The 281,793-nt window shown below is 44.3% G+C and overlaps 3 protein-coding genes across 5 annotated transcripts in view; 1 reads left to right on the forward strand and 2 right to left on the reverse strand.

Moving 5' to 3' along the window:
• Positions 1 to 88,448: 88,448 nt before the first annotated feature.
• Positions 88,449 to 223,388, forward strand: FAM168A (family with sequence similarity 168 member A; the record flags this gene model as incomplete). Of its 3 annotated transcripts, XM_079708735.1 has the most annotated exons (8): positions 88,449 to 88,526; positions 166,645 to 166,732; positions 204,212 to 204,292; positions 208,677 to 208,703; positions 213,819 to 213,944; positions 220,794 to 220,936; positions 221,788 to 221,962; positions 223,276 to 223,388. In XM_079708735.1, 8 exons carry the CDS (start codon positions 88,449 to 88,451, stop codon positions 223,386 to 223,388), a joined length of 831 nt encoding a protein of 276 aa, XP_079564861.1. The 3 variants fall into 3 exon arrangements, with proteins under 3 accessions (XP_079564861.1, XP_079564862.1, XP_079564863.1); XM_079708736.1 differs by lacking the exons at positions 88,449 to 88,526; positions 208,677 to 208,703 and having other exon boundaries at positions 166,663 to 166,732; XM_079708737.1 differs by lacking the exons at positions 88,449 to 88,526; positions 208,677 to 208,703; positions 220,794 to 220,936; positions 221,788 to 221,962 and having other exon boundaries at positions 166,663 to 166,732.
• An 11,773-nt stretch (positions 223,389 to 235,161) lies between these two features.
• Positions 235,162 to 243,543, reverse strand: RELT (RELT TNF receptor; the record flags this gene model as incomplete). The annotated part of the gene is given in 13 exon segments (XM_079708347.1): positions 235,162 to 235,209; positions 235,528 to 235,726; positions 236,162 to 236,416; positions 236,576 to 236,657; positions 236,931 to 237,011; positions 238,307 to 238,564; positions 239,482 to 239,561; positions 240,091 to 240,257; positions 240,365 to 240,439; positions 241,435 to 241,488; positions 241,490 to 241,504; positions 243,446 to 243,489; positions 243,492 to 243,543. Coding segments are annotated over 13 exon segments (1,410 nt in total).
• Positions 243,544 to 261,495: 17,952 nt separating this feature from the next.
• The window catches only part of ARHGEF17 (Rho guanine nucleotide exchange factor 17), a gene marked incomplete at both ends in the record, with an annotated part of 53,227 nt that continues 32,929 nt past the window's right edge, over positions 261,496 to 281,793 (reverse strand). The window contains 20 exons of the mRNA XM_079707880.1: positions 261,496 to 261,692; positions 262,359 to 262,628; positions 262,744 to 262,918; positions 263,796 to 263,944; positions 264,190 to 264,257; positions 264,580 to 264,666; positions 264,958 to 265,207; positions 265,717 to 266,015; positions 266,194 to 266,393; positions 266,946 to 267,019; positions 267,548 to 267,761; positions 268,131 to 268,249; positions 270,000 to 270,085; positions 270,191 to 270,300; positions 270,554 to 270,604; positions 270,905 to 271,081; positions 271,301 to 271,393; positions 271,609 to 271,725; positions 274,151 to 274,333; positions 280,368 to 280,445. Coding sequence (XP_079564006.1) covers positions 261,496 to 261,692; positions 262,359 to 262,628; positions 262,744 to 262,918; positions 263,796 to 263,944; positions 264,190 to 264,257; positions 264,580 to 264,666; positions 264,958 to 265,207; positions 265,717 to 266,015; positions 266,194 to 266,393; positions 266,946 to 267,019; positions 267,548 to 267,761; positions 268,131 to 268,249; positions 270,000 to 270,085; positions 270,191 to 270,300; positions 270,554 to 270,604; positions 270,905 to 271,081; positions 271,301 to 271,393; positions 271,609 to 271,725; positions 274,151 to 274,333; positions 280,368 to 280,445 — 2,997 coding nt within the window. The remainder of the gene's footprint in view (positions 261,693 to 262,358; positions 262,629 to 262,743; positions 262,919 to 263,795; positions 263,945 to 264,189; positions 264,258 to 264,579; positions 264,667 to 264,957; positions 265,208 to 265,716; positions 266,016 to 266,193; positions 266,394 to 266,945; positions 267,020 to 267,547; positions 267,762 to 268,130; positions 268,250 to 269,999; positions 270,086 to 270,190; positions 270,301 to 270,553; positions 270,605 to 270,904; positions 271,082 to 271,300; positions 271,394 to 271,608; positions 271,726 to 274,150; positions 274,334 to 280,367; positions 280,446 to 281,793) is intronic.

Raw genomic sequence — 281,793 nt, forward strand, 5'->3', positions numbered from 1 at the left:
CCCATCCTGTGGTTACTTGGCCTCATTGTCTCTGTGTCCCCTGTGCCCAAGGCAGAGCTTGGCACAGAATAGGTGCTCAGTGCTCCATGAATATTCTTGGAGAGAATGAATGAATGAGTGAACAGATGAAGGAGGGACAAAGCCATCATTTGCCATTCCTGCAGATTCACAGGTAACACTAGCTCTGTTGCCTCAGGAGATGGTTCCCTTAGGAGAGCTTAAAACTCCTCTCCAATCCAGTGTAGGATGGCGGAGAGAAAGGGGCAGTGGGAGTTCTGCCCTAGGCTCCTCATTCCTGGGCCGCTCCCACCCTGCCATCCCCGCCAGGAGACTGTTTTATCGGCATGTGTAAATTGGGACAACAATGCCTGCTTCACATGAAGTTGTGAGGAGTAACACAAGAGTAGACATAGAGCCTGGCAGGTAATGGGTTCAAAAGAGTTTAGTAAAATTCCGTCATCCAAGGCATTAGCTCCTTCCATTAATAACTCCTTCCATTAATCAAGTATTCTGTTATTCCACCCAGGTTTAGCAAGAGCATTGAGATAAGAAAACAAAATAGCAGTTATAAACTTAAGAAAAAAAGAGAGAAAACTCTTTTTACTGTTAACAGTATATGCCTGGTAAACATTAAGAGACTCTAGTAAAAACTGCTAGAATTAATAAAAGAATTGGGCAAGGTGACTGTATACAAAATAAACAAAAAGTGCAAGTGCTTTTTTTTTTTTTTGAGAAAACTTCATATCGAGGTATAAAAAACAACTGTAGACTGTCAGCTCCTCTCTCCTTCGATTCCCTCCTCTGGAACCTGGCATCCCCAGGCCTGGTTGGTTCCGCAGCTTGCCAATGCTGAACATATTTTTGGGGGTAGAGTGGTGGGTAGGGAGAACTATTTTATCTGGCTTCTGTAGTTGTTCTCAGCAGGGGCACTCACTGCCAAAAGCTGCTCTATCACACTTGGAAGCAAAAGTGTCAATCTTTTTTTTTTTTTAACTCTTAGAATGATTACTTACAATGAAAACTGGAGGGAAAATTACATTTATAGCCACCCAAACTGGAATACTTCAGAAAACACTTAACAAGAGAAGTATAGAACCTATAAAGAGAAACCACCAAATCTTATTAAAAGGTATAAAACTAGACTTGAATGAGTGAAAAGACATGCTGCATTCTTGAATGGAAAGATATAAATTCATAGAAATGTCAATTCTCGGGCTTCCCTGGTGGCGCAGTGGTTGAGAGTCCGCCTGCCGATGCAGGAGACACGGGTTCGTGCCCCGGTCCGGGAGGATCCCACATGCCGCGGAGCGGCTGGGCCCGTGAGCTATGGCCACAGGGCCTGCGCGTCCGGAGCCTGTGCTCTGCAACGGGAGAGGCCACAACAGTGAGAGGCCCGCGTACCGCCAAAAAAAAAAAAAAAAAAAAGAAATGTCAATTCTCCAAAATTACTATATACATTCAATTAATTCCAGCTAGAATACTAACAAATTTACTTCATCTTATTTTTAGGAATTGACAAAAGAAAGTATGAAGAATAAAAGCAGAGGAGGAGATGTTCCCAAAACTTGACCTCTGTTCACTAGTGCTGAATAGAAACAAGGAGACAGAGTTTTGGGTGAAGTAGAAAAGAATAGCTTTATTGTTTTGCCAGGCAAAGGGGGCTACAGTGGGCTAATGCCCTCAAAATTGTGTGTCCCACCCTGGAGGGGGTAGTGAGGAGTCTTATAGTGTTCAAGGAGCAGTGCGTGAGCAGCTCATGGGCATTCTTCTGATTGGTTGGTGGTGAGGTAATTGGGAGTCAACATCATCAACCTTCTGGTTCTAACCGGCCTGGGAGTCTATGCACTTGTGGGCAGCATACAGATAACTTCTCCCACCTGGTGGGGGTTTCAGTATCTGCAAAACAGCTCAAAGGACATGGCTCAGAATATTATCTGTAGCCCTTGAGGAAGAACTAAATGTCCTTGATTTTGTTTAATGGCTAAACTATTATTATTTTGTCCTGCTTGACTGCTTTCCTTTCTTTCTGCATTTTCTCATTTCTCTGATTAAATTTATTCCTTTTTTAACATCTTTATTGGAGTATAATTGCTTCAGGATGATGTGTTAGTTTCTGCTTTATAACAAAGTGAATCAGCTATACCTATACATATATCCCCATATCTCTTCCCTCTTGAGTCTCCCTCCCTCCCCACCCTCCCTATCCCACCCCTCTAGGTGGACACAAAGCACTGAGCTGATCTCCCTGTGCTATGCGGCTGCTTCCCCCTAGCTATCTATTTTACATTTGGTAGTGTATATATGTCCATGCCACTCTCTCACTTTGTCACAGCTTACCCTTTAAATTTACTCTTTGACTAAAATTTTTCTACAGACAAAAGGCAGGCAGAGGACATGAATGGGGGTCTATTCTGGGAAGGCCTCATAGGGTCCTGCTCAGTTACAGAGGCTTTTCTCCAGAAATCAGAATTGACTAGAAAGCCATGTAATCAAAGCAATCTGTGGCAGACACTGCTAATTTACCTACAATATTCATTCTCCTCTTCCCCAGTGGAACCCGAAATTTACATCTGGGCACATAGCCACTTGGAATAAAGACCATAGCTCCAACCTATCTTCCAGCTTAGTTTGGCCACGTAAGTTTCGCAAATGAGATATAGGCAGAAGTGTCCTGTGCAACTTCAGGAAATGTCCTTAGAGGGAGAGACATATCTTTGTTTCTTTCACCTTCTGTTGGTTGAAAGGCAGTCATTATGGCTAGAGCTTGAGCAGCCATCGTGGACTATGAAAGAAAAGCCATGTGTTGAGGATGGTGAAACAAGAAAGAAGAGGTCTGGGTCCCTGAAACTGTGGAGGGTCAAGATTACTTATATCTGGACTGCATTTATGGGAGACAAATAAACTTTTATTTAGTTTAAACCACCATTACTTTAATTTTTCTGTCACTCACAGGTGAACCTAATTCTAATTGATGTTGAATTTGGTACCTGGAAAGAAGGCACTGCAAGTGACAGAATCTAGATGCTTAATTAATGAGTGCAGTTGGGTTGCAGATGGCAAGGACTCAGGCATTGCAGACTGGAACGCCTGTGACTCTGGTTAGACAGTAGTAAAACATTTGATCAAAACTTTGTGTTAGTTACCTATTACTCTGTGGCAAAACACCCCTCCCCACCAAAACTTAATGGGTTAAAACAACAAGCATTTTATTACCTCACATAATTCTCTGGGTTGACTGAGATCAGCTGGGTGGTTCTTCTGCCAGTCTCACAGGGGTCTTGCATGAGGTTTCAGTCAGATGGTACCTGGGGATGGAATATCCGAGATGACTTCACTCACATGTGTGGCACCTTGCTGGGATGGCTGAAAGGGCTGTCACCTCTCTCTCCATGTGCTGTAGCTTGGGCTTCTTTACATGACAGCTGGACCCCAAGTATGCAAAAGTAAAAGCTGTCAGACTTTCTTAAGGATTTACAGTGATTCACAGTGCCAGCCCAGATTTAAAGGGAGGGTACTGGGAATTCCCTGGTAGTCCAGTGGTTCCCTGGTCGGGGAACTAATTTCCTGCAGGTGGTGCGGGGTGTCAAAAAATAAATACATAAAGGGAGGGTACTACATAGGTTGTGAATACTGGGAGATGTGTTTCATTGGAGGCAATCTTCAGACACTAGATACCCCACCTTGAAAAGCATATTATGGTCTATTTGAGGTTGTAGCAGTGCAAGGTAGCAATGTAGAAAGGTAGGGAAATTTAGAATGTTGGTGTTTTCTGGCTTCTTCATGCTACTTCTAGCAAAGTCCTACTAGACAGAAAGACAGAGAAGCTCAAACTAGAGCTAGCTACTCTGTACAACTTTGCTAAGGGAGAATTCTTTGCTATAACCTGTAATCTGGGTTGACTGAGAATCCTGTAATTTTGAGTTTTGCAGAGTTTAAAAAGTCAGTTGCTTCCTCACTGAAGCACTTATGAGTGGTAACTGCGAAGTGGCAGCCTTAGGAGGAGTTGAGACTAGTACCTCTTTAGAAAAGCTGTGAGCCTATTGGCAAAGAAAGATGGTGCTTTCCCACTCAAGCCTGTTGTTTCAGGTGGCCTGAAGAGAGCCACCATCTAGTTGGAGGAATGGCAAGAAAGTAGATCAGAATCTTCAGGCTTGAAAGCCATGTCTAGATAAGATCTTTGGCTGTAGTTACTCACATTGGAATTGACCAGAACCAAACAGACCAAAGGTCTACTAAATTTTTTAAGGAATTATGCTATCAATGAAACCCAACCCAGCCTGCAAAAGCCTGTGATTGCTCAACCTTCGAAAACACTTCTTGGGGGCTTCCCTGGTGGCGCAGTGGTTGAGAGTCCGCCTGCCGATGCAGGGGATACGGGTTTGTGCCCCGGTCCGGGAAGATCCCACATGCCGCGGAGCAGCTGGGCCTGCGCATCCGGAGCCTGTGCTCAACAGCGGGAGAGGCCACAACAGTGAGAGGCCCAAGTACCGCAAAAAAAAAAAAAATAACAAAAAAACTACTTCTTGGGTCCTTGAACCTGCACCAGCAGAAAGTGAATTTGGATGGCTGTGAATTTCCCAAGAAGTGCATCCTCTCTTACATGCTTCATGGATGTGACTATCCAGCTTTGGGCTTGTGTGCTGCTTCTCAGTGACGTGGCCAATCTAGGAATTAAGTGAGGACTGTTGACTTCCTCATGAGTTTAACCAAATTTTACTGAATGCTTGTATGTGTCTTGTATGGGATTAGTGCTGGGGAAGCAGTTGTGAAAGGAGGGAGGGGCAGTTGAGGGTCCAGAAATTCTGGGAGGACCCCCATTCACACAGGCTCATCATCCACAGCTGTGTCTCCTCAATGAGGCCCTTTGGAAGGGCTCCAGAATTTCCCACATCTATCTCTGTAGTTGATCTCGGTGCTCTGTATCCTGGCTGCACCAGCTTCCTTTCATTTTCTAGATGTCAGTCTTGTTGGAGCTCTCCAGGTCATTTCTGTATCTAGGCCTCCCTCTGACATTTCCATTACACTGGTTAGAAAGGTTACACTGGGACTTCCCTGGTGGCGCAGTGGTTGTGGGTCCACCTGCCGATGCAGGGAATGCAGGTTCATGTCCCGGTCCGGGAGGATCCCACATGCCGCGGAGCGGCTGGGCCCGTGAGCCATGGCCGCTGGGCCTGCACGTCTGGAGCCTGTGCTCCGCAACGGGAGAGGCCGCAGCAGTGAGAGGCCCGCGTACCACTAAAAAAACAAAAAAACAACAACAACAAAAAAAAGGAAGGTTACACTGGTTAGATAAGTTGCGCAGGTTAGGATTCATGCCCCTGGTGACCTCAGACAGAATATTCCCAAGAATGGACGGTGCAAGGAAGTGGTTATAACCTATTGTACAATGGGCCACACCCCTCCCGCCTAAACAACCCATCCCAAGTGGGAAGAAAACCTGGGGATAATAGCAAGTATTTTTAGGACTATATTTCAGTTTTATTCTTTAGCAGTAGGAGTGTGAATAATTTAGATAAATTTAGATAAGTAAGCAAGACAATAGGATAAATTCCAAAGGAAATAAACAGTGTGCTGTAATAGAAATAATAGTGTAGGTGGAAGGGGGAGTGCTGGTTAGGAAAGTCCTTCTAGAGGAGGTAATGTTGAAGCTATGACACAAAGGAGGAAAAGGAGCCAAACCCCAAGAGGAAGAGCAGCACAGGATGAAGAAACAGCTGGTGCAAAGGCCCTGGGGCAGGGAATAACCTGGTGTATTTGAGAACAGAGAGGCTGGGCCTTAGTGAACAAAGAGGGAGAGATTGGTATGAAAATGTTCAGAGAGGAAAACAGGAGCAAACATATACTGAGTGTGATGGAAGCCCTTGGAGAGGTTTTATTTATTTATTTTTTATTTAACTTATTTATTTTGGGCTGCATTGGGTCTTTGTTGCTGTGTGCAGGCTTTCTCTAGTTGTGGTGAGCGAGGGCTACTCTTCGTTACGGTGCGCGGACTTCTCATTGCAGTGGCTTCTCTTGTTGCAGGGCACGGACTCTAGGTGTGCGGGCTTTAGTAGTTGTGGCATGTAGGCTCTAGAGCGCAGGCTCAGTAGTGGTTGTGGTGCATGGGCTTTGTTGCTCCTCAGCATGTGGGATCTTCCCAGACCAGGGCTTGAACCCATGTCCCCTGCATTGGCAGGCAGATTCTTAACCACTGCGCCACCAGGGAAGCCCCCTTGGAGAGTTTTTGACAAGTAAATGACATGATGTGATTTATGTTTTTAAAAGCTTACTGTACCTGCTAGGTAAAGAGTCTTCAAGTGGGACAAAAATGGAGCAAGAAGACTAGTTAGGAGACCATGCCAGGCAGTAGGTGGAAGTGACTTGGAAGAGGGAGGTGGCAGTAGAGATGGCAAGAAGTGGATGGATTTTGTATGCATTTTGGAGATTTTGCTAACTTGCTGATGGGCTGAGTGTAGATGTTGAAGGAAAGAGAATTTAGGAAAGGCTCTCAGGTTTCTAGCTTGAAGTGGAGGCATTTGCATATATATATGAATATATGCACATATATATATATATGATTTGTTTAAATATGTACAAAATATTTCTAGAAGGCCAGACAAGAAATTCGATGGGAAGTGTGATAGATTACAAAATATGGCCACAAATTCCTCCCAATCCCTGTATGCATAGCCTTTTGCTATGTGATTTTGCTGCTCCTACCATCAGGAGATGGAGTCTAGGGAATTCCCTGGGGTCCAGTGGTTAGGACTCTGCATTTTCACTTCCGAGGGTGGGGATTCAATTCCTGGTCAGGGAACTAAGATCCCGCACGCTGCATGGCGTGGTGAAAAACAAAAGAGGAGATGGAGTCTGTTTCTCCCCACTCTCACAGCTGTCTGGCCAGGTAACTTGCTTTGACCGATAGAATGCAACTGAAGTGATGTCAGAGTTCTGGGCTTGGGCCTTAAGAATCCTTGTAGCTTCTATCCTTTTCCCCTTCTTGCCCTGAAACCGCCATGTGAAGAAGCCTCCCTGGGGATGAGAGACCACAAGGAGAAAAAGGCCCAGAAGCCTGAACAGCCACACATGTGAGTGAGGCCATCTTATACCTGTAGCCACAGTCTATCTGCCAAGGGACTGGGCAGCATGATTCACCCCAGGTGGGACTAGCAGAAGCACCACCCAGCTTGGTCCCGCCCAAATTACTGACCCACATAGTTGTGAGCAAATAAGTGGTTCTTGCTTTAAGCCCTTAAGTCCTGGGGTGATTTATTGCACAGTTATAGATAACTGTTACAGGTCGGAACTGAGTGGCTGAAGAACGGGAATGGGAGAGAGATTTTTCATTCACCCTTTTGAATCATTAGAATTTTGAACCTTGTGAATATATTACCTATTTATTCTCAAAAACTTTTATGCCATATTCAATGCATAAATCACTTATTTTGAACAAAAAGAGTACAGTTTTTAATTGACTCATCATTACCATTGATGTTTTATTAACTTTTCTTGAAGCATAACATACCTACAGAAAAGTACACAAATCATAATGGTCCAGCTTGATGAACTTTCACAAAGTAAACATGCCTGTGTAACTAGCACCCAGATCAAGAAACAACACCAGCCTCCTTCAAGCCCCTTCCTAGCTGCTGACCACAAGGAATATATTTATATTTATATTTACATATATGTATTTGTAGTTATTTTCATTTACATATATTGTATTTATTAACAGAAAAGTAGTTTCTTTTCCTCCCCACTAAATGCATTTAAACACGTATTTAAAGAAAGTCATTTTAAAGGCACATCAAGTTATTTGCCTTCACCAGGGCACCCGCAAATCTCCATCTGGCTTTTCTGCTGCAGCGGGGTAAAATCATCTTGAGGTGTTCCTGGTTGTAGCCAAACCCCTGCAGTTGGGAAGATGTTCTACTGCCCCCTTGGGGCCATACTTTGTTTTTGCATCCAAGCCGGGCATCCAGATCAGTATAGGACTTTCCAATGCTTTAGCCAAGATGAAGAATTAGATAAACTGGGCTCCATTCTGGACTGGCATTTTATTTATTATTATTATTATTTTTTTGGCTGCACCATACAGCTTGCAGGATCTTAGTTCCCTGACCAGGGATTGAAACTGGGCCCCACCAGTGAAAGCGCCGAGTCCTAACCACTGGAGTATCAGGGATTGAATTTTAGAGCAACCCTTCTAGCTGACAGTCCCCCGCTTGAGTAGCACCTGTAAAGGTACTCCAGGGGCTAGTAGATGATTGCTACCAGCAGTGGTGATTGTCCACTGCTGACAATCACCCCAAGAAGTGATTGTCCTTCATGGGGAGAAGATGGGTTAAGATGGGGAGTGGGAAGGGCAGCTGAAGGTTCCTCCTGAAAGAGCAGCCAGCTTCGACTAGAGACTGGCTTTGACATTCTCAGAACATGGTATTTGGGAGGACCCTGCGTGGGCCCATATGGCTGAAGCCCTGAAGCCCCACTTCTCTGGAGCTTCTCCCTGACTCAGGTCCTGTGGGAGAGGTGTGGGAAGCTTCAGTAAAAACCAGGGGGCATGGCCACGGAAGCTCTGGACTTCACAGGATAGGACCCACCAGTGTGAGCAGGCACAGGGAGGAAGAGAGGGGCGAACACACAGAGTGCGATGGAAAGCAGTGGAGGGTTTTCAACAGAGAAATGACATCACGAGGGCTTCCCTGGTGGCGCAGTGGTTGAGAATCTGCCTGCTAATGCAGGGGACATGGGTTTGAGCCCTGGTCTGGGAAGATCCCACATGCCGCGGAGCAACTAGGCCCGTGAGCCACAACTACTGAGCCTGCGCATCTGGAGCCTGTGCTCTGCAACGGGAGAGGCCGCAATAGTGAGAGGCCCGCGCATCGCGATGAAGAGTGGCCCCCACTTGCCACAACTAGAGAAAGCCCTCGCACAGAAACGAAGACCCACCACAGCCAAAAATAAATAAATAAACAAATGTGGGGTTAAAAAAAAAAACAAAACACTTATCTAATAAAAAAAAAAGAAATGACATCACGTGATTTATGTTTTTAAAAGCTCACTCTTTTTTTTTTTAATATTTATTTGGTTGCGCCAGGTCTTAGTTGTGGCTCACAGGATCTTCATTGCCACGTGTGGGCTCTTTGTTGCAGCATGTGGGATCTAGGATCGAACCTGGGCCCCCTGCTTTGGGAGTGCAGCATCTTAACTACTGGACCACCAGGGAAGTCCCTAAAAGCTCACTCTTGGGAGGTGAAAGGAACTGGTGATTTCTTGAGATGGGACCTGGTAGACTAAGGGCCACAGAAAGTGGATCCGCTGGGGGGGTCTCTATGAATAGATAGTGCTGCTGGAGGCCTTGTCTCCTGCCTCTCACAGCTGGGCTTTACCCTGCAGCTTGAGGAGCGGGTCTGGTTGAGAGGACAGAGCTAGTTGCAATCAATTGATGTTGACAGTGGTCAATTCTAGTTTATGGCTACTTTACTGTCCCTATCTTACAGTTTCCTCTTTGCCTGTCATGCAAAGAAGTTATGGGACACACACCACTAGCCCTACGCAGCAGGGCAGTTATAAAAGAGGGTAAAATAGGGGAAGCTAACAAGCAGAGAAGTCAGGCACAGGCAATCCTTGGAATTCTCATTACCCACTGCACTGTGGCCCAGTAGAAAGGGACTGTTCCAGCAGTGCTGAAATGGAGAAGGAACATATTTTGCTGACATGAATGATTTTTACTTGTTTTTTGATTTTTTTTTTTTTTTTTGGGCCACACCCCGCAGCTTGTGGGATCTTAGTTCCCAGACCAGGGGATGAATCCGTACCCTCAGCAGTGAAAGTACAGAGCCCTAACCACTGGACCACCAGGGAACCCCATGAATGATCTTTAAAAAGTAACTTAAATAGAGTGGATATGGGGAAGAGAACAGCTGTGTGTCTATGTCACATTGCAAGCTCCCCTGTCGAGGAAGTAAACTCGTTAGAAAGGGGGAGCTCCTAGAACCCAGCAGCTGACACCACTGGGCTCATACAGACATGCTGAGCTGACTGTCTGGGGGGTGAAATGAGCCTCCATTTAAGGCCATCCAGATATATCTCTTTGTAGACTTAAAAAGATATTTCGTATCAATTAGGATGTTTTTGGCTGTAATTAATTCTTCCCAACAGAAAGTGACTAAAGTCATAGAAGTTTTATAATCTTGTTTCACAGGAAGTCAGCTGCACAGCCCCTGGTTTGACTCAGTGGCTCAATCTGTCACTCAGGACCTTGCTGTCTCTCCCCTCAGCCACCCTCCCTGGCAACATCTTCCTTCAAGGTTGTAAGACTGGCTGCTGCAGATGCAAATATCACAGCATTACACAACAACGTGCAAAATCCACCCACCCCACCCTGCCCTTCTCTCTCTCTCTTTACTCTTCTTTTTTATCAGGAAGTGAAATCTTTCTTAAAATTCTGCTTCCACCTCCCAACAGGAGACCTCCCCTTTCATCCCACTGGTCAGAAGTGCGGCACACAGACTCCACTAAACCAACTGCAGGGGACAGAGGCTGGTTTGGACCAGTCATGATTCATCCTATCAATGGGGAGAAAGAGAGAAGGCCTGTTGGGAAGTGACTTGCTTGTGTCGGCCATTATGTTTTTTGTTCTCATCTCTCATTACAAAAGTCGTATATAATCATCGCAGAAAATTTGGGAAATCCAGAGGATAAGAAGAAAATCTCCTAATATTCTGCCACCCAAATCCAACCACTGCCTTATCCATTTTGCACTGGTTTTATCCCTCTCTGCACTCCACTCCTCCCAGCCCCCTCCATCCTCATTTTGCACCAGCCCAGAAATCTGCCTGCCCACTCTCAGGCACACAAAATGTTGTTGTAAGCCATGGCCCTGAACTTGTCGCTCACTTTTTTTTTAACTTAAAAAAAAAAACCCAGGGCTTCCCGGGTGGCGCAGTGGTTGAAAGTCCGCCTGCCGATGCAGGGGACACGGGTTCATGCCCCGGTCCGGGAAGTTCCCACATGCCACGGAGTGGCTGGGCCCGTGAGCCATGGCTGCTGAGCCTGCATGTCCGGAGCCTGTGCTCCGCAACGGGAGAGGCCACAACGGTGAGAGGCCCACGTACCAAAAAAAAAAAAAAAAAAAAAAAGGAAAAGAAAACTAGAAAATCCCAAAATGTTTGGAAATTGAACAGTATACTACCAAATAATCTGTAGGTCAGCAAATAAACCACAATAGAAATTACAAAATATTTAAAAACTTGTGGAATGCAGCCAAAGCAGTACTTAAAGTGAAATTTATGTTTTAAATGTATGTAGTGGAAAGAAAAAAATTGCTGAAAATTAATTATCTATATATCTACCTCAAATAGGTAGGAAAAGCACCCAGAAATTAAATCCAAATAAAGTAGGAAGAAAATAATAAAGATGAGAGAAGAGTTAATAAAATAGAAAACATGAAAGAGAGCATCAAAAGAACCAAATGTTAATTCTCTGATAAGACTCCTAAAACTGATACATTTCTGGCAAGACTGATGAATGAAAAATAGAGGATACCCAACTATCACTTTAGAAATGAAAAGAGTGTGTCATCATTACCAATTCTACATTCATCAAAAAGATAACAAGAGGGGAATTCCCTAGTGGTCCAGTGGTTAGGACTCTGCACTTTCACTGCCGAGTGCTCGGGTTCAATCCCTGGTAGGAGAACTAAGATCCCACAAGCCACGCAGTGAAGATATTATGAATAACTATATCCCAACAAACTTGAAAATTCAGATGAAATGGACAAATTCCTAGAAAAACAAAGCCTACTAAAATTGACACAAGAAGAAATAGGAAAATTGAGCAGTCCTGTTTCTAATAAAGAAATTGAATTAAAAAAAAATCTTCCCACAAAGAAAACTCCAGGTCCAGATATTTCCAGAGAACAGAAAAAGTGGAAGTACTTTTTGACATATTTTATGTGATCAGCATTACCTAGGTACAAAAACCTAACAAGAACATTGTGAGGAAGGAAAATTACAGGTCAAACAGAGATGCAAAAATTCTAAACAAAATATCAGCAAAACTAAACCAAGATCTATAAGTAAGATAATATGGGACTTCCCTGGTGGCACAGTGGTTAAGAATCTGCCTGCCAATGCAGAGAACACGGATTCAATCCCTGGTCTGGGAAGATCCCACATACGAGGAGCAACTAAGCCCGAGAGCCACAACTACTGAGGCCGCATGCCACAACTACTGAAGCCTGCTAGCCTAGAGCCTGTGCTCCACAACGAGAAGCCCCTGCTTGCCTCAACTAGAGGAAGCCCGAGTGAAGCAACGAAGACCCAACGCAGCCAAAAATAAATAAATAAATAAATTTATATATTAAAAAAAAGATAATATTACACAACGAAATTTTGTTTATTCCAGGAATACAAGGTTGGTTTGACATTTGAAAATTAACATAATTCACCCCATTAACAGAATAAAGTTAAAAAAAAATCACAGATCATCTCAAGAGATGTAGAAAAATAACATTTGATAAAAGTCACTGCCCATTTATGATAAAATCCTTTTCAAACTAAGAATGGAAGGGAACTTCCTTTATCTGATAAAGAGTAGGCACAAACAACCCACAGCAAACATCATGCTTTTTGGGGATATATAAAAATCTTTCCCCCTGAGATGGGGATGAGAACAGGGTGCCCACTATCACAATTTCTATTCAACATTTTAGTAGAGGTTCTCCCAATAAAATAACAAGAAAACTTAAAAGATTAGGGGCACAAAAAAGTAAAACTGTCATCATTTGAGGGCTTGGTCTGATTCCTCTGCCAGGGCCTGGCACAGAGTAGGTGTTTGGTGAATAACTGCTGAGTGGACAGATAGGGTAATAGATGGACCATGAGAATGTTAAGTAATGGGCCCCAAGGCAGGGGCCTTCACTATGGACACTGGGCACTACACAATCAGTAGAAAAAATAAAACAACAGTGAAATCCCATACAGTGAGAATTTTTATTGATGAAAAGTTGTTGGAAGAATCACAGAAATCTTGATAAAATGCAGACCAGCCAAGTCCTGTCTCCATTTCTATTTTCTCTCTAGGAACTTCAGCAGAGAGGTCAGGAATTTGGCCCACTGTTTTGACCCTAAGGATGTTTTTGTCTTGTGTTTATAAATGCAAATTTTTAGATGGGATTATATCATATTGATTACTTTTGTCTGAGATAATATTCCCCAGAACAAATGCCATTAGGTCAGTTCAATACTTTTGATTTTTCTACACAGCCTATTAAATCTATTTCCAACCTATCCATATTCACTTAAACTGAGCTACAATTATCTTCATCTGAAAAACAGTTTTTTGTATAAATTTTATACTGATGATATGAGTTAGTCAATTAAAAAGATCCATATCACAGTTTAATAATTATAGCTTCTGCCATCGTAAGGTATCTTCTGTGGTCATTATTTCTATGTTCTATCAGGTCTACTTTTCCTGGGACAAATTTGCCAATCTACATTTTGTCAAGAAGATTTATTTGATTTTTCCATCAAGTTTTAGTCAATAAGTAATTTCTCTGTGTGCAATTTAGCTGCTGTCAACTGTTATTTTTTTCTCTTGATTATGTAGTGGGTACAAATCTTACTCCACAAACTTAGGGGAGTAAGAAATGACATTATTTTATTCAATTTAAATCAAATTAAGTCCTGGTCATTATTTGGGTTCCTTCCCTTACAAAGATCTGGGGTGTTAGGCAAGAAAAATATTTGGGGAGTCTCCTTCCCATGCTTAGTGGATACCAATAGACTTCTGTCTACCATTCCACCTCCAGAGAACAGGCCACACACATGTCCAAGCCCCAGACCTTCCTGGTTCTAGGAATCTCCTCTCTTTCACCGTCTTCAAAGGCACTGGTCTTCTTTCCTCCACTCCTCAACACCCACCCCCAACCCCAGCATAATCATTTCATGGCCTTTCCAGAAAACAGCCTCCCAGACTGTCTTGGGTGAGAAGCAGACAAATTTCTCTTCCCCTTAATTTATCTATTTAAGGACTGGAGTATTTCAAGGGAAGTTTAGGAGAAAGCAAAATGCCTAGAAGAAAATATGAGAGCTGGAAAGGATGGAGTTGGTCTGGGAGCACAGATTTCTCATTCTCTTTGAAATCAGTCTTGATGGACAAAGAATGGTCATCCATAATATATAAAGACTTTCTAAAATTAGAGGAAAAAAAGAACCGGCCCCCCTTAAGACCACAATGAGAGCAGACTGGTGGGTACACAGGTGGTTGCTAATCTGTCCTCAGACCTTTTCCATCTCTTGGACTTCATTAATGTAGCAGGCCCTACATATTTGGGCCAAGCCCCAGCCTTTGAGGGGTGTCCTGGTTTCCAGGCTTTTCCCTCCTGGAGGTTGTCCTGTCTCCATCCTGCTCTCTCTGCACTGTTTTGTTTAACTAAAGTGTATTCTCTGAGAAGTGCTAAGATTGCTCCATCCTGAGACAACTTCTTGCCTGATCTTGCCACTCTGCTCCATATATCCGGTCATCCACAAGTGCCTTTTGTGAATCTTTCTGGAGCTTTCCTCCTTCATAAAGAACAAAAAAAAATACAGGTGTAAGCAAACAAAACAGAAGGCAAAATACTTGTCTCTGTACAGAGCTTAAGGGTTAAAGGGAAATTTACATTAGACTCTCAGAACAGCCTTGTGAGGTGTATGTGAGTAAACTTTCCCAAGGGACCTCAGTCCAGAATGGAATTTGATGCCTAGAGTGCCAGTGACCCCTGTCTTGCCCCTTTCCCATTCCCGTCCTTGAGCGGCCATTGCAGGAGTGTCTGTTCAGGGCAGCCTATTTCTCTGGCAATGCAAGGAGCTTGCTTTGCTGGTGATCTTTGATGGAATAGCAAGGCCAAGTCAGAAGCTGGAAGGAGGCCTGCTGAAGCTCCAGGTACAAGAGTCCTGACTGCCTTGGGGCCCAGGTGACTGCACAGCACAGAGCTGGGGAGAGGACCCATCTCTCCTCTTCTGAATGGAATCTGCTGCTCTCCTGGAACCTGAGGCTGAGCTAAGGGGATGTCAGCACAGGGCACAGGGGAGCTGGGCCAGGGTTGAAGGAGCATGGGATTTACACAGGGAATTTTTTGTTTCCCTAGACCATGAAGTTCATGAAATCTTGTTTGTTTTGGCTCACAACTCAGAACCCAGAATCCAGTATGGTATCTGGCAAATGGTAGATATTCAGGAAAAGCTTGATGAATGAATAAATGCATGGACATTATACCTGTGGGAGTGGGGGTTGGAGGGGCTTTGTAGGGGCACAAGGTCCTGTGCAATGTGACTTAATTTATATTCATTCACTTGACAAATATTACTGAGTGATTAATATGGGCCTGGCACTGTTACTGTGTTGGGGATACAGCAGTAAACAAAATAGACAAGCATCCTGGCCCTCATGAAACTTATAGTGTCTTGAAAAGAATCTGCAGGTGGCAACACTATCCTTATACTTGACCTCTTGGCCTGGGTTAGGTGTTCCCTCTGGGCTCCCACAGTCCCTCACTTTCTTCCACCATGACACTGATCACATTGGGATGTAACTGTCTGTCAGCAGATTCCCCTAGACTGTGAGCTCCTTGGGGACAAGGCCATGTTCAATTAACCCTGGGGCCCTAGCACCAGCAAAGGATCTGGGGTCAGTACCTTAAGCTGAATGAATGATGAATAAATATCGAACATGGTCCATCTTCTTCCACAGGGGTCCACAGACCCCAGCTGGAGGAACCTCAGCTCTTCTGGGAATAGAAGCCCTTTGTTCTTACCCTTTTTATGGAAGGCTTACCCACCTTCTAGTTGAAATGAAAGTTGGTGACTCCCTCCCTCCCCCTTCCCCATCATCCATACATAACTCAAAACAAAAAGAAAAAAAGGAAGGAAGGAACAAGGGGAAAGAAAAAAGAAAGGAAGAAAGAAAGAAAGGAAGGAAGGAAGAAAGAAAGAAGGGAGGGAGGAAGGAAGGATCTCTCCTGCTCTCTGGACAAAGCAAAGTTATGAAACTCCTAAGGGTCAGGCACTGAGTTTTCCATGAATTAACTCATTTCACCCTATAGGGAGATAATTTTAGCCACATCTTACAGTTGAGGACTTGGAAGTCCAGTAAGGAGAAATGATTTTCCCAACGTCATAGACTCTAAGTTACTGAGCTGGGTTATGAACCCAGGTCTGGCCTCCTCATATCTGTACATTTTGTATGACACCAGAGCTCTTCACACTGATTTGAAGTATGAGCCATCCCAGGAGGCAGGGAAAGAACTAAGAGTGCAAGAAGGATTAAGAACAGAAAAGGCACAGATTCAAAGACAATGAATGTTAACACCAGTTTTCCATAGCTGCTGTTAGAGATGACAGATTAAGTGAAACTGAGAAACATTTCCCGAAATAGGTTCCTCTGAATCTATTTGGGGGACTTAAGATATTTGCTAATTACTTGATTATGTGGGTTTACAGTTTAATTGGTATATTAGTTTCCTCCGTGCTGTCTTAACAAATTGCTACAAACTGGGTGGCTTAAAACAACAGAAATTTATTCTCTTACAGTTGTGGAGGCCAGAAGTCTGAAATCAAGGTGTTGGCAGCGCTGGTTCCATCTGGAGGCTCTGAAGGAGAATCCCTTCATGCCTTTCTCCTAGCCTCTGGTGGCTGCCAGCAAGCCTCGGTGTGCCTTGCTTGGGGCCACATGCCTAATCTCTGCCTCTGTCCTCACATAGCCTTCCCCTTGGTGTTTCTGTGTTTCAGATCTCCTCTCCTTTCTCTTATAAAGACATCACGCATTGGGGTTAGGGTCCACCTAAATCCAGAACTGATTTCATCCTGCCTTCTTAACTGCCAAGACCTTCCTACAAAATGAGGCCACATTCACAAGTATGCAGGTATGGGGGTTAGGACTTGGACATATCTCTTTTGGGAGATGCAATTCACGACTCAACGCACTATAATTGGTATGCTTTTTTGGGGGTTAAGTTTATCAACATGAGCAGCTTTATGCAAAAGATTCTCCTAAGTGTAAACTTTCCTCCAAATTCTCTTCTAACATTTATCACTAACAACCCTCACCTTGGTCAGCTCTTCATAGCTTGTAAAGCATCTGGTGCCTTAATTAACTCTTTTTTTCTACCCTGGGAGTTCTGCAAGGTCAGCCATTTTCCAGATATGGAAATAGGTGCAGGAGGGGAGGGAATGTGAGGCCACCCAATCCTGGCTGAAACGGCATTTGAACCCAGGATGTCAAAGCTCTTTCCTCACTGCTGCTGCTGCGCTGGAGCTTTGGTAGCTGTAATCAGTTCTTGCCGATTCATTTGTGATTTACTTGTGCCCTAAATTTTATTTAATGTGCACTTTTCCGTTGTCAGTAATTTTTTTCAGCTTTACCGAGGTATTTCCCTTGTCATTTTAATTGATTATCTATAGTGTCTATATACGTCATGTTAATTGATTGATTCATTCATTAATTCAACCACCATTTACAGAAGCCTCACCCTGTGAGAAGCTTCAGGCTGAACTGAGATCTATGCCACAGAGATGAATGGAACCACCTTGGTCCTTGTCCTTGAGGGCAGTAAATTGACAATGAACATCCAGTGTGAGCTGGCTGTGGGAGCTGAGTGGGCTGCTAACCTAACTGGGGGGTCAGAGGAGGCTTCCTGATATCTGAATTAGGTCTTAAAGGATAAGCAGAATGCAATGTTATTCCTTTACTATTGGTTATTAGAATTAAATATTAGGATGGGCATTTGACATTCATCTACTGAATGTCAGGAGTGTGCTATTAGTTTTCTAGCACTCTTCCAAGCTGGCATAACAGGTTTATATATCAGCCTTCATCACAAATGGCAGAAACATCCATTTGCCCAATGTTGGGTCATTTACAAAACATTTTCACACTCCTGGTCTCATTTGCTGTCACAAAAAACTCTTTGAGAACGCTTTGTTTATATCCACATATTCCTCTTGCTTTGTATCCTAGTCAAACTCAAAAATTTTAATTTTCCAACAAGATGAAGTGCAGGGACTTCCCAGGCGGTCCAGGGGTTGAGACTCTGCACTCCCAATGCAAGGGGCACAGAATTTGATCCCTAGTTGGGGAACTAAGATCCCAAATGCCGTGTGGCTCAGCCAAAAAACAAACAAACAACAGGATGAAGTGCAAAAGTTTTAAAACTAGATAATTTTGGACATTATAATCATTCAAATTGCACTGAGAATTAAACCAGGGCCTGGTTTCTGTTCCTAACGTGGCCAATATCTCCTTCTCTGGGTCTTAATTTCCTCTACTATAAAATGGCCATGTGAAGGAAATTTAGGCTGTAGGATTAAATGAGATAATGGATCTTAGACCCCAGCACAGCCCCTGGCTCATTAAAGATTGGTTCTCCTAACATGGTCTCTAACATCCATTTTCCTGCAATTCTGAGGCATTCTTAAAGTAATACTCCAGCCCACATTTGTGTGCCAAGGCTCCTAAAGAGGTGCTTTGAGAGAAAGAGAGAGCTCAAAGCCGGCTCATTAACATAGCTGGGACAAAACCATTTCACAGTCTGAGTCAATCAGATAGTAACAGGCAAAGGATAATGTTTTGACACTGTCATTTTGTCCCTGAGTTTGTTTTTGTTGGGTTGCAGAAAAAAAATTGGACGGGTAGAAATAACACAAAATAAAACTGACAATGGCTAAAACTACACGTGGTAAAAATTTCTTATGGATGGAAAAGCAAACTGAATGATCCCATCTTTGTTGGTAACATTGAACATTGCAAAGTTGACCCCTGGGAAAATTCCACTTGGTAGAAATAATCAACACAAAATAAAACTGCCAATGGCTCAAATTGATTCCAAGAAAAGGTGGACTTTGTGGAAATAATGACTAGAAATTTCATGACAGCTGAAGCAATAATCAGTAAAAATTGATAAAGATAAAAGATAACAGATGAATTAAATCTTTCTTATAAAACTGATAGAGAAAAGGATATATCTTATGAAATTACAATTTAGAAAAAAATCTAGGAAAGTCAGAAATTGTTTAACTGTGCTATATAGAAAATTTATCAAGAAACTAAATTGGCTTAATAGAGCAAATTCCTAAAATACTTTAATAAATTCATTAATTATAATATAATTCTGAGTAAAAAGTTTACATGCCAAGAATTAGATGCAGGGATTTGGAGAGAGAATTCTCAAATTAGATGAAGGGTTGGATTGTAAGTGGCAATTTACAGTCTTCAAAGCACTTTCATACCCACTGTTTTATTGGACTCTCCTAATAACATTATGAGGTCACACGCCAGGAATCATCCTTTTATTCATTTTACAGACGTAAACATGAGGTTCAGAAAAAAAAAAAATTAAGGGACTTACTAAAGGTCACCCAGCATGCTCATGGCAAGGTCTAATTTAGGATCTGATTACCAGATTCCTAGTCTGGTAAGCTTCCTCATACCTATTCCCGTAGCTCAGATATGCTTTCCTCGCTGGACAGATCCGTCCCTTTTAATTTTGATTGCCCATCTCCCACTGTCTACCAGTTGGAGAAGTGGAGAAAAGGAGGAGGAGAAGGAATGAAGTGGGTTTAGAAGATGGGATGGTCAGTGCAACGCTCAGAGAGGGGAAGGGACATAGCCCACATTTCATAGGCACATTTCTTATTATTCTCAGAGAAGGGAGCAGAGGATATAGGACTTTTTTGTGGGGAGGGGACCTGGAATTTTAAGGCTGGGAGAACAGGATGAAAAATGAGGTAGTTTGAAAAAGACAGTGCCTGATGTATTTGGGGAAAATGAGTCATAAGGCACAGGAGTGTAATTAGATTTAGGTGGGGTGAAGCTGCTGAAGAGATTGCAGCAGGACTATGGACCAAGTTAACCTTTGATTCAGGCAATCTGGGCTTTCTCTGATAGGCCTGTGCTTCTCCAGCGGGCTGGCTAGTGGAGCTTGAATGTTCTGGTGTTTTCTTGCAGAACGGTGAGGAATAATTACATAAAATCTAAAATACTGTAATTGAATACCGGATTTATGTTAAGTCACAGATCATCTGATACTATATTCCATATCCTAGAAGAGCTGGACAAAGAAGGAAGCAATTTTTTTTTTTTCCTGTGCCATGTGGGATTTTAGTTCCCCCACCAGGGATGGAACCTGTGCCTTGTGCAGTGGAAGTGTGGCATCTTAACCACTGGACCTCCAGAGAAGTCCCAGAAGGAAACAATTTTTAAGTGTAAGACTTATTTCTTCAGTCTATAGACAATGCTTTGTTTAAATATTGCTTTGTAGACCCTTTACAATAACTTTATTTCTCCCTCTTCATTCCTCTTCCCCACAGTGATCTCTGGCTCACAGATTAGAAACCATCGCTAGAAGAATTCAGACACAAGGAAAATCAGTATACCTAAAATATATGTTCTAGGGAAGGTAGGACTTTGGCTTTAGTTTCAAGAATGAGTAGAAAAGGAGGAAATGGGTGTGGAAAGACCAGAAGAAGGAAAAATTTCAGAAGAGACAATGAAAATTGAGAAAATCCTCCCTACTAACTTAATGTTCTTTTGTGAATTGTAAGTGACCACCATTATTTGTTTTACTTATTTATTTTTAATATATTTGGCTGCATTGGGTCTTAGCTGTGGCACGTGGGATCTTTGTTGCTGAGCGCAGGACTTTTAGTTGCAGCATGCAGGATCTTTTAGTTTCAGCATGCAGGCTCTAGTTCCCTGACCAGGGATTGAACCCAGGCCCCCTGCATTGGGAGCTCGGAGTCTTAGCCACTGGACCACCAGGGAAGTCCCCACCATTATTTGTTTTAATTAGTGGAAATGTTGAGCTCCCAGGAAAACCAGACAGACCTCGTTTTGGAGCACCACTGAGGGCAATAGAAAGCCATGAAAAGCTTTTAGGTAGCAAAGACAGGTTGTTGTTGGATTTGAAAATTATATTTTTTGAAAATAGTTTTATAGCTTAAAAAGTTATGTGCTCTTTTTAAACAATTCAGGCAATATGAAAATGAAAATTACTTGAAATCTGACACTCTTTACTCCAAGATAATCACAGATTTATTTTGGGGAACCTCTTTCCTGAAATCTTTCTATGCTTATAGAACATTGTCTCAAGCTTCATATAAATTAGATCATTCTAAACTTGCTATTCTCTTACCAATTTTTTTCCCTCGAGAATAAATTGTGAATAGCTTTTGATGTCAAGAAAAAGATCCATATCATTATTTTAAACGGCTGCTTAGTAATGCATTGTTTGTATATATAATTTAACCAGCTCCTGTTGAAGGACATTTAAGTTTACCTCACTATAATCAACAATCTCAGATAACAACCTTGTCCATTCATCTTTTCCAAATTGTTTGATTATCTTTCTAAGGTAAATTCTTAAAAGTAGCGGAGCTGGGTCAAGAAGTACGCTCTTTATATTTGGGTTCAAGCTGCCAAATCGTCTACAGTTTTGCAGGGAGAGCAGAAGGAGGCTGCTGCATTAGCTCTGGTGCGAGACAGTGGCAACGGGTATTGCGAAGAAAGTACGGACTTCCAGGTGATCTAGCCAATCTAGGCCTGTTCTCGGTGGGTTGACATATTTCCTTCCTTTTTTCCTCTCTTTCACTTCTTTTTCTTAACATGGAGGAAGAACTGAGAACTGCATCTCCCAGCATTTCGCAAGGACCACAGTCCCTGGGAACTGTAGTACCGGGTCTGAGAAGGGTCCGGAAGGAGGGCGAGAGTCTGTGGGCATGCTGGGAAATGTAGTCCAGCGGGAGGTGGTGGCGGGGCTCCGTGTGGGGAAGTGTGCGCGCGCGTAAAGAAGTCGGAGACGCCGCTAACACCCTCCCTTGGGGAATGGGCCGCTGTGCTGCCTAACTTGCCTCCTATGTGGTCTTTGAGTCTACAAAAGCCACCCGCGGATGGTTGGCCGTATTCCATTGTCTGAGACCAAGGAGGGAATGGTCCCTCCGCATCGGGCGCGCGCCGGGAGGCGCCGGCTGCGCGCGGGCCGGAGTGGGGCATGCCGGGAGTTGTGGTCCCGCCGGGCTGAGGCTGTGGGACGTGTCGCGGAGCTGCGCTGGCTCCTCCTTCCCAGCCCTTCTCAGCGGTCCCCCGCCCCTTCCCTCAGCCTCCTCCTCCCTAGCCCGCAGCCCAGCGTCCCCTCCCCCCACCCGTCGGGCTCCTCGGCGGCTACTGCAGAGGATTCAGAGCCGAGTCGCTGAGGAGGAGGAGGCTCCCAGTCCCTGCGCGCCATCCGCCACCTTACTGGACACGGGCGAGGGAGCGAGAGCGTCGCCTCTGTAGCCTTCAGAGAAGACAAGGGCATCGCCGCTTCAGCTGCCGCCGCCGCCGTTTTCGCCTGCAGCGGCTCGCCGGTGAGGAGATCACCCCCCCACCCTACCCCGGTCCGCTCTCCCTGAGCCTGGGCCGGTGGTACTGGGGAGAATGAGAGTGGGGGCTGCGGAGCCCCTTCGCGGGTTGGGGGAAGGGGGTTGAGGTCGCGATGGAACGGCGGGCTGGCTGGGGAGACTTGTCCAGGCGCGGGCTGGGGGTGGGGTGAGGGTGGGACACAAGCAGGTTGGGGGGGGAGAGACAAGGGAAGGGGACTTTTAATGGGAACGACCTGGGACAGGAGCTTGGGGTTGTAGGGTTGGGGTGGAATTTGGATGGTTTTGGGCGAAATGGATGTTGAGACTGGAGTGGGCTGGCTTTTAATGGGGGAGGGGACTGACTGAGGGTGGTGGATTTGGGGTTGGCCTGGAGCAATTGACAGCTTGGGATCTGGGCCGGGTTGCGGGGTAAGGGATTGATTGTAATAGAGAGTGCGATTGCAGAGTTGGATAGGACCCTGGGGGGTGACTAATTCAGGAGGGTGGAATTTGGGGTGGACCTAGGGCAGGCTGATAGAGGTGGTAGGAGCCGGGGGTGAGGAGGGGCTTGGCATGGGCTGAGACCTGAGCTAGAAGTGGGCGCTTGCCATCTGGGGGTGGTGGAATTTGTTGAGATTTTATGGCATAGCGTGGGTTAGGAGAGCAGAGGAGGTAGAATTCGGGGTTTTCCCGGGGAGTGCTTATGGAGGTTGGAATAGGAGCTGGTGGGGGTGGGACTTTGAATGAGGGGAGTGTGAGGGTGAGCTGGCAGGAGGGGGTAAAGTAGAAGTTAGGCCCAAAATGGGCGGACAAGGATTGAAATTGGGCGGGGAGGGGAAGGCGGGGGGAGCACAGTGGGATGGGATTTAGAGTGATCTTAGAACCACTGGTGGCTCCCTGGGTACAGGGTGAAGGCAGAGGGCACAGAAGATGCTTCTGGGCTGGACTCACTGAAAGAATAGTGGCAGGTGGTGAGCAAGGTTGGGGGATGGTATCTTGAAGAAAATGTCTCTTGGCCAAGGTGGCAGAGGGAGTTTTGGGGCAAGAATGTCTGAGATGAACTGGTAGGACTGGAGAGGTGGTTGCTGATAGTGAGGTAGCAGATGGGGCTAATTAAGGAGTGGGAAACCTGGGGTTGTTGGTATGGAGGGGGCAGGGAGGATGGAGAAGGGGCAGTGAGCAGTGCTGGGAAGAGGTGGATTGGATGATTCTGGAGAAGAAGGATTGAGATGGCCTCCAAGAGACACAAGAGGGTTGGGGGTTGGACTTAAATGGACAGCTTTGGAGGCTATGGTTGGGGAGAGAGAAGGTACATAAAAGACTTTTCTAGAGGACTTCTTAAGCTGTTAGTTTTTGTTTGTTTCACTTGTATTAGTATCATATTTGGAAGTAAACCAACACAAAGGGTAAAGTTGAGAGGGGCTTAAGTTAAGGTAGAATTGAGGAGGGGAAATTATCTTCTTTTTTTTTCTTTTTTTGAGGAGGGGAAAGTATCTTCTATTATTCATGTATTATAAAAAGAAAGTTGGGGGAGAAAAACCCACTCCAGTAACTAAAGATGAAGAAGATGAAACTGGAATGTGATAGATGTCTTTCTATTTGATGTCTCTGCCTTCTCCTTTCCTTTCTCCTCCAGGTGCATTTAAAAATTAGTCCTGGAATTTGGTATTAAATAGATTTGATGAGCTTGAGGAGGTGGTTAAGGGAGCATTCCCTGCTTGAGAACTGATGAATGAGACTGAAAAATACAAGGCTGAATTTATTTCCCAGTCAGGCAACGTGCATGTATTCAGAAAGAGCTTAGGCCTTTTTTTCTCCTCCTCTTAAAATTGATTGCTTGAAGACTCCATTTATTGGTGTCCTGGTTTGCAAGGCAATTAGGCCCATCATTGTATTGCAGGCTAATAATCCAGAGATGAATCTTGGTACCACCGTTTTATGTAAACAGAGAAGACAGAAAATATGGAAATGTCATAAATATTCATTGGTGAGATAGTTCGGTATTTTCATTTGATTCTCTTTTGACATTACCTGATAAGATTTAAAATAATTGGACTATATTTCTGTAGATTGAATTTTCTTCTAAAGGAATTCAGGTGGTTAGAATTCTGTCAGATGTGGATAAGAACATAAAGAATCATTTTTATTTTATTATTTTTAGGAGATGTAAAGCGTATTCCATTAACTACAAAAACAATACCTCCATCTATTCATCAGAAATTTTGTTTAAAGCTTAATGATATGCTCATTCTCATGGCAGAAGAGTGATGCTGGAGGGTAGAGAAGGGTGTTAATGGAGGAAAGATCTTTAGGAAAATAGTTTTCTGGACTTAATTGCATTAGCTGTGATATGTTAAACATGAAGTGGCTGTTGATTAGAGCTTAGACTGGGGAAAAAATGGGGAGGGATGTAAGGCACCAAGGGGATCAAAATAATTCTTTTTTTGTTCAAGCTTCAGGGTTCAGCTTGTAAACAAACCATTTTCCTTGGCTTTCACAATTGAACACATGAAAATACCCAATATTAAGAATCTTTTTTTTTTCTTTGTAGCTCCAAAATGGGCAGAATGATCGAAGGTTGGACTTATCCTTGGAATTGAAAGTGTTTTGTTATGAGGAAGCTTTCTGTATTGCAGTAAAAATCAGGTTTGAGCAGTTACCCATAATTTGATGAGAGAGTAATCTAACTAATGCAAGCATTTCTCCTCATAACTTTACTCTGGGGTCCAGACGTTGCTTTTGTGGATCTGCAGGCTTGATCTAGAGGTGGGATATTTATATGAAAGCCCTAGCTTTTGAGAGCTCAAAACGGAAAGTAATTGCTTGGGAGAAATGTCTTGGTGGATTTTCTTTTTCCCCCCTCACAGCTGTGTTCACCTGTGCAGTAGAAATGTATATAAAGTGTTTTAGTATTTTCACCTCATTTGATTCTTCCAGTATTCTGGTGAGAAGGGGAGAGCAGTGGAGGTATTGGTTGACAGGTACCTTGGTGGAATGAATAGCTTGTTAATTTAGAGGTTGAGAGTCCTGAGTTCAAATCCCTTTTCTACCACTTGATAACCTAGTGATTTTAGTAAAGTCATTAAAAACCTTTCATACTTAGTGGTAATGGTTGCATAACATTGTGAATGTACTTATTTCCACTAAATTGTACAATTAAATACAGTTAAAATTGTAAAAAAATGAACAAAAAACAGTTGTCAAGGAGCTTTCAGTGTCATGGGAGAGACGGATGATTTAAATGTCGTGAGAAAAGTGAGGCAAAACTAATGTAGTGGTCAAGAGTGTGGGTTCTGAAGTCTGTCCACCATTTACTACTAGCTATGTGACCTTGGGCACAGTGGTCTCATCTGTAAAATGGGCATAAGAGAACTAGTCTCATAGGGTTGTTTTGAGGATTAAACAAAAGAATCCATGGTAAGCATTTAATACAATGTGTTACATTGTACACATTAAAAAATATTAGATGTTATTATTAGAAGAGACTAGAATGTGAATAGCCTTGTGTGGCCTACCATTGAGTTCTTAGTATTATGATCTATTATTTAGTAAGGAGGTATTACTGTGTATTATTATCTCACAGTTTATCTGCATATTTGTACTATAGTCTAGGAACTTTAAAAAATTTTATTTATTTATTTATTTATTTGGTTGCACCGGGTCTTAGTTGCAGCTCGCAACTAAGCCCATGTGCCTTTATTGAGGCATGTGAACTCTTAGTTGTGGCATGCATGTGGGATCTAGTTCCCTGACCAGGGATCAACCCAGGCCCCCTGCATTGGGAACGCAGAGTCTTAACCACTGCGCCACCAGGGAAGTCCCTAGTCTAGGAACTTTAAACAGTAAAGTACTAAACATATATTAGTTGTGAGTTTCCTCATCTATAAAATAAGAAGAAAAACTGCTGAGAGGTAAAATGATTTGTTTAAGATTACACAGTGAGTGGAAGAGTTTGGGTTACAGCCCTGATATTCTGATTCTTCAACCCTGTTTATATCTTCTTTTTAAATTGTGAGATAAACCATATGTATAAAAGTGCATATAATATAAATCTTCAGTTTAAAGAATGATAGCAAATTGAAGGCCTGTGCTTTTGCTACCCAGTTTAACAAAAAGGAGATTTTTAGTACCTTTAAAGCTTCTTGTGATTCCCTGCCTGATTGAATCTCTGTCCTTCTCCCTCAGAAGTAACCACTTTCCTGAATTTTGTATGAATCATTCCCTTGCTTTTAAAAATAGTTTTACCAAACAAGTATGTATCCTAAACAATATTTTTTGTACCTTTATAACTTTATATAAATAGAATCATAGTGTAAGTATTTTTCTGTGACTTGCTTTTTTCTTATTTATGATCCTTATTTTTTTAATTTTAAAAGAGCTTTATTTCTTCCACCATTAATTAAAATAACATGCTCATAGCAGAAATTGAAAATTACAGAAAAAGTAAAAGGAAGCAATATTATTGTCTATAGTCGCATTACTCAGCAACACTTCTTATTTGTATGTATATTATATATACACATATAAAAATATATTCTTTCCCATTTACCATTGCAACAAAAAGAATAAAATATCTAGGAATAAACCTACCTAAGGAGACAAAAGACCTGTATGCAGAAAATTATAAGACACTGATGAAAGAAATTAAAGATGATACAAATAGATGGAGAGATGTACCATGTTCTTGGATTGGAAGAATCAACATTGTGAAAATGACTCTACTACCCAAAGCAATCTACAGATTCAATGCAATCCCTATCAAAATACCACTGGCATTTTTCACAGAACTAGAACAAAAAATTTCACAATTTGTATGGAAACACAAAAGACCCCGAATAGCCAAAGCAATCTTGAGAACGAAAAATGGAGCTGGAGGAATCAGGCTCCCTGACTTCAGACTATACTACAAAGCTGCAGTAATCAAGACAGTATGGTACTGGCACAGAAACAGAAAGATAGATCAATGGAACAGGATAGAAAGCCCAGAGATAAACCCACGGACATATGGTCACCTTATCTTTGATAAAGGAGGCAGGAATGTACAGTGGAGAAAGGACAGTCTCTTCAATAAGTGGTGTTGGGAAAACTGGACAGGGACATGTAAAAGTATGAGATTCGATCACTCCCTAACACCATACACAAAAATAAGCTCAAAATGGATTAAAGACCTAAATGTAAGGCCAGACACTATCAAACTCTTAGAGGACAACATAGGCAGAACACTCTATGACATAAATCACAGCAAGATCCTTTTTGACCCACCTCCTAGAGAAATGGAAATAAAGACAAAAATAAACACATGGGACCTAATGAAACTTAAAAGCTTTTGCACAGCAAAGGAAACCATAAACAAGACCAAAAGACAACCCTCAGAATGGGAGAAAATATTTGCAAATGAAGCAACTGACAAAGGATTAATCTCCAAAATTTATAAGCAGCTCATGCAGCTCAATAACAAAAAAACAAACAACCCAATCCAAAAATGGGCAGAAGACCTAAATAGACATTTCTCCACAGAAGATATACAGACTGCCAACAAACACATGAAAGGATGCTCAACATCTTTACTAATTAGAGAAATGCAAATCAAAACTACAATGAGATATCATCTCACACCAGTCAGAATGGCCATCATCAAAAAATCTAGAAACAATAAATGCTGGAGAGGGTGTGGAAAAAAGGGAACACTCTTGCACTGCTGGTGGGAATGTGAATTGGTACAGCCACTATGGAGAACGGTATGGAGGTTCCTTAAAAAACTACAAATAGAACTACCATATGACCCTGCAATCCCACTACTGGGCATATACCCTGAGAAAACCATAATTCAAAAAGAGACATGTACCAAAATGTTCATAGCAGCCCTATTTACAATAGCCCGGAGATGGAAACAACCTAAGTGTCCATCATCGGATGAATGGGTAAAGAAGATGTGGCACATACATACAATGGAATATTACTCAGCCATAAAAAGAAATGAAATTGAACTATTTGTAATGAGGTGGATGGACCTAGAGTCTGTCATACAGAGTGAAGTAAGTCAGAAAGAGAAAGACAAATACTGTATGCTGACACATATATATGGAATTTAAGAAAAAAAAAGGTCATGAAGAACATAGGGGTAAGACAGGAATAAAGACACAGACCTACTAGAGAATGGACTTGAGGATATGGGGAGGGGGAAGGGTAAGCTGTGACAAAGTGAAAGAGCGGCATGGACATATATACACTACCAAACGTAAGGTAGATAGCTAGTGGGAAGCAGCCGCATAGCACAGGGAGATCAGCTCGGTGCTTTGTGACCGCCTGGAGGGGTGGGATAGGGAGGGTGGGAGGGAGACGCAAAAGGGAGGGGATATGGGAACATATGTATACATATAACTGATTAAATTTGTGATAAAGCAAAAAATAAAAATTAAAAAAAAAAAAAATATATATATATATTCTTTAGTATATGTCTGTAAGTATGCGTGTACATACATATATGGGTAGTCAAGATGGCAAGAAGAAGCCAGTTTGCATTTATGGATGATCAGATTATCCAGATGTGGATCAATCATACTTGGAAATAGGAATGGGAGAGGGTAGTAGCAGCCTTTGTGAGCTGTGAAAGAACAGCATCTTAAGAGTTTTTTCTTATTGGCGGATTTTTTATTTACTAGATACTGATTCTTTGTAATACCAGCTTAGAGCTTCATGTCATGTTTTGGCAAGTCACTTAACTCTTCTGATCAGAATTTCTGTGCATCTTTCTTTTTGCAGAAAGGCAGCCTGGTACATTGGTCCTCACCTGATTGTACGGAGGGTCTGTCCTCTGATGTACAGAGTGTACCATGAATAGGAAATTATTAGTTATGCATATCAGAAGATTAGCAACCTAAACCCCAAGAATTTTTTGTCTACGAGATGTGAAATCCAAATGCATTAATAATCTGTTGGAGTTTCAGTTTACTCTCCTGTAAAGTGGGGCTCAAATGAGGTAATAAATGTGAAAATACTCTTTAAACTGTAAAGCACTATATAAATGTTAGTTGGGTTTTTTTTTTTTTTTTCCTCTCTAGTTTACAAAAATGAAATCAGGGCACCCCACACAGAGGTGAAAAGCTTGTCATATTTGGTTTATTGCCTTTCCAAAGGGTTCTTCTCCCAGTGGAGGAGGAATACATGAAGATCAGTTCACAGTTTCTCCCTTAAAACTTGCAGATTGTTGGATATAGTGGGACAGAGAGGGTGCTAGAGGACTTTCTCCTAGTGAATTTATGGGACCTGGTTCTACATTAACTGTGCTGGCTTGCTCAGAAGGAAACAATTGACGCTTTTTGAAGTGGAGAATGCAGTATACAATGTTTGCTCTTCACTATCCTGACAAATACAGTCATTTCCCTCTTAGTTTTCTACCTGTAACTTATTACAGGGTAGAGTAGTACAGTGAGATGGATTATTTATGCATACGTAAAAGAGAGATAATACTCAGTTGTTGGGTTGTTAATGGATTATATGAGATAAGAAGGACAAAGAACCCGGAACACTGAATGGCACATACGTAGTTGGTGCTTAATATGGTAAATACTACTGTTGTTATTTTTATTTTACTTATGAATTGTTTAGAGCTAACCTTTCCTCCAGGCTATTCTTTTATTATTCAGTGTTTTCCTGCTGCTATATCTCCCCTCACTCATTTTACATTTGGAATATACATTTATTTTAAAATTATCATAAGTAAAGCAAAACAAAGAATGTAAATCCTCAATGCATTCCAAGGCCAAGGAGCTAGTAGTTGGGTGTGTGACAGATATGTTTAAGACATCTGTTCAACAAGTATCTATTGAGTGGTTATTAGATGACAGTCAGGGAGTGCTGGGAGTATGGGATACAAAAATTAAAATTCCCTCCTCTTAAGGAGCTTATAGTTAATCTAGTGTGGAGACAGACACGTCACACATAGCTGTAGCATAATGGAATAATTGCTACAGTGGGGACCTGGGCAAGGGCCATGGGGAGGATGGAGGTTGACATGGCCTGACCTGCCTGAGGGAGCAAGGAAGAGAGAGATGCTTGGGGGAGTTAATGCTTGAGCTGAGACCTGAAGGATATGTGGGTGTACTGGGGAAGTAGAGGTTACGAATGTTTCGTGATGTCAACAGCACAATCTTCCTTGATTTTTCCCTCCCAGTGTTCTTGTAGGCCTTACTTTGTACCTCTTTTTAAGGGCTTTCTAGCATGTATGTCTACTGTAAAACCAAATAAACAGGGGCTTAACTGCTGGTGGCGCAGTGGTTAAGAATCCACCTGCCAATGCAGGGGACACGGGTTGGAGTCCTGGTCTGGGAAGATCCCACATGTTGCGGAGCAGCTAAGCCTGTGCGCCACAACTACTGAGCCTGCTCTCTAGAGCCCGCGAGCCACAACTACTGAGCCGCGTGCCACAACTACTGAAGCCTGCACGCCTAGAGCCCGTGCTCTGCAACAAGAGAAGCCACTGCAGTGAGAAGCCCGGGCACCACAACGAAGAGTAGTCCCCTGCTCACCACAACTAGAGAAAGCCCATGCGTAGCAACAAAGACCCAACACAGCCAAAAATAAATAAATAAAATAAATGAATTAAAAAGAAAAAAATAAGGGGAGAGATTCTCCCCTCCCTTTAAAAAAAAACAAACCAAATAAGCAAATCCCCAGACATGCTGTACTATTATGCCCTTATTCTTTCCATATGTTGTGCCTTCCACCTGGAAAGCCCTTCCCCTACTAAGTTCCTTAATCTTTACTTTGTCCATTAGATGAGCTGTACTAATGAATATATTTCATGGTTGTTCTTTCCAGTCTGTTGTTTAGCAGGAAGAGATTTTTGAAGCTTTTGAAACTACCTGATATTTAAGAAGAGATCTTTATTGTTTCTGCTTTCTTAGTAAATGTTGATATTCCTTAGTGTTGGCTCCTTGACTCACTGGACTTTTTAAGATTCTTTCTTTGAGTAGTCTTGCCCACTCTGTTGGCTTTAACTGCTGCCTTATGGTGATGACTCTCAAAATCTCTATCTCCAGCTCCGACCTCTTTCCTGAGCTCTAGACTTGTATATCTCACTGTCTACTGGCAACCTGCATACATCCATTTTGATGGTCCTTAAATTCAGTAGGTCCAGAGCAACTCATTTTCCCCATCTCCTTCTTCTGACCTCTCCCCTTTTGTATCTCCCCCAGAAGTTAAAGTCATCTCTTCCTGTAGTTTTGTCCTAACTTAAAGGCACTGCTGCTCCTCCAGTCATTCAAGATATGAATCTGTGCTATTAGTCTTTTCTTCTCCCTTATCTCTATAGCCAAAAATAAATCCTTCCAAATATTTCTGAAACTCATCTCCCCTTTCCTACAGTTATCCCCTTAGTTCAGGCCCTAATCTTACCTGGACAAGGGCAGTAGCCTGCTAACTAGTTTGTATATCACCCATGTAGTAAACCTATCTTCCACCCAGCAACCAGAACATCTACCCGGTGGTGTATATGTCCACATCACTCCCTTGCTTAAATCCCTTCATTGGCTCTAAAGTCTTAAGCTCCTTAGCATGACATATTAGGCCTTCTATGACCTGTCCTTATGTACTCCTCTGCCTGATCTCCCATCACTGGTAATACTGAGTAGCATGTAGTTTCTACAGATATTTTACAGTTTCACACCTTTGCTCATGCTGTTTCTCCTTTTATTCATCCCTCTGGGTTAAGTGCATCTCCCCTAAGGAACCTTACAGAATTCTTAAGGTTGTCATAAGTGCCCCCATTTTGTTCACAGGGAGTATCCAGTGTGTGCCTCTGTCATAATATTGATACTTGCCCTGTTTTAGGAAAATTGACTGTTTCTGTCTGCTCCTTCACTTAACTGTAAGTTTCTTGGGGGCAGGGGCTGTCTTCTAGTCATCTTATAAAGTCCTAGGTCCTGGAGGGTGCCTTGCAGGTAGTGAATGATTAATTTTTGAACTGAACATAGTAAGGAGAGATGACAAACCAGTAGTATGATATTCTCACGAGGAGTAAGGTGATAGGTGTTTTTCCAGATGTAGGTTTTTATTTATTTAGAATGGAATTTAGAATTTAATTGGATTGATAAAGGCTTTGATGATGATGGTGTATAGCACAAGGTTCAAAAGTAGAAGACAGCAAGATGGTGTGCTCAGAGGTTGGCAAATGCTTTCTGTAAAATATTTTAGGCTTTGTGGGTCACATACAGTCTCTATTATTTTTTTTTCCTTCTCTTTCCCCTCCCCATCTTCTCCCTTCTTCCCTCCTCCTATGTTTCATTCTTAGCTCACAAGCCATACAGAAAGAGGCCATGGGTGTGCCATAGCTTGACAATCCCTGGTATGTTATCAGAAATCAGACTTAAAGTTGTAGACTCCCCCCCACCCCCCACCGAGGTCTGCGGGGTTCCCCGAACCGAGCCCCCGGCAGTGGAAGCACAGCGTCTTAACCACTGAACTGCCAGGGAAGTCCCTTAAAGTTGTAGACTAGTGAAGAGCAAAGAGACTAAAGCAAGTTCATTTTTCTTGTTTTATTTATTATAAAATTTAGTTCCTTAGGAAATTATGCATATCTTTAGTACTGAAAATAATTGTACAGAATCTTTTTTGTCAAACTGCTATTTATCTAAAAGTTTATTTTGTTAAATAGGCCATCAATTTCTTTTTTTTAATATTTATTTATTTATTTATTTGCTTGTGCTGGGTCTTAGTTGCGGCAGGCAGGCTCCTCAGTTGCGGCTCGCTGACTCCTCTGTTGTGGCATGCATGTGGGATCTAGTTCCTTGACCAGGGGTTGAACCTGGGCCCCCTGCATTGGGAGCGTGGAGTCTTAATCACTGCACCACGAGGGAAGTCCCTAGGCCATCGATTTCTGTATAAAGATGCTATGAAAACACCTTGGTTTATAAAGCTCCAATACAACTCCCCCACCTTTTTCCTTTTAGGCAGGTGTCTGGGTACTTTCAGAATATGCCTATTTTTATGATATTATAGATTGTGCTTTTTCTTAGATACAGACATTTTGAAGGAACCCTGGGCTGATATATTTTTCACAGTAAACTTCAATCCCTGGCTGACTAGAGATTATAATCTCGATTTGGCTTCTGATCGTCCTTCAGGCTTGATAGTTTCTGCTGATGCTCATATTTTCAAGCTTCTGTTTTATAGCTTTATATGCATATCCTAGTTTTCTTTTTTTTTTAAGTATTGTGGTTTTGTTTTTGTTTTTTTTGGCCGCACCACGCGGTTTGTGGGATCTCAGCTCCCTGACCAGGGATTGAACCCAGACCATGGGAGTGAAAGCCCAGAATCCTAACCACTAGGCAACCAGGAAACTCCCTATCTTAGTTTTCTAATGTGTTGTCCTCTCTCTTTTATTTTGAGTTGGTAGCAGAAATCCCTGTCTGTAAATATAGTTACACTATTTATACTTCTGCAAATATAATTATACTATTTTATTTGACCTACAGTGCATAGGTTGGTCATGTAGCATTATTTTCATTTTAAGGATGAAGAAATCAAGAGTCAAGAGGGTAATTTATTTTTGGCCTTAGGACTAGTAGGAGATGAAGGTGGAAAGACAGAAAGGACTTAATATTTGAATATCTGTGGTAGGCAATATGCTGGGTGCTTTCTCTCCCTTATATAATTTAATCCTCACATTTACCCTGTTTAGGGTATTGTGCCCATTTTACAGAAGAGGAAGCTGAAGCAAGTGAGGCCTATAGGGATTAAGTAGCTTGCTTGCATTTGGTTACATAATAAAAGAAGAGAAGCTAGTATTAAAAACCTGATCTGCCTTGCTCCAAAGTCCTTGTTCTTTTTACTGTGTTGTATATAAAAGCTCCCTGGTTTTAAATTCTTAGATCAGTATTTTTCAACCTATTTAGGTGAGCAGTAGCTTGGCTACACATTAGAATCACCTGAAAATCTGTCTTAAAAAAAAGCCCTGCTTCTACCCTGACCAGTGCTAACAAAATTTCTTCACGTGAGCCTAAAGCAGGTGTGTGTATGGGTGTATTTTTTTTTTTTTTTTAGAAAATATAGATTAAAAAGAAATTGTATTGAGGTATATATACAAGAAAAAGTGCACAAAAAGTGTAACCAGCACTCAGATCAGGAAAGGCGGGCTTCCCTGGTGGCGCAGTGGTTGAGAGTCCGCCTGCCGATGCAGGGGACACGGGTTCATGCCCCGGTCCGGGAAGATCCCACATGCCGCAGAGCGGCTGGGCCCGTGAGCCATGGCCGCTGGGCCTGCGCGTCCAGAGCCTGTGCTCCGCAACGGGAGAGGCCTCTCAAAAAAAAAGAAAGGGAACGTTGGGAATTCCCTGGCAGTCCAGTGGTTGGGACTTGATGCTTTCACTGCTGTGGCCCGGATTCAGTCCCTGGTTGGGTAACGAATATGCTGACTTCCAATACCATAGATTATTTTTGCCTACTTATGAACTTTTATAAGGTATGACTGGCTTTTGCACTCAGCTTTGTTTGTGAGGTTCATTTATGTTCTTTTTTTTTTTTTTTTTTTGTGGTACGCGGGCCTCTCACTGTTGTGGCCTCTCCCGTTGCGGAGCACAGGCTCCGGACGCGCAAGGCTCAGCGGCCATGGCTCACGGACCCAGCCATTCCGCGGCATGTGGGATCCTCCCAGACTGGGACACGAACCCGTGTCCCCTGCATCGGCAGGCGGACTCTCAACCACTGCGCCACCAGGGAAGCCCTCATTTATGTTCTTGTATGTAGCAATAGTTTATCCTTCTCATTGCTATATGGCAATAGTTCTCAAACATTTTGGCGTCTTCACTCTTCCTATTAAAGACCCCAAAAAGCTTTTGTTTGTGGGTTGTATGTACCAGTATTTACTGTGTTAAAAAATTAAAACTGTGCATTTAAAAATAATAAACTTATTAAATGTTAGCATATTTTAATGAAAATAACTATTCCACCAAAATAGAAGAATAATATTTAAAATTTTTCCAAATCTCTTCACTGACTGGATACATATCTGCTTCTACATTCAGTCTGCTGCAACTGGTTGTTTTTTTGGTGGTATATAAAGAAAATCCAGTCCCACATATATGTGGCTAGAAAAGGGGGGAATTTTTTTTTTAATCAATAAATTATTTATTTATTTATGGCTGTGTTGGGTCTTCGTTGCTGTGCGCGGGCTTTCTCTAGTTGCGGCGAGTGGAGGTTATTCTTCGTTGCGGTGTGTGGGCTACTCATTGCGGTGGCTTCTCTTGCTGCAGAGCACCGGCTCTAGGCACGCAGGCTTTATTATTTGTGGCATGAGGGCTCTAGAGTGCAGGCTCAGTAGTTGTGGCACACGGGCTTAGTTGCTCCGCGGCATGTGGGATCTTCCTGGACCAGGGCTCGAACCTGTGTCCCCTGCATTGGCAGGCGGATTCTTAACCACTGTGCCACCAGGGAAGCCCTGACAGGCAGATTCTTAACCACTTCGCCACCAGGGAAGTCCCAGGAGGAATGTTTTAATTGACTTTTTTAATTTTTTGGCTGCACCGAGAGGCTTGTGGGATCCTAGTTCCCCTACCAGGGATTGAACCCAGGCCCCCAGCAGTGGAAGTGCAGAGTCCTAACCACTGGGCTGCCAGGGAATTCCCTTGATTGACTTTTTAGATAACTATGGATATTCTTTTTTTATATACTACACCAAAACTTGTCAGTTGGTAGTTTCTTTAGAGTTCCATTATCTTGTGGAATCTGAAACCACATCAGTGAGCCTTTCATACTCTGTTACACTAAAGTCCATTGGTCTGTTTTGTACTTTGAATGGATTTTCTACTCATACATAATTTTGTGTCATTATGCTTTGGTCATTTCGAAAACATTGGTTCATTGAGTTATGCAGATCTTCTAAAATGTCGACATATTTTATTATACAGTATCAAAAAATCACATTTGTTAATATCTCTACCCATTTCATCAGACAAGTCTTCTCTAGTTTTTGCTTGAAAGCCCAAATTCTATCATTGGCAACAAATACTGACAGTTGTTTTCCTTGAAGTGACAGTCTCACATTGTTCATTTTTGAAAAAATGTCTGCCAAACATCCAAGTCTGAATAATCAGTTTGCCTGGCAGTTGTTCTTTCAAGTAAAAATGGTGTTTCATGAAAAAAAGCAGGTAGTTCAGCTTGCAACTTAATTGCACAAGTGCCTAAGTGCTTTTCCTTGAGATAACTCTTGTACTTCGCTCTGCAGAAAGATGTGTAGTTAAGGACTGAGATTTTTGTGGCTTCAGCAAGACCTCAAAATAGTTCTTTTTTTTTTTTTTTTGGCATGGCTATGTAGAATGCAATGACACTATTACAGTTTGATGTCACTGCCTTAATTCAATACAAGATGATATAATTTTATTTATTAGTATAATTATGTTTCCTGGCTTTACTGATTTCTTATTGAATAGGTGGATTTGTTAAACCTTTACTAAAAATACTGCTTTGAAAGCTAGCATGAATGCAGTTGGTCTTTCACTTAGTAGAACTTTAGAGTTGAGCAGTTTTACAGCTTTGTCAGGATGTTAGAAAATCACTGGGCTTGGGACTTCCCTGGCGGTCCAGTGGTTAAGACTTCGTCTTCCAGTGCAGGGCGTGCGGTTTCGATCCCTGGTTGGGGAACTAAGATCCCACATGCCTTGTGGCCAAAAAACCAAAACATAAAACAGAAGCAGTGTTGTAACAAATTCAATAAAGACTTTAAAAATGGTCCACATCAAAAAAAAAAAAAAGAAAAAGAAAATCATTGGGTTTGATGCTTATTCTTTACCACTTGTGCACGTGTGTGCGCGCGTGCATGCGTGTGTGTTTTAATATTTATTTATTTTGGCTGTGCTGAGTCTTAGTTGCAGCATGCGGGATCCTTTGTTGTGGCGTGCGGGATCTTTAGTTGCGGCATGCATGTGGGATCTAGTTCCCCTACCAGGGATCGAATCCGGGCCCCCTGCATTGGGAGCGTGGAGTCTTACCCACTGGACCACCAGGGAAGTCCCACCACTTGTGTTGAAAGAAAGGCATGAAGTGTAGTCTTTAGAGAACTGTGCATAGCTGTGTATAAAAGTTATTCTGTGTCTTCCTACCCTTAACCTGGAGCATTTGCAGCAGAAAAAGAAAAAGATGCAGATGAAGCCACAGCCAAGTGATCTTGTTGTGTAATGACTTTGGTTTTTCACTATGATTGGGCAGAGGGAGATGGAGGAGGTTGGCTAAATAAGTCATAATAATGAGCATTGTCTTACCTTTCAGCCAACACCCCTATACAGTCTGGAACCTTAGTTCTGGGGGGAGGAGAATTAACATTCATTGTGTGCCTGCATTGTGCTAGGCCCTTTATGTGTGGTAACTTATTTAAACTCACAATTAGACTGTAGGGTGGCCATAATTATTTTATTTTACACATGAGAAAGCTTAGGCTCAGAGATGTAGCGCCTACTCAGGCCCACCAGCCAGTAAGTGACTAGGGTGGGATTTATTCCCAGACTTTGCTACCTCCATAGCCTATGAATGGTCTTTCCTATATTCTGTGCTATCTTCCAAAGACAGTGTGTCACTGATTATTTCTGTATCCTTGATACCTGGAACCTAGTAGGGTTTAGTACATTTTTGTTGAAAAATTGAGTTGGTGCTAAATGAGTGAACCAGTTTTTACAGATTAGGATGTTACCTAACACCCCTGGGCTACTGTGTAGATTGGTGCATGGTAGGGTCTGGTCACCATTGGTGGTTGTTGTGGGGAAAGGGTCAATCTTCTTAATGATAGACTCTGAAACTATTTAAATAATTTGGATATTTAGGAATTGAAGAGATCTAATAAGATGAATTTTCCTTAGATTGTCAATAATCTCTTCAGAAATAGGTAATATATCTATGCTGCCCTTGTTTTCCCCCATACTAGCTGTGAGACCTTGGGCAAGTTACTTTACTGTACCTCATTTTTTTAATCTTTAAAAAGGGAAGGACAGCAATAATAGTACATAATTCCTAGGTAGTTGAGAGGATTGAATGAGACAATTCATATAAAGAACTTAGCACAGTGCTTGGCATATATTACTGTCAATAAATGGGAGCTGTTATTCATATTATCCTTCTAGAATGAAGCATGGATTTAATGTGACTTTTAGCATGTGAAGAAGGAACAGTATTTTGGCTTTTAAAGCACTTTTATTAGAGAAATAAAGCGCTGAATTTATTGGGGTTTTTTTTTTGAATTTGTTTTCTGAGTGTAGTTTACTTGGTCTTCCTGACAGGGAAGGTCTGTAATTTTGGCTGTTTGCCTGGGTTTGTTGGTGAACCAGTGCAGGTATAGTATGGCTTTTGGCTCTCCATCAACTTTTTAAACTTTTTAGTCTAGTTGAAACAGTTTGAATTGTTCTGGAGAGTTCACTGATGTTGATAGTTCTTTCTAAATGAAAAATGTCAGTGAATGTGAGAAATGCCCCTTTCTAAATTTTTTTTCTAACTATACTACTCATTACTGAGGGGATCAAATATTTCTCCATAGTACTCTGCCCCAGAACCAAAGGAGGAGGGTGTTTTTTGAATTTTTCTGCATTTATTTTTGTTGGTGGTAATTTTATCCATACTTTTGAGGTTTAAGGCTTTGACAGAACTTTTTTTTTTTTTTTTTTTGAAGTATAGTTGACAGTACATTTTGATCAGGCTGTGGAGTTATGGAGGAGAAAACCAACTATCCATTCTACATGAGCATATCTGAAAGCCTGCCTGCCTGCCCTTCAGTCAAGTGTCAGTGTAGCTACACTGTCTCTTACATGGGGTTCCCTAGTATGGTTTTTAGTGAGAGAGTTAGCTCAGTGTTCTCTCCCTAACTCTCTCCAGTGTCATTCATTGTTTGCCTCTCCTCCCAGCTTACATGTTTTACCTTTAGTAGTAATGATGTAGTAATGATTGTTTGGTGTTTGCAGTTCTCCAGATGTGCCAAGCTTCTTGCTTTAATGTCTTTGCACATGCTCCTCTCTGGGCCTGGACATCTCCTTTTAACTTTTAACTTGTCTAACTCCTACTCAGCCTTTAAGACTCAGCCTAGGAGTTAACCTTTTCCAGAAAACTTTCCTTGACTTTTCCGGGTTGGAATTGGGTGCCCCGTCTCTGGGTTGCCCTATCTCTGGGTTGTAGTTATCCATTTATTATTTATTGGTCTCCTCTACTTGCAGTGAGCAGGGATTGCATCTAATCATCCTTTTATTCTCAAGAGCTCATTTTTGGACCTTACACAGAATAGGCACCAGTAAGGTCTTGTTGAGTGAATCCATAGTTTCAGCCTAGTTTGTTAGCACTGTAACTTCCCAACCATGTTGTTCTAGGCTGAGTTTTAGTAGAATGACTTTTCTTTTGTGGCCATTGCACCTTCCCCTGCCTCCCCTTGTGTTGTGTCCACTATACTTCAGCTCACACTCATCCTCTATTCTTTGCCCATAGCTGGGTCAGTGGAATGGTGTACACACTAGACATGTATATCTTCATAAAGAACTTGATTTGTGACAGGTCCTGGAATCTCACTTGGAATGAATGAAATCACATTGGTAAAGGGAGAAGTTGGGACCTTATGATTGCTTTTCTAACTCTTAGTTCTTTTCTCCGCTTCCAAGTTTCCTCTTTATTAATTTTTTTGTCAATTTTAACTTTTAGGTAACATAAAATGAATGCTACAAAACCAAACCACAAGTACTCTGCTTATGCATTTGATTTTTTTGAGCATAAGTATAGGATTTGACTTATCTGTTATGGTGGTGGGATGACTGAAACTTTAAGAAATGTAGGGTTTTTAAGCCTTATTAAGCCCTTCATAGTTCCTGACACATGATTTAAATTATGGCTTCCAAAAAAAATTTTGTTGATTAGAGTCTTAGTAGCAGGCAAAAATAATCATTTATGCTTGCATTCATTTAGTTAACATGGATATCAGGCTCTGTGCTAGGTAGGTTCTGATGATACACAGAGATGAGTAAAATGTGGTCTCTGTCTCCAAGGAACTCCCAGGTGCAAGGGAGAAGCTATAAATAAATACATTACAGTTCAGTGTATGGTACATGCTGTAGAATAAGTAGCAGAGAGGGAGGTGTTAATGACTTTTTCAGGGAAGAGTTCTTGGAGGAATAGACACCTGAGCTTATTTCTGAAAGGACATTAGGTCTTGTGTGTGGAAGATTCTGGATACATGGTCAAAATCTGGATTTTAACCCCAGCTCTGCCACTTACTAGCTGTCTGACTTGGGGCAAGTTGTTTAAGCACTCTGAATCTCAGTTTTTTTCCCCTGTAAAGTGAGGATGACCATGTCTGTATCTGCTTTTGAAAGTTGAGAGGATTTAATATATGTGAAAGAATTTCATAAATGTGCTAAACAAATATTATATCCTGTTTGTTTTTCTTTTTTAATAAATTTATTTATTTATTTATTTATTTTTGGCTGCGTTGGGTCTTCATTGCTGCACGCGGGTTTTCTCTAGTTGTGGCGAGCGGGGGATACTCTTCGTTGTGGTGCTTGGGCTTCTCATTGCGGTGGCTTCTCTTTGTTGCAGAGCACGGGCTCTAGGTGCATGAGCTTCAGCAGTAGTGGCACAGAGGCTCAGTAGTTGTGGCTTGCGGGCTCTAGAGTGCTGGCTCAGTAGCTGTGGCACATGGGCTCAGTTGCTCCTCTGCATGTAGGATCTTCCCAGACCAGGGCTTGAACCCGTGTCCCCTGAATTGGCAGGTGGATTCTTAACCACTGAGCCACCAGGGAAGTCCCTATATCCTGGTTTTTGTGTTTTATTTTCATTGATAATAGTATTTTGACAGATTGGAGCATAAGTTTTCTTACTCAAATCAGAAATGAGAAAAAGAAAAAGATTGGGTATGTTAGTGTATAGATGTCGTTTATAAAGCATTAACACTGTATAAACGTCATGATTTAGAGCAAAGAGTTTTTAAGTCCAGAATCCATGAAACTTTGGTTCTGTGCTGCTATGGAAGATACTGCTTAAGATGCTTAAGGGGAGTGGTCTCTGAAAAAGTACTGAGTGTGGTTCTGAGTGACTTGGATGGCAATAAGCCAAACTGGAAAGAGCTCCATTTCTTGTCAGGAGACATATCTGTGCCACTATTAAAGGTTATTTAACATTTCAGAATTGCATTTTCCCCATCAATAAAACAGAGAAAAATAATAGTAATTTGCAGACTGAGAATTAGGGATAAAATGGGTAAAATGCATACTATTAGCCATAATCAGTTAAAAGTTTAATTTGTAGAATATTAAAACAAATTTTCTCCTCTTTCAATACAAGAGACTTCTTTTAGAGAAACTTGCTTAAAGAATAGAGGGGACTTTCTATCATCTGTACTATACTAAGACTTACAGTATTTTACTTCTTTTTTCAAGTTCATTCCTCAAAAAAATTTTGCAAGGTGAGTTTAAATCCCAGCTCTTGTACTCAGTGGCTGTATGACCTCAAAGTTACTTAATCTTTCTGTAACTTATTTTATCCATCTATGAGATGGGGATATAGTGGTATTTACAATGTATAGTTGTTGGGAGGATTAAATGAGATAATTACATAAAGTGCTTAGATTGGTGTTTGGCACATGGTACGATTTCAATAAATGGTAGCATTGTTATTATCACTTTCATTTTATAAATGAGGAACTGGATACAGATTTAGCAACCTGAATAGATTCACTTGAAACCTGGGATTCAATCCAGGTTTGTGCAATGCCATTACTCTTTATCCTTTTACCAGGCTGCATTTTGTAATTAACATTTTATTTGTTTGGATACTATTCTGAAGTGCTGTAGAGTGTGTTTGGAAATAATCTATTACTCTTAGTTATCTAAAACTTCCTTTCTGTGATGTTTTACTAATAGTTTATATAAACTCAGAACTAAGTTGGTTAGGGAAAGAACTTTTTGGCTTGGTTTTCCTGTGATTAGACACAATTTAAGGGCAGATATTCTGGGGTCATGGTCAGTGATTAGTAAAAAGAACAATGTGTTTTTTCCTTCCTAAACAGGTTTATTGAGGTAAAACTGACAAACAGTAAATGACACAAATTTAATGTAGTTTGCTAAGTTTTAGCACGTGTGTACATCTGTGAAACCATCACTGCAATTCAAATAGTGAATATATCTATCACCTCCCAAAAGTTTCCTGGTACTCCTATGCAATCCCTTCTTCCTGCTCTCTCTGATCCCTCATCCAAGCAAACATTGGTCTGCCTTCTATAACTTTTTACTTCTATTATTATTATAGATTAAACAATGGTTTTGAAGTCAGAGCAATCAGGACTGAGATCCCCAGTCTGCCACTGTGTTAGTTGGGTGACTTTGGAGAAGTCATTTTATCTCTCAGCCTGGTTTACTCACGTGTAAAATAGGGATTCTATCACTGGCCCAAAGGACCATGAGGAAGAGAGGAACAGTGTGTAGAAAGAGCCCAGCGTGGCGCCTGACTCATAGCTGGCCTTCAGGCCCTGGAAGTCGCCGGCCCAGAGTACATTTAGGAGTCAGAGCTCCAAAATGCTTTTCTATCACCTAGACCTTGTGTTGCCTCTTACTGAATGAGCTTTCTTGAAATAGGAAAGTTTAGATTAAGCAGCTTAAGGACCTAAAGGGCTTTCTGGTACTCCTTCCTTCCCTCCTCCATGCTCAATGTTCCACATGCTATTAATTATGAACAGATGTTCTTCATAAATAAGCAAAGAACTCCACCACAGATTTTTGAGTTCTTTATGCCTATGTTTAAGTCTGGCATTGTGATAAAGCTGCATGAGCAATGAGCTTGTAGTCAAAGTTCTGGGTTTTAGTTTCCATGCTGCCTTAGGCAAATTGTAAAATCTTTCTGAGCCTCAGTTTTCTCAGATATAAAGCTGGGGCTGGGCTTCCCTGGTGGCACAGTGGTTAAGAATCCGCCTGCCAATGCAGGGGACACGGTTTGAGCCCTGGTCCGGGAAGATCCCACATGCCACGGAGCAGCTAAGCCCGTGCACCACAACTACTGAGCCTGCGCTCTAGAGCCCGTGCTCCGCAACAAGAGAAGCCACCGCAATGAGAAGCCTGCGCACCACAACAAAGGGTAGCCTCTGCTCGCCCCAACTAGAGAAAGCCCGCAGGCAGCAGCAAAGACCCAACACAGACAAAAAATTAAAAAAATAATAAATAAATAAAAGTGAAGTTGGGGCGGATCATATCACACAAATTTGTTGGGAGGATTAAAGGAGAATTTTGAAAATGAATTGTATGATGATGTCATAGTTCATCTGCATTGTCCCGTGACTGCCTTGCAGTGTTAGAACTCTGTGAAAGGTTCAGGTAGCATTTGAATTTGATATCCTAGAGGTTTTTTTTTTTTTTTTTAAAGTATATTTTATTAGGTTTTACTAATAGGTAGCACAAAAAAGCAAAAACCAAAGGTTAAAAGTGCTTAGAATTTAAAGTCAGAGAAACGTTAATTCAAATTTTAGTTTAGTAGCTGTGTGACCTTGGGCAAGTTATTTATTTTCTCTGAGCCTTAAATTCTCACCTGTCAATAAGGGATATCTGGTCTTCCTCTGAGGGTTCTTGTGAGGATTAGAAATAATATGTGTACAGTGGTTGGCAAATAGCAGATAGCCAGTGATACTAGTTTCTTTCCTTCCATTTCCAAAATTGGTAGATTTGTGGAGTTCAGTGAACTATTACTGAAGGGATTACTTTTGTCTTCCCCATTCCATGATACAGTTTGGCCCAGGATAGCCATTAGGTGGTGTCTCAGATTTCCCATTTAAGTCTGAAAATGCAGCTCGAGGTTTATGATGCCAGCAGTTATTGTAAAGGGATTTTCTTTTTCCTAATGGAGGAACTGATGCCATGTTTTTGTACTTTCTGATTAATTCTCATTGCTGTAGTTGGAGGTACTTTGTATTGTGGGAGCCAGGGAAACCAGTATCCATTTTCCTTGTCTCTTCTGTCTGTGTTTATTTGGGTTGGAGAATTGTCTAAAGGCTTCTTAGTGAATAAAGTAGATTTGCTAAGTTCAGATTCTTCCTTCCTGGATGAGCCCAGGAATGACCTAGTGGGGGGAAAAACAAATAGGAAAATGTGGGGGTGATTGGTGAGTTCTGCTTGTAAAGTTGTCAGCAACTTTGAGTTTGGGGGCAGCGGAGAAGAGTTGTTCCGCTGTTCCCCTCTTCCCCTCCAGAGCCTTTACAGCCCAACACAAAGGGAGCTTTAAGATGGAGGTCTGCATTGTAATTTCCTAGAAATTGCAGCTTCTGGTAACCGCTCATTCAGTTTGCACCTCTTTGCTGCAGTAGATGAAACAATGGGGACAATAAAGCCATTTATCTGATAGCTGTAGCCTCAATGGCATGTTTGTTTTAATAATGGTATAATTTGCAGGGCTCATAAATTGTGATTTTATTCTCATGGAAATACTGCCTGGTGGTATTTGGATTCTCAGGTCTCCTGTTGTGGATAATTTCACTAACATTCTGGCTGACAGTTCTCTTTATTCCACACTTCGTTTTAGATTGTTCAGGCTGGTTGGGTAATTAGACCAGTGCAGAGCCAATTTTCTTTAGTTTGAGGCTGGCAGGTGGTTACTAGGTAACTAGAGGATCTTCTGAACAGGCAAGAAATTCTGCTTAGGGATTCAAGGCAAAAAAGCTGAGTTTGTTCTTGATTGTCATATGGAATTTTTTTTTTTTTTTGCTGTACGTGGGCCTCTCACTGTTGTGGCCTCTCCCGTTGCGGAGCACAGGCTCCGGACACGCAGGCTCAGCGGCCATGGCTCACAGGCCTAGCCGCTCCGCGGCATGTGGGATCTTCCCAGACCGGGGCACGAACCCGTGTCCCCTGCATTGGCAGGTGGACTCTCAACCACTGCGCCACCAGGGAAGCCCCTGGAAATTTTTTTTTTTAAGGTTTTGTCTATCCAATGCCAAAATATCTGAAAGAAAAAAAATTTTTTTTTTTCAATCATCTGAATATTTACTTTCCATGGTACCAAACATCCCATTCTATTTGGAAAATCATATAGTTGAGTTTTTAATTTTCATCTACATGTTTTTTTGTGGGAGTATTCACAGAGGGCAAAGGATGAGACTAGCTACCATGTGCTAGACATTGTCCTAGGTGATACACACATTATATCTAAATCTTAATTAGAACCCTGAGAGGTGGGTATTGTTTCTTCCATTTTACATATGCAGAAACCTAAATTCAGAGAATTTAAGTAACCAAATTAAGGTATCTCAGTTAATACGTGGTGGGCAGTTTACCGGACTCAAACCTCATGTTAGGTTTTTAATTATAGCATAAGATATTCTGAAGATACATTAAAGTTTCTCTTCAGCTCTTAGATATTACAGTGATTGGCTCAGTAATATATTGTACATGAATTAGTACCTGTCATCAGATGTATATCTGATTGTTCTTCCTGTCATCTAATTTTTTTAATCTAATTTTTATTTTATATTGGAGTATAGTTGATTTACAATTTTGTGTTAGTTTCAGGTGTACAGCAAAGTAATTCAGTTGTACATACACATACATCCATTCTTTTTCAGATTCTTTTCCCATATAGGTTATTACAGAATATTGAGTAAAGTTCTCTGTGCTATACAGTAGGTCCTTGTTGGTTATCTATTTTATATATAGTAATGTTATATGTGTCATCTAATCTTATATTATTACAGCAGTTAAGGTTCATGGAGTATTTTGATTATCTTACCAAAATTAAAGGCCTTCCAGACATATTCTGTTTTAGGAATTCTTTAAAAGTTTGGCACTATATCGTGCCAAAACATGATATAGTCGCTGGAAATAACCTCAGACTTGTAGTTTGGGAACTGGGTTTTAAAATCTGGGCACTGCCACTTATTGGATGGTTTTGGATAAACCTTTTAACCTTCATTGGCTAACCATTACTCCTTGCATAAGCCTCGTTACTCCTTGCATAAGCCTCGTTTTGCTCATCGGAAGAATAGGGATATGATACCCACATTAAAGGAATTTTAGGGTTAGTGCCTAGTATATGCCTGTAACATAGTAGGGGCTCAATAAGTGCTGGCTTCCTTCCTTCTTGACTTACTCTATTACTGAACTATTGGGATAATTTGATGCTTCTTTCATCATTGGCCACAGGATTTACTAAAAGACGGCCAACTTCTAGTGCTATTTTGTTACATTTCATGTTGATGCTGTTAAACTGTATAAGAGTTCATTTTTCTCTAGGAACTTGCTGCCCAAACTAGGTAATTTGTTTAAGGGACATTTAGACATCTGGTTCATTGTTTATACTCTTAGGCAGGAGAGTGAGTGCATATATGGAAAGGGCATTGGATTTGTGATTATACAAACTTGGTTAAAGTTCTAGCTTTGCTGCTTACTAGCTGAGTTGCTCGGGACAACTGACTTTCTCTAGCTGAGACTTGGAGGAGGAATAATAATAACTGACCTGTTTTGTTGTGAGGATCAAATGAGAATGGACGTGAAGATGCCTTTTAAATTGAAAAATGCTAGGTGAGATAGTAATCATTATGTGACTTTCATAGTTAGACCAGGTGGGGCTTAGTGAGAATCCACTACTGTTTTAAGAGAGAAATTTTAAATTTCACTTGAACTGTATAAAGGAAACATTTTGATGAGTTTTATGTTAGCTCTTGGGGACAGCTGAAGAGAACAGGCCAGAATGAGGTCCTGGGTAGAGAAAGCATTGAGTGACTATAATTGGATGGTAGAAGTGAGAATGGGGTGGGGTGGGAGTACAGCTGTGAGTCAGGCCAAGGGAACTTAGAGAATAGTTAAGACATGAAGTTTGGATCTTGGTCTAGTTTGATCCATAGAGCAAAGAAGAGGGAGGCTCCTTGATTAGAAAATCTTAGAACACTGAGCAGTGTGTGGAGAACTGGTTGAAAGAGTAGGGATGGTTGAAAGAGTAGGGATGAGAGAAGCTAACAGTTTTAGCTTCTCTCATGAGGACGCTCAAGTTGAAATCCCAGTTTTAAGTCTTCTAGGAATACGTACAGAAGTAAAATAGATTTTGTTTCATTCCCAGCTCCTCCTACCCCACAACAGCTGTGTGTCCATTTTGGCAGGGGCGGGGGGACGTTCCAAGTGAAGCTTGTGCTTATTGTGCATGAATCACTTGGTGGCTCTCAGGTGGGCACATCGGCATATTTTCATTTAAAGAGGTGCAGGTGGCTGGCAAGTGGGGAATCTGCTTTTACAGACTAGAAAGCTTAATTTTATGCAGTCATATTCAGGTTATCTCTTCCCTGAAAATTGGTTCTGTTTACAACATTTCAGTAATGCAGATGGTATTTTTCCTAAGTGGAACATCAACCCCAAAAAATTTTTTTTAATAAATTTATTTAATTTATTTTTTATTTTTGGCTGTGTTGAGTCTTTGTTGCTGCACATGGGCTTTCTCTAGTTGCAGAGAGCGGGGGCTCTTTGTTGCGGTGCACAGGCTTCTCATTACGGTGGCTTCTCTTGTTGCGGAGCACTGGCTCTAGGCTCATGGGCTTCAGTAGTTGTGGCGCACGGGCTTAGTTGCTTCGCAGCATGTGGGATCTTCCCAGACCAGGACTCGAACCCGTGTCCCCTGCATTGGCAGGCGGATTCTCAACCACTGCGCCACCAGGGAAGCCCAACCAAAATTTTTAATGTGTTTAATTATTGATGTGTCTGAATGGTGCAGTGTATTGGTTAAGATAAAGATTTTTTCATATGAAGAAAGCCTTCTGGCTCTGAAGTTTGGTACTACACCAGTTTTTTCATTTTTCTCTCAGGAGGATGTTGTTTTTTTCTTTACTACAAGTGCCTGCATTATGCTTTCTGCATCATTACCTTCTCTTTTGAGTATTGAGGTAGAATAGTTGTTGAATAGGATAGTTTCAAAGTCTCCATTTTATTTGATTATCAGAACACATTTAGGCCTCTGTCTTCTACCTCCTTTGTCTATTAGTTTGAAGGTGTTGCAGTGATTAGGTAGGAGATGGATTTCTATAGGCTCCACTCAGAATCAGTCTGAGTTATTTTGTATTAACTTCTTATATAATAATGTCAACTGATATTTGCATAATTTTTTAAGTAGGTATTTTGTTATTAAAATTTTTTCTTTCTTACCTGTTTCTTGCACTAAATTGGTAGCTCTTTTGGGGCAGGACCATGTATTTCTTCATCTTTGTATTCACTGTATTCAGCACAGATCTAATAATGATGATGCTAGCTGCACTGTGCTATATGTCTGACATTGTTCCAAGGGCAATATTTGTTTCAATCCTCATTATCCCCATTTTATAGAAGAAAAAACTGAGACTTGGAGAAAGGAAGTAACTTGCTCAGTCTCACATATAACGAAGGGATGCAGCTGTGATTAGAACCCAAGTAGTCTAGGACTTCCCTGGTGGTCCGGTGGTTGAGACTCCAAGCTTCCCACTGCAGGGGGCACGGGTTCGATCCCTGGTCAGGGAACTAGGATCCCACATGCCGCGAGGCATGGGGCACCCCCCCCCCAAAAGAAAAGAACCCAAGCAGTCTGACTTCAGAGCCTACGTACTTAACCTCTACCCTATAATTTCTCAGAAACTGCTTGTAAGCATATATAGGTATATATAAAATGTATCTTATTTGTACCTTAAAACTCTGTGAAGCAGATATGCTGTATCCACTTTATAGATGAGGAAAAGTGAAGTAAATTAATTATACAAAGTTATGCATCTGTTGAGTGGCAGAATCTGGAGTCCAACTCCCTGGCTTCCTGACTCCAACTCCCATATTTTTTCCCCTCTATCATTACTATAGCCATTGGTTAGAGCTGTGCATCTATTTTAGGAATAATCTTTTTAGGTATGGAAATAAATTTATTTATCTAGACTATCTGGCTATAAGAGGCAGGTTTAAAGAATCTTTCTGGAGGCTTCCCTGATGGCGCAGTGGTTGAGAATCTGCCTGCCAATGCAGGGGACACGGGTTCGAGCCCTGGTCTGGGAAGATCCCACATGCTGCGGAGCAACTGGGGCCGTGAGCCACAGCTACTGAGCCTGCGCGTCTGGAGCCTGTGCTCCGCAACAAGAGAGGCCGCGACAGTGAGAGGCCCGCGCACCGCGATGAAGAGTGGCCCCAGCTCGCCGCAACTAGAGAAAGCCCTCGCACAGAAATGAAGACCCAACACAGCCAAAATAAATAAATAAATAAATAAATTAAAAAAAAAAAAAAAAAGAATCTTTCTGTACTCCCTTCTTTTTCAAATCCAAGGGGCAAAATTCCCCAGTAGATAGACTATGAAACCTCCTTGAGAGTACATAGGACAGCTGTGTGTGTGTGTGTGTGTGTGTGTGTGTGTGTGTGTGTGTGTGTGAGTGAGTGAGAGAGAGAGAGAGAGAGAGAGAAAGAGAGAGAGAGAGGTGGGGGGTGGGGGGTGGGGGGGAGGATCTCTATTTTCCTAGTACCTGACATGGAGTATGTTTTCTGTAAAGAAAGGTTGCTGACAGACTGCATGATTGAAAGAGTTCATGCTAAGTCTAGTACTATTAAAGAGTGATGATGCTAAAATTGCTAGATTACTTTTATATCCTTTGCTTTCTCCTGATTGCTTCATTCTTGGTCACTGATTATGTTTGAAAATTACAGTAACACTAATTATAATGGCATTTAATGTATATTTGAGCCAGTATATGGTCACTGTCTATATAACAGAGCCTTCATATTAGAGAGGGATTGCAGTTATGCATTTGTAATACTTGAAGAAGCAATTTTTCTATGTCTAGGGGAACTTAATTGTACTGAACTCTTTCTGATTGCCTTGTCAGATTTTCTTTTTGTATTTCTATGAAGAAGATATGACAGTGGCAAATCAGTTTTCCAGGTTTTTTTTTTGCTTAAATATGCATTTTAAATAAATTGAAGTAATGCTCTGTTGTGACTTCCTTTTTTTACATTGAAATATTAACATTAAAATAATTGAAGGCTAACTCAGTAGTGTATCATTAGAATATTTATGAACTTTGGAACTTCATAGAGCTGGGTGAGATCATCATCTGCTCCACCCTCACACTGTCCTACATTTCAAATGAGGACTGGAAGCCCAGGAAAATCAGTTAATTTGTCCAAGGTCATACAGTTTGAAAATGGATAACCTGGGACTAGAACCTAAGTTTCTCTGTTTTTTCCACACTTTTTCTCCTTTGAAAACTATTTTCTTACTTTGGCAATTTCGAAGCCAAATATTGCCTTTAAGGTGACATCATACGGCCAAAATCACAAGCTCAAGAGTTTTGGCTCATCTGTCCTGTAAATAAGTAAATAGATAAATATAGATAGATTGTGTGGCTTTTGATAGGGACATCCTAATAGCAACAAACATCAAGGAGCAAGTTCCATTAATAGCCTTCTTCCAGGTCTTTGAGAAGAAGCTGGTTTTGTTTCATTTAGCTTCTAGGCAATATCACATTCACATATGGTCATGACATAGCCTAGCTACTTGATTTTCTGGGTACGTTGCCCTGCATTATTTTTTGCGTATGATTATAGTGCAACATGTTTGAGAATTCCTAAGCCCCTCTTATTTTAGTCTGACATGGTTTTTATGTTCATGTAAATTACCCCTTACCTAGGAATGTCATAATTGATTCCTTTGTTCCAGATTGTAAATTTGAGTGTCAGGTAGTATTCTACATATTGCTTTATCTTTTAAGAGTTAGTTGTTTTATTGTGGGAACTGTATGAGATCAAAAAATTTGAATTTTCAATCTTGATTACTTGGCTACAGTCCTGGTCCTACTCTGTCACTTGGCATACATCAATCCAGCTGTTTTCTCATTTTATGTTTGTGAGTGCACACGTGCATACATCATGAATGTTCCCCTCAAATCTTAAAGGTATTACCAATATATAGTAGGGCCCTGAGATTTGTCTTGCGTAGTTCCTTGCAGGATTTACAAGTTTAGAGGGTATATAAGTAGAGTACAGGGTATCTGCTGAACGAGACACTCAAAAAGTCAGTGGCTCAAACAAGAGAGACATTTATCTCTTACAGCTGGGTTGCATGTGCCTCAGTTAAATCTTGGCAGAGAGTGCGGGTAGGGTAGTGTCTATACTAAAAGGAAGAAAGGGAAAATGGATACTCTTAGCAGCTTCTTCCACAGGGTCATAGGTAGAGGATAATAATAATATAGTCCTTCCCCCATCCATTATTCTCTTCAGTACTCACCACAACCTTTGAGGTAAGTGGTATTATAACCATTTTGCTAACTAGGAAACTGATTTTGAGGTATTAAGTGACTGATTTAAAGTCACATGGTTGGCTCAAAACCTGAACCCATTATCTTCTTCCCCAAACCTTCTTCTCTAGTGTTTCTTGTCTTAACTAATGCCACCACCATTCTCTCAGTCACTCAAGCTGGAAATTTGCGATTTCCTTATCTTCCCATACTCCTGCACTCACTAAGCTATATGGATATTATTATTAGTTTAAATTTATTTTATTTATTTATTTTTGGCTGCATTGGGTCTTCATTGCTGCGCCTGGGCTTTCTCTAGTAGTGGCGAGTGGCAGCTACTCTTCGTTGCGGTTCGTGGGCTTCTCCTTCGGTGGCTTCTCTTGTTGCGGAGCACAAGCTCTAGGCGCACAGACTTCAGTAGTTGTGGCTCGCGGGCTCTAGAGCGCAGGCTCAGGAGTTGTGGCACATGGGCTTAGTTGCTCCGCGGCATGTGGGATCTTCCTGGACCAGGGCTCGAACCCGTGTCCCCTGCATTGGCAGATGGATTCTTAACCACTGTGCCACCAGGGAAGCCCTAAACTGTATGGATATTATAACCTTAATATTTCCCAAATCTATGCCTTTCTCTCCTCCCCATAGCTGTTGCCTCAGCTCAGACTCTCAGTATCTCTTGTCCAGACAGTAGCTTCCATTCTTCCCTTTGCTGCCAGGGTCACCTCCAGTGACCCCCCCCAACCCTTCTCAGCCTGACCTTGCCAAACTACTTGCAATCCCTGGGATTTACCATATGCTGTTATACTGTCAAACCATTACTCATGTTGTTACTTCTGTTCAAGTGGTCCTTCTCTTCTTACCCTGGCAACACACAGCCTTATTGTATTTTAAAAAATCTAGCACCAATATCTCTTCCTCTTTAAAGCTGTTGCTTTCTTTTCCAGGTAGAATTGACTGTTTTTCTTCATGTTTATCCTGTGTTGATGCCTGTCATAGAACCTGTAATACTTTGTTGTATTCATTTATGTGTCTTCCTTGAACCATCAACACTTACTAATTTCTTGAATGAATGGAGTATATGACAGGTACTTAAATCCAAATTCTGTGTTTTTCTTATCATAATGACTCATCTTACGTGAGTGTATACATATTTCTCTGGAATTGCTTCCCAGCACCGAATCTGGAGTTCTGACCTTCTGGGAGCTCTTTTCTTTGGCAGTCAGGAGCAAACTCTGCTTGAACAGGGCTATTTCAACAAATAGGTGCCATTGTGGTATCATCATTGCCCTGTCACATGTTTAGAGTTCACATAAACAGTTTAATTTGTAAGAGTCCATCTCTTCGAAAGGACCTTAGAATAATCAAACTTGTGGGAAAATTATTTTTCCATTTTTGGGTTTTGTTTATTTGGCTTTTAATGCAGGTGCTGCTAATACGATTGTCCGTGACCTGCAAAATAAATGTTGGATGTTTGGGCTTAATTTTTGTTGATTAAATCAAGGGACAGAAGAGGTTTGCTATACATTTTGGAGGAAAAGTAGACAAGTTAGAAAAAAATGCATCCCCTTAAATGTGGTTTTATTCTTGAGGTTATTTACAAAGTAAATGAAAATGAAAAATAAATAACTTCAATTTACAATAGGCTCAATTACAATAGGCACAATTTAGGGACACATGGTAACATCTTAGCCATGAGTGTAAATTCAACTTGGTCATTATCATTTCTGATCACTGAAGCTTACTTATTGTGGATTGAAACCATCTGTTTTGGTGTTAATCCTTTAAAACTCAATTGGTGGATGTTAACATGATAAAGGGTAATAAAGCTTGAAAGATGGTAGTCATTTGGTCTGGTTTACTTTTCAACTAATTGCATGCAAACTTAAGTGTCTTTGGGAAAAAGGAAAGGGAGGAATTAATGCTGTAATCAACTATTTTGATCTCAGCTTGAGCCCTGCACACCTGTCACTGGCTTGTGGAAGTTTTCCTCTGTAATTAAAGCTCCTCTCTCATATTATTACTTAATTGGATGCCACTAGAGCCTGGTGAAACAGTGGAATCCTCTTAATTGCATACCAGCTCTTAAAACAAATCACCAATGTTTAATGTGGTATTGTTTTTATAAGCCTTTCCTGGAAACAGTTTTGATCTTCAAGTCCAGAAGGAAATGTAGTCCCTATATTTTGAAGCATTGAGGATTCTGGTCTTTATAGAAGTCATATAATACTTTGAAACATCTTTCCACAAAGAGTTAAAAAACAGAATAACTAATATTTACACGATGGTTTACAATTTGATCATGTGCTTTCCCTTGCTCTGTGTTGTTTTTTTCCTGTAACAGCTTCATGAAGAAAGAATATACTCGTGTTTCCCATCTTACAGGTGAGGAAACTGAAGGTTAGAAAAGTGACTTGCCTGGGGTTACACAATTAGTAACTGGTGGGGACTGATGTAGACCCCAAATCCTACCTCCTTTTTGGTATCTCATGCTGTCTCAATGAGCATAAAGTGCATGTGTGGATATGTCGGTTTTGTGGGTTTTAATTTTAATTCTGTTTTGTCATATGATAATGTGGTCTCAGCTTAGTGTGTTTGGTTCTTTCCTCTTTGAGCTTTCAACCCTTATACATATAGTGGAAAGAGGCAGCGTGGTAGTAGGTAAGGAAGCTAAAATGCTGGGAAATGATGGATTGTTTAGTTCCATGTTTGGACCATGACTGTATCTAGCGGAAACATCTTTCTGTAGGGTTGGCATGGTCTTTGCAGTCCTGCTGCTTATGTGGACAAGGCCTTTGCAGTATATTTAAGTGCTGAGCAGTTTTGACAGCTAATTTAAGTGAGCTTCTGTGGCAGTCACCTCCATTGATGCCCCAGTACCCATCTTCCTCTCCTACCATTAGGACCTAGTAGTGGAAGGAGCTCTTGACAGGGAATCAGGAAACCTTTGTTCTACTCTTGTAGCTGAGTGATTTGCTACCTGACCTGGACTAAGTTTGGTTAGTACCACCTCTATGAAGACTTCCCTGAGTCCCCTGGTGGCCTTAATGCCTTTTGTTTCTGGATCCTGTGACACTTAGCCGCTGTAGCACTTATTGCTTTGTACTGCAGTTATGTTTCTTTCTTTTCCATTGGAACCATAACTCTAACCCTTTTTTCTACCAGACATTTGCACTTATGAATTATTGCCCTAAATTCTAAATTCCTTGAGAGCACAGTCACAGGGTTCCTTGTGGTGGACATTTGTAATTTGCTTCTTTAGCTTGATAATGGCCTCAGATGTTGGTTTTAGCAACCCAACCTCCCCATTATTTTGTGGTTTGGGTAGGAACTTCTTAGCTCTGGTGTACCTGAACTAGGCCCAAGCTAACCAGCACATCACATTCCTCTAGCCACAGTGATTGATTTAGGGGTAAAAATATGTTCTAAGCCTCTCTAAACTGGATGTTCAAGACTTTTGTGGGAGCTACTATAGAAAACCCTCTCTCAATCCTGCTGGACTAGAAGGGTGCTAGCTTCTAGAAGGACTAGAAGGTGCTAGGCTGTTGGGCCACCATAAGAGGGGACTTTGGCTCATGATAGAACCAACATTGAGGAAGCAAGGCTAAAGAGATGGAGATGATGACTTGAGCTCTGAATTAGAAGCTCCTACCTAGGCTTCCCTAATCCTGGGCTTCAGTTAATTAAGCCAGTAATTAGACCTTTTGCTTAAACTAGTTTTGATTAAATTTTCTGTCATTTACAATGGAAAGAGTTTTAACTGATCTATTTCTCTTCTGCACCTAGCATAGTTCATGGCCTAGAATTTGTTACATGCATAAATGATCTCTGTGAACATGAACAGGAATTTTTTCTCTCAGTCTGTTTCTTTTTTTTTTAATAAAATGAGAATAATAATTTCTGCCTGTGTGATTCAAAGAGTTTTTGTGAATTAATAGAAGGAGAAGCTTTCTAGTCTCCTTCAGCACTTAGTCTATGCCAAACAATTTACAAATTTAATTATATAATTATATATAACGGTTAACTTGTTTTCTCTCAGCTGGATTGTTGAGAGACCCTCTAAAAGTGGGACTGCATCTATACCTATTGTTTTACTCTAGTGCTCAGCACAATGTTGGGAGAATAGTGGGCTTTCATGAATGCTTATTAATGATGGCAATAACAGCTATAATTTATTGTATACTTTCTTTTAAAAAATATTTATTTGATTGTGCTGGGTCTTAGTTGCGGCAGGCAGGCTCCTTAGTTGTGGCTCACTGGCTCCTTAGTTGCAGCACACGGGCTCCTTAGTTGTGGCATGTGAACTCTTAGTTGCAGCATGTATGTGGGATCTAGTTCCCTGACCAGGGATGGAACCCGGGCCCCTTGCATTGGGAGCACGGAGTCTTAACCACTGCGCCACCAGGGAAGTCCCTGCACACTTTCTTTAGGCCAGACATTATGTAGAGATTCTACGTAAATTACCTTTAAAAGTTACTTAGCTAATAGCACTACCTGTTAGGTAGCTATTAGATAAGTAGTGTTGTCTTCAGAAGTTAGGTCATATAGTTAACAAGTGAGAAAGCTGAAATTGTTGGTTGAGCTATGATGAGAAATAAATGTGACTGAGGCTTCCAGAACATATACTAGGAATGTTTGAGGGGTCTGGCTTAGGTGAACGATAGAGATGAACATCAAGTAAATACCTGACAGGCCTGGAATTGCTTCAGAAGCCACCGTAGAGTCTCTTCTTGGCATAATTTCATTGATTTCCCCAATTTTATCAGTATTAAATAATGAAAGATATAGAGAGTAGAGACATTGGCAATTCTGGTTGTGAGTGTAGTGTATAGTATGGTGGTGATGCCCCATTGAATAGCTCAGTAAATGCCCGCTTCCTGGGTCCTTCGTGAATTAACGCCTTAGCAAATGGGCTTGACTGGTGCCCAGGGAATATTTTGCTCAGGTTCTGGCAGAACTACCTTGCTAGTAGGTAACCTTTAGTTTTTTTTGGTTTTGGTTTTTTTTTTAATATTTATTTATTTGGCTGCATCGGGTCTTAATTGCGAAACCTTTAGTGTTGTTTTTAAAAAATATTTATTTATTTTATCTGGTTGTGCTGGCTCTTAGTTGTGACAGGTGGGCTCCTTAGTTGTGGCATGTGAACTCTTAGTTGGGGCATGCGTGTGGGATCTAGTTCCCTGACCAGGGATTGAACCCGGGCCCCCTGCACTGGGAGCTCAGAGTCTTATCCACTGCACCACCAGGGAAGTCCTGAAACCTTTAGTTGTGTTTTTTTTTTTTTTGAAAGTTATTTATTATTTTATTTTATTATTTATTTTTGGCCACATTGGGTCTTCGTTGCTGCTTGTGGGCTTTCTCTATTTGCGGCAAATAGGGGCTACTCTTCGTTGTGGTGCTCAGACTTCTCATTGCAGTGGCTTCTCTTGTTGTGGAGCACGGGCTCTAGGTGCATGGGCTTCAGTAGTTGTGGCACACGGGCTCAGTAGTTGTGGCTCATGGGCTCTAGAGCACAGGCTCAGTAGTTGTGGCACACGGGCTTAGTTGCTCTGTGGCATGTGGTATCTTCCCGCACCAGGGCTTAAACCCATGTCCCCTGCATTGGCAGGCGGATTCCTTTTTTTCTTAATAAACTTATTTATTTATTTATTTTTGGCTGCATTGGGTCTTCATTCCTGTGCACGGGCTTTTCTCTGTTTGCGTTGAGCGGGGGCTACTCTTTGTTGCAGTGCGCAGGCTTCTCATTGCGGTGGCTTCTCTTGTTGCAGAGCCACAAGCCAAGGATGACTTTTAAAAGGAAAAAACAAGGGAGTTCCCTGGAGGTCCAGTGGTTAGGACTCGGCGCTTTCATTGCCATGGGCCTGGGTTCGATCCCTGGTTGGGGAACTAAGATCCCTCAAGCTGCACAGAGTGGACAAAAATATATATATATATATGTATACACACACACACACACATACACATACATGTTTATATATGTTTATGTATATATGTATATGTAATATGTGTTATATATATATATATATATATATATATATATATATATATATATATATATATATATATAAATGTGCAAGCTGTAGTTTAAAGTAGTATAGGGTAAGTTCCCAGAGGTGGGATTAATCTGCACTTCTGTGATTATAGGAGCTCCGAGGAGGGGGAGGCCACTTTTGGCTGGCGTAACCAGGAAAGACTTCTCAGCAGAGCAGTGGGTATGTTGGGAGTCCAGCAGGTAGACATGTCTGGCTGGAATGGGGACTTCGTGTAGGAGCCCAGGCCATCCAAGCACATAGGTATTCAGACACTCCTGTTGCAGGATAGGTTTCAACCTCTTCCCCCTTTTCAGGACTCAGAGGCTCCTCATTTCTCTATACCAGTTGCATCTTCTGCCAAGGCCCTCCTTTGTGGTCTGGTTTACCCCCGTTTCCCAGGATGGGTATACTCCAAGAAGCTACTTTACCTCCTATATGTTCAAACATGCTTGCTCTTCTTTCTTTCTTTTTTTTTTTTTTTTTTCCTGAAATGACTTTTTCCCCAGCTTACATGTTTTTTGCACCTTTCAGGCTCTTCTCACTGGAAAAAGGAGAGCTGGTGATACATCTGTGAGCTCCTGATATATTTATTAATGGTGTAAAAAAAAGTGCTTTGGCATGTAGAGGTAATAACATACTTCTTAAGTATGTTAATAATAAATTAAGGTTAGGAGGTTTCCATATTAGAGAAAATCAATAGATTAGTCTCAGCAAAAAGTACCTTAATTTTAAAGTGGATAAACCAGGGATATCAAAATTGAAAAAAATTTGGTTTTAGACAACATCGTACTAGATAAGTTTTTTGATGAATTACATTACATTACAGAATGTCTTTACATAGTACCTTACGTATTGTAGATATTCAGTAAATTTTTTTTTTTAATTTTAATTTTTGGCTGCATTGGGTGGGTCTTCATTGCTGTGCACAGGCTTTCTCTAATAGTGGTGAGCAGGGGCTACTCTTGGTTGCAGTGCGCTGACTTTTCATTGCAGTGGCTTCTCTTGTTGCAGAGCACGGGCTCTAGGCGCATGGGCTTCAGTAGTTGTGGCACGCAGGCTCAGTAGTTGTGGCACGCAGGCTCAGTAGTTGTGGCTCACGGGCTCAGTAGTTGTGGCTCACGGGCTCTAGAGCGCAGGCTCGGTAGTTGTGGCGCCCGGGCTTAGTTGCTCCGTGGCATGTGGGATCTTCCCGGACCAGGGCTCAAACCCCAGTCCCCTGCATTGGCAGGCGGATTCTTAACCACTGCGCCACCAGTAAATGTTTGTTGAATTGTATTACTTAAAAACAAAACAAAACAAAACTTTTTATTTTGAAATAAATGTAGACAAGCAGGAAGTTACAAAACTAGACATAGAGTCCTGTGTAACCTTCCAACTTTCCCGGGTGGTGACATCTTATATAACGAAGAGAATGTCAAAACCGGGTAATTGACATTGATACAATATATTTACTAGACTACAGACCTCGTTCATTCATTTTACCATTTTTTTTACATGCATCACTTTGTGTGTTTGTGTGTGTGTATATAGGTCTGTCTCATGTATAGACTTGTGTAACAGCTGCTGCAGTCAAGATACAGAGCTGTTCTATCACCGCAAAGGAACTCCTCATACTGCTCCCTTTATATTTGCGCATAAACCTCCTTCTCTCCCCCAACCTATTCCTATTGCCGTCCTCTGGCAACCAGTAATGTGTTCTTCATCTGTAAACTAGTTTTGTAATTTTGAGAATGATATATAAATGGAATCATATAGTGTATAACCTTATGAGATTGGCATCACTAATCATAATGCCCTTGAGAGTCATCCAGATTGTTGTGTGTATCATATTATATTATCCTTTTTTTGCTGAATAGAATTCCATTGTATGGATGTACCAGTGTTTATTTAACCATTCACCTGTTGAAGGACATTTGGGTTGTTTCCAGGCTTTTGCTATTACAAATAAAGCTGCTGTGAGCATTTGTATACAGGCTTTTGTGTTTTTATTTCTCTGGGATAAATGCTGAAGAGTGCCATTGCTGGGTTGTATAGTAAGTGCATGTTTTGTTTTGTAAGAAACTGCCAAACTGTTTTCTAGGGTGGCTGTACAATTTTACATTCCCACCAGCAGTGTATGAGAAACCCAGTTTCTCTGCATCCTTGCCAGCATTTAGTATTATCATTGTGTTTTATTTCAGCTATTTTAATAGATATGTAGTACTTCTTTCAGTTTTTCTTTGATTAAAGATACATTTTTTAGCATATGGTGGGTTGATAGCCTTAATCAAGACTAGCTTTTCAGATTTGTTGTTTGTACCCATTGCACTTAATTTTTTTTTTTTTAATGTACTTTTTTTTTTTTGGCCAAGCGTTGCGGCTTGCGGGATCCAGGGGTTGAACCCGGGCCCCCTGCAGTGGAAGCTTGGAGTCCTAACCACTGGACAGCCCGGGAATTCCCAATGTACTTTACATTTTTTAAAAAATGTAGGCCTGGGCTTCCCTGGTGGCGCAGTGGTTGAGAGTCTGCCTGCTGATGCAGGGGACACGGGTTCGTGCCCCGGTCTGGGAAGATCCCACATGCCGCGGAGCGGCTAGGCCCGTGAGCCAAGGCCGCTGAGCCTGCACGTCCAGAGCCTGTGCTCCGCAACGGGAGAGGCCACAACAGTGAGAGGCCCGCGTACCGCAAAAAAAAAGAAAAAAGAAATGTAAGCCTACAAGGCTATTTAAAACTTTTTCCAGTATTTTAGTTTTCTCTTTGTCTCTACATGTATCCTGGATCCCAGCAACAGGAGTATTAGCAAAAGTGCCTTCACTGGGCTTCCCTGAGTGAGACTAATTCTATGGATACGGACACCTGGACTTATTTAATGTTAGTGTAGAGCAATTGAGAATTTTGTTTATATTCTCATTTGCGGCAGCTCCCTAGAGATCTTGTTTTCTTTCCTGATGAGAATCAAGAAATGCCTTCTGTCTGTTGCTATAATTTGGGCCATGGAAAGAAAAGGCAATAACTCAGTTTTGGGGATGTGTTTGTAAGGAGAGTGTTCTCTTATTGACTGACTGAAGTGAAATTCACATAACATGAAATTAACCATTTTAAAGTGAACAGTCCAGTGGCATTTAGTACATTCACAATGTTGACAACTATATCTGTCTAGTTCCAAAACATTTTCATCACCTCAGACAGAAATCTTGTACCCATTAAGTAGTCATTCCCCATCCTTCCCTTCCCCCAGCCGCTGGCAACCACCGGTCCAATTCTGTCTCAATGGATTTACCTGTTCTGTATATTTCATGTAAATGAAATCATACCATATGTGGCCTTTTGTGTCTGGCTTCTTTCACTTAAGATAGTGTTTTTGAGGTTCATCCACACTGTAGCATGTATCAGTGCTTCATTCCTTTTTATATTTGAATAATGTTACACTGAATGGATATGTCACAATATGTTTATCCATTCTCCCGTTGATGGACATTTAGGTTGGTTCTACCTTTTGATTATTGTGAGTAGTACTGCTGTAAACATGTGGGTACATGTATTGTTTGAGTACCTATTTTCAATTCTTTGGGGTCTATATCTAGGAGTAGAATTGCTGGGTCATATACAATAATTGCTTAAGCTGTTGAGCTGCCAAACTGTTTTTCGTAACAGTTGCACCATTTAACATTCCCACCAGCAATGTATGAGGGTTCAGATTTTTCCACATCCTTGCCAACACTTGTTATATTCTCCTTTTTTTTTTTTTAATGACCATTTTAGTGGATGTGATGTGGTATCTCATGGTTTTAATTTGTATTTTCTTATTAGGTTTTTATTCTTTTTTCTTTTGGTTGGGCTATGTGGCATACGGGATCTTAGTTCCCCAACCAGGGATCGAATCTGTGCCCCATACAGTGGAAGCATGGAGTCTTAACCACTGGACTGCCAGGGAAGTCCTGCATTTTCTTATTGACTAATGATGTTAAGCATCTTTTCATGTGCTTGTTGGCCATTTATATATCTTTAGAGAAATAACTATTCAAGTTCTTAATCCATTTTTAAATTGGGTTGTTTGCATTTTGGTTGTTGAATTGTAAACGTTCTTTATATATTCTGGATACCAGATCTTTGTCAGATATATGATTTCCAAATATTTTCTTCCATTCTGTAGTTTGTCATTTCACTTTCTTGATCATGTCCTTTTTTGTACAAAAGTTTTTAAATTTAATGAAATACAGTTTATCCATTTCTTTTGTTGCTCATGCTTTTGGTGTCATATCTAAGATCCATTGCCAAATCTAGGGTCATGAAGATTTACCCCTGTGTTTTCTTCTAGGAGTTTTATGGTTTTGGCTCTTATATTAGGTCACTGATCTATTTTGAATTAATTTTTATATATGGTATGAGGTAAGAGTCTAGCTTTATTCATTTGCATGTAAATATGCAGTTGTCCTGGCACCATTTGTTGAAGACACTAGTCTTTCCCCATTGATTGATCTTGACACGCTTGCCAAAAATCAGGTGGCCATAGATGTATGGGTTTACTTCTGGACTCAGTTCTATTCCATTGATCTATATGTTTCGCCTTACACCAGTACCATGCTGTTTTGCTTACTGTAGTTTTATAGTCAATTTTGAAATTGAGACTTAGAGTTCTCCAACTTTCTTCTTCCTTTTAAAAGATTGTTTTGGCTATTTGGAGCTCCTTGTAATTCCTTATGAATTTGAGCATTGGCTCTTCCATTTTTAAAAAAAAGGCTGTTGAAATTTTGTTTTTAATTTTTTTTTCAATAATTAAAAAAATTTTTTTTGGCCGTGCTGCGCAGCATGTGGGATCTTAGTTCCCTGACCAGGGATAGAACCCACGTCCCCTGCATTGGAAGTGTGGAGTCTTAACCACTGGATTGCCAGGGAAGTCCCAAGGCTTTGGGAATTTTGATAGAGATTGCATTGAATTTGTAAATCTCTTTGGGTAATATTGACATCTTAACAGTGTTAAGTCTTCCAGTCCGTGAACATGGGATGTGTTTTCAGTAATAATTCAATTTTAAGGTCTTCACTTTTCCAGCCTCCCCTGTGAATCACGTTTTGAAAGAAGAATCCACCTTCTTTAATAATGTGGAAAATCCACTTTTTGGAGTCTTGGAGATTTACAGACATTCATGAAGCATCAAGTTCATCCCCCTTCTTAGTTTTTAGTTAAAACTGCTTAATCTAATAATCTTAGTGGTTCACTATCCTCAGTGGCATACACTGGAAATACCTTGAATTTTGTAATCAGATAGATCTGGGCTCCAATCTTGGCTCAGATTGTATAACATTGTGCAGTACAGCTACTGTGCTGAGCAAAAATAGATATAGTTCCCATAAACTTATGGAGCTTACAGTCTAGTGGATGAGACATTGATCAAATGATCATACACACACAATGTATAAAATTATAACTGAGGTAAGTACTACCAATTAGTGCTTTGTGTTGCTCTGGGTAAATATCATATGGGAACCTGACCTAGTCTGGAAATTCTGTGAAGGCTTCTCTAAGGAAGTGATATTGGATGTGAAGTCTGAAGGATGAGTTGGAGTTTTTTAGGCAAAGGCAAGGTGGGGATGGTGAGTAGTCTTCTAGGTAAAGGAAACAGCATATATAAAGCCTCTGTGACAGAAAAGAGCTTGGTATATTTGAGAAAATGAAATAAGGATTGCCTATCTACAAAGTATAGAGCTAGAGGGGGGACATAAATAAAAAACATTAGAGGACCTGATGTTTTTCTTTGTTTTTTTGTGTTTGTTTGGTTTTTAGTTTTGGCTGCGCCACGCAGCATGCAGGATCTTAGTTCCCTTACCAGGGATTGAACCCATGCCCCCTGCAGTGGAAGTGCAGCGTCTTAACCACTGGACTGCCAGGGAAGTCCCTGATGTTTTTCTTTATACTAAGAATAAGTAGAAGCCATTAAAGGGTTTTTTTTTAAAGTTATTATAAAATATTGGCTATATTCCATGTGCTGTACAATACATCCCTGTAGCTTATTTATTTTATACATAGTAGTTTGTACCTCTTAATCCCCTACTCTTATCTTACCCCTCCCCGTTTCTGTCTCACCACTGGTAACCACTAGTTTGTTCTCTATATCTGTGAGTCTGTTTCTGTTTTGTTATATTCATTTGTTTGTTTTATTTTTTAGATCCCACATATAAGTGATAACATTCAGTATTTGTCTTTCTCTGTCTGACTTATTTCACTAAGCATAATGCCTTTCACGTCCATCCATGTTGCTGCAAATGGCAAAATTCTTTTTTATGGCTGAGTAGTATTCCATTGTATATATATATCACATCTTCTTTATCCATTCCTCTGTTGATGGACACTTAGGTTGCTTCCATATTTTGGCAGTTGTAAATAATGCTGCTGTGAACGTTGGAGTGCATGAATCTTATCAAATTAGTGTTTTTGTTTTTTTCAGATATATTCCCAAGAGTGGAATTGCTGGATTACATGGTACTTCTACTTTTAGTTTTTGGAGGAACCTCCATACTGTTTTACACAGTGGCTGCACCAATGTACATTCCCACGAACAGTGTACAAGCATTCCCCTTTCTCCACAGCCTTGCCAATGTTTGTTGTTTGTAGTCTTTTTATGATAGCTATTCTGATAGATGGGAAGTGATATCTCACTGTGGTTTTGATTGCATTTCTCTAATGATTAGCGATGTTGAGCATCTTTTCATGTCTATTCAGTTCTTTTGCCCATTTTAAAGTCAGGTTTTTTTTTGATATTGAATTGTGTCAGCTGTTTATGTAGTTTGGATACTAACCCCTTATTGTTTATATCATTTGCAAATATTTTCTCCCATTCAGTAAGTTGTCTTTTCATTTTGTTGATGTTTCCCTTTGCTGTGCAAAAGCTTTTTTTTTTTTTTTTTTTTTTTTTTTTTTTTTTTTTGCGGTATGTGGGCCTCTCACTGTTGTGGCCTCTCCCGTTGCGGAGCACAGGCTCCGGACGCGCAGGCCCAACGGCCATGGCTCACGGGCCCAGCCGCTCCACAGCACGTGGGATCTTCCCGGACTGGGGCACGAACCCGTGTCCCCTGCATTGGCAGGCGGACTCTCAACCACTGCGCCACCAGGGAAGCCCTGTGCAAAAGCTTTTAAGTTTAATTAGGTCACATTAAGGTTTTTTTTGCTTTTGTTTCCTTTGCCTTAGGAGGCAGATCCAAAAAAATATTTCTCCAATTTATGTCAAAGAGTGTTCTGCCTATGTTTTCTTCTAGGAGTCTTCTGGCCTTACATTTAGGTCTTTAATCCATTTTGAGTTTATTTTTGTAAATACATAGTGTGAGAAAATGTTCTAATTTTATTCTTTTGCATGTAGCTGTCAATTTTTCCAGCACCACTTATTGAAGAGACTGTCTTTCCCCCATTGTATATTCTTGCCTCCTTTGTCATAGATTAGTTGACCATAGTGTGTTGGTTTATTTCTGGGTTCTCTATTCTGTTCCTTTGAGCTATGTGTCTTTTTTTGTACCAGTACTGTACTGTTTTGATGACTGTAGCTTTATAGTATAGTCTGAAGCTAGGGAGTGTGATACTTCCACCTCTCTTCTTCTCTCTCAGGATTGCTTTGGCTATTCGGGATCTTTTATGTTTCCATATGAATTTTAGAATTATTTTTTCTAGTTCTGTGAATAATGCCATTGGTATTTTGATAGGGATTTCGTTGAATCTGTAGAGTGCCTTGGATAGTATGGTCATTTTAACAATATTAATTCTTCCAATCCATGAACACGGTTTCTTTCTTTGTGTTGTCTTCAGTTCCTTTCATCTGTGTCTTATAGTTTTCCGAGTACAGGTCTTTTACCTCCTTAGTGAGATTTATTTATAAGTATTTTATTCTTTTTGATGTGAAAGTAAATGGGATTGTTTCTTTAATTTCTCTTTCTGATAATTCATTGTTGTATATTAGTTTTGTATCCTGCAACTTTACCAGATTTGTTGATGCACTCTAGTAATTTTTTGGTGCTGTCTTTAGGATATTTTCTATGTATAGTATCATGTCATCTGCAGACAGTGACAGTTTTACTCCTTCCTTTCCAATTTGGATTCCTTTTATTATTTTTCTTGTCTGATGGCTGTGTCTAGGGCTTCACCTTAATGGGTTTTATGCAAGGGAGAATTGCAAGATCTGAATTTGGAAAACAGCACTATGCCTGAGATGTAGAGAAAAGATTATAGAGGAATATGAGTCAGTGCAGGGATGCTCTTGCACAGATATGGTCCGTGTAAGAGACCAGATGGTAGGTTGGATGAGGAGGATGGTAGGCAGAGATGAGGAGAAATGTAAGAGATTTATTTAGTAGGTTGAATTGGTAGAACTGTGTGATGGATTATATATTGGGGATAAAGGAGAAGGAAATGATAAGGATGGCTCCCAGTGCCTGGCTTAATCACTAGGGGGTAGATGGTAGTACCTTTCACTGAAATGAGGACACTGGAAAGGGACTGGCTTGGGAATGGAGTATTATGAATTCAGTTTTGGACATGTTGAATTTGAGGTGACTTTAAGACATCCAAGGGATGATGTTGAGTAGGCAGTTAGATAAATGTGCCTGGAACTTAGAGAAAGGTAAGGGCCAGAGGAAAATTGGTTGTATGTTTGGCAGTTAGATGGTAAGTAAAGTCATGGACGTGGATTAGATTGTCTAGGGAGAGAGAATAGAGTGAGAAAAGAATAGAGAATAGTATAGTCTTTAACATTTAACCACTGGGCAGAAGAGGTTAACCTTGGAAAGCAGGCAAAGAAGGGGCAGATAGAGAGGAAAATTAGGAGAATGTAATGTTCAGAAGCCAAGGGTTTCAGTTAGGAGGAAATGAACAACAGCGCTAAATGATGCTGAGAGATCAAATAAAAATAAGCACTGTTCATTGGATTTATCAGTGTGAAGGTCATTCATAACTTTAGTGAAATATGGTGAAGTGATTAATGGGGGATTATTTAGCTGATAACCTGTTTCATTGAAAAATAGAATGTTAACCTAGAAGGAAGGTTATCTAGTTTAGTGAATTAAAAAAAAATTTTTTTTTGAGCGCTAGAACCCTTTTTCTACCAATTATTACGAGGCTCAATACAAATTGATCGAATGAGAGCTATTCTGGTTTAAGTGGGATTTAAAACACTACTCCTTTTTATCCCCCTTCTATTTACTTCTGGTCCTGGATACCTTTTCATAACCCTGAATTCTCTGAAGACCAGTTTGAAAACACTTACCTAGGTGGTCTCTTATTACTAAAGGGGAAACTGAGGGTTGGGGAGAGGTGGTCCCTTAGCAAAGCCTACACAGCAGGATTTAAGTTTAGAACTAGTATTAGTATAGTACTTTTACTAAAACTAAAGACTCTAGATCCTCTTCTAGAGCACGCTCCACAGACTCTGGACTCTAGTGGAATGTCTGTTCTCTTTTCCCCAGGCCAGCAGTTCTGACCCCTTGAGTCTTCAGGGTCCCTGTGACATGAAAAAAGTATACTAAGAGGGGTCTGGAGGCAGCCTGCTTCACTCATTGTTTCATATTTGTGTCCTTGAGGTGATGGGCACTGTGGTGGTTGTGTATTTGCCAACTTTCATTACAACCCAAAGAATTAATTTGTCAAGTGGTCATGGTAATCCCTTGCCTCTTGCCATTGAATGACTTAGGAACGAGTATGTGCCCAAAGTCTGGCCAGGGAGACATGACAGGAATGCTACTAGAAACTTTTGAGAAAGGTTCTTGGCTTAAAAAAAACAAACAGAAAAAGATACCTGAAAGGTGACCTTTTTTTCTGGTGGATATTTTCTGCTACTTAATTTTTTAGAATAAACTGAGTTTGGTCAAATGGAGATTTTTTTCTTAAGTGAATTTTTAAAAAAATTATTTATTTATTTTGGCTGCGCTGGATCTTAGTTGCAGCTCGTGGGCTCCTTAGTTGCGTCTCGCTGGCTCCTTGGTTGCGGCTGGTGGGCTCCTTAGTTGCAGCTTGTAGGCTCCTTAGTTGTGGCATGCAAACTGTTAGTCGCGGCATGCATGTGGGATCTAGTTCCCTGATGAGGGATGGAACCCACGTCCCCTGTATTGGAAGGCAGATTCTTAACCACTGTGCCACCAGGGAAGTCCTGGTCAAATGGAGATATTAATACTTATCTCTCAGAGTTGCTATAGGAGTAAATTATTTAATGCATTTGGAAATTCTGAGAACTGTTTGTTCACTGGATAGTATTGTAGATCACCCAGTAGAGCTAGGTAGAAGAATGGGCCACAGGATTGGAATGTTTTTAAAGTATATGGAGGAATAAAAGATCTTATTTAAATTACCCTTGAACTTGGTGGTGCTGGGAGTGGGAGAGGATGAGGGAAACCGGCCAGAAGGAGACTGGAGCTGGTAATGATTTCTAGGGCTGGTCTGGGGGAGGAAAGGGAGTGAGGGTTATTAATCAGTGAAGCATTGTTAATCAGTAGCAATACCTTGGGCAGTGCCAGTGGAGTGTTTTTGTGCTCCTGGAGGAAACACTGTAAACAAATGTCCTAAGTGTCTTTGTCCTGCTTGGTCAATTTGGGGTCTGAAAGACCTGTGGTTAGCCACTCCTCTTTTCTCCTATAGTGGCTCAGTGTTGAGAGCATCCCCATCACTGGCCACTGGGGATTGCCTAGAAAAGTACTTGGTAATGACTCAATCTAGCTACTCCTAGCTGGTAACTTCTAGCAGAGCTGGAGGGGAGGACAGGTCAGGGGCCTAGGCCCGGGTTCTAACACAGGAGAGGTACCTGCTTGGGAAGAAGGTAGCATTTTTGTTGTTGTTGTTGTTTGGTTTTTTTTTTTTTTGAGACAACAGTTGATCACTCCTCAAGGGTTTTGGAGTCAGATTGACCTAGATTCACATTGCATCTTTACCATTTATATCATCCTAGATAAGTCAGTATGAAAACAAAATTGTAACATTTACCTTTCAGGGTTACTGTTATGATTAGAGATAATGTTTATAAAGCTCCAACCATAGGGCCCCATGCATATTAGCTGTTCAAGTAAATGATAGTTGTTTTGCTGTTACTAACAATTAACAAGGTTAAGTCAATGAGACCGCTTTCATAACACATCTCTCAGATTACCCATGGATTTGCTTGTTTGCGGCCCCTTGGGGGTTCTATGCTTAGTATTTGTTTTAATTAGGACTCAGTTGCATGTAAAATTACTAAATTGGATGTGGATGGAAATGGCAATTGAAGGGAGGGATGGGGGAGACATTACTGTTTTCCTTTGCCTCCAAGCTCCTAAGGGTTTGCCTTAGTCTTCAGAGTTTTACTTCTTTATCCTTTTTTCCATTTCTTTTATTTTCCCCATTTTTTATCCTTAAGTAACTTTTTTTTGCATTTTGTAATTTTTGAAAAATTGTGGTGAAATATTTATATACACATGTTAAAATTTACCATTTTAACCATTTTAAAGTGTACAATTCAGTGACATTTAAGTACTTTCACATTGTTATGCAACCATCCTACCATCCATCTCCAGAACATTTTTCCTGTTGCACAACTGAAACTCATTAAACAGTAACTCCCCATTTTCCTCTCCTTCCAGCCCTCAGCAACAACTATTCTATTTTCTGTCACTGTGGAATCATACAGTTTTTGTCATTTTATGAGTGGCTTTCACTTAGCATGATGTCTTCAAGATTCATCCATGTTGTAGCATGTGTCAGAATTTCCTTTTTAGGGCTGAATAATATTCCATTATATGTATATGCCATTTAAAAAAAATCTATTCATCTGTCAGTGAACACTTAGATTGCCTCTACCTTTTGACTATTGTGAATTTCCCATTGCTTGCTTGCTTATCTATCTATCTATCTATTTTCAACTGCATGGGGTCTTTGTTGCTGCGCATGGGCTTTCTCTAGTTGTGGCGAGTGGGGACTCCTCTTCAGTGTGGTGTGTGGGCTTCTCATTGCGGTGGCTTCTCTTGTTGTGGAGCATGGGCTCTAGGAGTTCAGGCTTCAGTACTTGTGGCATGTAGGCTCAGTAGTTGTGGCACATGGGCTTAGTTGCTCCGTAGCATGTGGGATCTTCCTAGACCAGGGATTGAACCTGTGTGCCCTGCATTGGCAGGTGGATTCTTAACCACTGCGCCACCAGGGAAGTCCCCCCAGTGCTTTTTTTTTTTTTTTTTTTTTGTGGCTGTGTTTCTTTGCTGCTGCGCGTGGGCTTTCTCTAGGTGTGGCGCGCGGGCTTCTCATTGCAGTGGCTTCTCGTTGTGGAGCATGGGCTCTAGGTATGCAGGCTTCAGTAGTTGGCAGTGTGCAGGCTCAGTAGTTGTGACTCGCGGGCTCTAGAGTGCAGGCTCAGTAGTTGTGGTGCACGGGTTGAGTTGCTCCACGGCACGTGGGATCTTCCCAGACCAGGGCTCGAACCCGTGTCCCCTGCATTGGCAGGCGGATTCTTAACCACTGCCCCACCAGGGAAGTCCCCTCATTGCTTTTTTTTTTTTTTTTCTTTTGCGGTACACGGGCCTCTCACTGTTGTGGCCTCTCCCGTTGCGGAGCACAGGCTCCGGACGCGCAGGCCCAGCGGCCATGGCTCACGGGCCCAGCCGCTCTGCGGCATGTGGGATCCTCCCGGACCGGGGCACGAACCCGCATCCCCTGCATCGGCAGGCGGACTCTCAACCACTGCGCCACCAGGGAAGCCCCCCTCATTGCTTTTTAATATAACAGCAAGTCCCCCTCTCTCTTTTTCTTTTTCTTCACAAGTATTTATAGAGCACCTTTTTCATGCTCACTGTTTTTAGTATTGGAGACATGTCAGTGAACAAGACAAAGCGTTTGGAGCTTACATTCTGCAGGTGAGAATGGGTCCCCCTTTGGAAGTCTTGCGGGGGCTGGTGCTCTGATTTGCAGAGTTTGTGTCAGGCCAGAGTTTATATCAGTAGTGTGCTACTATCTTGAACGTTGCTGCCCTTAGACCCATTTTTCCTTTGTGTCTCAACTTTGGCACCTTCTCTCAGAGGTCTTATATGAGCCCCCAGGCTGAATTGTTTGCTCCTACTCTGTGCTAACCACCTTTCACTTATCTTTACCATAATGCTACCTAACTGTCTCTTCTGCTGGAGTTATCTCCTACTGGACTGGCACCCTTGTTGATTGGTTCATGTGCAGCTGCTTGGCTATAGTACATCAGGCATTCAGGTCCTTTGGGACAGGCCCCTGATGACTTCTGCAACCATGTCTGTCACCACTGCCCGCCTTGCACTTTGTACTCTAGCAACACTGAAATGAATATCATTTCCCCAGATAAATTGTTAAATTGTTTCTATTCTCTGGACTGTGCCTTTTTCCTAGAATGCCCTTCTCCCCTTCTCCAGGTTCATGCCTTTTTCCTTTCTTTTTTTTTTCTTTTTTCTTTTTTTTTGTTTTTGAAGGCCTAAACAGAATAAAAAGGCTGACCCTTACACGCCTTTTTCCTTTAAATGAGTTGTCTTTCAGAAAGCCTTTGTGGACCCTCTCTAGACTGTTTTGCCACATTCTTGTTGCTGGCTTCTGTCATGGTCTTTTTTTTTTTTTTTTTTTTTTTTTTTTGCAGTATGCGGGCCTCTCACTGTTGTGGCCTCTCCCGTTGCGGAGCACAGGCTCCGTATGCGCAGGCTCAGCGGCCATGGCTCACGGGCCCAGCTGCTCCATGGCATGTGGGATCCTCCCAGACCGGGGCACGAACCCATGTCCCCTGCATCGGCAGGCGGACTCTCAACCACTGCGCCACCAGGGAAGCCCTGTCATGGTCTTTAAAACACTGTATGGTAATTGACTGGTTTTGTGCCATCAAGGAACTCACAGATTTTAGCACTAGGTATTAGCTGGATTTCTGCCATCTTCTTCCAGTCATCAAGCTTCAGTCCTCACCTCATTCATTGAACTTGACTTTGCTGTTGACAGACATTCTGGAATGAAAGTGACCTCCTGGGAATCTGATTGGATTTTCTTCTTATTGCTCTCCCATTGTGTTTCACCCTTGTAGTTTTGTCAGTTCTCACTAGGATTAACGTAATCCTTCTGTATAGAAATAATATGCCTTTTATATTCTTCTCACCTGGCAGAGAGTCCAAAGATCTTGATCAATCCTGATGGTATTTAATATTCTTACTTTTCTTCTGTAAATCTCCTCCACCCTGTGGTTTTTTGAAAAATGCCTATTATGGAAAATTGGAAAACTTGGCAACATCTCCCTATAGCCTATTCTTCCTACGTCCTACCATGCAGAAATAAACTTTAAAAATTTTCAACATTTTAAAAAGTTTTTTTCCTATTTTATATAAAGATCATATTATATATACTGTTTGTGGAGTGCTTTTTAATTTAATATTAGGTTATAAGCATTTTTCAGTGTCAAATTTTTTTTGTTTAGCATCTATGACTATGCATTGCATGATGTGATTTATTTACTCATAACCTTATTGTTGGACATGTAGGTTACTTTCCATTTTCGGATATTATAATACTGTGATAAGCATCTTTGTAAATTTTGGTCTGTATTTTTTGTTAGCTTTATTCAGATAAAAATTTAGGAATACAGTAATTGGGATAAAGGTATACTATTTTTAAGGCTCTTGCTACATACTGTCAAGTTGTTCTAGTTCATTGCAGGGACTCAATAAATAAAATATTTGTTAAAGGAAATAATAAATACTACCCCAAAAGACTGTACCTAGTCATGCTTTCAACAGGAAGGAATGAGTACCTGTAACCCTCATACTGCCTTTCATATTTGACCCTATAAGCACCCTCTGTCCTTATTTGTTCATAGTTAGGGCTTTATTCTCTTGTTAGTTTCAGATTTAGTTGCTTTGTCTGTTTTCAGGTCACATAAAATCAGGTCTTTGCTCCTTCTCTCTCAAAGAAGAGACACTGATTTTCTCCTCATTTGGTCATGTTCCTTCTTGACCCTTCCATCATTCGTTGGTAGTATCTTCTGACTCAGCGGTCTCTTCCTGTAACCACAGAGTATGGAAAAACTTGACCAGTCTCATAGGTAATGTTTAAAATATGGAAAGAGAGTAAGCCCTAGTAGAAGAAAATCTAGTACTAGTTTCTGAGAGACCAAAGGGGATTCTTGTTTCTGTCCTAGCTAAGTGATCTTAACCTTTACTCATTCTGGGACTGTTTCTTATCTGTGAGATAGACCTACAAGAATACTTTCCCTATTTACCACATAGGCTTGGTTGGATTAATCAGTTCTTGGTGTGATTAATCAATTCAAAATACATTCTTTTTTTTTTTTAAGGAATGAATCCGTGTTGATTTTTATTTCTACACTTATTTACTGGACAGAAAAAAATCATCTCTGTTGATTCATTTTATACAAGTTAACTCCTAATTTTTTTTTCACAATACATTCTTATTGAATGGCTGCTGTGTGAAGATTGTATGATAAATTCAGAGAGGTGTTCCTCTTGTCACAGAACTGTGATATCTTCAGTTCATGCATTCAACTAGTCATCCATTATTTATTCAGCTGGTCAGCAGATGTTTATTGAGGTTTTATGCTAAATATTAATGGGGAGGAAGACAGCAGATAAGTTGTAATTCAGTGTTGGTAGTAACAACAACAGCAACTAACAGTTAATGATTGCCTACTATGTGCCGGGCACTATTCTAAGCCCTTTACCTATATTAATTCATTTAATTGTCACAATAAACTTTTAAGGTACATGCATAATTACTGTTCTATACAAATTATGATAAGGTACAAAGGAGAATGTAAAAATAGTTAACCATTTAGTGAATGCCCACATGAGCCAAATATTCTATAGATAGTTTACGTACATTTTCTTTTATCCTCACCACAACTCTGCAGGTTTAGGTATTATCATTTTACACCTGAGAAAGTAGAGTCTCAGGAAGATTAAGAAATGTGTTAAGTTCATACAGTGTGTAAGAGGTAGAGTTGGAATTGAACCCACTTTTAGTCCAGTTCCAAAGCCTTGGTTCTTAAGATTTTATTGGTTCAAGGCAGGAGGGTAGGTAAAGCTCTCTAGGCTAAGGAATTATGGGTTCAAAGATATCAGAGTCCATTGCCTTTTAAGAGAATTGGAGGTAAACTGAAAGCTACTTTCTTAAAATTGTGAGATTGTGCCTTCCATTTCCCCATATATCCCCACCTTTCCAGGACAGGCTAAGTAATCCTCTCATACCAGTGTGAGCATGTAGGTAGTTTTTTTTTTTTTTGCGGTACGCAGGCCTCTCACTGTCGTGGCCTCTCCCGTTGCGGAGCACAGGCTCCGGACACGCAGGCTCAGCGGCCATGGCTCACGGGCCCAGCCGCTCCACGGCATGTGGGATCTTCCCGGACCGGGGCACGAACCCGTGTCCCCTGCATCGGCAGGCGGACTCTCAACCACTGCGCCACCAGGGAAGCCCATGTAGGTAGTTTTTAAGTACTGTACTTGTGGCTCTTGCTGTTTGTTGATGGCACATGCCAGTTCTGAATGCTTTAGCCAAGTGCCTAACAACTGAAAATATTATATTCATTCAGGACAGCTGCACCATGTAACCAGATGGGATTTTAAATTGACATGTTCATATTTTTTAAAGCTAATTAAAAAATGTCAATTTGCAACCTGATGTTGCCATGTTAGAATTAAATTTTTTTTCTCTCCAATAAAGAATAGGCAGTGTTTTGTTAAACTCCTGTTAAATTGTTCACACTTGTTGCACACTGCACAGATGTGCTCAGCTGGCTGAAGTGGTTTTCCAACATTGTGTGCAGTGAAAAAGAGAAAAATGTACAGTTTTAGTCTGAAGTCCAGAATAGCTATTGAATAAAAAGAGTGAGTAATTTTTTAGAGTTTATGTAACTGACTTTAATAGTTGCTTTTGTAGTTGTGCTATATAATTGAATCATGGTGTTACAGCTTTGGGTGGCATAGACTAATGGAGAGAGACCCATTTAAAATAGGTTGTGTTTAAAACTATTTGCATCAGATGGGCCCTGTCTCATCACTTTTTTTTTTTTTTTTCCATTTTTGAAAAAAAATTGTGGTAAAATATACTGTCTCTTCACTTCTTGCCGCAACTTCCTGACTGGTCTCCCTGCTTCTGTCTCACCTCCCCCAAATCATCCTCCGTACTGCTGCTCTGTGAGCTTTAATGTAGCTTTCACTCCTCTTTCCTGCTTTAAAACTTTCGGAGGTTTCCCATAGCTTTGAGGATAAAATTCAAAAAGCTTTGAGGATAAAATTCAAACTCCTTAGTTTAGCTTGCAGATCTTTTTCATGATTCGGCCTCTGCTTGCCTCATTAGCCTCAAATTGTCTTTCTCATGTTGTTCCAACCAACCTGAACTACTAGACATTTACTGTCAAGTCAAATTCCTATACCTTCATCAATGACGTTGTCTCTATTTGTGACATCCTCTCGCTCTTTCTTCTTCTCCCAACCTTTTAATTTCCTTTCAAGATGTAGCTTGGGTTCATTTCTAAGCAGCCTCCCTTGTGGTTCCCCCACCCTTTGCCACATTACACCACTGGATTCTGAGCCTGTCCTTTGTGTTCTTCATAGTTTCTGGTATTTCCCCTTATCATAGAGCACTTAGCACTTTGTATTATTCCAATTTAAATTTCTATCTGCCTAAACTAGAACTTATTTATTTCTCTTTCTTTAGCCCCTAGCCCTTATAGATGTTCAGAAAATGTGCCAAATGACTAGTTTTTAATATAAAGAGCATACTTTATATTTTTTATATAGAGAGGATATATTAATTTGAGTCCCAAAAGTGTGATAAATTTTGAACAGTGTCTCTCTGTTTTTACTTCTGCCGAGTTGTAAGATTGTTCCAGTATTTGAAAGAAATTCCTTTTAAAATCAACTGCAGTTTAATAACATGCCAAACTTGAAACAAGAAATAAGCTTCTTCTTCATCAAGTCTTACATTAAATAGTGGAGCCTTGGTTTGGGGAGAGGGACTGAACAAAGGCTTTCTGATTACCTCTAGCTATCGTGGTTCCTACCTCTTTCCACAAGTTGGGATGTTGGTGGGTAATTATACTGATTCTAGCCTATAAGGAACATTGAACTTACAGAGCAGAGACTCTGGTGGTCTGTGATAACACGAAAGGTGGGACAAGCTCCCTGTTACCCAGTGTCATTCCTAAGAGACATTTACTGGGAATTTAGTAAGTGCTAGGTGCTGCGATACAGAAATGAATTAGGCATAGCTCCTGCCAAACTGCCCGCTAGACTGTGTTCCTCAGAAAACATACACAATCTAGACACAGCCCTGTCCAATTGAACTTTCTGCAGTGATGGAAATATTCTATATCTGTGTTGTCCAGTGTGGTAGTCACCAGCCATATGTGGCTGTTGAGTGCTTGAAATATAGCTAGTGAGGCTGAGGAACTGAATTTTAAATTTTATTTAGTTTTAGTTAACATAAATTTGAATTTAAGAAGGTACGTGTGGCTACTGTATGGGAAAGCAAACATCCAGAAGGACAAATCGGTAGGTAGACAGACATGTAACTAAGGAAGTATAATTAAGTATATGTAATAGGTGCTATGATAGAAATATATCTAGGGTTCGGTCAGATAATATCTGGGGTAAAGTGGAACCCAAAGGAAGAAGTGGATTAGTCAATTCTGGCAGTGGGGAGAGGGATTTAAGAAAAGTTTCATAGCTTTATGAGTCTTAAAAGATGAATGGGTATACCTGATTGTCACATGCTAGCTTAAACAGTTACTGCTGTCTTAGAGCATTCACAGGTTACTAGTTTTCCAAGAATCAAGACATAGTAAGACATAGTTACTCTTGAAACCTCGCTGTACACAGTGTAATCTTATCTTTGATTCAAAAACAAATTTGGAGATAGGAACTTGTAAAAGTTTGGAGATAGATCATTATTATTAGAGCACTTATTGTATAAAATTGATGAGAAAGCTGGTAAATTGGTAATCCCTTTATTATATAATAATATAATAACTTATATTAGTTGGTACTTGTACTTTAAAATGGAAAAAAATGTTCAATTTTTACATGAACAAGCAGCATTTACTAGAGATAGGCTAGTTTTCTAGCCACTGGCAATAGAGTAACACAGGTATGTTCTTGCTATTATGAGAGTTACTGGTCGGAGGAGCACACCATACATACCTTTGTATTTTTTTTAATTAATTTTTTTTTTTGGCTGTGTAGGATCTTAGTTGCAGCACACAGGATCTTCATTGAGGCATGTGGGATCTTTTGTTGTGGTGTGCAGGCATCTCTCTAGTTGTGGCATGCGGGTTTTCTCTCTCTAGTTGTGGCACACGGGCTCCAGGGCACGTGAGCTCTGTAGTTGTGGCGCGTGGGTTCCAGAGTGCGTGGGCTCTGTAGTTTGCGGCACGTGGGCTCTCTAGTTGAGGCACACGAGCTCAGTAGTTGTGGCGCGCGGGCTTAATTGCCCCATGGCATGTGGGATCTTCATTCCCTGACCAGGGATCGAACCTGCATCCCCTGCATTGTAAGGTGGATTCTTTACCACTGGACCACTAGGGAAATCCTTGTATTGATCTATGTGTGGATATATGCCCTCTATGTAAAGATAACAACATGGCATTGTTGAATATGGGATGAGAGCTATGGATAGTACTACCTTAAGTCAGGAAAGGAGATGAGCACTATGGTCTGGGACAATTATAACAGATTTTGTAAAAATGGATGGGACCTGAGTTGTTTCATGAAAGGTGAATTGAACTTAGGTAAACCAAATTTTGGTGGTGATGAGTCTCATGGGAACTGCAGCAACAAAGGTGCTGAAGCAGGTTTTCAGGGCATAGTTAAGGGGAAGAGGGCTTCATGTTTGGCAGGTGCTCAGAGTTCTTGAAAAGGTGTATCTGGAAAGAAAGGCAAGAGCCAGTTTACAAAAGGACCTTACATGCTAATTAAGGTGTATAGAGTTTATTCTGAAGGTAGTGGGGAGCTGCTGGTAGGTTTTATTAGGGATTTGCTGTCATTTTGTTTTTTTCCAGAAGTAGTTGTGGGTTATCTAGAACTCTTGGGGAGATGGACTGCAGATGCACCATACTTTTGTGTGTGTGGGTATTTATGAGGAATGATGGATTGCATCAGGCTTGCTTATAGGAACCCTCCTTGTGTAGTACTAGTACACTGGAAAAGATGGATAAGCTCTTTCTTTTAATCCGACTTTATTCATTTACGCAATTATTTATATATTCAAATATGAGTGCTTCTCTGTGCCAGGTTCTGTGCCTGGGGATCTAGATGTAAGTTATAATTTCTGCCCTCAAGGAGCTCATAATCACATTTTCTTGAGTTTTTGTTTGATAAATCAGGGGCACCTGACCCATCCTGAGGACTAGGGATGAGGGCCCCAGTGGGTGGTGCTGACCATCCATTTTAGATATTCCCTAGTTCCCACGACATGGCGGTGACTCCTTTTCCTCCTCAGTAGATGCTTATTTCTCCTCTCACTTTGCCAGCCAGAGAATTCTTGCTTCCCCTGCAGCCTGCTGCCTGGCTAGAACACTGTGGCTTTTTCTATTTCTGTCACTTTATGTTAATTAAGCTAATTGTGGCTTAAAAAAATTTTCCACCTGCGTATGTGTCTGTTTGTCTAAGGGAGAATAGAGGAGAGGAAGTAGTCTCTATGCAAGTTTCTGAGCAAAAAGAGCTCTACTGCAAGCATCCCAGCTGCTAGGTGAGCCAGAAGTGCTCCCAAGATATCCCAGGATTATGAACGTCCTTGTGAGGACCAAGACAAAACCAGTTAATAAGATAGCTAAGAAAAACAAAGTGTAAACTTAAAAAAATTGCTATTTGTTTGGAATAAGCCAACAAACCAGACATTTCAAGCATGAAGGAAAAAAGGAATAAAGCTAACATTTATTGAGGAGCAGCCCCTGATCTAAGTGCTTTGCATGTAATTCCTACATCAACTCTTTTTTTAAAAAATTTTATTTATTGATTGATTGATTGATTGGCTGCATTAGGTCTTCATTGTGGTGCACGGGCTTCTCATTGTGGTGGCTTCTCGTGGAGCACGGGCTCTAGAGCACGCAGGCTTCAGTAGATGCGGCATGTGGGCTCAGTAGTTGTGGCTCGTGGGCTCTAGAGTGCAGGCTCAGTAGTTGTGGCTCATGGGCTTAGTTGCTCCGCGGCATGTGGGATCTTCCCGGACCAGGGCTCGAACCCATGTCCCCTGCATTGGCAGGCGGATTCTTAACCACTGCGCCACCAGGGAAGCCCCCCCCCCACCCCACATCAACTCTTGAAGATAGGTAATATTTCTTGCTGATGAGGAAATTAAAGTTTAGAGAGGTGAAATAGAAGGTCTGAGTTTGAATCCTGGCTCCTTTACTTCTTTCCCTTTGCTTTTTAGCTGTGAGATCTTTGCAAGTTACTTAACTGCCTGATTCTCACTTTACTTGGTGGTTAAAAAAAAAAAAAAAAGGAAGGGTGGCAGCCAAAAATAAGTCAAAGGATTCTTTTTTAGGATTGAATGAAAAACCTCCTGTGAAAAAATCTAATTCAGAAACATAGTAGGTGCTTAGTTAAGTTTGGTTGAATGTGAACCTCTTGACACTTTCTTTAATCAGTGATTCCTTTTAAGGAACAAATTAAAATTCCTAGAAGGACTAAGATGTTTTTACAAAGAAACATGGAGAATTAAATGCAGTCTAGGGTTTAATAAATACAGCTAACAGGTATATTTATTATTTGGTGTATTATGTTTATTTGATAGAAGCAACAGGAGAGAAAGGAACTCATGTGCTGAGGAGGCTTCACTGACCTTCCTTGAATAATAAGGTCTGATTATGCAGAAAGTTAGAAAGTTAGTTCCACGTACCCTCTCTTCCATCATCAAGCTCCTCCTTAGGTCCCCGTTCATGCTGTTGGCACTTTAGTTCGGCTTATTGTGCTGCTTTTTTTTTTCTTTTTTAAAGTTTCTGCTTTTCAGATAAATAAGCATTGACACACAAGTCATAACTATGAGGTATGAGGGAATAAAGAACTTAAGTAGAAACAAAGGATATTTGCTTAGTGTTGGGCATGGAGTTAAGTTATAGCATCCATTTGTAGGATGGGGATACAGAGTGTGATGTTTGTTCTGCAGAGCCTTGGGCTAAAGGGGACAGTCCTTTGCCCAGAGCAAATATGAAAACTACTCAAAAGTACAAAATGCCACAAAGTAGGATGGTGGCACTTTGAATCTGACAGTATTGGAGGGCAGTATTGAAATTGGGATCCTGGAGTCTCGGGCAGAGGGGGTCTTAGTAGATTGTGTGTGTGTGTGTTTCCTGCCTGTGATGATCTAGAACTGTCATTATTTTGCTTTTTCTTTTATGGGCTGCATTGGGGCATGGTTCCGAAGGGAGTGACTGTGGAGCCAGCTACATTTAATTATGTACTTTTTTTACAAGGATGCTCTTGATGTTTCCACAATGCTTTTAATCTGCTATATTGGTTGTATAGTATGTCTGCTTCTAATGTGGTTCTGTTCAGTTGAAAGCTTAGGTCGTCAGGACTAGCCTGAGTAGTTATCTTTGTCAACTTCTATCTGCAATATTTAATATAGTATTTTATGCTGTAGTATAGTGGTTGAGGGCCTGGGCTATAGAGTCAGACTGCCTGAGTTTGAATTCAGTCTGAGTTAACTAGCTATGTGATCTTGAGCAAGTGGGTTGGCCTTACTAGGCTCAGCTTTCTCATTTGTGAAAGAGAGGTCTAATAGTTGGGGTTATGGTCAGGGTTAAGTGAAATAATGTGCTCGCTCATAGTAAACACTCATAAACATTAGCTCTTATTATAATTTTACTTGAAGTAACATTACCACATATGCCTAGCTTATTTATTTATTCATAAATAAACAAACAAATAAATTGTGGCTCATAAAATTTACCTTTTTTTAACTATACAGTTCAGTGATATTAAGCGCATTAATACTCTTGTGCAACCTTCCCACCATCCATCTCCAGAACTCTCTTCATCTTGCAAAAGTAAAACTCTACACCCATTGAACAACCACCCCCCATTGTCCCCTCCCCTAACTACTGGCAACCACCATTCTACTTCCTGTCCCTGTGATTCTGACTACTCGAAGTACCTCGTATAAGTGGAAGCATACAGTATTTGTCTTTTGTGACTGGCTTATTTCACTTAGCATAATGTCCTCAAGGTTCATCCATGTTGTAGCATATGACAGAATTTCCTTCCTTTTTAAGCCTGAATAATTGTATATATACACCAGATTTTGCTTATCCCTTCACTTTTAAGGGATACTTAGGTTGCTTACACATTTTAGCTATTGTGAATAATGCTGCTATGAACATAGGTGTACAAACATCTCTTTGAGACCCTGCTTTTAGTTTTTTTTTGAGTATATACCCAGAAATGGAACTGCTAGATCATATGGTTATTCTTTGTTTAATTTTTTGAGGAAACACTATAGTGTTTTCCACAGCAGCAATACCATTTTACATTCCCACCAATGGTGCACAAGGATTCCAATTTCTCCACATCCTCATCAACACTTGTTATTTTCTTTCTTTCTTTCTTTCTTTTTTTTTTTTTTTGGTAATAGCCATCCTAATGAGTGTGAAGTGGTATCTCATTGTGGTTTTGATTTGTGTTTCTTTAATGATTAGTGATATTGAGCATCATTTCAGTGCTTATTGAGCATTTGTATATCTTCTTTGGAGAAATGTCTGTTCAGGTCCTTTGCCCATTTTTGAATCAGGTTTTTGTTGTTGTTATTGTGAGTTTTAGGAGTTATCTATATATTCTGGATATTAATCCCTTATCAATATATGATTTGCAAATATTTTCTTCCATTCTATGGGTTGCCTTTTTACTCTGTTGATAATGTCTTTTGATGCACAGCAGCTTACTTTTTAATATATATGCAGGTTTTCTTAAATTTTACTTTTATTTTTTATAAATTTATTTATTTATTTTTGGCTGCGTTGGGTCTTCGTTGCTGCATGCAGGCTTTCTCTAGTTGCGGCGAGCGGGGGCTACTCTTCGTTGTGGTGCGTGTGCTTCTCATTGTAGTGTCTTCTCGTTGCAGAGCATAGGCTATAGGTGCGCGGGCTTCAGTAATTGTGGCAGCCGGGCTCAGTAGTTGTGGCTCACGGGCTCTAGAGCGCAGGCTCAGTAGTTGATGGCGCACGGGCTTAGTTGCTCCGTGGCACGTGGAATCTTCCCGGACCAGGGTTCGAACCCTTATCGCCTGCATTGGCAGGCAGATTCTTAACCCCTGTGCCACCAGGGAAGCCCCTTAAATTTTCCTTTTAAGTTAACAATAGAGTTGACCTTTCTGTGTCAGAATTTAGTAATGCTTAGATTTGTGTAATCACTATCATAGTCAAGGTACAGAATAGTTCCATCACCCCAAAAAACTTCCTTGTCACAGCCTAGCTTTTTAGTAAGTGCTTTTGGTGGTATCATTAAGATGTCTTGTTTCAGGAATTACCAAGATCAGTTACAAACCTGTCCGAAGTGTGTATGGTTCTTGATTGGTTTGCTGGGGAATGCTGTGGACTTTTTTTGTCTTTCTCTCTTTCTTTTTTTCCCCCACATAGGTGACCTTGGGAATCAGATCCAGCCAACTCTCTTTTCATGTAGCATAGCACTGCTGACCCAGTAGTTAAACGCAGGGATATTGGATTTTGTGTTATACAGTTTTTTTTGTTTTTGTTTTTGTTTTTTTTTGCGGTACGCAGGCCTCTCACTGTTGTGGCCTCTCCCATTGCGGAGCACAGGCTCCGGACGCGCAGGCTCAGCGACCATGGCTCATGGGCCCAGCCGCTCCGCGGCATGTGGGATCTTCCCGGACCGGGGCACGAACCAGTGTCCCCTGCATCGGCAGGCAGACTCCCAACCACTGTGCCACCAGGGAAGCCCTGTTATACAGTTTTGATCATCATTCTGTTAATCTGTGATTATAAATCTGTGTTCTTATGATCTCTTAGTTCTTAGTACTTACTTTTATGAGTAAGTGCTACAGCTAGGTCTTAATTATGCTTACCAGCAAGAAGTTGGGGATGAGCGGTGAGAAAGAGCCCTAAATTTGGAGACAGTGAATGCAGGACCAACTCCTGGCTCTGATAATTTACTGTAGGTCTGAAATCATTTATTTATTTGGCCGCACCATGCGACATGTGGGATCTTAGTTCCCCGACCAGGGATTGAACCTGTGCCCTCTGCATTGGGAGTGTGGAGTCTTCACCACTGGACCATCAGGGAAGTCCCTGAATCATTTAACTTTTATGAGCTATGGATTTCTTACCTGCAAAATGGATGAGTTGATAACTCCTGTCTCACAGCCTTTTTGGTTGTATTGAGTAAAATAAAGCAAGAGTTATCTAGCCTTCAATAAATGTTAACTTTTCTTTTTCCTTAAAAAATTTTTTTGTTTACTGTTTTACAAAAACTATTTTAATTTTTAGAAATTCCATATATTTGGCAACCACAGCCAAGGCCAGTCTCATCTGTGCTTGGCTTTTATAAGCTCTTATTTTATCTCCTAATGCCAAGGACCTGTTCAAAGTCTGTCTGAAGATGAGCTCTGGTGAACAATTTGATAGCTGCTGCTGTGAGATGAAATCCTACCCTGAATAAATGTTAATTTGAATGTGAATGGTAAGAATGTTGATAAATGGAACCTGAAATAAACCCCAGATTACATTTTTAATTTTTTTTTTACTAACAGCTTTATTGAGCTATAATCCACGTACCATACAATTTGCCCATTTAAAGCGTACACTTCAGTGCTTTTTTATTCACAGAATTGTGCAGCCTTTGTCACAATCAATTTTAGAACATTTTCATTACCCCAAAAAGAAACATGTACCCTTTAGCAGCCACCCATACTTCTCCCATCTCCACCAGCCCTAGGCAACCAGTAATCTATCTTCTTTTTTTAAAAAAAATAAATTTGTTTATTTATTTATTCCACCCCATACTTCTCCTATCTCCACCAGCCCTAGGCAACCAGTAATCTATCTTCTTTTTTTAAAAAATAAATTTCCTTCTTTCCTTCTTTCTTTTCCTTCTTTTCTTTCTTTTCTTTCTTTTCTTTCTTGTGTTGGGTCTTTGTTGCTGCACACAGGCTCTCTCTAGTTGCGGCGAGTGGGGGCTATTCTTCGTTGTGGTGCGTGGGCTTCTCATTGCGGTGGCTTCTCTTGTTGTGGAGCATGGGTTCTGGGCACACGGGCTTCAGCAGTTGTGTCACATGGGCTCAGTAGTTGTGGCTTGCGGGATTTAGAGCGCAGGCTCAGTAGTTGTGGTGCACGGGCTTAGTTGCTCCATGGCATGTGGGATCTTCCTGGACCAGGGTTCAAACCCGTGTCCCCTGCATCGGCAGAGGGATTCTTAACCACTGTGCCACCAGGGAAGTCCACTAATCTATCTTCTACAGTAGGTTTGCCTATTCTGGATATTTCATATAAAAGTTATCATACAGTAGTTGGCTTTTTATGACCAGACTTCTTTCATTTAGTATAATGTTTTCAAGGTTCATCCATGTTGTAGCATGTATCAATACTTCATTCCTTTTTACTGCAAAATATTCTATTGTATGGATATACCACATTTATTTATCTATTCATCAGTTAATAGACATTTGGGTAGTTTCTGCTTTTTAGCTATTATGAATAATGCTGCTGTGAACATTTGTATATGAAGTTTTTGTGTGGGTATTTGTTATATGTTTTCATTTCCCTTAGGTAGAGGAAATGAATTCTAGGAGTGAAATTGCTGGATCACATGGTAACTTTATGTTTAACCCTTTGAGGAACTTAAGACTGTTTTCTGAAGTGGCTGCACCATTTTATTCCCCCCAGCAGTGTATGAGGGTTCCGGTTTCTCCACATCCTCTTCACCACTTGTCTTTTTTATTTTGGTCATCCTAGTGAATGTGAATTGAATGGTATTTCACTGTGATTTGGTTTGTATTTCCTTGATGGCTAATGATGCTGAGTATCTTTTCATGTGTTTATTATCCATCTTATTACTATTTTTATGTACCTCTCTATGTTTTACTACCTAGCTAGGTAGTATCCTTCTTTAATAAGATGGTGCTCTGTACCTAAAGGTGCTTATTAATACTTACTGATTTGTTAGCTGATTATAAGAGGATCCCAGAAGAAGAAAAATATGGCTTCATTTTACCATTCTCTCCTTTTTTAATTACTTCTACATTATCACTAGTTGAATTGAAAGTTCTCAGAGAGGATATCCAGAATTGAGAGATTTTCATTTGAAAATAGTATTTAGTCTGTTTAGGGGAAGACTAGATTGAGGACATAAGATATTAATTACAAAATAATTAATGGCTAAATTGATTACTGGAATGGATTATAGAGCACATACAATCTTGGCACTGGGGATATAGCAGTGAATAAATGAAAGTCCCTGATTTCAATGGCACTCTAGTGGGCAGAGATATGAAAAATTAGGCAATGTATGGGGAAAGGGAGTTATTGAAAAGGAGTCTGTTTTACTTTTATTATTTTATTTTATTTTTGGCTGCGCCGCACAGCTTGCAGGATCTTAGTTCCCCAACCAGGATTGAACCTGGGCCTCTGGCAATAAGAGTGCCAAGTCCTAACCACTGAACCACCAGGGAATTCCCAGGAGGGGTCTTTTTTAGATATGATTGGTTGACCTAGGCCTTTTTGGTGAGGTGAAATTTGAGAAGAGATGTTATGAAATAAAGGAACACGTCATATTAATAGTCTGAGGGAAGAGTGCTTTAGGCAGAGAGAACTGTAAGCATTAAATCCCTGAGGTGGGGTTGTGCTCAGTTTATCAGTGAACAACAAGGAGGGAAAGAATGTTCCTGCTGTTCACATTAAGGAGTCCAAGGCTTGCATATTCTTGGTCTTTGCTTTTGGCCACTTCAGAGTGGTTCCCAAACAACATGAATGTTGGTGTTAAAATTTAATTTTACTGCAGTGTGGCTGAAGTGTAATGAGCAAAGAGGACAGTGGTAGTGGGTAAGATCAGATAGGTAGAATGGATCCAGATTACATGGTGTCTTGTAGCCCATGGTAATAACCTTTATTTTATTCTGGTTGAGATGAGAAACTATTGCAGGATTTCGAACAGAGTAGAGTGACATGCTCTAATTGAATTTAAAAGGATCATTTTGGCTTCTGAGGAGAGAGGGATAGGGGATGGATAGGGCAAGGGCAGAAGCAGGGGAATCAGATAGGAAGCTGTAACAAGAGTTAGGGAATGAGATAAAGGAAGCTTGAGACAGTGTGGTAGCAGTAGAAGTGGTAAGGAATTGTTGGAATCAGGATATGTTTTGAAAGTAGAGCTGACAGAATTTGCTGATAGATTGAGGATTATGAGATTAAGAAAATAGTCAATGGAAGGTTTTTGACTTGAGTGACTATAAGATTGGAGTTGCTGTTTACAGAGATAGGAAAGACTGGCAGGTGCAGGTTTGTAGTGGGGGGGTCAAGTGTTTGATTTTAGACATATTACATTTCAGATGGCTGTAAGACAACCAAAAGGAGACGTTGGGTAGGCAGTTGGATACACAAGTCTGGAATTCAGAGAAGTCCAGGTCGGAAATGGAAATCATTAGTATATGTAAAGTCATGGAGTAGATGTGATCACCCAAGAAATGTGTATAGATAGAGCAGAGAAGAGATCTGACATTTGAGCTCTGGACACGCTGACCTAGGTGGTGGTGGGGCGGGGGTGGGGTTGAGATGATCAAAGGATCAGCCAGTGAAGTACAAGAAGAATCAAGAGAAAGTGGAGTACCAGAGGTCAACTAGTTTGTGGGGGTAATGGCAGGTGTCCCAGCTTGGTTGCCTGGAGACCTAGAGTCTAATTATTGTTCGGTTCTAAATAACTGTGGGACATTGACAGTTCACTTACCTTTTTGGGCCTTAGAGTGATCTCTAAAGTGAAAGCCTTGACTAGATTGCCTCTAAACTTTTTCTCATTGTCATAATTTCTCATCATATATTTATATAACATATTATAGTTTGCATAAAACATTTTCATGTGTTTATTGGATTTAATTATCATAATAGATCTATGGGCCTTATTTTTTAATACCCACTTTACAGATAAAATTAAAGAAGTTTAGAGACTTGTCCAAAGTCACACAGTCATACTCAGTTAGAGACTTGAACCCACATCTGCCTGATTGCAAAGCCTGTGCTCCTTATGCTATGTAACAAGTACTTTTTTTTTTTTTTTTTCCGGTACGCGGGCCTCTCACTGTTGTGGCCTCTCCCGTTGCGGAGCACAGGCCCTGGACGCGCAGGCTCAGCGACCATGGCTCACGGGCTCAGCCGCTCCGCGGCATGTGGGATCCTCCCGGACCGGGGCACGAACCCGTGTCCCCTGCATCGGCAGGCGGACTCTCAACCACTGCGCCACCAGGGAAGCCCTGTAACAAGTACTTTTTTACACTAATATTCTAGAGCTCTGTGATTTTGATCACAGAATTCACTCATTGATTCACTGAATATTTGTTGAGCACCTGCAATGTACTAGTCACTGTTCTAAGCACAGGGGATACAGTTGTGACCAAGAAAAAGTCCTTGTCCTCAAAAATCTTTCATTCTAGGGGCTTCCCTGGTGGCGCAGTGGTTGAGAGTCTGCCTGCCGATGCAGGGGACACGGGTTCGTGCCCCGGTCTGGGAAGATCCCACATGCCACGGAGCGGCTGGGCCCGTGACCTATGGCCGCTGAGCCTGTGCGTCCGGAGCCTGTGCTCCACCACGGGAGAGGCCACAGCAGTGAGAGGCCCGCATACTGCAAAAAAAAAACAAAACACCAAAAACCTTTCATTCTAGTGGGAGAGACTGACAGTAAACAAACAAATAAACTAATAAATAATACAATGTTAGTGTCATAATAAAAAAATAAAGTAAGGGAACAGTATATGTTGGGGGGATGATCGAGAAAAGCTTCTCTGAAGAGATGGCATTTGAGTAGAGTCCTGAATAATCTAAAGTAGGAAACATTGAGAAGATGTGAAGATAGAGGAAATAGCAAGCAGAAAGGTCCAGAGGTAGGAATCTGCTAGCTGTGTTTGAGGAACCGCAAGAAGGCCATTATTGGTTGGACAGGAGGTTGACAAACAATGCATAGAGCTTTGGAATCATTTAGCCCTGGGGGGGGTCATTTCTGACTCCTGTCACTTAATTTGCTGTGTGACTGGGCAGAATACCTGAGTTTTAATTTCCTTATATACAAAATGGAGATAAAAGAAAGGCTGTCTTGAGAATTAAAAGAGACAATATATGTATAACACCTAGAATGTTGCCTGGCACATTACTTTATTAAATATATGTTTACTGCACATCTACTATTATCAGCTGTGTCATTAGACACTCATTCCACTATCATCTGGTAAATTCAGTTCGTTTTTCTCTGTTTTTTCAAGTTGTTCTAGTCAGCAGATCTTAAGGTTCTATTCTTGTGCCTGGGCTCTGCTAGGCATTCTCCCTGAACTCACCTTTGTATTGAAAAATCAAGGAAGAAAGTGAAAAGAAAATGATTTAGAAGTTGATGAGTAGGTACAAAAGTAAGGGCTTGGGATTCTGGTAATTGCAGCCTCTGATATATTCATTTATTATGGAAAGAAACTGCCTGTGCATTTCTGTCATCTTTCCTCATCACTGAATGCTAGTTCTACTCCAGCACTTCCCAACCAGGCTTCCTGCTGACCCAAACCTGCTTGCCTTAGGAAAATCAGATAGGAGCCAAGTCCTCCATCCTTATAAGACCATCTGTTTTCAGAGCCACAGCTGCTACCCTTACAATTGCAACCCAACACAACTGGAATGATTTATTCATCTCCAGGTAACATTTGTGCACCAGGCTTCCAGCAAACTATAGTATCAGCTTTACACTTAATGAAGCATCCAGCACAGGTGGGGAGCTGTACTGTAAAGGATGCTTCTGGCTTACGAATGGCTGATGGACAGGTAGAGGTAAGCTGTTAGTCCTGAACGTGTGGCCAGGGAGAGTAGAGTAAACACTGGGCAGTAAAGGGAGCATTTCTTGTCCAGTAAAGAGTCTTGATTGTATATACAATATTCCTGGAATTTCAAGATAACTTAACTCATCTTTAAGTTAAATGTTGTACTGCTGTTGAGTTAGGTGAGAAAATTAAAATCCAGAAAGGGGAAGAGACTTAATTTAAGCTGCATTCCAGTTTGGCACAGTTAAGTCTAGAACTCAGGTATTCCATTTCCCAGCCCATTGTTTACCTCCACATGTTTCATTGTGCAGTGAAAAACTTTAAAGCAAATATGAGATGGCATTATTATTTTTTTGCTCAGTTTATAACTTTCTGATACTGTGAACAAATCACAACTTTTGTCCCTTAATAACTAAATGACCAAGTTGCTAATTTTTTTGAACCTCTCTTCTTATATATAAAATGAGGATAATTAACACTTGTTCTGAATTATTTTATGGATTAAGCAAGGTAAAGTATACAAAAGCTGTTTAGGTTATTTTTATTAATCAGCAGATACTAAACAAATGCTAATTTGTCTTTTTCAGTTCACTTGAGCAGACACTGGTTAAACATCTACTTTGTGCCAGCTCAGTTTCTAGACTCTTTACTTACATTATCTTTTTTTTTTTTTTAAATAAATTTATTTATTTATGTTTGGCTGCGTGGGGTCTTCTTTGCTGAGCGCAGGCTTTCTCTAGCTGCGGCAAGCGGGGTCTACTTTTCGTTGTGGAGCACGGGCTTCTCATTGCAGTGGCTTCTCTTGTTATGGAGAACGTGCTCTAGGCGTGTGGGCTTCAGTAGGCGTGCGGGCTTCAGTAGTTGTGGCACGTGGGCTCAGTAGCTGTGGCTTGAGGGCTCTAGAGTGTAGTTGTGGCGCACGGGCCTAGTTTCTGTGTGGCATGTGGGATCCTCCCAGACCAGGGCTTGGACCCTTGTCCCCTGCATTGGCAGACAGATTCTTAACCACTGCTCCACCAGGGAAGTCCCACATTATCTTATTTAACCTTTAGTTTCCTTTCTTTCTCCCCTTATTATATTTAGGATCTAATTGATACAATAGTACTCTTTTTCCATAACAAAATACTTCTATAGTGAAATCTCCATAACTGAGCACAGTTGTTGCAAACAAGTGATTCTTGCTTTTAGGAAAAATCTATAGTGTTAGTGTGAACCTGTGATGATGTCTGTGGACCAGTGCAGCTAGAGCTAGTCTATGAGTCTTGGCTTTTGCCCCTCCTACAAGGTGCTTTGGGGACCCTGTGTTTAGAGGGCAAGTCATAACTGTGACAGCACTCTTTGTCACCTCAGAGAAAGTTTCTCTTTCGGAATGCTTGGTTTTAGTGAATTGCTTCCTTTTCCACCTTAGGTTTTAGGCTCTTTGACAAGCCATCTGCTTCTCAAATCCAATTTCCCTTTACCACCAAGGGCTTGTAGACAGTAGTTCAGATGGAGAACAAAAGCTTTCTCCAGTTCCTGGTGGTTCTGTAAGAGTGGGAAGGCCTCAGGGAGAGGTTGCATCTGCTTAATGGAATTCATTTGTGATGTGTGCCTGACTAGGCAGTATTTTACCAGGCACTCTGCTGGGGCTGGCTGAGGAGACGAGATTTAGAAATGGAGATCTGTCAACATGAGTTTTGGCTATTTCTGTACTTGCCAGTATCAGCTAGGGCTCCAAAGAGCTTGTTGGAATCGATGTTGCTGCTGCTGCTTATTTTCTTTTTCCTTTTCCTTTTCTTCTTCTCGTCTTTTCTTTTTTCTTTTCTGTCTTTTTGCTACCTGTGTCTATTGTCCAAGTTTTCCATTTGCACCTGGTTCTTCTGTTTGGTTGTTTTTCTAGGTTGTTGATCTGTTCAGTGAGTGGCTCAGTATAATGCAATTCAACGACTAAGTGGAGATTTAGTAATGACTAAAATAAGGTACAGGGAAACCTAGTGTGAGGTGTAGTAGAAAAACATTGGTAAACCCATAGACATGTGGCTTCAAATCTCAGCTTTGCCTTATACCTGCTCTGTGATCTTGGGTAAATCATTTGTTCTCTTTGAGATATAGTTTCTTCATCTCTAAAAATGGGAATATAAATATCTGCTTTATTCAAGGTTGTGGTGAGGATTAAATGAGAGATTAAATGAGAGAAACGAGGAAAGAATCAAGCATTAAGTTGGTGCTTGTTAAATATTCCTTTCCATCTTTCCTCCCATCTCCTTAAGGGAGTGTACATGGGAAAATCAGACATGTATACAAATGAGTGTGTATGAGTGTGTGTGTGTTCTCATGTATCTATGTGTTAGTTTAATATAGCTCTGAGAAATGGCAGAAAATTGCCCTAGTCATTGGGAATTGGGAGGTGAGGGCTTGGGAATTGGGAGGTGAGGGCTTGGGGTTGATGCATATCTTCCTTAAAACCAGGCTGAGAGACATACTCTGATACAAGGTAACATAACACAATCTTTGTGCCTTTAAAGAAGACCTTAGAGGAGAAAAAGAAAGAACCTGTTGGTGGAGGCCTTAGGATGCTGCTTTCCTCAGGGGGATCATTAGAGTGTCTCTGGTAGCTACTGGTCTCTTAGAGGTAGAATAATCTGCTTCACAGTAAGCTGAGCGTTTGTAAGCATGAGAGTTGCCTTTTAGGAACAGTTAGTACATAGCTTGAAAGGTTGTAGCCACCAACCTTCCCTTTCCCACCCCCCAAATCTGTTATATCATCATCAGAATGATCTTTTCCTAGATTCAAATCTTATCGTCTTAATTTGCTGTTAAAACTCTTCATTGGCTCCAAGTTGCCTTCAGGTTAGAGTCTAAATTCCTTGTATAACATACAAGGTCTTCCTTGATCTGATTTCTGCTCATATCCTACTGCTCTTGCCTGTACTCTAGTGACACTGCATTATTTGCAGCTTTTTAACCTCTCCATCCTCATGTATGTTGTGGCCCATGATAGTCTTTCTGCTGTGCTGTACTCTTTCCTATTCTTCTGTTTTACTTGACAATCTCTACCTTTCTTTAAAACTCTTCTCAACTACTGTGTTTTCTGTGAAGTCTTCCCTGACTTCTGAAGGTGAGGTGCCATGGGATGAGAGACGTCCCTTCTCTAGGTTCATCTAGAATTTTGTACATACAAATGTCTAACTACATGTAGCATCAGTGATTAGTAGGCACAGTGATGTCTCTTAATGCTTTTATGACCCATTGGTTTCTTTTAGTGCCTTCATTGGGACACTCAATCCATCCTTATGTAGATCTATACACAACAGATATCTTTAGAATTAGAAAAATAAATGCAGATACAATATAGCTCCTTGCTAGACTTAGCAAACTCTATTTTATTATATGCCTCTTACCCCTGATGAAGTGAATAGCCATCAGTAAAATGAACCATTAAGTTTGGAGGAGCTATTTATTATCAGGTTGATGGCATAAGTCCATCTGATCTGATTTTTTTTTTTTTTTTGGCCATGCTGCACGGCTTGCGGGATCTTAGTTCCCTGACCAGGGATCAAACCCAGGCCCCCTGCAGTAGAAGTGCAGAGTCCTAACCACTGGACCGCCAGGGAATTCCCTGATCTGATATATTTTTTAAATGGACTATTGTATATTTTATTTTATTTTTCTTGATTGCTCCACCTTTTTATTTTATTTTAATTTTTTTAACATCTTTATTGGAGTATAATTGCTATACAATGCTGTGTTAGTTTCTGCTTTATAACAAAGTGAATCAGCTGTACATATACATATATCCCTATATCTCCTCCCTCTTGCATCTTCCTCCCACCCTCCCTATCCCACCCCTCTAGGTGGTCACAAAGCACCGAGCTGATCTCCCTGTGCTATGTGGCTGCTTCCCACTAGCTGTCTGTTTTACATTTGGTAGTATATATAAGTCCATGCCACTCTCTCACTTCATCCCAGCTTACCCTTCCCCCTCCCTGTGTCCTCAAGTCCATTCCGTATGTCTGCATCTTTATTCCTGTCCTGCCCCTAGGTTCTTCAGAACCTTTTTTTTTTTTAGATTCCATATATATGTGTTAACATACGGTATTTATTTTTCTCTTTCTGACTTACTTCACTCTGTATGACAGTCTCTAGGTCCATCCACCTCACTACAAATAACTCAACTTCATTTCTTTTTATGGCTGAGTAATATTCCATTGTATATATGTGCCACTTCTTCTTTATCCATTCATCTGTCGATGGACACTTAGGTTGCTTCCATGTCCTGGCTATTGTAAATAGAGCTACAATGAACGTTGTGGTACATGACTCTTTTTGAATTATGGTTTTCTCAGGGTATATACCCAGTAGTGGGATTGCTGGGTCGTATGGTAGTTCTATTTTTAGTTTTTTAAAGAACCTCCATACTGTTCTCCATAGTGGCTGTATCAATTTACATTCCCACCAACAGAGCAAGAGGGTTCCCTTTTCTCCACACCCTCTCCAGCATTTATTGTTTGTAGATTTTTTGATGATGGCCATTCTGACTGGTGTGAGGTGTTACCTCATTGTAGTTTTGATTTGCATTTCTCTAATGATTAATGATGTTGAACATTCTTTCATGTGTTTGTTGGCAATCTGTATATCTTCTTTGTAGAAATGTCTATTTAGGTCTTCTGCTCATTTTTGGATTGGGATGTTTGTTTTTTTGATATTGAGCTGTATGAGCTGCTTGTAAATTTTGGAGATTAATCCTTTGTCAGTTGCTTTGTTTGCAAATATTTTCTCCCATTCTCAGGGTTGTCTTTTCATCTTGTTTATGGTTTCCTTTGCTGTGCAAAAGCTTTTAAGTTTCATCAGGTCCCATTTGTTTATATTTGTTTTTGTTTCCATTTCTCTAGGAGGTGGGTCAAAAAGGATCTTGCTGTGTTTTATGTCATAGAGTGTTCTGCCTATGTTTTCCTCTAAGAGTTTTATAGTGTCTGGCCTTACATTTAGGTCTTTAATCCATTTTGAGTTTATTTTTGTGTATGGTGTTAGGGAGTGTTCTGATTTTGTTCTTTTACATGTAGCTGTCCAGTTTTCCCAGCATGACTTATTGAAGAGGCTGTCTTTTCTCCATTGTATATTCTTGCCTCCTTTATCAAAAATAAGGTGACCATATGTGCGTGGGTTTATCTCTGGGCTTTCTGTCCTGTTCCATTCCTGATCTGATTTTTTAATCATTGGTAAACTTTGGCCAAGATAAGAATAATTATCATACTTATGCTTTCTTTCAAATAACTTTTCACTTGCATCCTCAAATTTCTTCTAATATTAATAGGATCTGAATTCTGCTTTTCATGCTGGAGTTATCCCCAGATGTCTGGTAATCCTTGATTGTTTGTATTTTAAAATGGGATACTAAAAAGCTGATTGGAAATTTTAAATACTTGGGTGGAGCTTACTGATTATGGACCTCAACTATAATGGTGATCTGCCTGGGCTATTTGTGGGGCAACTGCAATGTCAGTATCTTTAGATCTTTTTACTAGGGCTGGTCAGATTCTCTTGAAGGATCTTCTGGTCTCCTTCCTAGAGGTTATAGGCCTGGCTGCCAGTGGTCTGGAAGCTGGGGGGCGGGGGGCGCTGCAGGGGAAGGTGTGGGGAGGCCCTCAGTGTTCAGTTCACTTAACACTATTATTTTCAGTATAGTAACCCTGCCCTCAACTGTGGTGCTCCCACATTATGAGTTTATTAGATATGTTTTTAAAGGAAGAGTGAGGCCCCAGGGACTCTACTGGTAGTAAAGTGTGAAGAATTAGAGGCAGTTATTTTGGTTTTGAAGATGCTTTTTTTACTTACTTCCTAGTTCTCTGTGTGTTCCAGAAAGACAAGGTTAATTCCTAAGATGAAAATTCAGTGCAATAAGGAATAGTCCTCATTTGATCCTTATGGTAGCCCAGTGGGACAGGTAATATTTTTTCCTATTCCCCCCGCCCAGGGAAATTGAAGCTCACTGAGATTAAATGACTTGTCCAAGGTCACTTGGCAAAATAAAGAGTGGCAGAGCTAGGACTCATTCTCTTCCTTTGACTCCAAATCCTACTCTCTGATTGCAGTGCATGATACTTCCTCCCTCAATATGAATGGGCTGCCAAAAGAGAAAATATGCCAGCCACATGGGTATTAGACAGCAGTAGTTTGAACTGTTAGTAAACAGCCAAGTCCTCTTCCCTGGGAAGATTTCAGCTGATTAGAGTTCTCAGTCTATTTTTCCAATTTATGTAAAGGAGGAGGATAAAGAACTGTTGTGTTCGGACTTGCAACAAACTTTAATTCCTTTAGTGGAAGCACTAAAGATACACAGTTGCATTGCCAGTTTGGCACAAGGAAGTACTTAAGCTCTCAAGTAGAAATAACTGAGTTTCTAGTACAGCTTAAATGTTCTGGACTCCAGGAGGGATTCATCATGAATCCGGGGAAAGTTAAGGCTCTAAGATCCATTCATTCTTGGGCTTGAAGGCTGAGTTTGTCTACACAGTTCATTAGAATAATTCTGTATACCTTTTTGAGCTCCTGCTTACTAGGAGCAATATAGACACTGGGAAATATCTTGCTTAGGAATCTCATGGTCCAGTTGGGAAGGGACACACAAACAAATAATTACATTATTTGTAAGAAATTAAGTGTAAGAAAGTACTATAATTGAGAGATATACAACAAGTGCTGAACAGGGGATGATTCATTCTGCCCAGATCAAGGGTACAGGGAATGACTGGAGAAAACTTTACAGTGAAAATGATGATTGATATGTGCTTTGCAAGAAGGGTCAGATATTTAGATAGATAGGAAATGAAGGGCATTGTAGGCAGAGGGAACAGTATGTGCAAAATCCCAGAAAGATGAAAGAGATTGTTGTTTTGAGGGAAGCAGTGGGCAGCTTGATTCAGCTAGAACTAGAGAGTAAGGTAAACCAGGCCTCTTCTCTGGTCTAGGGCTCCAGGGTCCCTTCCTATCATGCTATGCCAGCATCTGCTCACCATAGGTGTATCCTTCCTAATATGCAAGTGTTCTCTGAAGCAGCCTGCATCTCCTCTCTATTCTTGCTTGCCTTTCTTCAGAGCTTATTTAGTATAATTACGTCTCTTCTCCAAACTCCTGTTGCCCTTTGAAAGCCAGTGCAATTCCCTCCTAAGTTAATACCGACAAGTGTTCATCCATAATTTGTTTCTGTGTCGCTTTCTATTCTAGAAGGATTTTCCATTAGTGATATTTCTGATTATGCCCAGAGTGGAGGTTTATTGTTTGGTTACTTGCACTTCTTGAGCCTTGGTTATAGATTTATTTTCAAGTTAACCTTCTATTCAGCTCAGGAATCCTTCAGCTTAGAGAGTAAAGTGTGGTAAAATGAGACCACCTAGGAAGCATCTCTTACTAGCTTCGAAGAGCTAGTAATTTCTTTTTGTCTTGGTGTTTGTCACCCCTCCCTAGAACTTCCTCTTTTTTTAGTGTCTGTCTTCCCGTCTAGATAGTGGACCATCTGAGAGCAGGGATTTATTATAGTTCATCTCTTGTGTTTTCAACAGCCAACATAGAGCCTGGACACAGAAGAAGTGTTTGATACATGTTTATTATTTATTGAGAGTCAGGATATAGGAGTTCTAGTTTCAGTTCAACAAGTGTGTGACCTTGAGCATATTACTTTCAATCTTTGAAACTGTAGTTTTCTTATCTGTAAAATACGGAGGCTGGACTCTGTTGGCAGTATCATAGCATTTATCCTACTTATAGCAGTCAGGGTCCGGTTGAAGTGATAGAAGTCACACCATTAATTTGAAACAGGTAAAATTTAATATAAAGAATTGTTAACTAGGTAAGAAGTAGTTAACTACTAAGAGAGATAAAAAGAGAACCCTGAGGTATAATAGAGGTGGTGACTGCAAAAAATGATTACCATCCCTAAGTCTGAGGGAAAAGCAAACAAGGAAGGAACTTACAAGCTTAAGAAAAGAGAGCTCCAGGAGGCCAAGATTCTGAGGAGAGTGCATGGAATACACTCATAGGAATGTGCTGCTTATTGCTGTGGTGAAGAAACTGCCTAGAGGGCGCTCGCCTCAGAACCTGGAGAGCCACTGTCTTCAAATCTACCATGTCCCCCTGTATGCTAATCTGCTTGCTGCCTTATAGAAAAACCAAACAGTGGAAAAAGTCCTTTCTTTCTCCCTTAGCCTTCTAGTCTCCTTCCAGTACCTTCTATTGGCATAACCTGATGTGAACCAGCTGGGGAAGGAGAAATGTAGTCTGCAGAATCCAGTCAGAGTAGGGCAATGAAGAATTGGTTTGGAGCTGTAAGGCAAAATTAACAATTTCTATATTGTAATAATCTGTTTCGATATTTGTCTTCCTCATTGCATCACGAGCTCGGTAGTGGCTGGAACGTTGTCATATTGGTCTCTGCATTGACCCAGAATGGGCCTGGCGCCTCAGAGTTGTTCAGTAAATACTGTTTGAATGAAGGAAGTTCTCTGTAATATAGGGAAAATTAGGTGTTTCTCTAGGTTGGCTTAAGTCTTATTATCTTGAAAGGGATTGGGGCTAGGCATCCTCCTCAGCAGTTAAAACCTTATTGAATGCTATTGTCTTGGGCCTATCGTGTGCATAGTTGCATTAGATGCTAGAGTAAGGACAGGGTAAACATTCTGCAGTTAATATTCGTATATTCTATGAAATTAAACATATTCCCTTTTCTAAAGGGTAACAATCTGAATAGGTACTTTGTAACCAAGGGTATTCCTCACAAGGGCAAGGAGACTAAGAGAGTCATGTGCAATTTAGTCCATTTCATCCCTACAGCCCATTGTATTATGCCCATTTTACAGATAGAGGGCTTTGCCTGGTGGTCTGGTGGTTAAGACTCCGTGCTTCCACTGCAGGGGGTGCAGGTTCGATCCCTGGTCAGGGAACTAAGATCCCATGTGCCGTGAGGCCAAAAAAAAAAAAAAAATCCTCATATACAGAGAGAAAAACTGATGCTGGGCTTCCCTGGTGGCACAGTGGTTAAGAATCTGCCTGCCAATGCAAGGGACATGGGTTCAAGCCCTGGCCCGGGAAGATCCCACATGCCGTGGAGCAACTAAGCCCATGTATCACAACTGTTGAGCCTTAGCTCTAGAGCTCACAAGCCACAACTACTGAGCCCATGTGCCACAACTACTGAAGCCTGTGTGCCTTGAGCCCATGCACCGCAACAAGAGAAGCCATGACAATGAGAAGCCCACACACCGCTATGAAGAGTAGCCCCCGCTCGCCACAACTAGAGAAAGCCTGCGCACAGCAATGAAGACCCAACACAGCCAAAAATAAATGAATGAATGAATGAATGAAGAAACTGATGCTGAGGGACTTGACCAAAGTTATACAGCTAGTAAGTGGCAAAGGTAGTCCAGGCTTGACTGTTTTAAAATTTGAACAGGGTGGTACTCTCTCTCTTTTCCCCAGCTTGAGGGCAAGCACAGAGTTTTTGTTAGCTGATGGCAATAGAAACCTGTGGAACTGATTTCTGTTTCTGGCTGTTTGGGGCTGAGCAAGTAACAACAGAACAAAATAGCAGCCCTTGCAAGGCTGCAATCATAGTGTTTGCTAGTAATTGGCCTTTTAAATAAGCCAGTTTGAGCCTGTGCTTCAGACACCTGATTTGTGAAGCAGTTGCTATCTGGCAGCAGGGTATTCATCTTCTTCCTCTTTTTTTTTTTTTTTTTTTTTTTAATCCCACACTAGCAGCTCACAAAAGAGTTCTGATGCATTCCTTGCAACATTAAGCTTCTTTTCTCTTGCTCTTCCGGGTTTCTTCCCTTTTCTGGGGACTGAAACTAGATAGACTGCTTAATTATTATTAGAAAGCAAAATTTATGAGGCTGGTAGTGTTTCTTGCTTCTGGGCCAGCACACACGAAGCCTTTAAGTAAGTTATTTAGGGTTGAGTGTCAGTTGTTCCTTTCTCAAGTCATCATCCAGGCAGAGTTGGGGACCCTGATGCCTGTCTCACTTCTTGAAGGGTCAGAATATTGCAAATGGCCTGGGAGAGATACTGTTACAAGAAAAGCTTTCCATTAAAAGCACTGGAAGAGGCTGGTGATGTCAGGATTTGCTAATCAAATTATTCATCTGGTTATTTTGTGATTATCCATTGGGATACCCACTGCGATTGGCTAATGTGGGAGTGTGATTTCATCATGACAGTGAAAAGCCCTTGGACAAATGTCATCTATCCTTGGTTTCTTTTGTACTGCCATTGACTAGGGAATCTTAGGATAGTCACGTTCCCCTTTGACTTTCCTGGGAGTAAATGCTGCTGCTTTAACTGCTTTTCAGAAATGATGACATTTATACTTTGGAAGGAGCTGAAGAAGGAGTCTATACATGTCGTTTATTTTTAACTGCATACTCATTGGAGTTGAAGTCTTACTTTCATTTTGTGGTTTAGTATCAAACAAGAAAGGGGATGTAGTAGAACTAATATGGGCTTTAATAGCAGAACCACCTGACAAAACCCTATTCTGCTACTTAATAACTTAATAGTTATTTATACTGTCTGAGCCTCAGTTTCCTTATCATTAAAATGAGAATAGTGATACATAATAACAACAATAATAGTGATCCACAATTTTGGGTAAGTGAATTTCTGTGAACCTCAATTTATTTATCTGTAAAATGGAGGCAGTAATTTCTCAGTAATAGGTTTGGTTTGAGAAAGAAACTGGCTAACCTAAATGGAAGTGTCTAGTGGAGTGCCTGGCACATAGTATTTGTGAAAGCTAAGTGCTAAGTAAATGGCTATGACTGTTCTTAGGAGATCTGAAGGAAAAGATTCCTGAGGGTAGCATAGTTCCTGTGGGATGGGTCAGGGCTTAATAAATATTCGTTGATTAATTCTTTCAGTAGGGAGCTCTTGTCATTTCCTTTAAGGACAGTTTTACTTGATCTGCTGGTGTTCTTTCTCCTACCGTCATTTCTCCAGACAGCTATGGAGTTGTTTCCCCTGAGAGTTTCCTTCCTAAGCTGTAGTCTTGATTTTGTTGTTCCAAGTTGCTCCCTATAGAGAAAGTGGGGTACAAAGTCTGAGTTGTGCTTCAAAACCTAGTAGTGTGTATTTCTGGGTCAGTGTTTTGTATATAAGATCAAGGCGGGTTTGTCAGAGGTCTTTAAGGAGATGTGATCATGCTGTTATTTTGCTATTTCTTTGGTATATACCAAGAAGGAGGGCTGGCCAGTAAAAAAATGTTTTACGGACCAGCACTAGATATCTCTGTAAAGCTGGGCTGTGATCTACTTAACCTCTTCAGGCAAGAGACTCTGGCGAGTGTAAATTCCAACTGTTTTAGTACAGGGTTTCATTTCTCTTTTTGTCACAGAATTATAGAATCCTTAGAGATCTTCAGAAGCTGAAACACAGAGATTAGAGGGCTTAAGTCATGTGGTAAAACCAGAACCTATATTTCTTCCTTTTAACTCTCTTCCTGTAGTTTATTGGAAAATTAGCAGTTTATTTCATAGACTGTCTAGCCAACAATAAGCAGTTTATTTTTGAGAATACTCTGATTTTCCTTCTTACGAATGCTACAGGATTGTATTGAGCTGTGAAGTTTACAAGGTTCTTTCATGGCCAGTGTTGCTCTTCTCTTCACACCTTTGTGCCATAAGCAAGTCAAATACTCTTAATGATTTCAGTTTTTCTTCTTCTTCTTTTTTTTTTTTAAAAAAAACTGATGAGAAAATTGAGGCCCAGAGAGGGGAGATGACTTGTTCAGAGTCACATAGTGAGTGAATGGTAGGGTTAGTATTAGCAAGAAGGCCATTTTATTTTTTAGGTTTTTGATTATCCCTGGGAACATTGTCATACCTTGTCATCACTGGATATTATTACTCTCTAAAATTTTTGCATGTCTGTTGAGAGAAAAATAGCTTATTGTTTTAATTTTCATCTCCCTAGTGAAGTTAAATATTTTTTCATGTTTATTGAAACATTTGTAGTTGTTCTGTGAATTTTATGTCATTTATTGCACATTTTCTGCTAGGCTCTTTTTTTTTTTTAACATCTTTATTGGAGTATAATCGCTTTACAATGGTGTGTTAGTTTCTGCTTTATAACAAAGTGAATCAGTTCTACATATACATATATCCCCATATCTCTTCCCTCTTGCGTCTCCCTCCCTCCCACCCTCCCTATCCCACCGCTCTAGGTGGTCACAAAGCATCAAGCTAATCTCCCTGTGTTATGCGGCTGCTTCCTACTAGCTATCTGTTTTACATTTGGTAGTGTATATATGTCCATGCCACTCTCTCACTTCATCACAGCTTACCCTTCCCCCTCCCCATATCCTCAAGTCCATTCTCTAGTAGGTCTGTGTCTTTATTCCCGTCTTACCCCTAGGTTCTTCATGACATTTATTTTTTTTCTTAGATTCCATATATATGTGTTAGCATACGGTATTTGTTTTTCTCTTTCTGACTTACTTCACTCTGTATGACAGACTCTAGGTCCATCCACCTCACTACAAATGACTCAATTTTGTTTCTCTTTATGGCTGACTAATATTCCATTGTATATATGTGCCACTTCTTCTTTATCCATTCATCTGTCGATGGACACTTAGGTTGCTTCCATGTCCTGGCTATTGTAAATAGAGCTACAGTGAACGTTGTGGTACATGACTCTTTTTGAATTATGGTTTTCTCAGGGTATATACCCAGTAGTGGGATTGCTGGGTCGTATGGTAGTTCTATTTTTAGTTTTTTAAGGAACCTCCATACTGTTCTCCATAGTGGCTGTATCAATTTACATTCCCACCAACAATGCAAGAGGGTTCCCTTTTCTCTGCACCCTCTCCAGCATTTATTGTTTGTAGAGTTTTTGATGAAGGCCATTCTGACTGGTGTGAGATGATATCTCATTGTAGTTTTGATTTGCATTTCTCTAATGATTAATGATGTTGAGCATTCTTTCATGTGTTTGTTGGCAATCTGTATATCTTCTTTGTAGAAATGTCTATTTAGGTCTTCTGCCCATTTTTGGATTGGGTTGTTTGTTTTTTTGATATTGAACTGCATGAGCTGCTTGTAAATTTTGGAGAGTAATCCTTTGTCAGTTGCTTCATTTGCAAATATTTTCTCCCATTCTGAGGGTAGTCTTTTCCTCTTGTTTATGGTTTCCTTTGCTGTGCAAAAGCTTTTAAGTTTCATCAGGTCCCATTTGTTTATATTTGTTTTTGTTTCCATTTCTCTAGGAGTTGGGTCAAAAAGGATCTTGCTGTGATTTATGTCATACAGTGTTCTGCCTATGTTTTCCTCTAAGAGTTTGATAGTGTCTGGCCTTACATTTAGGTCTCTAATCCATTTTGAGTTTATTTTTGTGTATGGTGTTAGGGAGTGTTCTAATTTCATTCTTTTACATGTAGCTGTCCAGTTTTCCCAGCACTACTTATTGAAGAGGCTGTCTTTTCTCCACTGTATATTCTTGCCTCCTTTATCAAAGGTAAGGTGACCATATGTGCGTGGGTTTATCTCTGGGCTTTCTGTCCTGTTCCATTGATCTGTATTTCTGTTTTTGTGCTAGTAACATACTGTCTTGATTACTGTAGCTTTGCAGTATAGTCTGAAGTCAGGGAGCCTGATTCCTCCAGCTCCGTTTTTCTATCTCAAGATTGCTTTGTCTATTCGGGGTCTTTTTTTTTTTTTTGCGGTACGCGGGCCTGTCCCTGTTGTGGCCTCTCCCGTTGCGGAGCACAGGCTCTGGACGCGCAGGCTCAGCGGCCATGGCTCACGGGCCCAGCCGCTCCGCGGCATGTGGGATCCTCCCAGACCGGGGCACGAACCTGTGTCCCCTGCATCGGCAGGCGGACTCTCAACTACTGCGCCACCAGGGAAGCCCATGGTCTTCATTATGTTGAGGTAAGTTCCCTCTATGCCTACTTTCTGGAGGGTTTTTATCATAAATGGCTGTTGAATTTTGTCGAAACCCTTCTCTGCATCTATTGAGATGATCATATGGTTTTTATTCTTCAGTTTGTCAGTATGGTGTATCACATTGATTGATTTGCATATATTGAAGAATCCTTGCATTCCTGGAATAAACCCCACTTGATCATGGTGTATGATCCTTTTAATGTGCTGTTGGATTCTGTTTGCTAGTATTTTGTTGAGGATTTTTGCATCTATGTTCATCAGTGATATTGGCCTGTAGTTTTCTTTCTTTGTGGCATCTTTTTCTGGTTTCGGTATCAGGGTGATGCTGGCCTCGTGGCATGAGTTTGGGAGTGTTCCTCCCTCTGCTATATTTTGGAAGAGTTTGTGAAGGATAGGCGTTAGCTCTTCTCTAGCTGTTTGATAAAATTCGCCTGTGAAGCCATCTGGTCCTGGGCTTTTGTTTGTTGGAAGATTTTTAATCAGTTTCAATTTCAGTGCTTGTGATTGGTCTGTTCATATTTTCTGTTTCTTCCTGGTTCAGTTTCAGACGGTTGTGCATTTCTATGAATTTGTCCATTTCTTCCAGGTTGTCCATTTTATTGGCATATAGTTGCTTGTAGTAATCTCTCATGATCCTTTGTATTTCTGCAGTGTCAGTTGTTACTTCTCCTTTTTCATTTCTAATTCTATTGATTTGAGTCTTCTCCCTTTTTTTTCTTGATGAGTCTGGCTAATGGTTTATCAATTTCATTTATCTTCTCAAAGAACCAGATTTTGGTTTTATTGATCTTTGCTATCGTTTCCTTCATTTCTTTTTCATTTATTTCTGATCTGATCTTTATGATTTCTTTCCTTCTGCTAACTTTGGGGTTTTTTCATTCTTCTTTCTCTAATTGCTTTAGGTGTAAGGTTAGGCTGTTTATTTGAGATGTTTTTTGTTTCGTAAGGTAGGATTGTATTGCTATAAACTTCTCTCTTAGAACTGCTTTTGCTGCATCCCGTAGGCTTTGGGTTGTCGTGTTTTCATTGTCATTTGTTTCTAGGTATTTTTTGATTTCCTCTTTGATTTCTTCAGTGATCTCTTGGTTATTAAGTAGTGTATTGTTTAGCTTCCATGTGTTTGTATTTTTTACAGACTTTTTCCTGTAATTGATATCTAGTCTCATAGCGTTGAGGTTGGAAAAGATACTTGATACGATTTCAATTTTCTTAAATTTACCAAGTCTTGATTTGTGACCCAAGATATGATGTATCCTGGAGAATGTTACATGAGCACTTGAGAAGAAGTGTATTCTGTTGTTTTTGGATGGAATGTCCTATAAATATCAATTAAGTCCATCTTGTTTAATGTATCATTTAAAGCTTGTGTTTCCTTATTTATTTTCATTTTGGATGATCTGTCCATTGGTGAAAGTGGGGTGTTAAAGTCCCCTACTATGATTGTTTTACTGTCGATTTCCCCTTTTATGGCTGCTAGTATTTGCCTTATGTATTGAGGTGCTCCTATGTTGGGTGCATAAATATTTACAATTGTTATATCTTCTTCTTGGATCGATCCCTTGATCATTATGTAGTGTCCTTCTTTGTCTCTGTAATAGTCTTTGTTTTAAAGTCTATTTTGTCTGATATGAGAATTGCTAGTCCAGCTTTCTGTTTTTTTTTTTTTTTTGCGGTATGCGGGCCTCTCACTGTTGTGGCCTCTCCCGTTGTGGAGCACAGGCTCTGGACACGCAGGTTCAGCTGCCATGGCTCACGGGCCCAGCCGCTCCACAGCATGTGGGATCTTCCCGGACCGGGGCACGAACCCGTGTCCCCTGCATCGGCAGGCAGACTCTCAACCACTGTGCCCCCAGTGAAGCCCTGTGTTTAATTTTTGATAGTTTGATTAATATGTGTCTTGGTGTGTTTCTCCTTGGATTTATCCTGTATGGGACTCTCTGTGCTTCCTGGACTTGAATAACTATTTCCTTTCCCATATTAGGGAAGTTTTCAACTATAATCTCTTCAAATATTTTCTGAGTCCCTTTCTTTTTCTCTTCTTCTTCTGGGACCCCTATAATTCGAATGTTGGTGTATTTAATGTTGTCCCAGAGGTCTCTGAGACTGTCCTCATTTCTTTTCATTCTTTTGTCTTTATTCTGCTCTGGAGTAGTTATTTCCACTATTTTATCTTCCAGGTCACTTATCCGTTCTTCTGCCTTAGTTTTTCTGCTATTGATCCCTTCTAGAGAATTTTTAATTTCATTTATTGTGTTGTTCATCACTGTTTGTTTGTTCTTTAAGTTCTTCTAGGTCCTTGTTAAACATTTCTTGTGTTTTCTGCATTTTATTTCCAAGATTTTGGATCATCTTTACTATCATTATTATGAATTCTTTTTCAGGTAGACTGCCTATTTCCTCTTCATTTGTTAGGTCTGGTGGGTTTTTACCTTGCTCCTTCATCTGCTGTGTGTTTCTCTGTCTTCTCATTTTGCTTAACTTACTGTGTTTGGGGTCTCCTTTTCGCAGGCTGCAGGTTCATAGTTCCCATTGTTTTTGGTGTCTGCCCCCAGTGGCTAAGGTTGGTTCAGTGGATTGTGTAGGCTTCCTGGTGGAGGGGACTAGTGCCTGTGTTCTGGTGGATGAGGCTGGATCTTGTCCTTCTGGTGGGCAGGTCCACTTCTGGTGGTGTGTTTTGGGGTGTCTGTGGCCTTATTATGATTTTAGGCAGCCTCTCTGCTAATGGGTGGGGTTGTGTTCCTGTCTTGCTAGTTGTTTGGCATAGGGTGTCCAGCCCTGTAGCTTGCTGGTCGTTGAGTGGAGCTGGGTCTTGGTGTTGAGATGGAGATCTCTGGGAGATTTTCGCCATTTGATATTACATGGAGCTGGGAGGTCTCTTGTGGACCAATGTCCTGAACTTGGCTCTCCCACCTCAGAGGCACAGCCCTGATGCCTGTCTGGAGCACCAAGAGCCTGTCATCCACATGGGTCAGAATAAAAGGGAGAAAAGAAAGAAAGAAAGAAAGAAGAAGATAAAATAAAATAAAATAAAGTTATTAAAATGAAAAGTAAAAAATAATTATTAAATTTTTTTAAGTAATTACAAAAAGAAAAAGAAAGAAGAGAGCAACCAAACCAAAAAACAAATCCACCAATGATAATGAGCACTAAAAACTATACAACCCCCCCCCCCCCCCCAAAACGGACAGACAGAACCCTAGGACAAATTGTAAAAGCAAAGCTATACAGACAAAATCACACACAGAAGCATACACATACACACTCACAAAAAGAGAAAAAGGGAAAAAATATATATATATCGTTGCTCCCAAAGTCCACCGTCTCAATTTGGGATGATTCGTTGTCTACAGGTATTCCACAGATGCAGGGTACGTCAAGTTGATTGTGGAGATTTAATCCCCTGCTCCTGAGGCTGCTGGGAGAGATTTCCCTTTCTCTTCTTTGTTCGAACAGCTCCTGAGATTCAGCTTTGGATTTGGCCCCACCTCTGCCTGTAGGTCACCTAAGGGCATCTGTTCTTTGCTCAGACAGGACGGGGTTAAAGGAGCAGCTGCTTCAGGGGCTCTGGCTCACTTAGGCCGGGGGGAGGGAGGGGTGCGGATGCGGGGTGAGCCTGCGGCGGCAGATCCTAGCGTGACATTGCAATAGCCTGAGGTGCGCCGTGTGTTCTCCCGGGGATTTTGTCCCTGGATCACGGGACCCTGGCATTGGCGGGCTGCACAGACTCCCGGGAGGGGCGGTGTGGATAGAGACCTGTGCGAGCACACAGGCTTCTTGGTGGCTGCAGCAGCAGCCTTAGTGTCTCATGCCCATCTCTGGGGTCTGCGCTGATAGCCGCGGCTCGCGCCGTCTCTGGAGCTCCTTTAATCGGCGCTCTTAATCCCCTCTCCTTGCACACCTGGAAACAAAGAGGCAAGAAAAAGTCTCTTGCCTCTTCGGCAGCTCCAGACTTTTCCCCGGACTTCTTCCTGGCTAGCTGTGGCGCACTAGCCCCCTTCAGGCTGTGTTCACGCAGCCAACCCCAGTCCTCTCCCTGGGATCCGACTGAAGCCCGAGCCTCAGCTCCCAGCCCCCACCCATCCCGGTGGGTGAGTAGACAGGCCTCTTGGGCTGGTGAGTGCCGGCACCAATCCTCTGTGCGGGAATCTCTCTGCTTTGCCCTCCGCACCCCTGTTGCTGCGCTCTCCTCCGTGGCTCCGAAGCTTCCCCCCTCCGCCACCCGCAGTCTCTGCCCGAGAAGGGCCTTTCTAGTGTGTGGAAACCATTCCTCCTTCACAGCTCCCTCCCACTGATGCAGGTCCCGTCCCTATTCTTTTGTCTCTGTTTTTTCTTTTTTCTTTTGCCCTACCCAGGTACATGGGGAGTTTCTTGCCTTTTGGGAGGTCTGAGGTCTTCTGCCAGCATTCAGTACGTGTTCTGTAGGAGTTGTTTCACATGTAGATCTATTTCTGATGTATTTGTGGGGAGGAAGGTGATCTCCACGTCTTACTCTTCCACCATCTTGAAGCTCCCTCTCTGCTAGGTTCTTTGTCTCTTATCAATTTTGCAGGGTGGGGGGGGCTCTTTGTATATTAAGGGTATTCACCTTTTGATATATATGCTGTAAATATTTTTGATGTTTTATTTATGAAACTTGGTGCTTCCCTAGAGCACCCAAAGAGAAAAATCCTTTATATTGGAATAGCTATTAAAAAAAATAGTGTACCAAAATAAAGACAAGCAAATAAAAAAGATTAAAAAAAGAAAAACATAGAATACTACTGCTACCACTAACACTATTACTGAACTTTTACTTTATAAGTTTCCCCAAAACTTTCATATTCTGTATTTTGTCCTTTCAATAACTTCATGAGGGGGCTTATGATTAAAATAAGTTGGATTGAACATGTACATCTTACCTTATCTCCTTTTAAAAACTCCATTGAAATGGCATAAAACTGGTATTAACTCACAAAGACTAAGAGAAGAGACAAGATGGGAAAGAGGCACAGATGATGAATGATTTAGTGGATCAGGGAAAGCAGAAAGCTCAAGCTACAGAGGGGATGTGAATCTGTATAAAGGCATTTTGTCATACAGAGCTCTAGAAAGCCCTAGGTATTGGAGGTTCTTGGCATCTTGAATATTAGGATGAGAGGTGGAGCTGAAAACAGGAGTTCAGAGGTATATAAGGAACAATTAAACCATCACATCTTTTCTCTATTTCAGCAGAACATTGGAGGTTTATCCTCTAGAGAAATAAAATCAGAGAGGCCCTGGCTTTGGGAATACTAAATTTAGCTGAGAGTAAAAGAGAGGTGCCACTCTAAAAACAGGGATTAAGTGAAGGGCTCCATCTAGTTCTTATCTCCCAGAAATAGGTAGTCAGGTTTATTTTCCTCAGGTGGGAGATTAGAGGATTCCTTGCTGAGAAACTGACTCACAGACATCTGGGAACCTCCCCAGTAAAAAACCGGCTTGACATTTTCTCTTGTTACATTGAAGCCTAGAAGTTAACATGCCCTGCTGCTCATACAATGTTTCTCTGTGTGCCTTACTCTTAAATATGAAAGAAAAGGCAAAGATCACCTGATGTTTGAGAAAAACCTCTAACATGAATAACAAATGAAAACAGATAGATATAAGGACCCCCATCCCCCCAAAAGAGAGCAGTGGATAGAGACAGAGCACAAGAGACAATGTAGGGAGCAAAAGAAAATTTGAAGAAAACTCAGATCAGAGAAGATACTGCCTCAGTGAAACAAGAATAGGGTTCTGTTAAAAGGAATAGAGAACAAAAAAGAAGTTTTGGACACTTAAAAAATATATCAGAGTAAAGAATTTAAAACGAAGAAGTAGAAAATAAATAAGAGGATCAGTTTTAAGATTTATTTAAATATAAAAGTTATTTAAATTTAAGAGAATTGATATAATTATTTTTGATGATTTTATTCTCTCCAATTCCTGCAGTTTTTCTCCTTTAGATCTTTGGATCTCCTAATAGTCAGATGTGGGGTCATAGAGTGAAAGAAATCATCAAAGAAATAATATAGCAATTTCCCAGAACTTAAGTACAAATATGTTTATATTGAAAAAACCCCATCAAGCACTCAGTACAATGAATTTTAAAAAAGAAACACATCATTATGAAATTTCAGAACACTGAGTAGAGTGAGAATATCATAAAAGCTGCCAGAGAGAATTAACAAGTCGCATACAAAGGCATTGGACTTCTCAAAAGCAATATTGGAAGCTAGAAGAAAGTGGAGGAATTGCCTTACATTCTGAGAAGAAATCATTTCCAACCTAGCATTCTATACCCAGTCAAAACTAACGATCAAATATGAAAGTAGGGGGAAAAAAGACATTTTCAGACATCTCAAAAAGATTTATTTCCCATGTATGCTATCTCAGGCAACTTAGTAGTTTGATATACCATAATGAGATAGGAAAGAAATAGGAAGGCATGGACCCAGGAATCAAAGGAATCTAACATAGAAGAGAAAAGTGAGTATAAGTCCCAGAATGATGATTAAGGGGTATTCCAGGACCACAGCTATGCAGGAGACCTACAGACTAGAGAGAGTTATCAGATTTGAACGAGAGGTTGGGGATTCCAAGAGAGATGCTTTAAAGCAGTGGTCCCCAACCTTTTTGGCACCAGGGACTGGTTTCCTGGAAGACAGTTTTTCCACACATGGGGTGGGCATGGGGGGAGAGGATGGTTCAGGCGGTAATGCAAGCGATGAGGAGCGGCAGATGAAGCTTCCCTCGCTCGCCGTTTACCTCCTGCTGTGCGGTCCAGGGCCTGGGGGTTGGGGACCCCACTTTAAAGAAAATACAGAACGACATCAGTAAATTATCTGATATGTTTGACCATTTTAAAAAGAACCTTAAAGTTATTTTGGAGAATTTGGAGATGAATTGGGGAAAAGGATATTAAAACCAAGCAAATTAAAAACGAGACAACTATTAATTCTAGGAAAACCCAGAATTCTAGTTATCCAAGAAAGGCAATGTAGTCATAATACACTATGTGGTTTAGCTGTGAAAATCATTGTATAGACCCTGAGTATTCTTGAAAAAAACAAGAAAGTGTTGGAATACTGTTCCTCCAGATAACAAAACATTAAAAAGCTTTGGTAATCATGCCTTGGTGTATTCCCAAGAGAAATGGAAGCAGATAGCCACATAAAGGCTTTTGTATAAATTTTCATAAAAACAATATTTATAATAGCTAAAATTTGAAATCAACCTGTTGTAGGTTGAATTGTATTCCCTCTAAATAAATATGTTGTGATTCCCCCTGAAAATAATATAGACCTTGATGTTAAGGTTTTATTTAGTTTTTATTGGGGTATAGTTGATTTATGAATATTAATTTTGAAAACATTTTATTTTGAAATAATTATAGATTGACAGGAAGTTGCAAAGATAAACAGAGAAGCCCTATATATCTTTTACCCAGTTTCCTCCAATGGTTAGATCTTGTGTAACTGTAGTACAGTATCAAAACCATGAAAATGACATTGGTGCAATGTGTATATATGGTTCTGTGCCATTTAATCACGTGTGTAGATTTGTGTAACCACCACTGCAATCATGATACAGAATATTCCATTACTATAAAGATTTTCCTCGCTCTACCCCTTTATATTCACAGCACAACACCCCCTACCCCCATCCCTAACTCCTGGAAACCACTAGTTTATTTAACATTTGTATAATTTTGTTATTCCAAGATAAATATATAAATGGAATCATACAGTATGTGACCTTTTTTTCACTCAGCATAATGCACTTGAGATCCATACAAGTGGTTGTATATCAATAGTTCATTCTTTTTGATTGCTGAGTAGTATTCCATGGAATGGGCATATCCTAAATATTAATTTAACTAAAAATTGTGATGTGACTATGTTGGTGGAAGGGGAAGTGTGTGTACATGTGTATGTATGGGTGGTCATGGGGGTGATAATCATGATATGAAAGAGCAGATCTTCAAAACAGAAAGATGATAAATAGTGACTAAAATTGACCCCAAAAGTGCCAATATAAGCATTTTTTTTTGGAAATAAAGAGATAAATACTAAGAGAAAGAACTAAAAGTTGAAAGTGATTGCCTTTGAGAAGCAGAAATTCAGAGTGAGGTAGGGTACTGCTGCTTTTTGTTATACATCTGAAGTCAACTATTACCATACTTAAAAATAAGGCCCAGAGACTTAGGGGCCCAAAGTTTTAGAATGAATAACTAGAGAAGCTGAGCCTACAGCTCAGGCTCTCTGACTCTCACCAGTGCCCTTTCTGCCTCTCCCTGCCTTGGAATGTTTGCTGATGTTTATATGAGTGAAAGCTTGTGCTCCCAACAGAGCTCTCTCAATATTTTTTATATTGGTTGTTACAGCCGCTGCATTTGGGACACTGCAAAGTACCTGACATAGCAAACAAGAGTCCTAATGACTCAGTTCCTAAGTAGCTGATGCTGGGGTAATAAATTACCATAAAACTGCTTTTTGAAGTGCCAACTTGACAGCCATGTCCATTTTCATTTCTTTTGATGAACTAGGGATGGCTCTTTTATAGGAATTGTATGGACCCATTTTTTGGTTTGTTTTGTTTTTTGTTTGAAAATCGGTTGCTGGCCCCTGACAAAATACCCCTGTCATGAGAGAGGGAAGTCACAGTCTAGGCTCAGGAGTCAGAGAACTTGAATGCAATCTAGTGCTCCACTACTCTCTTTGCTTTTTTTGGTGGGGTGTGTGTGTGGGGGGCGGTGATTGTTTCTCCTTTAGCAAGGTTGGATTCCTTCCTTTCTAAGCTACAATTTCAGCTTCCTTGAGAATTCCCTCCTTGACATCTTTGTTTAACTCTAGTGTTCCCAGATTTCCTGTGCCCCTGATAGTTCTTTGGGTCACTTCTGCAAATGATTTATTGCTCATCCATCATGCACGGGAATTTTATTTTCAGTGAGGAATCCCATTGTCTAGTGCTGGAGAATCATTCTTCGCTCTTTGCTCGCATGTGCCAACTATAAGCTTCAAGCCCAGAGGGAAGGCTTCAGAATGAGCCAGCACCCTAGTGCTTTACTTCAAATATTAGGTTATCCCCTTCCCAACTGTTGTTACCATTATAGCATTCTTGTCCACAGGCATTAGCCGCAAGCTCCCTTGGTTTTCTTTGCTTACTGATGAGGGTGCGCTGTGGTTGTTTTATCCAGCTGAAGACTAATTTCCTAATTGTGAAGATGAAAATAAGAGCCGTTATTCACCACCAGAGCAAAATGTCATGACCAGGTAGGAGCACAACCGAGAACAGAGCTTCATTTTTTTTTATTTTTTTTAATTTTTTTTTGCGGTATGCGGGCCTCTCACTGTTGTAGCCTCTCCCGTTGTGGAGCACAGGCTCCGGACGCGCAGGCTCAGCGGCCATGGCTCACAGGCCCAGCTGCTCCGCGGCATTTGGGATCTTCCTGGACCAGGGCACGAACCCGTGTCCCCTGCATCGGCAGGCGGACTCTCAACCACTGCGCCACCAGGGAAGCCCCGAGAGCTTCATTTTTATCACCTGCCACCCCTGGGCTCAGTGGAGAGGAAGAGGGGGGCCCTTAGCCTGGTCAAGTGCTCTTGACCAGAAGGTAGGTAGGGGTAGGTGTGTCTCAGCTCTCTTATCCCAAAGAGCGATCCCTTTGGAGGGTTCCACAGGTGCTGCAGTAACAGTACAGGCAAGAGTATAGAGTGCTGTTATTCAGACTGCCCTGGAGAGTGGGCCAAAGGGCTCCTTTTATGGCTGTTACTTGAGAGCCACAATAAACATTCATAGGCTAGGTTGCACATGCAGAAAAAAGCCATCAGTCCTTTCAAATTATAACTCTAAAATCAATCTCATTATTAAAATAATAGCACATATTTTCTGAAACTACTGTTCTATAATAAAATTTTATCATCTCATTTATAACTTGGTACTTGCTGGTTTTAACTAATGTTAGAGATAGGCTTCTAGACCAAAGGACCTTGCTATAAAGTAGCATTTGCTAGGAGGTCCCAGACTCTTGAAATGGTTTTCTGGGAACAATTGGCAGTAATATTTTTTCAGCTGATGATTTCAGTTGTCTTTGGGTGCAGGGATAGATGTTTGACAGTAGTGTGAAATAATGTGTAAACCCATCTTTTTTTTTTTTTCTCCCGTGGGCTTGACATGTGATAAGAGGACAAAGGCTTTGAGTGGAGTAAGCCTTTGGGCAGGTTATTAGGGAGCTGCTTTGATGTTCTGAATTCTGTGAAGGAGCTGTTTCTTTTTAGACCGGGCATCCTTTGGTGACAGGCTTGATCATCCTCCCCATTAGAGGATTGTGGTTTCAGTGAAACATTTTGAGATGACTGCTGAAGAAAACTAGGTCAAATCAGGTATGATTTATGAAATGTACCATTAACGAGGCAATGAGAAAGTCAATTTTGTCTTTCTGTGCCCTGAAATTCTAAAGAGGTTAATTACAGGAAGTCCTTCAAACCTATGGTCCTTTGTCTTGGAAACATTCCCATTTTTGAATAATGTGCTTGTTATGTGACTACAGCTAGTCATACAGTATCAGTATCAGCACTTACTACTTGAGTTCTTTTGTTTTACATCTGAACTTATATAAACCTGGCTTTAAAATAATATTTAAATTAGAATTTTGAGAGGTGAATCTACTGATATGCTACACTCACTGATCTATGATTAACCCAACAGTGTTGCTTCAAAAATTTCTTCTCAGGTCCTTTTGCTACTCTCCACCTTGTTCACTCTTTTCTGCCCATATTCATTGTCTCTTAGTTCCTCTGAAAGCGTGTCGAGTTCTTTTCTGCTTCAGTGCCTTTGCCCATGCTATTCCTTTCCCTGAAATGTTTCCCTGCTCCTCCCTCCAACATGACTAACTACTCATCTGTTATGGCTTATTTAAATGTCCCCACCTTGGAGTGTTCTTTCTTGACTTGTCATTCTTGAGAAGATCTCTATGTTTCCTTCTTTATGAGCATCTCTTACATGTTATAATTATAGGATATATTAGTTTTTCCCACTTGCTCTTCATCTTTTTCCTCCTCTAGAGTATAAACTCTGTGAGGACAGGGACAGTGGCTAAGTGGTTCACTGTTGCATTCTCAGTGCCTAAGACAATGTCTGGGGCCTGACACATAGTAGGAATTTGTAACAAATACTTGTTGAAAGCTTGAATGAATGAAGGAGCCCTTTCTTTTGGGGGAGCATCCAAAAGCCAGGCAAAAACTTGAATGGCCTATAGTTGACTATATTTATGGCTCATTTTTTACTTAGCTTTGGAAGTCACACAACATTACTTCCTCTGCATCCTATTGATTGGGCTAGTCCAGCTCAGATTCACTGGGAGGAGAGTTAGGCTCTCCCTCTTCATGGGATTGTGGCAATCTTTGGAAAATACAATCTGTCACAAGAGATTATTCCAAGCTGGGTACTGGATATCATCTCAAAGAAATGATGTAGCTCTATTATAGGCATTTATACTACTCTGATATCCCTAGATAGACACCCCTGGAATATAGAGAGGCAGAGGTTCAGATCATGATTCTGTCACTTACTAGTGATAGAGAAAGAAAAACCTATCAAAAAATGTAAGTGGTTCCTTCATTCATTCAGGCTTTCAATAAATGTATTTTGAGTACTGTGTGCCAAGACTCGGACATTGTGTTAGACACTGAGAATGCAGTAGTGAGCCAGACAGCCTTTTACTACTATCCTCAAAGCACACAGTCAATAAATGGAATCACTGGGACTCCCCACTCTTTCCCCTAAACTCCACTGCCTCTTTTTAAAAAAAAGACTCTATTAAAATAAATAAATAAATAATAAAAAGACTCCACTTTCTTAGAGCAGTTTTAGGTTTACAACAAAATTGAGAGGGAGGTACAGAGATTTCCCATATACCTCTCCCCACCACATGTACGTAGTCTCCCCCATTATCAATATCACTCATCAGAACGATATATTTTTTACCAAGGATTAGCTTACATTGACACATCAAGATTACCTGAAGTCCGTAGTTTACCTCAGGGTTCACTCCTGGTGTTATACATCCTATGGGTTTGGACAAATATTTAATGACATATATACATCATTATAATATCATACAGAATATTTCACTGCCCTGAAAATCTTCTGTCTATTCATCCTACTCTCCCCTCCCCACCCCCACCAACCACTGATCTCTTTATTGTCTCCATAGTTGTTTTTAAACTTTTTTTTTTTTTTTTTAGATGTTGGGGTAGGAGTTTATTAACTTATTTATTTATTTTTGCTGTGTTGGGTCTTCGTTTCTGTGCCAGGGCTTTCTCTAGTTGTGGCAAGCGGGGGCCACTCTTCATCGCGGTGCATGGGCTTCTCACTATTGCGGCCTCTCCTATTGCGGAGCACAGGCTCCAGACGCGCAGGCTCAGTAGTTGTGGCTCACGGGCCTAGTTGCTCCGCGGCATGTGGGATCTTCCCGGACCAGGGCTTGAACCCGTGTCCCCTGCATTAGCAGGCAGATTCTCAACCACTGTGCCACCAGGGAAGCCCCTAAAACTTTTTAAATTGAAGTATAGTTAATTTACAACGTTGTGTTAGTTTCAAGTGTACAGCAGAGTGATTCAGTTTTATATATATATATATTTTTTTCAGATTCTTTTCCATTATAGGTTATTATAAGATATTGAGTATAGTTCCCTGTGCTATACAGTAGGTCCTTGTTTTTTACCTATTTTATATATAGCAGTGTGTATATGTTAATCCTAACCTCCTAATTTATCTTCCTTCCTGCCCGCCCCCACTATCCCCTTTGGTAACCATAAATTTGTTTTCTATCTCTGTGAGTCTATTTCTGTTTTGTAAATAAGTTCATTTATATCATTTTTAAAGTTTCCATCTCCATAGTTTTTGCCTTTTCCAGAGTGTCGTATAGTTGGAATCATACAGTATGTAGCCTTTTAAGATTATATATTTAGTAATATACATTTAAGTTTTCTCCATGTATTTATGCTTTATTCATAATTGTGAAAACTTTGAAGCAACCAAGATGTCCTTCAGCAGGTGAAAGGATAAATAAACTGTAGTACACCCAATGGAATATTATTCAGTTCTAAAAAGAAATAAACTATCAAGCCATGAAAATACATGATTATTTCATTTGTGAACAAATACAGTTCTACGTCTTCCTTCCCAAACTGTGTGTACCTTTTATTTCCTTTTTTTGCCTTCCTTCATTAGCAAGGACTTCCAGTATGGTGTTGAAAGGAGTGGTAAGAGGGATAAATTAATTTATTTTTGCTGTGTTGCGTCTTCCTTTCTGTGCGAGGGCTTTCTCTAGTTGTGGCAAGCAGGGGCCATTCTTCATCGCAGTGCGCGGGCCTCTCACTATGGCAGCCTCTCTTGTTGCGGAGCACAGGCTCCAGACGTGCAGGCTCAGTAGTTGTGGCTCACGGGCCTAGTTGCTCCGCGGCATGTGGGATCTTCCCAGACCAGGGCTTGAACCCGTGTCCCCTGCATTAGCAGGCAGATTCTCAACCACTGTGCCACCAGCGAAGCCCTAAAATAAAAAAATTTTTTAAAATGAAGTTATAGGAGTAGAGGATGTAGCAGGGAGCTTGGCATATAGTAATAATAATAACTAATTAAAGTGACTTTTTTAGTTCTGGCTATATGGATTGTTGTATTTAGTACTCAAGGAATCCTATTAGGTGGGTACTATTTTTGTACCGATTTTATGTATAAGGAAATTAAATTATGTATGAGGAAATGAAATCTCAGAAATGAACTCTGACAGGCTCATAAAAAAAAAGTAAAAAAAAAAATTTAAAAAGAAAAAAAAATTAAAAAATAAAGAAAAATTAAAAGAGAAAAAGAAAAAAAAACATTAAAAAAGAAAGAAAAAGACAGGTACAGAATTAGAGGTGCTCCCACTATATATTAAGTGGGGAAAAAACCCTAACTGAGTAGTTTGGACTATGAGTGATTTAAAGAAGGGAAATACAAGTGTGAGCTGTGATTTAATAGGGAGAGGGTTTTTTTTTTTGGGGGGGGGGTTAAGTATAGTATATAATAATAAAAGACCCAAAACTCTCTTAAGTGTGATTAGGGAAAAAAAAAATTGGAGCCACATTTTGTTTTTAGTAGGAACACAGCTCTGAAATGTTTCTGTGAATAGGAAAGGCAATATATGTGAAACTTTCATGAATTTATCATTTAGTATATTTGTGTTTTCAGTGCCTAGCTTACACAAATATTTATTGAATGAATGAATTTTGGGTCTGGCTCTGAAGGTGTGGGGGTGCTCTGCCATTATTATAATACAATGTGCTATAAAGGGTTGAAGATGGAACCTTTAAAGAATACCTAGTCTAACTTCTACTTCTAACTGATGAGAGAAGTGGGACCCAGGGAGTGGAAGTGACTTTTCTAATAAGTTGTAAAGGAGGACTAGAATCCACTGCTCCTGGCAGCACTAATGGTTTTCTGGAATAGATTGCCAGTATTTTCACAGAGGTTTCATGAACACAGGTAAAATGTATAGAGTAAATATTGTTGAAAGTATTTTGATTCACTGACTTCTTTACAGATAAAGTGAGGATATAGCGATTTGTTCTTTTCTTCTTATTTCTGTAGTTCTTGTGTACCAAGTTTAGATTAGAAAGTTTCAGTAGGTTGAACCTAACTTGATTGTAGTTCTCCGGCAGTGCAAATATAGCAGAGCCTTTCCCCTCAAAGGCCTGGTTGGAAGCAGTGGCCTTTATTTCTGATGTATAATGTACCTCTCCTTCCTGGTGTTTGAGTCTTGTTGGTCTTGATAAATGCCTGTTTTCTATGCACAGCATGCAGTTAACATGGGGTCCTGGTGTGGAGCTGCTTAGGAAGTGGTGGGTGAGAGTGCATGTGAGAGTGGGCAGTTAAAGGCAGCCTGGACCTTTAACTCCTTTGGTTAATCCATTAATCCAGAGAACTTGTCTAATCATAGTGAATCTGTAAATCTCAGTGCTAGAATGGGAAACTGATGTGAAAAGGATTCATTGGTCTTGTTTCACTGCAGAAAGGAATGGAGGTCAAACAGGGTCCAGAAGTGGAGAAGAAATTGGAGTCAGTAGTCCCAGATTTGACTCTAAGCTCAGTCATTTATAAGCCATGTGACCTTGGACAGTTTCCTTAGTCTGAACCTCAGGTCTCCCATCTATAAAATGGTGTTAGTAATATCAAGTACCTCAGAGAGAATTCAGTTCTTCCCCAGATATCTGTGTGGCTTGCTCCTTTACTACTCTTTTCAGACCTTTTCTCAAGAATCACCTTCTCAGTGAAGGTTTCCCTAACTATCATCTTAAAAATTGCAGTCCCTATCCTGGCACTCCCTGTTCCCTTACCCTGCTTTATTTTTCTGCCATATCACTAAATGGCCATATTTTTTGTTACTATTTGTTGATTGTCTTTGTTCCCACTAATAACAATAACAAAATACAGCAATACTAGTAACAGCTAGTTCTTATATTTGGGGCACTGTTCTAAGCACTTTACATACGTTAACTAATTTAATCCTTACAGAAACCTTATTAGGCAGTACTATTTTTTTTTACATCTTTTTTTTAAATTTTTTTTTTAATTTTTTTGCGGTACGCGGGCCTCTCACTGTTGTGGCCTCTCCCGTTGCGGAGCACAGGCTCCGGACGCGCAGGCTCAGCGGCCATGGCTCACGGGTCCAGCTGCTCTGCGGCATGTGGGATCTTCCCGGACCGGGGCACGAACCCGTGTCCCCTGCATCGGCAGGCAGACTCTCAACCACTGTGCCACCAGGGAAGCCCTTTTTTTTACACCTTTATTGGAGTATAATTGCTTTACAATGGTGTGTTAGTTTCTGCTTTATAACAAAGTGACTCAGTTATACATATACATATGTTCCCATATCTCTTCCCTCTTGCGTCTCCCTCCGTCCCACCCTCCCTATCCCACCCCTCTAGGTGGTCACAAAGCACGGAGCTGATCTCCCTGTGCTATGCGGCTGCTTCACACTAGCTATCTATTTTACATTTGGTAGTGTATATATGTCCATGCTACTCTCTCACTTCATCACAGCTTACCCTTCCCCCTCCCCATATCCTCAAGTCCATTCTCTAGTAGGTCTGTGTCTTTATTCCCGTCTTACCCCTAGGTTCTTCATGACATTTATTTTTTTTCTTAGATTCCATATATATGTGTTAGCATACGGTATTTGTCTTTCTCTTTCTGACTTACTTCACTCTGTAAGACAGACTCTAGGTCCATCCACCTCACTACAAATAACTCAATTTCATTTCTTTTTATGGCTGACTAATATTCCATTGTATATATGTGCCACATCTTCTTTATCCATTCATCTGATGATGGACACTTAGGTTGCTTCCATCTCCTGGCTATTGTAAATAGAGCTGCAATGAACATTTTGGTACATGTCTCTTTTTGGATTATGGTTTTCTCAGGGTATATGCCCAGTAGTGGGATTGCTGGGTCATATGGTAGTTCTATTTGTAGTTTTTTAAGGAACCTCCATACTGTTCTCCATAGTGGCTGTACCAATTCACATTCCCACCAGCAGTGCAAGAGTGTTTCCTGGACTTCCGGGTAAGACGGCGGAAGAGTAAGACGCGGAGATCACCTTCCTCCCCACGGATACACCAGAAATACAGCTACACGTGGAACAACTCCTACAGAACACCTACTGAACGCTGGCAGAAGACCCCAGACCTCCCAAAAGGCAAGAAACTCCCCACATACCTGGGTAGGGCAAAGCGGAGAGATTCCCGCACAGAGGATCGGTGCCGAGCGGCACTCACCAGCCCGAGAGACTTGTCTGCTCGCCTGCCGGGGCAGGCGGCGCTGGAAGCTGAGGCTCGGGCTTCGGTCAGAGCGCAGGGAGAGGACTGGGGCTGGCGGCGAGAACTCAGCCTGAAGGGGGCTAATGTGCCACAGCTAGCCGGAAGGGAGTCCGGGAAAACTCTGGAGCTGCCGAAGAGGCAAGAGGCTTTTTCTTCCCTCTTGGTTTCCTGGTGCGTGAGGAGAGGGGATTAAGAGTGCTGCTTAAAGGGGCTCCACAGACGGGCGCGAGTCACGACTGAAAGCGCGGAGCCCAGTGACGGGCGTGGGACTCTGGGGCTGCTGCTGCCGCCGCCAAGAAGCCTGTGTGCAAGCGCAGGTCACTGTCCACACCGCCCTTCCGGGAGCCGGTGCAGCCCGCCACTGCCGGGGTCCCGGGATCCAGGGGCGGCTTCCCTGGGAGAACGCACGGCGCGCCTCGGGCTGGTGCAACGTCACGCTGACTTCTGCCGCTGCAGGCTCGCGCCCCGCACTCCGTGCCCCTCCCTCCCGCCCGGCCTGAGTGAGCCAGAGTCCCCGAAGAGGCTGCTCCTTTAATCCTGTCCTGTCTGAGCGAAGAACAGACGCCCTCCGGCGACCTACACGCAGAGGCGGGGCCAAATCCAAAGCTGAGACCCAGGAGCTGTGAGAACAAAGAAGAGAAAGGGAAACCTCTCCCAGCAGCCTCACAAGCAGCAGATTAAAGCTCCATAATCAACTTGATGTACCCTGCATCTGTGGACTACATGAATAGACAACAAATCATCCCAAATTGAGGAGCCAGGAGTCAGTGCTGTGCCTCTGAGGTGGGAGAGCCAACCTCAGGACACTGGTCCACAAGAGACCTCCCAGCTCCACATAATATCAAACGGCGAAAATCTTCCAGAGATCTCCATCTCAACACCAGCACCCAGCTTCACTCAACGACCAGCAAGCTACAGTGCTGGACACCCTATGCCAAACAACTAGCAAGACAGGAACACAACGCCACCCATTAGCAGAGAGGTGGCCTAAAATCATAAAAAGTCTGCAGACACCCCAAAACACACCACCAGACGTGGACCTGCCCACCAGAAAGACAAGATCCAGCCTCATCCACCAGAACACAGGCACTAGTCCCCTCCACCAGGAAGCCTACACAACCCACTAAACCAACCTTAGCCACTGGGGACAGACACCAAAAACAACGGGAACTACGAACCTGCAGCCTGCAAAAAGGAGACCCCAAACACAGTAACATAAACAAAATGAGAAGACAGAAAAACACACAGCAGGAGAAGGAGCAAGATAAAAACCCACCAGACCTAACAAATGAAGAGGTAATAGGCAGTCTACCTGAAAAAGAATTCAGAATAATGATGGTAAAGATGATCCAAGATTCTATTTCCCAGATCCAAAATCTTGGAAATAGAATAGACAAAATGCAAGAAACTGTTAACAAGGACCTAGAAGAACTAAAGATGAATCAAGCATCAATTAAAAACACAATAAATGAAATAAAAAATACTCTAGATGGGCTCAATAGCAGAATAACTGAGGCAGAAGAACGGATAAGTGAGGTGGAAGATAAAATAGTGGAAATAACTGCTGCAGAGCAAAATAAAGAAAAAAGAATGAAAAGAACAGAGGACAGTCTCAGAGACCTCTGGGACAACATTAAACACACCAACATTCGAATTATAGGGGTTCCAGAAGAAGAAGAGAAAAAGAAAGGGACTGAGAAAATATTTGAAGAGATTATAGTTGAAAACTTCCCTAATATGGGAAAGGAAATAGTTAATCAAGTCCAGGAGGCACAGAGAGTCCCATACAGAATAAATCCAAGGAGAAATACGCCAAGACACATGTTAATCAAACTGTCAAAAATTAAACACAAAGAAATCATATTAAAAGCAGCAAGGCAAAAACAACAAGTAACACACAAGGGAATCCCCATAAGGTTAACAGCTGACCTCTCAGCAGAAACTCTACAAGCCAGAAGGGAGTGGCAGGACATAATTAAAGTGATGAAGGAGAAAAACCTGCAACCAAGACTACTCTACCCAGCAAGGATCTCATTCAGATTTGATGGAGAAATTAAAACGTTTACAGACAAGCAAAAGCTGAGAGAGTTCAGCACCACCAAACCAGCTTTACAACAAATGCTAAAGGAACTTCTCTAGGCAAGAAACACAACAGAAGGAAAAGACCTACAATAACGAACCCAAAACAATTAAGAAAATGGGAATAGGAACATACATATCGATAATTACCTTAAATGTAAATGGACTAAATGCTCCCACCAAAAGACACAGATTGGCTGAATGGATACAAAAACAAGACCCATATATATGCTGTCTACAAGAGACCCACTTCAGACCTAGAGACACATACAGACTGAAAGTAAGGGGATGGAAAAAGATATTCCATGCAAATGGAAACCAAAAGAAAGCTGGAGTAGCAATTCTCATATCAGACAAAATAGACTTTAAAATAAAGACTACTAGAAGAGACAAAGAAGGACACTACATAATGATCAAGGGGTCGATCCAAGAAGAAGATATAACAATTGTAAATATTTATGCACCCAACATAGGAGCACCTCAATACATAAGGCAAATACTAACAGCCATAAAAGGAGAAATCGACAGTAACACAATCATAGTATGGGACTTTAACACCCCACTTTCACCAATGGACAGATCATCCAAAATGAAAATAAATAAGGAAACACAAGCTTTAAATGATACATTAAACAAGATGGACTTAATTGATATTTATAGGACATTCCATCCAAAAACAACAGAATACACATTTTTCTCAAGTGCTCATGGAACATTCTCGAGGATAGATCATATCTTGGGTCACAAATCAAGCCTTGGTAAATTTAAGAAAATTGAAATTGTATCAAGTATCTTTTCCGACCACAATGCTATGAGACTAGATATCAATTACAGGAAAAGAGCTGTAAAAAATACAAACACATGGAGGCTAAACAATACACTACTTAATAACGAAGTGATCACTGAAGAAATCAAAGAGGAAATTAAAAAATACCTAGAAACAAATGACAATGGAGACACGATGACCCAAAACCTATGGGATGCAGCAAAAGCAGTTCTAAGACGGAAGTTTATAGCAATACAATCCCACCTTAAGAAACAGGAAACATCTCGAATAAACAACCTAACCTTGCACCTAAAGCAATTAGAGAAAGAAGAACAAAAACATTCCAAAGTTAGCAGAAGGAAAGAAATCATAAAAATCAGATCAGAAATAAATGAAAAAGAAATGAAGGAAACGATAGCAAAGATCAATAAAACTAAAAGCTGGTTCTTTGAGAAGATAAACAAAATTGATAAACCATTAGCCAGACTCATCAAGAAAAAAAGGGAGAAGACTCAAATCAATAGAATTAGAAATGAAAAAGGAGAAGTAACAACTGACACTGCAGAAATACAAAAGATCATGAGAGATTACTATAAGCAACTCTATGCCAATAAAATGGACAACCTGGAAGAAATGGACAAATTCTTAGAAATGCACAACCTGCCAAGACTGAATCAGGAAGAAATAGAAAATATGAACAGACCAATCACAAGCACTGAAATTGAAACTGTGATTAAAAATCTTCCAACAAACAAAAGCCCAGGACCAGATGGCTTCACAGGCGAATTCTATCAAGCATTTAGAGAAGAGCTAACACCTATCCTTCTCAAACTCTTCCAAAATATAGCAGAGGGAGGAACACTCCCAAACTCATTCTACGAGGCCACCATCACCTTGATACCAAAACCAGACAAGGATGTCACAAAGAAAGAAAACTACAGGCCAATATCACTGATTAACATAGATGCAAAAATCCTCAACAAAATACTAGCAAACAGAATCCAACAACACATTAAAAGGATCATACACCATGATCAAGTGGGGTTTATTCCAGGAATGCAAGGATTCTTCAATATATGCAAATCAATCAACGTGATACACCATATTAACAAATTGAAGGAGAAAAACCATATGATCATCTCAATAGATGCAGAGAAAGCTTTCGACAAAATTCAACACCTATTTATGATAAAAACCCTGCAGAAAGTAGGCATAGAGGGAACTTTCCTCAACATAATAAAGGCCATATATGACAAACCCACAGCCAGCATCGTCCTCAATGGTGAAAAACTGAAACCATTTCCACTAAGATCAGGAACAAGACAAGGTTGCCCACTCTCACCACTCTTATTCAACATAGTTTTGGAAGTTTTAGCCACAGCAATCAGAGAAGAAAAGGAAATAAAAGGAATCCAAATCGGAAAAGAAGAAGTAAAGCTGTCACTGTTTGCAGATGACATGATACTATACATAGAGAATCCTAAAGATGCTACCAGAAAACTACTAGAGCTAATCAATGAATTTGGTAAAGTTGCAGGTTACAAAATTAATGCACAGAAATCTCTGGCATTCCTATATACTAGTGATGAAAAATCTGAAAGTGAAATCAAGGAAACACTCCCATTTACCATTGCAACAAAAAGAATAAAATATCTAGGAATAAACCTACCTAAGGAGACAAAAGACCTGTATGCAGAAAATTATAAGACACTGATAAAAGAAATTAAAGATGATACAAATAGATAGAGAGATATACCATGTTCTTGGATTGGAAGAATCAACATTGTGAAAATGACTCTACTACCCAAAGCAATCTACAGATTCAATGCAATCCCTATCAAACTACCAGTGGCATTTTTCACAGAACTAGAGCAAAAAATTTCACAATTTGTATGGAAACACAAAAGACCCCGAATAGCCAAAGCAATCTTGAGAACGAAAAATGGAGCTGGAGGAATCAGGCTCCCTGACTTCAGACTATACTAGAAAGCTACAGTAATCAAGACAGTGTGGTACTGGCACAAAAACAGAAAGATAGATCAATGGAACAGGATAGAAAGCCCAGAGATAAACCCACGGACATATGGTCACCTTATCTTTGATAAAGGAGCCAGGAATGTACAGTGGAGAAAGGAGAGTCTCTTCAATAAGTGGTGCTGGGAAAACTGGATAGGGACATGTAAAAGTATGAGATTAGATCACTCCCTAACACCATACACAAAAATAAGCTCAAAATGGATTAAAGACCTAAATGTAAGGCCAGACACTATCAAACTCTTAGAGGAAAACATAGGCAGAACACTCTATGACATAAATCACAGCAAGATCCTTTTGGACCCACCTCCTATAGAAATGGAAATAAAGACAAAAATAAACACATGGGACCTAATGAAACTTAAAAGCTTTTGCACAGCAAAGGAAACCATAAACAAGACCAAAAGACAACCCTCAGAATGGGAGAAAATATTTGCAAATGAAGCAACTGACAAAGGATTCATCTCCAAAATTTATAAGCAGCTCATGCAGCTCAATAACAAAAAAACAAACAGCCCAATCCAAAAATGGGCAGAAGACCTAAATAGACATTTCTCCACAGAAGATATACAGACTGCCAACAAACACATGAAAGGATGCTCAACATCTTTACTCATTAGAGAAATGCAAATCAAAACTACAATGAGATATCATCTCACACCAGTCAGAATGGCCATCATCAAAAAATCTAGAAACAATAAATGCTGGAGAGGGTGCGGAAAAAAGGGAACACTCTTGCACTGCTGGTGGGAATGTGAATTGGTACAGCCACTATGGAGAACGGTATGGAGGTTCCTTAAAAAACTACAAATAGAACTACCATATGACCCAGCAATCCCACTACTGGGCATATACCCTGAGAAAACCATAATCCAAAAAGAGACATGTACCAAAATGTTCATAGCAGCCCTATTTACAATAGCCCAGAGATGGAAACAACCTAAGTGTCCATCATTGGATGAATGGGTAAAGAAGATGTGGCACATATATACAATGGAATATTACTCAGCCATAAAAAGAAATGAAATTGAGCTATTTGTAATGAGGTGGATGTACCTAGAGTCTGTCATACAGAGTGAAGTAAGTCAGAAAGAGAAAGACAAATACTGTATGCTGACACATATATATGGAATTTAAGAAAAAAAAATGTCATGAAGAACATAGGAGTAAGACAGGAATAAAGACACAGACCTACTGGAGAATGGACTTGAGGATATGGGGAGGGGGGAAGGGAAAGCTGTGACAAAGTGAAAGAGTGGCATGGACATATATACACTATCAAACGTAAGGTAGATAGCTAGTGGGAAGCAGCCCCATAGCACAGGGAGATCAGCTCGGTGCTTTGTGACCGCCTGGAGGGGTGGGATAGGGAGGGTGGGAGGGAGACGCAAAAGGGAGGGGATATGGGAACATATGTATATGTATAACTGATTAAATTTGTTATAAAGCAAAATAAATAAATAAATTAAAAAAAAAAAAGAGTGTTTCCTTTTCTCCACACCCTCTCCAGCATTTATTGTTTGTAGATTTTTTGATGATGGCCATTCTGACTGGTGTGAGATGGTATCTCATTGTAGTTTTGATTTGCATTTCCCTAATGATTAATGATGTTGAGCATTCTTTCATGTGTTTGTTGGCAGTCTGTATATCTTCTTTGGAGAAATGTCTATTTAAGTCTTCTGCCCATTTTTGGATTGGGTTGTTTGTTTTTTTGTTATTGAGCTACATGAGCTGCTTGTAAATTTTGGAGATTAATCCTCTGTCAGTTGCTTCATTTGCAAATATTTTCTCCCATTCTGAGGGTTGTCTTTTGGTCTTGTATATGATTTCCTATGCTGTGCAAAAGCTTTTAAGTTTCATTTTGTTTATTTTTGTTTTTGTTTCCATTTCTCTAGGAGGTGGGTCAAAAAGGATCTTGCTGTGATTTATGTCATAGAGTGTTCTGCCTATGTTTTCCTCTAAGAGTTTGATAGTTTCTGGCCTTACATTTAGGTCTTTAATCCATTTGGAGTTTATTTTTGTGTGTGGTGTTAGGGAGTGATCTAATCTCATACTTTTACATGTACCTGTCCAGTTTTCCCAGCACCGCTTATTGAAGAGGCTGTCCTTTGTCCACTGTACATTCCTGCCTCCTTTATCAAAGATAAGGAGACCATATGTGCGTGGGTTTATATCTGGGCTTTCTATCCTGTTCTATTGATCTATGTTTCTGTTCTTGTGCCAGTACCATACTGTCTTGATTACTGTAGCTTTGTAGTATAGTCTGAAGTCAGGGATCCCTGCCTGATTCCTCCAGCTCCATTTTTCGTTCTCAAGATTGCTTTGGCTATTCGGGGTCTTTTCTGTTTCCTTACTAATTGTGAAATTTTTGTTGTAGTTCTGTGAAAAATGCCAGTGGTAGTTTGATAGGGATTACATTGAATCTATAGATTGCTTTGGGTAGTAGAGTCATTTTCACAATGTTGATTCTTCCAATCCAAGAACATGGTATATCTCTCTATCTATTTGTATCATCTTTAATTTCTTTCATCAGTGTCTTATAATTTTCTGCATACAGGTCTTTTGTCTCCTTAGGTAGGTTTATTCCTAGATATTTTATTCTTTTTGTTGCAATGGTAAATGGGCGTGTTTTCTTAATTTCACTTTCAGACTTTTTATCATTAGTGTATAGGAATGCCAGAGATTTCTGTGCATTAATTTTGTATCCTGCTACTTTACCAAATTCATTGATTAGCTCTAGTAGTTTTCTGGTAGCATCTTTAGGATTCTCTATGTATAGTATCATGTCACCTGCAAACAGTGACAGCTTTACTTCTTCTTTTCTGATTTGGATTCCTTTTATTTCTTTTTCTTCCCTGATTGCTGTGGCTAAAACTTCCAAAACTATGTTGAATAAGAGTGGTGAGAGTGGGCAACCTTGTCTTGTTCCTGATCTTAGTGGAAATGGTTTCAGTGTTTCACCATTGAGGATGATGGTGGCTGTGGGTTTGTCATATATGGCCTTTATTATGTTGAGGAAAGTTCCTTCTATGCCTACTTTCTGCAGGGTTTTTATCATAAATGGGTGTTGAATTTTGTCGAAAGCTTTCTCTGCATCTATTGAGATGATCATATGGTTTTTCTCCTTCAATTTGTTAATATGGTGTATCACGTTGATTGATTTGCATATATTGAAGAATCCTTGCATTCCTGGAATAAACCCCACTTGATCATGGTGTATGATCCTTTTAATGTGCTGTTGGATTCTGTTTGCTAGTATTTTGTTGAGGATTTTTGCATCTATGTTAATCAGTGATATTGGCCTGTAGTTTTCTTTCTTTGTGACATCCTTGTCTGGTTTTGGTATCAGGGTGATGGTGACCTCGTAGAATGAGTTTGGAAGTGTTCCTCCCTCTGCTATATTTTGGAAGAGTTTGAGAAGGATAGGTGTTAGCTCTTCTCTAAATGTTTGATAGAATTCGCCTGTGAGGCCATCTGGTCCTGGGCTTTTGTTTGTTGAAAGATTTTTAATCACAGTTTCAATTTCAGTGCTTGTGATTGGTCTGTTCATATTTTCTATTTCTTCCTGATTCAGTCTTGGTAGGTTGTGCATTTCTAGGAATTTGTCCATTTCTTCCAGTTTGTCCATTTTATTGGCGTAGTGTTGCTTATAGTAATCTCTCATGATCTTTTGTATTTCTGCAGTGTCAGTTGTTACTTCTCCTTTTTCATTTCTAATTCTATTGATTTGAGTCTTCTCCCTTTTTTTCTTGATGAGTCTGCCTAATGGTTTGTCAATTTCGTTTATCTTCTCAAAGAACCAGCTTTTAGTTTTATTGATCTTTGCTATCGTTTCCTTTATTCTTTTTCATTTATTTCTGATCTGATCTTTATGATTTCTTTCCTTCTGCTAACTCTGGGGTTTTTTTGTTCTTCTTCCTCTGATTGCTTTAGGTGCAAGGTTAGGTTGTTTATTCGAGATGTTTCCTGTTTCTTAAGGTAGGATTATATTGCTATAAACTTCCCTCTTAGAACTGCTTTTGCTGCATCCATAGGTTTTGGGTTGTCGTGTCTCCATTGTTATTTGTTTCTAGGTATTTTTTGATTTCCTCTTTGATTTCTTCAGTGATCACTTCGTTATTAAGTAGTGTATTGTTTAGCTTCCATGTGTTTGTATTTTTTACAGATCTTTTCCTGTAATTGATATCTACTCTCATAGTGTTGTGGTCGGAAAAGATACTTGATACAATTTCAATTTTCTTAAATTTACCAAGGCTTGATTTGTGACCCAAGATATGATGTATCCTGGAGAATGTTCCATGAGCACTTGAAAAATATGTATTCTGTTGTTTTTGGATGGAATGTTCTATAAATATCAATTAAGCCCATCTTGTTTAATGTATCATTTAAAGCTTGTGTTTCCTTATTTATTTTCATTTTGGATGAGCTGTCCATTGGTGAAAGTGGGGTGTTAAAGTCCCCTACTATGAATGTGTTACTGTCGATTTCCCCTTTTATGGCTGCTAGTATTTGCCTTATGTATTGAGGTGCTCCTATGTTGGGTGCATAAATATTTACAATTGTTATATCTTCTTGGATCGATCCCTTGATCACTATGTAGTGTCCTTTGTCTCTTGTAATAGTCTTTATTTTAAAGTCTATTTTGTCTGATATGAGAATTGCTACACCAGCTTTCTTTTGGCTTCCATTTGCATTTCCATCCCCTCACTTTCAGTCTGTATGTGTCCCTAGGTCTGAAGTGGGTCTCTTGTAGACAGCACCTATATGGGTCTTGTTTTTGTATCCATTCAGCCAGTCTGTGTCTTTTGGTGGGAGCATTTAGTCCATTTACATTTAAGGTAATTATTGATATGTATATTCCTATTCCCATTTTCTTAATTGTTTTGGGTTTTGTTATTGTAGGTCTTTTCCTTCTTTTGTGTTTCTTGCCTAGAGAAGTTCCTTTAGCATTTGTTGTAGAGCTGGTTTGGTGGTGCTGAACTCTCTCAGCTTTTGCTTGTCTTTAAAGGTTTTAATTTCTCCATCAAATCTGAATGAGATCCTTGCTGGGTAGAATAATCTTGGTTGTAGGTTTTTCTCCTTCATCACTTTAAATATGTCCTGCCAGTCCCTTCTGGCTTGCAGAGTTTCTGCTGAAAGATCAGCTGTTAACCTTATGGGGATTCCCTTGTGTATTATTTGTTGTTTTTCCCTTGCTGCTTTTAATATGTTTTCTTTGTATTTAATATTTGACAGTTTGATTAATATGTGTCTTGGCGTGTTTCTCCTTGGATTTATCCTGTATGGGACTCTCTGTGCTTCCTGGACTTGATTAACTATTTCCTTTCCCATATTAGGGAAGTTTTCAACTATAGTCTCTTCAAATATTTTCTCAGTCCCTTTCTTTTTCTCTTCTTCTTCTGGGACCCCTATAATTCGAATGTTGGTGTATTTAATGTTGTCCCAGAGGTCTCTGAGACTGTCCTCAGTTCTTTTCATTCTTTTTTCTTTATTCTGCTCTGGAGTAGTTATTTCCACTATTTTATCTTCCAGGTCACTTATCCGTTCTTCTGCCTCAGTTACTCTGCTATTTATCCCTTCTAGATTTTTTTTTTTTTTTTTTTTGCGGTACACGGGCCTCTCACTGTTGTGGCCTCTCCCGTTGCGGAGCACAGGCTCCGGACGCGCAGGCTCAGTGGCCATGGCTCACGGGCCCAGCCGCTCCGTGGCATGTGGGATCCTCCTGGACTGGGGCACGAACCCGTGTCCCCTACATCGGCAGGCAGACTCTCAGCCACTGTGCCACCAGGGAAGCCCCCTTCTAGAGTATTTTTAATTTCATTTATTGTGTTGTTCATTGTTGCTTGTTTCCTCTTTAGTTCTTCTAAGTCCTTGTTAAATGTTTCTTGCATTGTCTCTATTCTATTTCCAAGATTTTGGATCATCTTTACTATCATTATTGTGAATTCTTTTTCAGGTAGACTGCCTATTTCCTCTTCATTTGTTAGGTCTGGTGGGTTTTTATCTTGCTCCTTCATCTGCTGTGTGTTTTTCTGTCTTCTCATTTTGCTTATCTTACTGTGTTTGGGGTCTCCTTTTTGCAGGCTGCAGGTTCCTAGTTCCCGTTGTTTTTGGTGTCTGTCCCCAGTGGCTAAGGTTGGTTTAGTGGGTTGTGTAGGCTTCCTGGTGGAGGGGACTAGTGCCTGTGTTCTGGTGGATGAGGCTGGATCTTGTCCTTCTGGTGGGCAGGTCCACGTCTGGTGGTGTGTTTTGGGGTGTCTGTGGCCTTATTATGATTTTAGGCAGCCTCTCTGCTAATGGGTGGGGTTGTGTTCCTGTCTTGCTAGTTGTTTGGCATAGGGTGTCCAGCACTATAGCTTGCTGGTCGTTGAGTGAAGCTGGGTGTACATGTTGAGATGGAGATCTCTGGGAGATTTTCGCCATTTGATATTACATGGAGCTGGGTGGTTTCTTGTGGACCAGTGTCCTGAAGTTGGCTCTCCCACCTCAGAGGCACCGCACTGACTCCTGGCTGCAGCACCAAAGAGCCTTTCATCCACACGGCTGCTAGTGCTGGAGGGTCTCTTTCAGAGGTAGGGGGCAGCTGTGGCTCACTGTGGGGACAAGGACACTGGCAGCAGAAGTTATGGGAAGTACTCCATGGCATAATCCCTCCCGGAGTCTGCCATTAGCCCCACCAAAGAGCCTGTCAGTACTATTATTATCCCCATTTGATAGATTGAAAAACTGAAGCATGAAGAAGTTAAGTAATTTTCAGAGAGAACATAGGTAGTTAGCAGTGGAGCCAGACTCTGAACCTAAGCCCTCTGGCTCCAAAGTCCTTGCTTTGACCACTGTCCTATACTGCCTCATTAGAACATAAGCTTCTTCTTCTTTTTTTAAAAAATAAATTTATTTATTTATTTATTTATTTTTGGCTGTGTTGGGTCTTCGTTGCTGTGTGCAGGCTTTCTCTATTTGCAGTGAGTAGGGGCTACTCTTTGTTGCGGTGTGTGGGCCTCTCATTGTCGTGGCTTCTCTTGTTGCTGAGCACGGGCTCTAGGCGCACAGGCTTCAGTAGTTGTGGCACGTGGGCTCAGTAGTTGTGGCTTGCAGGCTCTAGAGCTCAGGCTCAGTAGTTGTGGCGCACAGGCTTAGTTGCTCCGTGGCATGTGGGATCTTCCCAGGCCAGGGTTCGAACCCGTTTCCCTTGCATTGACAGGCAGATTCTTAGCCACTGCGCCACCAGGGAAGCCTGAGAACATAAGCTTTTTAAGAATAGGGTTTTTTTTTGTTTTTTTGGACTGCGTTTGGTCTTCATTGTTTTGCGCGGACTTTTCTCCAGTTGTGGCAAGTGGGGGCTACTCTTTGTTGTGGTGCGTAGGCTTCTTATTGCGGTGGCTTCTCTTGTTGCAGAGCACAGGCTCTAGGCGCACAGGCTTCAGTAGTTGTGGCACGTGGGCTCAGTAGTTGTGGCTTGCAGGCTCTAGAGCTCAGGCTCAGTAGTTGTGGCACATGGGCTTAGTTGCTCCGCAGCATGTGGAATCTTCAGGGCTGGAACCTGTGTCCCCTGCATTGGCAGGCGGATTCTTAACCACTGTGCCACCAGGGAAGTCCGAGAGCATGGATGTTTGTCTTTGTGTTTACTGTTGTTTCCCCAGGACGTAGAATAGTACCTGGCACATAGTAAGCAATGAATATTTGTTGAATGAATGAATGAATGTGTAGTGATAATATGTGATGGAAAAAATGTTAAATGGCATTGTTTTTACCTTGGCCCCTCTTTATCTTCTGGGGTCCTAACTATTGCTTTAGTCCTGTGCTGTTCAATACAGTAGCCAGTAGCCACATTTCAGGTGCTCAGTAGCCATGTGTAGCTAGCTAATAGCTTCTATATTGAACAGCACAGATGTAGAACATTTCTATCACTGTAGAAGTTCTGTTTGGATCAGGCAGAGGGCAAGTAAAATGAGGCCTGAGGAGGAGCAAGTGGTGAGAATGGAGAGGTAGAGAAGGATGGGCTCATGGAGGGCTTTGGATGCTAACATAAAGTTTGGACTTTATTTTGAAGCCCGTAGTTCCTGAATTTGGCCACATAGTAGAAAAACCTGGGGAAACTTGTCTAAAATTCTGACTCCCAGGTGGTCTTGTTTTGTTTGTTTTTTTTTTTTGGCTGCATTGGGTCTTAGTTGTGACATGTGGGATCTTTTGTTGCAGCTTGCAGGCTCTCTAGTTGTGGCATGCAGGCTCTAGAGTGTGCAGGCTCAGTAGTTGTGGTGCGTGGGCTTAGTTGCCCCGCAGCATGTGGGATCTTAGTTCCCTGACCAGGGATCGAACCAGCGTCCCCTGCATTGGAAGGCAGATTCTTAACCACTGGACCACGAGGGAAGTCCCCATCCTAACCATTTTTAAGTGTGCAGTACAGTAGTATTAACTATATGCACCTTGTTGTTCAGCAGATCTCTAGTACTTTCCTCTTGCAAAACTGAAACTGTACCCATTAAACAACAATTCTGCATCCCCCAACAGCCCCTGGCAACCACCATTTTTTTCTGTTTCTCAGGGTTTGTCTGCTTTAGATACCTCATGTAAGTGTAATCATGTAGTATTTGTTTTTTTGTGACTGGTTTATTTCACCTATCATACACTTATTCACAGTGTAGCATATGACAGGATTTTCTTCTTTGTTAAGGCTTAATAATATTATTTTGTATATATACACCACATTTTCTTTATCCATTCATCTGTCAGTGGACATTTAATTTTCTTCCACCTCTTGGATATTGTGAATAATCCTGCAGTGAACATGGGTGTGCACATATTTCTTCAAGATCCTATTTTCAATTCTTTTGGATCTAGACCCAGATTGCTGGATCATATACTAATTATATTTTTACTTTTTTGGAGGAACCTCCATACTGTTTTCCATAGTGGCTGCACCATTTTACATTCCCACAGATAGTCCACAAGGGTTCCAATTTTTCTGCATCCTTACTAACACTTGTTATTTTCTGGGGTTTTTTTGTTTGTTTTGTTTTTTTAATAGTGGCTATCCTCACAGATTTGAGATGGTATTTGATTTGCATTTCCCTGATGATTAGTGATGTTGAACATCTTTTCATATGTGTGTTGGCCATTCGCATGTCTTCTCTGGAGAAATGTCTGTTCATGTTCTTTGCCCATTTTAAATCAAGTTATTTGTAAAACTCTGTTGTAAATAAGAACTCCAGGTGATTCTGATGGAGGGTGGTGGTGAGTGGGCCAGCAGCTGTGTTGGAGAGTGAGGAGGCTTGGATTGCTCAAGCTGCATTATTCTTGACTAGGTTATTCTTGGCATCACATGTGATCTCCAGTTTGATTTTTTTTGTGTGATGGCTATACCCTTAAGGTTCAAATTAGACAGGTGCTTCCCTGGGGAGTCTTTACCATGTCCTGAAATTACCCTTTCTTCCATTTTCTGAGCTTTTAGCCTCTTCTAATACAATCTCTTTCCTTTTCATCAAGAGTGCTTTCTTAGTGTTGGTGCTTTTGGGCAGGAATCTAACTCTCCTTTGCTCCCATCCCCCCCCCTTTTTTTTTTCAGTTTTTCTTCAGCTTCATCACAGTAAAACTCTTCCTGATCCTGTGCCCAGGCCTGTAGCCCAGAGCATCCTGGGGTCTTTGCATCTAACAAGGGTGGTTCTGCCAGGTTTTTCTGAGCCTTTTTGTCCTGAGACAAAAGATTTGGCCTCATATTTAGAGTCTCAACTGTTTGGAATGCAGAAGCTCCTGATCAATCTTAGACCTCCCATTGCAAGGGCCCAGTAGGCTTTGAACTAACCAGCAAGCAGAGGAGATCTCTTGTGCTTTGGGTAGAAAAGTGGCCTCATTGCCACTCTTCTGGCTGGGAGTCTGGAGGCCTGAGGTCCAGTCCTGGATCTGTTACTGACTTGCTCTGTGACTGAGCAAGTTACTGGGTCTCTGTTTTCTCTGTTGCAAAATGAAAGGATTGAATTAAATGATCTTTGAGACCCTACCAAGCTCTAACTTCTCTGGTTCATTTCAGTTACTTAATAGTGTGCTTGGCTCTGTATTAGCCAGTGAGGAACTCCATAGGTTAACAAGGTAGCCTCTGCTTTCACAGAGCTCATAGCCCAGGAGAGAAGTAGTCGTGTAAACAACCTGGTCTAACTTGAAGCAAGTCTAGAATGGGGCTATCACCAAGTGTGTTTGGAACAGAGTGATTAGTTCCAGTTGGAAGGATATGTGAAGCTTTATGTAGGTTGGAGTGTTTGAGCCTTTGGTCCTGTCTTCATCTCTTCTGTTGTTCTTTCTTCTCCCATCTCATATGAATAGCCAAGCCCATTCCCTTCCTAAACTGTCACAGTTTTCATGGTAAATCATGTTCCTCCTTAAAAAACAAAAACTAACAAAAAACCTAAAACAAAAAAACCCAAAAAAACCTAAAAACTAAAGACACACAGTCACAGAAATCCTCTCCTCCTTTCTCCAAACTCCTGCAGTAGTTTATAGGTTACCTGTAAAATTCCTTTAACTATTATTGTCTTGCCTTTCTTTTCTTATTTGGAACTCTGAGTTCAAGCTGCTTCTCTCATTTTGTCTGCTACCAGGAGTTTCAGCTCTGAGTAATTGGGTCTCATTTTTGCTACTAGATTGTGTGCTCCATAAGGGCAAACAATATATCTTAATCTCTCATCATCTATGCCTCTTCCAAGTGATTTACATAGTAGAGTGTCATTAAATGTGGGTTTGTTTATTTTAAACCAAGTCTCTTTGCTCTGATATGGATGTCATATTTGCATATTTATTCAGCATTGCTTTTTATGTTGTTAAGTGATTAATTTATAACATGTAACAGTCTTTTTGTCACTCTTGATCCTTCTTTCTTGCCTTAACCATCTCCTTGGGTCTAAGAAGTATAGTGAATATCATGACATGTTGGAAGGAACACTGGGCTTGGAGTGTGAAGAGTCAGGGTAAAATCTGGGCAAGTTGCTTTTCTTCTTTGAGGCTTTTCTCATCTGTAAAGTAGATCTCAGCCCTGATTCCCCATTGAGTTGTTGGATGGCCACAGAAATGCTTTGGAAAGTCAAAAATCAATGTTTTTATTTCTTTGGCTTTTTGGGCATTTTGAATTTAACAGACATTCACAAAGTACATATTATGTGCTAAGTCCTTTGCTAGAGGAGCAGAAGGAAGAATCACATATGGCCTTTGCCCTCCAAGGACTTTACACACTAATTGGACAGGTAGGTATGAACACAAAGGAATCAAGGGAGTGAACAAAGAGGAAAATAACTGGGGAAATGCTTGAATGTGGGACTTGCCAGCTTATGGGGTTCAGTTTGGGCACTTGGCTTGCCTTGTGAAGATCCCATCTATGATATCTTTTCTCAGAGTATAGCTGAAGTTGGAGAGAGGGTCAGTGTTCAATCAGTTAGTTTTATATAACAATAACAGTGTGGCACAGGAAAAAGAACAGGGAACTTGAGTTTAAATCTCTCGTCTGTCACCTAGAGGATATGCATCCTTGAGTGTGTCATGTAATGTTGCTGAAAGCTCAGCTTCATCATGAGTAAAAATGGAGAATAAATGCCTCAAATTTAACAAACATTTATAGGAGTCTACTCTGCTAGCTGGATTCTGAAGTTGCAAGAGTGAAAGGATAGTCTCCCAGGAACTCTGTCTGTGGGAAGAATTGTGGCATTCAGAGTGTGAAACAGAAACCACGTGAGAGCATCCTTTGATTGTAAGTGCTATATAAACATGAAGACTTCCACCACGGATGGCTATTCATAGGGCTGCTTCCCACTGGAATGGTGTTACCATAAGTAATGTCCCATCATATCTCCTTTCTGTTTGTGATCCTGTCTCTCAGCCTAGCTCTGTGTGTGTGTGTGTGTGTGTGTGTGTGTGTGTGTGTGTGTTTTCTTTATGATCAGCTGGCCCCTGAAAGCTCTGGATTATTATAAGGAGTAAATATAATAATATCCCAGTGAGGTCAACTGGGATTATCATCTGATACACAGTAGGCAGTGACTAATGGGAGCTTTCATTATCCATGATCTGTGTGTCATCCAAGTCACAGAACAAGGTCAGCCTCTCAAATTAACTGCATGTTCTGGGTCTTGGTCTAGGTACTAAGAGTACAACAGTGAACAAAATAGTTGAAAATCCCTACCATCATGGGACTTATAATTTTGAGGAAGACACATAATTAACAAAATAAAAAGTAAAATATTAAGTATGGTGGATAAGTGGGAAAGAAGAAAAATAAAACAAGGAAGGGAGAACCATGGGGTGATGGGGTGGTGGTGAAGATTTAACTTTTAAATAGGGAGCCAAGGAAGGCCTCATTTCAGAAGGTGACTTTTGATTAAGACCTGAAGAAGGTGAGAGAATGTACTAGAGGAGGAACATTCCAGACAGAGGGAACAGCGAGTGCCAAGGCTCTGAAGCCAGACCTGGTATGTTTCAAGGAACGGCAGAAGACAAGGATGGCTGAAGTGAAGTGGTCAGAGGGGAGATCAATAGAAGAGGGCAGAAGATTGTGATGGGAGCACATCTTTTTGGGTCTTCTAGATTCTAGAACGACTTGGCTTTTCTGTTGAGTGAGATGGGAAGTCATTGAGGATTTTGGTCAGAAGAGTGACTTTTCCATACGTTTTCACAGAATCATTCTGACTGCTGTGTTGAGAATAGAAGAAGTGGTAAATGCAAAAGCAGGAGACTAGTTAGGAAGCAATTGCATTAATCCTGGTAAGAGATGATGGTGGCTTAGGTTAAGATGGTGGAATTGGGGGTAATGAGAATTGATTTTAAAGGTAGAACTGAAAAAGATTTGTTGATGGACTAGTTGTGAGGTATAAGAAAAAGAGAAGTCAAGACTGACACCAAAATTTTGACCTGTGCAATTGAAAGGATGGAGTTGTCATTGGCTGAACTGGGAGAAGACAGGAGAAACAGATTTCGGGGGAGGGGATGAGTGAATATAAAAATATGGTGGTATTTAGATCATGAGATTAGATGAGGTGACCTTGGGAGTGCATGACGATAGAAAAGAGACTCAAGATTTGAGCCTAGGTCACCATGAAGTTTAGAAATTGAGAATAAGCTGTCAGAATAATGGCGGGAAAACAAAACACTCCCCCCTCCCCAAACTCAGTATAGTGTCTGGAAACCAAATGAAAGAAGTATCTAAAAGAAGGAGAGAGTGGTCAACTGGGTGACATGCTGCTGTGACATATCCAGGAAAATGAGAGCTGAAAATAGGTCACTAATTGTAGCATGGTGAAGAGGTCATTGGTGACTTTGATAAGAACAGTTGTGGTCGTATAGTGGGAATGAAAGTCTGGTTGGAGTGAGTTCAGAAGAATGGGAGGAAAGATGAGAGAAAGCAAATATATATATATATATATCTAGAAGCTTTGATGTGAAGGGAAGGAGAGAAATGGATTGGTAGCTGGTGTGTTAGATGGAATAAAGAAAGGAGTTTTTATTTGTTTATCTTATTTATTTTTTAGACAAGACAAGTAGCAGTATGTTAATAGGAATAATTCTGCAGAAAAGGAAAATCCTGATGACATGGGAGAAAGAGGGGGGGGAATGCCTCTCGTTTGATGAAGGGATGTAATCTAGTGTATCAGTGGAGGGTTGGACGTGGACTGTTATCCATAGTAATAGGAGAGAAGTTAGTTAATGTGCTCAGATGCAGTTTGATAGGTAAAAGGATGGGGACTTGTGAAAGTGCTCTTCTGGATGATTGATTTTATGTAGACAAATAAGCTAAATCACTAGGTGAAAGTGAGATTAGGAGCAGAGAAAGCATGAAATTGTCTAGGAAAGTAAATGTCTTCGCAAATATAGAATGACCGTCAGGTTGCATTTAGAGTCCACATGAAAATAGTGATCATGAATTTAAAGTTTAACTTTAGTGAGTATAGTTGTATATGTTTTCCTACTCCCAAGACCTGTGCCAGTGTAAGCAGAGAGTAGATGGTGAATTGGATTTAACCAGGATTGTTGGTTTAATCAAACTAGTGTTAATATAAGTGATAGAGGACCAAGAGAGTGATTTTAATCACTTTTTTTTTTAAAGGAATTTTGCCTTTAAAAAAAATTATTTATTTATTTATGGCTATGTTGGCTCTTCGTTTCTGTGCGAGGGCTTTCTCTAGTTGCGGCAAGTGGGGGCCACTCCTCATCGTGGTACGCGGGCCTCTCACCACCACGGCCTCCATTGCGGAGCACAGGCTCCAGACACGCAGGCTCAGTAATTGTGACTCACGGGCCTAGTTGCTCCGCGGCATGTGGGACCCTCCCGGACCGGGGCATGAACCCGTGTCCCCTGCATCGGCAGGCAGACTCTCAACCACTGCGCCACCAGGGAAGCCCCAAGGGAGTGATTTTAAAAATCAACTGAGGGACTTCCCTGGTGGTGCAGTGGTTAAGAATCCGCCTGCCAATGCAGGGGACACGGGTTCGAGCCCTGGTCCGGGAAGATCCCACATGCCGCGGAGCAACTAAGCCCATGAGCCACAACTACTGAGCCCGTGCTCCAGAGCCCGCGACCCACAACTACTGAAGCCTGCGTGCTGCAACTACTAAAGCCCACGCACCTAGAGCCTGTGCTGTGCAACAAGAGAAGCCACTGCAATGAGAAACCCGTGCACCACAACGAAGTGTAGCCCTGCTCGCCACAACTAGAGAAAGCCCACTTGCAGCAACGAAGACCCAAAGCAGCCAAAAATAAATAAATAAATTTATATTTAAAAAAACCGACTGAGGAATTTAAACCTGCCAGGGTTAGGAATAAGGAAGCTGATGGATAGGTAAGTAGGATCAATAGATTAAATGTCCTGATAGGCTAAAGGATTATTAGAGGTGGGGTACTACAGTGAGAAAACTGGAAAAATAAGAGATAGTGGTTGGAGAATGAAATCTTTGGGATTATGATTATAGAAGATTGGCAGTTATTGGTAACGACAAAGTCAAGAGTATAACCAGAGGAATGAGAGGCTGAAATAGAGTGGAAGTCAAGATCAACAGAGGAGAGGCAGTCAAGTAACTGGGAGGGCAGTATGTTGTTACCATTATTTATATAGTTATTAAAATTACCAAGAATTATGGCAAGAATGGTGTTGGAGTGGATTTCTGGGAGCCACAGTCTTTAAGCATTAAAAGGGAGTAACTTGGGGGTGGTAAATGGCTGCAAGGAAGAGTGATGTTGAATCCGATAATGTCAGATTCAAAACTGGTTGTTTGCATACAGGAGGGTCTGGAAAGAACAATGATGTTCAAGGCCCACTGGTAGATAGGGAGTGAGAGAAAACCAGCCACCGTTTGAGAGGGGTGCAGAGGAAATATTATAAGGGACTGCCAGGTTTTACTTAGAGCAGGAAGGTGAAGGGGGCATTCACAGAAGAGGTTGAAGATACATACAGAAATTTAGCTAACCTTGAGGTCCAGAGGTTACAGTGGGAAAAAAATGTCAGGAGTTGAAGAGGGGAGAGAGATGAGAATCAGAACATGTAATGTATAGAGGCACATAGGATTAAAGTCTGGGAAATGAGGGATGGCCTGGGTGTCCTGGAGGCAGGGGCAGGGGCCAGGTGGGGTGTGGAACAAATGACACTCCCAACAGAGAAGGAGGAGGTCTTTTCTAATTGCTTGTAGTAAGATTATCCACATTGGTCTTCCAGTGCCATTTGGAAAGATATGATTTGCTGGTTAAAAACTAATCCATGTGGATAATATAAATCAGTGTGGATAATAGAAATTTGTTTGCAAATGTTAAAAGCATGCTACTTTGGAATAGGAAACATTTATAGATGTATTATGAAAACCAGACAGATACATATTTGTCCTCCAAGAAAATGTTTGGTAATATCAAAGCAGATCAGTATCTTGTTCTAAACATTAATCTTCTTTATTCAAACATTGATACCATATTGTCTTTTTTATTGAGGGTTATTTTGCTTCCTAATGAACATGTTGGAATTTATTTTCACAGTAGCAGTTTACTCCATCTGAATGATCTATAGTTGAAAATAGATGTGCAAGATTGCAAATCAATTTGGAAATCTCAATAGAACCAGAAGGAAAAAAAATCCTACAGTGAGCTTTAGATTTTATCTTGAAAAGCTAAGTAAATGGTGGTCAACCTTATAGTTTGTGATCAACTTTATCTGAAATTGAAAGTCTGGAATTTTTGTTTGTTTGTTTGTTGCTGTGCCATGTCTTGCAGAATCTTGGTTCCCCCACCAGGGATTAAACCCGGGCCCTGGCAGTGAAAGCACTGAGTCCTAACCACTGGGCTGCCAGGGAGTTCCCTGGAATGTTTTAAGAACTAATGTTTTTCATGCTACAATATGGATAAACCTTGAAAACATTATGCTAACTGAAATGGAAAGTAGCATGATAGTTGCTAGGGAGAGGAGAGAATGAGGAGTTAGTGTTTAATGGGTACAAAGTTTCAGATGGGAAGGATGGAAATGTTCTGGAAATAGATGGTGGTGATTTGCACACCAGTGTAAATGTACTTAATGCCACAGAATTGTATACTTAAAAATGGTTAAAATGGTAAATTTTATGGTATATATTTACCACCACAAACCAAAAAAAACTTCCAATGTTTTAAGTGTCCAATGCCTACAAGACTGCTTGTCAAATTTTGGTCAACTGTACTTGCATCATATTACAAATAATGAACCCCTTTTTCTTCAACACCTTATGTTAGTGTAGTACTCTACAGTTTAGGAACTGTCTTCTTACCTGCTTTCCCTTTGGATCTTCAGAACAGCCACAAGAAGTAGGTAGATAGGAATAGATAAGGGATTCTAAGAGATTTGTAGGTCAGGGACAGAGATAAGTGTCTAGACCAATATGGTCTGTCTAGTTCCAGAACCTCCCTATCCATAAATGCGGGGGCTGAAAACTTAAAATGGGAGCATTTCAAGAGTAGAGCCTTGGCATCTTTGAAGCAATATAGTTCCTCCAGCAAAGGCTTCCTTTATTAGAGCTCAGAGGCAGTTGAGCTCTGCACTGCTGACTTGCACATGGGGCCTGGTTTGTCTCCAGACCTTCAGCAAAGCATCTGGGCAAAGGAGAATGATCATATCACATCATCACATCAAAGCTTGATTGACTAAATACTATATACCCAACTTTTTTTTTCCCTAGAGGAAATTAGTTTTTAAAATATGCATAATGTAGTAGGATCACAAGTAAATAAAGAGTTTCACAGTGAAGGAGGAAATAAGGAAAACAGAGTAAGTGAATGCAGAAGTTCTTGTTTATTGCTAAGGTTTGGTTCAACCCTGAGCTTCTTAGTGGCCAGAGCAAGGCCTGGTCCAAGGTTCACAGGATCCAGCATTTATTCATTTATTCTTTCAACTGATAGTTTATTCCTTTTAAGTGTTTGAATAGTCAGAAGACACACTGATCTCTGAGTGTAATATCTGAAGAAAATAGAGCTCATCCTAAACGATAGATGACATTAGTGGTTGCCACAATAAACTTGATGGTAGAGTCTGTGGTTTATTTCTGTTGAGCCTATACCTGGCACCAGTAATTGGCTTAGACTGAATACTTACTATGGATCTACTGAATGAATAAGAAATGATTGCTTTTTAAGGATCTGATGTAAAACTTGGACAAAGAAATGACTTCATAACAGTCATTTTGATGTTCAGCAAATACTGAATACTTTTGGTGTATACTTGGTCATGTAGGAGATAAAGACATGAATAAATTATGGCTTTATCCTCAAGGGGTATTTTTTAAAAACCAAGGATACAAAGTAGTGTGTGATGATATAAAATGCTTTGGGAGGATAATGAGAGCTCAGAGGAGAGTTCTTTGTAGGCCAACTGTCCAGTTTTCCCATTAGTAAGTTGGGAATAATAAATAGTACTTCATAAGGTAGATGTGAAAATTAAAGGAGGTAACGTATGTAAATATCTAAGAAAAATTCCTCTCCTAGCTAAACATTTCATAAATGGTAGCTAATATAATATTCAGGGAGGACATCCTGGAGAAGGGGTGCATGGAGTTAGGTTCTCTAGACCTCCATGCTCATCTCCACCGCAGCACATGGGTGTCCTTGTTTGACTCTTTACCTGTTTCCCTTCTTTGCTAGCACCAAGGTCCTTAAGGGCATGTTCCATAACTTATTCATCTTCATATCCCTAATGCTGGTACTGGGCCTGGTATAAAATAAAGACCTAGTGAGGTTTATTGACTGAAAGAAGGAAGCAAGCAAGCATATTGGGAGCCAAGCAGGCTTGCTTCTTTAGTGACTGAGAAAGTTCTAAAGACATGCTTTAAGGGAGCCCTATTCGGCTCTGAATTACATCTGACAGCATATTCTCCTGTGCTGTTATTCTTCTTCCATGTTTCTTCATTCCTTACTGCTTTTATACGCTTACTGGACTACTACTTTTTTTTTGCCAGCCGCGCAATGCGGCTTGTGGAATCTTAGTTCCCTGACCAGGGATTGAACCCGGGCCATGGCAGTGAAAGCGCCGAGTCCTGACCATTGGACAGCCAGAGAATTCCCTGGACCACTTCTGCTAACCTCTAAGCAAATGAACATAATGGTTGGTGGGTAGTTAGTTCGCAGCAGTCATAGTCTCTCATCAGTATTTCCAGATACCCAGTTGTTCATTGGACATCTCTGCCTCTGCTTGTTCAAAAATGAACACTATCTTTCAGTGCTTACCCTAGAAACCCCTTACTTTCCCCTCATCAAGCCCTGCATAAAGAGAGTTTCTAAATCCTGTCAGTTCTGACTCCAAAATATTTCCTATATTCTTTCCTTCTTTTCTGTTTCGCCTTTTTTTTAGTTAAGACCTTCTGTTTCTCTTCTGCCAGTCCATCCTCCATCTTCTCATGAAATATTGTTCTAAAACACAGATACGTTTATGGCACTTTGTTACTTTAATCCTTCATGGCTCCCTGTTCATCTTCATAGCAATTCTTTGGATTAAATGGTAGTGTTGCCATTTTATAGATGAGGAGATAATTGCCTTCCTGTAGCAGATAGCCTCAAGGTGACTAGTACCCCTCTTACTCTTTTGAGGCTTTCTAATTACCCTTCTAAAGCCATAGACCTGGGAAGAGGATAGTCCACAGTCCTGGGTGTCACTATGGGCATTGTGGGTCCCAGGCCATTGAAATCACATGTGATGAGGATGTTTCCCCAGATGAAATAATGATAAAGCCACCATTTGTTAAGTGTTTACATGTCCTCTGGCAAAACATATATTGTCTCATTTAATCCTCTCAACAATCCTAGGATGTAGTTACCCCTGGTATTTCCACTATACAGAAGAGGAAACTGAAATTAAGTAAGCTATCCAAGGCCTCACAGCTGTGGTGACTTAAAAACCTATGTTCTTGGGCTTCCCTGGTGGTGCAGTGGTTAAGAATCCACCTGCCAATGGAGAGGACACAGGTTCAAGCCCTGGTCCGGGAAGATCCCACATGCCGCGGAGCAACTAAGCCCGTGTGCCACAACTACTGAGCCTGCACTCTAGAGCCTGCGTGCCACAACTACTGAAGCCCATGTGCCTAGAGCCTGTGCTCTGCAACAAGAGAAGCCACCGCAGTGAGAAGCCTGTGCACTGTAATGAAGAGTAGCCCCTGCTAGCCGCAACTAGAGAAAGCCCGCATGCAGCAGCAAAGACCGAACGAAGCCAAAAATAAATATAAATAAAAATCTATGTTCTTAACCATTCATTATATGAAATTGCTAGGCAGCACTTTGCACATGTTACTTCCCCAGGAAAGGTGATGACTTTGGGTGCTATAAACTTACTGTTGAGAATTCCCAATATAGTGGGCTTCATGGGTTTGCTTCAGAGAACTAACATATTCTGGTTACACTTTGACTGAATGGGTTCTTCAAACAAATACCTGCATTTCTTTATATTCCCTTAGTATCCTATGTCTCATGACAGATGAATCTAAAATACCAAGAAAGGGACTTCGCAGGTGGTCCAGTGGTTAAGACTCCGCACTCCCAGTGCAGGGGGCCCGGATTTGATCCCTGGTCAGGGAACTAGATCCCACATGCCTCAACTAAGATGCAGTGCAGCCAAATAAATAAATAAATATTTAAAAAATGAAATGCCAAGAAAGACACAGGACCAGCAAAAGGGCAGAGGGGCATTCCTGGAACTGTATTGTCATACAGCTTATTTGTTCATTTCTCTTTCCACTTAATTGTTTGATCATCTATCTAACCAGAGGATGGTAGCAAGGTGATACAGTGGAAAGCCTCCAGTCTAAGGGCAGGAGACCTGGATTTTGTTCAGGGCACTGTCCACAACCCTGACTTGCCATGTATTTCTAGGGTAGTCCTTTCCCTTCTTTGTGCCTCAGTTTTCACTTCTAAATAAAAATAAGTAAAGCTATTGGGTGTCATGACCATAGTCCTCTTCCAACTAGCTCTCTGCAACTAGAAGGTGATGGAGATAATATGGCACTTGTACTTTTCAAAAGGAGCACCATTATTTTTATACTGTGTCACAGGCCTTACTAAAAAGATAAAATATGGTTTATATCTTTGCATTGCAAATCTAGCCTCTTGTGTGTAACCATTAAAGAGGGACTCTCAGGATTGCTGATTCATAGTCTCTCTAGAAATGCCTGATCAATCACGTTTCTTGTAGTTTGGGATGTTATAGCAAGCGTGGCCGCAGCAACCCATTTCCAGTAAATTATAACTTTGCTTTAGAGTTGTGTGATAATTTACAGCCATTGTATTATGTGGTTTTGAAACTGTGTTTATTCAGCAAATATTTTCAAAGCACATACTTTGTGCCTGACTTTGTTCTAGGTGTCAGGGATCCCTGCTGTCATGTGCTTTACAAGCAGGAGTGTGATACAATTACATTACAATTGACGCTTTTTAATTAATTAATTAATCAATCAATTAATTTTTGGCTGCCTTGGGTCTTCATTGCCGCGCGCGGACTTTTTCTAGTTGTGGCGAGTGGGGGCTGCTCTTCATTGAGGTGCGCAGGCTTCTCATTGCAGTGGCTTCTCTTGTTGCAGGGCACGGGCTCTGGGCGTGCGGGCTTCGGTAGTTGTGGCTCGCGGGCTCCAGATCGCAGGCTCAGTAGTTGTGGTGCACAGGCTTAGTTGCCCCGCAGCCTGTGGGATCTTCCCGAACCAGGGCTCGAACCTGTGTCCCCTGCATTGGCAGGCGGATTCTTAACCATGGCGCCACCAGCGAAGTCCCTACAGTTGATTCTTGAACAACACAGATTGAGCTGCGTGGTTCCACTTACACATGGACTTTTTGCAATAAATACGTACTACAGTACTACACAATCCATGGGAGGTTGAATCCACAGATGCTGAACCATGGATACGGAGGGCTGACTATAAAAGTTATACTTGGATTTTTCGACTGCACGGTTGGTTTGCACCCCTAATCCCTGCATTGTTTGAGAGTCAACTGTGTAATGTGGTAAATACTACAGAAGCTTCTCAATGAAAGTAGCATTTAATTGAGCCCTGAAAAGAAGAGTAGGAATTGTCCAGACTAAAAGATAGGGAGACTGAAGAAGAAACCCCTGTGATTGAGAAGGGTGGTATTTCAGACAGGGAGAATAGCATGTGTAAAGACTCAGAGGCAAGAGAGTATAGTATGTTCAGGGGAACTCAGAGAAGATCAAATCTGCTGGATTTTAAAGTGTGAAGGCAAGAAAATGTTATTTTGAAATTACAGCCATTTTAGGTATCATGCCTGGATTGTGAAACAGCATGATGTCATGGAAGGGCACAGGACTTGGAATCTAAAGACCTAGGTTATAGCCCCTGGCTGTCCACTAACCACCTCTGGAATCTTGAACTAAATCATTTAACTTTTCAGATTCTGTTTCTTTATCTGTCAAGTGGTAATTGTTAACTCTTGCACCATCCTTATAAGCTATGAAAGTGCTGCACTATGAAAGCTTTCCTTGACCTTTCTGCCAAACAAAATGACTTCTTTCTGTTTTAAGAACTTTGTTTTAAAACATAACACTTTTATTGTAGTCATTCTTTTACAAAACTGTTTCCCCACTAAAAGATGAATTATTTTAAGGACAGAGAAATGACACATAGTAAGTCCCAAGTACTTGTGAGGTTTAATGAATAATTGGATTCTATATTAAGGGAGATTTGTTTGCCCTTAAACACAAAATTTGTTTGCCCTTAAACACAAAACAAAACAAAACAAAACAAAAACCTTGAGAAGAAATTTTGTATTATTTGCAAGCATTTGGCTTTAAAGACAATTTTGTTGTGTTTTTGACTAGGAAAAAGCCATTTTCTTAAAGCTATTTCAATGGGCTGAACGCTTTAGTCGTTAGAATGTGACATTTTGCAGATAAGCATTTCATTTACAGGTAGGCACAAGAGGTGGTATTGAGCCTTTAGATGGAAAGATCTGTTAACTGTGGGAGCCTTTTTGATATTGAGATCCTCTTGGCAGATTCCTAGAAATCAGAGTTCTCCTCCATTTCATCTTTAAATTGAAATATTTTCTGAGACGAAATGATATATACAGAACTGTAAAACACAGAAATATAATGTGCAGTCTGATTACATTTGGCAGACAGTATGAAGAAGTAGATAGCTGCTATAAGAACTGGGCTTCTTTCAGCCTCATAGCACAGGGAGATCAGCACAGGGAGATCAGCGCGGTGCTTTGAGACCACCTAGAGGGGTGGGATAGGGAGGATGGGAGGGAGGGAGATGCAAGAGGGAGGGGATATGGGGACATATGTGTGCATATGGCTGATTCACTTTGTTGTACAACAGAAAATAACAGTATTGTGAAGCAATTATACTCCAATAAAAATCTATTAAAAAAAACAAACAAACAACTGGGCTTCTTTGTGTATAGAATTAAAGGGAAAAAATGCCAAAACTGTGTTTTCTTAAATTTGGTAAGAAGTTAACGTGATATTAAACTATTGAATTCCAGTAAAGCTTTCTTTTAACTTACTCATTAGTTACTTCATTGATCTAGTAAAAAATGTTTATTGAACACCCTGCTTTATACCAGGCCCTTTACTAGAAATTCAGTAGTGAATAAAACAGATATGGTCCCTTGACCTTATGTTGCTTAAAATGTAGCAGGAAGAAAAGAATTGGGCAAGCAAATTACAGCTGCAACAAGTATTTATAACAGACAAGTTCAGAGAGCTCTGGGATCATAAAATGGCCCGTAGCCATGCCCAATCTGGCTTTCTGAGATCCTTTTTTTTTTTTTTTAGCTGTGCTGCACGGCTTGCTGGATCTTAGTTCCCTGACCAGGGATTGAACCTGCACCCTCGGCAGTGAAAGTGCAGAGTTCTAACCACTGGACCGCCAGGGAATTCTCTGAGATCCTTCATAAGAGCTGAGAGGACGCAATTGAGAAATGGGGACAGGATGATAATATTCCTGCCATGTTTTCCCTCAGATTCTGTGTCCCAGCCTTTCAGAACTATTCAGTATTCTCTGAATGTGCCTTGCTCTCTCATGGTATAATTTCATGAATGGCTTTTCCTTCCCCTTCTCCCTGTAGAATTCCTGTCATCCTTCAAAACATAGATCAAATAACACATTCTTTTGAAATCTTATATATCCCTCTCCCCAATTAAATAGGATTAGGTTCAGCTACATATAACAAATCTAAAATAACAGTGGTTTAAAAACATAGGGTTTTATTTTCTCATGTAAAAGAGTACAGAGGTAGTCCAGGGCTGAAATGATCAAGGATCCAGGCTCCTTCTGCCGTCCTTGGTTTGAGACTTCCATTCTCAAGGTCGCTTCACGGAAAAGGCTGATGAGCTCCAGTCATTATGTCCTAATTCTAGATAGCAGGAACGAGTAAAGGGAGAAGGAAGGGCACCTCCCCCAGCTAACACTGTTCCCTTTAAGCAGGCTTTAAGCGTAAGTCCTATACTATATTTCAGTTATATCTCATTGAGCAGAACTAACCACATAGCCACACTTAACTGCAAGAGAGAGTGGGAAATAGAATCCTTTAACTGAGCATGTTGCCATCTAGTGGCAGTTAGAGCATTTCTCCCCCCCACCCCCGCCTTAAATTAGTTGTTCTTTCTTTAAATTCTAGCACTCAGTATAATAACAGTACAATTTTGCTATTAATTCTCAGTCCATGTCTGTCTCCCTCATATAAACACCCCAGGGACAGAAATTATGTCCTGGTATATCTGACCTAGTAACACTTTGCTCAGAGCTTGGCACAGAGCTTGGCACAAGAGGTTTCAGTTCACGTGTATAAAATGAGGGTATTGAATTAAATAACTTAATTCCTGGGCTTCCCTGGTGGCGCAGTGGTTAAGAGTCCGCCTGCCGATGCAGGGGACACGGGTTCGTGCCCTGGTCTGGGAAGATCCCACATGCCGCGGAGCGGCTGGGCCCGTGAGCCATGGCTGCTGAGCCTGCGCGTCCGGAGCCTCTGCTCCGCAATGGGAGAGGCCACAACAGTGAGAGGCCCATGTACCGCAAAAAAAAAAAAAAAAAAAAAAAAAAAAAAAAAAAAATAACTTAATTCCTTTCAGCTAATTTTTAAAAATCTGTATTTTTTTCTTTGCTGATTCAAAAATTACCAATTTGTATTATTTTAAAAAGCTTTATTGAGGTATAACTTATATATGATAAAACTCAACCATTTTAAGTGTACAAATTCAGTGCTTTTTAGTGAATTTACAGAGTTGTGCAACTATCACCAAAATCCAGTTTTAGACCATTTTTAGTTACCCCAAAGAGATCTCTTGCTCTCATGTGATGTCAATCCCCATTCCCTCTCCAGGTCCCAGGTAACCAAATATCTATCTGCTCCTTTTTTTTGCCTTTATTTATTTAGTTTTTATACAGTAGGTTCTTGTTATCTATTTTATACATATTAGTGTATACATGTCAATCCCAATCTCCCAATTCACCCCCACACACACTTTCCCCCCTTGGTGTCCATACGTTTGTTCTCTACATCTGTGTTTCTATTTCTGCCTTGCAAACCAGTTCATCTGTACTATTTTTCTAGATTCCATATATATGCATTAATATACAATATTTGTTTTTCTCTTTCTGACTTACTTCACTCTGTATGAAAGTCTCTAGGTCCATCTACATCTCTACAAATGACCCAATTTTGTTCCTTTTTATGGCTGAGTAGTATTTCATTGTATGTATGTACCACATCTTCTTTATCCATTCCTCTGTCGATGGGCATTTAGGTTGCTTCCATGACCTGGCTGTTGTACAAATAGTGCTGCAATGAACATGCAGCACTTTCTGAATTATGGTTTTCTCTGGGTATATGCCCAGTAATGGATTGCTGGGTCATATGGTAATTCTATTTTTAGTTTTTTAAGGAACCTCCATACTGTTCTCCATAGTGGCTGTATCAATTTACATTGCCACCAGCAGTGCAAGAGGGTTCCCTTTTCTCCACACCCTCTCCAGCATTTGTTGTTTGTAGATTTTCTGATGATGCCCATTCTAACCCGTGTGAGGTGAATGAACTACCTCATTGTAGTTTTGATTTGCATTTCTCTAATAATTAGTGATGTTGAGCAGCTTTTCATGTGCTTCCTGGCCATCTGTTTGTCTTCTTTGGAGAGATGTCTATTTAGGTCTTCTGCCCATTTTTTGATTGGGTTGTTTGTTTTTCTAATATTGAGCTGCATGAGTTGTTCATGTATTTTGGAGATTAATCTTTTGTCTGTTGATTCATTTGCAAATATTTTCTCCCATTCTGAGGGTTATCTTTTCGTTTTGCTTATAGTTTCTTTTGCTGTGCAACAGCCTTTAAGTTTCATTAGGCCCCATTTGTTTATTTTTGTTTTTATTTCCATTACTTTAGGAGGTGGGTCAAAAAGGATCTTGCTGTGATTTATGTCAAAGAGTATTCTTCCTATGTTTTCCTCTAAGGGTTTTATAGTGTCCAGTCTTTCATTTAGGTCTTTAATCCATTTTAAGTTTATTTTTGTATATGGTGTTAGGGAGTGTTCTAATTTCATTCTTTTACATGTAGCTGTCCAGTTTTCCCAGCATCACTTATTGAAGAGACTGTCTTTTCTCCATTTTATATCCTTGCCTCCCTTGTCATAGATTAGTTGACCATAGGTGCATGGGTTTATCTCTGGGCTTTCTATCCTGTTCCACTGATCTATATTTCTGTTCCTGTGCCAGTACCATATTGTCTTGATTACTGTAGCTTTGTAGTATAATCTGAAGTCAGGGAGTCTGATCCTCCAGCTCCATTTTTTTTTTCCCTCAAGACTGCTTTGGCTATTTGGGGTCTTTTGTGTCTCCATACAAATTTTTTTTCTTTTTTAAAAAGATTATTTATTTATTTATTTATCTTTGGCTGTGCTGGTTCCTCGTTTCTGTGCGAGGGCCCTCTCCAGCTGCGGCGAGTGGGGGCCACTCTTCATTGCGGCACGCGGGCCTCTCTCACTGTCGCGGCCTCTCTCGTTGCGGAGCACAGGCCCCAGACACACAGGCTCAGCAGCTGTGGCTCACGGGCCCAGCTGCTCCGCGGCATGTGGGATCCTCCCAGACCAGGGCTCGAACCCGTGTCCCCTGCATTGGCAGGTAGACTCTCAACCACTGTGCCACCAGGGAAGCCCCATCCATACAAATTTTAAGACTTTTTGTTCTAGTTCTGTAAAGAATGCCACTGATATGGGCTTCCCTGGTGGCGCAGTGGTTGAGAGTCAGCCTGCTGATGCAGGGGACACGGGTTCGTGCCCCGGTCTGGGAAGATCCCACATGCCACGGAGCGGCTAGGCCTGTGAGCCATGGCCGCTGAGCCTGTGCGTCCGGAGCCTGTGCTCCGCAACGGGAGAGGCCACAACAGTGAGAGGCCCGTGTACCGCAAAAAAAAAAAAAAAAAAAAAAGAATGCCACTGATAATTTGATAGGGATTGTACTGAATCTGTAGATTGCTTTGGGTAGTATAGTCATTTTCACAATATTGATTCTTCCAGTCCAAGAACATGGTATATCTCTCCATCTGTTTGTATTATCTTTGATTTCTTGCAACAGTGTCTTATAGTTTTCTGAGTACAGGTCTTTTACCTCCTTAGGTAGGTTTATTCCTAGGTATTTTATTATTTTTGTTGCAATGGTGAATGGGATTGTTTCCTTAATTTCTCTTTCTGGTCTTTCATTGTTAGTGTACAGGAATACAAGAGATTTCTGTGCATTAATTTTGTATCCTGCTACTTTACCAAATTCATTGATAGCTCTAGTAGTTTTCTGGTGGCATCTTTGGGATTCTCTATGTATAGTAGTATGCCATCTGCAAACAGTGACAGTTTTACTTCTTCTTTTCCAATTTGTATTCCTTTTATTTCTTTTTTTTTCTCTGATTGCCATGGCTAGGACTTCCAAAACTATGTTGAATAATAGTGGTGAGAGTGGACATCCTTGTCTTGTTCTTGATCTTAGAGGAAATGCTTTCAGTTTTTCACCATTGAGAATAATGTTTGCTGTGGGTTTGTCATATATGGGCTTTATTATGTTGTGGTAGTTTCCTTCTGTGCCCACTTTCTGGAGAGTTTTTACCATAAATGGGTATTGAATTTTGTCAAAAGCTTTTTCTGCATCTATTGAGATGATCATATGGTTTTTATTCTTCAGTTTGTTAATATAGTGTATCACATTGATTGATTTGCGTATATTGAAGAATCCTTGCATCCCTGGGATAAATCCCACCTGATCATAGTGTATGATCCTTTTAATGTGTTGTTGGATTCTGTTTGCTAGTATTTTGTTGAGGATTTTTTGTTTGTTTGTTTGTTTTGTTTTTTGGGGGTTTTTTTTGCGGTACGTGGGCCTCTCACTGTCGTGACCTCTCCCGTTGCGGAGCACAGGCTCCGGACGCACAGGCTCAGTGGCCATGGCTCACGGGCCCAGCCGCTCCGCGGCATGTGGGATCCTCCCGGACCGGGGCACGAACCCGCGTCCCCTGCATCGTCAGGCGGACTCTCAACCACTGCGCCACCAGGGAAGCCCTGTTGAGGATTTTTGCATCTATATTCATCAGTGATTTTGGTCTGTAATTTTCTTTTTTTGTAGTATCTCTGTCTGGTTTTGGTATCAGGGTGATGTTGGCCTCGTATAATAAGTTTGGGAGTGTTCCTTCCTCTGCAAATTTTTGGAAGAGTTTGGGAAGGATGGGTGTTAGCTCTTCTCTAAGTGTTTGATAGAATTCACTTGTGAAGCCATCTGGTCCTGGACTTTTGTTTGTTGGAAGCTTTATTTTTTATTTTTATTTTTTTTTCGTGGTACACGGGCCTCTCACTGTTGTGGCCTCTCCCATTGCGGAGCACAGGCTCCGTATGCGTAGGCTTAGTGGCCATGGCTCACGGGCCCAGCCACTCTGAGGCATGTGGGATCTTCCCGGACCGGGGAACAAACCCGTGTCCCCTGCATTGGCAGGCGGACTCTCAACCACTGCGCCACCAGGGAAGCCCAGTTGGAAGATTCTTAATCACAGTTTCAATTTCATTGCTTGTGATTGGTCTGTTCATATTTTCTATTTCTTCCTGGTTCAGTCTTGGAAAGTTATACCTTTCTAAGAATTTGTCCGTTTCTTCCAGGTTGTCCATTTTATTGGCATAGAGTTGCTTGTAGTAGCCTTTTAGCATGCTTTGTATTTCTGTGGTTTCCATTGTAACTTCTCCTTTTTCATTTCTAATTTTATTGATTTGAGTCCTCTCCCTCTTTTTCTTGATGAGTCTGGCTAAAGGTTTATCAGTTTTGTTGATCTTCTCAAAGAACCAGCTTTTAGTTTTATTGATCTTTGCTATTGTTTTCTTTGTTTCTATTTCATTTATTTCTGCTCTGATCTTTATGATTTCTTTCCTTCTACTAACTTTGGGTTTTGTTTGTTCTTCTTTCTCTAGTTCCTTTAGGTGTAAGGTTAGATTGTTTATTTGAGATTTTTCTTGTTTCTTGAGGTAAGATTGTATTGCTATAAACTTCCCTCTTAGAACTGCTTTTGCTGTATTCCATAGGTTTTGGATTGTTATGTTTTCATTGTCATTTGTCTCTAGGCATTTTTTGATTTCCTCTTTGATTTCTTCAGTGATCTCTTGCTTATTTAGTAATATATTGTTTAGCCTCCATGTGTTTTTTTCCCTGTAATTGATTTCTAATCTCATAGCGTTGTGGTCGGAAAAGATTCTTGATATGATATCAGTTTTCTTCAGTTTCCTGAGGCTTGATTTGTGACCCAAGATGTGATGTATCCTGGAGAATGTTCCGTGTGCACTTGAGAAGAAAGTGTAATCTGCTGTTTTTGGATGGAATGTCCTGTAAATATCAATTAAATCTATCTGGTCTGTTGCGGCATTTAAATCTTGTGTTTCCTTACTAGTTTTCTGTCTGTATGATCTGTCCATTGGTGTAAGTGAGGTGTTAAAGTCCCCCACTATTATTGTGTTACTGTCGATTTCCTCTTTTATAGCTGTTAGCAGTTTCCTTATGTATTGAAATGCTCCTATCTTTGGTGCATATATATTTATAATTGTTATATGTTCTTCTTGGATTGATCCCTTGATCATTATGTAGTGTCCTTCCTTGTCTCTTGTAACATTATTTTAAAGTTTATTTTATCTGATATGTGTATTGCTACTCCACCTGTCTTTTCATTTCCATTTGCGTGGAATATCTTTTTTCATCCCCTCACTTTCAGTCTGTATGTGTCCCTAGGTCTGAAGTAGGTCTCTTGTAGACAGCGTATATATGAGTCTTGTTTTTGTATCCATTCAGCAAGCCTGTGTCTTTTGGTTGGAGCATTTAATCCATTCATGCTTCAGGTAATTATTGATATGTATGTTCCTATTACCATTTTCTTAATTGTTATGGGTTTGTTTTTGTAGGTCCTTTTCTTCTCCTGTGTTTCCCACTTAGAGAAGTTCCTTTAGCATTTTCTATAGTGCTGGTTTGGTGGTGCTGAATTCTCTTAGCTTTTGCTTGTCTGTAAAGCTTTTGATTTCTCCATCAAATCTGAATGAGATCCTTGCTGGGTAGAGTAACCTTGGTTGTAGTTTCTTCCCTTTCATCACTTTAAATGTATTGTGCCACTCCATTCTGGCTTGTAGAGTTTTTGCTGAAAAATCAGCTGTTAACCTTATGGGAGTTCCCTTGTATGTTATTTGTCGTTTTTCCCTTGCTGCTTTCAATAATTTTTCTTTGTCTTTAATTTTTGCCAGTTTGATTACTATGCGTCTCGGTGTGTTTCTCCTTGGGTTTATCCCGCCTGGGACTCTCTGCGCTTCCTGGACTTGGGTGCCCATTTCCTTTCCCATGTTAGGGAAGTTTTCGACTATAATCCTTCAAATATTTTCTTGGGTTCTTTCTCTCTCTCTTCTCCTTCGGGGCCCCCTATAATGCGAATGTTGGTGCATTTAATGTTGTCCCAGAGGTCTCTTAAGCTGTCTTCATTTCTTTTCATTCTTTTTTCTTTATTCTTTTCTGTGGCAGTGAATTCCACCATTCTGTTTTCCAGGTCACTTATCCATTCTTCTGCTTCCGTTATTCTGCTATTGATTCCTTCTAGCGTAGTTTTCATTTCAGTTATTGTATTGTTCATCTCTGTTTGTTTGTTCTTTAATTCTTCTAGGTCTTTGTTAAACATTTCTTGTATCTTCTCGATCTTTGCCTCCATTCTTTTTCCGAGGTCCTGGATCATCTCACTATCATTATTCTAAATTCTTTTTCTGGAAGATTGCCCATCTCCACTTCATTTAATTGTTTTTCTGGGGTTTTATCTTGTTCCTTCATGTGGTACATAGTCCTCTGCCTTTTCATTTTGCTGCCTGTGAATGTGGTTTTCATTCCAGAGGCTGCAGGATTGTAGTTCTTCTTGCTTCTTATCTATCTGCTTCTATAGATTTGCCCTTTCTGAACATTTTGTATAAATGGAATCACACCATGTGTTGTCTTTTGCTCTGGCTTCTTAAACTTAGCCCAGTATTTTCGAGGTTAATTCATGCTGTGATATGTATCAGTGGTTTGTTCCTTTTTATTGTTGATATCATTGATATTTTTATTAAATTTTAAAAGTTGTTTTCTTAGTGGTTGCTTTGGGGATTAAATATATATCTTCATTTTTTACAAATTACATATTGATTATAATCTACTTCATATACAATCTACTTCAAATATAAACTAACTTAATTTCAATAAAATTTAGAAACTTTGTTCAGGTGTAGCTCCGTTTTCCCTGTCTTTTACTTTGTGCCTTTGTTTTTCTGTAAATTAAATCTTTATATGTTCATATACCCAACAATATAGTTTTAAAGTTATTGTATATAACTGTCTTTTAAGTGTATTAAGAGAAAAATATTTATACTATCTTTATATTTACCTATGTAATCGCCTTTACTGGTACTCTTTATCTTTTCATGTGGATTTGAATTGCTCTGTAGTGCCATTTCCTTTCAGCCAGAAGGCTTTAGTATGTCTTTAGGGTTTTTGAAAGGCAGGTTGCTAGCAGTGAATCATCTCAGTTGTTATCTATTTGGGAATGTCTTTATGCCTTTAATTTTGGATTTTTTTAAAAAATTATTTATTTATTTATTTATTTTAATTTTTGGCTGTGTTGGGTCTTCATTGCTGCCCACGGGCTTTCTCTAGTTGAGGAGAGTGGGGCTACTCTTCGTTGTGGTGCATGGGCTTCTCATTGCAGTGGCTTCTCTTCTTGCAGAGCACAGGCTCTAGGCATGCAGGCTTCAGTAGTTGTGGCATGTGGGCTCAGTAGTTGCAACTTGTGGGCTCTACAGCACAGGCTTATGGGCTTAGTTGCTCCATGGCATGTGGGATCTTCCTGGACCAGGGCTTGAACCCATGTCCCCTGCACTGGCAGACAGATTCTTAACCACTGTGCCACCAGGGAAGTCCCTTACGTTTAATTTTGAATGATAGTTTTACTGGGGTCAGAAATCATGGTTGGTACTTTTTTTTTCTTTCTTTCAGCACATTTATTATTCCACTGCTGCTGGCCTCCATTGTTTCTAATGAGAATTGAGCTGTTAATCTTATTGTTGATCCCTTTTATCTGATAAGTTTTTTTCTCTTGCCACTTTCAAAATTTTCTCTTTGGCTTTCAACAGTTAATGATATGTACAGGTGTGGCTCTTTTTGTGTTCAGCCCACTTGGAGTTCACTGTCTGTCTTGGGTATAGTTTAATGTTTGTTTGTTTTTAAAATCAAATTTGGGGGGCTTCCCTGGTGGTGCAGTGTTTGAGAATCTGCCTGCCAATGCAGGGGACACGGGTTCGAGCCCTGGTCTGGGAAGATCCCACATGCCGCGGAGCAACAAAGCCCGTGAGCCACAACTACTGAGCCTGCGCATCTGGAGCCTGTGCTCCGCAACGGGAGAGGCCGTGACAGTGAGAGGCCCGCGCGCCGCGATGAAGAGTGGCCTCCTCTCTCCACAACTGGAGAAAGCCCTCGCACAGAAACGAAGACCCAACACAGCCAGAAATAAATAAATAAATTTATTAAAAAAAAAATAAATAAAATAAATAATAAAATCAAATTTGGGAAGCTTTTGATGATTATATCTTCAGATATTTTTTCTACTCCTTTCTTTCTTCTTGCTAGAACTCCCATCACTTGTGTGTTGGTTTGCTCCAGAGTTTCCCACAGGTCTCTGACTTCATTTTTCATTTTTTCTTTTTGTTTTTTAGATTGCATTATCTATGTTGATCTCTCTTTGAGTTCAATGATTCTTTGTTCTGCCAGCCCAGATTTGTTTTTGAGTCCTCTTGAATGTTTCATTTCAGAATACAACTTCCAGGGACTTCCCTGGTGGTCCAGCGTTTAAGACTCTGCACTTCCACTACAGGGGGCATGGGTTCGATCCCTAGTCAGGGAACTAAGTTCCAACATGCCGTGCAGCACGGCCAAAAGTGAACAAAACAAAACAAAACAAACAATTTCCATTTGGTTATTTTTATAATTTCTATTTATTGACATTCTCTATTTGATGAGTAATTATTATCATACTTTAATTTAATTATTTAAATATGGCTTCCCTTAGTTCTTTAAAGTACTTATAATAGCTGCTTTGAAATATTTATCTGCTGATTCCAACATCTGGGCCCCCATAGAGGCCATATCTATACGTAGTCTCCTTCCCCCCCCGCCCCAGTAAATGGGTCACACTTCCCTCTTTCTTTGCATGTTTTATGATTTTTTTTGTTGAAAAACTATGTTTTAGATAATATAGCAACTCTTGATTCAGATTCTTCCACCACTAGCGGATGGGAGGGTTCTTGCTGGGGTTTTTTTTTGTGGTTTGTTTTTTCCTTTTTGGTTTTTTCCTTTTTGGTTTAGTCAGTGACTTGTTCAGACAATTCTGTAGTATCTGTCTCCTTTGTAGTGTGTGACTGCTGATATCTCTCTCTTTTTAACCATGCATATTTATTTAATTATTTATTTAACATGCAAGTAATTTATTCTGGTCATATTTTTTTAATTATTGTTTTAATTTTTAAACTTGGCTTCTTAAAGGTCACCCCTGGGTCAGCATAGATTAGTGATCAACAATGACTGGCTTCAATCCTAGGCCAGGAAATCTTCTACCCTTTGTTGATGGATTTGTTTGTTGATCGGGGAATGCATTCAAAGTCCAGGCAATTTGCAGTTCTGCTCCAGCCTTTACTTTCAGTGTGTTCAAGACCTTACGTTCACATAGGATCAGTAGATAGCTAGGACCTCTCCAGTTTCTCCTTAGCAGGTATGAAAGCTTATAGAGCACCAGGGATCCCATAGTGGGTCTTATCTTTTGTTCCCCAGCACTCCCTTTAAAATTTCTGGCTTATCTGCAGGCCTGTTTCCTGCCCTAACTAGCATTATGACCTTAGGCCAGCTGTAGTAGTGGCCTTCCTGGATAACTTACTATTGTTCCCCAGATTGTCCCTCTATTGTTTTTGACAATGACCCTGGGCAATATCCAGAGCAAATTTTCTACACTCAGCTTCAAATTAAATCAGCCCACTCTGGCAAGAGTCATCCTCTTGGCCTGGCCTGATGGAATTACCCCCAGGGAGCTGGGGGTTGTGGGGTAGGAGCAGTTTCAGGCTAAAATGCCACAGATTCTCACTGTTCTTAATATGGTTCAGTAATTCTTCTTGAATAAACATTTCTCAACTTGATGTATGCCTTTGGTTAATTTTCAGAGGCCCGAAATGGTTGTTTTTGACCATCTTGGTCAGTTTTATTGTTGCTTTTAGGGAAGAGTTTGCTAAGCAGTTTAGGTATTCCAGAAGTTCCACCTCCTTGTGTTACTTATGGCATCTTTATTTTTATTTAACTTTTAAAATTCCCTAGCTAGACCATAACCTCCTTTGGGCAGACACTATCTATATCTTTTCCCTACAGTGTCCATCCTAATATGCATTAAAACTTTAAGCTTTAGGGCTTCCCTGGTGGCGCAGTGGTTGGGAGTCCGCCTGCCGATGCAGGGTCCGGGAGGATCCCACATGCCGTGGAACGGCTGGGCCTGTGAGCCATGGCCGCTGGGCCTATGAGCCATGGCCGCTGGGCCTGCGCATCCAGAGCCTGTGCTCCGCAACGGGAGAGGCCCCAACAGTGAGAGGCCCGCGTACCGCAAAAAAAACCCCAAAAAACTTTAAGCTTTAATTTCTTTATCTGTCTGATGAAATTAATAATCCCTGTGTTGCTTACTTCAACGGATCAAGTGAAATAGTGGCTAAAATTTCATTGTAAACTACAGACCTTCCTCAGCTTACAATGAGGTTACATTCCAATAAACCCATTGTGAATTGAAAATGCATTTAATAGCCTAGCCTACTTTAAACATGCTCAGAACACAGCAGCCTACAGTTGGGCAAAATCGTCTAGCACAAAGTCTATTTTGTAATGTTGAATATCTCATGTAATTTATTGAATACTATATTTTAAGTGAAAAACAGGATGGTTATATTTTTACAGAATGGTTGCAAGTGTAAATCAGTTCTTTACCCTCGATCACATGGCTGACTTGGAGCTGCAGCTCACTGCTGCTGCTGCTGCCCAGCATCACAAGAGAGTTTTGTGTTGCATACTACTAGCTCAGGAAAAGCACAAAATTCAGAATTCAGAGTATGTTCCTACTGAATGCTTATTGCTTTGATACCATTGTAAAGTTGAAAAATCTTAAGCGAACCACCCTGATTTGGGGACCATCTGTATAACCTTTGTAAATGGTAAGGTTCTTTAAAAAGTTTAAAGTAGTGTGTAAACTACAACACTAATTTTAAACACTGCAACCTGTTGTGCATATGGTACTTCCAAGTGTTCATCCTTCAACCCTGGAACTTTTTTCTTGTCATTTTGTGCTCATAGATTTTGCTGTTGATTTGAAAGAAATACTTCAGGTGGTTTTAAGGGCAGCAGCAGGCTATTTGCAAAACGGTCTGGGAATGAATGCCAGCTCCACTAAGAGGGAGGTCTTTAGCACCTCTGTCTGTTGTCCTCAGTCATCATGCCACCACCTGGCTCACCATTGCTTGTTCTGCCCAAGATGAGCTATCGGTAGAGGCTTCTCTGAATATTGGAAGTAAATGCTGTAGAGATGTGAAGCCAAGTAGTTGACTGAGATACGCCAAGAAGTGCCAAGCACTTTGAAACTTTTTCCAGAGTTGTTTTTTGGAGTAGCATGAAGGATGGTTCGTTATTTATTCAACTATGCATTTAGTGCCCATTATATGCTGGAAATATCCTGGGTATTGGGGATACGAGACAAAATAAACAGAATCCTTGTTCTCATGGAACTTATAACTCTAATGGGGGAAAGAATAAACAAATATGCAAGAAAATATATCAGTTAGTGATTGGTGTCAATAGGAAAAGTAAAGCAGGAATTGGGGACAGAGAATAACAGTAGCAGTTATTTTTAGATAGGTTGGTTAAGGAAGTAATTTCTGGCAGGGTGAAATTTGTGCAGAGACCTGAATGAAGTAAGGGAGTATGCCATTTGAATATCTGGGGGAAGGGCATTTTAGGTGTGGGAAAGCGCAAGTGCAAACACCCTGAGGCATAAGCATACATGTGTGTTCAGGGAACAAGGAGGTCATTGTGAGTGGAGTGGAGAAAGCAAGGGATAGTGGTAGGAGTTGCAACTAGAGAGGTGGGCATGTGAGACCAGATCATATAAGGTCCTGTAGACCTTTATAAGGACTTTGGATTTTATTCTGAATAAGATGGGAAGCTATTGCAGAGTTGTGTTTGCTGACACAAGTAATGTAGACTTACTGTGGTTCAACCCCAGGGAACAGGGGAAATTCCATACTTGGCTCTGGAGAGGGAGCTAGACGGAACTTGCACAACAGGCACTTATCTTACTTGTCTTACTTAAGAAGTAAAATCAGGTTGGATCGGGAGCATATCGCAACTAAGATCCTAGACAGCTGGCAGGAATAGAAGTCAGGCAGACAGTGCTTTTATTCTCTCATAACTGCCTGTGTGTGTCCAGCAGGGACCCAGTAGGTAGATTTACTGCCTCCATGGTGGGATCTATCAGGGTCCAAACAGAGCACAAGGGGCCCCGAGTTAAAGGAGGGTTAGGGAGGGGCCTGCTATTCCAGAGGAGAAACCAGTGCTGGGTTGGGAGACTAGGGAGACTGGGAAACTCAAACTCATCTAGCACAGTGGAAGTAGCTTGGACATTGGAATCAGAAGACCTGGTTATTCTCTCAATTCTTAGTTATGAGACTTTGGGCAAGTTGCTTCATTTCTCTGGACTTAAGTTTATCCACCTATAGTACAGTGAAAATAATACCTATTTTGCAAGATCATTGTGATCTTATAAGACTTATAGGGACTAATAAGGTAAATTGGTAGCACAGTACTTGTCACCTGGTAGATCTTCAATAAATAGTAGCTGCTGGTAGTAGAGGTAATATTTATAATAGTAGTAATGGTTGTTTACCTTTACAGAATGCTCATTGTATACCAGCCATTGTTTTAAACAGAATTCTTAGACATCTCAAATTTAAGTCCAAATCCAAATTTCTGTCCTTTACACCAAAACATGCTCCTTTCATAGTTCTCATCCCAGTAAATGGCATTTTTATTATTCCAGTTTCTCAAGTTAACTTTGGAGTCATCCTTGATGTCTTTCTTCCTCTCATACTCTATAGTCAACCTGTTAGTAATTCCCATCAGCTTGATCTTCAGATTATACCCAAAATATGACTACTTCCCACCACCCCCACCACTGCTACCACCCTATTTCAAGCCACCATTACCTTTCATATGGATCATTTTAATAGCATCCTAACTCATCTCCCTGATTCTCCTCTTGCCTTCCTGCTCTTTGATCTCAGCTCAACAAAGTAATCTTCTTAAAATGAAGTCAAATCAAGTCACTCTTCTGCTTGAAACACTCCTAATCTCATTTAGAATAAAAAACAACGTCCTTATACTGGCCTACAAGGCTGTACATGATTTAGCCTTCATCACCTGTCTGATCTCACTGCCTACTCTTTTCTCTTTCATTCACTGTGTGTGCTCCAGCTAAACTGGCCTTCATGCTATTTCTCAGACATGGTTCCACTTCAGGGCATTTGCCTTTGCTGTTTTCTCTACTTGGACAGTTTCCCCTCAAGAGACCTGCATGGCTTGCTCCTTCAGCTTTTTCAGGTCTCTGCTTAGATGTCACTCAATAACACTTTCTCTAACTATCTTATTTAAAATTGTACCTCCTCCCCTTGGTACTCCCTGTCCACCTTCAGAGGATTTCTCTAGCATTTACTGCCATGTGATATACAGTATATTTTACTTTTTAAAAAAATTTTGTGTCTTCCTCCCCCCTCCCAACTGGAATGTAAGCAGGAATTTTTATTAGTCTCGTTCACTGCTGTATCTCAATTCCTCTATCAAGCTTATGTAAGACAAATGGCATTTGACATAGAAAGTCTCAGGCAGTGTCTTCAAACTGGGCATCAAAATATCCTTAGAAACACAAATACATATATTCCTGAGCCCCATGCCAGATAGAGCATAGAGGATCTTCTATACCATGTGAAGGAGTAGGGATTTTATTCCCCAGGCTTTTGAGGGGAGTAATGCCCTTATCCAACCTATGCTTTAATAAAGAATATCAAGGATTAATTAGAGTTGGTTAGAATGGGGGAAAAGAGTCCCCTTAGGACTGTTTAATATTTCAGACAAGAGATATTGAAATTTGAACTAGAGAGCAGTAGCAATGAGAAAGGTAAGTTTATGAGGACTTGGTGATTGATTGGGTGTGAAAGAGTGGGAGGAATTTAGGATGACTTTCAGGGTTTCTCGCTTAAAGTGCCAGGTGGATGGATTGTCAGTAACTGTGAGACAGTCAATACTGGATGGAAGAATGGGCTCGGGGAAGAATGTTGAGTTTACTTTTGAATGTTGTGAGTTTGAACTGCTTATGGAGTTATCAGGAAGAAACGTTCAGGAAGTAGGTATGTGTGAAAGTAGATGTGGGTGAGTACTGCATTATAATAATTATTTTAAGAGATGTGAATTTCATATATCATGAACTAATCTAGACAACTACAGATCTATTTTCTGTCTCTGTAGATTTGCCTATTCTGGACATTTCATAAAAATGGAATCACAGAATATGTAGCCTTTTGTGACGGGTTTCTTTCACTTAATATGTTTTCAAGGTTCATCCATGTTGTAGTGTGTATCAATACTTCATTCCTTTTTATTTCCAAATATTCCATTGTATGGATATACCACATTTCATTTATCCATTCATCAGTTGAACATCTGGATTGTTTCCACCTTTTGACTATTATGGATAATGCTGCTATGAACATTTGTGTTCATACATTTTCATTTCTTCTGGTATATATCTAGAAGTGGCATTGCTGGGTCATGTGGTAACTCTGTGTTTAACTATTTGAGGAACTGTCAGGTGTTTTCCCAAAGTGGCCATGTCGTTTTACATTCCCACCAGCATTGTATAAGGGTCTAGATTTCTCCACATCCTTGCCAACACATTTTATTATCTTTTTGATTTTAGCCATCCTAGTGTATGTGAAGTGGTATCTTGTGGTTTCGATTTGCATCTTTTCATGTGCTTATTGGCCATGTATATAACTTCTTTGAAGAAATGTATGTTGAGATTCTTTTCCCATTTTTTAAATTGGGTTATTGGCCTTTTTAATATTGAGCTAAGAGTTCCTTATATATTTTAAATACAAATGCCTTATGTAAATGATCTGCAAAAATCTTCTGTCATTCTGTGGGTTGTCTTTCACTTTCTCGATGGTGTCCTTTAATACACGAAAGCTTTTAGTTTTCCTTGCCATTTTTTTAAATACATTTATCTATTTATGTATTTATTTTTGGCTGCGTTGGGTTTTCATTGCTGCACACAGGCTTTCTCTAGTTGCAGAGAACGGGGGCTACTCTTCGTTGCGGTGCATTTCTCTTGTTGCGGAGCATGGGCTCTAGGTGCGTGGCTTCAGTAGTTGTGGCTCTTGGGCTCAGTAGTTGTGGCTTACGGGCTCTAGAGTGCAGGATCAGTAGTTGTGGCGCATGGGCTTAGTTGTTCCACGGCATGTGGGATCTTCCCGGACCAGGGCTCGAATCCATATTGCCTGCATTGGCAGGTGTATTCTTAACCACTGTGCCACCAGGGAAGTCCCAAAAGTTTTTAGTTTTTTTTTTTTTTTCTTTTTTGCGGTACGCAGGCCTCTCACTGTTGTAGCCTCTCCCGTTACGGAGCACAGGCTCTGGACGCGCAGGCTCAGCGGCCATGGCTCACTGGCCCAGCCACTCCGTGGCATGTGGCATCTTCCTGGACTGGGGCACGAACCCGCGTCCCCTGCATCAGCAGGCGGACTCTCAACCACTGCGCCACCAGGGAAGCCCAGTTTTTAGTTCTGATGAATCCATTTTATCTATTTTTTTCCTTTCGTTGTTTGTGCTATTGGTATCATAATTACCATTGCCAAGTCTGAGGTCACAAAGGTTTAGGCTATCTTTTCTTCTTTCTTCTAAGAGTTTTATGTTTTTAGCTCTCTCATTTAGGTCTTTGATCCATTTGGGGTGCTAATCTTGACCTTGTCCCTTACTTACTTTGTGACCTCGGACTGTTCATTTGCCTTTTTTCAGCCTCACTTTTTTCATCTGTTAAAATAAAAGTTGATATGTGAGTACACAAAACAACGGAAAACAGATCAGTGGTTGCCACAGCTGGGAGTTGTGGGCAGGGTATTGACCACAAAGATGAGAGAACTTTTGGGGGTGGTGAAAATACTTTGTATCTTAATTGTGGTGGTGTTTGTACAACTATATACATTTTTCAGAGCTCACAGAACTGTATACCTAAAAGGAGTAAATTTTACTGTATGTATATTATACCTCAGTAAACCTAGCTTTTAAAAAAAAACACAAAAGCCTTACAACAACTCTACAAAGTATGTGTTATTCTTTTCCATTTTGAGGCTAGAGGAAACTGATAAGAAAGTTAGTGGACTTGCCTATGGTCCCACGTTTGGTATGTGGCAGTTCTAGGATTTTAACCTAAATCTGCCTGATTTTAGAGCTTGTGATCTTCCTACTCATTTTTAGCCTGTCCCTGAAACTATTAACAGTGTATGGATTCTGTCGTAAAAGGCTAACCTTCTCTTGAAAGCCAGGAACTCTGTCTGCCTGTGAGCCACTCCCCAGAAGTAGCTGTCTTATTCTTATCCCAAATTCTGAACCCCTGGCAGATCTCATTTCTGCCAGTCATTAGTTGAGATTGGAATCCATACTGTTGTGGAGTGCTACTCAGGCATGGTCTCCTGAGACTGTGGCCCTCATTTTGGAGCAGCAGGAGACCAGTTTCAAAACTGATGAGTTTCTTTGGTTATGAAAAGCAATTTCTAACTTTGTCCAATCAGCAGCACAGAGTACCTTCTCCGTAGGAGAGTGCTCAGATGTTTACAGGGCCCGTTGTGCTGCTTATTAGCACAGTCTTCCTTACTCTGGCTTATTTAGCAGAGAACCGGTCGGGTGGAAGAGAGATCCAGGGCAATCACCGTCATCATTTACATCTGCATGCCACTTTATAGTTTGCAGTGTATTTTAACATCTGTGAACTCTCTTAATTTTCTTAGCACCTTGCCAGGAGAGTGCTTATATTTAGAGAGAGTGTACTTGGCTGTATTCTTGGATAACTCTGGCTGCGTGTTTTTTCCTTAAATTGTGCTGCAGTGTGTATATCTCCTGTAACTTTTATCCTCAAATTGTTCTAGTTTCAGTTTGTCAATTGGCGGTAGTTTAATCTAGCCTCTTGCCCTGGGGTGATTTGGCAGGGCTGCGCACTGGGTACATTTCAAGTTCTATCCTCTGAATTTGACCAACATCATTTCCTTTTTTGCCTGTTTGACTGCCCCACCTTCCTCTCTTTGGGAACGCATCTTTCCTCCACCTCTCATTCCAGAACCCTGGACAGAGTAATTAATCTCAGAGCAATCGTCATCAAGCCAGCTGTTGACTTTAACTGCCTGACTTCAGCGTTTGACTTGTTTCCTATCCTGAGGTGCTATGGGAGAAATTAATGACCTAAAAAATTGTCCATCTATCATGTGAGCCTAGTTAGGAGGGAATTGTTTGATTTTTATGACGTGTAAATAATATGTTTGAAGACATTTTCAAATATGTGTTGGCCTGTGTGTCAGAGTTGGTTCCCTAAACAAGGGGGACAAATTGGCTCGGTAATAGAGCTTAATGACAGATTTTCCATTAATCAGAATGGAGAACGTGCTTCATTAAGATAATTAACAGATCACTTGTGCAGGTGATACTTATTGCACAGAAATTTCCTAGTTTCTTTCCCTTGAATAAGCTTTGAAAGAGATCTTGGCTGTGTTTCCTTGTTTGCATTAAAATGATCAATGGCCGTAAATTCCCATTTTTTTCCAAAACTGCTAGTAACTAGTATCCTGTCCTCTGTAAGTGCAAAAGGTGGGTGACACACTTGCTGCTCTTCCAGCAGTCTGTGTGTTTATCACCAGGTACTCAGACTCCCTGGTGAAGAGTAGAATTGCATCCTTTCCCAGCTCTTAGACCAGCAACCTTAGAATTAGAAAGGGCCTCAGAGAGCCTAAAGTAATTGATTTTACATCAGGACACTGAAGCCCAGAGAGGGGACGGGACTTGGCCAGTGCCACACAGTACACTCATGGTAGAGCCATCTGTGGGATAGTGGGACTAGAACTGAGAATCAAAAGGCCGGGGTTGACATTAGGCAAATTGTGTCACCTCTCTGCCTGTCAGTATCTTCATGTGTACAATGGGAAAAGTGTCTAGCATGGGCCAAATACAAACAAATGGCTTTTTTGTAGTCCTTTTTCTACTATACCGTGTTGCTTCTCTATGAGTGTAACCTGAAGATTATAGATCGGAAGTTGATGTCAGGGAGAATGAGCAATCATTAATCAATGCTGTTTTTTTGTTTGTTTGTTTGTGTCTCTGTAGGATTCTCAGTTGTCCACAATGAACCCTGTTTATAGCCCCGTGCAGCCTGGGGCTCCTTATGGCAACCCTAAGAACATGGCCTACACAGGTGAGTGGTGTGGGGATGGCTCTCATTTTGAGAAGTGGTGGTTAAGGATGTTATCTCATAACATTGTGAATGACTTTTGGTATACTGCACCTCCAAAAGCCCTAGTAAAGCTTGGGAACTTGTAGAAGGGAGACATGTCTGGGGTCTAGTGCAGATGGAAATGACATTCTTAAGACAATGGTCTATTGAATTGCCAACTAGGAGAAAGGAAGGGAGGTAACATTTATTTATTACTGAGTACCTACCATGGGCCTAGCCCTGCGCTGGGCACTTTTACATATCATGTTTAACTTTAATCTTAGAAGTAGTTGTACAGGGTGTGGTTTATTATCACCATTGCACAGATGAGAAACTACAGTTGAAGTAAGAGGCCACAAACAAAAATAGATATTTGAACCCTCTGCTGATTCTGAAGGCTGATCTTTTTCCTGACTGCATACCATGCTGTTTCCTACTGCACTGCCTTTGTGTATGTTGTCCCTCTGTCTAGAATGCCGCTGTCCCCTGACAACTTCACCTTATCCTTTAAGATCTCGGCTCTGAGCTCAGACAGCACTTTTCCAGGGAGAATTCTCTCCCTTACTTGGCCTTGGGCAAGCTTTTTTTAAATAATTAATTAATTTATTGATTGATTTGGGGCTGCGTTGGGTCTTTGTTGCTGCGTGTGGGCTTTCTCTAGGTGCGGTGAGCGGGGGCTACTCTTCGTTGCGGTGTGCAGGCTTCTTATTTGGTGGCTTCTCTTGTTGCGGAGCACAGGCTCTAGGCACGCGGGCTTCACTAGTTGTGGCTTGCGGGCTCTAGAGTGCAGGCTCAGTAGTTGTGGCACACGGACTTAGTTGCTGTGGGGCATGTGGGATTTTCCCGGACCAGGGCTCAATCCTGTGTCACCTGCAATGACAGGCGTATTCTTAAAGCTCTTTCAGATAATAGCTAGATGACTTTGGACAAGTTGCTTAACCTCCCTAAATTTAAATTTATTTTATAAATTGAGATAATGTTATCTATTTCACAGGATAGTTATGAGAATTAAACGAGATAATTAGTACTCCATAGGGAGAGAGGGAGGATTGTCTTTGTTTCTACTAATCACTGAAGATCAGTATCAGCCTGGAACTATGGGGTTTTTTGGCTGAGTTGTTTCTTCGTTGCTACGCTCAGGCTTTCTCTAGTTGCGGCGAGTAGGAACTACTCTTTGTTGTGGTGCATGGGCTTCTCATTGCGGTGGCTTCTCTTGTTGTGAAGCATGGGCTCTAGGTGCACGGCCTTCAGTAGTTGCAGCATGTGGGCTCAGTAGTGGTGGCTCACGGGCTTAGTTGCTCTGCTGCATGTGGGATCTTCCCAGACCAGGGATCGAACCTGTGTCCCCTGCATTGGCAGGCGCATTTTTAACCACTGTGCCACCAGGAAAGTCCCTGGAACTATGTTTTCAGTTAATTTTTCTGCTGGGATTCTAAGACTACACAGATAGTATAAACTCCACAGAAGTAGAATACATTCAAACTTCACACAGGCCAAGGTTTCAAATTCTTTGGGAAACTTTCTTTTTTACCCTTAGCTTCCTGTTGTCTCTGTACTTTTCAGACAAATTTTTTTCTTTTAAACTGACTTATGACTTCTCTAAATTCTCAGCTTTGTGCAGGGGAATTTGAGTTCCAGCTCTTGGCTTCTCCAAGGCCCAGAGCTTCATCTCCCATCCCCGCCATAGCTATGAAAAGCAAGCCCTTTGATTGCCCAGACCAAAAAACCTTCCCAGAGCATCCCCATATCAGTTCACTGTGAGAGTTCCTGATTTTTCATTTCATTTTTTGACCCTGGAGAATTTTTTCTTTCCTAAAATCTCAAGTCTGCCTGTGTTTGTTATATAACATAAACTGTTTGTTATACTTTTTATCCAGCTTTTCTAAGTGTTACGGAGTAGGCAGATTTTCAGGTTATCTTTTCCTCCACATTGCGAGAAATAAAGATCCAAGTGAGATAATCTGTAAGCAAATGCCAAATACAATGCTTTAGAGTAAACATTTGTTATTATTGTTAGTAACAATAATGGTTATGTTAAAGAGTGTTAATTACCATTTGGCAAGCACATACTAAGTACTTTATATATATTAATTATAATCTTATTAATCATAAACCCTATAGTACTCTTCTTTTAGCAAAGTAACTGGTAGTTTAATTCAGGTTGTATTACTTGGCCAGTATATGTAGCTTCTGAAGGATGAGGAAGGATTTGAACTCGGATCTTTATGATATCAAAGTGATATGCTTTCTGTTATAGCAAGCTGATTTGTCATAAAATATGTGCTTCTTTCACTGCTTCCAGTGATAAGCTAGGGGAGAGGGTTGTCTTTTCCGTTTCTAGGACTAGGGAGCCTCACCTTTGAGGAGCTAGGAGCCTGCTCCTGGCCAGAAATTTGGGGTAGACTGGGAAGGGGGCAGTAGAAGTGGAGGGTCAAGTCCATTGTGCTGTCATCTGCTTCAGGGGTAATGGGGTGGTGGACACAAGGAATAGAGAAGTTGGGAAAATTCCTGATTTGAAATTCTCTCTGAAATGTAAGAGGGAAATAAAATACAGCTTTGCAGTTATAATTCTGACACTAATTCCAATGTGCGAGTTCTTTCCCCACACCAAGCTGTTCTCTGACACCAGCTGGGTGTCCTACAGTTCAACTCAATTCTGACACTGTCTACCTGGAGATAACGTCAGTTCAGAGGTTGAGAGCTCAGCCCCGCAAAACTGTCCTCATTTCGGAAGCCAATCACAAGTCCAGGTTGTGACCTGTGCTTCTGACTGATTGGCTATAAATCAGAGGTTCCCATAACCCCCCTCCTTGGGTTCAATTAATTTGCCAGAGCAGCTCATAGAACTTAGGAAACCAGTTTACTCACTAGATTATTGGTTTATTATAAAAAGATGTAGTTCAGGAACAGACAGATGGAAGAGATGCATAGGGCAATGTATGAAGAAAGGAATGTGGATCCTCTAGAGCAGGGGTCTCCAACCCCCGGGCCATGGACAACTACAGGTCCAGGCCTGTTAGGAACCGGGCCTCACAGCAGGAGGTGAGTTGCAGGCTAGGGAGCGAAAGCTTCATCTGTCACCCCCCATTGCTCTCATTACCGCCTGAACACCCCATCCCCCACCATCTGTGGAAAAACTGTCTTCCATGAAACTTGTCCCTCATGCCAAAAAGGTTGGGGACCGCTGCTCTAGAGGGTGCCACTCTCCCAGCACCTCCACATGTTCAGCAGCCTAGAAGCTCTCGTCCTTTTTGGTTTTTCATGTTGGCTTCAGTACATAGGTGTGATTGGCCATTGCTGATTGATTCAACTTGCAGCCCCTCTCCTCTCCCCAGAGGTCAAGAGGAGGGGTGGGACTGAAAGTTTCAAATCTTCAGTAACATGCTTGGTCTCCTTGGCAACTAGCCCCCATCCTTAGGTGCTTTCCAAAAGTTACTTTATTAACATAAACTCGGGTGTGGTTGAAAGGGGTTTGTCATGAATATCAAGATATCCTTTGGGAATTCCCTGGCAGTCCAGTGGTTAGGACTCTGCACTTCCAATGCAGGGGCAGGGGTTTGATCCCTGGTCAGGCCGTAGGATCCTGTATGCCACACAGCGTGGACAAAACAACAACAGCAACAAAAAGACATCTTTATTGCTCTTATCACTTAGGAAATTTCAAGGGTTTTTAGGAACCCTGTGCCAGGAACAGGGATGAAGACCAAATATATACTTATTATGTTGCAATATCACAGCAATACAGTGTATTCCAGTGAACAGCTGGCTTCTAGCCAATTGACAGCATTCTCTCTCCTTTTAAAAGCTCTTTTACTGAGCACTTATTGTGTGCCAAAAATTGAGCTCAGTGTTTTACAGACTATTTATTTTTATACTTACAGTAATCCTATGAAGTGGTTATAACTAGCTCCTTGAACACCTTGGAAAAGTGAATTTAGAGAATATAATCTGTTCATATACTTTCAAATAACTGAATGTGTAGATAGTGTTGTAGACTGAATGTTTATGTCCCCCCAGATTCATATGTTGAAGCTCTGACCCGCAATGTCATAGTATTTGGAGATGGGGCCTTTGGGAGATAATTAGGTTTAGATGAGGTCATGAGGGTGGGGCCTTCATAGTGGGATTAGTATGCTTATAAGAAGAGGAGGAGACACCAGAGCTCTCTCTCTGCCGTGGGAGGACACAGCAAGAAGGCTGCCATCAGCAAACCAGGAAGAGAGAGCCCTCACTATAACTCAACCAGGCTGGCACCCTGATCGCATACTTCCAGCCTCCAGAATTGTGAGAAAGAAATTTCTGTTGTTTAAGCCACCCAGTCTATGGTATTTTGTTGTGGCAGCTCTAGCTGACAATAAAGGTAGTAAGTACAGTGAACACTTGAATATGCTTCACATAGATTCACCATGACAATGGGCTTTTTACAGACTGGACATTTCTTTTTCTGAAAGGCCTCAGAAATGTTTCTCTGCTAGAAGTTTGAAATGAAGTCAAGACCAAAACATTCTCTATTTTTCTTTTTCTCTTCTTTTCTTAAAATATTCTAATAGTGAGAGTGTCCAAGGATCACCAGAGGTCTGGTATATGTGCTGAAGAGAGGACAGGTTTTGGAACCTATCAGATCTAGAGTAGAATCTAGGCCCTGCCACTAATTAGCTGCGTGAGCTTGAGTGAGTTATTTAACCTTTCTGAATCTCGGTTTCCTCAACTGTGAAATGTGATAATGATCTATACAGATGGTTGGTTCATGGGTCCATGTTTATAAAGCCTCTGGCACCAGGCTCATAGCTGACACTCAGTTAATGGTTATCACAATGCACAGCAATGAGTATACCTCTGTAGGGGAAAGAATATGGGATATGGAGTTAGTGACTTAGATTACAGACCTGATTCTGCCACTTAAAAACTATGTGACATCAGTTAAATTATTAAACTTTCTGGGCCTCAGTATATCCTTTGCAAAAAGAAAAAGGACTAGGAATGCCTTCTTTACAAGGCAGCTGAGAGTAATAAATGTAACAGGGCCAACCATTGACTTGTAGTGAAGTTTCAAAAACCCAATTAGAAAAGAATTCTGAAATGTGAGAACAGATGGACCCCCTTACACTAACCCATCATTTTATAGGTGAGAAGATGGAGAAGTGTTTGAGGAAAGTGTTGGAGCTAGGTCTTGTACCTAGGTCTTCCCACAAAGTAACAACCAAGGTTTTATCCTTGAAAACCTTGTTTGTCAACATCCTGTCCTGGCCACTTCCCAATCTTCTGCTGGCCCAGACCAGCTCACATGCTCTCCCCACTCCTGTTCTGAGCCCTAAATGCATTTCCTGGCTTCAGCATGCAGCAAACATGTTAAATACTTCATATACCCCCCACAAAAGACATGACCCTCAAGGTTGCAAAGCTAGGAAATCGATCTGTTCAAATACTTCACTAGCGTTTTTCACCAGTTTGTTTTCCCCTAGAATGCTTTCTTTACTTAAAAAAATAAAGTCAATTTAAGAAGCAGATTTGGGGACTTCCCTGGTGGCACGGTGGTTACGAATCTGCCTGCCAATGCAGGGGACACAAGTTTCATCCCTGGCCCGGGAACACGCCACATGCTGCGGAGCAGCTAAACCCATGTGCCACAACTACTGAGCCTGCGCTCTAGAGCCTGCGAGCCACAACTGTCGAGCCTGCGCACCACAACTACTGAAGCCCACGTGCTCTAGGGCCCACATGCCACAACTACTGAGCCCGTGTGCCACAACTACTGGAGCCCGTGTGCCACAACTACTGAAGCCCGTGTGCCACAACAAGAGAAGCCACCGCAATGAGAAGCCCACGCACCACAACAAAGAGTAGCCCCCACTTGCCACAACTAGAGAAAGCCCTCGTGCAACAATGAAGACCCAATGCAGCCAAAAATAAATTTAAATGAAAAAAGTTTAAAAAAAGCAGATTTGTATTTGACCACGGCAGTTTATCAGCTAGAGGACCTTAATAATTAAGCTGACAGCCTGCAAATACAGTGAATAATCTGATATATCAGTAAGGTTTAAAAAAAAAAAATCTTTCTCTGCAGTGACCCAGGCCCTGTACCTTTCACCCTTCTCTGTTAAGGACCACCTGGTGGAGGTTTTAAGACTAACTGACATTTGTACTTCATTCTTTGCAAAGAACTTTTGTGTGTTTTTTCCCTATTTATTTCTTATAACAAGTCTGGGGAGATAGCCCTTATTTTCCAGATAAAATGACTGGGGATGAGCTTTCCCAAGGCCATGCTACTACTGAGCCCATGTGCCACAACTGCTGAAGCCCACATGCCTAGAGCCCGTGCTCCGCAACAAGAGAAGCCACCGCAATGAGAAGCCTGTGAACCGCAACGAAGAGTAGCCCCTGCTCACTGCAACTAGAGAAAGCCCACGCACAGCGACGAAGACCCAATGCAGCCAAAAAAAAAAAACACAAAAAACTACGAGTCAAGTTTTCCCTTTTAAAATAAATAAGTAAATAAATAAATACCTTTATGTTTCTCAGATTACCTCTTTCTTCCCCATCCTTCCCACCCTTTATCATTCAGGCCATTCTTACTCTTTCTTGGATTATTTACACTGCCCCCTAACTGGTCTTTCTGACTCCTATCACATACCTCCTCCCCAATGCATTCTTTACAAATCAACTAAAATCATTTTTCTAACTTGAAAATTTGACCACATCACTCAAGTGCTTAAAACCCTTTAATGATTCTTCACTGTCCTTTGGATAAAGTCGAAACTTCTTAGCTTGCAATAGGAGATTTTTATGACCTGACCATTGAGATCTCTCCAGCCCATCTTCTGCTCATCTTATCTATCCATATTCTCAGTCCAGATGGTGGCTGTCATTATGTTTTAGAGCTATAATTTCATTAGAGGTCATCAAGTACAATCTTATTCTCAGATGAGGAATCTGAGGTCTTATAAGTGCCTAAGGAAAGAACTTATTACAGTTCACAGTGAATTCAGTATCTGATTTACTAGTACCCAGCTTGCCCCTGGCATACCATGAATATTGTCTAAATATTTTTTAGGTAAATAGATGGATGGACAAATATCAAAGTTGGAAGTAGAAACCAAAACTTTGGCAGCCAATCTAGTTCTCTTTCTACTTACTTTATGCTGCTTCTTTATTTCCAAGAATGAATATGTATATATAAACATCTAGTATGTAGTTAGGCTCTCATTAGGTACTAAAACATTAGTAGCCATTGTTTTATTAGTCATCATTATATCCCCAGAGCCTAGCACAAAGATGGGTACAGAGTAGATTCTCGGTAAATTTCAAAGGGAGAAGTGAAGGAGAAGAGAAAGAAAGAAAGGAAGGAAAGGAGAGAGGGAGGGAGGGAGAGAGAAGAGGAGGGGAGGGGATGGGGTCACATCAGAGAATTATGAGATGGGGCTGAGGGAAAGACTCCTTTGATCTGGCTGCCCTTTCTAATGAGTAGCCCTCTGCCATGGCAGGAGGAGTCTCGGATAGGTTGCCAGTGTGGGAGAGATTGTTATTGCTTTGTAGGTGAATGAACTGAGGCTCAGAGAATTTAATTTGGATGATCTGTTGTGACTGGTCGACCCTTTGGATGGACCAGATGGAACAGGGCCATTTTTCTCCTTATGAGTTATGAAGAGACAACAGAGATCCTCAGAGAAAACAAAAGGGATCTTCTCCCCTTGCCTACTTGGTTTATAGCAAAATTTCTTTTTTAGAACAATGATAGTTGAAGTCTAACAATTCCTTCGAGCTTCTTAAAAAGGAATAGGTATCCTCAAACCTACATTACCTCTGTAGTCAGCTTTGGACTGGCTTACTTTGGGTCTCAGCCTCTTTGCTAACAAAGCCCGATTTGACTTCTAAAAACAAAATTAACTTTCAGTTATAAGATAAATAAGTACTAGGGATGTAATGTACAACATGATAAATATAATTAACACTGCTGTATTTTATATATGAAATTTACTAAGCAAATCCTGCGTCCTCATCACAAATAAAAAATATTTTTTTCTATTTTTTTAATTTTGTATCTGTATGAGATTATGGATGTTCAGTAAACTTATCGTGATAACCATTTCATGATATATGTAAGTCAAATCATTATGCTCTACACCTTAAACTTATACAGTGCTGTATATCAATTATATCTCAATAAAACTGGAAGAAAAAAATTGGATTCGCCTATACCAAATTTTCTCTGAAGCTTTAGAAAACAAGGGTCCGCAGAACCCCATGTAATAATAGATAAGAAGTAAAATACTTTACAACTTTACCATTTGTAATTTCATTGAATCCTTATAACAGTTGTATGAGGTAGAAATTTTTACTAAAATATTCTTTTTAACAGATGAAGAAAGACTAAGAAAGGTCAATAAGTGTGTACAAGTTTTTACTGCTTGTAAGTGGAAAAGCTAAGACTAGAGCTTAGGTTTACTGGAATCTAAATCCAATTCCAGTGTACTTCCCACTCCACCAGGCTGTCAGGCAAGGCCTCTCTGAGTTTTAAAGGAAACACAAGCAGTGTGTCTGCCTGTGATACATTATATGGATGTCAATACAAAAAGCAAATGGATTAAATCTTGTCTGGGCAAGAATCATGCACATTAAACTGATTTGCTCTTTGCTTGTGACTGATTTACTTGCCTGGATCACAAAATGATTTCCCGCTTTGGTAGGAAAGAAAGCAGTGTTTTCCCCCAAAGGAAGAAGTGTTGGCATTGAGTTATTATTCCCCTGCTCCTCTTGGCTTCCTGTTCTCTGAAGAAGTTGTTCATTAATTTCATGTCTTTCTAGACTGTGAGCTCCTTAAGTATAAAAGTCAAGAACCTCCTGTGCCTGGAAGAGAGCAGGCAGTTAGTTACTCATTAAATATTCATTGAGTTAAGTTATCATTATGTTTATATTAATTATAAATTACTGTTGCTGTAGGTAATTATTTTATAGTAATAACTACCATTAATGACTGTCAAATGGAGTGCCAGGCACTTTATAAACACTGTTGTGAATTCTCATGATAACTGTCAAAGGAAGAGCTATTACGTATGAGGGAATAAGGTTCAACTATGTTAAGTAACTTTCCCAAGGTCTTATAGCTTGTGTTACCTTAAGTGGAAAATAAGTATATGTAAAAAAATTTTTTACTTTATTTATTGTGGTAAAATATACATAAAATTTACCATTTTAACTATTTTAAGTGTATAATTTAGTGGCATTAAGTACACTCACAATGTTGTATAAACATATTCATTATTTCCAGAACTTTTTCATCACCCCAAACAGAAATTCTGTATCCATGAAATAATAATTCTCCCTTTCCTCTCCGTCCAGCCCCTGGTAACCTCTAATCTACTTTCTGCCTCTATGAATTTGCCTACTTTAGATATCTCACATAAGTGGAATCATACAGTTTGCCTTTTATTTGGCTTATTTCACTTAGCATAATGTTTTCAAGGTTCATCCATGTTGTAGCATATATAAAAATTCATTCCTTTTTGTGGCTGGTTAATATTCCATTTATGCCACATTTTGTTTATCCATTCAACATTTGTCTCCTTAAATCCCCTAGAATAAACTTTAGTAGCCCTTTGAGGTTGAACCGTGGCTGTTAGCCTCTGTGCTGGTCCCTCAGCCAGCAAAAGCAGCAATGAGCAATCAAACACATAAACCCAGTATTTAGAGGACAAGGTCATTATGGCTAGCCCTAGCTCCAGCAGGCCATGCCAGCAACTCAGGCCTTCACCCCTACTGCTGCCTGCCTGTGGGAAGGGGCAGGGTAGCTGCTGGGCAAAAGACTGAAATTAACTGAAATTTACCAGCCTCTACATCAAGCTCCCTCTGGATGCTGCATGTTTTTGGTTTTTTTTTTGCCATACACGGGCCTCTCACTGTTGTGGCCTCTCCCATTGCGGAGCACAGGCTTCGGACGCGCAGGCTCAGCGGCCATGGTTCACGGGCCCAGCCGCTCCGCGGCATGTGGGATCTTCCCGGACCGGGGCATGAACCCGTATCCCCTGCATCAGCAGGCGGATTCTCAACCACTGTGCCACCAGGGAAGCCCATGCATGTTTTTTTGACTAGACTCCTGTTCTGAAATAGTTACTTCAGACAGTTTCTGCCAGTTCGGGTTTGGTGGAGAAATGGATTTTTGGAGCTTCCTATTCTGACATCTTCCAGGACATCACTCCCAGTATAGGTATCCTAAAAACAAACAAACAAACAAAAATGGTGTCATATAAAAAAAGGTTCGTTACCATTGCATAAAAGAAAATATAAGGCAAGGATTTTTTTTTTCCTTTCCAGGTAAGGTCTTAATACATCCATAATTTTTTGCAAATAAAGAATAGCCATCATCCTGCTTGATGGTAGGAAACATGTGCTTTCCATGTATTTGTTCACAGTGACAGATAGATTTTCAGAATTAGCTGAAGTAACAACAGTGTATTCAGTCATTGGCATATTTTTATTAAATGATGGAAATACTGTCCTATAGCTCACTTTGTTTCCTGTCTTCTACCCTGGTGAAAAAAAATTTATTCATTAGCATGCTGAGAGCTTTGAATCAAGATTTAGGTGCGTTTATGCCTGAAGGGATTTCATTTAAGGTTTTTTGCTTTAAGGTATTTCAGACTTGCTTTGCCACCCTCCAGGGTGCTAGCCCTCATGTCTTTCCTCTGGAAATACTTTCTTGGATAGGCAGCAGGTTTGCTGAACAGAGCACTGGGGAACACCAGGTTCCAGCCCTGAATCTAATAATATTAGTTCTGTAGTGACTATTCATTGAGTAACAGGTTATACCAGATATGAGCTGGGTGCTTTATATAGTTCATCTCATTTAATCTTCCTAACATTCCAGAAGATAGATGCTATTATTCAGTTTTATAGATGAAAAAACTGATGCAGGGAGGTTAAATGACTTTTCCAAGGTCAAAGGATTTCAGTACAGTTTTGCTGGGCTCTAGAGACTCTTCTCTGACCTCTATGAGGGGAAGGCTAGAACTTAAAGGTTCCTTTATTTTGGCTCAGCTTGCTCATTCAAAAAATGAGGAGGTTAGGGATATATTATACAACATGGGGAATATAACCAATATTTTATAATAACTATAAATGAACTATAACCTTTAAAAATTATGATTCACTATATTGTACACTTATAACAATATATTGTACACCAACTATACTTCAATAAAATAGTAAAATAAATAAATTTTTTTAAAATGAGGGGGTTGCTTCTCAAGATGCCTTAGGAGCTATTAAAGGGCAGGGTTAAGCAAAACAAGTGCTCCCTTCCCCGCCAGTAGATGTCTGCTCAGGCCGATTTTATATATAAACTTCCAGGTGAGATTTTGTTTGACAAGAGGGTTCTCTTGCCACAGGCAGGGGGAGCTAAATGAACTGGTCAGGATGAACTCTCACCTTCCAGTTTCTTATATCCTCTATTCTTCAAATTGTAAGATTATCAATTTTGTGAAACACATACATTCAATGACTGTGTGTCTTTTGTGTATGTTGCCTCTCCATGGACTCGCTACCTTAACCAGCACAGATCTGTAAGAAGGGGAAAGACACAGACATGTAAGGAGACAGTTACAGTACAGTGAGACATGCTGTCTCAGAGGGATGTGCCACTATATTCCAAGAGCCTAACATAATAAATAGATGTACAAATTGCTGTGGAAACAAAGTGGGCATAGGGGAGGGGCCATAACTCTGTCAGAGGTTGTTATCAGGAAAGGGTTCTGAGAAGCCAAGCATGGGATTAGGTCTTGAAGCATGAGGTGGAGTTCTCAGTTCCAGGTCTGGTTCTGCTACTGATAACTGCAAGACACTGGGCAAGTCTTGCCTTCACTTCCCATCCAGGCTGTGAGGGACTTACGTGAGTTATTTAGCAATTTCCCTTCCATCTCTAACATTCTGGGCATTGATCTATAAATTTTCATTAGATTTCTTTCATTGTAAAACTACTGACTAACTCATTCCCTTAATCTATTTCTTTTGCCTCTTCTTGAACACAATTTTCTGTGCCCCTTCTTGGAATCCCTGGTATTAATGAAAAGTTCAGAAACAAGGAAGGTGAGGTGAACTCAGTACACTTACTCAGAACCCTCTCCTACAGTGACAGTAGCTTCTGTCAGCCCAGGTCTTCTTGCCCTAGGGCTCCTTATATCCTTGGGCAAGATCAATAAGAAACCATGGAAAACCTTTTCACAAGGATCCTCCTATGAAAAGTTAGGGATAAGCCATAGCCACCTCCAGTGAGTGTGTTCCCTTTTCCTGCTACATAAGCTCATGCAATTTAATTTAATTTTCTATTAGTTATAATTCTTAGTTAATGGAAATATAATTTAGTACTTATACTGAATTATACTTAACCCTGAATGGTATTTAGTATAGTATTTATATTAAATTATAATTAACCCTGAATACAACTGAAAATGGGTGGACTTTGATTAAGGACTGGAAGAGCTTTTGCTTATGCTGTATAGATTCTCATTGGAATGATTTTTGTTGCTTAATGTAGTGGGGAGAGTCCCTGTTTGAAGTCAGAGGACTTGAATTTGAATCCTGGCTCTGCCTGTAACTAAAAACTGCAACTCATTTTACTTCGAGGGCCTCAGTTTCCTCCTCTGTAAAGTAGGAAAAATAACACCTACCTTATCTGTCACTTGTTTGTAAGACTTTAAGGAGATAATTGATCTCTAAGAACTTTTCAAATAAGGACACAGCTAGTCAGGAGTGGAGCTGGGTCAGTGACTGCACTGACTGTTCTTATCCTGGAGGTTAACTGCTTGGGCAGGCTGAGGCCTCAGAAGAGGTCAGGAGGTTGATGAGATTAGCAACTTTACTAGTGCTGAAACATTCTTTTATGTGTGTTTTGAAGATAGCTCCCTGGCATTTGGGGGCAGAATTGGCCTAATTCCCAGACTTGTACTTCTCAAATAATCATAAGGTTTGGGGGTAGGAATGGAGGAAGTCCAGAGCTTAGGAAAAAAGATACCTGGGGAGAGATGACACCCTCTTATGCCTCAAACACTACAGAGCTAAGTTGTTTCTCCTGTGGGTGAGTTAGTAATAACAGCTATCTCTCATTAACAGTAATGGTTGCTGTTTGTTGCGCATCCATTATCAGCCACGCACAGTGTTTGGAAACTTTCCTAATGTACCTGACATCAGAGGAGAGCAAATTCAGCCTGGAAATAACCCAGAGCAGGTACTCCAAGGTTAAACTTTATTTGAAGTCTGTTTGAAGTTTATCTTCAAAATTCATATGAGTTTTACCTTGTCACCTTTATATAGTCATATTTGTTTTCCTTAAAATAAATACTTTAAATTGTTCGGTAATTTTTTTGTATTTGGTAAAATTAACATTCCAAGAAAGTGCATCGTATTTATTCAGTGCTTTCATGTACCCTTTAGCATATTGTTGAGTACCCACAGGGGCTCCTTTATCTAGTTTGAGAACTATGTCATCATTATTTTATTTAATCCTTATTATCTAAGTTTTAATAGATGTAGATACAAGTCAAGAAAGATGGAGGGCTTCCCTGGTGGCGCAGTGGTTGAGAGTCTGCCTGCTGATGCAGGGGACATGGGTTCGTGCCCCGGTCCGGGAGGATCCCACATGCCGCGGAGCGGCTGGGCCCACGAGCCATGGCCGCTGAGCCTGCGCGTCCGGAGCCTATGCTCCGCAACGGGAGAGGCCACAACAGTGAGAGGCCCGCGTACCGCAAAAAAAAAAAAAAAAAGAAAGATGGAAAGACTTGTCCCTGTCACAGAGCCATAAAGTGGTAGAGCCAGAATCAAGTCTAAGTTTGGATGCTCCGTGCTCTTAACCACTGAGCTGTATGTTTTCTATATTATTTACTGCCTTATACTTGTTTATATTTCTGTAACACTCATTGCTCTTGCAGGCAATCACTCTGTCCTCAGTGTTTAACACAGTGCCTAACACCAAGTAGACTCTCAGTGAATATTGATTGATTGAACGAATAAATGACTAAAATGACTCATCAAGTTCCTAATATGAAACCTATTCAGAGATCCGTAAGTCTCTGGCAGATTGACCTCAGAGTTTGGAATAAGTGTTTTTGTTCTGAGACTCTCTTCTAAAGCAGTGATTCACAGTTAACGCTAAGCCAATGCTTCTACACAGAAAATAATATTTGTAGAGAATTCTAGATAAACAAGGTTGCCCAGGAGCTCCTTTGCTCCCCTTCCTTCCCAGACACTCCTACAGAGCTTAAGGAATCGGTACCTCAGTTCACCTGTATCTCACTGACAGCTCCTAAGCCATCATGAAGGATATCCACACACACAGTCTCTCTCTTCTTCTATATACACATCCACCCCTGATCATTACTATCAAGCACAGGTGTGTTGTGGACAAAGCTTGAGCGTCATTGTCTTAAAATTATTGTTGTTTTCTTAATAGCAGCTGGTAGTGAGTAGCCGATGCATTCTTTGGGAGATTAGTGAACCTCCACTGCTGACTTATCCTTTCTTCCAGAGTGTATTGCTTGGAGCTCCTAGGGGAATTTGTCTTATAAAAACCCACAGGCATTGTCCAGTGTTCTGAAGCATTTGGAATCTGGCCCTTAGTTAAAGAGAAACCTGTAGAAGCCTGTTAGTATTTGCTTTTAGGGGGATTTAGGGGTGGGGTGGGGAGGATTATTTTATCTATCTATCTATCTATCTATCTATTTATTTACTTACTTACTTACCTACTTACTTACTTACTTACCTTACTTACTTACTTACTGATGGTACGTGGGCCTCTCACTGTTGTGGCCTCTCCCGTTGCAGAGCACAGGCTCCGGACGCGCAGGCTCAGCGGCCATGGCTCGTGGGCCCAGCCGCTCCACGGCATGTGGAATCTTCCCGGACCAGGGCACGAACCTGTGTCCCCTGCATCAGCAGGCGGACTCTCAACCACTGCGCCACCAGGGAAGCCCGATTGTTTTATTTTTGCTTAAAAGAAGTGGGGAGCTATAAGCAAGATGAATATCCTGATACAGTGAATCTCTTCTTAGGCTTGGAGAGACTATTCCAACATCTGAAGGTGGCCAATTGTGAGTTTCCAAAGTCTCTATGACTGATTGATTTATACCTTATAGCAGTGGCTTCTAAGGGTAGTCCCCAAACCTAGGAATTTGTTAGAAATGCAAATTCTTGGGCCCTACCCCAGATCTACTGAATTACAAACTCCAGAGATGGTTCCCCAGCAGTCTGTGTTTTCACAAGCTCCCCACGTGATTCTGATGCTCATATCTTCCATTTAATAAATGTTCAATAAGTAAGCTTTTTCTTCTTTCCCAATTCAGTGAGCTTGTCTAGGAATCTTGCCATCATAAATGTCATAATTCCTCTGAGAAATACCTTTTGGATTCAGAACAGCTTTAGAAACAGAGGCTGTGTGTTAGCTTGGAGATGTGTCAGCTGTGACACGTCAGCTGGGCCAGCTGTGGCTGGCCCCTTCTCAGACAGATTGGGAGGTCTGTGACCAGGCAGTTCTAACCCTGGACAGAGGAGTAGAAGCTACAGTTTTTAGAAAGATGGCCAACAATCCTACCTTTTTCCCTCTACATCTTAGGAGAACTAAATAATTGGCCCCAAAAATTGGCTTTAAAAGGACTCATGTTGGGTAAGGTCAAAAGTATGATTACTTGAAAATTGATTAGTTGTTGGGGAAGGTACTTGAATTTAAGAGTCTAAATCAGATTTTTGCCAGTACTGCTCTCAGCAGGAAAAGAGGCAGAAAAATCAAAAGTCCTTGGTCTTGTTTAAGCTACAGAACCACACTTCTTGTTACCTCCAAAGGCCTCTGACTGCCAGAGAGAGAAGCTTGAGCCATCACTGTCACGACAAGTGCTGCTACGATTGTAAGTTTATGCTGAGTTCCTTGAACTCTTTCGTCTTATGTCTGCATGGCAGGAGGACTGGAATCTTTGTGGTACCATGAGATAGGTAAGAGTGAGCAGCCAAGACCGGACTCCAGACCTTCCTTCCCTTTTCCCTCCTTAGGGTGGCCCCTGAGCTGGGAGAACTGAATTCAGAAGTGCAGACAAGAGGGCTGGGCAGTGTCCGATAAGGCTGGCGTGTTCCTGAGCAGCTCCGTTGTGATTTAGGTTACTGACAATCCTGAGTTTCCAGAGGAACGTGGAGCCTTGAGGAGGAAGGCTGAGTGATGGATATTATTATAATCATTTTCATCATTTGAGTACCCATTCCCTACCAAGTCCAGTGCTGGGTGTTTCTCATATAGCTTAGCGGTTAAGACTGCTTAATTTTGAATCTTATTAGCTGTATCATTTGATTACTCTGTATCAATTATAAATGCCTGAAGATGCTACTGGAAGACTTGACTAATGGTAGTTTAAACAAATAGGAGGTATATTTTTCTCATATAAAAAAGAAGTCTGGAGGTCAGTGGCAGGTGGCATTGATTTATTAGGTCTGTGATTTCAAGACCAGTATCCCCTGACTCTTTTGGCTTTTTCTGCTTGATCTAAGATGACTGCTACAGCTGTAGGCATCACGTCTGTGATCAAGAAAGGAAAAAGGAGGTGTGGGGGAACATTGGTAATATTTGTCCTTTTAGTAGGAAAGCAAAGGCTTTCCCAAAATTCCCCCAGGAGATTTCTTTGTATATTTCATTGGTTAGAACTGGGCCACCTGGCTAGTCCTAAGTACTAGGAAGGCTGAGAAAGCGAGTATTTAACTTTTCCAGCCTCAGTAGCACAGAGGGGGGTGGAAAGGAGCATTGGGTTAGCCAGTCCATGGTCTACCAAAATGACCTGGGTGAGTAAATTAGCTTCTCCAGTTGATTCCTCATCTATAAAATAAAGATAATAGTAGAACCTACCTCATGAACGGGTTGTGAGGATTAAATGAGATCAAGGTAAAGTGCTTAGCATAATACTTGATGCATAATAAGTAATAATATTGTCTTTATTGCTAGCATTATCATCTCAACTCTGCAGTTATTATTATTATTCCATTTTACATAAGAGGAAGCCAAAGCTCAGTGAGTGGAGATAAAAGTTTGCCTGAATTCACGTACTCTGAAATGGCAAAACTGAGATTAGAGCCCCTATCTGAATCTAAAGTCCATTCTCCTTTTTCTGCAGTGGGAGTTGAGTCAGCAGAGAAATGGTGGTTAGCTGGTGAGTCTGTGTTGGCCAGACCCATGGCATCAGCTGTAGGCTGGGTGATTAGGCAGGGAAGGAGACTGAAAAGAGTAGGTCTGGAAAGTGAGTGTCTAAGCAGAAGCCCCGGCCAGGACATATAAGGACAAAGAGAAACATGACTGAAGGGGTCATCACTGGACTGATACTAGGATCCACTATATTGAGGAATGGGTACTTGAGAAAAATGGAAATATAATTTGATAAAAACTGTAAGAATAGCCTGTTATAAGAGTAGCCAGAAGGGACCCCCTAATGAGGCCTGGAGAGAGTAAGGTCAAGGGCAACTTTCTGAAGAAGGGAATGAGTGAAGGGCAAGGGAAAAACAATCCAAGCATTAGGGATAGTCTGAACAGTGACATGGAAACAGAACAGTTGTATGGAGTATGCTAGAATAGCTGTGTGTTTGGTATTGGTGTAGTGTAAAGTGCCAGGCCAGGATTGGCAAAAGAGGAAATAATAGGGCATCCAGATAGATGGGAGCCAGACACAGAGAGTCCTTATGCCATGCTAAGAAATTTGGAACTTACTCCTTGGCAGTAACCTTTATCCTTGTTTGGATATTTGTTTGGCACTTTATCCTTGGCCACCAGAGTGGCAATTTTGAAAGGTCTCTCTGGATGGAGGAAGGATGGATTGGAGAGAGAGAAAACGGAGGCCAGAAGATAAGTTAGGAGGTCCTTAAAATAATTCAGTCAAGAGATGTGATCAAGGGGTGGTATTTGGGATGGAGAGGAGAGGACATCTTTGAGACATTTTTAGAGAGAACAGTGTCTGACATTCAGTAGACATTCAATATTTGTGGAATATGAATGAGTAAGTTAGGACTGCATGTTGGACTTGGGGAGTAAGGGAGAAGGAGGAATCTGAACTTATCTCAGGTTTCCTCTGGGTTACATGACAGGTTGCATGGTTATGCCTTTTTCACTGAGTTCTTGGGAGTACTGAGGCCAGTGTGTGTCAGGGAGCTTTCCTTTTAGATGTTTCTCAGATAATTTTCTCATAACACTTGAGGAATCCACTTTTTTTTCTAGTGCTAGGATTTCTAAATTTAATACAGCTTGGTAATTATGTGGCAACATAATGCTATTCCCATTTTACAGATTTGGAAACTGAGGTGCAGTAGTTAATTAACTTGCCTGGGGTCATTCAGCTACTCAGAGTTAGGAGATGTTCTTTCCTCTACAGCATGTAAGGCTCTTGAACTTCCCATTCTAATTTCAACTGATTATAGGCCATAATAAAACAGCTTGGACTTCCCTCGTGGCACAGTGGTTAAGAATCCACTTGCCAGTGCAGAGGACACAGGTTTGAGCCCTGGTCTGGGAAGATCCCACATGCCGCAGAGCAACTAAGCCCGTGCACCACAACTGCTGAGCCTGCACTCTAGAGCCCACAAGCCACAACTCCTGAGCCACATGCCACAACTACTGAAGCCCACATGCCTAGAGCCTGTGCTCCGCAACAAGAGAAACCACTGCAATGAGAAGCCCGTGCACGCAACGAAGAATAGCCTCTGCTCGCTGCAACTGGAGAAAGCCCACGCACAGCAATGAAGACCCAATGCAGCCAAAAATAAATTAATTAATTAATTAAAAAAAAATAAAACAAGCCATAGCATTTTAAAAGATTAGATTGATCTAGTTACTCAGCTGTTACGATGAGGCCATGAGTTAATCGTAATTCAGTGCACCTTCTAATTCAGTCCAATAGACTGTACAGTATCATTTGCATTATACAAAGAAACTTCTACTGATGCCTCCTTAGTGTTAAGAGGAAAAAATAAAATAACTCATAGAAAGAGTCCACCTTATTCTTCTTTATCAGATCTGGTTTCAGTCTTCACTGTCACTAACATTACTATGAGCAAATCACTTATTTTTGCAGAACCTCAGTTTTCTCACCTGTAAAAATATGGGAGATGTTCATTTAATAGTTGCTGTTATTATTATTTTGCATATGCAATAAGAGGTTCAGAATTTGATAAGGATTATAAGGGTCTCGCCCAGGTCACATAGTAAGTTAGTGGCAGCTCTAAACAAAAAATGTGTTGAGAGGACTACCCAGGTGGTGTAGTGGTTAAGAATCTGCCTGCCGATGCAGGGGACATGGGTTCAAGCCCTGGTCCAGGAAGACCCCACACGCTGCGGAGCAACTAAGCCCGTGTGCCACACTGCTGAGCCTGTGCTCTAGCGCCCCCGAGCCGCAACTACCGAGCCCGCATGCTGCAGCTACTGAAAGCCCATGTGCCTAGAGCCTGTGCTCCGCAACAAGAGAAGCCACCACAATAAGCCTGCGCACCGCAACAAAGAGTAGCCCCCACTCGCCGCAACTAGAGAGAGCCCGTGCGCAGCAACGAAGACCCACTGCAGTGAAAAAAAAATGTGTTGAAATGGAAGCATTCTCTGGGGCTCTTTGACCTAAGACATGTTCTATATTTTAGTTTATTTGAAAACCCAATCCTGGTCCAGAGACAATACACTATTAACACTTTGGTATCTGTTTTTTTCTAGATCCTTTAAAATGAGATTATATGCTATGTGCTGTCCTCTAACGCCTTAATTTGTTTAAGGAATTATGAGTTAGATTTGTCATTTAGATTTGTTTCAGATAATGCCGTTAGTAGACATTGAGGTTGCTTTAACTTTCACTATTAATGAGTAGCATAAAATAAAAATAATAGACTGAAAATGATTGAGAAATAAAAATGCAAAAGTGTGGGACACTGATATTTACACATTTTTGAAAGGGACAAAAATGCTTTTAAATGCACAAAAGGTTGTAAATACACATTATACACACAACAGTACACAAAAAATTACCTGTATTCAAAGCATAATGACTGGTTGGATGTTTCTACAAAAAGCCACACTGACTAGGAGATTGCTTTTGTCCAGCCTCTGCTTGGCCAAATAGCAATAGGCTTAATCACCTGGAGCCATGTAAGGAGAAGGGCAAAGCAGGAATAAGGGACATGATTGAAGATTTAAAATTAAGATTTAAGATTCTCATTAAGTAATCTTAAAATCCATGGGCAAACACAACCATTTCCAAAAGAGAGCTTTTAATTAAAGGGGTAGGGGTAAGGGACTAACATTTATTAAAACACTTACTACTCTGTGCCAAGTATTTATGCTAGGTATTTTGCATGCTACCTCCTTTAATTTTCTAATCTATAGTATAGGATATTCCTGTGCTCCTGAGGCTCAGGTAAAGGGACTTGTCTAAGATTTCACATCTGGTAAGTTGTACAGCTGACCTTTGAATCCACACTTGCCTCCTTCAGAGCCCCTGTTCTCCCTACTGAACTATGATGGCTCCCATAGGACGACCAGAGCAGGAAACTCCTCCTCTTGACTGTCAGTAGGAATATTTAGATGGGTGTCTACAAAGCAAGTTCATGATTGCCCTGCTTTCTTCCCTAGCCAGCCTATGTGCAGACACAGGAGCAGAAAAAAGAGACACTGGTCCTGACATAGAGTAGGTACTCAAAAAATATATGTTGAACAAGTAAATTAATTATTGTGTCTATTTTTTAAAAATACATCAAATCTGAGGCTCTGAGAGTTGAAGAGATTTGCCCAAAGTCACAGAGCTAAGAAGTAAAAGAGCTGGGATTTGAATCTAGGTCTGCCTGTAAATGAAGCTCTTGCTGTTTCTATAACACTGTACAGTGTGTCTCAGTTTGACACCTGCTCTAAATGTCGACAACAGTGTTACTTGTTTGAATCAACAGTAGGGGAAGGTACATGGCCTGAGCAAAAGTAACACTCTACTTAAAGTCTCTTTTGTAACTAACTTGGAGTTGCAGCAGCCTCTCCAATCCAGAAGCCAGACGGGATTGGAGGGAGAGGGAGCCTGTTAGGTGCTAAAATTCTTTTTGTCCTTCTTCCCTGTTCTATAGCACTTTGTATTTCCCTCTTTGACAGCCTTTATTCCAGGATGCCTAATACCAGGGTTACTTATGTGTTTGTTTGTCTTTTCAATTAGATGATGAATTTATAGAGGGCAAAGATTATGTGTTTTCATTTTGCATTTATTATAGCACCTAGAACATATTAAGTGTTCAAGTAAATATTTATTTAATTGAATTGACCACCATTTGTGTATTAGCTCACTTTTGAAGACAGTCACTCAGGTATTAATTTTTAATATATACACAATTCTAGAAAGGTTGAGTTTCTGGCCTTCCAGCCCACAACTAATTCTAGCACTGGGGAAGGGCTAGCTGAGAAAGGCTAAAAGGATGCAGGCTTCAGGATGATAAAATGAGTGTAAAAGTGTTAACTGCCTGAGCATAAATAAAGATGCATTTAGATCAACTCCCCTAATTTCCTTCATTTTTAAGGGGAAAAAAAGGTCTTTCCTTCATTCAAAACAAAGAATTCCTCTGGATCCTCCTACTTCCTCAAGCTGTCATAGCCATTCCTTTCCTTTACTATCAACATTTTTTTAAATTTTATTTATTTATTTATTTTTGGCTGCGTTGGGTCTTCGTTGCTGCACGCGGGCTTCTCATTGCAGTGGCTTCTCTTGTTGCGGAGCATGGGTTCTAGGCGCGCAGGCTTCAGTAGTTGTGGCACACGGGCTCAGTAGTTGTGGCTTGTGGGCTCTAGAGCGCAGGCTCAGTAGTTGTGGTGCACGGGTTTAGTTGCTGCATGGCATGTGGAATCTTCCTGGACCAGGGATCGGACCCGTGTCCCCTGCATTGGCAGGTGGATTCTTAACCACTGTGCCACCAGGGAAGTCCCTTACTATCAACATTTTTACTCATGTTTTAACACAGCCTGCTGTTCCAGTGCCTTCATTAAATCTGCTCCATATCAAGTTAAAAGGCAGATATTGTCATGCTCAATTTTTAAAAAAAGATCCAACTATATACTATCAACAGGAGATGCAGTTTAGATTCGAAGATACAAAAAGGTTGCAATGAAGAGTAGCCCCTGCTCGCCACAACTAGAGAAAGCCCATGCACAGCAACAAAGACCCAAAGCAGCCAAATACAAATCTAAATAAACAAACAAACAAACAAACAAAAGTTAATAAAGGTTGAAAGTAAAAGGATAGGAAAAGATCATGTAACAGCAACCTTAAGAAAGCTAAGGTGGCTGTGCTGTTATCAGACAGAACAGACTTTAAAACAACAAAAAATGTTACTAGAGTTAAAGAGGGACATTTTATAATAATAATAAAAGAATCAGTCATTCATGAAGGTATAACAATTATAAACATATATACACCTAACAATAGAATCCCAAAATATGTGAAACAAACTATACCTAACAGATATCTGTAGGACACGCCAACAACAGAATTTAGTTTTCTCCAGTACACATGAAACATTCTCCAGGATAGTCAGTATTCTGGGCCATAAAACAACTCTCAGTACATTTAAAGGATTGAACTCATACAGAGTATGTTCTCCAGTCACAATGGAATGAAATTATAAATTAATAATAAAAAGAAATTTGAGAAATTTACAATTTAGTGAAAATTAAATAACACACTCCTGAATAATCAATGGGTCAAAGAAGAAATCACAAGGGACATTAGAAAATACTTGGAGATGAGTAAAACACACCATACCAAAATTTATGGGATGTAGCTAAAGTATACTTAGAAGGAAATTTATAGCTATAAATGCCAACATTAAAAATGAAGAATGATCTCAACTCAGTAACCTAACCTTCCACCTTAACACACTGGGGGGAAAAAAAGAGTAAACTAAACCTAAAGCAAGTAAAGGGAAGGAAATAAAGATTAGAGTAGAAATCAATGAAATTTAAAAAACAAGAACAATAGAGAAAATCAATAAATCAAAAGTTGGTTCTTTGAAAAGAGCAACAAAATTAACAAACTTTTATCTAGACTGATTAAGAATAAAAGAGAGAAGACTTAAATTACTAAAATCAGGAATGATACAGGGGGCATTATTACTGATTTTACAGAAATAAAAAGGATTATAAGGGCACATTATGAACAATTGTATGCCAACAAATCAGATATCTAGGTGAAATGGACGAACTACAGATGGTACCCGATTTATGATGATTCAACTTAGGATTTTTCAACTTTGCAATGGTGTGAAAGTAGAAAATCTGAATAGACCTATAACATACAGAATTAGTAAAAAAAAAAAAAAAAAACAAACTTTCTACAAAGAAAAGCCCAGGACAGACAGCTTCATTGGTGAGTTCTAACAAATATCTAAATAAGAATTAACACTCACCTTCCACAGACTCTTCCAAAAAATAGAGGAGGGGGGAGTACTCTCTAACTTATTCAATAAGGCAAGTATTGTCCTGATACCAAAATCAGACAAAGATATCATAAGAAAACTATAGACTAATATCCCACTTGAATATAAATGCAAAAGTCCTCAACAAAATAGTAGCAAAATGAGCAATAACGTATAGAAAGGATTATATTATACACTATGACCAAGTGGGATTTATCCCAGGGGGGAAGATCCATTCAACATAGGAAAATCAATCAATACAACACACCATATTAAAACATTAAAGGACAGAACTCACATAATCATCTCAATAGACACAGAAAAAGCTTTTGACAAACTCTAATACCCTTTCATGATTTAAAAAAACAAAGAAATGAACAAAAATTCCAACAAACTAGGAATAGAAGGAACTTTCTCAACCTGATAAAGGACATTTATGAAAAACCCATGGCTGTCATCATACTTAATAGAAAAAGACTGAATGCTTTTCCCATAACATTGTGAACAGGCAAGGATTTCAGGTCTCACCACTTCTATTGAACATTGTGCTGGAGGTTCTAACCAGGGCAGTTGGGCGAGAAAATGAAATAAAAGTCATCCAGATTGGAATGGAAGAAGTAAACTATCTGTCTTTGCAGATGACACGATCTTGCATAGAGAAAATTCTGAGGAATCCATGCAGAAACTATTAGAACTAGTAAATGAGTTTAGCAAGGTTGCAGGATATAAGATCAATATATAAAAATCAATCATATTTCTGTACAATTGTAATAAATAATCCAAAAATGAAATTATGAAAACAGTTCTGTTTACAGTAGCATCAAAACAAAAAAATGGGAATAAATTTAACAGAAGAAGCATAAAACATACACTCTGAAAACTACAAAACATTCTTGAAAGAAATTAAAGATCTAAATAATTAGAAAAATATCCCATGTTCATGGATTGAAAGATTTAATATTTTTAAGATGGTAATACTCCCCAAATTGATCTACAGATTCAACACAGTCCCTGTCAGAATCCCAGCTGACTTGTTTGCATATTTTGACAAGCTGTTCCTAAACTTCACATGGAAATTCAAAGGACCCATATTAGCCAAAACAATCTTGAACAGGAACAAATTCAGAGGACCCGCACTTCCCAATTTCCCAAAACTTATTAGAAAGCTACAGGTAATCAAGACAGTGTGTTTTTGGCATAAGGGTAGACATATGGATCACTGGAATAGTATTGAGTGTCCAGAAATAAACCCTCATATTTACAGTCAGTGATTTTCAACAAGGATACCAAAAACAACTCAGTGGGGGAAAGAACAGTCTTTTCAACATATGGTGCTGGGACAACTAGATATCTACATGTGAAAGAATGAAATAGGACCCCTCTTTCACATCATATGCAAAAATTAACTCAAAATGGTTCAAAGACCTAAATATAAGAGCTAGAACTATAAAACTCTTGTAAGAAAACTTGGAGGTAAATCTTTGTGACCTTAGATTTGGCAAGGGTTTCTTACATATGATACCAGTAGCACAAGAAGCCAAAGAAAAAATAGGTAAATTGGACTTAATCAAAATTTAAAACTTTTGTACTTCAAAGGACACCATCAAGAAAACAATAAGACAACCCACATATTTGGGATAAAATATTTGCAAATCATCTGACAGATAAGGGACTTGTACCAATGTTTATATGTCAAGAACTCTTACAAGTCAATAATAAAAAGACAACCAAATTAAGAAATATGCAAAGAATCTGAATAGATAGTTCTCCAAAGAAGATATAAAGATGGCTAATAGGGGCTTCCCTGGTGGCGCAGTGGTTGAGAGGCCGCCTGCCGATGCAGGGGACACGGGTTCGTGCCCCGGTCTGGGAAGATCCCACATGCCATGGAGCGGCTGGGTCCGTGAGCCATGGCCGCTGAGCTTGTGCGTCCAGAGCCTGTGCTCCGCAATGGGAGAGGCCACAACAGTGAGAGGCCTGCGTACTGGGAAAAAAAAAAAAAAAAAAAAAAAAAAGATGGCTAATAAACACATGAGAAGGTGTTCAACCTAATTAGTCATCAGGGAAATGCAAATCAAAACCACAGTAAGGTTCTATTTAACACCCTTAGAATGGCTGTAATTAAAAAGGCAGATAATAACAAGTGTTGGCAAGGATATGGAGAAATTAAAACTCTTATATACTGATGCTAGGAGTGTAAAAATGGTATAGCCACTTTGGAAAAGAGTCTGGCTATTTCTCAGATGGTTTCCTGTCTCTGTGGCCTTGCTTATACTGTTCTTTTTATTTGGGAATGCCAGTTCTTTTATCTTTGCCTGTCAGAATCCTGCCTATTCCACAAGGCCCAGCTTAAATTCCAGTTCCTCAAGCTTATATACTTAGAAACAGATTCTGCTAGGTTGTTTGTCTTTATTTGGTATTACAAAATTGCCTTTCAGAATGCTTTTACTAATTACCATTGTTTCAGATCCTTCCTAACACTTGATATTGTCAGACTTCAAAATATTTGTCAGTCTGATAGGTGTGAAATGATATTGTATTCCATCTACTTGCATTTTGCTGATTACTAGTGTCGTTGAACATCTTTTTCTTTTCTCCCCCATCTCCCTAGTCATTTGAGTGATTTCTTCCATGAATTGTATGATTAGATTCTCTTGCCTTATTTTCATTTTCTTACTGATTAATATGAGTTCTTTATTCTGGATAATAGTTCTTTTTAAATGTGTGATAAATATCTTTTCTTACTCTGTGCTTGCTTTTTTTTTTTTTTTTTTTTTTTTGCGGTACGCGGGCCTCTCACCGCTGTGGCCTCTCCCGCTGTGGAGCACAGGCTCCAGATGCGCAGGCTCAGCGGCCATGGCTCACGGGCCCAGCCGCTCCGCGGCATGCGGGATCTTCCCGGACCGGGGCACGAACCCGTGTCCCCTGCATCGGCAGGCGGACTCTCAACCACTGCGCCATCAGGGAAGCCCTCTGTGCTTGCTTTTTAACTCTGTTTATAGCATCTTGTCATACAGATTTAAATTTTGATAAGTTAAATTTATCAACCTTTTGGTCTCATCTAAGAAATATTGATACTTTCTAATCCCAAGGTCAAACTGATATTCTCCTTTTTTTTTTTTCTAATAGTTTTAAAGTTTTTGTTTCTTTGTTTAATTTAGGTCTTTGGTCTTTCTGGAATTGGAGAAGTGAGAGGTGGGGATCTAATTTTTTTTTCTTCACATGAAAAACCAAGTATCCCAATATATTTTATTGAATCTGAGCAAGATTCTTTCCTTTACCAAATCTTGTTAAACAGAATAATGAAATGAAAGAGTGAATTGATCTGGGAGGGAAAGGGATTCATGGACCAAATAATCAGTTTGCAAGATTTCATCTTGCTTTTTTATCTCTTTTAAAAGATAAATGCAGGGAGGGCAGGAATCATTCACTGAACAGTCTGTAAAGTGCTGAGTACCTCCCATCTGTCTTATAGATGGTGGCGGGGCTGGGGGAGCAGCAGCATACTCCTGGAGTGGTGATTGAGACAGAATAGGCCATCTGCTTTCCATTAAAATTTCTCCCATACTGGCAGATAGGGAACTTTGGTGATATTTTTAGATTTGTAAAAGAATGTTTCCCCCTGAGGAATAGAACACACTTACCTTATGTGCTTATTTAGTAGCAATTTTATTACTAGCTTTAATCTAGCCTATTTTCTTATCTTTTTTTGTTGTTATATTGTTTTTACACTGAAGACATATCAAGCTAGGTCTGCTCTGGTTTTAGCAGCCTTTCTCTTCTAGGGCCCAGCCAAGGTGAATGACCCACAGGTTGGTGGCCTTTCACCTGATGGATGAGTTCTCCCTGAAGATGCAACAACGTAATTCAGAGCACAGTTGATTACAGGATAGTGCCCCCTTTCTTGTTACCTCAGGGGGAGTTGTCTTGCCCCAACTAAGAACAATGCCTCACTTACACCCTTATATTTCCCTGGGGCTCACTAGTGGGAGGCTGGGTGGGTGGGCCTTGAATCCAGTGTACAGGCTTCCTCAGATTCAGGTCTGGTGAGCTGGTCCAGAGCCAGCACTGCAGAACTGCTGCCTGCCTCCCTGACCTACATTCCGCCAGTATAGCACTCTTAGCAGCCAGGCCTCCCAACTAGTAAGAGGAATTCAGATTTAGGCTTTTTATCTGGAGCGAACACATTCAAGGGTCCATTTAATTTATTTTCTTTCCTTCTGCCTATTTAAAGAAAAGGGGGAAAATAGCCCACAAACCCTGCAGTTAGAATGTTTCCCATCTTGTAGCCTTTCAGCTCAGTGCAATAAAAATGATTTTGCTGTCAGGATGAAGTTTTGTGAGCTCTGTCTCCTAAACTTCTTTGTAGTTCCACTCTCTTTATCCCATTGTTACTGTTTTAGCTTTGCCTTTGGGCTGTTGCACCAACTTCCCATCTGGTCCCTCCTTCTCTGATCTCACCCACTCTGAACCCCTTTCTACATTGCTACTGTAGTTGTTTTTATAAAACACAAATTTGAAACTCCCCAATTTAAAATCCTCCAATGGATTCTTAAATTCCATGCCTTAGCCTGGCATTCAGATCTCTTCACAATCTGTCCCCAGTGTATTTTGTAAACCTTCATTTCCTGCCATTCTTCCCCACTCACTGTAACCTCCAACCACACTGAACTATTTGCCATTTGCCTGATATGGGATACATTTTCATGTCTTCATGCATGAAACAAATATATATTTCTTTGTCCCCACCCTCACACACCTCTGACAAACTCCTCTTATTCATTGTTCCAGACCAGCTAAAATCTTTCTTCTTCTTGGGAAAAGCTATTCCCAACTGTCCCAGACCTGTTCTTCACTCTTTCCTCAGCATTTCAAGAATACCCCAACATTCTCTGATTATATATCATATATATTGCCTATAGATTAATATAAATAACCTATGTTACTTCCCTGTTAGACTGTACGCTCTATGTAGAGAACCTAGCACCATGCTTGGCACAGTAAACATCTGCTAGATGCTAACTATGCTGATGGATAATGATGAAGAAATCTGCATTAAGTCACTTTAGGCCTTCATTGACCACTTATTACCAGTCTTGTGTCAATTCAGTTCTTTTTTTTTTTTTTTAAATCAAGGGAAAAAAAGAAGTGTGAGCAAGGCAGGAAGAAAGTGGAATTATTTTAAGGGAAGATGATTTGTAAATTGAAATCTGACCAAAGGTGGACAATCAGGATGGGGAAGAGTTGAAGGAATTGAGTCTGGATTTGAGCAAGAGAAAATTCAGGAAGAATAACTGATATCTTCATATCTGTGGACAGTTGTGCTGGAGCAGAGGAAACAGACATGTTCTGTGAGGGTGGAACTAGGACCAGTAGTTTAGAAGCTGTTCAGGGTTAGATTCCTTACAAGGTTGATTTTTAGCGCAAAGTAAAGAATTTCTTAACCTCCAGAGCTCTCCAACAGGAGCTTTGACTGCCTCAAGAGATTCTGAACACACCATCATTAGAAGGTGTGCTGGCAGAGGCCACGTGGCCAGCCATGTGGGCCACTATAGAAGATATTACAGTGCTGAGTGTCAAATTAGACTCAGCCATCTCTAATACCTCTTCTAACTGTGTAATTCAGTGCCTGTGTGATGCTTTTCAATAACGTGAGCATGACCTATATTAGGATACTGAATGGGAACAGAATAGCTTTTTTTTTTCTTTTAAATAACTGCACCATCTTTGACCAAATCAATTCTCCTGAGTAATTTCCTGTTTTCTCAGGTTTTGAATCTGAAATAAAAGAATGTTGGCGAAGAAAACGGCAGCCAAATCCAGAGGTTTACGCAAAGTAGACTTATGTTTTGAGGGAGATTGTTAGAATGGACTTTGTCTCATTCAGCAGGCCCAGTTCTGTCTCCACTCTCTCTTTAGTAGTTGTGTAAGATAAGTCTAAGCTTTCAATATCCTCATCTATAAAATGGGACTAATAATGTATTTCACAGAGTTAGGGTAAAAATTAAGTCAGATAAAGAAGTGCCTGGCACAGTGCTCAGAACGTGTTACAGATTCAAAACTGTATCCTTCCTCTTGCCCTCTTCTTTTTTATTTTGAGAGAATTAAAGATTTTTATTATGCTTGTTTGGTTTTTTTGGTCACCCCTAGGGTTGGGGGACAGTTTTCTTCATTTTAATTGTGAGCTTCAGAGCTCTGTCTTCATTGCATAAGTGTTCCCCCTGCTCACAAAGGAATAATCCTCTTTGTCTTCCTGACCCAAGGAGTTAGTTTTCCGCTACCTTTTTGATACTCTGCTATTTTTACTTCCTAAAGATCAAGTAGTTTCAGAAATAGTTTCTGATTTCTCTTGAAAGTAATTTCTTTTTTTTTTTTTTAATTTATTTTTCTTTTCTTTTTATTTTTGGCTACGTTGGGTCTTCGTTGCTAAACATGAGCCTTCTCTAGTTGCAGCGAGCGGGGGCCACTCCCCGCTGCGGCCCGCGGGCCCCTCATCGCGGTGGCCTCTCTTGTTGTGGAGCACAGGATCTAGAGCACAGGCTCAGCAGTTGTGGCGCACAGGCCCAGCTGCTCTGCGGCATGTGGGATCCTCCCGGACCGGGGCTCGAACCCATGTCCCCTGCACTGGCAGGCAGACTCCCAACCACTGCGCCACCAGGGAAGCCCGAAAGTAATTTCTAATTTCCATATTAATCAAAAAAATAGCTTTACATTTCTTCAGTCCTAATCCTAGTAGCAACAAGTAAAAGGGATTAGATTGTATTAACATCTGTAAAGCAGTTAAAATGTATGCATCAGAATCTTGGGAAACCTGATCACTACTGTAGCCTTTGAGGTACAGAGGAGAAAAGCTCATTTGTGTCCATTTATTCTCTTCACTCTTGACCTCCAAAGAATATAAATACAGGAGGGGCACACATGTTCCCAAGGAGCAAGTCATAGTTATTTGGTAGGTGTGGAAAAGGCCAGTTCCCACCACTGATTTACTGAATAATCTCAGCCAAAAAATCACTTTACCTCTTTGAGCCTTGATTTCCTTATCTACAAAATGGGGAAAATAACATTAGTGTTGTTTTGAGGCTTGAATGACATAGCATGTATGAAAATATCTTTTGTCTGAGTGATGGGTGAAATATCCATGGTGTATTATTTGAATTCCATGTCTTTACCCCCAATGCACTTCAACAGATCCAGGCAGTCTTGGGGAACTGGGACTTGGAGTGCGCTCCACTCGCTTTGGTGGGGCAGAGCCTATCCACAGTCTTGGGAGTGTGCTGAGAGGAGACTTCAGCAGGTAATAGCCACAGTCTAGCAAGTGTTACTATGACATGAAGCTTACGTTCTAGTAGTGGGAGATAGGCAGTCTCCCATAAATACATAAACATATAGTATATCAGGTTGTTAACTGCTGTGAAGGAAAACAAAGCATGATAAGGAGCACAGAGAGTAATGAAAGTTGAAGGTAGTATTTTAGAAAGAATGTAAGGTGACCTTTGAACAGAGTTCCAGAAGGGAAGAAAGGGACAGGGTAAAGGCTCTGAGATGGGAAAGTGCTTGACACATTTGAAGAACAGCAAGGAGGCCGTTGTGGCTGGAGTAGATTAGCATGGGGGCAAGGCGAGGAGGTTAGAGAGGTAGCTGAAGTCCAGGTGGGTCATTGAAAGGATTTCACCGTAGTTGTCTTAGGAAGCTACTGTGGGGCTTAAAGAGAGGAGTGTCATGATCTGATTTAATGTTTTAATGGATCTGTTCTGGCTGCTGTGGTAAAGAGACTGCATAGGATCAAAGGTAGAAGCAGGGAGACCCGTTAAGAAGCTATTGCAATAATCTAGGTGAGAAATAGTGATGACTTGGACTAGGATAGAAAGTATATAGGCAATGAGATGTGGTCAGATTTTAAATATATTCTAAAGGTGGAACTGAAAGGACTTGCTGATGGATTAGATGTGGATAGAAGAAGAGTAGAGTCAAGGATGACTAAGATTTTTGGCCTGAGGAGCTAGAAGAATGAGTTGTCATTTACTGGTGTGGAGAAAAAGCTTAGAGAACAGATTTGGAAGGGAATGGGAAGATAAAAGTAAATATTTAATTTTGAATGTCATAAGTTTAAAATAATAATAGCTAACTTTTGGAAGTCTTAACTGTTTGCCTGGCTCCTAGTACTTTGAGGTCTTACTAATTTGATACTTACAGCAACCTATTAAGTAAATAATATTATTATTCCCACTTTACAAATGGGAAAACTAAAGCACAGAGAAGTTAAGTAAGTGGCCCAAGGTCACACAAATAATTAGTGGTGTTGCTGGAATTCAAACCTAAGCTTAGATCTAGCTCTAGAGACCATACTCTTAGCCACTCTACCCATATAGCCTTGATGTCTAGCAAACGTCCAAGTGGAGATGTTAAGTAGGTAGTTAGATACTGTGAGTCTGGAGTTCAGGACAGCAGTCCAGTCTAGCAATATGAAACTTGGGCATAGGTAGTGGACAGATGAAACTGAAAAGGTAAGTTAGGGTCAATGACTGTAAAGGGAGATATGGTCACAAGAAGACAAAATGATGAGATCAAGACCTAAAAGGCAACCCACCCTTTTAGGTGTGGTTAACCCATCAGTGCTGCTTCATAGAGCCAAGGAGGGTACAAGCCAAGCCACTTATGGATGTCCCCAAAATGCTACCCTTCATCCTTCTGCCTGGAATGTTCTTCCTCCCCTTTTTTTGTCCACATCAAGGGACACCTAGTGCCCAGTATAATCCCTGGCAGACAATAGGTACTAAATAAATGTTGGTTGATGAAGGCCCCTTCTCTGCTCACTTTACATCCTTGTCAAGGCACTTTTCGGGCTGCATTCTAACTGTCCACTCATCTGTTTTTCTCCCTCATTACTTGGTGACACTCTCAAAGCCAGGGACCCTCTTGGATTTGTTTCTTTTGTCTTTAAACCTTTCATAGCTCCAGAGTACAATGCCCTGGGTAATCTCTTTATTGAGTACCTATTCTCTGCAGTTATCTGTGCTAGGCACTAGAGATGCCAGCATCATCAACAGAGGCAGCAGGATGAGTAATATCAGTTGGGGACAAGGAAACAAAATAAAACAAACCCAGAAAAGTTGTAGGAAGGAAGCCCAGCTTTCATATGATGCCCTTTTTGGACAGGGGAAGTTGATGGTCGGGAAGGGATACTCTCTACTGGCCACACAGACTATTCATCGCCACCCTATGTTTGAGAAGCTTGGATGCTTGCTGTCCAGGCTGAGGGGAAGAGGAGGTGGTTGTGCGCTCAGGGAGTAGAAAATAGGAACTGATCAAGAGCTCTTGTGTACAGGCAAATGAGACATAGCTATGCCTTCAAGAAGCTTACAGGTTGGGGAAAGGGGGGAGGACAGGAAATGTAAACAAACCATGGAAGTACACTCTGATAAGGTATGTCACTGGGGACACATGTGTCTTCAAATTTGTTCTGTTCTACAGGGTAGAAGGTACAGATAGAGTTTGGTGAAGTATGAAGAAGTCCCTTTCAGACAATCAGAGCAGTTTCACAGTGGAGGGGGCTGCCAAGTCTCAGGAAAGGACAGAGTTTATTATGGTCAGTAGAGGCATAAGAGCTGGGATGAATGATGCGCGAGTATGTTGCAGAGTAGCCCTAGCCTCAAATGGCCTTGAAGGTGCTTCTAACCTCTGCAATCTGTGACCCTAATCCCTTCCTTTTTCTCAGCCTAAGGATGTCACCTAGAAAATGAAGAGGGCTCTTTCTAATGCTGCCATTCTTTGATACCTGCCAAATTCAAGTGAATGAAAAATAAGTCTACTTAGAAACACTGAAGGAAGATCCTGTAATTGCCCCTAAAGTAAAAGACATCTGAAATGACATAATAGGGGTATGATTACCCTTGGCTATACAATCTCTCACATGAAGCTGAATACAGATTTCAGCCATGAGACCAGGTCACTTCGCTTCCCAGATTAAACCCTTGACTTTCTCCTTGAGAAGTGGCAGACCTCCATATTGCTAATTAAGTGACAACAAGTTGGCTGCCTTGGTTCTGAAATCAGAAAATGATTGGGAGTAAAGAGAGATGAATTTTCTTTGGAATTGGAAAGGATTTAGGGAGAGGTATATTAACAAAGATACATTATTAAAGCTCAATATTTATAAATCCCAAAGAAGCTTTTAGGGGTTTAGGGATTTAATCTTTGACTTTTAAAATCAGCTTTCCATTGTCAGTCAAAATACCAGTGAGCATTTAAAAACTGCAGGGAGCAATGAGACAGGCACTTACACACTGCTAGTGTGAGTACAAATTGATAGTCTTTCTAGAAAACAGAGTGACAAAGTATGTGAAGACTCTTAGCATGCCACTTCTCATCATTTCTGCTGCTACTTCCCTGATCTGAGCCCCATCATCTATTGCAAGGAGTTTGCAGTAGCCTCCTAACTGGTCTCTCTGCTTCTCTACTCTTCCCCCATTATAGTCTGTTTTCCACACAGCAATCAGAGTGACTCTTTTCAAACATAAGTCAGACCATGTTATTATTTTGCTCAAGACCCCATCATGGCTTCTCATTTCACTCAGAGTAAAAGTTGAAGTCCTTACAGTAGCCTGAAGGCCCTACATGAACTGACCAGCCTTTTATCTCTCTGACTCCTCTACTACTACTTTCCCCCTCGCTTGTTCCACTTCAGCTACACTGGCCTCTTTGCTATTCCTCAGACATGTCCCATATCATATACTCCCAACTTAGGGCCTTTGAACTGACTGTTTCCTTCCTGTGAAATGCTCTTCCTTCAGCCATCTTGCTTGGTTAACTCTATTTCCTTCAAGTCTGTGTGGAAACCTTACTTTCTCAGTGTGTCTTATACTGGTTACCCTATTTAATAGTGCAGTCCCAACACCGTGGCACGTCTGATGCCCTTTACCCTGCCCTTTTTCTCTTTTCCATAGCACTTAAGACTGTTTTTTTAATATTTACTATTTATCCACTGCCTTCTCCAACCCTCTTAAAATATAAGTTACACAAGGGCAGGGATCACAGTGTCTGGCACAGAGTAGATACTGAAATATTTGTTGAATGAATGGGCTTTAAAAATAGCACTATCTTTTGACCTAGAAAGCTCACTTCTAGAACTCATTCCTGAAAAAATAATTAGAAATGCAGCCAAAGATTTATTTGGGTTGTTCTCATACCTTTATTTATAATAATGAAAATTTGCAAACAACGTAAACCTATAAAAATAGAGTTATGGTTAAATAATTTGATATATCTACATAATGGAATATTATCAAGATATTAAAAAGTGTCTTGAAGAGAATTACGTGGGAAAATGCTTATAATGTTAAAGTGAAAAAATAGAATTTAAAGCAACATTTACCCTTATCTCACACCATATACAAAAATGAATTAATGATGGGGATTCCCTGGCAGTCCAGTGGTTAGGACTCCATGCTTTCACTGCCGAGGGCCCGGGTTCAGTCCCTGGTCAGGGAACTAAGATCCCCACAAGCTGGGCAGCACAGCCAAAAAAAAGGATCAATGATATAAATATAAGTGTCAAAGCCTTAAAACTCTTAGAAGAAAATATAGGGTAAATCTTCATGACCTTGGATTTAGCAAGTGTATTCTTAGATATGACACCAAAAACATGAGCAACAAAGGAAAAATAGATAAATTGGATTTCATCAAAATTAAATCCGGTTAAGTTTTTTTGTTTTCTTAGTTTTTAATGGAGTATAGTTGATTTACAATGTTGTTAGTTTCTGCTGAACAGCAAAGTGAATCAGTTATACATATACATATATCCACTCATTTTTAGATTCTTCTTCCATATAGTTCATTACAGAGAACTGACCTATGCTATACAGTAGGTCCTTATTAGTTATCTATTTTATATATAGTAGTGTTGTATATGTCAATCCCAATTTCCCAATTTATCCCCCTCCCCCCACTTCCCCCCCCAGTAACCATAAGTTTGTTTTCTACATCTGTGACTCTATTTCTGTTTTGTAAATAAGTTCATTTGTACCTTTTTTTTTTTTTTTTTTTAGATTCCACATATAAGCGATATCATATATTTGTCTTTCTCTGTCTGGCTTACTTCACTCAGTATACAAATCTGATAAAGGTTTAATATCCAGAATATATTAAAAAGTCCTACAATTCAACAACAAAACAACCCAACTTTTTAAATGGGCAAATGTTTTGAATAGACATTTCTCCAAACAAACGTACAAATGACCAATAAGGACATGAAAAGATGTTCAGCATCATTAATCATTAGGGAAATGCGCATCAAAACCACAAAGAGATACCGATTCACACCTGCTAGGACGCCTATAATTTTTTAAAAAATAGAAAATAACAAATGTTGGTGAGGATGTGTAAAAATTGGAACCCTCATGCATTGCTGGTGGGAGTGTAAAATGGTATAGCCACTGTGAAAAACAGTTTGGTGGTTCCTCAAAAAGCTAAAGATAAAATTACCATATAACCCAGCAATTCCGCTCCTCAGTATATACCCCCAAAAATTGAAAACAGGGACTCAAACTGATACTTGTATATCAGTGTTCACAGCAGCATTATTCACAATATCCAAAAGGTGGAAACAACCCAAGTGTCCATCAACAGGTGAATGGATAAACAAAATGTGGTATATATATATACAGTGGAATATTACTCAGCCATAAAAAGGAATGAAGTTCTGATACATGCTAAAACATGAATGAACTCTGAAAAAATTATGCTAAGAAGCCAGGCACAAAAGGATAAATAGTGTTTGATTCCATGTGTTAGAATACATAAAATATCTAGAATAGGCAAATTCATAGAGACAGAAAGTAGATTAGAAGTTAATCAGGAAGAACCTAGGGGCAGGACAGGAATAAAGACGCAGACGTAGAGAATGGACTTGAGGATATGGGGAGGGGGAAGGGTAAGCTGTGACAAAGTGAGAGAGTGGCATGGACATATATACACTACCAAACGTAAAATAGATAGCTAGTGGGAAGCAGCCACATAGCACAGGGAGATCAGCTCCGTGCTTTTTGACCACCTAGAGGGGTGGGATAGGGAGGGTGGGAGGGAGGGAGATGCAAGAGGGAAGAGATATGGGAACATATGTATATGTATAACTGATTCACTTTGTTATAATGCAGAAACTAACACACAATTGTAAAGCAATTATACTCCAATAAAGATGTTAAAAAAAAAAAAAGAAGTTAAGACGGGTTATGGGAAGAGGGAATGGAGTGTTATTGCTTAATGGGTACAGAGTTCTGTTTGGGGTGGTTAAAAACTTCTAGAAATACATAGTGGGGATGGTTGCACAACATTGTGAATGTAATTAGTGCCACTGAATTGTACACTTAAATGGTTAAAATCACAAATTTTATCTTATATATATTTTGTCACAATTTTAAAAAGTTTTTAAAATCCCTATATATAATATGCAGTGGTGGACTGGATCAGGCTTGTGTGGGCTCTCTAGGCCAATTGTGAGCTTCTCAGCTACTTATTCAGTGATGTTGGTAGCTTGCAATTGGCCATGGTTGGGAGTGCTTACACCGTGGAACTTAGCAAATGCTACAAATAGGGCTCCACCTCAATCCCCTTGAGCCAGTCGTTAAATATTTACTAGCTCACCACTGAGTATATGTGTATAAAAATGCATGGAAAACTATCTGGAGACATAGATGCCAAACTGCTATTATCTCTGGGGAGGAGAGTAGTATTATGGCAGGAATGTGAAAGTAAACTTACACTTTCTACCATATATACTTCCATAGTGTTTCAGGGTTTTTTACAGTGAGCATATAGACATATATTTCTTGTACTGCTTTTAAAAAACAGACAGAAAAATGTGTATATGTTGGGACTGTGGTATTGGTGATTTTTCTTGAGAGGCTAAAACCAGTCACATATACTACCTGAAATGGCCCATGAAGAGGCTGAAGCCCAAGCTTGGGACTTGGATTCCATTTCCTCAGAAATCTGCTTTCTTCTTGCCCAACTAAATGGAACTTTTTTGTCTCTTCATAGGTTACCCTACAGCCTATCCAGCTGCAGCCCCTGCCTACAATCCCAGCCTGTACCCCACCAATAGCCCCAGTTATGCTCCAGGTAAGGAGAAAGTGAAGACAGCAGTGGTGAGTGGGGTGGGAGGTGAGGCTCTATTTGGGAAGAAAAAGCCCAAAACACTAGCTGGCCTTTCCATGTCCTTAATTGCTCTGGGCTCAGCCTGTCCATGCTTGATTGTCCAGGGAGTCCCCTCTGGGAACTGGGGCAGTTCAGCCTCCGGGAATAGAATTTCTTCCATTCTCCTTGGGACTTAAAGTTGGCCCATCTCTCTTCTGCTGGAATATCTGAGACGTGTATCCTCCTCACAGAACCTTTTCTGCTCTCCCAGTATCCACACCCAGTTTTTGCTCGGTTTCCCCTGAAGCTGCCATTGACACACACACACACACACACACACACACACACACACATACACATCCTCAGTTTCCCCTGAGGCTGCCGTTGACACACACACACACACACACACACACACATCCTCGGTTTCCCCTGAGGCTGCCATTGACACACACACACACACACACACACACATCCTTGGTTTCCCCTGAGGCTGCCATTGACACACACACACACACACACACACACACACACACATCCTCGGTTTCCCCTGAGGCTGCCATTGACACACACACACACACACACACACACACACATCCTCGATTTCCCCTGAGGCTGCCATTGACACACACACACACACGCACACACACACACATCCTTGGTTTCCCCTGAGGCTGCCATTGACACACACACCCTCGGTTTCCCCTGAGGCTGCCGTTGACACACACACACACACACACACACACATCCTCAGTTTCCCCTGAGGCTGCCATTGACACATATACACACACACACACCACCCACCCACCCACCCCTTCCTGGACATGGATTTGGAAGAGAGTGAGAGACTTGCCACATTTTCAAGCTGCAGCGAGGAACTTGTTTTTCAAAAATGATAAAGGCCCAACACTCCTTGGATAGAGGTTGAAATAGATTTGAAAGTATCGAAGTTTGTTTCAGTTTGGGAGCAATGCAGAGGTTTTACCACCATCTTGACCCCCACGCTCAAAAAAAAACAAGCCAGTCTCAGCTGGTGCTTTAATACTCAAGGAGCAGGAGAAAGAGTGTGGGCTCTGTAGTTAGTAAGTCCTGGGTTTGAATCCTGATTACTCAACTCACTAGTTGTGAGTCCTTAGACAAGTTACCTCACCTCTCTGAGAAATGTGCTACACCTACCTCGTGGTTGTAGATGGTTTTATGTAAGTTCCTCTTCATTTACTCAACAAGTATTTATTTGCTGAATGTCCTCCACACTAGAATAGAAAAAAGGAAGGATGCTGTCTTTGCCTGAAGTAGCTTACAGTCCATTTGGAAGCTGACGTGTGAACAAATTCATGGCTGTACGGTGTGATGAATATTGCAAAAGGAATACATACAAGAGGAGAGAAAGTGGAGGAGGGAACAACCTCTGCCTGGGGTTGAGGGTGTAGGGGAGGCTTCACAGAGGACCTAGCAGTGGAGACTTGAGGGAGAAGTAAGAGGCATTCTTTTTTGTTTGTTTGGTTGTTTTTTTGTTGTTGCTGTTAAGAGGCATTCTTTTAAACATGCAAAGGAAAAGTTGGGCATTCTAGGCAGAGTAGAGCCTGGGCAAAGACATGGAGATGTGAGGAATGACACTGAAGAACCTTGAAGCAGTGAGAATGGTTGAAGCATAGGCTCTAGGGTGGCGGCGTAATAGATGAATCTGGACTACAGATGTGCGAGGGCCAGATTTGGAAAGGCCTTGAATGTCATAATACCCTCATTTTCTTGTTTAGTAATTATTTTTTTAATACCATTTGTTTTATTTGGCAATTGTGACTTTTAAAAATAATTTATTTATATCTTATTTATTTTGGGCTGCTTTGGGTCTTCGTTGCTGCGCGGGCTTTCTCTAGTTGTGGCGAGTGGGGGCTACTCTTTGTTGCCGTGCACGTGCTTCTCATTGCGGTGGCTTCTCTAGTTGTGGAGCACAAGCTGTAGGTGCGCAGGCTACAGTAGTTGTGGCGCGTGAGCTCAGTAGTTGTGGCTCGCGGGCTCTAGAGTGCAGGCTCAGTAGTTGTGGTGCATGGCTTAGTTGCTCCATGGCATGTGGGATCTTCCTGGACCAGGTATCGAACCCGTGTCCCCTGCATTGGCAGGTGGATTCTTAACCACTGTGCCAACAGGGAAGTCCCTGCATGCATTCTTTTTTTTTTTTTAATTTATTTACTCATTTATTTATTTTTGGCTGCATTGGGTCTTTTTTTAATTTATTTAATTTATTTTTATTTTTGGCTATGTTGGGTCTTCGTTGCTGTGCGCGGGCTTTCTCTAGTTGAAGTGAGTGGGGGCTACTCTTCATTGCGGTGTGCGGGCTTCCCACTGCGGTGGCTTCTCTTGTTGCAGAGCATGGGCTCTAGGTGTGCGGGCTTTAGTAGTTGTCTCTCATGGCCTCTAGAGCGCAGGCTCGGTAGTTGTGGCTCACGGGCTTAGTTGCTCCACAGCATGTGGGATCTTCCCGGACCAGGGCTTGAACCCGTGTCCCCTTCATTGGCAGGCGGATTCTTAACCACTGCGCCACCAGGGAAGCCCCCCGCATGCATTCTTAACCACGATGTTATAGTTGCAGTCGGCTAGAGAAAAATTGAGGTGTTAGACTAGAGCAGTCAGATGAGCAAGGAAAGGGAGAGCAGACAGGAAGAGCCTGAGATTGTGGGGATGCGGGGAAGGGAGAGATTGGAAAGCTCCTGGCATGTGTAAAGTACTGATTAAGTTTTAATTTTAAAGCACACAAAATATCAACCCACGTCTAACTTGATTTTCCCCAATTTTACTTTTGAAAAGTCACCATATTTCTCAGCTGTGACTAAACCAACCCAGACCATTTTCTCACACAGTCCACTAGACAGGGTGGTATTAGCACATTGTGTCAAAAGCCCCAAACTGGGAGTTGGAAGACCGGAGTTATAGCACTGACTCTGCTACTGATTTTGGTGTGACTTTGGGCAGATCCTTTTCCCTTTGGAGTTACACATACACACAACTGGTCTGTGTCATATGTTGGGAGGCTGGCCTCTGCTTTTACCAGGTCTCCTGACTGCAGTGGAGGAGCTGACTCAAGGTCAGAGAGGACAGTGTACGTACTCTCAGCTTCCTCCCAGAGCTGGCCGTTTGTGATGCTGAGAGATGCTTGCGGGATAGAAGCCTGCAAAGGAGCCAGGCTCTCAGGTTTAAATTCCTCTCAGCTTTTTCAAGAAGACCAAGAAGTTGCTTCAGAAAGAGCTATTTTTAGCAGCTCTGAATACCCAAAGATGTCCTCTATCCAGGATGCAGGGAAATATTTCACTCCTTCATTGGTTCTGAAAGCAATGTGGGTACTTGAAGCTTTCTTCCAAGCTCTTAATGACTTCAGGGATCTTACTTAAGAACTCTTAGGCCCCGCAGGAGGCAGAGCCAATAGAGACTTGTTTTCAAAATCTGGAGACCAAAGGATGGGTCATATTAATGGTTATCTGACTTGAAAATGAAGGGAAAGGATGAACAGGATAACTAATATAGATAAAAATGAAATACCCCCTCACAAAAAAAATCTGTTTATCAGTCATTGTCATCTGTTGTCTCACTTGATTCCATAGCAGCATTGTAAAGTACAATTACTCCCATTTTGCATATGATGAACCTGGGGAAGGGGAGGGAAAAGGAATTTGAGTTTTCTGAACACCTGCCGTGTTCCAGACACTATGCAAGTCCTGTCACATATGTTAATTTTTTTCCCATAATCTTGTGAGTTAGAGCTTCTTGCCTTCAGTTTTGCTCAGAGAGGTTAAATAACATGTCCAAAGTTGCACAGCTAAAAAGCAGTGGAGCTCAGATTCAAAGCCAAGCTGTCTGCCCACAGTCTGTGCCCCTTGTACAGCACCACGCTCTCCCAGAGGTCTCAGGGAATTAAGTGCCTCTGCATTGGTCCTGGCCCTCTAGGACTTTAAACAGAGCTCTTCAGAGGCCGAAGATGATGGTTTTGTCCCTGAACCTTTACCTCCTCTGGCACATAAAGCCTCTGTCATGTGTGAAGTCCCTTTGCAATGCTTGGGAGACTTGAAATTTATTCTTAGCATGGACAAGCAAAGAGCAGGAACTTGGACTTACACACTTCCAGGCAGCTTCTGGGTCAGCTGCCTGGAGGATGTCATGGCATCCAAGGACGTACCCTTCCTCAATGAATGGGCTTTCCTGGATGGCAAGTCTGTCACCCTCTCCAGGGTAGAGGTACTTTGCACCCTCTGTGTTCACTGTTTCTTGCGTAGCCTGGGGGAAACTGCTTTTTTAAGACAAAGTTTGTTTTTGTAACTGCAATATGTACTACTTGCACAGATTCTTAGTGGTAATTTCAACTAACATTTCTATCCAACAGAGTTTCAGTTCCTGCATTCAGCTTATGGTAGGAGAGCTCTTTTTCCTCATCTGTATTATGGCCTATGAATGTGTTATCTCGTAACAACAGTAGATCCCCTCTCCTTCCCTCCCCAAATCCCATCCCCTAGGCTTGGGCTCCCCCAGGTGGCTCAGCAGCAGTTCCTGAAGCATGCAGGAACATGTCTGATGGTGCAAAATCATGGGTTGGAGACACACATGAACCGTCCCCTAGGGCAGCAGTGAAGGATCATGGCACTAAAAGGCGTCTCTCCCCTTCCTCACCTCTGGGGTCCCATCTGACCTAGGTCGGAAACCTTTACCCTCACATGGCTGCTGAATTCAAACAAACAAGTGAACAAAAATTCCTGGGTCTCTATGGCTCCTCTGTTGGCTTTATGGCAACCCCTGCGGAGGAGTACCTGGATTATGCCTGTAAGAATGCAAAACACCAGTCTGCCCCACGATCAGATTTTCCATCTCCATTGGCAGTCTCACATGTTTGAAGACCTGGTTAACTTTAGATGCAATCTATTCCCTTAGCCCAAATCTTGAGCTCTGGCTCATTTTGGGGGCTTCCTGGATGGTGAGAGGTGAGGGTCAAGTGTGCTAATAAGCCAGGGACCAGAACTGGATTCTCTGGGCAGTGTGGACTCCAGGCCCAAGGCACCACGGGAACTTCTGGGCACCTGTGAGGGTCCCAGCAGTGTAACTTGACTAGGTCCTTTTTTGTCATAGACAGGAAGGGACCATAGGAGGGACTTGCTGCTTTCACCACCCTCACCTGGGCTGCTCAGGACAATGTTTTCATAAAGTCTCTGCACACTTTCTCAACTTTTAACCTTGAATTATTTGGATGTTGAAAATTGAATTTGTGTGTGGCACATCTTTTAGGAGATGAGCTGTGAAAATCTCTTCTTGCTGCTGCTGTGGGCTGCGTGATCTTGGGCAATTTGCTAATGTCTCCAGGCCATAGATAAAGTGTTTTATTCCAGATGATCTCTGAGGTCCCTTTAAATGCTAACAGGTTGCCCTCTTATAATCTTATTCTTTCAGTTTTGCTAGTCACAGACCCGTTTCTCTTATTGTTTATGAGGAGTCGTGTTTGTTTGCCTCAGGATATATGAACTTGAACAGAAGACTCCATATAAAGTGAGAGAAGCTCTCCTGCCTCCTCACCCTTCCTGTTATAGCATCTGAAATAGAAATACTAAAGTGTATGTATGGAGCTCTTCTCTTCACAAAATGTTCTGTCCCAGACCCTAAGCTGGTCCTTTGAAGATACAAAGTTCAGTAAGACAGGGTTCCTGTTTTCAAGGAGCTCAAAGTTTAGCAGGGGAGATGGACAATCTAGCAAGTACAGGGGCTTCTAAGAATCACAGGAACTGGGATAGTGAACCAAGTGGGATACATGAGGGGGCTGTGATCAAGAAGTGGGGAAAAGAAAGGACTTCATAGTAGAAGTGAGTCTTCAGCTCCTGGTTGATGGATTAATAAATGTCTACTAGGTGGCATTTGGGGAAGGACATGCCAGGAAGAGTGAGCAGTGTGAGCAAAAATACAGAGAAGTGATGCTCCTTGGCATAGTCTGGGAATGGTGAACAGTTTGTGTGGCTGTCCTGTAGGGCTTGAGAGTGAGAACGGTGAGTCTAGAGAGATCATAGGACTAGATCACGAGGGGCCTCGGATGCCACACAAGGAGTTAGGTAATGGAGAATCATGGAATGGTTTTAAGAAAGAAGTTTTTGTGATTAGGTTTAGGTCTTAGAAATATCACTCTGACTGCAGCTTGGAGATTGGAGTTGGCAGGTTTAAAAACAAACAGAACAGTGAGGAAGCAGTTGCAATAATTCAGGTAAGAGGTGATGAGAGCTTCCATTGGAGCTGTCCACACCTGTGGGGATGGAAGAGTAGACAGACACCAGAAGTAGAAACTGTAAGACTGGCTGACACTTGATTTTTGATCCTCACAATCAATACTATGAATCAATTAAGGAGTGGTTATTATTGCCAGTTTATGAGACAACAGACCTGAAGTTTTGAAAGGTATAGTGACTTGCCCAAGGTCCCACAGCTAATAAGTGGCACAGCCCAGGCTAGGACTCAGATTTCCTGACTTACTACATTGTTCAGGATGATGGTCCCTTGCTGCCTCTCCTCCTTGTAAGTGTGCTTAACAGATTGTTCAAGTGTCAGAGGGCGTGAGGGCCCCGTGTCCAGGGATGTGAACAACCCAGCACTTGGACGTGGGCCGCATGCTGTGACTGGGACGTGGCCCTTCACTGCCATGGGTTCTCTCTCTCTCTTTTTTTAAATTGAGGAATAGTACATATATAGTACTACATAAAGTGCAAAAGTACATAGTCTCAAACGTACACCTCAATAATATTTGACATATATACACTTGTATTTATTCAAAATATAGACCATTTCTAGGAGTTGGGTACCTTTCATGGCACCCAAGAACAGGCATACCTGTCAGAGCAGCGTCCTCTATTACCATGCCTCTAAAAGCTTCAGTTGGATTGTCTTCATCCCACAGCTGAGCTCTGAATCACTACCAGCAGCAGAATGGGTTTCTTTAGAATTGTATATGGATGTATAGCTAACTAATGAGGAAGTCAAGTCGACAGCTGTTATTTGTTGTTTTCAGTCTTCATATTTATCCAGTTATTTAAATTATTATGTATTCATATATACAGAAAAATATAGAAAATATTAGTATTTGTTTTCTTTATAATGAAACCAGAAGAAATACCCACTTCCTCAGGAACATGTATAGGTTAGTTCACTTGCTCAGTTGGGAAACACATAATCAAAGGCACAGTTGCACTTGCTTCTTTCCTGGTTAATCTGGAACATTGTTTTACTGTGTGTAATGCTGTCTTGTTCACTCTCTGGTTGGCGTGTGGCTGTGTTGCATCCCCAGCTAGACCATAAATACCTGGTGTGCGGTGACCATGACCCACGTGTGTTCTGTCCACCGTGGCGCTCCCCTCAGTGCTGAGTGCAGTGTAGGCCTCAGTCACTCTTTGGTTAATTTTGATTTACTTACTTTAGTTGTCACACAGTCCTTTAGGCTAATGTCAGACTTTTGGCTTATGATTAAAATTATGGTAAAGATGCACCACTTGGGTTAAAAACTGGACCAGAACAGGTCCTCCAAATTCTCAGCAGCCAAATTTAGGCCTCCTGCCCTCTGGTGGATTCCTGTGGGGTCTTGAGGGCCTGGGCTTGCTCTATCTGACTTCTCAGAGCTACATGTTTCACTTTTTAGGGAGTTGTTTTAGGTGGCCAGGGCTTTCCAGCCACGTGGAGTGGCAGATTCTAAATCTGGAACCATCTTAATAAGATTTTTCAACACTAATTGGGTCCTTTATTAATTCCCACCACTCCACCCATCCCTGCCCCCCAGGAAAAGAAACCCATGATAATTGTTTAAATTGACTGCCCTCCTCCTGTGTTGTCTGCAGAGTCATGTTGTAATGTCCAGCAAAGGCCCTGGACTCTGCATTGGAATTCTGCTGGATCTCCATTTTCTTCTATCAGAATTCTCCTTTTAGTGTCACTTCCCTGCCCATGATTTCCTTCTCATTTCTCAGCATCTGCTGTATATATTGCGGGCCATTGATGCAAGCGCAGAGTCAGCCCAGAACAGCTATACTTCTATCCTTGGTTCAGCAAAAACAGTAGAGTCTTTGACCTCCTCCTCTGACCCCAGTACTTCCATGACTGAAGGAACCAGAGGCATTTCCTGTTACCTAGACAGGCAGAGGGGTTTATGGAGATCTCTCTGGAGGTGGACTATCCTTGTCCTGATGGAATGAGAGGGTATAGGCAAACTTGCTTCTCATACCACCCTGTCTTACCTAGCCCCTTGTTAAAATGTTTCACATATATCCAACTGTTGCCAATACTAATATACTTTAAAACACCCCATATCCATGTCTCCCAAGACCTTATTTGAGTGGAAAAGATACTGTTAAAATCATTCTTTAGCCATAAGTAGAAATTTGGGTCAAGAATATTTCTCCTCGGGAATTCCCTGGCGGTCCTGTGGTTAGGACTCCCCGCTTTCACTGCCGAGGGCCCGTGTTCAATCCCTGGTCAGGGAACTTGGATCCCAAAAGCCACACAGTGTGGCCAAAAAAAAATTTTTTTTCCTCTATTGTTTGAAAATATATCAAGGGAGATACCTAAAATGTTAGGCAATCCCTCCCCCCCTCCTTTGAAACCCTATTTTCTCTCTCCTTCCCTACAGGACACATGAAGGTAAGTTTTTTGAGTCACTCCCCACTTCTATTCCATAGGAAACATCATCCTTCAAATTTCTCAAGCTGAGCTTTGAGTCAGCCTGGGAAGTCTCTGCAGATTTCTTTCAAACTGAGCCTCATCTCTATTTCACACCTACCCCAAGTTTGACATTTGCTTTCTTAGTGGCCCAAAAGATCATCTCTAATTCATGAGGTGATATCTCAGGTGGAGCACCAGTAGCACCTCAGCAGGAGACATAAAAGGTGTGCAAAAAGTTTGTCTGGCCCTGGCTAGGTCTACAGGAGAAGAAGTTTGCAGGTAGTGTCCCGCTGGACAGCCTTTGCCTTCTAAGCCACCAAAGCTCAGTCCCTTTAGAGGAGATGACAGTCCAGCAAGGTTCATGTCATGTGGTTATTAGTATTTTGGGGTCGCTCTTTGAAAACAATTTGTTAAATACGCCTACAGATGAGATTTCAGGCATAAAAAGGGGTACTCAGTTGATCTGGCCCAGTACATAGTCAAAGGCTCTGAGTTGCTACACGTTAACGAGCAGGTGGCTAAGGAGTATCCCAGAGTCTTAGGCTAGAATGTCAGGCAGTAGAAGGCAGTATTCATAAGCATTTTCATGGGTTTGGTAGTGGGTAGAAAATCCTGACTCCCCTACTTAGTATAAGCTTAGGTCTCCTCAGTTTCAAATCGTTTAGAAGGTCACTTCAGCGCTCCTCCCAACCACTCACCCATCTCAGAAAGCTGAACCATCCTGTGTGTCTGAACAGGGCCCCTTGGGTTATATGTTTCTGTCCAGCACAAGATCCTTGCTTTTGTGTCTGTGATTGGTGGTGCCCACTTCTTATTTCTGCCTAATGCCATTCTTGTGTCTTCCCTTAAGCAACTCTGCTGATGAAACAGGCCTGGCCACAGAACTCGTCTTCCTGTGGCACTGAAGGCACCTTCCACCTCCCAGTGGACACCGGGACCGAGAACCGAACTTACCAAGCATCCTCTGCGGCTTTCAGTAAATACAGCCTGTCTCCTCCTTTCCTTGTTCCCCTTGGTTGGGACTGATTTGTCTCTTAGGAAGAAAGGAAAGGGAACTTTTAAAACTGACATTTATAGGACACTGTTTTAAGAGGTTCTCTCTCCTACCCACCAAAAAATTGGCCCTCCTCATATAGAAACGGTCATCCTCTTTGATCACACACCCTGCTTTGAGGAGACACAAAGCAGTGAGGGAGAGAGAAGGAAGTACTCACCTGGCCAATGAGTTTGATGAGGGAAGGACTGTTACTGCATTTCAGGGGAAGGACAGAGGGCACTTTAAAGTCTTGTGGACTTTTGGACATAGGGGGCTCCTCCAGCTAGCACAGGGTTTTTCAACCTCAGCACTATGGACATCGGGAGCAGATAATTCTTGGTTGGGTGGGGGGGGCTGTCCTGTGCATATACCCGGGGGCAAAATTGCCCCCTGCTTGAGAAACACTGCCCTCGTGGAGGCTACACTGTGAGAGCAAGGTATGTGCAGGAAGTCCTCGTGAAGATCGGAAACCATTTGGCCCGTCAGATTGGTCACGTTCACTTGAGGCTCAGTAGAGTGACTGATGGTTTCACCTTCACATCTGATTTTTAACACAAAATGGCTCCACTGGGTAAAATGAGGACCAGTGTTTAGAAATGACTGAGTGGCATTTTGACTCTGTATGAGGAAAAGCTTCGTGCCTTGTTGCGGTTGTCCAAAAGAGGAGTGGCTGGCTTTGGATGTGGTAAGCGCCAGTCTCTTAAGTTGTGCCAGCAAGGGCTGCACAGGCCTTCGGAGGGATGTTGCAGACTAGGCCCGATGGTCTGGGGTTCAGTGAAGTGTTAATCTATTAAGTAAGTAAATTAGAAGAATACATTGTATTTTAAATTTTTCTTTAAAATGTTATTTTCTCCTTAGCTATCATTGCCCCTTCAGGTCAACATCAACTTATGTTTATACAACATAACTCTCACCTTTTGCAGAATATGTTTTCATGGTCACCTTCTCATTTAATCTACACTATAGTCCCATTTGGGTGGATTTTTATTCCAGTTTGAAAGCTGAGGCTCAGAAAGGTAATATACCCAATGCCATCCAACTGGTAAGCAGCACGACTAGAAAAGTGTATCACCCAAATTAAGTTTCTATTACTGACTTTTTTTCTTGAGATTAATTTTACTCTTATTTAAGAGAGGGGTGGGCTTCCCTGGTGGCGCAGTGGTTGAGAATCTGCCTGCCAATGCAGGGCACACGGGTTCGAGCCCTGGTCTGGGAGGATCCCACATGCCGCGGAGCAACTGGGCCCGTGAGCCACAACTACTGAGCCTGCGCGTCTGGAGCCTGTGCTCCACAGCAAGAGAGGCCATGACAGTGAGAGGCCCGCGCACTGCAATGAAGAGTGGCCCCCGCTTGTCACAACTAGAGAAAGCCCTCGCACAGAAACGAAGACCTAGCACAGCCAAAAATAATAAATAAATTAAAAAAAAAAAAGAGGGGTGATAGCAGTAGGGAATTTTTCCAGGTACCTATGATATTATATATGTAAATGGGCATATACATGCATATTCTGTCTTATATCTGCACATATGGAGGTAGATGCATATAGACACACCTGCTGTAGTGTAGCAGAAAGAAGCCTGGAGTGGAAGACCAAAAGAGTTGGATCTAGACTTGGTTCTGTGTAACCTTGGATAATTCATGTCTGTGCTTTGGACCTTATTTTTTCCAAATATAAAATGAGTGGGTTGGACTAGGTCATCTTTAAGGTTCTCTCTAGCTATTAGGCTCCTGATTCTATCACCTTGGTGCTGTATACCCAATATCCTCCACTCTTTCAGGGGCCTCCTCTCTAGCTGCCCAGACCAGTAGCTGGCCAACTAGCCTTTGTTCACACATCTCCAGGTATGGAGTATTCATTCCCTCCAGAAGCAACCCTTTCCACAATGAGAAAGTCTGAGTATTAGAAGGCCTTGCCTTCCACTATGTTGACATCTTCCTGAAGTACCACTGAAAAGTCCAGTAGCTATATCCCACTGTCCTCTCACAGGCTATCACAGTCCCTAGAAAGGGCCAAGATGTACCCTCTTTCTTATAATCCGTAAATAGAGGTGGGATTGACTGGTCCTCCCATGTCCCACCAGAGTTCCTCCCAGCACACAGATTTTGTGGCTTCTAATACCACAGAAAGCTCAGGGCACTGTGACAAATTCAATTTAATTTCACTAACACTTGCTAAGCCTGTTTGTAGTTAGGTCTCCCTCCTACTTATTCAGCACTCTCTTGTTCAGCTGCCAACAAGGAGACTGGGGGGTCAAGGCAAGAATCATACATAGGGCTTTGTCCAGACATATACATCTGATAGTCAATAAACCGATCAGTCTAAAAGGCATCCTTGATGTGAGGATCAATGTGTTTGAAGGTGGTAGGGGCTCTACAACTGAAAAAGATTTATGACAGTGCAGAAGGATTGAAGAGGGGGCTGAAAAAGTTTTATCTTGCTAATGTACACACTCTCTTTATTACCCTATTTGATGGAGTCTAAAATTATGGTTAGCAACCTGAGAGAAAGAATAGGGTACCATAAACAAAGCCTCTTTCATAAGTCAGGGCTGGGACTGCTAGTGATCAAATTCCTTTTTTCTCTCACAATATTGCCTTTAATGAAATGAAGACACAAAGGCCAATATACCAAATGTCCAAGATTGGACTGCAGAGACGTATAATTTCAGAAAGGAGCTCTGCCCAGGGCATGGTAAGCCCTGAACTCTGGGCCCAGTCCCGCACTGATTTGCTGTGCAGGTTTGGGAAAGTTTCTGCTCCCCTGGGCTCTGGATTCTTCATCTGAATTGGAGAGGATTGAATCCAAGTCTCTAATGTCCTTAAGGTATAGCATTCCAAAGTCCTAATTCTGTAACCTTCAGACAGAGGTAGAACTCTTTTCAGGAGACCCAGGCCCTGAGTGAGTGAGTTGAATCTAAGTTCATTTGAGCAAAATCAGTGAGTTTCTGTTTTGACTTGGTTTTGTTTCATTTTTGTTTGCATCAAATCCAGCGGCTTTTTTTTTTTTTCTTAACTTAGGTGCATAAAGTAATAAACCCTGAATTTTGTGATACCCAAGGGAGCCCAGGCTACAGCCCCACGGGAATTTCCAGTGATCCTCAAGGGTATGGACAGGACTATCAGTCAGTTGTGGAATGTCCTCTGCAATGATTTTCTAACAGAAGTCCCACTGAAATACTCAGAACTTAGAATATCAGCACTAGAAAGGTCCTCTGATATTATCTAGTCCAGTGAACGTATTCCTTGAGAGAAGAATTGACCTGAATCACTGACAGAGCCCAGGACTGGGACCACTGTAGTCAGGGGAGGAGCACTGAGTCCTGGGTCCTCGTGAGCCATCGCTCACTTGCTCTCATTTCATCTGTGAAACGTTCGTGTTGGTCTTGATGATCTCTAAGGTCTATTCTAGCTCTGCAGTTCTGCTTCTCCCTTTTCAACCTGTCTGGACAAATAGGCAAGGCCTTCTTCTCCAGCATCATCTTTTCGGCCACCAAGTGTGTTTTGGCTACTGATTTGTATTTTGAGTTTGTGTGTGTCTCATTTCATAACATGAAGAAAGGATACATTTGTAGACAAGGTTATTCTTGGGTGTGGAAACCAAATTCTACTGCAGTCTCTTGGAACCTTTTGATTTTCCTCAGAGGGATAATCTCAACACTTTGTAAGATGGTTGTCCTTGTGGCAGAGAGGGTTAGTGCAGGCTTCCTCAGAGGATAAAACTTCAGTACACATTCTCTGGAAGCATAAAGGAAAGTCACCAGCACTGTTGGCCTGTTAACTTTAAAGAATCTTAAAATCATGGCATTTTAAACCATAAAATTTTAGAATCTTAGAATCCTGGAGTCTGTGTTCCAAGCTGGATCACACCATAAAAGTCATAATAGTTTAACCTCCTATGTACTGTCATCTTTCAGACCAGTCTCTGCTTGTATACCCCCTAGAACAGGAAGCTTACTATCTCTCTATACAGTGAGAGAGAAAAGAATAATAGCTAACCTTTATGAACTGCTTTTAATGTGTCAGGCATTCTTTTAAGGGCTTTGCACTTATTAGTTAATGTATTCATCACAGTAACCCTATGAAGTAAGTGCTGTTATTATCCCCATTTTATAGATGAGGAGACGGATGTATTCTACAGCTGTTAAGTAGGAGGGCTGGGGTTTGGACCCAGGCGGTCAGTCTGGCTCCAGACTACTCATAATCACAACCCTGTGCTATGTAGCTTTCAGAGACAGGCATCTTACGATTCAGGGGTGTCCTGCCCTCCTGCATGGAAGAGAGGTGCTCTCCACTCTGGCAGGACTCTCCATAACCTGTTTTATTCCTTTAAATCAGGAGTTAGCAGGCTTTTCCTGTAAAGGGCCAGATAATAAATATCTTAGGCTTTTTGGGCCTTATGATCTCTGCCATAACTACCATTCTACCAGTAAAGCAGCCATAGTCAGTATGTAAATGAATGGGCATGGCTGTGTTACAGTGAAACTTGATTTACCAAAACAAGCTACAGTCACACACAAAAAATTGTAGTTTGCATGTTTTAAATGTGAATAGGATGAATAAAAGATCCTGTGGTAAAACAAATTTGGAAATAGTCTCCTGCATATCCCTATCTTGGAGATTCACAGTTCATCCTATCATTTTAAAATTTCTCAGTGTCATGGAATAAAACCTATTTCTCTCTTATTTTATATTTCTCCTCCTCCTCCCCCTCTTCCCCCTTCCCTCCCACCTTCTCCTTGTCCTTCTTTTTTTTGGGGGGGGGGGTGGCAAAATAACAGTTAGGATCCCTTGGCATCATAGTCCATTGTATACTCTTGGGACATACCCATCTTGAGAATCCCCTTTGTTTTACAGACAAGTAAACTGTGTCTCCAAGGTGAAGTACACCTCAAATAGCTCCTTCTAGATGTCTGCAAACCTAGACCCCCTGTGTTCCCCACAGTATCTGCTTCTCCTGTGACCACATTTCATGATTAGCTGCACAATCTAGAAACTTTGAGGAACCTGCTCTAGACTTCTTCCTCAACTGACTTGTACCTCCACTTCCAGTTAGTTTCTAGTTCTTATCAGTGCTACCTTCTCATTAATGTATTTTTCCAGCCCCATTGCTACTTATTTCCCAAGCATATTTGACCACAAAATCAGTTTCTCCAGTTTCTCATGGAACAAACTATGGGTCTGCAGGTGGAAAGATAAATGACATGATTCCAGGGGAGGGGGCAGGACAGCTTTTCGGTGGTGCCTTGGGTGGTGACTAAATAGCAGCTCTCATATCCTTCTGAGTACCTCATCAGGGGCAGGGGGTCACCATGCCAAAGCTGTGGTGTGACTTGAGAGAGATTTGTGACTGTGTGGCAGCTTGCTTTAACTTGGGGTTAGGGTAGAAGAGACCCAGGGTCTTCAGAAAAATGGGATTTTAGTTCAGGAAGAGATCTTCATTCTTAGCCTTCTAATTTTACAAAATAGGAAACTAAGGCCCAGAGACTTGCCAGTAGTCACAGCAAATTGGAGGAAATCCTGGCCTGAAGCCTGGACCTCTTCTCTTCCAGTAAAGCACCCTTTTCACTCTGGCCCCAGTCCCTTGTAAAAACAGCTCCATGTCACTGAAAGGGTCCTTGGTGAGCATCTTGTAGGAGAAAGACCTGAGGCCAAGAGAGGTTCAGTGATGTGTCAGCCAGACTGAGCCAGGATGGGGACAGGGAAGAAGCCCCAGCGGCCCCCCATTGGAGATCCAAAGCCAGGGTCCCTTGGCACTGTCCCTTCAACTTAGAAAGAAGGTGATGTTCCTACAAAGACTTGCTCTTTCTGAACCCCAGGATCCCCTAGTAGAGTAAGAGAGTGGGGGCTACTTGATGATCACTTGGGTTCCAAAGATCATTCCATTTTGTGATTCTCTAAGAACACAGTCTTGTTCCTGAGGGATTCATGTTTCAGGTTTTTCCTGCGAACTTAGGATCTGACTCTCTTTTCCAGAAAATTCAAGGGCAGCACAACTTGTTTGAATGGCTGATTGTGAGCTTCCTGGGGCCTGACTTCTCAGCCCTTACCCCAGCTTCAGTCCACCCTGCTGACCCCACATGGCCTGGGTTCCAGGTCGACGTGAACCTTTTTGATCCTTGACTTCAGTCTTTCAGACAGTGGTGGCCCTCCCCCAAACCCCAGGAGGGGAGGAAAGGCCAGCTGTGTAGAGCAAAGTTTTTCAGCATCCCAGAAGATGAGGGTCTCTGAATGGGGTTTTCAATGGGGTTTCCACCTTAAGACTTGGCAGGGAAGAAGGGGAACATGGTGGAGGGCAGTCCAAAAGGGGAGAGAGATACAAGGAGAAAAAGAGAGAATACAGGAGAAAGCAAGACAGAAGCAGCAGCAGAGGATGCCCTGAGGTGCTGAGTACGGAGACAGAAAAGCGAGAAGAGAGAGTGCAGTATAGAGCGAGCAGGTTGAGGGTCTCTCGTCCATGCACACCTGCCTGTCTCATGGCACATGGCTCAGAGTCCCAGACTGTCTGAGCTGCAAGGGTCCCTTAAGAGGTCATCTGGTCCCAGCCTCTTATTTTATAGATCAGAGCCCTGAGACAGAGAAATAAAAGATGCCACACGTGCAGCCACTGAGGGAGCTGCCTCTGGGGCCAGGGCTCTCTGGGTGGAGCCCTGTTCTCTGTCTGTTCTCATCTGTGTTTCCAGCCTGGATTCAGCCCATGTTTGTCTGGGGGGTCGTTGACTGGGACCTGCTGCCTTCCAGCGATGCTGTTCTGCCAACTAATTGAAAGTCTCTCTTATTGCCTTGGTACAGGATATACTGCGGGGACACCATACAAGGTCCCACCGACCCAGAGTAATACTGCTCCGCCCCCCTACTCCCCATCACCCAACCCCTATCAGACGGCCATGTATCCCATCAGAAGTGCCTACCCCCAGCAGAACCTGTATGCCCAGGTAGGTACATGTAGAAGGCCGGGCCCACTTCTTCTGCAGGTAAAGGAGCCACCAGCCTGGGTTGGGTGGAGGGGGGTGAAGGAGGGAGTTCGTGGCTCTGATCAGCTGTCGCTGTTGTGTCATTAAAACAATAACCTTGCAGTCTACACACTCCCCCAGTCTACCTCAGTCCACAGTCTGAGGCTCTTGTTATTATTTAGCACAAACATTTGAGAAGCTCTGGATTAAGATGATCCAGGACGCCCTGTCTACTCTGCCCAAAGGTCAGCAGACCTGTGGGCTGTGACAGCACAAAGCAGTCATGTGATCCAGGCAGTGGGATGTCACCTCAGACCATCGTCTCCATCCTCAACCTTTTTTGCCTACAGGGAAATAGATAGTAAGAGACATTTGGGGAAGTACTCTGCATTTATGACATTTTTCCAGTATGTAAAATGGCAGCATTCACACCAGTATGATACTCCCACCAGTAATCCCTCACGTGTACACATGCACGGTGCTCTGAAGTTCACCAGCCTCGTCCACAGCCCTCTTCACTCACTGATCGTGGTCCCTACCTTTATATTTTAAGCAGTCTAAGAAGAAGCGCATTGCAATAAGATAAACATAGTAGATCATCATAGCAGCCCTAGTAGCGAGGCAGGACAGGGTTCAAGCCTTATTTTTCAAACCAGAAGCTGAGCCCAGCACTGAACTGTCCACAGCCACGTAGAAGACAGAAGCAGAGCCCCAGACCTTGTGTCCCTGGGCCAGAGCTTCTCTGACCCCATCCCTTAGGGTTTGGGACAGGCTCCCCTCCCCTGTCCCCTCCTCTCCAGAAGCCTGTGTGACCTCAGCCTCTTTTCCCCCAGGGAGCCTACTACACACAGCCGGTGTATGCTGCCCAGCCCCATGTCATCCACCACACCACGGTCGTCCAGCCCAACAGCATTCCCTCTGCCATCTACCCAGCGCCTGTCGCTGCTCCCAGGACCAATGGCGTGGCCATGGGCATGGTGGCCGGCACCACCATGGCGATGTCAGCAGGTAAGGGCAACATCTGTGTCGGTGTCCATCCCCTTCCTCCAGGAACTCACGACAGAGTGGAGAACAGTCATGGAATCGATTGTAGCAAAGCATGAAGAATCCTGTGCCTGGGGGTTCTAGGAACACAGAGGAGGACCCTGTAACTCTGTCCACAGGGACGGGGAAGATTCCACCAAGGAGGACGTACTGAGCTAGGCCTTAAAGGGTGAGCAGAGGCTAACCAGAGAGACCAAAAAGGGAAGGGCAGTCCAGGGGTAAAAAACATGGGTAAAGCACATTCACAGAATGGAAATGGTCTAAGTCACTTAGAAAATAGGGGCATGGAGTTGGAAGGGTGGCTGGAATAGTTGTCAGAGATAAAGTGGTGGAGGGTCTTGAATACCTTTAGGTAACAGGGAGATAGAAAGGGGTTTAAGTAGAGGAGAGATGGAGTTTGGTTTAATCATTCTCTCTGGCTGCAAGGTGGAGGCAGGTTTAGCCAGGGGGAAGCTCTGGTTTAGAGGAGACATGATGATGCTAGGACTCTGGTAGCAGCAGGGTTCCAGAAAGGAGGGCATAGGGCAATGTTATTTAGCAGGCAGGAGCTTAAGGACCTGTCCAGTAATTAATTGTGAGGCTTAGGAGCAGGAGTCCGAGAGGACCCCTTCTCCATTTCTGGCTTACTTCAGAAACCCTGCCCTTCAGGAACCTTGAGAATGGGGGCAGGGAGAGATGCTAGAGGAAGAGCAGGTTTAGGGAAGTCTTTGGATGAACTGGCATTAAAAAGAAAGGCATGAGAAGAAAAGAGGGCTCTGAATAACCTTTAGAGACCCAACTTTCAAAGAATCAGCTAGGTCACCTTCTGGGGGAAGAGAGTACGAGGAGTTGAGTGGGCAGGAGGTGGGAGTTGGGATTTTATTCTGCCCCCTAATGTAGGCGTTGTTCAGGCCTCTCACTCCCCAGATCAGGTCAGCAAGCTAGTGAATGTCTGCTGGGTGCCAGCCTTGTTGGTTGGGTCCTGGGGACCAAATACTGATAGATCAGGCCAGAGCCCTACCCGTAGGAACAGCTAGGTGAGTGGGAACACAGCGACGTGAACCAGCGATCACCACTCAGTGTGATGTTGGTGCAGCGAGAGGAGCGTACAAAGAAGGGTGAGAGGAGGAGGCCACTGAAGGTGAGTGAGTGACTGTCCTGGAGCATGAGGAAAGCGTCCCCTGGCAGGATGCGGAAGGGTGGGCAGCAGCTGTGTGAGAGACTGTGGCTTCGTCCTCTTCATCCCGGCGCTCGGGGACGGCCTCATCAGGTTTACTCTTCTCTCTCTGGATGCTCAGGTACCCTGCTGACTGCACCCCAGCACACCGCGATTGGGGCACACCCTGTCTCCATGCCAGCATACAGGGCCCAAGGGACCCCTGCGTACAGCTATGTGCCCCCGCACTGGTAAAGCCTGCATCCCATCCAAGTGAGTGGGGCCCAGGGTGGGAGAGGTAGGAGGGTGACAAAACAGAATTGTTTCAAAGCCCCTGTCTTGGTCTGAAGCACAGGTGTCAGCAAGGGGCAGGTGACAGTTACCAGTTACTTTCCTGCTCCAGGTTCAGTAATATCACTCTTAATAACAGCGGTCACTTTATATATATATTCTAGATGCTTAACGTATGCTCTCTCATGATCCGCACAGTAGCTCTGTGAAATAAGGATCATTAGCTCTATTTTACAGATAAATACATAGTTCAACATCACTTAACCGGTAAAAACTAAGCTGGGACTTGAACTCCAATCCTCTAGTACTAAATTCTGTGCTCTTTACCATACAGTCTTCAGACGTCTTCTACCTGTGGGCCCCATTCTTCCAATGAACTTTTACCTCAGTCAGATGTTGGCTCTGACTGGGGCCAGGCAGAAACCCTGGGCCATCCCCACCACCAGATTCCTTGCTGCCCTCCGCAGCTGCTGAGGCAGTGCCAGAGAACTGCAGGGCTTCAGGGATGTCACTTTGAAAATCCTCTGCCCTACTTCCTCATCTCCCCCGCCCTCCTCCTCCAGGAGCTCTTGGCACTGGACGGGAAACAGGCAGCTCCACTGGGAAGCCACAGAGGGCTCCACTTAAGGCCCCCAGCGTGAGGGGAGGGGGTCCAGTCGCTTCCTGAAGTGGCCTCAGGGATATCACTGTCACTAACAGGCCTTCCCCTTCCTCCCCCAGATCTGGAGTCACACATTGTATGCAACTACTCAAGTCTTACACAGGTGCTGGAGCAGCTCCCTAGCAGCACCACCTCTATTTGCAAGAAGAGACAACGGAAGTGCAAGGGTCACTTTATGCATCTTTAACGGTTTTGGTTTTTATTTTCGGTTTTTGTAAAAGCTGCTTTTTCTAATCTCCTGCCTCTCCCCACTGTCCCCCTTTTAGCCACTGCCCTTCCAGCTCTAGCCCTCCTCCTACCTGACCAGGCACATCCTCTCTGCTCTTCTTTTCTTCCCCAAGAATTCAGTCCCGGGAGCCTAGTCTAGCAGCAGTCAGAGAGTGGGGTCTGTTGCAGTGGTTCAGCTGAAGGCGCAATTTCCTTTGAAGAGCATGAGAGATGTGATCCTCAGGTCCAGGGTAGGAACTCAGAGCTGTTGAGCAGGCCACATCTCTGGGGGATTGTTTCTTTTTTGATTTTCCTCATGCAGGATTAGTTTAAGACATTACCATGTCCTGACACAAATGAAATCTCTTCTGAGAACCATCGCAACAGACCAAGAACAAAACCACCTGATTAGGTAGGAGTGTTCATAGCAGCTTAATAATACCCCAGATCAGAACCTGGGAAAACCAGATTCTTTCTTTGGGAGAACTTGGGGGAGGGTGGGGGGAGGGAGGGCACTATGGAAAGGAAGAGGGAAGAGGGTCGAGAGGCGCTTGCCTGCTGGCTTTGGTTGGTAAGGTCTCTGGCCAAATTGTCTGGGCCTGGACCCTCTAACTTGCACAGTGATGTTAACTGACCTGGCACTTCCTCAGAAGGTGATTTTGACCTCAGACCTACCAAGCAGCTGCAGGGTGGTGGGATCCCAGCCTCCCAAAGCCTTGGAAGGCCAGGTGCCTGGTGTAATCCAGACCTTGGCCCCTGGGCCCTCATGGATCCACTCTGATGAGGAGCTTGCTCCTGATTAGAGTGGAAACCTATGGCATTTCTCTCCCTTCCCTTTGCCCTTCCCACTGCCAGGGCTCACCTGTCTGTCCATGGCGCTGGCAGACAGGCCAAGTTCTTGGTTACCTTGTGCCATTCACGGCCACAGTGAAGGAACCACATTCCAGGCGGGTGCTGGCGGCTCTGAAGGTCAGGATAGTGAAGGAAAAGCAATAGCAATAAACACTTCATAGACTCATGGAACTGAAGGGACCTTAGCAACCATCTCATCCATTCCCCTGACAGATGAGGAAGCTGAGGCCCAGAGAAGCGGAAAGGACTTCCCTAGACCTTGCAGTAAATTAGCATTAAATGCAGCCTTCCTGCCTGGGGCATGTTGCCCATGAAAATTTACCTAGGGATGGATTGGCTTGGTTTTGTAAAAATGAAGTCAGCAGTGCCCACACCTGGTGAGCTCGGGAACAGTCTCTGGGCTTTCGTTTCTGCTCTTTCCCTCCATGGATTCCAAAGGCAGGGATTGAAGACTGGGCAGAGGTCACGTGGGGGCAGATGGCAGGAACAGAAATTGCAAATGAAGAAATAGCATTTGGAAATTCTGTGAAGACATCTGGAACCCTCATCCTATACCTGACTCCAGCCCTAGGGATGGCTGAAAAGGAGTCCATGCTTTTAAGACAGTAGCCCCTCATCCTGAGAGGAGAGGAGGAGGAGACACGGGCTCTCCTGGGAGAAGAGGGACGCACTGGTCTCAGCCAGGAGCCTGGTTGTCTAGCACTGTCCCCCTGCTCCCAGCACTTGGCTGGGCCAGCAGCCCCTTTGGGGATGCGGGGAGATGAACATTTTGCTGTACAGAATGGGATCATTGATAACATTTATAACTTTTAAATAACTCTCTTCATTTTAAATTCATGCATACTTGGACATAATCCCTACCCCTACCTGCCGTGTCTCCCTAAAGGAGGAGAAAATCAGGAAGCCCTTGGGCCAGAAGGACCTCAGAGGCTATCTGGCTGTTCCCAGGAGGGCAAAGCCCAGCAGCATCCTCAACCCAGAGCCAGGAGTTGGGGGCCCACCTTCTTGGCTTTCCAGGGAAATGCAGCACCAGTAAGGAGAAGCCCAGCTGTCCTAAATGGTCTGTTCTGGGGTGCTGAAGAGGTTTCATTTTAAAACAATAGGAAGTTTTCCAGTGTTAACCCATTTTTTGCAAATACCTCCTACTCTCTGGTTTTCTAAGGGTGGGTGAAGGTTGTTTTAGATTATGTCATACATGTTTAGAAAATGCCAAAATAATAATAATGATTATAATAATAATAGGAAACCTTTGCATTTGTCAGGTGCCTCATAGACTTCAGAGCACTTCCTTTAATTTACTGGCCCTGAGAGAAAGGGTCAGAGTTATTACACCCATTTGACAAATGAGGAAACTGGTTCTAGAAGGAAAGGGAACTTGCCCAAAGTGAGCAGAATGCTGGTATCCTGACAAGCTTCCCTGAACCCTGCTGCCTCCAGATGGGCTAGGGTAGGACCACAGAGAGGAGGAAAAAGGAAGGAGATCTAGGAATGACCTTTTTACTTTTGTTCATTCTACACCAGTAAGTAAAAACTAACATCTAGTACCTCACAGTTCACAAAGCAGTTTCATATCCATCATCTGGTTTAACCCTGTGAAATAGATTATTCTCTCATTTGGTCCATGAGGAAACTGAGACTCGGAAAAGCAAAGTGACTTGCTCATTAGTGGCAGAGCCATTTGAATCCCAGCCTGCTGCCTCTGTCCCTCCAGTCTGAATCCACACACAGGCTCATGGACTGAAACATCAATGCTCAGTACCCTCTCTTAGCCCTAGTATGTAATTCAAGATCAAAGACAGGCCCCAAGGCAAAAACAAGGTGTGAAAAGGCTGTGGTCTGGAAGAGCCCAGGCCCAGCACCCCTTTTTCAGCCTGAGCACTGGAGTCCCAGTTCAGCTGGCCTCACCCTTTTGCTTTGACAGAGATCCACAAGCCTGGCCAAGCTTGGGGAGTCATTGCAGAGGGACTGAGCCCAGGAGAACAGGGGCAGTAGTGTGCCTGTGGTAGGATGAGAGCACACCTGGTAGCATCACAGGCGTCTGTTGGGAGGTACCATGGGTGTTATCCAAAGACACTGGATGGCCCAGTGGTCAAGCTGGACAGAGGTCAGAGCTGGAAGGGCCCTGCCATTGCAGGAAGGCCAGCAAGCCAGAAGGGACAAGGGGTGTGCCCACATACATAGCAAGCTACAGCGTGGCACCAGCAAAGCCCTCTCTCCACCCCACTCCACTGCCTCTCCCCAGTACCACAAGCTTGGTGGCCAGGGTCAGGGGTACAGGTGGTTCCAGTCACCAGCCAACCCTCTTGGCTTCCGCCGCTTCTACCTGGCTCCTTCTCATTAGCCTGGGGCCTAGGAAGCTGGAGTCTGGATGCTGGAGTGCCCCCAAGTGGTTAAGAGCCTGGAATTTATCTTTCTGCCACGTTTTGGAAAAATGTATTTAATTTCTTCCCCATGAGACAGGACAGTTGCTGCTGTTCCTTTCTCTCCTGGCAGTGACCCAAAAGTACATATCCCATTCCTGTATCTTGAAAAAGGACACTCGCACCTGTCCAGAGTTTTTTGTCTGTGTGCAAAGTACTTCAACATTGATTGCCAAAAATCCCCATTTTGTAGGTGGAAAAACTAAGTCTCAGAAGGCTTAAGAGACTTGCCAAAGGTCACACAGCTCATAAGAGAAAGAGCCAAGATTTGAACTCTTCAGACCTTCTGCTCTTTCTGCTGGCACCTGCTGGGTCTGGGTGGCAGGCATGCAGAAGGGATGGGCTACCTGTCTGCCCCCAAACAGAGAAAGACCCCACGGAAACCTGGGGAGCTTAGTCCTCCCAGCTGAGCAGATTTTTATGAGGAGCCCTGGGAACCCAGAGGCATATCCAGATGGTAGCACCTAGAGGATGAGAATTTGCAAGAAAAGGCCTAACTTGAGCAAAACATTTTGGGGTCATGAGGCCCAGGACTGAAGACATGTTCAAGGGCAGCCCCAGGCACCTGTCCGTTGAAAGACCCATGTCCCTGGGAAGCCTGCATACCCTTACTTTCTAACCTTGGAGAGCCTGCCCACTGTCCAGACCCGGCGAGTTGGCACTTCCAGGAGACCTGGTGTAGCCCTGAATGGCCAAAAGCACATCTGACTCAAGTCTCTGGGCTTGTTTTTCCCATGGGTGAGGACCAGGATCTAGAGAGACACTGTGCAGTCCTTTCTCCTTATCCCAACTCTTACCCTTGGGCACCCAAAGTGTTCCAAGTTTGAGGTATCCCACTCCCAGAGATCTGGGAGTGCTTCTTCGGAGAGGCTGGCTTTGTTCTGAGTAGGCTTCAGAAATGAATCACATGGAGCATAAAAGTAGTGCAGATCCTCTGGTCACCAAGTTCTGGTGTCCTCATTGTACAGACAGGACTCTGGCTGAGTCAGGCCTGGAGCCCTGCATATCAGATCCTCAGCTCTGCTCTGTGGCCAGAGAGGGAGGGCCTAGAGGGCATGGGTCTTGGAGTGCTCTTGGTCCCAGCACTGTGGTTGGAGCAGTCATTTAGATGTCACCATGGCATTTTCTCCTCAATTGCTGTTGAGTGAAAGTATGTGGAAGCTCTGCTTTTCCATCCTATATTCCACATCACTGTAGGATATGTGGTCCCCAGCTGCTTGCCAAGCTTGGGAATCCGGAGGGGGCGGGTTGGGCAGTGGAGGGGGCAGGTGAGGAGGAGGCTCCATACCGGTGTCCAGCCCCAGGGGAATCCAGGCCAGATCCTGTGATCCAGGATCACAGCAGAGGAGACCCAGCCAGGCTAACATCGAATTCCACACCTGAGCCTCTGAGAGCTCAGCCTACTATGGGTGTGCCAGGCTGGTGACAGGATTTGTCCTTTACCTGTCCATGTTCCCTTCTCCTAGACAACTTGTTTCTGAAATTAGGCATTACGTGGCTCTAGGGCCCAGCCTTTAAAATTCCTGACAGGCCAGTTTCAACATTCCATAACCAACCTTGCCTGAGCCAGACTTGGGTCTCACTCCCTCACTTTCTCCAATGGGTATTTTCTATCTTGCGTGCTGTTGAGTCCAGCCCAGTGGCCAGGTGATTGGGGTTGGTTGTCACAGAGCCAGAAAGGGAAACTAGAACTCTTGCTTCCCTGTGGCTGCATGTGTAGTCCCTGGGTATTCTTGCTGTGGCAGTGAGGCCCTGTACCCAGTCCAGCTCCTGGTAGAGGGGGTATTTTCCTTTCTGAGGAGAACAGATATAACAGCTTTGCTGATAAGTACCAGCCCATAGGACTCAAATGGGTGAAGTCATCTTTGGGCCTGACCCCAGCAAGACCAGCATCTCCAGGCTCCAGCCTTCCTCCTCATGCCTGAGAGTCAGGGAAAGAGTGGGACTGCCCAAAGACCACCTTCTTGGGTCAGACAGATTACCTGGATCTGTGGTGGGACTCCAGCTCTTCCTTACCCAAGGGGATGTAAGGCCAGGCCTCTAGCAATGTGGAGTTGTCTGTAGTGACCTTTAAAGGCCCAAGGGCCTGTTCCCATCTCCTGACTAAAAGGTATCTGCATCCCTGTTCATGTCACACGACAGAGAAAACTTGTTCTCGTGACATGTACCATCCCTGTGAGAGAGCGTTGTATATGATTTTGTATTTTTTAATTCATTTTAATCTACAGGTTGGAATCTAATTTTTAAATTTTATTGGAACTCACATTTTAAAAAGAAAAACATTTAAAATAATAATAATAAACCTTTGACCAGTGTCTTCCAAGTAGTTTGATCAAAGAACTTATAGGTGTTTTCAAAACACAGCCTGGAGTGTAAAGATTGGAAAGCCCCATGGCCTCGCTTGTGTGTATGAAGTGTAAATCTGGTTTTGTTTTGTTGTTTTGGATTCTTTTTGTTTCGTTTTGTTTTGAAGATCAGATAGTGATCACTCTGAAAGATTGAAGCCAAGAATTTGTAACTATGATATTTACTGTAAGCTGTAGAACATTCAATAACTATTAAAAAAATTTCCAAAAAAAGTCTGGGGTGACCAGACTGGTGGTTCTTGGGGGAGGGGGACACAGACACCTCCTGGGCCAGTGAGAGTCCCCTGGGCTTCTCCCCAAGTTGATCCTAAACTTGTTTTCACCAGTCAGGTAACACCTACGCTGCATCTCCGGGGAGGCCCTGGGACTCACAGTTGGGCCTGGGAAGCGGCCGTCGGCACCTGGACTAAGGTGTGTGATACCGAGTGCCCACCGTGTGGCCGGCACTGTGCTTTATGCTTCGGAACTCATAATCCTCACAGCAGGATGGGAGGTGAGCCCTGTTGTTAGCCCTGTCCTTGGTAGGGGGCAGCTAAGGAGGGTTAAGTAAGTACCTCGGCCAAGGTTACAGAGCTAGTGAGGGGCGGAGTTGGAACTTACTTATACTTGGTCTGGCTCCAAAGCCCAGGCACCAAGCCCCAAGCCCCAAGCCCCACATTCTCCTGCCCACCCTGGAGGAGGCAATGCCTGTACTCACTTCAAGGGTAAATTAGTCAGGTGGGAAACCAAGGGAAGGGCTTAGTGTGGTTTGTAGTCCCAGAAGGACAGTTCAAGGCAGTCCTATGGTCTCCATCCAAATGGTCATCAAGTGCTGTCAGTTTTATTTACATCCTAAACATCTCTCTCTCGTCGCCCTCCTGGGCGAAGCCACTGCCCTAGTCCAGGCCTGGGCTTCTCTCCCTGGTTATCACAGCCACCATCCCATCCTAGGGCCTGGCTCCTGCAGTCCACGCTCTCCCAGCCTCCGAGTATTCAGCTTCCTCAAATGGAGAGAGTACTTGAGGCCCAAAGAGGTTAAGTGACCTGGCTGTAGCTAACACTCAGGACTCTTGACTCTCGAGCCCTTTCCACCAAACCGTACCCTGGGCCTCCATAGTGCCTTCCCCAGTTTCCTCTCCTGTCCTCACCTGACATGAAACTTATTCTCCCTCCCTTGTGATGGCAGAAAGCTCTGTCGGGTGTGGTAGGGGAGGGCCTTGCTGGGCTCTCTTCCCCTGCACAGGAAGGGGATTTTCCCCAGGGACTCAGCTCCAGGTCAGTGGCAGGGCTGGGGGCCAGGAGCAGGTGGAAGGCAGAGACCGGGGCCCCAGCACCCACCATTCTGGCCCATGGGGGAGGGGTTGTGGAGTGAGAGAGGGCACTCTCAGAACTGTCCTCAGTGGTTGGCCCAGGGCCCCACCGTGTCCTCCAGCTCCCAGCCCTGCCAACAGCCTGGGCATACCTTGAGCTCAAGAGCAGGATTTAGAGCCAAGAAAGCTTCCACGTGAGGGTGGGGGCCCTAAAAGCCAAGGGTATCAGACACACCCCTACCTGATCCCTCAGCTCCTCATCCCACTCTTGGGAGCTGGCCTCAATATCCTCCAGGGACAAGAGACTGAGGCCAGGGCTATTCCTTCTCTTACCTTCCAGCAAGCAAGAAATTGGGGTGGTGGGAGTGGTCTGGAGGGGAGCAGTGCTTATTACCCCAGGGCCCAGCACTGAGATGGGGTGTGCGTTACCTAACCCGGGAAGCCCAGACCCGGCCTCAGCCTCCACCGTCGCTGGCATCTGTATGTGCCTCACCCCAGGTAAGAGGGCATCCAGAGACCAGAGTCCAACTTCCCCCTGGGAAAGGAGGCCAGAGGGTGGGAGGGCTCAGCCTCCCACCCCTCTCCCCCAGGGCACTGTCTCGTCCTCATCTCAGTGTGTCACACAAGTCCTCGGTGAAGTGGGGTTGGTTGGCTGAGGGGACAGCCAAGTTTGAGAAGCCACACCCTGAGGTGCAGCTGAACAGCTGGCGAGTAGGGAGACCAGTCGCACCACGGCGTTCCCTGGGGTGCACTGGTGATGCCCACTGGTCCCCTACAACAGACACCGTTCTAGACTTTGGCAACCTTTGTTTGCTCCAGAAAATTCCTCTTGTTGTCCAGCCTGTCTCCTTCCCTCCCCTCTCCTAGAACAGGTGATGCTTTGCCTCCTGGGTCCTCAGAGGTGCCCTCCCTTCCCTGCCCACCTGAGAAGCCCCAGAGAGAGAAGCCTGTGCCCTAAGAGAGGTGAGAGGAAGGGAGAGGTCGAATCTCAAAGCTCAGCCTCCCCTCAGGCGGGGATTTTTCTCTGAAGCTGCTAGGCTGGCCCCTTGCCATGGCTTCTGCCCTGTGTGAAGCCTGGGCCTCCCGCAGGGTGTCCCTTTCCACACCTCCCCATGTTCCATGAACCATCACTTTTTGGTTCTTCAGCCTCTCCTTGGGCCTCTTTCCCATTAGTGTTGAAATACGTCCTTTCCTTCCATCATTTTTTTTTTCTTTTTTGGCCACACCACACGGCATGTGGCGGGGGATCCTTAGTTCCTCAACCAGGGATTGAACCTGCTCCCCCTGCAGTGGATGTGCAGAGTCTTAACCACTGGACCACCAGGGAAGACCCTCCGTCTTTTAAAACCGTACCAAACACCAAAAGAACCTGGAATTAACTAAAAACCCTCTCCCTGGAGCCTGAGGGCCCACCAGCTATTAGCTGGCACAGTCAGGCTTCTGCAGAAAAGCCCAGCCCACTGGGACCTGACTCTGCTCTCGCCACGTCCCTGTGTCAGCTAGCCAGGGGACGCTAGTCCTGACCCTGCAGCAGCGCCTGGCCTTGTGACCCACCCTGCTCCCCACACTCTCGTCCTTCCCTGGCTTCCAGGACGCTGCACTCTCCTGCTTGCTTTCTTTCCTTCCCACCTTTCTGGGTCTTCCCTGAGCTCTCTCCCTGGAACGTGCTCCCGCCTAGTCCAGTCCTGGTGCAAATGCCCATCTGAGTGCTTCCAGGTATCGTAGGCCAGGTCTGTCCCTCGAGCGCCGCGGGCCTTCACGCGCAGGTGCCTCAGGACATCCCGTGGGTCTGCATCACTGCTCCCCACCCAGCTGGCCCTAATCCCGTGAGCCACATCCCGGCACCAAGCCCTAGCAGTTCTGTCCTCTGTCCCAGGAGTCTTTCCATCGCCCCCGCAAAGCCCTGCTTCTCCGTCTCTTGTCTGGATGGCTGCAACAGCCTCCTGTGGATCCCTGCTCCCACAGCTCCTCCACCCTCCACAGTGGTCAGGAATGAGCTGGCCAGTCATACTTTTTCCCCTTCCTGAATGCTCTAGAGGCTCCTTGGGCATCCCTGGCATAGGGCCAATGGCTTCCAAGAGCCCATGTGGCTGCCTTCTGCTGCCACCCCCAGCCCAACCTTCACACCTCAGTCACTCTGTACTTGCAGCTTCTCCGGCTCCTCATATTTTCATTGCCGTCCGGCCTTTGTACATGCTGTTCCCTCTGTGGAACACAGCTCCCCTTCCCACATTCTCCAGCCCTCAATATGCCTTACTTACCCCATCCATTTGCCAGGCTCCACTTCCTCTAGAGCTGTGCTGTCCAATACAGGAGCCACTAGCCACATGTGGTTATCAAGCCCTTGAAATACGCTACTTCATATTAAGATGTGCTTTAAGTGTATTTTACATACCACATTTCAAAGCAAAAAAAATGGTTCATTCATAATTTTTATACTGATTTCATATTGAAAGCATTTTAGATATACTAGTTTAAGTAAAATACGTTGTCGATATCATTTAAAATAAGTTCACTTGTTCCTTTTTACTTTTTAAAATGTGGCTATTAGAAAATTTTTAATTACATACGTGGCACACTCTATTTCCGTTGGACAGCACTGCTTCTAGGGCCTTCAGTGAGAACCAGGTGACCTGAGAGGCCTCCTCCGGCCCCACTTCAGCTGCTGCCTGGTGTCCACCTGCCAAACAGCAGGCGCTGCCAGGGGAGGGATGGCCTGTCCCACACACGGAGCCCGACACAGAACTATTCACTGAATGGGCAGACCTGAGAAGAGGCACAGGGAAAAAGAAACGCCTCATGACACTACTTTCCCACCTTTTATTATTCAACAAATGGATGGGCGTGGAGACACAAGGGTGGGACAACAGCGAAGTTTCAATAAATAAGAGAAACGGGGACAGCAGTGGGCCCGTGCCTGCACAGCCCCACATAAATAACGAGGTTGCTGAGCCAGAGTGGAGACGCGGGCTGGGCAGTCGCCCGCACTGCCCAGGCCAGGGGACAGACACACCAACACCACGGGGACACAGAAACCACCGAGGCCAGAGGCCTCACCCCTTACCCTCCAAAGCGCCTGAGATCTTGTGGGTGGCTGGGCAGGTTGGGGCTCTGTACCACAGCCCTGCCCAGGTCAAGTCTGTTTTTTCAATTTCAATAAAAACAGCAGGGTCAGGGGCAGGCACGTGCATTATGCCCCTTCTGTAGGCAGAGCCATGGATGGGCAGCCCCATAGGAGCCTTGAAGGTGGTGGCCCTGAAGCAGCAAAAACGGGGCCAGATAAAACTACTAGTGGGAGGGGTGGCAAGGGGTCAAGCTCTCCATCTACACGACCCAGCCCAGAGCCTGCAAGATGCTGGAAGGCCCTGGGCACCGAGACGCCACTCTCTCCCCACTTCACAGTCAGAAGAATTGGGACCCAGTAATGGCCAGGGGCTTGCCCAGGATTAGAACCCAGGAACTCGGTTCCTAGCTCATGGCTTTTTGTTGACCCCTCCCTTTGCAGGACCTGTCAGAAAGGAAGGGGAGGTCCCCTCTACAGAGGCAAGGGGTGGCTCATCACTAAGGCGTGGGGCCAGGGGGGCCAGGTAGAGGGCCCCTCCCCACCACTGAGGCCTAGCCACCCGGCGGTGCAGAGGACCCTGTGGGCTCCTAGGATCCAGCCAGGGCAGGGCACAGCGTCAGGGACATCCTGCAGGGAAGGACATGGGCGGCAGGGACGGGAGGGGCTCTCAACCTGCTCCTGCACATAGCACCCGCCGGCCAGCTGGCCTGCCTCCTCACTGGGGTGGACGCTCCCACCTCCAGGCCTTGGCCTTGGCTGTCTGTCTGTCTGCTGGGCCATTCTGGATCCTCACTGGCTCAGCTGCAGCTCTACCTCCTCCAGGAAGCCTTCGGAACCTCCCAGGGCAGGGCTGCAGTATCCTCAGACGAGACAGCCCCTCAGATGACCAGGTTGCTCTCACTCAGCCGGACCACATAGCAGTTCTCCTGGGGGACAGGGGTGAGGGGTCAGAGCTGTCAGGGGGCTTCTGGACTCCAAGAAGGAGTATCACAGCAAACAGCTGGCGCAGACCAGCCACAGGCCTCTGCCCAGGTGAGTGGGCAGGTGGGCAAGGAGGGCCCCAAACTAGGGCCCAGGAGACCCCAGGAGGTAGTGAAGGGGAAGCGGGGTGACAGAAGGGGCAACATACCCAAGTGGTGAGTCCCCAGGAGGCAGTAGCCTTCTGTACCTCCACCCCTGCCTGCCCCATCTGGAGTCGGGGTTGGCACAGGTGCCAACAGACACCTTTCCCCTCTGGTCCTCACCTCGGCCTTGTTCTCTGCTGGGGGCTTCAGCCATTTAGGGTGGCTTCCACCACTTCCCAGCAGTACCCGCTGCTCACTAGAGAGGCCACGTCGTGGGGAGTCAGGGAGATCACCCACTGAGGGCCCGGCCTCCGTGATGGTCTTCACCTCCGAGGCCACCGAACTCGTCCGCTGCTCAGGAATTCGGGCCACACGGAACCTGTGAGGAGAAGTAGTGCGGTCATCCTCCATTAGAGGGGGGACCCCAGGTGTGGAGGGCGCAGCACCCGCCAGGGTCACACAGCAAGTTCATGGGTCAGAGCATGAGCCCTCCCCACGTCTTCCCACCCACTGACAAGCTCCCAGCGCCTCCCGACATTAGGCTGCAGGTGGACAGGCTCTTAGCCTAAGGCGGCGCAGGTGTGATGGGGGGGCACTATGACCCTGCCCTGGGGGCCCAAGGACTCCATGTGAGAGAGCGTAGCTAGGAAGACCTGGCTTTTCCCTGGCCGCCCCCACTGCAAAGAGGCCCACTGAGGCCAGGAAGGGTGAGGCCACCACTGAACCCACTGTTCATGGATCAGGCTAGGGCCCTGCCTCCCCCAGAGCTGTCATGTCACGTCGTGGCACCCTGCTGTGTCTATGCCCTCCTCACCTGCCCACAGACAAGATGGTGATCTCGCCCTGGCGTCCTGCCTTGGCCCCGACCTTGGGCGCCCTGGCTGGGTTGGGCAGGAGTCTGGGAGTAGGAGTGGTGGCAGCTGCAGCCTCGGGGGACAGCAGCACCTCGGGCCACTTCTGGCTACAACGGGAGCAGCAGGGGCCAGAGAGTGAGGCCAGGCCCTGCACAGTGTGGAGGTGGTGGCGATGCAGGCAGACGTGCGGCATGCTGGGTGGGCCCGGCGGCAGCCTGTGGAAGACAGGTGGGAGTGGTCACTGGGGCAGGGCAGGCCCAGGAGACCCCAGGAGGTAGGGAAGCGGGGTGACAGGAGGGGCAACATACCCAAGTGGTGAGTCCCCAGGAGGCAGGCTGATTACCTGTGGTTTGGGGCCCTCCTTGCCCACTCACCTGGGCAGAGGCCTGTGGCTGGTCTGTGCCAGCTGTTTGCTGTGATACTCCTTCAGCAGCTCCTCCAGGGCCGCCGCATTCTCTGTGGGCAGCTGTAGTCAGAACCCGGCTCTGGGCCGTGAAGGACGCTCCCCCCAACCTCCTGCCCCAGCACAAATCCCCCTACCTACCTGCCACCCCCTCCCTGGCCCAGGCCGTGTGCCTTTTCCTCCACCTCTCACCAGGCAAGAGCAGGCAGAGAGGCGGCAGCACCATGAGCCACAGTGGTCAGAGGGGGGCACGCTGGCCTGAGGGATCCCGGCGGGAGGGGCAGAGCAGAGCTCTGGGAGGGATGGGGTCAGACCTCCCCCCTCACCTTTCTTCTCTGTGATCAGGCGCACCAGGACCCCAATGGTGTCCTCATTGGCATCCTCAGTATGGTAGGCAGGGTTGACCCCTGGGGAAGAACAGAGGACCATGACCCTAGGGAAGGAGGCAGGGGGACACTCTGGACTCACAGGCTACACCAGGACATGGCAGCAGAGGGCACCCCTGGCCTGGCTCTATGCGTACCTAAGGGCCTCAGCTCTGATTCTGAGCCCATTATCACCTTCACTACTTACTCAGCATCACTGCTCCCTGCACCCAGCAGCATCAGGGGCTTAGCGGTTTCAGGGCCATCTGAACTCCACCGTCCCTGCAGAGCGTGTGGGATGAGGGAACCAGCCTCTCCCAGGGCCTGCCCTCTCCTCTCTTTAGCCTCAGGGAGCTGTGGGCTGCCTCTCTGCCCAGAACCTCCAACAGCCCCGGCAAACTCTGCCATCCCAGGCCTATCACCTCGGTGCATACTGACTGCCCTGTCGGTATAACTAACTGAGGACCCGAACCTCAAGGGCATGAGAATGGGCCATGCAATCATTCCTGGGCCAGCAGCAAACAGAACTCCTAGGGCTCGCACCCAGGCAACAGCCAACAGTTAAAGGTTGAGTCCTAGGCCAGGAAAACAAGTGCAGTTCCAGGCAAAATGGCCTGAGTTGCCACTTTCCTGCCTGCCTAAAGCGCCTGTCCCCCTCCTGCCCGCTGCAGACTGCAGTGTCAGAGGTTGAAAAGGGTGCTGGCATGGCAGGCACCATTCTATCTTGACTTGGCTCCCAATTTCTGTGAGCAGTGTTATGTGCATGTGGGATCCCGGCCCTACTGGCCCTCGGGGGACAGAGCGGGGGGGTAAGGGGAAGAAGAAAAGGGACCCAGGGCCCTGGGGTAGGGGCAGGAGGAACATGTCTCTCCCTCTGGGTCCAGGGCTCGTAACTCAAACCACAGCCTGGAGCTGAAACCTGAGCCTCTCATGGTTCCTGTCCAGGACAGCTGCCCTGCCAGCCCTTCAGGCCAGAGGTCGGAGGTCACCCTGAGTACCCAGAAAGCAGTCCAACCCTTGAACCACACACACAACTGCAGCCCCTGAGGCGTCCAGGCCCTTACAGCTGGGTAGGGCCTCACACAGGGAGGGAATCCCACTGAAGCCACTTGACCTCCGCTCTGCCTCTGCTCTGTCCCAGTTGCCACCTCGGGCCGCCTCACCCTTCCTTCCACTTTGCCAGTCCGCAGTGTCTCCTCTGCGGCCCACGTGCGGCACCTCCAGGAAACTCTCCTGATTAGCCCTCTGCAGGCCTCTCCATGTCAGACTCTCCAGACCAAGTAGGTTCTCAGCCTGCGCCCTCTGGCCTCCCCACCCAGCCCCAGGCTGGGCCTCACCGCTGCCTCCGCCTCCAGGGCCAGGCCCGACCTCCTTGTGGGCCGTGCAGTGGTAGCCCTTCCGCTTGAGCAGGTTACACACCAGGATGCCTAGCAGCCCCATGAGGCAGAAGATGGGCACAATGGCAATAACCGCGTACTGGGCAGCCGTCTCCTCGGGGCTGCCCGCCCGCGTGCTGTTCCCAGGCTGCCGCGTCTCCCCTGCACCGCTCGCCCCTGCTGCCACCTCCACGCCACGTCGGGCCCGTCGCCCCCGCTCTGAGCAACACGGAGGATGGAGGCATGGAGGAAAGACAGAGGCAGAGAGAAACACACTCAGAGAGGCCCAGGGCCCGGGTTACTGTGGGCAGGGGTCGGGGCGCTGGGTGGTACCGGCATGTCCAGAGCACCCACTCTCCACCATGGTGGGGAAGTAAAGGGCAACTCACACCCTCCTTTTTGGCCATCTGACCAGTCAGCCAGCCTGAGCAAGGCCTCCTCAGCCCTCAGGACGGCCAGACTCTGAGGCCTCTGTCCACCCCTCATGATGAGTCACAGGGGTGAACAAAAGGCAACGGTGGGCTTCCCTGGTGGCACAGTGGTTCAGAGTCCGCCTGCCAATGCAGGGGACACAGGTTCGTGCCCCGGTCCAGGAAGATCCCACATGCCGCAGAGCGGCTGGGCCCATGAGCCAGCGCATCCGGAGCCTGTGCTCCGCAACGGGAGAGTCCACAACAGTGAGAGGCCCGTGTACCACAAAAAAAAAAAAAAAAAGGCAACGGTGCACATGCCTGGGCACAGCGACACCAGATCCTGCCTCCCCACAGCCTGACCCACGAGTTAGGTGCCTCAGAAGATGACCAACTCAACAGGTGAGAGGAGGTGCATGTGTGTAAGCGTATGTGCTCACACTCAGCTACGTGGGTTGTTTCAAGGGGATTAGGACAGGAGACCGGTTGGGATGTGAGCCCCAAGCTGTGGCAGCTACCTGCTGGACAGTCTCTGCCACTCAAAAATGGGGTGAGAAGACACAGCCAGTGGACCTGCTGGACATCCTGTGGCTGCACACCCTCCCCTGGGCTAGGGGAGTGAGGACCCCACTGCTCCAGACGGACACTGCGGGGCCCTTGGGCTCAAGCTCGCCAGACCCCTCCCCACACATACAACGCCAGTCCTAGCCACCACCTGCCACTCACCGTAACAGCCACGAGGACCCAGGGGTGTCCAGGAGCACAGCTGACAGGGAACATGGGGGACCTCTGACAGGGCAAACCACCTGCAGGGAGGGAAGATGTTACTGAAGCCCAAAAACTATCCTTAAGAGAGGCTGGGGCTTCCCTGGTGGCACAGTGGTTGAGAATCTGCCTGCCAATGCAGGGGACACGGGTTCGAGCCCTGGTCTGGGAAGATCCCACATGCCACGGAGCAACTAGGCCCGTGAGCCACAATTACTGAGCCTGTGCGTCTGGAGCCTGTGCTCCGCAACAAGAGAGGCTGCTATAGTGAGAGGCCCGCGCACCGCGATGAGGAGTGGCCCCCACTTGCTGCAACTAGAGAAAGCCCTCGCACAGAAACGAAGGGCCAACACAGTCATAAATAAATAAATAAATAAATTTTTTAAAAGGCAAAATTAAAAAAAAAAAAGAGAGACTGGACCTTCCTACTGGGTACCCTCACTGGTCCTGACCCACCCCATTTCACAGATGGGAAGACTGCGGCCCACTCAGGTGAGTGAGGCTGGGACCCCAGAATCTCAAGTCCTGGTCACCTGGTCATGAACACCCACACCCCACCCCATGGCTCACCCAGGCTGGCAGTTTCCACATAGTGTGTCTCGAGTTGCCGTGCCCACCTGGGCCTCCAGCCTCCCTCGAGGGCTGCAGCGGGAGTGCGGCTGGCAAGGGCTAGAGCCCCAGGAAGCTGAGAAGGTGCCTGGGGGGCAGGACCTGCATAATGTGCCCTGCCCTGGTTCCTGCAGGAGGGAAAGAGTGAGAACAAAGCCAGGAGCCAGGCCTGAGGTCCCTGCCCCTGGCCCTCAACAGTCTTCCCAGGAGAGGTGGATGGGCAGGGCGAGCTCACCAGGTTGGGCTCCTCGCCGGGTGGGCACGGCCAAGGGGTTGTTGATGTGGCAGTGGCCAGAGGCCAGGGCAACAGCTGGAAGAAAAGAGGGCAGGACACACTGAGGGAGCGGAAAGCACTGGGACATGGCATCTCTGGGGCCACCTACCCCCCACCCACTTTCAGTCACCCCAGGAACAAGGACCACCAATATACAGGGCCACCCCCAGGCTTTGGGGACACTCTCTAACCTCAATCCCTTGTGCTACAAGTAAAATCTGCCTGTCCCAGACCTGCTGCATTGCCATTGCCTAGGCAAGGGGAGAACCACATCTGCTTCTGGAAAGTGCTGAAACGCCTCAGACAGGGCCAGATCAGGATCTTGAGCCCCTGGGTCTGTGAGTCATGCCCTTCTAGCTAACCAGGATGATGAGGAGGAAATTCTTCCGAATTCCTCTCTCAGGTTCCGCACCCCTTCCTGCTGCCTTGGTCCACACGCCACAGCTGAAAATGTCATTAACCAGCCTCAGTTCATCATCCCTGGGGCCGAGGCTGCAGATGGTGCCTCGGGGCCTTGGCTGAGTCTCTGGGACCACATCCTCCTCCGTGAGGTTCCCACAACAAAAGGCCAGCCCGTTTACACCCTGGGACCCACACAGGGCATGACAGGGCCCAAAGGAAGGATCTTCTCCATTCGTGTCCTCCCCCTATTCCTCTCGGAGCTCCCTCTCTTCCTATTCCAGGTGTGAACTAGCTGCCATGAATCCTGCCCGCAGGGGCGATCCCCCAGTCCTCCAGCTGGGCCGCAGTTTGGGGCAGGCACAGCGTAGAGCCAGCTACCCTGCAGGGCAGAGGGAATGTCACACGGAAGGTGTTAGAGACCTCCTCAGGCCCTAGACCCGGCTCCAGCAAAACACTGGGAGGCCAAGGGCACCAGGAGCACGTGGGGCAGGAGGCGCTTCCTAGGGTCAGACTGCCTCGATTCTTCAAAAGAAGAGCCACGTAACCAACCCCAGCACCCGCCGCGGCACAAGGTTCCTGAGTGCAGGGCTCAGGACTCACCTTCCCCCACGGTCCCATCCCCAACTCACCACAAGGAGGCAGGATAGGAGCCAGTGCGGTGGGCTCAGCTTCATCCTCAAGCCCCAGTGGGTCGCCAGCCTCAGGCAGATGGAGGGGAGGCTCAGACGGAGGTGGGACAGGCAGGCAGCTGCCGTCCTCCTTCCAGGACAGGGCTGGAAAGGAACATCGAGAGGTGTCGCTGGGCGGGCAGAATGCTGGGGCGGCTTGGCCTACACCCACCGGCCCCGCCTTCTGGTCCACTGCAGGCCCTAGCAGAGGTGGGGGCACCCTATCTGGGGCCAGCCTCCCAGGGCAGCTTCCCAGAGGAGGAAGGGCTTCCTGCCTCTTCCATAAACAGCCAGCTGCCCTAGGCCCGGGCAGGGGAGCAGGGGAGGAAGGAAGCCTACAGCCTCAGCCCCGGGGGTGGGAGGAACGAGAGCGCTAACAGTGACCCCACGCCCGGCCTCCCCGCTTGCATCCCCAGCTCTCAGGCTCCTGCCTCTCAGAACTCCTTGGGGCCCACAAGCATGCCCGCCTCTCCTGCTTCTCTGCCTTCACTCTTGCTGTTTCTGCTCCAAGGAAGGCCTTTTCCGTCACACTTCAAAGCCCAACACAAAGGCCTCTTGTTGTGGAAGCCTCTCTAGACTTCCATTTCCCCAAAGCTCCCCCACCCCCAACCCCATCACAATGCTGGTCCTCCCATGGGTCCCACGGTCCCGCCTGGCAGACTTCTCCAGAGATGTGTCTGACTGCATCTCTTGAGCCGCGGGCAGACCTGTAGGGGTGGGGAGTGGCAGCCAGCATTCAAGCCTTCTGTCTTCTCTTGGGCACCTGCTGTGTGCTGGGCACTGCCCTCAGCACGGGAAAAGGTATGAACAAGACAGGCGCTGTCCCTGTCCTCAGGGAACTCACACCCCAGGGGAGACCAACGACCAACAGACGAACAGTGAGTGTCCCGTGCCAGATGGAGGGAAGTGCCAAGAAACCAAATAAGGCATGTGAGGGCACAGAGGGTGATGGGCACGGGCCTGAGGCTGAGCCCCCAGGCTCAAGGGTGTGGCCTCCTCTGTAGAAAAGTCTCCAGCCCGAGGAGGACGAGGTTGGAAGAACAGGAAGAAACATTTGGATTGCACAAAAGGGATAGTGGCAGAACAAGGGAGTTCAATGACCTCTTTCCAGGAGGCCTGTCTCCAGGCTCAGGAGGGTGAGGGAGGAGTGTATATGGAGGGCCTCAGGCACAGGCCACAGGCAGCCTCTGAACCCCAAGGGGCAGCCTCGAGCAGCCAAGCCCAGCATGTTGAGGGGGCCCTGCCTGGAACCCCGGGGCTGTCTGATACCCAGCCTGGCAGGAGAAGCACTGCCTGCAGTAAACCCCAGGTCACGGAAGAGCCGAGAGCCCCTTGGCCTACAGGTGGCCCGGACTTCCCACCAGGAAAAGGAGCCGGAGGAAACTGATCCGGCTGCGCTGTGGGCCTGGCCTGGCACAGACCTTGGCGGGCCAGGGGTTTGAATTACACCCAGGGGAGGGGCTGGGGCAGTGGTCACACTATCCTCGGGACTCTCCAGGTCACTGGCAGTGGCTCTCGGCCCAAGGCCAGCTCAGGGGAAAACCTGGGACAGAAGGTCCAACCACGGAGTAGAGTGAAGGCTGCACCCTGGCAGTCAGCACCCAACAGGTGGCATCCTCTGACCCATCCTCCACGGTCCCTCCTCCAACATGGTCACAAGTGTCCCCCCTGCCCAGGCCCAGTTCCTACTCAAGCCCATCTCTCCATGGCCCCCTCCTTGGTTCTTCATGGGAGCTCACCCACAGACCTGACCACGAGCCCCAAGGCCTCAGGTTGACCCCGTGGCCCTGTCCAGCCCCCAGACCCAGCACCCGTCCATATCCCCAGGGTGGGCCAGAGAGCTGGGGCAGGGATGGAAAGTAAGAGACCCAACAGCCACCGAGGAGAGACTCCCCCCTAGTCCCACCCCTGGCCGTGACTGGCACCTGCTGGGTGACCTGAGCCCACAGGGAGGGGCTGTGCAGCTGCTCACCTCCAGACAGACGGGGAGCTGTGGTCTCAAGACTTCGAGGAGGGAAGTGGGGTCCAAAGGCCCAGACTCAAAGCCAGCGAGGGCCCACTCAGGCACATTCACAGACCCTCGCTGCCTAGCGCCCTGATGCCTTCTAATTATGTGCTTTCTAATTACCCCAAACCAGCACTTACTCCAGTCTGGCTGCCTGAGTCTCTGCTTACAGCAGCTCCCCTGGCCCCCACAATCAGCCTGAGCCCCCAGAGGACCTGCCCGGTCAGGCAGCCACTGGCCTCCACCCAGAACCCCCTGCACGCACGTGGACCCCTGCTGCTCTGACTCCTCTCTGCACCTTCTCCCCACTCAGCCTCCAGCACCTATGCTCTGAGCCCTGGAACCCTGACTGAAAAGCAAGTTCAGATCAAGCCCCTTGGCTGGGGGAGGGGAGCCTGAGAAGGCTCCATCCCCACCCCTCTGCCTTCCAGAAGGCAGGGCAATCAGTGACCTTCCAAAGCCCTGCACCTCGGGGCACCTCCTGAGGGCTTCCTGGGGGAGGGCTGTCAAAGATGGGCAGACCCTCAGCCGCAGTGGTGGTGGTCTTCTCTGGCCTCAGGGCTCCTGGCAGAGGAGAACCACCCTTCAAGACCCCAGGGGCAGAGAAGGAAGTTAGCTTAGAGGCCACTCCTCCCTGAAATCTCAGCCTGGGGCCTGTTCCCACGGTCACCAACTCCCTGGGGGACCTGAGCCCCTGCTTCACCTTGCTGGGTCTCAGTTTCCTCACCTGCAAGATGGGGATGTTTATGTCCCAGAGCAAGGGTGTCATGAGGTTTAAATGAGGTAACGAGCGGGACGTAGGTCATGTGATTTCCTCCGTCACCCCTTCTTTCCCTCTGCACCTCCCACCAAGGCTTATGACTGTTTGTTTGCTTACTTGTTTATTGCTTGCCCCCGCCCCCCTCCACCAGACAGTAGCGAGGGCAGGGATGTCTGTCTCACTCACCACAAAACCCTGCCCTGGTGTCTGGAGCAGGAGGCCTCCAGAAAACAGGTTCACGGGGCGTGGGGCGGGGGGAAGGGTTCCTCACACTCAGCCCATCCCCACCCTCCAAAAAAACGCCCAAACCATTAGAACCAGAAATTCCCTGGAAGAAAGCCAACTAGCAAAGCTGCGACCAGGGCCCCAAGCGGGAGGTGCCAGAGCCCCAGGGAGGTGCAGCCTCGGAGGCCTCAGAGAAAGAGGAAGCTGTGTCACCACCCGGGGCCTCCTCAGGCCTCAGCAGCTTCCCCTTTCCCAGAACTGAAGCTCATGGGGTCACCCGGCCCCAGCCTGGGGCCCCATCTCCGCGCATTCCCTCTCCAGCCTCGCCTGCCTCCGCGGTGGCCTCCTCCGAGGGTCTCCCACGGCTCCATGCTCACCCCACCCCTCGCCTGCCCCCTGGCCTCCTCCCTGGCCTCCACGTCAGCCCCCCGCAGCTTAGGCGTCTGAACACCCAGATCTGACCCCTGTCCTTCCCCACAACTCCAGCCACTCTGAGCTTCTTTCTGTCCCCCACACTTGCCTCTCTCACCTGGCACTGGTACCTGCTGTTTCCTCTGCCCAGAAACCCCTCCCATCAACCGACTGACAGCTACCCTTCCTTCAGAGCTTAGCTCGAAGTCACTTCCTCCTGGAAGCCCCCAACCACCACCTCACTTGTGCAGTCCTCACCCTGCGTGTGACCAGGCTACGCACCCACCCCTTTCCCACTGACGTGCTGCCCCCGTGCCGGGTGCCCAGCACGTGAAGAGGTATGTGCTGAACCAGGGGGATCAGAAAAGGCACTCAGGAGAGGGTCCACCTTCTCCCAAGGTCGAGAGGGCCAGGGAGCAGGCTGACAATCAGCTCGGTGCTTTGTGACCGCCTGGAGGGGTGGGATAGGGAGGGTGGGAGGGAGACGCAAGAGGGAAGGGATATGGGAACAGATGTATATGTATAACTGATTCACTTTGTTATACAGCAGAAACTAACACACCATTGTGAAGCAATTTTACTCCAATAAAGTTGTTAAAAAAAATTTAAAAAAAGAAGCCTAAAGGCTGGGCTCGGGGTGGGGGATTGAACCCGGATCTGAAGCCCTTGCCTGACTTGGGGAGAACCAGACTTCCTTGCTCTGCTCTTCACTGGCTCCGTGCTGTGGACCCCACCCCCATTCCCCATCCCTCAGAGGGCTGTTGTGAGGCCGAGAGAACGCACATTAAATGCTCAGCACAGAGCCCGACACAGAGCAGGCCCTCAGTAAGCATTCACCGTGCCTCAGGTTCCCCACGTGTAAATCGTGGAGGGGGTTATGGCACACACTCGATGGGAGGTACGAGGTACAAATGAGATTCTCTTATATTTATGTACAATGCTTGGCGCAGAGCCTGGTACACGGGAGGTGCCTGATGAGACACACTGACAATCTGGGGGGTTGGGAGGGTGTAGCAAGGGAGAGAAAAGGTTGGTGGGCAGATCCCAGGTCACACCAAGCTTAGGCTGCAAGCTGAGAAGCCTGCATTTCCCCCAGGGCCTTGAAGGGTTAGCGGGGGAGGGAGAGGTGCGGAACAGCTTGCGTCTCAGAGGGCTTGCTGGGCCGCCTGCCAAGTGAGGCAGGGCTGGGGAGACGAGGTGGGAAGCAGGTACCCACCTGGAGCAGGGGGTGCGGGGCAGGTATTTCTGTTTCCCAGCCAGTGGCTTGAGGGCCTGGGGACCTCCCTGCAGCCTCCAGGGACTAGGGTTGCCTGGAAACACAGCTGGACACAGGCCTTTCTCAGCAGTGGCTGCACCCTAGGCAGGAAGACAAAGGCCGCCCATCAATAGAGAAATCCAGGTTAGCAAGGAAGCCAGTGGTTCCTTGGCAACTGGGGCTGAAGTAGGGCAGTGCCCACAGTGGGCGGTAGTGAGGACAGCTAGGCATTGCCTCCTTTTCATCCTCTGCCCTCACAGGGAAGGGAACAGACTCCCATCGCCTTGGGCCAGGCCCTCACCCTGGGTTGCCTCCACTCCTCACAGGAGAGGTGAGCGTCCCTGCTTCACCCTTGGGTAACTGAGGTTGTGGCCTTGGGTCACCCAGCCAGGGGGAGGTAAGGCAGGGGTGGAGCCCAGGCCTACCTGACAGCTTCCCACCTCACTCTGGCCCCTCCTACCCAGGAGCCTGTCCCAGGGCCTGGCGCAAAACAGATGTTCTGAGCGTTTGCCAACCTGATGGCAGAGACTAGGGAGCTGGCGGCACACAGGAGGCGGCTCACCTGAAAGACTATTACAAAGCGCGCGGGCAGGCGCCAGGGAAGGAGGTACTGCCGCCACGGGGGTCTCTGGGGCCTCTGAGGTTTCCTGCATGCCTAGTGCCCTAGTCTACCACAGCTCCAGTAGGAAAAGGCACTGGGACCTGTGAGAAGCAGGAAGCCCAGGGAAGGAGGGGGAAGAGGAAGATCCCAGGGTAGAGCCCAGCTCCCTAGGACGAATGTGGGGCTGGGAGCCCAGAGATGTACAGAGGCTGCCTCAGGGCCACTCAGTGAGAAGGGCTTCCCCATTCCCATGCCCAGCCCAGCCTCAGGCAGCCAAGATCTCCCAGGTCACAACCCTGGGGTGAGGACTCCAGGCACACCAGGCAGCAGCTGCTCCCTGGCCCCCCACCAGGCCCGGGCTTAGAAGGCTCAGGGGTGTGAGGTGGGCAGGTGGGGCCGAGGGGGCTAATTGGCCCTTAAGGCTAAGAAAAGGGCTGAGGCAGCCAGACAGGGCCCACCCAGCCCCTCCCAGTCTGGGTGCAGATGCAATCCCTGCCCCCTCCCTGGCCTAAGCCTGGGGCTGGGGGGTGTGGCAGGGGCCCAAACTAGACAGTCGTCTCTGAGGCAGAGCTGGGGCTCCCCAACGCCCCTGACTAAGAACCTACTACATGCCCATTCCCTTACCAGGCCTCAAAGACAGGGTTCCAGGCTTCACAAATGAGGAAACTGAAGTAGTACAGGTACTACTCAGAGTAGTACCCTGTAACCACTTAGTCTGAAAGGAGACAAGGTTTCCCATGAGGAGTGGGGACAGGCAGCTGGCAGCCCCTGCTATTGCCACCCCAGACCTGGCATTCCCACTGCTCCCACACGCCCTGCTCCAGCCCAGCACCCAAGCACTCAGAACCAGAGCCTTCCTGCAGGGAGGCCGCGCCAGTTCCCAGGACAGGATGGCAAAGCGCTAGGAGGGCTGGAGGACACCCCACTGCCCACCAGCTCTCGCCACTGCTACCTTCTCCTCTGAGAAGCCACCTTTGCCTCCTGCCCCGGCCGCGCATCTGTACCGATCACTACTGTGCCAGGGCGCCCAGAGTTGCTCAGCCCCGACCAGGCTGACTTGGGGAGGCTTTGAGAGAGACTGAGGGGAGATCACAGGCCCAGCCTGCCCCGTTCTCCTACTCCTCCTCCAGACTCAAGGTGCTGGGGAAAGAGATTCCCCTGGCCCCAGCAATCCCAGGTCAGGCCCTAACCAACAGAGCCTGAGGATGGAGGCCAGCCTGAGGGGGAGGCTGGACCCGGAGCAGTCACACCTGGGCTCAAGCTCTAGGTCATCACTTAGGAGCTCTGTGGCCTTGGGCAAGTTACTTACCCACCCTGAGCTTCAGGGTCCTCCCCTGCAAACAGGGGTTCTGGTCCCTGTCTCCAGGGATGCTGAGGGGATAAATAGAGCCCACTGTAAGTAATACTGGTCAGGGCCTGGCCTGACCAGGCCTCTCCTGAGCACCAGTCCTCAACAGCCTGCAAGGGCCAGAGGAGGAGCCAAGCTCAGAACCAAGCAGCATCCAACAAAGGTCACCCAGTGGCTCGGGAGCAGGCAAGAGTGCTTGGGGAACCCAACATCAGTCCCACCAGCATGGGTGGATGAGTCTTGGACTCGCCAGGTGGACCCTGGGTGCCCATTTCCCAGCCCTTACACAGGCCTGTGTCCACCTGCTCCCACGCCAACTGAAGCCACAGTCAGGAAGGCGAGGGGTGCTGCGCAGTCAGGACCCAGCCCTACATCCCTGAACTTGTTTCTGCCCCTGTGATTTGGGACAACTGTGCCTGTCCAGCTGACCTCCTGGCACGGTTGAAGGATCCATGGTTCATCAGGGAACAGCGACTCTTCTTACAATCAGGCCTCAGCCCAGGTGCCACCTCCTGCAGGAAGCCTTCCCAGCCTCCCTGTCAGGGTGGACCCGCCCCTCTCCTGGCCCCTTCAGCCATCATTGTTCGAGGTCCCCTTCAGGGAGGGAGGCAGCAAGTGCACGCAGGAGGCGGGGCACGGCTCCATCCCTGCGCTCACTGCTCCTTCTTACCGTGAGGGTGTCCAGGTCCAAGTTAGGTCCCTCCTTCTGGAGGCCCTCCTTCCTTCTCTCTCCACCCACACACTCAGACCCTGCCTCTAATTGGCTGCAGAGGCCCCTCCATCCCTCTCCTGTGTCAAGCAGCCAGGGCACACGCTCATAGCCACATGGGCAGTTTATTATTAGAGCACTCATCTTTCCCAGGGTGCCTGGGAAAAAGCTCTGGCCTTCCAGGCAAACATACCTGGGTTAGGATCCCAGTGACACTGGAGTCCTACAAGTCCCTTCCCGTCTCTGGGCCCTCTTCTCAATGCCTGTACCTGCACGGGGCTGCTGATGACCTGGGCATGAGGCTGAGGATGAGAGCCTCATGGTCCTACCCAGGGCTGAACACACAGCAGGGATGCAGCCTCGGCACCTCCGTCTTCCCTGCCACCCCAACTGGGTGCTAAGGTCTGCCAGAGGTCATGTCCCAATCCTGAGTCGGGGCAGGGTGGGGGGCGCTGCTGGCTGATCTCAGGCAAAATGCCTCCCCCTCTGGTCCAGCCCTCCTGCCTAACCTGGCAGAAGGGCTGGCCCTATAACGGAGGGAGTGGGCCTGAGCAGCCCTACCACCACTTCCTCCTCCCCCTGCAGATAGCCAGCCTGGTCCTTCTTTGAAAACTGACACCAAAGTTGTCAGACAACCCTGGTCTCCCACCTGGCGCCTGGTGGAGATGGGGCTGGGGGCTGGGCACGAGCTTGAGTGCCAGACTCCAGCACCAGTGACTGTGTGACTCAGACTAGGACTGGAGCCTTCTGCCCTCTGAGTCTGGGCTCCCCATTGAGCAGCTTTGGAAGGAAAGGGATGCCCTGCCAGTGCTGCTGCAAGGAGCCCCGCACCCAGGGCCTAACACACATTAGGGCCTCAGGGGGGAGCGTCTCTGCTGGCCCAGAATGAGAGCCTTGCCTGAGGAGTCCAGGGCAAGCACCAAACTGGCCCCTACACACAGGAGTGGCCTTGAATTTTCGCCCCTAACCCCCAGCACACGCTCGGGAGCACTGGAGGCCCTGGGTACCAACCTCCCTGTGCATCCTAGCACACAGTAGGCCCTCAGCCTACGATGGCTGCCCTTCCTCAGGAAGAGGCCTGGCCAACACAGATATGGCAGGGGGAGAGGAGAGGCTGTTGGCCAGGCCGGCCCCACCCAGCTGGGCGTGCGGTGCCCATGAGGACCCCACCCCTGTGCCTATTCCCAAAGGTGAGGGGGGACATGTGGCACACGGACCACACAATGAAGAAGGACTAACGCTGGGCTGGGAGGGCTTCCTGGGGGAGGTGGTGGGGCTGGGGCTGTACCCTGAATGGTCAGGAGGGTTCTAGAAAGGGGAGACAGCAAATGCAAAGGCAGAGTACAACCAAGGCATCTGGTAGGGAGGGATGAGGGTGAAAATGTAAAGTTCAAAAGGGTCCTCGAAGGAAAACCTCGATGCTAGGATGAGGAGTCTGGACTATATTTTGCAGGCAAACAGTACAAGTTACCTTAGGGAGGCCACTCTGGCACCGTGTGTGAGGGAACTGGAAACAGGGGCAGAGAGTCCAATACAGGAGTCTGGGCAAGGACAGCAAGGCCCGAGCTGGAACATAAGAGACGCCCCGATTTTGCAAAGGCATGTCTCGGGACTGCTTCCAGTCCTGGGCCACGTCCAGTCTGCTGGGGGACGTGTCGCAGGACAGAAGGTAGGTTCCCTGTCTAGAGGGTGAGAGCCAGAACATCAGGGTTGTGGGGGGCCTTGGTAAGTCCCAGCACTTCTCAGAACCTTGTCTCTCCCTCTGTAAAATGAGGCTGACCCTATGAGCAGGGGAAGGGGGCTGAAAGCTTCCCCTCCTTGGCCCGAAATGGGCACCTGCCTCTAGCAACTGTATCACACGAGTCCCAACTGGGGCCACACTGGAAACCCAGCTGGGCCCCACCACCATCCCTGTGGTCCAGGCAGCACAAGTTTCCAAAAAGGTTTGGCTTGGGCAAGGCACAGGGTGGGGCTGGGACCAGAAGAGGAGGTTAACCCTTGGTTAACCCTTCCCGGGCCCTGAGCTATTTCCACCTCTTTGCTGGGGATGGAAATAACTCAGGCTCAGCCCCAGGAGACCAAGACAGCTATTCTGATCAGCCCCAAGAAGCACAACTCCAGTCATTCCAGAGAGGACAGAGGGACACCCGGATCCCCAGCTCCAGCTCTCGGCAAAGCAGCAGCAGTGGGCAGAGCTAGCAGGGGCCTCAGGGAAGAATGGGACACTGAGGCCCTGAGAGGGTAGGCACAAGCTCAAGGTCACTCCTAGCCTGTCCCTCAACCCCCGCAGTGTGGGGGTGGATTGGGGAAAGTGCCCCTAGAACAACTCTGAGCAGGGGCACAGGGCCTCTCAGGTATGGTGAAGGTCAAGTGGGACTCTCGATTCTCCTGCTACTCTTGGAGCCTGGGCTATGCTGCTGACTCCCAACATTCTTCAGAGCCACATGGACGTTCCCCAAATCAGTTACAGGCTCTAGAAGGCAGGAGACAGGACTTTCTGGTGACCTCTGGCTAGGAGGTGAGAGGTAGGGGGAGGGAGGAGGAAGAGGAACAGGAAGACCATGAAACCCAGCCACCCCTAATGTTCTAGACATATGTACACCACACTCAGAACTCGCAATGGCACACCCTGCCAAGGTCATGTTGCCAGCCTGCGTTTGAGAGAAGGAGGCCCAGATAAGCCATGAGCAGATATTAGGAAGGGGAGTGGCCCTCTCCAAGCATCTTACAGGGCTTCAGGCACAGGAGACCTGAATTCCAGTCCTGGCACTGTCCTGACTCTGTGTGACCTTGGGCAATCCCTTCACTTCTCTGAGGCTCTGTTTCCTCCTCTGAACAACAGTCAACACATCTCAGAGCCACTGTGAGGATTCAACAAGAGCACACCATAAAGCATTCAGCATAGCACCTGGCACTGTCTCCCCAACTCTCTCCCCGACCCAGAATGCAATCAACGTTTTTAGAGGATGACAGCAGAGGAGAGAACGTGCAGATCCTTCAGCGGGTGTCTCCTCACCTCTCCTGGGCTAGGGAGCCTGATTTCCATTCCACTTTGCACGAACCCAACAGACCCTCTTGTGTGGGTGGGGGCCTCAGGAGGGTCTAGCCCAGATGGTGAAGAGGGCCTGCTCCAGCTCCCCAAAGCAGAGACGACTCATGCCCCCCAGGAACATGCCCCCTCTCCCCCCAAGAAGGGAACTGAAGAAAGGAGATGGACACCAGAGAAGTCAATGTTTATGGGTCAGAATTTTTGGCGTGGTCTGAGGAGCTGTGCTTCCAACCCTGTCACCAGCACCTGGGCGCAGCCCCTGGGCCACTCTGTCCCCAGCAGACAGCCTGCCCCCACCCCCTACTGCAGTCTTTCTGCCTGAAGGGAGGTAGGGGAGAACAGAGACAGTTGACAGTTGACCCCAAAACAATTGAGGATCCCGAAGTGATGATTCACATTCCATTCACAGCCCAACACCTCAGTGTGCAGACAGGGAAACTGAGGCCCAGCGAGGGCGGGCAGGATCTGAGAGCAAGATTATGCCTGGGGGGCTTCCCTGGTGGCGCAGTGGTTGAGAGTCTGCCTGCCAATGCAGGGGACACGGGTTCGAGCCCTGGTCTGGGAAGGTCCCACATGCCGCGGAGCAACTGGGCCCGTGAGCCACACTACTGAGCCTGCGCATCTGGAGCCTGTGCTCAGCAACAAGAGAGGCCGCGATAGTGAGAGGCCCGCGCACCGCGATGAAGAGTGGCCCCCGCTTGCCGCAACTAGAGAAAGTCCTCGCACAGAAACGAAGACCCAACACAGCCAAAAATGAAATAAATAAATAAAATTAAAAGTGTTAAAAAAAAAAAAAAAGATTATGCCTGGGCCCAGTGAGAATACACGTTACCAGGGACAGAGCTTAGCCAGGCCTCTCGGACCTCGCGTGTGTGTGTGTGTGTGTGTGTGTGTGTGTGTGTGTGTGTGTGTGTGTGTGTGTGTGTGTGTGTGTGTGTGTGTGTGTGTGTGTGTGTGTGTGTGTGTGTGTGTGTGTGTGTGTGTGGCAGAGAGAAAAAGAGAGAGAGAAAGATGGAGCCTGAGGCTACCTCAGGGGCCCTCAGCTGCTGCCAGACGTATCAACCCACCAGATGCCCCTCAGCCTTGGCCCCTCTTCCTCTGCCAGGGCAAGTCACTCAGGGTCCACCCCCCTCACTAAACTGAGCTCCTGAGGGACGCCCTCTTGGGGACAGTCCTGGAGAGACCCTTGTCCCCTCCCTGGCCCCTCTCCTTCCAGCCCCCATCTGCTAGTAGGTGTTTGAGGTCCCTCCTCTTTCTGCGTCTTACTCATTTCCCTGAGGTGCAGACGCGAACACACACACACACACACACACACACACACACACACTGCACTACTTGACCCCACAGCACACTATGGCCCCAGTGCTTCAGAGGCTGGTTCTCACAGTCACTTGGGGTTCCTCCCCCTCTATACCATGTTAACTCACGTTCATGAGGGCCCTGGCCCTGTCCTGGTCACACCCCAGGCCACACACACACTCAGTGACCCCAGTAACCCGGGGTCTCACTCACAGTGGGCTGGGGTCACGGTCACCCGTAGTGACCCGGGGTGTCTCTCTCACACAGTCAAACGCACACACTCCGCCTGTCAGAGACACACAGAGCCCCTCGGTGTCTCCCCCTCGGCCCAACGTCACCACGCAGTGTCCGGGCCACACGTTCGCCCTGGCTGGGCCGCCTCACGCGCCGTGTCGCCCACAGTCACGGGCTGACACCGTTCAGAACCCCCCCTCCGGCCGCCCCGCGCCGCAGCCACACTGAGGAGCCGCCGTCCCGCCCCGCACCCCGTCCTGGTCTCAGTCCAAGTATCCCAGGCCGGGGCGTCTCCGGGGCCCGCCGGCTCCTCAAACTGCAAGTTCCGCCGCCGCCTCCCCATCACGCACGGTCGGGCCTGGAGCCGCGACCAGAGGACACACAGGTCCCCGGGCAGGGAGCTCAGAGACGGGCGGGGGTCCGTGCGCGGAAGGCGCCGGGACAGGACGCGGGGGCGGGGGGCCGCGGGGCCGGGGCTGCGGCATCCGCCGCGCCGGCGAACTTCCTCAGAGACGCTGAGAGGCAGGGGGCGCCGCTCGGGCCCGCATCCCTCTGGCCCCGGCCTCCGGGTTCGGACTCCGGGCTGGGGCTCCGCGCGTCCTCCTTACCTGGCCTCCCCGCGGCAGCTCCAGCAGCCCAGCTCCCGCGCCGACGCGGTGCCCGAGCCCGGCTCGGCGAGCGCACGGGCGGCCGCGCAACCTGCGCGCCTTTTGAATGAATCGCCGCCCGGTCCGGGAAGGCGCGCAGCCCCACCCCCGCGCGTCACGGCCGTCGGCCCCGCCTCCGACGTCAGAGCCCAGGTTCGCGACCCCCGCCCCCCGCCCCTGGAGACCGCCATGGGGCTCGCGCTCTGCAGCCCGGCCGTGCTGCTCTGTGTCGCCATCTCTCGCGCTCCCCGGGAACTTCAGGGGGCTGCGCCGGACAAGGCCTCTCGGATCAGCCCCTTCTGGGCTCCAAACCAATAAAGAAGGGGTTGCAAGATGCAAGATAGACTGGAGACTTGGATGCTTCTCTGAGACCTGTCACTATTGCCAGTGCAAACGGGGCCACCGCTGTCCCTCCCTGGGTCTCGTTTTCCTCCTGGAAATTGGCAGCCAGGGACAACGACCTCACTTTGCCTTGTTGAAGAGGCCCAGGTCCACCCTCAGAAACCCCACCTGGTTGTTGAGAAAGGCCTGGTGAAAGTGAATCTGTAATGGAGGCCCACTTGGTGGTCTCCTGCCCATTCTTCAGGGCCCAGACTAAACCTCCTTCCTCCGGGAGGCCTTTCCTGTCTCCATTCCCCGCCCCTCCCCTCTCTGCCAGGATAGTTAGTCCCTCCTTCCAGCAGCACAGATGATACACTGCTGTCCCTTCCCTACCACCAGCTGTCCCACCCTGCTGATTCCCAATGCCGGCCATCAGGGTGCGCAGCAGGGGGTGACTAAGGACCCCAGGACACTATTCGTATTGTATTCCCAGCTCTGTGAATCGTGCCCCTTGGAGTTGTGCCATATGGTGGGCCAGAACTGGAGGCAGCAGCTCAAGAGCCAGGGTTTCCCCCACTCAGTACCATTCAGGGGATCCCAGGTGGCCCTGCCAGGACAGCAGGGCTGGGAGGAGATGCAGACAGTAGGGAGGGCCTTGTGCTGGGGGGGCCGAGGCCTGGCTGGGATCAGGATAATCACAGCTCATGGCAGAGGTGGAGGAAGGTAATAAATTGTTAGGGATACATTGTGAGGGGAGGTGGAGAATTCTAAATAAACTGTCATAGCTATATCTGAGCCATGGGGTGAGGCGGGGGGAAAGGTCAGGTCTCCAGGGTCCAGGAGATCCCAGGAGGAGAACTGGACACCTGCAGAGGGCGGGGGCCAGGCCCAGGTTGTGAGGGAAGGGCAGAAAGAGCTCCAGGTCACTGATGTTGGGATCATAGCACCAGCCAGGCCCCTTGTATGTCAACGGACACCCCCAGAGCTGGGTCAGGGGTGATCCCAGGGTCACATATCCCACATCCACAGAAGGATGTCCAGAGAAGATCCATGCTGCGGACCTGCTGAGGGGGCTAGAGCAGCCCAGGACGCCCTCTATCCCTGCAAATGTTTTCTTTGTAAGGGGACCTTCTATGCCCCAGTTCCAAGTACTGGAGTTCAAATGGTGGCATTTCACACGCACCCAGTAGGCCAAATGGGGATATGCTTTTTGGTCAAGGAAGCACTGGCTATTAATCAGACATCCTATAGAGGGTCCAGGCCTGTCTCTACTACCAGCTCTCAAATCCTTCCCCAATTCAGCTTCCCCATCTGAAAATTAGGCTGCCAAACTTGTTGCCTGGAGGTCATTCCAGTTCTCTGTGGGAGGAGGCGATCTGCCTGACGTGGCCGAGTGGGAAGGGTGAGCAGCCACCAGAGACAGAAGAAATGATCAGGGATGGAGGGGCCGAGGCAGTCCCTCCTGTCCTCTGAACCACAGCAAGCTGCAGCTGGGACCCTGCCCAAGAGTCTGGGAACATTTAGCCACTACAGCGAGGAGACAGGGAAGGAGTTGTGGAGGCCGTGGGAGAGATTTAGATCAGCTTTTTATGGAGGTTGGAGAACCACAGGCTCGAGAACAAAGGACTCTCAGAATCACGGGCTTTTAAAACTCCTGGCATCTCAGATGGATCCACGGAATCTTAGCATGACAAGCCCTGAGCTCAAGGGCCTCACAGACCATCTCGTTGAACCTCTCATAGTGCAGCTAGAAAAGTGAGCCCGGAGAAGGCCCACACCTCATCCTAGGTGGCACAGCACAATAAGCTGGGATGAGCTGTGGTGATCCAGAGGCAGTATCATGGACTCCATGTCCCACTGAGACTCTCCCCGAGGTGGGGTGGGGATCCTGGGCCACAGGATTAGAGGAAGGGGGGTGTTTGCAGGGGATCTGAGCAGATGGCAGCCCCTGGGGTTATGGACCAGAAATGGTGGTGCCCTCTGCTGGCTACCCTTAAATTCCAACATGGACGTCCAAAGCAAGAGGAAATGTCCCAGCTCAGATTGAAATTTCAAAACTCTGCACTTGGCTAACCCCCCAACTGGCCAAACTCTACCTCAGAAGGTGGGCTGTCCTCCTGTGTTTGTGCCTTAGCTCTAGGGGGAGGGTGGGCTTGGTTTAAGGAAAAACTGGGGTTGGGAGGCCAGGGTGGGGCTCAGCTTGGGGCAGGAGCTGAGCTGGGGCTGCTAGGCCTGAGAGCTGGGTTCTGTCTGCATTTAGGTCCAGACCCTGGCTTGGGTCTGGAATACCACTGGGGTTGGGCTTTGGTGTCACACAGTTAGGGGTCAAGTCCTAGTTCTGCCGTTGTCAGGTTGTATGGCCTTAAACTAGTGACCTCACCTCTCCGAGTGCAAGCTCACCTGCCCAGGGTGTTGTGAGGATCTGCTGAGACTCCATTTGGGGGATACCAGCTTATTCTAGGCTGCTGGGCTCAGAACCCCCATCTGCTCCCTCTGGTCCCCCACCCTCAGTGTTTGCCCTGTGTCTCTCCACAGCCCCGCATCTGGGCTCTGCCCCCATTTCTCCCTGAGGCCTGCACGTTGCCCCCTCCCCGTTCAGCCCTGCATCCTGCCCCTGACCCAGCCCCTTCACTTGTCTTTGCCAGGCAGGGCTCCTCATTGGCCATAATGGGCCCAAAATAGCACTTCCCCTTGCCACTTCCTGCAACCTGGCCTGTGGCTTAATGTCTGTGAAGACAGAAGAGAGACTTGGTGTTTGGCAGGCATGCAAAAGATGTGAAGAGCTCTCAGAGGTCACCTGGGTAAACTTTCTTCCTTTTCTGACCACGGGAAATCTTCCTGCCTGGTTCTCCTGTACACTCACCCCAGCCTCAATGCTGCCTTGCTGTGTGATGTTAGGTAAGTCTCTATCCCTTTCTGTGCCTCATCTTCCTTGTGAGGTAGATGTCTACCTAAACCCTGCTATTTGTCCCTAGCCCAAGGAAACACCTGGAGAACCCCCTTGGAGAGATGGCTTTTGGCCCTGACTCTCTCTTCTGAAGTCAGGACATCCTTCCCAGGGCTGGTCTGAGGTACATGTGCCAGATACCTCAAGAGTGACTGGATGTGTCTCTGGCTGCTCAGACTCTGTGTCCTGTCCTCCAGCCACCCCATGTGGCTGCCCTTCCTCTCTTCCATGAGGCACAGAGACCTGAGCAGACAGATCATATGTGAATCCAGGCTCTACTCCTTAGTAGGCAGGTGACCTTGAGGAAGGCTTTTAACCTCTCTGTACCTCAGTTTCCTCATCTGAAAAAGATGATAATAATGGTACCAACCTCCCAGGACCACTGAGGATTAAACCAGATGATCCATGCTCCTGGCTTGCAGCAAACAATAAATGGGAGCTGGGGTTATTGTTCTGTGACATTCAAGACCTAGAAGGGGATCCCAACGGAATTCTCTAGATTTAATTAAACAAATATTTATTGAGCACCTGCTGTGTGTCAGGCACTGCAGGTGGCCTGGGGATGGAGCAATGAACAAAGCATCCCGCCCCCCTCCTGGAGCTCACATTCTGGCTTCCCTGCCTTTTCTTCTTTCCCCTCTGCTCCAGCCAGGCCTACACCTTGGACCCCTCGCTGCAGGCTCCCCCACCCCTCCTTGCCTTGATTCAAGCTGTTCCTTCCCTCTCACATCAAACCCAGCGGGATCTTAGCTCCCCATCAGGGACTGACCCCGGGCCCACAGCTGTGAAAGCGCAGGGTCCTAACCACTGGACCGCTGGCAAAGTCCCTGGCCGTGCCCTTTAAAGCAGTGGTTCTCCACCGCACTAGCAAAACGAAACCATGGTGTCAGAAGCCAGGGTGGTAGTTACCCTAGAAGGGGAGACTGGGAGGGAGCATGCAGGGAGCTTTTGCATGGTGGAACGTTCTCTTTTTTGGCCGCACCGCGCGGCACGTGGGATTTTAGTTCCCTGACTAGGGAACGAACCCGATAGCCCTCCTGCAATGGAAGCGCGGAGTCTTAACTGCTCGACTGCCAGGGAAGTCCCAGAAGGTTCTATTTCTCGATCTGGGTGTGTTTATGAAAACTTACCTAGCTGCCCACTAATGACTTGAGTACCTTTCTGTACAAATGTTATACTTCAACTGTTTTCCTGAAAAAAATTACTGACACCTGGGTCCCACTCTCAGCATTCTGATTTAATTGGTCTGGAATGTGGCCTGGGCCCCTCAGGTGATTAGAATGTACAGCCAAGATTGAGAAGGACTGCTTTAGAGGAGCTGGTTCTTCCAAGCTCTCCCCTGGGCTGGCTGCCTAACAACTGTGCGTCCCAGGACCTCCCTGCCCACAGCTGACCTGCTCAGGGCTGTGCACCTCTCTCTCCACAGGCTGCCCAATGCCCTGGGATGTGACCTCCTAAGAACAGTGGGCTGGGCCGGGCCCATTCCTACCAAGGCACTTGAGGAAAAATGATGAGGATTCAGCCTTGGGTAACCAGCGCTTAGAGTGAAGTCTATCCAGAGGCGGAAGAGGGCCTAAGGCAGCAGAAGCTGCGAAGCAGAGAGAACGGCAGCTGGCTGGCGGCGAGGCAGGGACCAGAGACTCAAGGTGGAGAGGCCAGGGGTCTTGAGATGGAGCAGCAATAGCTGGGCCACTGTACTGAGAGCTATTTGCTTCCAGTTCATGTCTCCACTAATTAGCTCCCCTTTTATTTCTGGGCAGAATGAATCTCTTCCTTGCAATCCAAAGACCTGCGCACACCAAGCAAGAGCCCCGTGGGAGAAAGGATTGTCAGCCCCGACTTACAGATGAGGAAATGGAGACTCAGAGGGGATATAGTTCATCCAAAGTCCCATGGCTAGTTAGTGGCAAAATTGAGGTTTCTGTTCAGCTTCAAAGCCTGTGCTCCTTCTATGCTTTGTTTCATAAATTCCACCACATGAATGTGGCTTTCTACTCTGTATCTGTGTTTTCTGTAATGCCCTCCTCCAGACTGTCCCAGTAGTGATGCTGCAAGGAGATATTTCATGCATGTCCCATGGCATCAGGGGCCTGGCAGACCCGATATGTGTACACCAGTGTGCAAAGCATAAGCCTGCACTGCCCTTTAGCAACTGATTTCTGTGAAGTCTTAATCGTTTAGGTTGGAAAATGTTGAAACGTGTTCAAGAGAGCTGAGGCACAATTTGTCCTTTTCTAGAAGTCATCCCCTTGCGCCTTGCCAGTGTACCCTGGTGGGAAGGGCTCTCTGCCGCTGCAAAGAATGGCCGCATGTTGTTGGCCTTTACATCCTTGTGTCTGCATTTAATGACCAGGAATCAGACAGACTTGGATTCTACCCCTGCTCACCTTGGCCTCCGTCAGATTCCGAGCCTCATGAAGCTTTGCTGGAGAGCACCGATTCCTGGAGTTGTAGACAGGCTCACATTCGCCTCGTTTTTCCCTTACAGCATGTGTCAGCTTCAGATTCCCAAGCCTTATCAAAGACCCACTGACTCAGGAGCTAGGGGGAGCCTGGGAATGTGTATTTAGATTAACTATAATAATTTATGTATTATGCTTTGTGTTTACAATGTAACCTGTAAGGGATTCTAACATGCAGCCCTGGTTATAAAGCATCTGACTAGCACAACTCTTGGTTTTCCTGACGAGGAAGCTGCAGCCCAGAGGCGGTGACCTGCCTGGGAAAGCACAGCAAGTCAGTGGCCGCCTTGCCATCTCAGCACTCTTCTGGGTCTCTGAGTCCCACCTCTGCCCAAGTGGGTGGGTGTTGGGAGGCCCACGCAGCTAGGGAGCCCTGAGGTTGCTGGCAGGAGGCCTCCACGGCTGCCGATGGGGACCAGTCATTTGGTGTTTCTATTTATTGACTCTTTAAACTTCATCATCCAAGGGAAGTTAATACATGACTGTTTGGTAGCAAGAGAAACATAGTCTAAGACCGCAATGACCCACCCACCCCAAACAAAAACAGAACCAAACAGAACAAAAACAAACCCCAACTGACACCAGAACTTTGGAGCTGCAGCTGAAGCACGGGGGCTGGGGTCAGACTGGCTCCTGCAGTCGGGGGGCAGTGGAGAGGCTGCCCTCCATGGTAGCCTTCCCAGCCGAAGAGGCCATGTCCAGCCCCTCAGCTTTGGGCATCCTTCCTGGAAGGGCTGCCCCTGGCAGGAGAGGGTGTGAAGAGAGGGAGTCAGTGGTCAGAGTGAGGGGGCTCCTAGGTCCACCCTCCCAAGGTGACCATATGTGCCAGTGCATGAGACACAGGGGCTGGGGGGCAACTGTGAGGAGAGCGAGGGCCCTTTCCCTGCTCAGGCCAGGAGAGAGCCCTGGCCAAGGCCCAGTCAGTGTTCCTAAATTCAGAAACCACTAAGGCACTGCCAACAAGCAAGGAAATGCCAAGGCCTGGGGAAGCCCCCCCGGATGGGAGTCACTGTCTCCCGTAGTCATCACCTTGTTCTGGATGACTATGGGGACTTGGCCCTTTTCTCTGGATACTGGAGGGCAGCCCAGTCAGGACGAGGCCGTGGAAAGTGTATGTTAAGAGGCAGTGTTTTAGTGCCCCGAACATGCAGTGTGTGTGTGTGCGTACATAATGAGAGGGGGACTGGTCCCTCCAAGAAGGCTGGTTAGGGTCCCAGGGTGGTTCCTAGGGCAGGAATAGCGTTTCTTTTTCTTCTGTCATTTTCTCAAATCACTCCCTGCCCCAGGTCACTGCATAAATAAGTGCTTGGGAAGATACACATCTAAAAAGAAACATAAATACTGTACATGGGAAAGGATTCCATCCCCTAGCCCTCCCACTGCCCCCAGAAAACCCTCCAAATATTGCACATGGCCCTCCCCAGCCCTGTGGGGCCCAGGCCCAGCCGTGTCTTTGGTAGAAGCTCCAGGGACAGAGGTCCTGGGCAGCCCACGTGCCCCCCTCCCTATCCCGGGATCATCATGACTGGGAGCACCGGAGCAGCCAGAGAGAGGGCCGGGAAAGGCCCTGGCCCGGCTGGCCCACAGGTGCTCCATCAGGAATGCTTCCACGAGGATGGGAGGCGGCCCGTGCAGGCAGGGGCGTGGCCCTGGTCGGACACTCCTGGTCAGGGTGTGCCTGTGGGCTTGGAAGAGGCAAGCAGGCGGAGGGCAGGTGGGTGGGCAAGTCCTGGGCCACCATGGACAAGGTCACACCCTCCATAGGAGGAGGTGGTTTGTGCTGTCGTCTCGGCCCACAGTCTCGCTGCTGCCGCTGCCCCCACTGCTGAGTCGGAAGTCCTCGTAGCCGTCACCTCCACTGATAACCAGCATTTTAGGCCTGGCCGAGGCAGGGCCTCGGTGCCGAGGGGAGTCCCGATGCTCCAGTGAGGGCAGCTTCTCGGGGCCTGGGGGGCAGAGGGGAGGATCCGTTAGCCTGGAGATGACTGGGGGTGGCACCATCTCAACCTGTCTCTCTTCATACTCATTTCCCACTTCCAACAGCCCTTTCCCAGTTAGGCAACTTAAGTCTTCTCTGGACCCAGACAACTCCTGACCGAGGCTTCCCTGCTTCCTGATGCCACAGCTACTACCTCTTGGGAGTATGATTTCCTGTCCTGCCAAACAAGACTTTGCTAACTGTGACCTCCTTCATGTACATTTCCTAATATGTTTCACTTTCTAATCCTCAGGGTCCCTTTCCTATCCTATCTGCCACTCTATTTCCTGCTCTGCACATCACTTCCTGACTCTACTTCCTGCCGTATACCTCATTTCCAGTCCTGTTTTATTTCCTGTTGTATATATCCCTTCCTGTGCCACATTCTAATTCTTAGCCTGCAGTTCACTCCCTCGTTCTCATGACATTCTCTGGACAGAATTTTACACACACACACACAGAGTATCCTAATAGATTTTATTTTGGGGTTTCTATAGCCTATTTCCTGTAATACATGCCACTTCCAGCTCTGTATTATATTTTTCCTTCCTCTTAACCTTCTTCTGGCGGGACAGTGGGGAGTCCTAAACCCAAAGCCGAGGTCCCTGGGTTGGGGTAGGGTGTGTAGACCCACCTGTGTCTGGGGGAGGTGGTGGGGTTGAGCAGAGCAGGTTGAAGCCATCTGGAAGCTGGACTGCGGCCAAGAAGCGGACGTGGCCAGTGTGTCCCTGGCCTAGGCCAGCAGGGCTGAGAGGCGCCCGAGGGCAGCTGACAGTACTGGTTGAGGTGGGCATGGTGAGCACGACGCCGGCACTGGTGCCCACCCACAGCAGCTCTTCACACACCAGCAGTGCTGTGATCCGTAGGCAGGCAGCCTTGTGCTGCCGGATGATGGCGTCTGAGCCTGGGGTGGGAGACAGACCAGTGCTGGGGCCGAGTCCTGGCCCTGGCTCAGCCTCCTCAATGCCAGGGACAGAAAGGCTCCAAGGGAAGGGGCAGTGGTAGACTGGGGTCAGTACCTGCCAGCATCCTGTGCACGGGAGGTGTGACATCTACCTCTGCCAGCTGCTCAAAGGTGTCTGGATGGTAGAGACACACGTGGGCACTACCTTTCAGTGTCACCCACACGCCCAGGCTGGAGTCCACCATGCAAGCCACGCTGCGGCTGGAATCCTGCCCCACGGAGAACGTATGCTGGGGAGCGGGGGTAGAGAGCAGATGGGTGACTGACAGGCCTGCCTTTGCTGGCCCCTCCCTGCCTTGTGCTTCACCAGTGCCCATCCCTCCCTCCTTACAACTCACACCAAACCTCTCCAGAAAGCCCACCGGATTGACAGCAAAGGCAGCCTTGCTCCTTGGTCTGGATGATTAACCTTTCAAACCTTGGTTTCACTGGAGCCTCCCCACTGAAACCTCAGGAATTAAAATGGAAGTGCCTTTTCCCCATGAAATTTGAGTGAGTTAATGATCAGAGAAGTTCAAATCTTGAAGCGTTTTAAGAGCAGTCACTGGCCTCACCCTGTACAGCTGGGGAACTGAAGTCTAGAAGGGAAAGGAACCTGCCCAAGAACATCAGCAAGTCAGTCACAAACCTGGGCCTGAACCCGGCTCTACGTTTCTACACTCCCAGCCTAGCCAACGATGGGGTAAGTGAAAGGGAAATCAAGGGAACTAGCTACCCCTGGATACTACCAGGCTGACAATCTCTAACGTATATATAAATCAAATCAGGACTAAAGACCAGAGTAATGCTAAGTGATACTGACATCAGGAAGGACCTTTGTCCACCCCCCAAAGACCCCAATGCCTGAGTTGAGAAATGGGGTTGGGGGCGGGGAGGAGGAATAAAGAATTCTAATGTACATGGGGCACTTACTGCAGCCCTCATCAGCTAGAAAGGAAATACGGATTTGAGAAGAACAGGGGCTGGCCCAGATTCATACAGGGGTCAGGGGAAAGCCCTGACCTCTCAGCTGGATGCTTTTTTATGGCCCCGTGGTCTCATCTCCTCTCTCGTGGGCCTGGCTCACCCCAAGCACCAATTCCCCAACCCCACCGCCATCCCCAGTACCTCCAGCTGCAGTGTGTCAGGACTCAGGACAAGGACTCGGTTCTGGCAGCCACACCACAGCCGCCCACCCACAGACACCATCTTGGTGATGGGGCTCCCCTGAGCACCCAGGGTCACCGATTTGAAGTTCTGGGGGTCCCAGAAATGGCCTGGAGTGGGAGTGGGGTAAAGAAAACAGCAAATTCAATCTAGTATTGCATTGAGCCTCACCCTCCTCTGAAATAAGATGCTGATAACCTCATTTATCAATGAGGACACCAAAGCCCAGAGAAGACCTGGGAGTTACCCAAAGTCACACCTCTAGACTTGTGGCCCCAAGGCCCCAGCTTGCTCAAGAGGGAAATCCACTACCAGCAAGGGGCTCCAGGGGGGAGGCGGAGGGGTGGGCACTCACCTACTTCTCTTTGGTAGACCACGAGCTCTCCATTGGCCAGAGACACAAACACCTGGTTATTCAGATACCTAGGCAAGGAAAAGGAGTCATCAAGGGTTTCAAGAAGCCGAAGGAGATCACCTGGGCCCAGGGAATTGCAGATGGAATGGCTACGGTTCCTGAGAGACCACCTCCTCCCACCCCCTGTTCTCTAGGTGGTGGGCACCTGAGTCTAAGAAGAGGTGGTGACTTGCACAAGGACACAGTGTGTGAGAGGCACAGTTAGCCTAGGGCAGGCCTCTGGTCACTGAAAGGAGGGGCCAGTAGGGAAGGGGACCCGGGGGTGCAGAAGGAGGTCTGCATGTGTAGCTGAGAAGGGTCTGAACCAGAAGAGCCATGCAGGGGCCTTACAGGATGCAGGTCACAGAGGCCGTGTGCTGGAGCTTCAAGCTGTTCCTGCGATCACGGATGCTGTCAGAGGACTGGTACACGTGGACACTGTGGATCAGTGGTGTGTACCTGTGACAAGTGCTTGGGCATACCAATCCCTGGAGTCACCCCTATTTGCCTACTTGCCTCCACCAGGATCTCCTCCTGGCAGGTGCCCACCCAAGGTACCAAAATCCCACGGCCTCCCTGTGGGTTTCAGACCCTCCGGCAGCCCCGGCTGGCAGTACCCTTGAGGTCTGAACCAAAGCCCTCCTACTTCTGCTTCAGAACACCATACAAGTTCTAAAACAGGGACCTCAGGTTCTGGCACCGTGACCCCGGCACCTCCCCTGTCCCTACCAGCCATCCTCAGTGCCCAGCCACACAGAGCTCTGGTAGGCCTCAGGGTCAACACTCAGCAGGTCCTCCAGGCTGCCACGGGTGAAGGAGCCACGGCTGGACCGGCGAAGGGCTCTCCCATCCATTGGGCTGGTGCTGCAGGGACTGCCAGGCCCGAAGGAGCCGGACAGTGGTAGGAAGCCAGGCTCCTGTTCCTCCTCCGAACTGGTGGTCTCTGCTGTGGCCTCCTTGGAGCTCGGGGTCTCCTCATCTGAGAAAAGACAAGGGTCTCTTTCTCCATTCCCCTCTGCCAGGCACAAGACCTGGTATCTTTCTAGACCTTAATCTTCCCTTGATGCACCCTTCTGGGCCGTACCCCGCCTCAGGGCCTCCCACCATTGTTCTCCCCACACCCCCAGATCTCTGCATCAGCTCAGCCCTTGTTACCTTGCTGACTGACAGCTCCGTGCTACAGGCTCCTAGTCCTAGCCTGGCCCCCTCCAATCCACCATCACGGACAGAGGGACCAAGCACTCCACCCCTCCTATTGCATCCTCCTCAACTGGACATTCCAGGGTCCTCAGGATCCAGCCGGACTATCCCATGCTCTCTGGATCCTTGGTGTCATAGCCGCTGCCCCCAGTGCTCTCTGTGCTAACATCCTGAGGCTTGATTCCATGCCTTTGCCTATGCCCATCCCTACTCACCCATCACTAACAGCTGGGCTGCCCCCTGCTCTGGGCAGTCCACCCTGCCTGACAGCCCCAGCTGGATACTCACTGCCAAAGCTAGAGGAGATGGTGGACCGGCTGGCCTGGCTCTGCAGGGTCCCCGAGGGGCTGGGCGAAGACTCATCGTCAGAGTCACTGTCAAAGGGCACCAACTCCGGGCGGGGGTCACCCTCTGGGGGGCCTGGTGCCAGCTCCAGGCCCGAGCCCGCAATGGAAATGTGCAGGCAGGGCTGGGGCCCCGGCTCGGCCAGCGTCGCCGCTTCCTCGTCTGCCGCCTCGACGTCCAGTTCCGGCCCGGTGGGCTCGGGTGCCGTCTCTGGGGGGTTCCTCAGAGACGCAGTCTGCTCCCTGCGAGACGAAGCGGTGGGGACGAGAGGTTGTAGTAGCCAGGTTCTGCCACACTCATCGGCATGCCCTCCAGGCCCCGCCCACATTCCCAGGACACGCCCACACAACGTCAGAGCGGCCGCAGTGTGTGTTGGGGACGGGGACCCTGTCCCCAGGCCCCGGCCAGCCCGCACCTCACCTGTGGCACCGGCGCTGCAGGCCTGGCACGGCCCCGATGCAGAGGATGCGGGCGGAGCAGACGGCGATGCAGGCCTCCACGTCAGGCTCGGCGCGCAGGCTCAGCAGGCACACCTGGCCCACGTAGCCGTCGCTGTTGCACACCCACACCTCGGGCGTGGGCTCTGGGCAGCTGCTCAGGGTCGGGGCTGCGCATGAGAACTGCAGAAAGCGCCAAAGGATAGGGGAAGATGAATGAAGGAACTGCTGCCAACTCCACACTGCTCTCCAGGCCCTCGTGGGTGTGTATGGATTTTCAACACACCCTATGCATACACGTGCACACACAGAGCACACATGACACTCTTTACACATCAAATGCACACATCCCTGTGATATAGGTATCATATATTCATATATGTGTGTACACATATATCTACTCCAAATATGATCACACATACATGTGTGTAACAAATGTGAAAAATGGTAACTTTTGTCCATATGTATGCAGACTTATACAAGCACATAAATGAGACACTTTCACATCAATGGTGTAGTTCTGTTCACATGCACAGATACATACATGGACGAATGTACCCATATACATGGGACACATATGCACTGTCCATGTGTTTGTGCAGAGAGCTGTACAAAGACATAGGGAGCCATTGCAGTGTTCAAAACATGTACATGACACTGTACACAGAACAAAAACACACGAACACATGCTGGCTTAGACTACATGCCCCCACTTACCCAGGTGCACACACACACCTGCATGCCACTGCGGGTTTTCATGATGGGAATGGCCTTCAGGAACTCAGGGTCTAGACAGCTTTTGCTGGAGGCTGTAGTGGAGATGGACAGACAGACACTACTTAGCACCCACCTCACCCTGGTCCTGACCTTGCCCGTCTCCCTTCCTCTCCTGCCTCTCAGGGTCTCTCCAGGGAGAATGAGGTGGCTGTGGGTTATGTCCTACTTGCCCTTGGCCTCAATTTTCCCATCTGTACAATGAAAGAGGTAGACCCAGAGGTCTCTAAGGATTTTCTATGGACCCCAATCAACGGCTTTCCCTGATCCAGGCCTGCTCTGTGTGTGTGTGTGTCCTGGCCATCCACTCCCACAATAGGGCCCCTGCCCTAAGCTGACCTTATCCACAGAATCCCTGCCAAGGAGGCCCTGGGGAAGTCCTATATTTCTCTGCAGAAGTCTAAGTCCACCCTCCCACCGGCAGGGACTGGAACACAGGACATGGCAGTCTTGGGATTTCTGGGTCCTGATGTCACAGACAGCTGCAAGGAGGTTGTCACAACTGTCACAGACAACTGCCTGGAGGTTCTAGGAGGAGGGCACTGGCCCGGGCCCTGGCTTACCCAGTTTCCTCTTGGCCTCATCAAAGGCCTGCTCGAAGCCAAGGCGGGCGTCAGGGTGAGGGAACTCAAAGATGAAGGAGTCGGTGCCCTCGGGCCTTGTGGTGCACAGCTCCAGCTTGGTAGGAGGGAAGGAAAGCGCATAGCACAGCGCCTGCTTCTCCGACAAGTCCCGGTGCATGGCAGCCGAGAGGTCCCGCAGTGCATCATCCAGGCTCTGCAGGGATGCAGGCCCAGGCCTCAGGGCCTCACTTCTCCCCACAGCCTGAGCCTGACCCTGCCCTGGGGATGGGACTGGGGATCTGCCTTTTCCCTCAGACAGAAAACGGGACTCTGTTTCCCCCCTGAGACCACGAGGTAGCCTGGATCCCTCCCATAGACATGATGGGCCCTCTCTCCTCCCTCAGCTAGGGATGGAGCTGTGTCTCCACCCTCAGGCCTGGAACACATGACTTCCTTCAGATGGGGTGAGGCTGTATTTTCCCCCTCAGGTAACTGACAGCGATGTCCTCTCCCTCAGGCAAATGACAAGGCTGTTATTTCTCCTTCAGACTGGGTTAGGGAATCTCAGGCGGAAGGCGCAGACCTGGTGGGGGAAACCGAGGCTCTCAGAGAGCTTGCTCATCTGGCCCAGGGTGGTCAGGTCCTCGTCCAGGCGGCTGATAGCTTTCTGGATGTTCTCTCGATTGGCGGCTTGGGATGCCCCTAGTGGGGACAGAGGAAGGCCATGGGCAGATCCAGACACAGACAAGGTCAGGCTTGGACAGACACTCCTCCCCTCCCCTCCCCTCCCAACTTGCAGTTGGGTGCAGGGAACAGCCTGACTAACTGACAGCTTGTAAACCACAAGACCTCAGGTTAACATTAACCCCAAAGTTAATGGGCAGCTTGGACAGAACCTCCAGGCCCAAGAGCAGGGGACTGGGCCTGATTCACAGCCACCTGGCACAGGGTGTCGGTCCCTTGGAGAACTCCCTGGAAGAGCACAAAGAATAAACAGCAGACGGCTCTGCAGGTTATGCAGTCTCCAGCTGACGCTGGAGTGCTGGGTGGTACAGCCTCCCACAGGGGAGTCAGCTGGGCAGGCAGAGCCTCCGGCAGTCAAATTTGCTGACCAGGGACTCAATTCCCCCACACAGGAGGGAGCAATGAGCTGACGACCTAGATTCTCTGGTCCTATCCCGTACCTGACCACTGCCAAGTAGCTGGCCCTACAGGCCTGGCTGGGGGCGAACGCCCTGGACCAGTGACCCAGCAATGGGCTGAGTAGACAGCAGCGGAGTGTACTAGACAAGCCAGGGCTGAGGATATCTCCTGCTCCTTCTGAGGGGAAACTGTTCCCCCAGAACCCTCCCCAACCAGGGCAGCCACGCTTTCTCCCCTATGACCCTGGCCCTCTCTGGCCACAGCTGACTGGACCGGGTGTGGACACCTAACCTAAAGGTAGTCATTTTCTCCACCGGCCTGTTCTCTAGTGAGAAGAGCTGAGCTGGACCAATAATCAGCTTGTCTTCCTACATAGGGGCCCGTGTGGGGCAGGCCTGGGTTCACCTAGGGGCTGAGTGAGCCTCTCCCTCACCCCGAGGGAGCTCAAGTGAGCTCAGAGTCTGGGCCTGACCTGCCTGCCGGTCCAGAGGTGCCCTCACTGCCATCCCAGAACCACCACCCCACTCAGGAAGGTGAACTGTGCATCCTGGAGCAGCTGGGGCTGAGAGCTGAGTGAGAAAGGCCACAATGCAGAAAAGGCCATGATGGATCAAAGAGTTAGGAGGAGGCAGAGAAAGCCGACAGCAGTGAGGAGAGCCGGCCCAGAGGGGAGTGGGGGAGGAGGGGGGGAGGAGGGGGGGAGGAGGGGGGAGGAGGGGGGAGGAGGGGGGAGGAGGGGGAGAGGAGGGGGGAGAGGAGGGGGGAGGAGGGGGGAGGAGGGGGAGAGGAGGGGGGAGAGGAGGGGGGAGAGGGACACACACAGCCGGAGGAGCGGTTCTTTGAAGCCGCTGCCTCAGCTCCCAGCAGTCTCAGCCCCAAACAAAAGGATCATTCCAACCAGCCTTTTGACTGGACTGACCTGAGTCTGTTCCCCAGGCACAAAACTGGGGGCCCAGAACAGTGCGCCACCATCTACTATGAGGCGCCTAAATGCGCTTGTGCACTGAATCAAGGCCACGGGTAAGTCTGCGCTCCCTGCACCACCGCAGTCTAGTCCACCTGCTAGCCCGTGGCAGGTCCCTGCCCAGTCAGAAGGTGGTCTGCACGGGCAGGCCCTGGTCTGGCTCTGCAGGGCACAAACCGGATCCCGCACGCCAGCCCCCTTGAACAGGATGGGAAAGTGAGGCCAGAAAGCAGAAAAGCAGATAGATAGCCAGCCAACCTGACCACAGCGCAAACCCTCCAGGCAGGCTTCTCAGAGGAAGACCCCCAAAGCCCAGAACCCCGGGCAGGCATAAGCCAGCCCCACCTTTGATGATGTCTGCGTCTTCCAGTGGCAGCTTCCACAGCAGCTTGTACTTGCTGGCCGTGTCAATGACGCTGGCTGCCGTGTACCTGTGGGGAGCCAAGGGGCTGCTCTGGCCAGGGCTGGGGAGTGGGCCCACGGAGGGACAACCGCTCCCGCTGCCCGAGCTCCCCGACCGTATCCCGGCCACTCACAGGCTCATGGAGCTGCGCCGCAGGGAGCCTGACTTCCGCTTCAGGGTGGTGCAGACGATGAGGTCGGTGAACAGGAAGAGGGACCGGTCCTTCTTGCCACCGACTGCCTTCTGTGGGAACCGACACAGGATTCAGGCCCAGAGGCCCACCCTCCTGCCCACTGTGCCCAAGGGGACAGCCAGGCCCAGGGAGGGGGGAGGGCTCCCCGATGCCCAGAGGCAGAGGCAGAGGCAGAGTTGGGATGTGACCCAGGGCTCCTGCTGGGGTGGAAGAGCAGGAGGCCCGTGGGCAGAAGCTGTGAGCAGAAGTGTGAAGAAAGCAGGGAGGTGGCGACAGGTGGGCAGATAACGGGAGACTTCTTACCACTTCAATGACCATCTCCTGCCTCAGGAACCGCCGCAGAGGGGCCTGGAGCTGTGGGGCAGGAGGGACAAGGCATCTTGAAGGCTCATTATGACTCCCTCCTCTCCCCAGACCCCGGTGACCCCTTGGCCCTGCTCCATGGGCCAGGTCAGTGGAAGCAACATCTTGTCCACCCTCTTGATGCTGTGTTGTCAGGCCACGGGATATGTGGCCAGAAACAGACACGGGAGAGGACACAGATGTGGACAGGGATGGATGCAAACACACTGCAGACACTGCTGTGGACGTGGACACGGCCACAGTTCCAGGCTGGAACCAGGCACGGGGGGAGCGGGGCAGGGCGGCGCTCACATCCTCCATGCCCTCGACGTGGGCCTCGATCTCCTGCAGCACACGGGCGTGCCGCTCTGCCTCCTCGGCACTCCGCACGCCCTTGTTGATGCGTTCAGCCACCTGCTTGATGCTGCGCTGCGCGTCCAGCAGGAGCGGGTGATCCGGGTGGTCCTCAGGCGTGTGCTTTAGGAGGTCCTGTGGTGGGAATGGGCACCAGACCTCTGCTTAGCTGCCCCTGTCAGACCCCGGGGCCCCACAGTGACTGCTGGAAGAGGAGGGACTGGGAGTAGACTCCAGAGAGGACTTCCTTTCCTACCTGACCCCTGTGTCTCCACCAAGTGGGGGCCACAGAGCCCCCTGCATCCCCACATGCCTCCAGGCTTTGCCCACCTGCCCACCCAGTCCCATGCCCACCTTCACCAGAAGCTCATAGCGTGGGATCCGCTGCACAGGCTTGATCATGAGGTCGGACAGTGCCTGCTTCTCCTTGTTCTCACGCATGCTTTGCTGAAACCCAAAACAGGTGGATGGGCACCCAAGTGAGGAATGACATGCAAAGATGGAAATGTCCTGGGACAGGTCCCTAGCAAGCCCCTCCAGCTCAGCCCGAGGGCAGACACTGACCCACAGGGTAGGGCTCTGGTGCCCAGGCTGGGGGCTCCTGGGGCCCCCAAAGCTGGCCCACGGAGGGTGGCCTCCACGCCCCTGCCCAGCCCCAGTACCTCCAGGAACTTGAGAAAGGCAGGCCTCGCCTCCTTAGCCACACGCACGGCGTCCTTTGCACTGAGAAAGTTATCGACATAGGCAGAGTAGATGTTGACCAGGACGTCCTTGGAGAACTGTGGGTGAAGAGGCAGGTTGGGGACCCTCAGGGTGTCCCCTACCCCACCTCACCCTGTCCTGGTTTCCACTGATTCGCGAGCCAACATCTTTTCTCTCCATCTGGAAATGATATGGTCTCTAAGGGACTGGGCATGTGCTCCTGTGTCATGTGTACATGTCATATGTGTGACTGTGTGATTAAGCATGTGCACACACACACACGTTTCTTATCTGTGTGTGTTCATATGCCCGTGTACATATGTGTGCCTGGACATGTTCTGTGCGCACAGACCAGGTTCTCTCTCTTCCGACTGGGCTTTGCCATCCCCTGGTCTCCAACCCCACCAAGTCCAACCAGGAAGGTCTCCCTCCTCACTGTCCTCTAAGTGACACAGGCTCTTTCCCGCTGCGTGGCTTTTGCTCATGTAATTCCCTCCACCAGGAAGGTCCTTCCCCCCACCCAAATCTCACCCACCCTAAGGCTGAGCTCCAGTTCTGCCGCCTCCAGGAAGTACTCCCTGCCCTGACAAGGGCTCTGCCTGGAACTATACCTGGCCTCAGGCCTCCCTGATCCCCCAAGACAAGTCTTCCCTCTCCAAGGAGACAGGTGCTCCCATCCCTCCTAGTAAAGCCCTGCTCAGGGCTGGCACACACTGCCTGGTGGCTAATACCTGCTGGCTGGCTGATGGCTGGGCTAAATGTGGATATTCTCGGTCAGAAGCCCTGGCTGGAAGTTCTGATACCCTAGTTCCTGTCTCAGCTACACCACGGATGGACCAGGTGACCTGTGTTGTTGTTTCTGGCCCCCTCTGGGCCTCCAAATCCATGGTTCTAGGTTATAGAGGCCACTTGTCCCCCTACCCCAGATGTGCTGCAGGGCAGAGGCTGAAGCAGCTCAGGGAGGAAGACAGCCCCTCAAACCACCCCACCCCCGATCCTGGGACAGGGCACCCTATGCTGACCCCTCCGTCAGCATAGGCTTCCACTGCTGTCCTTGGTCAGCATCAAGGTCAGCATCAGGCAGGGGGATGAACCCAGTGACAGTGAGGGTTGTGATGGGCTGGAGACGTCAGCACTCAAGCTGGGGTCCCACCACCACCGGGCCAAGGTTCTCGTCACATCAATTTGCAGGTCAGCAGGGACCTTCTTAGGCCCAAGGTCCACCCCACATCACAAACACGTGCAAACACACCCACATCGCATAAAAATAGATAAGGTGTTTTTCCGCTAGTAGAATTTTCTGGAAGGAGTTTTACAATTTTACTTTTGAATTATTTGGCTCTGAGTAAGCATCTAGTTTGTGTCTCACTAGGATTTCTCATCCATCATCATGCTTTTTTGGGAATTCTGGCAAAATAACAAAATGTAACTGAAATTTTTTCAAATGGAATTAAATTCATGTAAATGAATACTAAATTTAACAATTAAAGAAAATGGCTTGTTATGTTTTACAAACATTTAGTTGAATGTTCATTAGTTTTGCTTTTGCAGTCCTTTTTGAACTGTGAAGCCAATACCTTTCCTAAGGTCCCAATCACTATTGCAGGATCCTGAAAAGCTCACAGGTGGAAGCAAGTCTTGTCCGTGGTGAAAGGGTGGACGGGGTAGGGTACAGCGTGGGCGCTGGAACCAGGTTTCTTGGGGGTGAATCCTCCACCACTTACTGACTTTGATCAGGTTACTTTTTCTCCCTCTACGTGGCAGAGTCATAAACTTTATTTTTTGTTTGTTTGTCTTTTGTGGGGTGTTTATGGCCATGCCCCGCACAGCTTGCAGGATCTTACTTCCCCGACCAGGGATCAAACCCGGACCCTAGGCAGTGAAAGTGCAGAGTCCTAACCACTGGACCGCCAGGGAATTCCCAGAGTCATCAACTTTAAACTTGGGAATAATCATACCTTTCTCCTTAGTGTTGTTGATATGTACAATGTATTTAGAAGGCCTAGCACATAATAGGTGCCAAATAGCCATTATTATTAAAATGCCTGATAGAGAAAAGAGCTAGTCAAGACTAGGCCAATGTCAACATCAAGCCCAAGTCCAGGGTCAGGATCAGGGCAATTGTTTACATTCAGGTTAAGGTAGGGGTTGAGGTCAGTAAGAGCATCCATTTGAGGTCTGGGTCACAGTCAGTGGCAGCTCAGGATCAGGACTAGGGTCAGGTCAGTGCCAGCAACTGGGATTGGGTCCAAGGTCAGGGTCAGTGTCTGGTTGGGGTTGGGATCCATGCCAGAGTCCAGCCAAGCTCTAGGGTTGGGCAGTGTCCAGGTTCAGGTCAATCCAGGATCTGGGGTCACTACCAGTGTCTGGTCAAGTTCTGGGGTTGGATCAGGGATCAGTCAGTCTCCAGGAGGGGTGGAGGGGTCCATGGCAGCACCCAGCCCCTCCTAGGAGAGGCCAGAGCTTGTGGGGGCTATAGCAGTGGACAGCAGCGCCACTCACCGACTGGACAAGCAGGTCTCCCACCTTCTGCTGGGCATGCCAGGTCTGCACGCAGTGCCGCACTTGCTCCAGGAACTGCTCATGGTGCGCCAGGAGCTCCGGGATCTGGTCAAAAATCTCATCCACCAGCGAAGGGTCACATAGCAAGGAGTTCTCCGGCTGCTTCAGTGGCTGCATATAGCCCTGGGGGACCCACAGGGTCAGTACAGGTTCCCTCAGAGAGATGGCACCCCAACCCACCAGCATAGGTACACACAAAATCAACTGGGCCTGCAGCTCAGTGGCCCTGCCTCCCGGATCTCCCTCATTAGACTCGGAGCTCTGGGAGGGAGATGGGAAGATCTATTCCCACGCCCCTCACTCTGCTGCCCAGGGCCTGGCACAGGATGGGGGTGAGGGGTCTTGGGAAAGATCTGTTGGATGCGTGAATGAACAGAACTTGGAGTGAGGAAAGCATGAAGACTGGGCTCCTGGGAGACCCCAAACATTAATTCAGCAATTATTTTTTTGAGCACTTACTATGTGCCAGGCACTGTTCTAAGAACTGGGAGACAGCAGTGAACAAGAAAGATCAAAATCCCTGCCCTGATAGAGCATACAATCTAGTCAGATTAAACACACGAATAAAATAAATAAATAAAACCACATTCCATCAAATTTAAGATGCACCATTAATCTTTTTCTTTTGAAAAACAATTTTATTGAACTATAATTCACATTCCACACAAGTCACTCTTTTAGAATATACAGTGCAATGGTTTTTAGTATGTTCGCAGTTATGCAACTATCACCACAATCAATTTTAGAACATTTTCATTATCTTCCCAAAAGAAATCCCATCCCCATTAACAGTCACTCACTCCCCACTCCCTACAACCCTTCCAGCCCTTGGCAACCACTAATCTACTTTCTCTATGGATTTGCCTTTTCTGGGTGGTTCATATAAATGAAATCAGACAATACATGGTCCTATGTAACTGATTTTTTTAAATTTAATTTAATTTCTTTATACATCAGATTCTTATTAGTTATCTATTTTAGATGCATCATTAATCTTATTTATCTCAAAAAAATTTGCTGCCAATTAAGTTATTATAGGCCATCAATTATAGAATGAATCTGGATTTCAGAGATGGTAAAATGTGAAGAATGTGTCTTAGAATCGACTACATGTGGAAGTTCTGTGGTAAATTAAAAGGCGTTAATTGCTGTGGGGAAAATAAAGCAGGGAGGGTATGGGGGGGCATATGGAAAGTTACTGAAGGCTTATTTGACACTATCTGAACACTGTTTTCACAGTTTTCAGATCTTCTGGTCAATCAGTGACTAAAACTCCCATTTTTCACCTCAAATCTGCATTCAGTGGCGTTTCCTGAGCATGAATAGCCCTGCTCAGTGGCTGCTGTCTCATTTAGATGTTGCCCTCTACTGGCCTAAACTGTAACTACAAGCCAAAGAAACAAGGCTGTTTGAAAAAGTATACGGAATGCTGCAAAAAAATTTATATCAAACATTTTAAAAACCTAGCTTGTTGTAAAACAAGCTTGAGAAAGTAAAGCTCAACAGTATCCTCTTGCCTGGTTTGGGATTCTGAAAAGGTTGGTGAGGAGACAGGCAGCCTCCCTCTCACAGTTCCTAGGCTAGTCTGAACCAGGGCCATATCTGTGCCAAGGTCTGTTGCCCAAGCAGCAGGAGCTAAACTGCTCACTTCCAGGTCCCAGCGCCTCACATAGAAGCCTGCACACAGTGGAAGGAAAGAATAAACAGTGACTGGGAACCCGATGCAGAACCTGCTAGGAGCCAGCACCTGCATTCACTCACCACATACTCGCTGAGCAACTACTGTGTGTCCAGCCTTCTAAGCACAGGCTGCATCTGTGGGCAGACAAAAGCCCCTGTGCTTGTGCAGTTGACAATTTAGTGGAAGGAGGTGGAAAATAAGCACCATAAATAACAAAATTATCACACAGTATATCAGAAGGTAGTAAGTGCAGTGGGAAATAAGACAGGGGGTTGGTCAGGGAAAGGGGTTGTTAGCTAGGAAGTGCGAGTTGAAGAAAGACTCCAAGGTTGAGGGTGACACTGAGGAATGGGTGCAGCCTTGGGACCTGGGTTCACATCCCACCTCTTTCTGGCTGTTAACCTTGGTATTTAACTTCTTTCTTCATTTTAAAGTCCTGGAATGCGGGAACAATACCAATCAATTTGGGTGGCAGTGGTCACTACGAAGGGAACACGGGGGCTGTAGAGTCCAATCTCAGTTTGAATATCACCTATGCTTAGGGAGCACCGTAGAGTGAGACTGACAGGGATTCAACCCAGGCTATGGCACTTCCCAGCTCTGTGAACCTGAGCAACTTGCCTTACTTCTCTGTGCTTAGTTTTATCATCTGTAAAATGGGGGTTTATAGTGAGGTTTATATTAATTAACTTATGTAACACACACATATTAATAAGCACTCAATAAATGTCAGCTCTTAGTACTACTTGCTACGGTCTGAATGTGTCCCCCCAAAATTCATATGTTGAAACCTAACCCCTGATGTGGTGGTTATTTGGAGGTGGGGTCTTTGGGAGGTAAGCAGGTCATGACGGTCAAGCTCTTGTGAATGGGATTTGCGCCCTTTAGAAGAGGCTCCAGAGAGCTCCCTCAGCCCTTTCATCACGGAAGAAGACACAGTGAAAAGACAGCCGTCCATAGACCAGGAAGCCAGTCCTCACCAGCAATGAATCTGCCAGCACTTTGATCTTGGACTTCCAGCCTCCAAAACTATGAGAAATAAATTTCAATTTGTTTAAGCCACCCAGTCTAAGGAATTTTTATTACAGCAGCCCAAAGAGACTTAACGGTCTGTTACCACTTAATAGATGGATGACCCTGGGCAGGTTTCTTAACCTCTTTGAGCCTTCATTTCCTCAGATGAAGAAGAGCATTACAATATCTGCCTCACAAGGTTAATACAAGGATTAAAGGTGATTTTACATACACACACTCACACACACATGCATACATGCAGGCAGAATTGCCAGGCAGTATGCTAAATTATTCATGCATCTCGTAATCTGCACCTGAGACATGTACTATTATTATTCCCACTCAACGGACAAGGAAACAGAGGCAGAGACTGGATATGTAACTTGTTCCAGGTCACATGGCTGGTCAAGAGGTAGTGCCAAGTTTGAACACTGGCGGCCTGGCTCCAGAGCTGTGCTCCGCACCCCTGGGCTGGACCTCAGTCCCTCCAACATACCAGGGCTGCCTCGAGTGACAGCTGGCTTCAGCTGACACTGTCTTGGCTCACCTCCACCCCTCCCCACCCAACTCTCAATCTGGTGTCCTCAGCACCATCCTCCCTTAGCTCTTCCACCCGCAGGCCCTGCAAGCCTCCACGTGTGCAGCCCTGCAACCTGGAGACTCGGAGGTAGAGAGGCACGCCCAGCCCCATCACCTTTTAATCTTCGCGCTGAGAGAAGGGGATGATTAGTTACATCTTGCAGACAAAAACACAGAGGCTCAGAGGAGTGAGGTGATTAGGCTAGCATCACCCAGAAGGGAGGCAAGTGACTCAATCCCTGGACTGTCTGACTCCCATGCCTTTGACTCCCACCTAGGGGACGACAAAGGACCCCTCAGACCCCTGCATGTCTACTCCTGCCTGGCCGGCAGGGGCACCTCTTAAAGATGGAATTCCAGTTATGGCCCTCCTGTGACTTCCTTGTGCTCACAGTAAAGGCCAGCTCCTTGCCCAGCAGCCACACTGGCCACCTCCCCATCCCTAGCTACTCTAGGTTTCCTCTGGCCTCCCAGCCATTGTTCCTGCGGTGCTCTCCACCTGGAACAACTCCCTCTGGGCTCTCCCCCTACTTAACTCCTACCCAGCCTTCAGGTCTCAGCTAAACACCCAACACTCTGGCCCCCGACACCAGGGCAGACCCCCAATCTGTGTTCTCATCTCTCTATGCATTTAAAAAATATATATACATAAAAGCAATGTATTTTTGTGATAAAATATATATAGCATAAAATCTGCCATTTTAATCATTTTTAAGTGAACAGTTGAGTATGCCCACATTAAAGTACATTCATGTCGGGATTTCTCTGGTGGCACAGTGGTTAAGAATCCTCCTGCCAAAGCAGTGGACACGGGTTCGAGCCCTGGCCCTGGAAGATCCCACATGCCACAGAGCAACTAAGCCTATGTGCCACAACTACTGAGCCTGCATGCCACAACTACTGAAGCCCGTGCACCTAGAGCCCATGCTCCACAACAAGAGAAGCCACCACAACGAGAAGCCCATGCACCACACCGAAGAGTAGCCCCCGCTCGCCACAACTAGAGAAAGCCCACACAGCAACAAAGACCCAACCCAGGAAAGAGAGAGAGAAAGAGAAAGAAAGAAGGAAGGAAGGAAAGAAAGAAGGAAAGAAAGAAAGAAAATTCATGTTATGGAACCATCACCACCATTCATCTCCAGAACTTTTTTCATCTTTCCCAACTGAAACTCTGTACCCATTAAACACCAACTCCCCATTTCCCCTTCCCCCCGCCACTGGCAACCCCATTCTACTTTCCGTCTTTATGAATTTGGCCATTCTAGGTACCCCATATAAGTGGAATCATTCAGTATTTGTCCTTTTGTGACTGGCTTAGTTCACTTAGCATAATGTCAAAGAACTTGTTGTAGCATGTGTCAGAATTTCCTTCCTTTTTAAGGTTGAAAAATACACTAAGTATACTCTCCGTGCACTTTTGCATCACCATTAGTCCTCACGCATGGTCTGCCTGGTTACTGTCAGTCTCTGCCACAGACTGTGAGCTCCAGGAGACAGGACCTTATCACTCATGCTCACTGCTGAACCCCCCAGAGCACGCTGCCTGCTACGCAGAAGGTGCTCGTTGCTACGCAGAAGGTGCTCGTTGTGGATTTGTGCAGTGAATGAATGAACACTCTGAATGTTTCCAGGGCTCTCCCTTCCACCCTTTGCTCTTGCTCTGCCCAGGTGGCTTGAACAAACCTGTCCTCAACTGTGACTGCCAGGGCCCACTTCAGCACAGACCCATGCTTTCTATCCTGGGCCCCAGGCCCACAAGTGCCTCCCAGATCCTGGGCTTTCCCAGACTCACGCATCTGAACCTGAACTCACCCTCTCGCCCCACCTGTTCTAGGTAGCGCTCCTCTAGTGCCTTCATCGCTCAGGCCAGAGCCCAGGCATCATCCCGGGCTTCCCCACCTTGCCCCACACAGCCAACCAGTTACCATGCCTGGCCCGACCAGTCCACTTCCTAACTGTCTGTCCCCAACTCTCCCTCCCTGCAGACTCTGGCCTGGTCGTGACTTCTCCTCCCTTGCCTGACCTCAGTGGCCTTGGCCTCCTCTTCTGCTACCCCTCTTCCCAGCAGTCAGATTTTGTAAAGCATGAGGGAGGCTACACACCACCCCTGCTCAAAGCCTCTCAGTAGTCTCCAGGGCGCTTGGTAGAGTCCAAACCCTCCTCCTGGTATCGAGGGCGCCCACCACGTGAGCTCTGCTGGCTCCCTCAGTGTCACCACAGGACTGACCCTTTGTGCTCTGTGCCGGCCGCATGGACCCCTGAAAGTGCCAGGCCTCTCCTTACTCGACTTTGCACATGCTGTTCCTGCTGCTGAGAAGGCAGGGTAGGAGGAAGCCAGCACCTCCTCCAGGGAAAATTCCCTGACCCCACACCTCCCCGGCGCCCCCTGATGCCTTGAGAGCCCATATACTCAACTATGTCCCCAGCAGGACTGTCGGCTCCTGTGGCAGAGGCTTATCTCTTATTCATCCCTGTGTTTCCTGCACCTGGAACAGGGCCTGGCACAAAGCAGGTGCTAACATTTAATTCCATTCAACCAATATTTTTCCAGTCAATGAATAAAGTGAAGGCCGGGGGTGGGAAACCAGAGGGGATTCACAGCTCCAAGCTCAGACCCAGGGTTGCCAAGGGAGGTGGAAGGACAGTAGGAGGAGGGAGCATCTGCCCTGGGGTGCCCCGGTCACACCAGCATTAAGGCCCCTCCCGCATTCTCTCCTGCCCTGGAGGCGGCTTCCTCCCATGGAGGACTGGGATGCCCCAGGGTCATTCCTCTCTAACTTCAGTCCCCTGTCCACAAAATGGGTTTGTTCCCACGTCTGACAGCCACCTAGACTCAGAATGGTTGCTCTCAGGGACCCAGGCCAGGGCAGCCTCAAGCCTCACCTGCATCAGGGTGCGCAGTGACTCCACATACGACTGCTCTGTGTCCAGCAGGGTCATGGTCACATGCTTCCGCATGTCCTAGGGGGACAGAAGGCAGAGGATGAGCAGTGCCTTGTTCCTCTCACACCCACCACCTTCAGTCACACGGGCCCAGAGAGCCCATCCATGCCCTCCCTCTCCCCGGTCTTCAAGTCCTGTCCTCCCCGCAAAGCAGCCTGGACCCCCACTCTGCAGGTCTGTGCTCACGTGCTCCCCCTGCAGGGAGCGCCTCCTCCTGCAACTCAAATGCCTGCCTCCCCGGCCTGTGCCCCTCTGCTCCCATCCCCATGGCTACTGGCAGATCTGGAGATCTCCTGTTTACTTCTTGGCTCCCCTGTTGGGCTCCTGAAAAGGACTGAAAAAAAATCAATAACTTCTCACATTTGTGAAAGTCAATGCCTCCAGGCCACCCCCCACTCCAGCTGCCAACGCTGAAAACCCCACCTTCAGGCTCAGCGCTGTGGGGTCAGTCCCTACCTTGGGCTTCACACCATTCCAGAAAGTCAAAAATGTCACCTCCCGCTACATATGAAGAAAAGGTGGCCCAGAGAGGTAAAGTCAGTGCTGAATGTCATGCAGCAAGGTAGGGGCAGGGCTCAGCCGCTCTCAGACAAGGCTGGATCCCAGTTCACTCAGTAGAAGAGGCTAACTGAGCCTTACTCCACACTAGGCACTATTCTAAGCATTGTGCATTATTTTATCCTTCTGACCACTCTATGAGGTATATGTGATTATTCTTCCCATTTTAAGGATGAGGAAAAGGAGATCCAGGCACCAACACCTCCATCCTGAGGCTCTGATGATCTGCATTAATGGAGTCCCTAAGGGGTCACCCAGACTCTGCACCCACACACCCAGGGACAAGGTGCATATCCCTGACAGGGCAGCCCGTATTCTGTGGGAAGGTTTTGCTGGAAGTCAGTCTAAGGATGCCCTCTCTGTGTTCCACCCTCTGGGACTCAGCTTACCTACTGCCCCTTGCCACCAGTTTCTATGCCTCTGGCCCGCTCCTCCTCCAGGAAGCCTTCCCAGGTGGCGCACCTCCAACAGATTCCCTTCCCAGGAAAGGACTCCACTCTAGGTCTCCTCCAAGCCCTGGAGTGGTCCTGAGCAAGGTCCCAAACTCCCCAGGGCCCAGATCTCTGGGGCTTATTCTTCCCTCTCCACTCTCCCTCCCAGTCCTCAGCTTGGCCTCAGCTGGAGTCTGGGCTCCAGCCATCAAGGCCTGCTAGTCTGCGTGGATGTTCTTTGCATGTGGCAATGACATGGTGGGTTGTCCATGTCTGTGGCATCCTTCTAGTCCCCACCCTTGGGAGCCCCTCAAGGTAGGGACTCAACCAGTGGAGCTGCCCTGGTCACTACTGCGCCCAGGGTATGTCTGCTGAGT

The sequence above is a fragment of the Hyperoodon ampullatus genome (assembly GCF_949752795.1).
Source record: "Hyperoodon ampullatus genome assembly, chromosome: 7".
NCBI classification, from domain to species: Eukaryota; Metazoa; Chordata; class Mammalia; order Artiodactyla; family Ziphiidae; genus Hyperoodon; species Hyperoodon ampullatus.